Raw genomic sequence first — 243793 nt, forward strand, 5'->3', positions numbered from 1 at the left:
GACACGCGGAATTTAGATATCTATTAAAAATACAAGTGAGAATACTGTGTAGGCAATCAATTACATGAGTTCAAATGAGGTTTAGACGTGAGAGTCAGAGGATATGAATAAAAACTGAGGGGACAGCTGGGTGACTCGAGGAGTTAATCATCCAGCTCCTGATTTGGGCGCAGGTCACGATCTCAGCGTCCTGAGACGGAGCTCCATGTCAGGCTCTGCACTCAGCGGAGAGTCTGCTTCAGATTCTCTCTCCCTCTACCCCCTCCCCCGCGCGCGCACATGTGTGCGCTCTCCCTCTAAATAATGAACAAATAAAATCTTTAAAAAAAATAATAACAATAATTGAAGCCAAAAGATTGAATAAGGTCACCAAAGGACAGAGTGTAGTTAGGAAAAAGGGGGCCCGGGTATGGGGCCCAGGGCCTTCCAACGTAAAAGGTCTGGGTGGAGAAAAGAAACCAGCAAAGGACGCTGAGGTGAAGTAAACAAGTAAGAAAAGAAGAAGTGACAGAAATAATTGACAATGGCCACAAGCTGTGGATTGGTGTGGAGAAGAGGGGAAAATAACTTCAATAAACGCTTCTAAAATAGATACAACAAAAATGGCTCATTTCTGTGCTCAGTTGACGAGAGACAAGTGGCCAGCACAGAACGGCAGGGGGAAGGGCCAGGGCCAAGAGAAGCTAACGTGTGAAAAGAAGCGAGAGCCACATCAATTTTTATACTTTTCATTCGATGCATTTCTTCCAAAGCCACCTTGCTCTAGGAAAGATTTAGGGTGGTTTGTGAGAAAACGGCTTATTTGCATTAAGTATTTTTAACCTTATGAAGCAATTTTGCCTCCTGTCCTAGTGTTCACCTCATCCCTTACTCAGCAGACGCTGTCCCGCATGCCTTCATGGATCCCTTCCTGACACAATACTTATCGACAACACGGTGAGCCCATGTTCTGAGCGCTGGGTCTGGCGGCTGACTTGAAGACACCGATTCCAATCTCCTCTTCCAGCTTGAAGCCAGTCCAGACACAAGGCTGGGCACGCCACAGGCTAACTCTTGGGCGCTCACAAAACCCTGCGTTTCAATTCACAAAATGGGGGGGAGAAGCCGAGGACACGGAGGCCATGGGTAGCCCGACCAGCGAGCACCAACAGCATCCGTGCTAAATCAGGCCCACACGGTGTCTGAGCTCACTCATCCTTCCCGAGGGAGGCAGGGAAAGGAGGAACTCAGCAACAGCAAGGACAGCCAACGTGTGCAGTGCCTTTCATGTTGAAAGTCAATTTTCCTATCGTGCGTGTACGTTGGACTCTATGGCAGCGTGGAGAGGGCGGGACCGTCGGCAACCTGCCTTGGAGGAGGAAGCAAAAGCTCCAGGGACGTGGTTTCCCCAAGGGGCAGAGCCAGGAGGGGGCTCAGCTGGAACTCAAGCCCCTGTCTTCGGATGATTTGTAGCCAGCGGCGGGCTGGGTGCTCAGGGGAAGCTTAAACAGATAAACGGTAAAGGGCCTGTCTCAAAACAAGAACAACTAGGCAAGTGAGGGAGCCAGGAAACAGCTGGGAAGAGACAAGGCTCTGCGGGGGGCAAGGGAGCAGGCACGCGGGGACAGATAGGGAGGAGCAGGGCATGTCCCTAAGTAGGTTTTGAAGGGGAGCCCAAACCACGTACTGCTGTCAAGAAAGCAGCCAAAGAAACCTCAGCACCTAGGTGGCAGGCCCAGCAGAGGGGAGCCAGCGGTCTTGGGTAGGAGGCCCACAGACTGTCCCGGCCTGCCCAGGACCGAGGTGTTTTCTGGGACATGGGACTTTCAGTCTCAGATCCAGGAAAAACCCCGGGCACACCAGGACAAGCTGGGCACTCTGGTTAGCATTCCAGCTCTGTATCTGGGGCACACTCCTTCCCCCCTTCTGCTCCTCCTCTCCACTAAAGGGGGTGGAAGAATGGGGCCCTGGCAGGTCTTTCGGGAGATTTTAGCGAAATAAGCGAAAAATCCCTAACATACCATCTGGCACTTGGAAGGCATTCCACTAATGGCCACTGTTATGATTCCTGCGAAGTTATGAAAATGAGACTTCGTCTGCACTTTTCCCGCCGCTCCTGAAGCTGGAAGGCAGGCTTCAGATCCTCCCGGAAACGGCTCTCCTAGGAGCGGGTCTAGAGCCAGCTGGTAGGGATTTTCCTACGCACCGGAAACGCTGAGACACCGAGGCTGCACTCACCATAGACCGAGCAAGTGGATCCCAGCTGCGGGCTCCTCGGTCCTCCAGCTGCTCCGTGCAAATTTCTGCAGCAACCAAGATAAGGCTGATCCCACCGGGCTTCACCGCTGGGAAAGTGTAGCACCCCGGGCTGACCCTGGGGAGGAGTGGGAAGCCAACCGAGTTTCCCGGCGGCAGCCCCCATACCAGGAGCTCAGGGCTCGCAACCTATCTATGTTTACACCACACTGAGCCCCATCCTCCTGCCCACCGGACACATTCCCACAAGGACTAAAAAGGGGTCTTTAGCTAATCTGATACCATCATGGTCACTAACCCCTGGCATACAATGGCTAAGTGTCCCCTCTATGAATCGCATTTTAATTTCCAGGAGTATTAACCCACAGCTCCGTCACAAACAGAAAAAACTTGGGCCCCGTACAGAAGACCATTCTCTGTCCCTCTGTCCCTCTCTAGGTAGAGCACCTTGAAGGACGCTGTGGGCCATGAGTTCCTTGGGCCTCAACCACTGTCCTGCGGACTGCACTGTAACGGGACTATCTATGCAAGTATCAGCACCACCCATGTCAGACAGGAGACAACAGCATGCTTCACTGCGGAGACGCGGAACACAGCATCTGGCCGTTGAGAACGCGCTGCCCAACTAACTGCTCATGGAAACAGGCTTCCTCTTAGGGTGATGAAAAATGGTCTAAAATGGACTATGGTGATGTTTTCTCATCTCCACCAAATACACTAAAAACCACTCAGCTGCCCACCTTAAATGGGCGAACTACAGAGTGTGTGAGTTTTATCTCAATGAGGCTGTTTTTGAAAAGACAGACGGGAAGAACACGCCTGACTGCCTCCGTGTCCCAGCCTGTCTGCGTCTCCTGTGACCTGGAGTCAAGTTTCATGATTTCTCTGTCCCTCAGTTTCTTCAGCTCTCACCTGGGGTAAAGCATGGTCAAAGGATGAAATTGACAAGGATTATTATTTTCTTTATTTATTTTGGGCAATTGTTTTTAAAGTAATTAGAATGGCTCCTAGAACATTTAGAGTGACCGGTAAGGGTAGGTATTTATCTTTCACCTCTGCATTGCCGGAACACGGTTCAGTGCCTGACACACAGTAAGGGAACGATGGAGGTTTATCAAGTGCATATCCCCCACATTCCTACAGGAATCCAAATGTGAGACACGTCTGCCCACGTGCCTCCATCAACAGAAAGAAGATGGCGGAGGAGCTGAATGACTTGAGTTCGAGTTTCTGACCACCTCCTGAGAGCAAGGTGCCTTTGCTCATTTACCCGGAGATTCAGCTCTCTCACCCGACAAGGTTGAAAATCGTCTCTACCGACTTCAAAGGGTCGCTTTGAAGACAAAATGAGTTCGCGTATATGAATGCCCTTTAAAACTATGCAGTCATGCACACATTCAAGTCCCTCCCAGAAATCAGTTCTGCCTTAAAAATGGCCCAGGGTTCTCTCTTGCCACAAAAGTCCCGTTGTGCACTCCCACACTCCCTCACTCATGCATCGCTTGCAGGGACCCAATATCAGACCCAGGGGAGGGCTGACGCAACCGGGCTCTGAGCACCAGGTTGGTCCTACTGGGCCGTGCTCTGGTTGGGCTGAGAACTCCAAAGAAATAATATTCCTTTAAATTTTGCCCCTTTGTGGCTTACCGATGAGTACATTCAGACAGCAGCTGTTGAGCTCAGCAGCAAGGAACTGTTCTGGGGCAGCATTCCTAGCATGGCCAGGGTAAGAGGCCTAAATCGGGTGGTCAGAGGCGCTAAAATCCCAATTCAAAAGTCTCTACTGCCATCTACTGGCCATTGGGGGATTCCGTTGGCAAAAAGCCAAGAATGGACTTGGCGGGTGAGAGGAAGGAAGCTTTAGATTACCTTGTACACAATTGGAAGCGATCTCACAGACCAGTTAGTCCACCCCCAACACCTCTTCCAAATGGGGAAACTGTGGCACCAAGCGGCACGGGGGCTTGTCTATGTCTAATCCATAGCTGCTAGATCCATATTTTAGCGCTGCCCCAGGCTATACCATTTCTTACCTTTGTTTTTTTTAGTGTTCATCATAATAATGCTTTATTATAGGAAATATTCAAATCTAGATTTTATTTAAAAAAAAAAAAGAGGTTAATAGGGGCGCCTGGGTGGCTCAGTTGGTTGGGCGACTGCCTTCGGCTCAGGTCATGATCCTGGAGTCCTGGGATCGAGTCCCATGTCGGACTCCCTGCCGAGCAGTCTCCAGCTGGCCTCTCTCCTCTCATGCTCTCGCTCTCTCTCTCAAATAAATAAATAAAATCATTTTTTAAAAAATTCTTTTTAAAAAAGAGGTTAATAGTGGTGACTAGGTACTATACCATTTCTATCCAAAAATATGAACAAAGCTGGCTTGGGGAACAGTTTCTGCAAGTCGCCCCTTCCTCTCCATCTTCTGGTCTACCTTCTCCCTTTTGCACCAACAGCCCCAGACTAGACCTGCACTGGCATTTCCTTCTCCGTCTAGAACCTGGATGACTCATCCTGCCCAGCAATCCCTTTCAGACACAAAATGTTAAACGGTTCACTTGAAGGCATTTGTTTATATTTTTAGGAACACAAAGGCCAGGGCAGATTCCTACAGCTGACGCTCAACACCCCCATACTATAGACTAGGAGACTAAGTCTTAGGGACTTCAAAGAATGTGCTGTGGCACTAGGTCCCAAGGAGCCTGACACGAGGACCCCCTGGGGATTACTAACAACTTCCAAAGCCCAGGACATCCCCCAGCCCTATTACACCAGAACGTCTGGGGTTGGGAGACAGGTGGTGGAAGTTTTGAAGACCTACCCCCCAACACCTACACGCGCCTCCCAGGTGATTCTAACATGCAGACAGGTTTGGGAGCTGCTGACTTACGTTCACTCAGTTGGTCAGTGAGCCAAGGGTACTCTGGGCCTTTCCATGCCAGGCCTTGAATAATAGTACTGCCCACATTTCAAATGCTTGCAGTACACTCTGCAGACTTCTGACAATGCCACGCTCCAACTGTATCATCAATAGTATTATAAGCAACCCCTTTTTTACTTAAATCAATATCCTTTTAAGGGAACCCTGTTACTTGCGGGGACGGGAAAGCAGTATCTACTTGCCACAAAACAAAACTCAACCATAAAATCAAATACACTTAAATACAAAAAAAAAAAAATACATTATACAAAAATAAATGTATAATTGTGTATGAAATAAGGCTCTTTCATTTTTTGGTTTTGGAGCTATTGCTCACTGAGAGCCAAGAAAAGCACTCCTCTCTGCTCCTGATGAGACCGAGCACTGCAGCAAAAGTATGCCGCTGAGTGGTGGCGTCTCGTTCAACCAGCGCAGCCATGCGTATCTGCCATGTTTGGTCTATGTGGTTCTCTGCTCCAGAGCTTGGGGGCGGGGGAGGGCGGGGGTGTCTCCCATCAGGATCCTCCCTGTTGGAAATCCCGGGCCCTGGGGACTTCGGGTTCCCAGCCAGACTACAGGAGCATCCTGCCCCAGGGTCTTATCCGAAGCTGGGTCACCCTCACGCAGTACTAAGAGCAACAGACATTCTTTTCACATGGCTCTAACCCGGGCTCCATGGGCTGGCCCACCTGCTGGAAGGGAACTGCCAGCTCTTTGTCCCCCAACCTGCAACGCCCCAACCCATGTTTCCTGCAGGTAAGTACCACCATGCCGCTCACTCAGAACACAGCTGTTTGGCAAAGGCGAGCGGCAGATGTGAAGCCCGGGCCCCAGCTGCGCTTGGCAACAGCATCCTCCATCCTAGTGACCCGCAGCAGCTGAGAGAGGCTGTCTTAATTGAACCCAAAGAGGGTTAATTAGCAATTACTGTGGATGACACAATTTGTGTCTGTTTTGAAAATATTTGGGAAGCAGTCTTATTCAAGAACCACCTGGAAATACCCTGTTTCTCCAGTTTTTATCCCCAAACAAATAAAATCATCACCTGTACACCTTTAAAGGCAGAAACTTTTTTAAACTAATTACCACCTTAACATATGGTCAATGTATGTACTCAGGGAAAAGCAGAAAAGCAAAAAGAAGGAAAAAGCGCTGGTCTTCCCACCATCTATACAGAAACCATTATTAATCCACATGATAATCCCTCTCCTCATTGTACACCTTGTTTCACATTTTTTCCAGTTTTTGTTTATTTGTCAGAGAGAGAGATCACAAGCAGGGGGAGCAACAGGAAGAGGGCAAAAACTCGACTCCCCACTGCATGGGGAGGCTGATGCAGGACTGGATCCCGATGCAGGACTGGATGCCGGGACCCTGGGATTGTGATCTGAACCGAAGGCAGATGCCTAACCGACTGAGCCACCCAGGCATCCCTATGTCACATTTTTATACAAAATAAGTACATACAGAACACCTCACTTTGTACCACTTGTTTCCCATAGCAACATATCATAACCACTCTGTCATTCAATGTTCCTACATAACTGTAGTGAACACCAAAACTTCAGTACAAATGAGCAGGATAACTTGAAGAGAGCAAGAAGATTAATGTCCTGAGTATCCTAAACATTAGATATTGCATCACCCATTTTAAAGATGTTAAAACAAAGGTAGATGAGTGGCCAGTTAATGGTGGACCAGAAATGCCCACCAAGCTTATTTCCAACCAAAACCGCCACATACCGCTGCTGACTTTGCATGCCTGATTATAAGACTCGCCTTGAAAATCTGAATTTTTAACATTAGCATATTTGATCATAAACAGAACTCCAAATGAGAAGCCAAGAAGAGCCCCCTGGCGTAGCCGATGACCATTACTGAGAAGAACAAGTTGAGTAGAATTTTGCCTCTGATATAGACAGCCAGGGTCAGATATGGTTTCTTGCTCTGTCAACAATCTTATGTGTCAAGATTAAAAAAGAATTCTGGACTAGATAGCAGGAGATCTGAGTTCCGTTCTCACCTCCTCCATTTACAGGCCAAAACGTCATGGCCAAACCAAGACCCTCATTTTATCTGGACTTCCTCAACTTTCCTCAGCTCTGTGCGAGGGTAACACGACCTGCTCTGCCAAGCTCAGAAGGTTCAAACAACAAATGAAAACAATGAAGCACTATCCAAACATAAGAGATCCTTACAAATTCCTTTATGGATCTATCAACAGAGAATTTATCTGACACTAGAAAGTACGTCAAAGAATTTGAAATAGGGAAGGAAACTCTGAAGCCAACTAATTTTAGAAATAAGGAAACTGACTTCCTGAGAAGTTAGGAGGTTGGCTCAGGGTTTCACAGTGAGTTAGGAACCCAGCTATCGCCGGAAGACAGCGTTGGGATTCCCAGGGCCATCCTCCTTTTAATAAGACCCCCTTGGAGGTGATGACCTTCCCCGACATGCTCACAAAAATGGGTGGGTGAAAGGCAATTCAGCTCCTTTCCGTTTACCTTGGTTCAATAAAAAATGAATGTCTGCCACATCGTGACCTCCTCAGTCATCGACACCCAGCCCTGACTGTTCTACCTAAACTTCTTTCAACTTTGAAGGTTGTAGTTTTCTCATCTAAGAAGAGCTGTCTGAAAAGAACAGGGAGGGGGGGAACTTGGGGCTTATGTTTTGCACATGCTGGGAGCTCTTGGCCCAGAAGCCAGACACAGGCTTCTCCTGAATGGGACCTGAAGTTGTTTCGTCAAGTGATCACATCCTAGGCATCTGCAGAGCCCCCGGCGCCTGGAGCATTGGTTACAGAGTCATAGAGCGGTGAGGCCCCATCACATGAAAGTCACTTCCAGCTTGGAACGGATTGCAAATTCCTGCCTTCTGACTGGTGTTTCAGATGACTGGGAGCTGGCCTGTCTGTGGGCAGTCACCAAAGCATCAGAAGGAAGTCAGGGGGAGCAGAGACATCCGACACCCTGGGCCAACACCCAACACCACAGAAAACGGGATTTGTGGTGCTTCTCCAAGCCTTGCCTTGCCTTAAGGTTCCTGATCAAAAAATATATCAAGTTTCAATTTGCCTTCATTTTGAAACACTGAAAACATGCGTCATCTAACAGCACAGAGGCTCTCCTGTCCCAACCTGGAGGCTTTCCAAACTGTCCGCATGGCACTGGTGAGGATGACAAGGTTTCACACATGTAAGTCAGAGCCTCCTCAGGCTTACTGTGTGCCAGGCACAGCGCTAAGTGTTTCACTTGCCCTGACTCATCTAATCCTCATACTCGGGCTCAGGAGGGAGGCATCAGTATCACTAATACAGCCAAGCAACCTGGGACGGTTAAATGACTCCTATACGGTCAACAATGGGTAACTGACAATGGAGGAACTTAACCCCCTCCACCGGACTCCAAAGCCCGAGCCACCCAGAGAAGAGGCCTCCCAGCCCTCCCCTCCACCAGGCAGAAAGACCTCCAATCAAGAAAAAAGCAATAAGGATTTGATCTCTGTTTTGTTAATTCTAGGACTATCTCAATTCCCAACCACCCATCACAAGGTTTCACAGCCTGAACTTCTGGAAGGTTTTCCTTATGTCGGAATGTTTCGTCACCCTTCATCCCTGCCCGTACACAGCACAGTCCCCCCCAGCTCCCAAACTGCCCCCTGAGAAGCCGGCCTCCGGCCCCGTTCCCATGAAACGGATCCCCTGCCATCACAAAGGGATTTCTGTCTGACCTCCATCCTTCTGACCACCGTTTAAGCAGAATGCTTCTTGCTCTCATTGACGTGAAAGAGCACGATTGTCCTCAATTTCATGTGGCCCCCACGGTTACAATACGTGCTTACATCTGATGGTGTAAAACATGATTAAATTTTTTTTCCTAAGACCCCAGGGCTGGAAGGGGCTTGGAAATTCTATCTCGTACTTCCTCCTGCCTTCAGACAGGACGTTCCCCACCGCCCCGACCCTGACACATACCCCACTAAATCAACATAACATAGAAATACCCAGTGAGATCCGTAGGAAGGCTGAGTATGACTAATGCCACCTTACATACTAGGAGAGCAAGGCAGAGTGACCAATCTGAAGTCCCTCAAGCAGACTGTGGGGAAGGCAGGCACTGGGCCTCCTGGAGGGAGCCGCGGTCCCACATAGCCTTTCCCCCAGCAGGGCGGCCCTCTCACCCACTGCGAGCTGTAGACATGATAAAGGTACACAGACATGTGAGCAGAATATCTTCTCAAAGGCATTCAGCTTCATTTACCCAACAGTTCCAGCACTGCGCTAGGGCTACAGAGGAAGATATATCAGATTGCCAAGCCCCAAAAAGCTCAGGCAGAGGCCTCAGTGTAGATAGCCACCTCCGTAATAGGCTGACCTTGAGCGCCCTCTGCAGGCAAAGCAGGGCCATCCGAGCTCGTTGTTAGGACTGTCCCTTCCCTGTCCCTCCACGATCCTCTGCAGGACGCGGAGCATGAACCAGGCCTCAGGGGGAGTCCTGGCCCAGCACTGCCCCCCACCAGCTGAGCAGCTATGGGCAAACGAGCTGCGTGGATTGAAGCCCAGTTTTCTCCTTTCTAAGGGCAGGGTTAATAATACTTTGTAGTGGGCTGAATGGTAGCCCCTTAAAACTACATCCGCATCATAACCTCCAGAACCCATCGATGAGATCTTAGTTGAGAAGGGAGTTTTCGCGGGTCTAATGAAGTTAAGAATCTGAGATGGCCCTGGATTATCCAAGTGGGCCCAAACCCAACTAGGATCTTCCCGAGAGACACCAAGAAGGAAAAAGACAAGGGAAAAGCTTCGAAGTCTGTGGAAGACAAAGACAGAGCTGGGATTATACAATCACAAGCCAAGAAATGCCTAGACCTGAGGCGCCTGGGTGGCTCCGTGGTTTAAAGTTTCTGCCTTCGGCTCCGGGGATCGAGTCCCACATCTCAGCAGGGAGCCTGCCTCTTCTCTCTCTCTGCCTGCCTCTCTGCCTTCTTGTGATCTCTGTCTGTCAAATAAATAAATAAATCTTTTTAAAAAAAGAAGAAGGAAGAAGAAGAAGAAATGCCGAGAGACCCCAGAACCTGCAGGAAGTGAAGGATTCTCCCCCAGAGCCTCTGGAGAGACCGTGGCCCTATTGGGACCTTCATCTCAGATTCTGGCCTCCAGAACTGTGAGAAAATAAATTTCTGGAGTTTTTTTCAATTCACTAAATTTGTGATGATTTGTTAAGGCAGCCCGAAGAAACACCTATTTCATGGGCTACTAGGCATGGAAATAATCCTATCCTGGAGTCAGCCCTTCATTATATAATTGGTGTTATTCTTGCCTTGACTGTGCTCAGAGTCAGCTCAAGCCCCAGCCCATTCTTCCCACTCCTCCCAAAGACTGTCACCCTACCAAGGGCCCGGATCAAGGTTTTCATTTAGGGTTGTTTATTTGTTGTTATTTATCCATTTCCTGTGGACACTGTTCAAAATAAGAACCCCACATTTTTGTTCACATGAATCTGGATGGGACCCAAATACTGTACTTTAAAATACATTACACAACGTAGTTCTGCTAATAGAACACAATAGTATTAATACAATATCTGACTGCGTATGTTTCTGAGACAAAAAGTGACGAACAGTCAACCAGCACACTGGCCAGCATCCTCTCTGCCCGGTTTGTGGCTGGGTCATAATGGGCATCTGTTCCCCTCGCCCCCACCCACAGGCCCTGCTCGTCCATCTCCAAGGAAGGGGGAGCATCACTGCAGCGGCAGGCTAGGCCTAGAACAGAGAGCGGAGAGTAACCAGTCCAGGGGGTTGAAGCTGGGTTTGGGAAAGCCACGTTCGCACGCAGGAGCTCTGGGGAATGCGTGTGGGAGTAGCGAATGATGGGGAAAGGCAGACAGAACCCTGGGAGTGCCCACCTCCTTCACACAGCATGGCTCTTTTTATGTTTTATAAACTTGGAATATGCATGTGATTCTTTTTTGGAAAAAAAAAAAAAAAAGGAAGGCACTCTCATGCTTTTTAAAAAACACATGTTTAAATACTGATAGGACACGCTTCCTTTGCAGGCGGAAAACTGAGGTCCGTGGAGCTGGCAGGGCCCACTCAGGATCACTCAGCAAGGGACAGAGAGCCAAGACCAGAAGGCTGGGCTTGCCACTTTATCCCCAGGACCATCTGCTCCAGCCCCAGCCACCCAGCCCCACCGTGAGGCCTGGAGCACAGCCACTATCAGCCCTGGGGGTCCTCTCCAGGTGCAAGAGCCCCTGTGCCTCTCAGGAGGACGGAATGGGAGGGGGCGTCCAGGCAGTCCAGTCTCCAGGCCACTGGGCCAGAGCGGGCATTGGTGCCTTTGAAACCTTCCTCTCCACTCTAGCTTTCTCCTTCCTTAGCACCGGCACCCAAGCCTTATCTCAGGTTAGGAAACATCTAGCATGCAGGACTGCTGAAGTGTTTCTTAGAACACAGTTGAAAGGCTCATGTTTTCACGGAGAAGAAAAGGAAGAGCAGAAGCCACCCACCAATTACCTAGCAGCTTCTGAGAATGAGCCCTTATCTGCTCAGCCCCAGGTCTGTGCCCAGGCCTCCCACCTGGCCAATGGGACAGCCAGCAAAAGTCCAAGCCAGGGAGAGAGAGCCTAGCACACAAAAATAAAGATGCCAAAAAGAAAATAAAATGAAATAAATATTATCGAGAGAGCTGTGGTCTCCAAGCCCTGGGTCACTCCCAGCTGCTGTGCCGAAATAAAAAGACAATGAAGCACCAGCAGATGCAGGCCTACGTGAGGCTTCCGGCACGGAGGGGAATGGCGACAAACCAGTCAGGTTAGACATGCCCTCAATGGACCCCAGTGCGGGAGCAGGGGACTAGGTGCATTTGCAAGCTAAATGGCAAGGAAAGCCCAACAACAATTCCAAGCAGAAGAAGAAAATAATTTTAAAGGTGACACAGGTACTACATGGCTAGCAGATGACCAGTAAATGGTGGAATAAGTAATTACAAAAGAGTTCAGAGGGGACGTCCAGGCGAGCAGAATTCATAGGATTTGGCTTACTGACATCTCTCCTTTCTTAAGTGCCCACCGGAGTCTGCCAGAGTCTGAGGATTTCCCTGTGGACAGCCCTACAAGGACTGTGTGACCATCTTCACATCACGGAGCAAAGCTGGACGCAGAGCGACCGGGTGTCCCGCACAGTGGCTCAGGCACAGACCCAGAGAGGGCATGAGACGCAGAGAAGGACCTGCCTGGGCCTGGTACTTCCTAGGTGCGCTCAGCTAAGGAGGGGAAGGAGAATGTGGGCCCAAGCAGACGGGAGGAGACATCATTCCAGGCTGGTGAAAAGAGCATTGCAAATCAGAGGTAGAAAAGTCAAAAGCACACTCAAAGCCACTAACACTTGGCTGCAATAGAGGGTTCTGGAATGCTTAACATTGATTGAGGATTCACTACATGAGGCGAACTACTAAGAATGTTGCATGTATCACCTCATTTAAGCACCACAATAATCCTGTGAGGTATGGAGTATATTCATTCCCAGTTTGGGGATGAGAATACAGAGGCACAGAGAAGTTAAGTAACTTGCCCAAGATCACACAGCTGGTAAGTGGCAGAGGCAGGATTTGCACACATTCTGGATTGAAAACCCATGTATTTCATCGTACGTTATACTTGAAAGGGTTCCCTGGGAACAAGCTAAAGAGGCTGGATTCGGGGCAGGCACTGCCTTCAGCAGCAAAGAAATGAAACTGCGATGAAATAATTGTCCCCGTAAACACAAAGTGACAGCAGAGACGATCTCCTCAAAAACAAAGTCCAGGCAGGATGGGGCAGCAGCCTCCCCGCCCTGGCGGTCCTGTGCATCTTTCACTGCAGGGCACTCGCGTGATGGAAGCAGAAAGGATCGTGGGAGGGAAGGTGGCCAGGGAGGGGAATCAGTGGGAGGCCAGAGCCCGGAGCAGGAACCGGTAAAGGTACAAAATGAGCCGGAGTTCCAGGGAGACGGGAACAGTGGAGGGTGCTCGTAGCAACAATGGAGAAGAAAGAATGAAACAGAACGGGGGGATGGGGTGAGAAGAGTCTGTGTTGCTGGTTGTGGTGAGTTTAAGCTACAGTGGACTCACTTTCTAACCCAGGAAGCGGGCTCATGGGTCCTCGTGGGAGGAAGGAGGCAGCGTGTCTGACACAGAAAAGTCAAAAGCACACTCAAAGCCACCAACGCTTGGCTGGGATGGGGTGGAATGCGTAACATCGATTGAGGATTCACTACATGAGGCGAACTACTAAGAATGTTTATGTATCGCCTCATTTAAGCACCATAATAATCCGTGTCTGTTGCCATGTGTGCGCCTGGCACCCTCTGCCTGCCTCTGGACAGGACTCACTATGGCAGTGGGAGGTCTGCCCAGCACCTTCCTATAAGGAGAAAGATCAGACACGAGAGGAGAGGCCCAGGGCCCAGCCTCAAGAGACTCTGGACTGCCTTGTAGAAACCCACGTGCCGTTCCCTGGCATCCACGCGGGAATTTCCTCTCACAAAACGTCATGTATATTCCTTTGCTCCCTTCTGCCAAAGCGACAGGGTGTGGGGCAAAGGGGCACTTGCTCAAGGTCTGTTCTCGGCAGGCAGTGCGCGGGGCATGCTCCGGAGCTGCCCACTCGGTCCTTGCCCTCCCTGGGCTCTGGGTCTTCCTCCTCCGACGTCACAGTTGAAGAATGGAGCTCTGGTGCGATTCGACGAATTCTCACGGTCACACGACTAAGGGAAGAGGCTCACGACAGGACACCATCCTCTCCCGTTTGCCGGGATAGGAGGGAGCGCCCAGTCCCACCGTTTCCCAGCTGAGGAAGTCCGGGCCCCGAAACACCATGCGGGAAGACGGCAGAGTGTGGCTGGTACCCCTCGTTCACAAGCTCTGGGTCCATGTTACTTTTGCCTTATTGTTTTGAGTACACTCGTTTTTTCCCCCTTGTTAGACAGCAAGTTCCTCACAGAAAAGGGGAGATCTTTCAATCCTGACGTCCCCACAGGGCCCACGGACAGCCACCACGGATGGCCCCTAAAGACACAGGCATGGCTTGCTGGCCAGCTGGATGAACTGACTGTTAAGTCACCTCCTTGGGCCAACAGTTCACTTCTTCAGTCCAGCCTTCCTGCTGCCTCTAGAAGTACCGTGCCAAAGCCTTTGTCTCCAACAGATGGGGTCCTTTTCCTGCTTAAGGCTAAGCGAGTTGAAAGGCCGCCTTCCCCAGGGAGGCTTACGGTCCGCTCCACGACACTCTCCCTCGTCACCTCCTCCATGCCGCTCTGCTCTGCCCTGCGGGTCTCTGCTCCATGATGCTACCCACTCCCTTCGGAGCTGTCATGACCATCTCTGTATTCTTAATAAAAGCTGAGCAAACATGTACAGGAATGCATGGCTGACTGGCCGGATGATGGATGGACAGATAGATGGATTCATCAACGAACAAACAAATGTGTAGAGGGATAAGAGGAGGGAAACACAAAGTACTGGGGCACTGGGAGTAAGAGGTTTATAGTAGAAAAAATAGTGGGTTCCATGGCACAGGCTCTAAATTCTACAGAGCTTTACTCCTCACTTGCTGTGTCATCTAGGAAAAATCATTTACTCTCTCATGGACTCTTCGTATTGTTGTTTTTTAAAAAAGGTTGCAAAAGACCAGAATTGCGGCAAGTCCCATTCTTCAGTTCTATGAATGGGAAGTTCACCCTTAGACAAACCCATTAACGGATGTTTTGCACCTCCACCCTTGGAAACAGCCAATCTCTTCAACCAGCATCTTATCTGAACCCACCCTTCATGCCTCATCCCCACCCGGAGCTGCTATCTTGGAGGGGACGTCCTGGCGTCCTGGCCTGCTTGTGGACAAAAGCAATAGTCTTATCTGGTCCGTCTCTCCAGCACGATCCTGCCCTTGGAAAACAGGAACGGATTTGCAGACTACCTGGCCTCTGATAGTCTTCCCCTCCCAGGAACCGCGAGCAAGGACACCTTGGCTTCTCAGAAAGATGGTGGATTTCACGCTGCTATCGGGCCTGACATGGAGACAACTCCTAGGCCTGGACCCTTCAGCTAAGTTCAACTTCAGGTCAAGTCAGGGGCCCCCAGCAGCTCAGAGGCACAGGATCCACAAGGAAGGAATTTCAGAATGTTGCCAGAAGCTAACAACAGTCCCCAGCTGTTCCTGGCCGCCTCCTGCCAGTAAAGTAGTTTGGAGTATGGGTCTTCTCTCTCTCTCTCTATTTCCCTCTCTCTCTCTCTCTCTCTCCCTCTCTCTCTCTCTCACACACACACACAGAGCAGAAGGAGGAGTCAAATGAACAGCTGTTACTCTGGGCCAGGATGGAGGGCAGGCCAGGGGGAGCAGAGGCCTGTTACTGGAAGCTGCTGCACACAGCCCTGAGACCCCTGGCAGAGAGCTCTCCGTCCCGGGACCCCTGGGGGACCCCTGACATTGGTGTACACCACGTGACTTGGACACCTCTGTTCCCAGCCTGCCTGTAGCCTGGGGATTCGCTCAGCTATTCCTTTCGGAGCACACGCTGTGAAACTCTCTTAATAAATAGCTGTCCCAGAACTGGTCTCTCCAGAGCAAAATCGAGAACACCTACCTTGGAATGAATTCGCTCGCTCTCAGCAACCCCACCGCCCCCCACCGGCAGCCTTGCTCTTTGCCCGCCGGGCTCCCACATTCTCAGGTCTCATCTGTGATAAGTTGTGCCTGCCCCCTGTAGACCTACTCTGGCCCCTCTTCCTGATAGACTCCTCCACTTCCCCTGGGTGTGCTCCTTCCCAGAACTCGATGTGCACTTGTACCTGTGTGTGTGTCCTCGTAATGACCATGTCCCTCACCCCCACTTCCAACCCACAGTGACGGAGGCTGGGGCTCACTTCTGTCATCACTGTCTGTCAGGAACCCACATACTGCCTGGTCAGGAAGAGATCAACAAATAGTTGTTGAATAAAATGAACAGAATCAGGAATGAATTCATTAACTGCCAAATATAGAAGAGTATTACTGTCAGAACCCTAAAAAAGCAAACTCTGTACTTACTAAGAGCTGACACACTTAATACATGGTCTCCTAATTCATCCTTTTTTTTTTTTTTTAAGATTTTTATTTATTTCAGAGAGATAGCACAAGCGGGGGAGGAACGGAGGGGGATGGAGGGAGGGAATCTCAAGCAGACTCCCCACTAAGTGCAGAGCCTGACACAGGGCTCAATCTCACTACCCCGAGATCATGACCTGAACTAAAATCAAGAATCAGACTCTCAGTGGACTGAGCCAACCAGGCACTCTGTTAACTCTTCCTTTTTTCTATGGAAAAGACAGAGATGAAGAAGACAGCCTCGTGCCCTCAGGAGCTCACAGGCTGCTGGGGAAGTAGATGGGGCACCTGCAGACGACAACTAGCACATTGTCACTGACTCCTCCTGTGTGGGGTAAGCACTGCCGCCCCCATTTGACCGAGGGGCCTCTGAGGCGCAGACACCTTAAGTTCTTCACGCAGAACACAGAGCTAGTGAACGCCGGAGCTGGAATCCAGGTCTCCTGAGACCTACCAAAGGTTTTCTACTCTCTGTCCTCCTGTCCTTCTCCACTTGGCCTGGTTTTTTCTTGCACTTAAAAACAGAGGGGCCCAGAGCTCCAGCAACCCACACCATTTCCCAGAAGTGACTCAGAAGGACCGGGAGGTGGTCTTACTTCTGGACCCTGTTGCCCTGCTCCCTATTCCTGGCTGGGTACTGGACCAGTCTGAGAAGGAAGCATGGACACCCACTGCAAGCAACCACCCTTGTCCCCACAGCTGGTGTGGACACCTTTCCTGGCTCAAGACATTCTAGAAGCCTTGCAAACAAGAGGCTTCTTTGGAATGGCAGGCACCGTGGACCAGGCACACCATTAGCAAATGGTCCATCTGACCTGCAGGGTTTTCAGGGTCCTGTGGATGCCCTGAAGGAAAGACGCATCAGACACAGAAACTGCTCCCTCCCAAGCAGCATCAGGGAGCGCCCTCCCAGCAAAGCTCCTTCCCTGGAAAGCACAAGGTTTGGGACTCACACAAAACTGCCTCTGACACCAACTGTATCATTTGGGACAAGCTACCCCAATGCTTTGAACTTCACTGTCCTCATCTGAAAAATAGATGCTCCTGGTTGTGGGGTGGACAGAGCAGATGGACCACACAGAGCCACTGGCGCACAAGCCATGTGAGTTCTGTGACAGCTCTCCCTGTCCCTGCTCTGGTCCTTAAACCTTTGTCCTCCCCCCCCACCTTCCTAGTTGGAGCCTCCTTCGGTCTCTATCATCCTGATATCTTCTGACTGTTCCTCCGGTTCTCAAGGTCCCCAATCCCTTCCGGGGTGTAACTCCCACCTCCCCGTGGTCAGCATGCAGGAGAACGCAAACAAGCAGATCCGTGTTTCCAAGAGCGCTGAGAACAGCTACGCAGAAGAGGAAATTGTGAACCAAACCGCCTGCAGAGGGGAAGGCTGCCGGGCGGAAGAGGTCCCAACCCCGGGCCCTGGAGCCAAAGCTCAGAGCTGAGCCAGGGCAGCAGAGGAAAGTGGGGCCAAGCAAGTGTCATGGGGCCTTTGTGAGAGTCCTGGGTGTCACCAGGAGGCCTCCAGACGCCGTCCCGTGGCACTGGAAGGGTTTTACATCCGGGAGTGAAAGGATATTGCCTGTGTTTTAGCAGCAGCCCAGGCAGGCCGCAGAACGGACACACAGGAGAAAAGAGGAACCAGAGGCTCAGAGGCCACTTCCGTTTTCAAGGTGACCCAGGCAAGACAGGATTGGAGCAAAGGACAGGGAGGAGGGAGAAGAGGCAGTGGGTCAAAGGGCGCGCCAAAAACAGGACACACAGGGGCCTGCCTGTTGATTTATGTGGGAGGCGGTAGAAATAACATAAAACATAAACATGCCTCTGAGGGGTCTCGCTTGGGAAGCCAGGTTTCCAGTGTCACCATTAACAGATTTTAGATGTGAGAGACGTACCCTCAGCAGGAAGAGAAAAGGAGCTTGATTTGCGACGGGCGGTATTGTCCAAAAAGGATGTGACCAAACAGGTCTGGAGTGGTGATAGAGCCCAGGGGACGGTATGAAGGTGCCTAACGGGATCCATAGGCACGGGATCCAGAGGTGGATAAGATCACCCTGGGATAGGATTCCCATTGGGAAAAAAAATAAAAAACTTAAACACCAGCCTAAGGAGAAGGTTCCTGATGGGAGCAGGAAGGAGGGGGCAGAAATGCAGGAGAACCAGGCAGACAGGGAGCACCTGGAGAAGGAAAGGACCAGAGAAAGCAGCCCCACATGGGGTTACAAAAATCTATACAAATGCTAAAATGCACAGAACCGTACACCAAAGGAGTCCATTTTATTATATGCTGAATTTAAAAATCAAATAAACGAAATACAAAAAGAAAAAGTCATTCTGAGATCCTACCTACCAACAGTGGAAACCACTGCTAACATTTCAGCATATGTCCTTCTAGTCTCCTTCTAGTCTTTTTTTTGTTTTGTTTTTAGGCATTTTTTGAAATACAATCGTATCTACACTTACCAAGCACAAATGTGACTTTTCCTAATTTATGTTGCATTGTTTAAAATTCCATGCTGTTCAATAAAAAAAGTGGTGCCAACACAGGAGAGAGGGAGGGGGGAGGGGCCGTAGATACTGCTGAACCCCCAGCAAAGGGGGAAAGACAGCATAAGCCCAAATTCATTTTAAATCCTACCTAAAGCTAGAAGTATACACCTTCTTAGAAAGTTCTCTCCCCATTTTTCAAAGAAGAGGGGGAAAACACACACACACACACACACACACACACACCACCCCACCACCACCACCCCCCAGTTTGCTGCTTTTTTTTCTGGGGCTGGAGGTGGTGGCCATTCTGGTCAGGGGCGCAACAGTCCCGCACGCAGTAACATCGCCATCTGCTGGGCGTGATGAGACCACGGGGGAGCACAGCCTGTTAAAGGTGCCCAGACCTTTGCCAGAGCCTCACCAAGACAGGCCTTTCCCCCTGCCTCCTCCCCTTTAAACACTCCACCACTCCAAAGCCACAAAGAATTAGGAATTAAACACAATACCAGGGAATACTGGGGTAGAATGCTAGTGGGACAGGATGGGATTTAAGCCTTTTTGGGACAAAAAAAAAAAAAAAAAAGCAGGTTGGTGAGGAGCCCCACTATGGACTCTCAGGCCCCAGGCCAGCGCTGCCATCAGTGTGCGGAGACTCAGAGGCACCCAACGAGATCACGGGCTTTGCCACCAAGCAGATGAGCATCTGGGACTGACATCACAGCAATCTTTTAATAATTAAGTTGATGTGTTTTGCCTCCAACTGCCTATCCTCTCCCCACTTCTTTGTACGCTCCGGACATATAGTGAAAAAAAGGGGAGGTGTCATTAATTAGCTCCTCAAACTTTGTATATCTTCCCAGAGAGTATCTACAAGTTATAAGTAAATAAATAAGCAAGGCTAGTCAGGCAGAGCCTATCACAGAAGCCAGGGATCCCCCCCTCCAAGACCCCCCCTAAGAGAAGTTATACGGAGCGAGAGATTTCTCCTTACCCCGTTCTGTGACCCCCACATATGAGACTCCCACCTGCTCGCACATAAGATCAGGCCCTACAACGCTGCCCCACTGGAGTCTCTGACGGTAGCTCCAACATGGGATGAGTCTTACTCTCCTTCTCCGAGCTCACCTGCTGACAGCCCCGGAGCATGAGAGGCTGAGAGTTCCCAGAGAGGGAGCTCAGGGCCCCAGGACTCCCCAGGTTGGTTGGTTTCGTATTAGCTCTGAAACTAATGTGATTCTCGGGCCCGGACTACAGCCAAGTAGACAGATGTGGGCCTAACAGCTGCTTCCAACAAGGGAGGAGGGCAGGCCAGAAGTGGCATCACCAAGCAAGTGGTTGGCAAGGGCCAGGAGGAGAGACAGAGGAGATCGGGGACCCTCTCTTCCCACCGTTTGAAGGGTCTGGTCTTCAGGCACACCCATGAGTCACGGCCATGACCTCAGCCTCAGGGGAGCTCCATACTAGATCATCTGTGAAGCACAACATTCAGATGATAGACATTTCTGGCATAAAAGAGAAGGTTTGATTTGGTGAGGTAGGCAAAATGCCCAAAATACCTAATTCCTCTTCTCTCTGCTCTCACTCACTGATTCCACTCACAGAAACTACCAGATCCTTGGTGTTTGGGGTTTTATGCTTTAATACCGTGTGTTCATTTAGTGCCTCCTGTGGTCAGGCAGCGTATGGACCCACACGGGGAAGACAAAAGCCAGTCAACAGGGCTCAGGCTTGTCCTCCGGGAGCTCGCAGCCATAGGCGGCAGCTTCATGCAGAGGGGTACGGGCCCTGGGACCAGACAGTGGGGTTCCCATCTGCCACTTCTTACCTGAGTGACCTGGGGCAGAATGCTTAAGCTCTCCATGTCATGATTTTCCTCACCTGAAAAATCCACGTGATGCTAGTCCTGACCTCATAAAGCTGATACTGAGCTTCAAGCAGGGCCAGATTCATGATAAACATTTAATAAGTGTGAGCAGTTACTATGACATGGCAAGTCCAAAGGGTCTCCATCCTCGCACAGCAACTGTTCTGAACAGCACAGATTATAGGTGTTAGGAGGGGAGAGATCACCTTGGGAGTACACCGACTTAAAGCCTTCCGTGGATACTGTGGCAGGCAGAATAATGGTCCCAAAGACGTCCATGTCCTCACCCCTGGCACCTGGAACTTTATATGGCAAAAGAGACTTTGAAGATGTGACTAAGTTAAGGATTAGAGGGGTTGGGGGAGGAGATGATCTGGGTTTAAGATGCAAACCCAGTGCAATCACAGGGTCCCTGTAAAAGGGAGACAAAACGGTCAGAGTTCCAGACAGAAGGTGGTATGATGACTGAGGGAGGGGGAAAGTGAGGTGACGGGACCCCTCTGCCCTGAGTCAGGGAATGTGGACAGCTCCAGAAGCTGGAAAAGGCAAGGAAGCTTTCAGAAGCAATGAAAGTCTGATGACACCTTGATTTTGGCCAATGAAGGCTCATTTTGGAATTCTGCCTCCAGAACTGCAAGAAGATAAATTTATGCTGTTACTGACCACTAGGCTTATGGTAACTTTTCGAAGCAACAGTAGAAAACTAATACAGATTTCAAAAAAACCAAGAGTATCATTTCCTTACAAGTGTCTCTTTTGAAAGACAGCATAATAAAGTGGAAAGAACACTGGGCCTGGGGTTTGAATCTGGCCTCTATACACAGCTGTGTGTCTTTGGGTAAGTTACTTAGCCTCTCTGAGCCTCACTGTTCCGTCTCTCAAATAAAGATAATGATTTCAAGTGTTGGCTACAAAACTACCAGGTAGGCTACTCAGCAACTATATGGCTCTTTCCATGAAAAATACAGTGCCCTTCCCACCCACCCCCAAACATCTGACTATTGAAAGGCTCTAGCTTTTCTGTGCTTTGGTTAAGGTGTTCACTGTACACAGGCCACTGTCCATTTCTAAGTACCTGACTTCTCTGCTGTCAGAGGTCAGGACTGACCTAGTTACCATGTGCTTCCTAGAGATAATATTTTGGTTTCTGTTGCCATGGCCTCCTGATAACCTGAACTCCACCCAGCCACACTCCCCCACCCTATTCGGGATGATGTCAGAGACCCCCTGGCTTAGAGTCTGTCCTCTGCTCTAGGTCACGCTGTCATCAGACCACCAATTCATCATCACCCCACCCGACGCTGGGATGCTGGACAAAGAACGTCAGAACGTTCAGATGCCCATTGAAAGTACCACTGCTCTATCATTTCCACCGATTACAACGATGGTAGCCGACGCGGATTGCCCACACTGCACTAGAGACCATAGAAGACTGTGGGAGGTGGTCTTCCAGCCCCTCTAGTTTCTTCCTGGGAAGGTGTTTCAGTAAGAAGAACGCAGCCTCTGTTTAAAAAAATGACATACCAGAATTCTACAGGAAAAGGCGGTCAGTGGTCAATAGTGGCAAACAGGAAAGTTTGTCTTGGAGATGTTTCACTCTACAAGAGTGAAGACAAGAGAAAAGCCCCCCACTCCCCACCCCGCTCCATCTCTGCCCCCACCTCTAGCTACAAAAGGGGTTCACATGAGCTTCATTCCACCCTAAACACTATCAAAGCAGGGCAAGATGGAACTCATGAAACCAGAGCGAATTCTGGGTGGGTAGTAGGACCACTGAGAAAGAATGAAGGGAGCGTATCAGGACAAGGGGGCTCAGAAACGTCCACGGCAGGCCCAGGGCAAGCTCCCTGCGGCCCTTCCTCTGACTCCACACACATTGTCATCCAATAGCGTGCCTTTCGTCGCGGGAATGAACCACACATTCCTATCGTTCCCAAGGCTGCAGACATAGCAAAGACGCTGCATGCACACACATGCTTTTACTTCTCCTTGTCACAAGAACCTGTTGAGGCAGTTCTGTCATTCTCATAATGCAGATGAGGCACTGATGCCCAATGGTCAACATGTCCAAGATGACCTAGTCAGACGAGGCTCTAAACTCCACTCCAAGGCCCATGCTCCTTCCAGGCAATGCCCTACCATCGCCGCTGGCCCCTGCCTCCCCTCCCCACAACGGCATCCAGAGCCAAGAACATTTGCAGGACCTCTTCCAATAGGCCTGAAGTCCTGGGTGGTCTAGAAACCTTGAAGCAAGCGTTGAGTTTTATCCCAGAACGAATGAAGGGTCCTTCCCAAGCTAGAAACAGCTGGGCCCAGCTGAGGGGCAGGCTAAAATCACCTCTCCGTGCAGCACTGTCCTTCAAGACGAGGCCTAGCTACTGAGGGGTTTGGAAGTGGGCCAGGGCCATCTGCACAGAGTGGACACTGCCGGTCGGCACAAGTGTGGGGCAGGGTGGCCACAGAGGCCAGACAGCTGCTCAGCGAAGGTGGTCCCAGGCTGGAGGACTGCAGAAAGGCCACGGGAACTCTGGGCATAGCTGGAAGTCAGGCCAGTACACGCACATGCCATCCCAGCACACGGAGGGTCACGTGTTCCCGGGCACCCAGTATGTGCAGCAGACACTGACTGACAGAGACTGTCAGAGAGCTTCTCTGGGGCCAGACTCTCCACCACCACCTGCTGCAGACCCTGAACCGCCTCCACTATGACTCTGCTTGAGTTCAAGTTCAGTCCTGTCCTGGGCCTTTCTCTTGCAGCCCGAAGAGACCTATTTGGGAGCTACTCCTCCCAAGTTCATCTTGGTTCTAAACCTTAAGCATACATAAGGATCACGGGTCTCATAGGTCCAGACAGAAGGAAGCTCGAATGTTTCACAAGCATCCGCAGGTGACTTTTTTAGAAGGATTATCCCCAGATTACGCTTTGAAGGGCCAATCCTTCTCTAGGCCGCTGTCTCCAAGCCTCCTCTCTCAGACCAGCCACTAGCATGAGGTGCTGGTGCCTGTGCTCTCAGATCTGCTCTCTGATCTCCAGGCTCCTGCTCTGACATCTGGGCCAGCCCAGTGGTTCAGCCAGCAGGTACTGGATCAGGTGGTGAACCTTACGAGACACCTGAGAACACCCTGCCTACAGGAGGGCTTTTTCTGAGAATGGTCTTGCCTGATGGATTCTACTTTGCTTGCTCTCTAGACCTCCGCACTCACCGCCGCAGCTCCCCTTCTTCCATCACTTGACTCGAGTCTCTCTTCGCCAGGCTGGGTCTCGCCCGAACCTCACTTGACCCCTCCTGGTCCAGCCTTGACCCCAGAGAACCTCCTGCACACTACTCCTCATCCACCCAGGCTCCGTGGCAGGGGAGAGAGCCCCGAAGACCTCCACAAGTTCTCAGGCATCACGAAAATATGTGGTCTGGCAGGAAGGAGAAACAGAGCAAATAGTGCTTTTCAGACTTTGTGAAGGAAGTAGGCCAAACAGCAGGAGGATGTGGTAGGAATTCTGACCTGGGAGCCCAGATTAGCCTCCTGGAGGGAGGACATTCCTCTGAAGTGTCCGGTCTCCCTCACAGTCGCTTTGTAAGAGACGGGTGCCGGTTCAGACCCACCATTCACGTTGCGAGTCAGTTGTGCGCAAGGCAGATGGCAGTGGGCGGAGGTGAAGAAGCCCCTCTCGTGACTCATCTGTGTCTCCGTCTACCGCACACCTCGATTACAGAAGTTGGGTTTTAACACTCCAGCATGATGCAGACAGTCCGACCCACTGCTCAGAGATGCACAGAGGAATGGGGTGAGATGAATTTGGTTGTCGGGAGCGGGGAGGCAAGGAGCCCGAGCAGGACACGAGCCTGTGTCTCCACAGCTCCAGAACAAGCTTGGGAGGTAAGGACAAGGGAGGTTAAAGGAAGCAAGGAAGGTCACGTGGACAATGTGACGAGACGCAGACAGGTGCGGTGAGACTGAGGGCCTTGCCTCCACTGCTGCGGAGCACAGAACAAGGGAAGCCCAGGAAAATGACCACCCCCACCCTCACCACGGAAAATCACCCTGCTCAGCCCCATGTTTCAGGCAGGGAAACGGGATCCAGAGAGACGCGGTCTGCCCTGTGATGTGGACCCGAGGTCTGAAGCCAAGATGTCATCAGCCTCGCTCGGCCAGCCCCAGGCCTGTGCTCTGTCCGCCGGGCACGCCGTTCCCAGGCACGAGCATCTCCCCTCTCGGTACCTGGTTTCCCATTCATCATGAGGCTTCAAGGGCTCCTGTGATAGGCATCAAAGTGCCGCGCTCTGACCTGCAATAAATCACCGCCACTAATGGTCTCTCTGCTCCCCACGACCAACCGTGCACAGCCCTGCTCTCGCTCACGCGTGCGGTGAAACAGCTGAGGCCTCTGCCTGCCTCCAGGGAAGTGTGGGAACCAGGAGAAAGGGGGGAGCCCCTGGGCCGCTGGGCCGACATTCCTTTCCCTCCTCCTTGCCCTCCTGCCTCCAGCCTGCCCTCCCTCCCCCTCGCTCCTCTCCCCCTCCCTTTCCCCTTTCTCACTCCCTCCTCCCCCCTCCATCCCCCCCTGGCTTCCAGCTTCCACCCTTCCTTCCTTCCTCTCATTTCCGATGCCTCTGTCCCTCCTCCCTTCTTTCTTTGGACCTTCCTTCTGGCATCATGTAAACAAGGCACTGCAAACAAACAAATTCCACGATAAGCCCCAATTCTGCCACCTCTGTCGTTGGTAACATCCCCTCCCCCCCGTACTAAGGTCACTATAAGGTTCTGAAGGTCTTATGCGGTATGGTCGGCCTCGCTCATGATCCCCTGTCCACTCTGGGCATTGCAAAGACACCCTTGTCCCTGTCCCCACGTGCTCCAGGTTGGACAGCTCTCCGCTGCTTCTGGGCCAGGCTGCCACCTTGGGAACCCCTTGCCAGCTGCGCGCGGTCGCAGCTCCCGGGACCACCAGCCCGTCCTCCCTCCCATGGGTCTGGCTGCCTCCCCTTACGCTGGCTGGTCTCCACTGTTCTGGAGCCTGCACACTCCCTCCCCACTCGCCCGCCCGGGAGAATCCCACCTGGTCTGGTAGCTAAGCTAAGTCCTCTCACTGCTTCTCCCAGTCACTTTGCCCATTCCTGAGAGATGCCCCTTCTCCTAACGACACAGGCCTAAGCTGTTTACCTCTCTGCGCTGGGTTTCTTCTTCTATAACAGTATCTACTCATAGGATTCCTGAAGATGTAATGTATTTAGAACACTGGCTGCCACACAGAGAAATCCTATAAACCATCGCCATTACCATCACTGGTATCCTGCCACCGCCTCCCACCTAAAGTACATTTTAACAAGAAGGAAGAACATGGTCTCAGAACAGAAAAAACCCTTTAAATCATGAACTTAGCTTTCTGGAACCCATCTACCCTTCATCCCAAGATAAAACCTCATCTGGCCAAACAAAGAAGCAGGACACCCGTACAACAGCCCTAAAAAAAAAAAAAAAAAAACACATGGTGGAAAAAAATCAATCGAAACTCATGAGGACAGTGGAGAGTCTGCCCTGGCCACTCTGACTGGCCTTTGGAAAGCTGCATTCTCTCCAGCGCCCACACTGGCTCCCCCATTAACCGTAACCCTCCCACTGCCATGTAATCAGATGCTTTCGTGTTCGTGTGTTCATCAAGCATTCATGGGGCACCCACTGTGCACCAGCAACGTTCTCGGTTCTGAGAAACAGAGCAGCAAAGGCAAAGTAGGGGCGCCTGCTCTGGGCTCCCCTCACTGAACTGTAAACTCCTAGAAGAGCAGATACCTACTGATCTGTCTGTCTCTGGATGCCCAGGAGGGTCTCAGGTTCAGACAATGGTTAAGGACTGAGGCTAGCTCTGCAGGCTTCTCAGCCCAGATGAGTTATGTGGCTGTTCAGGCGACACACTGCAAAGACATTTGATCAAATAACCCTTGGGTGCAGGGACAGCTACATCACTACGGGGCCCTGCGCAAAATAGCAATATAGCGGCCCTTGTTCAAAAAAGAAGAAAAAAGTGTCCTTATGGCAACTAAGGTATAACGCTTTTCCACCTTTCTTGGCATCTTTTTCAATTAGTCTTGCTGTTATCTTATTTGCTATTTAATATCATTCCGAGGGAAAAATTTTGAGACCTTAATTAGGATGACTACTCCTCCCGATATTGCGCCATGCCAACTTTAAAGGCAAATATAAACACACTGAACTCAGGAAGAATCACTGAAAGTACACGATGCAAATTTGGTAACTGGTGTCCCATTCCTGCCAGAATGGCAGAAACCACACAAAAGTAAGTCGACGATTTTTCTTTGACTTCTTTTTTTTTTTTTTTTTTTTTAAAGTTTGAGACTTCCTATGTTTTTTTGTTTTTTTGTTTTTTTTTTTAAAGATTTTATTTATTTATTTGTAAGAGAGAGAGAGTGAGAGCGAGCACAGGCAGACAGAGTGGAAGGCAGAGTCAGAGGGAGAAGCAGGCTCCCCGCGGAGCAAGGAGCCCGACGCGGAACTCGATCCCAGGACGCTGGGATCATGACCTGAGCCGAAGGCAGCTGCTTAACCAACTGAGCCACCCAGGCGTCCCTTTCTTTGACTTCTTGATCCACACATATTCTACCAACGCTCTGCCTCTGGCTCCCTGATGACAAGGAGGGACTTAAAGGGAGGGAACTTCATCTTTTGTTCTTTGCCATTACATTCAGTCTAAGGGGCTGATGAACCCAGGAAGTAACACAACAATGGAGAGAACTTCACTATCTTCCTTCTGTGTTCCAAACCAAGTTCCAGGTCACGTAGGAAGCTTGGCTTCTTGAGGCCATCGGCACCTCCGCCCCCGTGGGTGTAGCTACAACACGCCCACCTGATGGGCGTCAGTCGTGCTCACCTCCCATGTGTCACAGCTCGGACTTCAGTGCCCATGGGCACCACAAACACTATGTGTGAACAAGAAAGCACCAACAACACCACACTGTGCACACTTCACTGTCCCATCAGATCCACTTTCAAAGTACAAGCTCAAGGAGAAAACTGGTAAGAATTTTGAGACTGTGGCAACACAGCATTGAATCAAGGTCGGGGCCTTTCTAAGCATGGATTTTGTGCACCTGCACAGGTCACATGCCCATGCAGCCAGCTCTACCTAGACAGGACCGAAGGTTCACAGTCAAGGGAATAGTCCCCGAGGCCTGAGTACGGCCCTAGCTGGAGCATCAGCAGCTCCTGAGGAGCCCATGACACCACAGACCCAGTGAAGCTAGCCAGTTCGGACTGAATAAAGAGGGGATCTTGGTTCATTCCAGAAGCCTCCTTAGTAAGGAGAGAAACTCCAGGTCCTACAGAGAGAATGGCAGGGAGCTCCCCACAGAGTTCAGAGAGGAGTTTGGGGTGAGAAGCAAGAGAAAGCAATGCAATCCTGCCAAGTCCAGCCTCAGAGAAGCCTGCTTGAGCCTCGAAAGGTAAACATGGCCAAGACAACATTCCCATACTCACCAGGTCTCAGAACCAAGGGCAATTTCAGTCCCAGCCAGAGCAGAAGCCTTACACACATGCTGGTTAATAGAGGCCAGAGAAGCAGCTGCAGCAGGGTGCTAGATGGGACCAGCCATTTGACACTGGCCATGCAGACAGGTGGGTTTCTGCCATCACACGGCCCTCTTCTAGACCTTGTCCAAGCACTGCCAGATGGAAATGTGGAATGCCATCCTTCACCAACAGCAGACAAAAAGGGACAAAATTCCTCTTCTAACACAAAGCCTTCTCCAGCTGTAGAACTACTGGCTCTTTCTGATATGCCACCGAGATGTGAAAACCCTTCCCACTCCAGGCAAGTGTCCATGCCACCAACTAGATGAGTGTCCTTGGCTAATTACTTTTATGGGCCTCAGTTTCCCCATCTGAAAATAGGAATAAACATTCCTGCTCCATAGAGGCATTAATGGAAGACAAATTAGGAAACAATGTACAGAGAAAAGAAAAAGGGAGGAAGGATTTTCCTCGAGCTTCTTCTGTTCTCCCTCCCCATTCTCTGAATCCAAGAGGACCTCACACAAGTCTTACACCATCCGTGGGGCTTCTGTCTCTAATTCTCACCGAACTCCCCCTCCAGACATTCAAGAAACGTGTTTTTCTATCCCACACCCTGGAGCAACTGGTTACATTCGACTTGCTGACACTCCCGGAAAGGAAAAAAATAGCACTGGGCGAGTTTCTAAGCTCATGGTATTTGTTTTAATAGGAGCACCCTTGGCACGAAGCCTGATATGTCAGAGACACACAGTAGGCTGAACTAGAATCATGCCCAGCTTCAAACTCTTGAACAGTTTCTCTTTGACCCAGGAAGGAAGGAAGAAAGGAATGGCAGGGGAAGCGGGAAGGACAGGCAGGCAGGGGAGGCAGGAGGGGAGGCAGGGGAGACGAGAAGGAAGAGAGAGAGGGATGGAGAGAGCAGGGGAGGGAAGGAAGGAAGGAAGAAAGAGAAGAAGGTCAGTGGATCCCAACTTCGACACTACCTGGTCCCTTCCTAGCTCTCCAATGTCCTCTCCCTTCCACTGTGACTCTCCTGTCCTCAAGCCTGTTTTCTAAACGTCTCCTCGAAATGTCTACCTCTTTTCCACGATAGGGCTTTGCGTATGCCAGGCCCTCTGTCTGGAAGCCCCTTTCCCCACGTTTGGCATGGCGGTCTCTTTCTTGTGTCTGAGACCTCAGCCTACCGGTGGTGATCCTTCATCAGCTAGTCTAAGGTGGTCTCCTGCCCTGCCCTGGTGGTAGAAACAGTACCTCTGTCGCTCATCTCCGGGTACCAGCATGGAGCACACTGCATGACCCACAGTCGGTAATTAATAAGGATGTGTTCATGCATTAATGCATGAATGATAAATGAAATAAATATTTTTTCTTCTCCCCTGTGCACGCAATTCTTTGCTGGGTGTCTTACAAATGCAAATCGTGTCTCCCATTAGAATGCAGGCAGGGTGAGCGTTGTATATGGCTTTTGTTTCCAGCCCAGTGTGCAGCACAGTGCTGCACTTGTACACAACACTTAAAACATGTTTGATGGATGAATGAATAAATCATTGAATAAATGAGCAATCGGGCGCTTGCCCAAAACTTGCTGGAATGAACTGAATGGAGGAGACCTGCACGTGTAAAGGAAGTGCCACATCCTCGAGACAGGGAACATGTGTTCTGCATTTGTCAGCGGGGCTTTCTTGCGCTCGCTCCCTCCCAGGGCCGTCACCCATCAGCCTGCTAATGGGATCATAAAGGAAAAGGAATCTGGGTCCTGGGCTTTCTCAGAGTCATCAGCTCAAAGCCCTTTTAATGCGAGTTCCTGACTCAATTGGGTGTGGAGAGAAGAGAAAAGGTGATGAATGGCCCCAAGACAGGGAAACTCAGATACCTGACTTTGTTCTTATCTCGGCAAGAATGTGCAGCCTCAAAGAATCGGCAGCCGGCACACTGAGTCGGGATGAACTAAGAAACTCAAGAATGTCCCTTGATAAATGTTTGCTGGATAAATGAATGAATGCTTCTGTTGCTTATTACCTTTTAAGTGAATAGGGTCAAAGGTTGGTATTAACCCAAGGCTCATGGGGTAAAATATTCTTTGTGACCTGGCAGGAATTATTACCAAGGGCGGGCTGGGCCAGCCGGTTCACAGGGCTAATGAAGCCAGGGTCACAGGTTTGAGGCTCCCTGGAGACTAGTTATCCGTAGGCAGAGGAAAAATCTGCTTCCCAGCCATACTCTGTGTGCTACAGTTAACGCCGGGCAACAATCTTGCAAAGTCAAGCACTTGTCCCGAAGGGGAGGGTAATCGTAGGGATGGCTTAGGTGAAACCCTTCAGCAGAGAAAAGCAACCGAGATCCTGTTCACCTTAACACAGGACCCCTACAGGCACGGTGACGATGAGAGATCATATCTACTGGGTAGTCACTGTGGGCCAGGCAATGTGCAGAGCCCTTTGCAGGGCACGTATGACCATCCCACTTCCCGGATGAGACCGGTGGAGTGTAAAGAGGTTTACAGGGTCCTTTCACGCCTGCTCTGATTCAGGTCATCAAAAGGAACTGGATGCAGCCTTGGGAGGTAATGTCAATCTCTTTCCTCTATGGAAGAGAAAAACAACAGGGGAAGAGATTTGCTGACTTGCCCAAGATCACCCAGCTGGGAAGTGGCAGAGCCCAAACCCAGGTGCAAGTAGTTGCCAAAGCCAATTACGCTCTCTTAACCGGGATGCCAGAGACACTGATTTTTTCTGGATAAGCAGATGAATAACATGGTCTTTACAGACAACAAGTTCAAAGTCAATGAGAGCAAGGCATTTCACTGTTGCCAAGAACTGCCACCGAAGACATCAGGTGATTACCTAAGACAGGTAATCTCCCAGATTCCAAGGCTGAGGAAGGGGGCAGTGATAGGCTGGGGAAGAGCCAGGCCTTGGGCTGGGGCCTTTTTGTAAGTCCCAGCTTTACCAGTCACTGTGTGTTGCTGGACAAGTGGCTCCACACCTCTAGCCTGGTTAGGCATGGTTCTAAATGCTTTAGCTGCATAACCACTGCTTAAGGTGGGCAGGACTAGTCCTCCCCCATGGATGAGAAAATTGAGCCATAAAATGGCTAAGCAGCTTATCCCAGGAACTCAGCTGGAAAAAGGCAGAGTTGGGATTCCAAGCTAGGTGCTCCAGCTGGAGTGCCTGGGCTGAAGGCAGCAATAATACTAATAATAATACCACCGACCTCAGGCTCTGGGGACCTTATGCATGCAAAGTACACAGCAAAATGGCCTGTAGTAGTCTTAGTCCTTCAACACAGGGCACATTTTATTGTTAACTGAATTTACCACCTCATTTTTTAGTAGGTGCTGAGGAGTGCCCTCATTAGCTGCAGCTGTGATACAGACCGACGGTCCAGGGGCCCAAGGTCTGAAGTCAAGCATTTTGTGCAAGGGCTGAGCTGCAAGTTCTGGGGAGGCATCCAGCCCCACAGGCTGCCTCAGGGGCAGGCCATCTTCACTCATGATGGCTGCTAGCTCAGCATGACCACTGGCCATGGAAGACAGAACACAGCAACAAGAAACCAGGAGCAGTCCACACTCAGAAGCTCTAGGAGCATGGTCTTCAGCCAACAAGACCTGAATCTTGGGCTGGCGCTCAGAGACAAGGTGACAGGCCCCAGGGAGAAGATCTTACTAGGGCAAGGCAGGGCTCGGAAATATCTACATCAGGAAAACAAGGGCTTGTCCCAGAGAATGTAAAAGGGATGGGAGCCTGGGGTCAGGACAATTTTGTCCCAGTGACTGGGCAAAAACAGGAGATAAGAGGAAGAGCCCGGTGGGACCCAAAGTTGAGTTTCATGCACCAGATCATCTAGAGTTTGTTAAAGCTCCTGCCTTGGGACAAGCAGGGGTCCTGAGAGCTTGGCACAGGGGAAGGCATGGAGGATCTGGGAGCTTCCAGCTGGCAGAGGACACCCACCAAGGCTGGTGACCAGTCAGGGCCCAACACGCCCAGACTGCAGCTGGATGGATGCTCGTCAGGGATGTCGGGGAGGCGGTTCTTGCGTTTGGTGAAGTGTTGCATCAGAGGATCCCCAACCCACCTTCCACTCTGCCATCCCGTGATTCCACCAGGCTCATTCCCTCTTATGCCCCCCAACCCACCCCCGCATCAACATTAGGCATCTTTGGGCTCAACCAAGACAAATTAGGACTGCATACATGATTCCACTTCAGTTCCAAATATGGAGACAGCACAATTCTCCAAAATCTGAACCTGGCAGAGATGTCTCTGGGAACAATCTCCCTATAAAGTCAATGCTCATCCCGAGATCTAAGATTCCACAGTGGCACATCTGTTCTCATAGGTTGGGGAGGCAGGAGACCCACGAGTGGCGCCAAGTCTCTCGAGGAGCATGGATGGGATGGTCCCAGCCGTCAATGGAGCTTTGTGGCCTCAGTGGAAAGCGAGGAACACCCTGTCTCAGGAATGCAACCTCAGAGTGCTGAAGACAGCCACTCTTTGCCATTATGAAACCCCAAACACTCTGGGTGTGGTGGGGTTTTTAAAAGCGTATTCTGTACCACTGAGAAGCCTTGGAAATGTGGAGAGCACACCACCCAAGCCAGTAAATGCCCAGACAGCCCGGGACAGAGGCAAGAACAAGGAGCCAATGAGTTTGGGGCAGAGTGTCTCAAAGAAATAAACATGCGGTGAAGGTATTTCCATAGCCCGTAAATACTGTCTTTCAGGGGGCTCAGAGGGAGACCAAACAGCCTACCCCCACTATCCCCCGATAAAAGAGTGACACTGTGTATCTAAGCAGCAAGCAGCCAGGCACAGAAGCCAGATTTGCCAGCCACCCTTTAATTTATAGGCCGTAAATGATGGAGCCCATGATCTACTGCCCCTGACTTGGGGGATTTATCCTGGCTAGGAGCACACACAGAGGCCACTGATATACGTGATGGCCTTGGATGGAAAAAGGTCGAGCTCTCACTAAATGCTAAGTAAAGATGTTTGGAACAGACAGTTACATTACTAAGAGACAGTCCCAAACACATCACAGGAAGCAGCTGTCACTAACCATCCGGGCCGAGGTCCTGAAGGGGAAGACGACCCGGGATGCGGTCGCAGGGAGGCAGTCCCCAACAGCTGGTGGCCGACCTTGATCTCTAATGGCGTCCCCACTGTCCATCCTTGCAAGCTGTCCTCCTACCCAGCTCTGGCCCCATCCAAACCCACCCTGAGGTCAAGGTTGGTTCCACTCCTTCACATGAGCTGCTGGTATCAAAGCACCATGAGGGCCCAGACCTCATCTGTTCCACCGCTACTGCAACACAAGACGATTCAGGGCCCATCATGGACCAGACACTCAGTAACTCCTGATCCAATGAGCAGACAGAAACAGTGTTTCTTTTCATCCATACATCCGCCAGCTCTTCCCAAAGGGCATGGCCAATACATCTTTTGTGCCCGGCCAGAAAGAGGACATTTGATAATGTTTTCTGTCACGCATATATATTTTATCACTGTATACAGTACGTGATACTGATTCGCCATTTGAGGTAGTGATACAAAAATTTTGTCTTCAGATTTCTTCATATAAGAGTAGAGAGTCAACTGAAATACAAACAAACAATTAAATCAAAGCACAGCTTTTATACAGATACGGCAAAAATCTTAAACGTGGCACAGGAATGGTTAAACCTTAAGGAGTACCACACTCAACAAAGATTTGCTGATTAGAAACAGTTCTGGAGCATGAACAGTCCAAGGTGAAACCACCCACAGGGAAGTGACATCTTTTCGAAGTTCGTCTTTGTACACTGACTGAAATTTTCTGTCCTTCTTTTCTGTCCTTCCCAACACTCATGTTGTTTGTCACTGGTACAACCTTATTACTTGTTTATTTTCTAAAACCAGTCATGGTTAAGGACTGAATTGTGCCCCTGCCCCATATTCATGTGTTGAAGCCCTAACCCGCAGTACCTCAAAACAGAACTAATTTGAAATTAGGACCTTAAAAGATGTTAAAATGAGTGTGTTAGTGTGGCCCAAGTACATTCCGACTGGTGTCTTTATAGGCACCTGGGTGGCTCAGTCGGTTAAGCATCTGATTTGGGCTCACGTCATGATCTCAGGTCCTGGGATCAAGCCCCAGGTCATCAGGCTTCTCAGCGGGGAGTCTGCTTGTTCCTATGCCCCTCCCCCGACTCATGCATGCTTGAGCGTGCTCTCTCTCTCTCTCCCTCAAACAAAGAAACAAAATCTTTAAAAAAAAAAAAAAAAAAAAAAAAACCAACTGAAGAAGAAGAAGAAAAGATCTGGACACACAGAGAGATACCAGGGGTGTGCTCACACAAGGGAAAAGACCATGTGAGGACACAGGGAGAAGATGGCCACTATAAGCCAAGGAGAGAAGCCTCAGGAGACATTAAACCTGCCAGCACCTTGATCTTGGACTTCTAGCCTTAAGAACTAGTGAGAAAGGGGAGCCTGGGTGGCTCAGTTGGTTAAGCATCTGCCTTCAGCTCAGGTTGTGATCCTGGGGTCCTGGGATAGAGCCCCACACTGGGCTCTCTGATCAGCAGGGAGCCTGCTTCTCCCTCTTGTCCCTGCTCATGCTCTCTCTCGCTATCTCTCTCTCTCTCTCAAATAAATAAATATCTTCAAAAAAAAGAAGAGGAAGAACTGTGGGGAAATCAATTTCTGTTGTTGAAGCCACCCAGTCTATGGACTTGGCCACGGCCACCCCAGCAGACTGAGACAGTCGATACACTGCATTGTTTTCCCGTTGCTCATGAGGCGTCATGTGAACACGTTTAGATGTGAGTGCAGAGAATGGCGGACAACATCCCGGAGGACATGGGGCCAGTGTGTGAGCAGGAAGGACCTGAGCTCTCGATTAGTGTCACCCATCAGCAGGCTGATCTAATAGTGCCTACGGCATGTTCCGAAGAGTGGAGGTTCTGAAAACACTTATCTTCCCATAAAATCATATTATTTTATAATCTATGTAGTACTAATCGTTTGCTAGTTTTAAGTAAAATATCTGACAATTCTGTTTCCATGGATTCTGTGAACAAAACCTCAAATGTCCTTCCCAAGAGTGGCCAAAAATTCATGCATTTTGTGCTATTTCACCCACACAAACTGCACTTGTGTTCCCATCGGGCAGTCAAGTGTCCATCTTCTGGGTAAAAAGGAGTTCATGATAGCAGGTGAAGGTCTGGTGTTCTTTTCACACAGTGAACAGGGCAACTATGTCCACACCCTTAAACAGAGTTGCCCTGTTCACCATGTGAAAAGAACACCAATATATGACCTACAGCCTCTCCTCATGAACTTTGTATCTACTAGAAGAAACAGATGAGTGAAAACTCCCAGTCCCAGGCACAATGGAGTAAGCAGAACTCAGCCTATCTCTCCCAGTATTTGCAACTAAAAACTCTGCAAAGCCAAAGCTGATTGAACCAAAAAGAGAAAGAGAAAAGTCAGCAATTATATTCTGAGATTCCAATACCCATCCCTCAGTAGTTGATAGAACAGGAAGCATACAGGAGATGAGAACAACGCTATCAACCAACTGGCCCCAACTGACATTTACAGAACACACTACCAGTACCAGGATAAGTTAAAAAAAAAAAAAAAGGACAGCAAATCTAGTAAGTTGGCAGGAGCCAACAGTCAGAGCCTGTGCTTCTCCCAACACAGAAATCAGACACCCCCATGGGGCTGTGGCGAGAACGAACAGGACAGCGCCCATGACCCTGTTTTAAGAGGCTAAAAACCACCAACTCAATGTAACGATTAATCACTATTCGTTATATCAACATCCAAGATTATGAATGTGAGTCCTTATGACGTCCTGATACCAGGACATACCAAATACATTTCTTTTTTGGCCTAAATTCTTGCTTAACAGAGAACATTTTGAAAACCAGTAACTAAACTGTGTCCTGAGTCCTGAGATAAATACACACACTCACACTCACGTACCATAGCGTGCGTCTCAGACACATATGCTGTATATCACACACATGTTATGCATGAGGACACTCAGAGTAATTCCAAAACACCAATGCTATTATATATTCATACATAGACATGATTTATTACATATTAATGAACACACGCACAAACATTATATACATTTGCAATGATGCCACCTTAACCACACACACACAGTCGATTACAGGTGTGTAACATAACGTCAGCTTATATTCACACATTAACTTACACTTTACATGGCAGTTTCATAGTCACCATTTCATTTAAGGTCCCCAGTTGTCTTCCACTGTAGTGGCGTTAGAAACCATCACAGCAAAGCATAATGGGACAAGCATGGGTTCTGGAGACAGGAAGATTCGGTTTGAAATCCAAGCCACGTCTGTCTCAGAAGCAAACTCACAGACATATGATAATAAAATGTGGTAAGTGTGGTGAAATAGGTATTAAGAAGCCCAACTTTAGGTACCTGTGAGAGACGATTCCTGGAAGAGGTATCGTCTGGACTGTCCCAAAGAAATGACTGACATAAAAGTCGCGGATCCCAGGAAATGAGGACCGCACACAAAAGCATGGTGACAAGACATCACCTTCATTCATCCTCTTCCTGCTCTTGAGTCCCCAACCTGTGACCTCTCCTTGGGTCCATACATGCTATGGACTAAACTGTGTCCCCCCCAGAATTCCTACATTGAAGCTCTAACACCCAATATGACTATATTGGGAGATAGGGCTTTTAGGAAACAATACAGTTAAATAAGGTCATGAGGATGGATTCCTAGTCTGATAGAACAGCATCCTTTTAAGAAAAGAAAGATACCTCCCTTCCCTTCTCCCTCTCTCTCTCTCTTTCTCCATGCACCTAGGAAAGGCAAGAAAACAGCTGTCTGCAAACCAGGAATCTGATAGTCTGAACACCTCAATCTTGAATTTCCAGTCTTCAGAACCATGAGAAAATAAAGTTCCACTAAGCTACTCCCTCTCCAGCATTTTGTTATGGGAGTCCAAGCAGACTTAGACACCCACCCCCCCAGGCCTTCCCTTGGTTATGGCTCCACTACTTATTTTAATTACTGCCTCCCATTTTAGAAATGGTCTCTCTCCTCCACTTCAGTCCTAAACGTCCAGCTGCCAGATCAGACGCCCAGCCAGCACTCACAGTGCAGCCAAATCTATGGTTGGTCTCCTGTCTTGTCTCACTCCAGATCACTGCCCCAATTTACTTATCTTAGCTAAGAACACCTCCATCCTTCTAATCATCAAGAGGCTAAACTTTACTGACTCCTCCCTCTCTCCTTCCTGTACCATACTCTTCTATAGTTCTTCTCAATAACTTCCCTAATTTCAATTACTTTATTAAAGTCTTCTCATTGTTCACCTGTATTAAGTATCCTGCAGCATTACCAAGGGTTCTTTACCAAGGGTTCTTTTTGCAAAAATGGCAGAAATTCCAGGTTAAACTACCTTTACTAAAGAAGATAGTCTGTTGGCCAGTGGAACTGAAATGCAGGCTTCAGGCAAGGCTGAATCCAGGGCCTCACTGTTACCAAATACCAATCTCCATAGCTCCGCCCTAATTCGCTGAGTTGACCTCACTCTCAGTCAGGCTCCCCTCATGTAAGGGCAAACACAGTTTTGGACTCACATCCTACCTGTTGGCAATGCCACTGGTAACAAGGTGCCTTGTCCACTGTTCCAGCAAACATCCTGAACAAGTGATGACTGTGGCTCGAGAATAATGTACTGTGTGTACTCTTAATAGTCAGACCCAGTCCACTGACCCTAGCCACAGGGATGGGGGGTCCCCTAAGTCCTAATGACTGTAAGTGGGAGGGATGGGTCCCCAAAGCAACACTGAGGAGCTGATACCCTAAAGTAAGGAACACTAATAGACAAATAGACAGACAGAATAAAACACCTGTCCTGTATGCCTCTTAATCATACTTCTTAATTCCAATGTCACTCCACTCTCACTCATCTTAAAAATACCTGACGTGTCTTTCCTCTATTCCCTAGACTCTAGCGACACCCCACTGAAGGCCCTGCAGGGTTCCCCCCACCTCCACCCTGCCAAGCACAATGAGAAACTTCAGAGCCCTCCTTGAATAAGAGGAAGAAACTTGGAAAGAGATGAAGCTCTCATGACTGAATCACTGGGAGGGAGAGCGGCGGTGGGGGGCGTTATGGTTTTGCTTTGTTTCCTGCAGCACTTTGGGTTGGCAGTGCTAGTAAACAGGTTTGTGACAGAACAATCCACACATCCAACATGGTATCCCCAGAAAAGCATCCAGAAACGCAGATTCTGGTGGCCCTGGGTTCCCCGTGCACCTGTCAGAAGCCTCACCCGCCTGCTGGAGCCCTTGTTCCCTCCTCCTTCCCCGAGAGAGCTACAGTGTTGCTTTCCTCGTCATTATGTCATGAGCCCCACAAGAAGGTAATCCTATGAGGACAGGGAGGAGATCAGTTTTATTTATGTCTCTATTTCCAGAGCCTGGGCGAGAACCTGGCAAGTTCTACACCTAATAAATATTTATCGATTGAATGAATGAACCAGAGGGTCCAAACATGATTATGTTTTTGCACTTTGGCCACACTTCATCCCGAGTCTAGGGTATGGCACGTGCTCCAGAGATGTTTACCGGATCTAATTTATTTCAAAATACATAAAAAAGGATCCTAATCAGATTTTCTTGTTTGGGGCCAGTGCAGATTTGGGGAAGCAGCTGGATTTGAGTTATCACTGTGCCAGCATCCCTAAAATTGACAGCCTCTAATCATAAAACTGTAGAACATTCACAGATGTGAGGCACTGACTCGCAAACAAGCCATGTTCTATTTTCCGTGTCATTCCTGTTTCATGGCAAGGGCTGCTGAAGCAAGTGTCAAGGACATCTGAAAACAAACGTTATCCTTTCTTCGATATAAATCATGTCATTTCGCGCCACCTATACGGAGGAATAACGGCCATGTATGCACATCCCTCCTTCGACCCCAAGCAAACTCTGCTCCTTCCAGGGTTTTCCCACCTTGACTCCCCCCATCTCCACCCTGCCAGGTGGCCATCCAGCAGCTTCTCTTCTGCTTGGGGAACCCAGTGAATTTTAATGCTATTGAGCAACTCAGCTCAAACACTCCTGGTGTGAACTGAGTAAAGCTCTGGTTGCTAGGCAACCGTTACAAAAGAAGAAGAATTTCCAAAATAAAAAGTGACCCAGAATACACTTAAATCAAGTACAACTGCCCACTTAATTTGCAATTGGTTGGGATGCACCCACACCTTGGCTAGATGGTCTATTTCTTGGTTACTCTAGGAAATAGCCTTTCAAATTTCTAATGAAGCAGGAAGTATTTCTGACTCCTCCCAGAGACCCAGTGAAGAAACAAAGAAAAATGTTTCAGTGCTGGGATTCCTGGCAAGCCATGGGGGCTCGATAAATACTGGTTGAATGAATGTATGGACGAATGAATGTATGGCTATGTGGGCACAAGGGCCTGCTTTTGCAACCTGAGGAGTCGTGGCCTTGAAAAATATAGACACGCAAAGTCATATATGTATGTGATGGTTTCAAAATAAGTCCACCAATTCTTTGGTCTTTCTCCCCTCAGGAGATAAAGCAGGGGTGGGAGTTGGGCTTAACAACTCATTTCTAACTAATACAATGGGACAGAATTCACAGCAGGCGACTCCATCACAGAAAACACTCAAACTATCCCTCTCTCCCTCCCTCTCTCTCTCTCTCTCACTCATTCTGGGGAAGCTACCTGCCCTGTCCTGAGGCACTCCAGCCATCTTTGGAGAGGCCGGTGTGGTAAGGAGCTGAGTCTTCCGGCCAAAAGCAAGGTGAGAGAATTATCTTCTAAACAGCCTCTGGCCTCAAGCAAGCCTTCAGATGCCTGTGGCCTCCGCTAACCCTCCAGTGCCCTCTCAAGAACCACCCCCCCTCCCCCAGCCAGAACCACCCCAGGGAAGGCCACTCCCAAACTCCCGACCCACAGGAACAGGGAAATATAAATTAGAGATGTCCTATTTTAAGCCATTGTGTTTTGGGGTGGTTTACTGTGGGACAATAGATAATCCTCTTTCTCCTTTCTGGACACAACACAAACAGAAACTCCTTGAGGGTGTCTCCCTCACTCTTGTATCCTCAACACCTGGCATTTTGTGAATTCAGTGAACTACAGGGAGCAGCTCACTGAATGACAAGCTTGTCCCTAATCCTTTAGGGGAAGCTATACAGACAGATTCACACCCCGAAGACAAGATCATCCTTCACCAGGGAAAGAGACTTTTAAACAAAGAGCCATTAGAAAGCTTAATTATTTTAAAAGGAACTATTAACTTGAATTTTATAGAAAAAGAAAGAACATTAAAAATTTTTTAATGAAAAGGAACTATCCGAAACTATGGAAACAGTGCTGTTAGAATTAGCGTGATCCTCCTCCCTTATGGGGGTGGAAAGGAACTACATCCAGAGGGAGTATGAGGCATGTAAGGAACATAATGGATCCAAGATAAGAACAACTGAGGAGCGGCAGAGCCTGAGAAGTCCATTCTTGTCCTGAGAAGGAGAAAACATTAGAGCACGGGACACAGGGGGAACGGTGGGTCTCGAGTCCCACTTGGGGATTTTCTGGTCCTTCTCCTGAAGCGATGTCATCAAAGGAGTTTAAGGACACAAAGGCCAGCTGAACAGGATTTCCCTCCTACCTTCATGCCTTTGAGGTGCTGTGATGGTAAGTCCTCCCCCAGCCTGTGCTCCAGGCACACCTAGCAGGCAGTGGGGCGCACGCCTGCCCTCTGCTGGCCTGAGGACACCTCAAGAGTAGACCTGAACCCAAAAGGTCTACATTCAGGCTCACAGGAGTCCCACTTCCATTATCATAGGGCATTATCATTTTAGGGGGGAACCATACGCCCCTGCAGAAATAAGAGAAGGTGACCAATGGAAGGAAATCACTGTCTTATTTCCTCTGTGACAATTAGGGCCGTGAAGATTAAAGCCAGGATTTGTCCTCCAGCCTCAGGCAATTGAGGGCTAATTATATTCAAATGCAAAGACCCACTGATGTTTGTGTTTCTTTTTAAAAACTGTTAATGTGTTCTCTATCACTTCCGGTGAAGTAGGCCAGGAAAGAAGTTGGTAGCCCGGAGTCGGAGTCGAGTTACCTACCATCCCACTCCCATGGGAGGGGACATTTTTAAATACGCCCAATTGCCTAAGAATACCTAAAAATTAAAATAGTAATTCAAATGTCCCAGAACAGAGAATCCTACTCTTCTTGTCATCCACTGCTTTTGAGTCTTCCCGGGGTCACCATATCAAGTACCAGAAGGACTCCTAAACTTAACGTGTTACTGTTGCCCTTGGTTATTTGAAGGAAAACTCACTCTCTGCTGGCTGTGTGCTAGGCACTGTGGTAGGCTCTTGACATACATTACTCAATTGGGTCCCAAAACACTTCAATAAATGAGAAAGACGAAGCTCAGAGAATCTGAATTCTTTACCAGAGGTCACAAAGCTGGGGACTTGCAGATTCTTGCAGCTGTCCCCACTAAGCGATCACAACACTCTGAGCTTCTGAAGACAAGCTCTGTTTCCAACACGAGAGTGAACCCCACACTGTCGCCCCCTCTGCTGTCACATGTGTTGGCCAAGCTTCCACTGTTTTCAAAGAGTTTAATTTCTTGGCTGAATTTATTTAGAAATAATATATCCCTGCTTATTAAGGACTCTTAATCTGGGCTTTTGCTCAGCACAAGACAATCAGATTTATCACAGAATTCATAATGATCCTGGTATAAGCTACTGACATTTTACTAAGGTATAGCTTTTCTGAAACATTGAACATAGGTCTAAATTCCCCAATTCAGGTCTTACGTCCCAGAGATCTTTAAGAGAGACATTTATAATACAATCAATGTAGTGTTTAAGCGGGAGATTCTATCCTGAAGATATAAAAAGAACCCAGCGTTAACCGCCTCCGCCACTGCCCCATTTCTCCCAGCCTCTTCCATGTTAACCCAGCAGGGAGGAAGCTGGAAGGGGAAGGAAGGGAGAAGTGGGGGCAGGGAGGCAGCCAAGACGTGCTGGAAGAGAGGAGACTGCCTTTCTTTCCGTAGGTCCCAAAGCAAAGAAAGGACAGAGTGCCTGGAATCCCCAACAAGCTACCTGCTGTTTGACAATGCTGCCACCTTCTGGCACCAAGTGGAAATTCATGGGAAAAGACAACCAGTCACGACCTACCATTCAGTAGATAAGCCAACAAAGATATGATCCCTATAGACGAATAAAGTTAGAAAAAAGAATAATTACCCTCAATACATTCCTGGGATCTATTTAAACTAGAATCGAGTATCTTCACTTTTCAGGCTCCTATCTTTTCAAATATACCATCTACTGCCTGGACAATTAAGAGAAACTTCTTTAATATTCTCCCCACGCCCATGCCTGCCTCCTTCCATTCCATTGCCCCACCCAGCAGTCACAGCCTCCAGTGACTTCTCATTTTACCTGGGGAAAAACTTGTTGCTCTGGCCTATGAGAGAGCCCAAGCTGGCTGCCTACAAGCCCAGTTTCAGCAGCTCTAAGAGTGTGTGTGTGTGTGTGTGTGTGTGTGTAGACAGCAACATTTTCAAGTGCTTTAAGTGGGGCACTCCCTACCTCCTCAGTCAGCTGCCAACCCCTACCTATACCCTATACGGATATGCACACGTCTTCACACCCCTAAAGTCAGGAAAGCTCACTCGGTAACTCACGTCCACCCAGAACCTTAAGATGTGACCTTATTTAGAAACACATAGAGTTGCAGATACACTCAGTGAAGAAGGGTCGCACTGGATTAGATGGGACCCTAAATCCAGTATGACTCCGGTCCTTATCAGAACAGATGCCATAACAAAGACACGCAAGGGAGAGGTCGTGTAAAGACAGAGGCAGACACTGGAGTGATACAGATTCAAGCCAAGGAATGTCAAAAATTGCCAGCAACCACCAGAAGCTAGAAGAAGGAAGGAAGGAGTCTCCCCAGGAGCCATAGGAGGGAGCACGGCCCTACTGACACCTCGATGTCAGACTTCTAGCCTCTGACACTGTGAGAGAAAAAACTGCTGTTGTTTTAAGCCACCCAGTTTACGGTCCTCTGTTTCAGCAGCCTAAGGAAACTCATACATTATTTGTTTTCTGATCTTCTACTAAAATAAAGAGCCCTGAAATAAACCTTCACAAACGCAGTCAAATTATTTTTTACAAGGGTACCAAGAGCATTTGGTGAGGGAAAAAACAATCTCTTACACAAAATCAATACACAAAAAATCTGTTGTGTTTCTATACACTAATGACAAACTATCAGAAAGAGAATTAAGAAAATGATCTCATCTACAATTCCATCAAAAAGAATAAAATACCTATGAATACATTTAATGAAGGAAGTGAAAGATCTGTACACTGGAAACTATAAGACATTAATGAAAGAAACTGAAGAAGACACAAAAAATTGGAAAGATATTCCATGCTCATGATTGGAAAATTAATAATGTTAAAATGTCCATGCTACCCAAAGACATTGACTGATTCAATGCAGTACCTACCAAAATTCCAATGGCATTTTTCATAGAAATAGGACAGATAATCCTAAAATTTGTGTGGAACCAGAAACACCCCAAATAGTCAAAGCAATCTTAAAAAGAACAAAGCTAGCAGCATCATGCTTCCTGATTTCAAACTACATTACAAATCTATAGTAATCAAAATAGTCGGCCTTGGCAAAAAAAAACAAAAACAAATCCAAACAAACAAACAAAAAACAGACACATCCATCGAGGAAACAGAATAGAGATCCCCAAAATAAAACCAAGCGTCTATGGTGATTAATTTACAACAAAAGAGCCAAAAATATACACGGGGAAGGCAGCCTCTGCAGCACTGTTGGAAGCACACGGCGAAGAATGAAACTGGGCCACTATCTCACACCACACACAATTAACTCAAAATGGATTACAGCCTTGGCTGTAAGACCTGAAACCATAAAAACTGTAGAAGAAGACAAGGCGGGAAGCTCCTTGCCGTGAGTCCTGGTGATGACTTCTTAGACTAGACCAGACAGAAGGCACGAAACAAACAAGAGGAAGGACAGCGAAGCAAAACTGCGCACAGCCCAGGAAACCACCAACAGAACGAAAAGGCAAACTGCCAGACGGGAAAAAGTATTTGCAAATCCTATTTCTGATAAAGGGTTACTATCCAAAACATACAAAGAACTCCTACAACTCAAAAGCAAAAGCCAAACCACCCAATGAGAAAACAGGCAGAAGATGTGAAAACACGTTTTGTTTAAAGAAGACATCCAGATGGACCATAGGTGGGGGCCTGAATAGATGTTCAGCCTCGCTGGGCATCAGGGAAATGCAAATCAAAACCACAGTAAAATAGCACCTCACCCCTGTCAGAACAGCTACTGTCAGGAAGACGAAAATCAACGAGCACTGGTGGGTCTATGCACTGCTGGTGGGACAGTAAACAAATTCGGCCAGTATGGAAAACAGGAGGAAGGCTTCTCCAAAAACGGACAGTGGGACTATCATTATGTTCTAGCAATCCCACTTCTGGGAATCTACTTAAAGCAAACAAAAACACTGTGTCAAAGAGATATCTGCACCCCTATGTTCACTGCTGCTCTATTAAAATAGTTAAGTCATGGAAACCTGAGTGTCCACCAACAGATACATGGGTAAATCCGTTTAAGAAGTGGTGGGACACACACACACACACACACACACACACACACAAACACACATTATGTAGTCATAAAAAAGAATGCAATCCTGCTATTTGCAATAATATGGTTGGACCTAGAGAGCATTATGCTAAGTGAAGTAAGCAGACAGAGAACGACAAATACTGTGTGATCTCACTTATATGTGAATAAAAAAACTTCACAGAAAAAAGAAATCGGATTTGTGTTAACCCGCGATGGGGTGGGGGGGACAGGTAGAAATGGATGAACCAGGTGGTCAAAAGGTGTAAGCTTCCAGTTATAAGAGAAATAAGTACTAGAGACGTAACGTACAACATTATAGCTACGGCTAACACTGCTGTATGGTATTTTTTTTTTAAGATTTTATTTTTTAAGTCATCTCCACGCCCAACATGGGACTCAGACCCACAACCCCGAGACTAAGAGCTTCATGCTCCACTGACTGAGGCAGTCAGGTGCCCCTGTGTATGGTATATTTGAAAGTTGTGAAGAGAGTAAATACTAAGGTTTCTCATCACAAGGGGGGGGGGGATGTGTTTTTCTCTTCTCTTTTTGTATCTGGAGGAGATGATGGATGTTAACTTAACTCACTGTGGTCATCATCTCATAATAGATGTCAGTCACGTCATAATGCTGCACACCTGAGCACACACAGAGCTGTATGTCAACTAGATCTCAGCAGAACTGGGGGGGGGGGGGAAAGAACTGTCAAAGTTTAAAATAAGAAAAAAAATTTTTAATGGACAAAATATTTAAATAAAGACTTCACCAAAGACGATCCACAGATTGCGGGGAGGTGGGGGTGAGGGGGGCAGCACAGGAGAAGTCTGACCCCATGAGTCTTTAGGGAAAAGCAAGCGGAAGCCACAGGGAGGGGTCGCCATGCAGCTATGAGAACGGCAAAAATCAAAGCACACAACAAGGCCCAGTGCTACCAAGGACACAGAGAAACTGGAACTTCATTGGGAATGCAAAATACAGCAGCCACTTCCAAAAAACAATTCGACAACCCTACGTGAAGTTAAAGAACACACACCACACAACCCAGCGGTCTGAGTCTTAAGTGTTTACAAGTGAAATGAAAACCTATGTTTGCAGAAAAACGTGCACAAATGAGTTCTTGTGCAGAAGAGCTCCAAACCGGAAACAGCGGAACTGTCCCGCCCTGGGGAGCCGGTGAGCGCAGCCTCAGCAGCAGAAAGAAGCCACACAGGGGATGCAGGGGACGGCACATCACAAGATGAGACAGGAGCCAGGAGGCTCAAACGCAGGGAAGCCAGACTCCAAAGGGCGCGTACGGTAGGATGGCCTTTACCTGCTTAGGCAGAAAATCAATCAGTGGTTCTGAGGGGCTGAGGGTCAGGAGACCCGTAGATCACAACAAGCCACAAGGATCCTTGGGTTGGGCGGTAACGCACTGGAGACATTTGCTGAACCTCATAAAAAGCACATACGGGTGTGTTTTAGTTTATATAAATTACATCTCTATGCAACCGACTCCTGATCACCCGGCACGACTGCTCAGAGCGCTTCAGTGAGCCGCTGCTGTCCTGCCAGCGGAGTTTTCGGACCCAGCCCCAGACATGTCAGGCCCCTGCCTCTCTTTCCAGCCCCATCCATCAACCTGCCTCTCCGCCTACAACCACACACATTTCCCTCATCTCTGTACAGGTTCCCCCACCCAGATCACCTCACGCCTCGGCCCTCCATTTCAGCCCCCTCCCCGCAGCCCAGGGAAACCTCCTCCAACATCCCGGTCCACTCCGCACTGCACTGTGCATGCTCGCGCACCCTCTGGCCTCATATGTTTCAGGGCGCACCGTGCCTTGCTGGTGACAGGTGTCTGATCACTGAAATGCTAATTTTAGAAAACAAGTGATTGTAAGCACATTCTCTTCTCTTTGAAATACATATAAGTCCTTTTGGAAACTCAGTGTTAGGACTCAGGACTGTCTTTCTCCAGGACCTGAGAACCATTCTTTGAGGGAGGGGTAAAGGTGAAGAGGTATCACCCCTCCCAGTTCCTGGGGGAAGGGCCAGAACTTACATTCAATGGGTTCCTCACTCCAAGTGACAAATGTACTTCCTCCCATAAAAATAGGAGAAGCATGTTTTTCTTCTAGGTAAAGCTAATTAGCTAACATACATGGTCACCCCAATTACCAGGTAAAGTGAGTCACACACAATTCTGTGTGATAGATGGTGCTGTCAAGCCTGTTTCTCGGAAGACTAGTTATCATTTATCTTGCCAGTGTGTATGAAATTGATGTATCTGCGTGGCTGTATTAAAAAGTGAGATTTCTTGGTCTTCGCAGTCTCCACATCACGTGATGTGCACTACATTCCGGTTTAACACTGACTCAGTAATGACGCTCTCTTCTTTCTTGACTACCTTGGGGGGCAGGTTTCTTGGCTTGGGAGAAGAATTTCTTCTTCATTCTATTTCCCCAACAGCCGAATCTCAATAAAGGCATTCTAATTTCCCCCAAAGTCACACAGTAAGTGTGATAGCAAATTATCAAGCTGTTCTGCACATTATTTTCCTTTCTGATTTGTTTTGAGGATTAAGTCAGATCTGAAAAGGCCCATGTTCACTGCACTGGGTCATCGTAAAGTCTCACTCTCTTCAACCTTAGGCCTAAAGTGTGTCTATAAGCCCCACTCACTTCCCAGTGCACAAGTGACCTTCAGACAAGAAGTGACCTACTATGACCTACTATGACCTTTCATCTCATTCCAGTTCACACCTTCCAACATTTATGGAAATGGCGCTCCATGTTCCTCTTCCCTAAATTAAAAGCACTTTATTATTCCCCATGACCTTTAATAGCACCACCTTCTCCTTTTGCCCTCAGCAGAGTCTCTGACCTCTGTCTAAAATGTGAATCCAATCCCCCTCCCTACCCCTCCACAGACAGCTGCTTTGGGCAGGGCTGGTCTCTCTTCGGAAGCAAAGCCCACTGATTCGGTGGGGTCGGGGAGGTTAACCCCTTCCATCTACTGCCATTGACAGCAGGTAAGTGACACCGGGATGCTCCTGTAACAAAATGTTGTCGTAAGGATACTATAAGGGGTGTGTGTGTGTGTGTGTGTGTGTGTGCGCTGAGGGCATCCCTGCATCCCTGAGGAGCTGGACCGCAGCTGTACCAGGCTCACTCTACCTGGGAGCTCAGTTTGGGAAGGGACAGGCCAAGAACTCTGAGCTTGTTGTGCCCCCAGCACTCCCCAGTCCACCCAGCAATACAGCTGCTGTTTGCTCCAGATGGCTCCCCCCACACAGAGCCCAGAGGGGAGGGTGCTGGGGCACTGAGGCGAGCGAGGGAGGGAGAGGTGTAGCTAAAACCCTGCCTTATGCTCCGAGGACATTATGTCTGCAGCTCGGTTTGGGATCCTGCTACTATCTCAGGGGCTTTGACCCAAGGGGATGGGGAGCCTGGAGAGCTCCCTGGGGCTCCCCAGGTGAACTGCTGAGAGTGACTTGAGTGAGTCCTTGACTGAATAGGGACGATGGGATTGGGGCTGCACTTCGCCCAGTGCTAAGGACACCTCTGCGCTGGGTCCCTCTTTGTCCCTCTCCATGTGGGAGACTGTCTCTGTATCTCCCCCGGCAGCGTTTCAGGCCGTGCCGGGCGGGAGGGGGCCGTGGGTGGTAGGGGGTGTGTGTGCCCCCACGGCTGGGAAACGTCCTCAGCCTGCTCCGTGAGTGGGCAGAGCCGCGAGTGGAAGCATGCTGATGCTCTTTCCCCTCCCCAAAGCTGCTCTCTCCTGAGGAATACAAACAAAAACAGGACTCACTTTGAGAGGTCAGAGACTCCTGCTAAGCGTACCAGGAGATGTTAGGGCCATTAAGCTCACAGTAAATGAAAACATGCTGTACATTTGGAGAAGGCAGAAAACACAACACTGGATGTTTTCTAACTGTTTGTGAGCATGGACTGAAGGAAGGTGAAGGCTGCCGCCGCAGTGCCTGCAGGTCACCCCAGGTCCACTAGGGGGCGAGCGGGGTTTGCTGTTTACACATCATTACCAGGAAGAGACAGAACCTTTAGCATGGCCCAGGGCAGCCGACCTTGGACTTACATGAACTACAGTAATCATCACGACAAATCAGAGAGGGACCTAAGTGTAGAATAGCTCAATAACTTGTCACAGCACTGCTGTGCAATTTCAAAGAAAATCAGACTCTGTCAGCCATCTTGTCTATAAAATGGAAACGAACCCTCCTCTCTAGAGTGGCTGTGATCTGCAGGACTGAGAGGAGGAGCAAGATGGCAGAGGAGCAGGCGACCCAGATTTCTTCCGGTCCCAGGAATTCAGCTTGACAGTCATCGCTCTGAACACCTATTAAACTCAACAGAAGATCGAGAAGAGAAGAAAAGCAGTAATCCTACAAACAGAAAAGCGACCACTTGCTGGAAGGCAGGACCTGCAGAGGCGATACACGGGAAGACAGTTCGTGGGGAGAGGGGCCGGCTCCCAGCAAGCCGTGACGCAGCAGAGCACAAAATCTGACCTTTTAGAAGTCTGCTCCACTGAGGGACATCGCTCCAGAGGCTAAGTGGGGGCTGGAGCCCTCATGGGGACAATGTGGCCTTGGGTCCCACAGGGTCACAGAAAGACCAGGGGTGCCTGAGTGTGGCAGAGCTCCCCGGTATCAGAGCAGGGAAGCCAGCTGCAGAGACAGAGCTGAGCAGGGGGCTCTCAGCTCAGAGCTGCCATAAACTATGATCCAAGGCACAGTTGGGATATTGCTCCTTGAGCAGAGACCCCGCAAGTGGCAGATCCAGGGAGACCCCCCCTCCTTCTTCCACCAGAGGAGCGGTGCAGGATCATGCTGCAGGAATCTGCTGGGAATGGAGACTCCAAACGGGGCTGTTTGCCAGAGAGAGAAATGCTCAGTCATAGGCTGGCTGAGCATGGAGAGCAGCCAGAGAGCAGGGAGACAGGTGTGATTAACTGCTTTTCTCTGAGGGCTCACTGAAGACAGGACCCCCAAGCTCTTGGCTCCTCCAGGGCCAGAGACTGGGAGGTCACCATTTTCATTCTCATCCTCCAAGGCTGTATGGAAAGCGTTCAGGGAACAAAAGCGGGCAAGCACAAACCCAAGCAGATTGCCTAGTCTGGCCCCTGGCAAGGGCGGTAGAATTCCATCTCCAGTAGACATTTGAGAATCACTGCAACAGGCCCCTCCCCTAGAAGATCAGCAAGAACATCCAGCCAAGACCAAGTTCACGAAGCAATAGAACTGCAAAACACCAGTGCTAAGGGAAAGCAACACACAGAATTTACAGCTTCTTTCACATTATTCTTTAGTCTTTCAAAGTTAAAATTTTAGTCTTTCAAAGTTAAAATTCCAAAAATATTTTTTTTCCTTTTTCTATTTTTTCTTAATTTTTTGAATTTTTCCTCTTTCCTATTTTAACTATTTTATCTTATCAATTATTTTATTTTTAAAAATATTTTTTGATGGAGACAAACCATAAGTGACTCTTAATCTCACAAAACAAACTGAGGGTTGCTGGGGGGAGGGGGGTTGGGAGAGGGGGCAGGTTATGGATATTGGGGAGGGTATGTGCTCTGGTGAGTGCTGTGAAGTGTGTAAACCTGGCAATTCACAGACCTGTACCCCTGGGTATAAAAATACATTATATGTTTATTTAAAAATTTAAAAAAATTTTTTAAAAACTTGGTACTCCTAAAATCTTGCCTATTTCAGTAAATAAATTCCATTGTTTAATTATTTAAACCAAAAATATATATATATACATATATATTTTGATTTTCATTTTTATAGTCATATTCTATCCCTTCACTGTATTTAACCTTGTGTTTTGCATACATAGAAGTTTTTCATTATTTAAAATTTTGGAATACAGTTTCTTCTAACAGATCGAAATATACCCTAAATCTACTGGATGCCTTTTTTCTACCCTCTAGCCTGAATACCTTCTCCTTTTCCTTTTTCTTTTTTCAACCAAATTCTTATCTTATCAATTCCTTTTTGAGACCTTTTTAAATTTTCATCTTTAAAATTGGGAGGCAGTTTCTTCTAACAGATCAAAACACACTGAAAATCAAGTGTGTCGCTCTGTTCTATTCACCAGCCTAGTCTTTTTTTTTTTTTTCCCCCTTTCTTCTCCCCATGGTTTCAGGTCTCTTCTGATTTGGTCAGTGTATATTTTTCTGGGGTCATTGTTACCCTTTTAGCATTTTGTTCTCTCAACCATCTATTTTTTTTCTCTGAACTAAATGACAACGTAGAAAAACTCACCTCAAGAAAAAAAAAGAACAAGAGGCAGAACCAACTGCTAGTGACTTAATCAGTATGGACATTAGTAACATGTCAGAACTAGAGTTCAGAATGACGATTATAAAGATGCTAGCTGGGCTTGAATAAAGCATAGAGGGTAGCAGAGAATCCACTACTGGAGAAATTAAATCCCTTATTACAGAAATAAAAGAACTAAAATCTTACTAAGTTGAGATTTTTTTTTTAATCTATTAATGAGGTACAATAAAAAATGGAGGCTCTTACTGCTAGAATAAATGAAGCAGAAGAGAGAACTAGTGGTATAGAAGACCAAATGATGGAGAATAAAGAAGCTGAGAAAAAGACAGATAAACAACTACTGGACCATGAGGGGAGAATTTGATACCATAAGATGAAACAATATTAGAATAATTAGGATCCCAGAAGAAGAAGAAAGAGGAGGGGGCAGATTGAAATAAATTATATTAGAGAACATCCCTAATTTGGGAAGGAAACAAGCCACAAAATCCTGGAGGCACAGAGAGTCCCCCTCAAAATCAATAAAGATAGGTCCACACCTCATAATCTAATAGTAAAACTTACAAGTCTCAGAGACAAAGAGAAAATCCTGAAAGCAGCTTGGGACAAGAGGTCTGTAACCTACAATGGTAAAAATATTAGACTGGCAGAAGACCTATCCACAGAGACTTGGCAGGCCAGAAAGGACTGGCATAATATATTCAGAGCACAAAATGAGAAAAAAAAATGCAGCCAAAAAAATTATATACAGCTAGGCTGTCATTGAAAATACAAGGAGAAATAAAAAGCTTCCAGGACAAACAAAAATGAAAAGAATTTGCAAACACAAAACCAGCCCTACAGGAAATATTGAAAGGGGTTCTCTAAGCAAACAGAGAGCCTAAAAATAACACACCAGAAAGGAACAGAGACAATATACAGTAACAGTCACCATTCAGGCAATACAATGGCACTAAATTCATATATTTCAATAGCTACCCTGAATATAAATGGGCTAAATGTTCCAATAAAAAGACACAGGGTATCAGAATGGATTAAAAAAAAAAAAAAACAGTACCCATCCATATACTGTCTGCAAGAAACTCACTGAGACCCAAAGACACCCCCAAATTTAAAGTGAGGGGGTGGAAAATAATTTACTATGCTAATGGACATCCAAAGAAAGCTGGGGTAGCAATCCTTGTATCAGATAAATTAGATTTTAAGCCAAAGACTACAATAAGAGATGAGGAAGGGCATTATATCATACTTAAAGGGTCTGTCCTACATGAGGATCTAACAATTTTAAATACCTATGCCCCTGACATGGGAGCAGCCAATTATATAAACCAATTAATAACAAAGTCAGAGAAACACATCAACAATAATACAATAATAGTAGTGGACTTTAACACCTCCCCTCCCTGAAATGTACAGATCATCTAAGCAAAAGAGCAACAAGGAAATAAATGACACACTGGACCTGATGGACACCACAGATATATTTAGAACATCCCATCCTAAAGCAACAGAATACACATTCTTCTCTAGTGCACATGGAGCCTTCACCAGAATAGATCACATCATAGGGAACAAATCAGGTCTCAACTGGTACCAAAAGACTGGGATCATTACCTGCATATTTTTGGACCACAATGCTTTGAAACTAGAACTCAACCACAAGAGGAAAGTTGGAAAGAACTCAAATATATGGAGGCTAAAGAGCATCTTACTAAAGAATGAATGGGTCAACCAGGAAATTAAAGAAGAATTGAATAAATAAATGGAATAATTTCATGGAAAATGAAAATGAAAACGCAACTTCTCAAAATCTTTGGGATATAGCAAAGGCTCCTGAAAGGAAAGTATACAGCTATACTTTCTCAAGAAACAAGGTCTCAAGTACATAACCTAACCCTACACCTAAAGGATATGGAGAAAAAACAGTGAATAAAGTCTAAACCCAGCAGGAGAAGAGAAATACTAAAGATCATAAAAGAAATCAATGAAATAGAAACCAAAAGTACAATAGAACAGACCAACGAAACTAGGAGCTGGTTCTTTAAAGAATTAATAAGATTGATAAACCCCTGGTCAAACTTACCAAAAAGAAAAGAGGGACGCCTGGGTGGCTCAGTGGGTTAAGCCGCTGCCTTCGGCTCAGGTCATGATCCCAGGGTCCTGGGATTGAGTCCCACATCGGGCTCCTTGCTCAGCAGGGAGCTTGCTTCTCTCTCCACCTCTGCCTGCCTCTCTGCCTGCTTGTGTGCTCCCTCTCTCTCTCTTTCTCTTTGACAAGTAAATAAATAAATAAAATCTTTTTTTAAAAAAGAGAAAGAGAGAGAAAGGCCCCAAATTAATAAAATCATGAATGAAAGAGGAGAGATCACAACCAACACCAAAGGAATATAAACATTTATAAGAACATATTATGAGCAATTATACACCAGCAGATTTGACAATCTGGAAGAAATGGATCCATTCATAGAGACATATAAACTACCAAAACTGAAAAAGGAAGAAATAGAAAACCTGAACATACATATAACCAGTAAGGAGATTGAAGCAATAATCAAAAATCTCCCAACAAACAAGAGCCCAGGGCCAGATGGCTTCCCAGGGGGAATTCTACCAAACATTTAAAGAAGAATTAATACCTATTCTCCTGAAACCGTTCCAAAAAATAGAAATGGAAGGAAAACTTCCAAGCTCATTTTTTGAGGCCAGCATTACCTTGATCCCAAAACCCACTCAGAGGAGTATTAATCTTGATTAACATGGATGCAAAAATTCTCACCAAAATACTAGCCAATAGGATCCAACAGTACATTAAAAGGATTATTCACCACGGCCCAAATGGGATTTATTCCTAGGCTGCAAGGTTGGCTCAATATCCACAAATCAATCGATGTGATACAATTTATTAATAAAAGAAAGAACAAGAACCATATGATACTCTCAACAGATGCTGAAAAAGCATTCGACAAAGTACAGCACCCTTTCTTAATCAAAATTCTTCACAGTGTAGGGATAGAGGGTACATACCTCAATATCATAAAAGCCATCTACGAAAAACTCACAATGAATATTCTGAATGGGGAAAAACTGAGAGCTTTTCCCCTAAGGTCAGGAACAGGGCAGGGCTGTCAACTATCACCACTGCTATTTAACAGAGTACTAGAAGTCTTGGCCTCAGCAATCAGACAACAACAACAACAACAACAAAAAGGCATCTGAATCGGCAAAGAAGTCAAACTCTCACTCTTTGCAAATGATAGGATACTATACATAGAAAACCCAAAAGACTCCACTCCAAAACTGTTAGAACTCATACAGAAATTCAATAAAGTGTCAGGATATAAAATCAATGCACAAAAATCAGTTGCATTTCTATATACCAACAAGACAGAAGAAAGAGAAATTAAGGAGTCAATCCATTTTACAATTCACCCAAAATGATAAGATACCTAGGAATAAACCTAACCAAAAAGGCAAAGAATCTGTACTAAGAAAACTATAGAGTATTCATGAAAGAAACTGAGTAAGACACAAAGAAATGGATGGGGCGCCTGGGTGGCTCCGTGGGTTAAGCCGCTGCCTTCGGCTCAGGTCATGATCTCAGGGTCGTGGGATCGAGTCCCGCATTGGGCTCTCTGCTCAGCAGGGAGCCTGCTTCCCTCTCTCTCTCTCTGCCTGCCTCTCCATCTACTTGTGATTTCTCTCTGTCATATAAATAAATAAAAAATCTTAAAAAAAAAATCAGTTGCATTTCTATACACCAACAAGACAGAAGAAAGAGAAATTAAGGAGTCAATCCATTTTACAATTCACCCAAAATGATAAGATACCTAGGAATAAACCTAACCAAAAAGGCAAAGAATCTGTACTAAGAAAACTATAGAGTATTCATGAAAGAAACTGAGTAAGACACAAAGAAATGGAAAAAACATTCCATGATCATGGACTGGAAGAACAAATATTGTGAAAATGTCTAAGCTACCTAGAGCAATCTACACATTTAACACAATCCCTATCAAAATACCATCAACTTATTTCAAGAAAATGGCACAAATAACCCTAATATTTATATGAAACCAGAAAAGACCCCAAATAGCCAGAGGAATGTTGAAAAAGAAAGCCAAAGTTGAATGCATCACAATTCCAGACTTCAAACTCTATTACAAGGCTGTCATCATCAAGACAGTACGATACTGGAACAAAAACAGACACATAGATCAATGGAACAGAATAGAGAGCCCAGAAATGGACCCTCAACTCTATGGTCAACTAATCTTCAATAAAGCAGGAAAGAATGTCCAGTGGAAAAAAGTGTCTTCAACAAATGGTCTTGGGAACACTGGACAGCCACATGCATAAAAAAGAAACTAGACCATTTCCTTATACCACACGCAAAAATAGACTCAAAATGGATAAAAGATCTCAATTCGAGACAGAAATCCATCCAAATCTTTGAGGAGAACACAGGCACCAACCTCTTCGACCTCAGTCACAGCAACTTCTTCCTAGAAACATCGCCAAAGGCAAGGGAAGCAACAGCAAAAATGAACTATTGAGACTTCACCAAGGTAAGTCTTTGTACAACAAAGGAAACAGTCAACAAAACGAAAAGACAACAGACAGAATGGGAGAAGGTATTTTCAAATGACATGTCAGATAAAGGGCTAGTATTCAACATCTATAAAGAACTTATCAAACTCAACACCCAGAGAACAAATAATCCAATCAAGAAATGGGCAGAGGACATGAACAGACATTTCTGCAAAGAAGACATCCAGGTGGCCAACAGACACATGAAAAAGAGTTTAACCTCACCTGGCATCAGATCACCTGGCATCAAATCAAAAGCACAATGAGATATCACTTCACACCAGTAAGAATGGCTAAAATTAACAAGTCAGGAAATGACAAATATTGGCGAGGATGCGGAGAAAAGGAAACCCTCCTATGTTGGTGGGAATGCAAGCTGGTGCAGACACTATGAAAAACAATATGGAAGTTCCTCAGAAAGTTGAAAATAGAGCTACCCTACAACCCAGCAATTGCTCTACTGGATAATTACCCCAAAGATACAAATGTAGTGATCTGAAGGGCATGTGCACCCCAGTGTTTACAGCAGCAATGTCCACAATAGCCTAATATGGAAAGAACCTAATGTCCATCAGCAGATGAATGGATAAAGAAGATGTGGTATATACATACAATGGAATATTATGCAGCCATCAAAAGAAATGAAATCTTGCCATTTGCAACAACATGGATGGAACTAGAGGGTATTATGCTGAGTGAAATAATCAATCAGAGAAAGACAACTGTCATATGATCTCCCTGATATGAGGAATTTGAGAAACAAGACAGAGGATCATAGGGGAAGGGAGGGAAAAATGAAACAAGATAAAACCAGAGAGGGAGACAAACCATAAGAGACTCTTAATCTCAGCCAACAAACTGAGACTGCTGGAGGAGAGGAGGGTGGGAGTGATGGGGTGGCTGGTGAGGGACACTGGGGAGGGCATGCGCTATGGGGAGCGCTGTGAATTGTGCAAGACTGATGAATCACAGACCTGTACTCCTGAAACAAATAATACATTATATGTTAATTTAAAAAAAAAAAAAGATGGGCGCCTGAGTGGCCCAGTGGGTTAAGCTGCTGCCTTCGGCTCAGGTCATGATCTCAGGGTCCTGGGATCGAGTCTCGCATCGGGCTCTCTGCTCAGCAGGGAGCCTGCTTCCTCCTCTCTCTCTCTCTCTGCCTGCCTCTCTGCCTGCTTGTGATCTCTCTCTGTCAAATAAATAAATAAATAATCTTTTTAAAAATAAATAAATAAATAAAAATTTAAAGAATAAAAATAAAAAAAAAAAGAAGTAGGGATGAGTCTGGTGATAAAACTGACAAAAGTCATCCTCCCCTCCCCATTTCACGTGGCTCCTTCCCTGTGGCCTGACAACCAGATCAGGTACCTGTCATCTCATAAACCCCTCACCCACGCGTCACGTCTAATTAGACCCTCTTCCCAACCACTGTCCCCTCACACACCACTTCCTTAAAGAACCATCTACATGCTGTGCTCTCGCTCCTCCCTAACATTCAACCTGGACCACCCAAAGTCTGTCTCCTAGAGAATGTACAGATGTCACCAAGAGCACACACTTGACTATTCCATCCTTGGTGCTCTCAACCTCCTAGATACTAGAACACCTTGCTCCTTGGAGTCTCTTTTATGGTATCATTTCTATTCTGCCTCCTCCACAGGCTCTGGTCCCTGGACAAACATTTAAATCCTACTGTTAGGCAAATCCCACATCTCAGCACTTGTTACATGCAGTGTGAAATCACCCAGAAAGAGGGCAGGATTGGGAGCAGAAACAGGGAAGGGAGGAGACCTCAGGACAGTAAGACAAAGAGCACCAGACAGACCATCCTACCCAAAGGAGGAGGGACAAAGCCAATTACCAGAGACAGTTCTCCAGTGTCAGAGAGCACAGTGACAAGGTGCTTGACCAACCAAGGTGCTTGTGCAAAAGGCAGGTTCCAGGCTCCTCTTCAGAGTCAAGTCAGGGATTCTGAGTTTGTTGTTGTTGTTGTTGTTGTTTGTTTGTTTTTTGTTTTGTTTTGTTTTAAAGATTTTATTTGACAGAGAGAGGTCACAAGTAGGCAGAGAGGCAAGCAGAGAGAGAGAAAGAGAGAGAGAGAGAGGAGGAAGCAGGCCCCCCACGTAGCAGAGAGCCTGATGCGGGACTCGATCCCAGGACCCTGAGATCATGACCTGAACTGAAGGCAGAGGCTCAACCCACTGAGCCACCAAGGCAGTCCCAGGGGTTCTGAATTTTAGCCAGCAACACAGGGGACTATGATAGAGGGGTCCCCAGGCCCCACTGAGAAGAGCTGCCAGGGGCGGCCTGGAGGAGGAGGTCTGGGGCTATAGGTGCCGGGCTGTGAGCCAGTCCAGCAGGAATAACCTCAGCTGTCCTGGCCTGACTTCCTCCCATCCAGATAGTCTCACCCCAGACGACAACAAGTGGAAAATCTTTCCTGGAGGTAACTCCAGAGCTGGACAGGTTCTCTGCCTAGACGTAGGCGCCACTGAGCCCTGACCTTCATTTGGGGTCAAATGGAAAGCCTGTGTGTCTCCCCAGCCCCAACCCAAGGGCACTCTAAAGGCCCAGGATGTGTTCTATAAGATCATTAGGTCCTTTCAGAGGGACCTGAAAGAAAGTTCGGTGCATGTTACAGATTCATGTGGCAGCAGTGTTTGCCAGTGGGAAGGGAAGGCCTCACTGAGCCTCACTGAGACGTGACATTTGACAGGTAGGGAGCAGTGAACTAGGCATGTGGCTCTCTGGAGAAGAGATTTCAGGCAGAGGAGTGAGCAAGCACAGGGATCCTCCAGGAAGAAAGACCTGGTATGAGCCCAGGTGCAGGGCCTGAGAGAATTCATCAGAAAGGGGGGGTGGGGGGAGCAGGTGGGGCGGGAACTTGCTGGTCATTGTGAGGACTTACTTTTTACCTGACGTGGGACTGGTGGCTCTTGGAGGGGGCTGAGCTCAAGAGGGACAAGTGGGACACGGCTTTTGAAAAGATGCCTGTGTTTGCCGTGTTGACCACAGACACAGTGGGGCAGGAAGAGCAGAAGGAGGGAGTCTAATTAGGAAGGACTGCAGGGACCCATCACTGAGCTGATGGGACATGGGGCCAGGGTGCTGGCCCAGGAAGCCACGAGAAGCAGTCGGGTCCTGGTCTGTGTGGAAGGTAGAGCCAACATCTACCAAGAGAGTGGGGTGGCGAGGTGGCCCCCAGGGCTACTCAGAGCTCTGACACTCAGAGTGAGTCAGGAAGATGGCATGCATACATCAGCAGACTCATTCTGAAATGGGCTGTGTGCTACAGAGGGGGATGCACAAGGGGAGCAAGGCGAGGTGGGGGAAACAGGAGTCCTGGCAAACAAAGGGAAGCTGGCTTGCGGATCCAGACAACCGATTCTGTCTGCATGTGTCACTACTGTGATCTCAGCGAGCTTGTAAGGATAAGGCTATTTTCCATGTCTCTCTCTCTCTCTCTTTTATTTTAAGATTTTATTTATTTATTTGATGGAGAGAGAGCAAGCACAGCAGGGGGAACAGCAGACAGAGGGAGAGGGAGGGGAAGGCTCGCAGAGCAGGGAGCCCAGTGTGGGGCTGGATCCCAGGACCTGAGCCAAAGGCAGACGCTTAACAACTGAGCCACGCAGGTGCCCCTCCACGTCTCTTATTTTTCCATGTTTAAACTGTGCGTTGTCACTCTCCCCACAACGAAAAGAGTCTCTGTGCTGGGGCCTCTGCCCTACTACCCTCCCTATCCCCAGCACGAAGATGTGCAGCGAATGTATACCTGGAACCTACAAACTGTAGCCGGCACTCAGTAACTGTCTGGGGAAGGACTGCCCCAGTGAGCTCTGGGCAGCTCTAATTATTCACAGACAGTGGGGAGAGACTGTGGAAGAGAGGAGAGAGGAAGAATAAGAAATAGGAATAGGAAAGTAGGAGACAGAGAAGGAGTGAGTCAGACAGAGAGTGAGAAGTCGGGGTACGAGGGGGAAAGAGGGGGAGGAGGGGGGAGTAGAGGGAAGGGGAAGGGAAGGGGGGAATGGGGAGGAGAAGTGGGGGGAGGAAAAGAAAAAGAGCAGAGGGGAAAGGAGGGGAGGGGGAGAAGGAGAGGAAGGGGGAGGAGGAGGAGAGAAGCGATCTCCTGAAAAGCTGCGGAAACGGCTAACCTGGAGAGGTAACTGGCCGAGAGTTTTGAAGATAGCAACATGTGCTGTGCGAGGGCCGCCACCTCAGTTCCCCTGCGTCTCAAGTAAACAGACATCACTCACTCTTGGCCGCTCTCGCCGAGGATGAGAGCTTAAGAGCTTCCTGGTGATAAAGGGCAAAAGTCCACGAACGCTCTTATGGGCTGTGGCAAGAGGGATGCAGAGCCGCTGAAGAGACAGAAACAGCTGAGTGCGCTCTACACACTTAGGACTCTTTCGAGAAGGAATCTGGAGCTTTTCCTCAAGCTTCTTCTCAGGCTTTTCTAGACCACTGCGTCCCCAGCCCCCCGTGGATCAGCAAGCCTTACCTGCTGCTCGCTGCTGGACCTGCCCTTGCCGCCCTGCCTCCAGAGGCTGCTCCGGGAGAGAAGACAGGGAGCCGGGTGAGTAAAGCTATCAGTCACTTCACCGAGATGATCTTTGCTCTAAGCCACATCCGTTCGAAGCCTAATCAAGAGAAACAGAAAAACGCAGGGTTCACCATGATGTGGTTTTGGAATATGGATGAGGTCTGATGGGGTGGGGTCCAGAGCCTACAACCAAGAAAAAATTCTTGAGACACCTCTGGGGCAAAAAGGTGGTTTTATTAAAGGTGGTTCTATTAAAGCTGGGGGACCGGACCCAGGGGCAGTAAGAGCTGCTGCTCTGGGGCTGTGAGCGGTGACTGATTACATAGCAAGGACTTAACAATCAGATCCTAGGGGGCTTCCTGGATGAACGTCACACAGATCCTACCCAGAAGTGGGGGCAGGGGGGTGGGCGTACAGGGGGCGGTTGCTGAGGGTCAGCTTGCCTTCTAACCCCCTCATCAGTAGCACTTCTTCCTGAAGTTCTCCTTAATAAAGGAGAATTCCAGATAAATGCCAGTGTATAAGGCTCAGGGATGTATCTTTGATACACTTTTATCCAGGTCCATTCTCAGAAAAATCTTTTGTTCTCGTCACTTTCTCTCGCCCACTGATCTCTTCCATGACCCACTTCCGAGACCCACACTAGATGGAGATGAAAGTCATAGCAAGGATTTTACAGGAATTGTTGAAGTTCTGTTTCTATTCAGCCAATAAATATTTAATAAATATTCAATAAATATTCAAAAGTTGAATTCTGTCTAGCTGGGAAACCCTATCCCTATTTCCAATTTGTGGTCTGCAAAATTCACTTTGCATTTTCCCCTCTGCAGCTATGAAATATTCATTAATGCCTTCATCTACAGTGCACTGGTTTCAATTTCCACTTATACACAGATAACTAATTTACATCTCCAGGGCAGGTCTCAGCTCTAAGCTCCGATCTGTGATCTGTAAGACTGTTTGGGGGGTGGTTATTTTGGGGATTTTATCCTTTTTTTTTTTTTTGGCTTTGCTGAGATATAACTGACAAACAAAAACTGTGTATGTTTAAGTTTAAGGCGCATAACTTGATATACTTTGTGAAATCTTGGCCACAACCAAGCTAATAAGCATATCCATCACCTCACATAATTACCGTTGTGTGTGTGTGTGTGTGTGTGTGTTAGGAACACTTAAGATCTAGCTTCTTGGCCAATTTCAAGTATATAATACAATATTGCTAACTGCAGTCACCACACTGTTTATTAGATCTCCCAGATTTTTTTGTCTCTTATAACCAACACTTAGACCAACGTCAGTCCATTTCCTCCTTCCTCTAGCCCCTGGCCACCACTATCCTACTCTCTGCTTCTACAAGTGCAGCTATTTTTTATTTTTATTTTTTTTACAACTGATACTCAATTCATTAAAAAGGTTGATTTAAGCATCTGCAATGGTGGCTTCAGCCTCAACTCCTGGCCCAGTACTGATGGAAGTCACCTGTTTAACCGTCTCAGAAGGACTGTGCGAATCCATGGGTCTCTTGTGGATCCTCATCTGAAGACGATCTCAAGTCTTGGAACTTTCACCATGATGAGTTTTTCTTGTAGTGATTTTCAGACTCTTGGTGGGCATCTGAACTGGTCCTTTCACTCTGAGAATTCTTTTCCTTTGTGCCTCTGATCAAGTCAGTACTTAGCTTTTCGAAAGATTTACGTTGCAGCCATTGAGAGTAATTCTATTTCAAGGAATCACCCGCCTCTGGTTCCACGGGTGTCTTCCCCATGTCTTTAAAAGCCGTGGCTGCTGTGTGGGTTTCTGACGGGCTTGTTCATCCGTGAGAGCAGACAGTCGTGAGTCAGGGGCAGGAGAGGGGCGTCCAAGCCTCTACTGTAGCCGAGACTGTGTCTTCCTCAAAGAGCAGTGTGGCTCTTTTAGATTTCACACATGAGTGAGACCTTGCAGTACTTATCTTTCTGTGTCTGGTTTTTTACTTAGCACAATGCCTTCCAGATCATCCATGTTGCTGCAAATAGCAGAATTTCATTTTTTTAAGCCTTAAAAATACTCCAGTGTGTGTATGCAAATTTCACACCTTCTTCATTCATTCAACCATCAAAGGACACTTAGGTTGTTTCCATATCTTGGCTATTGTGAATAATGCTACAACGAACTTGGGAACGCAGATAGCTCTTTGAGATATTGTTTCATCTCCTTTGAATATATGCCCAGAAGTGGGATTGCTGGGTTTTAAGGCAGTTTTTTTTTTTTTTTTAAGATTTCATTTATTTATTTGACAGACGCAGCGAGAGAGGGAACATAAGCAGGGGGAATGGGAGAGGATGAAACAGGCTTCCACCAAGCAGGGAGTGCGATGTGCGGCTTGACCCCAGCACCCTGGGATCTTGACCTGAGCTGAAGGCAGACGCTTAACGACTGAGCCATGCAGGCGCCCCTAGGTAGTTCAATTTTTAATTTTTTGAGGAACTTCTATACTGTCTTCCATAATGGCTATATTAGTTTATATTCCCACCAACGGTATGCAAGAGTTCCAATTTCTCCATAGCCTCACCTACACTTGTTAATTTTCTTTTTCTCTCTTTTTTTAGAGAGCAAGAAAGAGCACGCAAGTGGGGATGAGCAGAGGAAGTGTGAGAGAGAGAATACCAAGTAGGTTCCATGCTGAGTGAGGAACCTACTCAGGGGCTTGATCTCATAACCCTGAGATCATGACCTGGGCTGATATCAAGAGTCGGATGCTCAACTGACTGAGCCACCCAGGCACCCTTTAATTTTTGTCTTTTTTTTTTTTTTTAAAGATTTTATTTATTTGAGAGAGAGAAAGCATAAAGAGGGGGAACAGCAGGTAGAGCTATAGGGAGACCTGCTCCCCTATAGGCAGAGTCCCATGTGAGGTTTGATCCCAGACTTTCAACTGACTGGGCCACCCAGGCACCCCTTGTTTTTGGGTTTTTGTGTTTTGTTTTGTTTTTTATAATAGCCATTCAACCAGATGTGCAATGTCATCTCATTGTGGTTTTGATTCGAATAGCCCTGCTGATTGGTGATGTTGAGCCCTTTTTCATATACTTGTTGGACGTTTGTATGTCTTCTTCGAAGAAATGTCTACTCACGTCCTTTGCCCAATTTTTAATTGACTTATTTGGTTTTTGCTATTTATTTGAGTTCCTTCTGTATTTTGGATATTGACCCTTTATCCAACAGATGATTTGCAAACATTTTCTCCCACTCCATAGGTTTCCTTTTCTCTCTTTTGATTTGTTTCCTTTGCTGTGCAAAAGCTTTTTATAGCTCAGTGCAATCCTACTTTTCTGTTTTACTCTTATTGCTTGTGCTTTTGGTGTTATATCTGTGAAACCAATGCCAAGACCAACGTCCTGAAGCTTTTCCCCTATCTTTTCTTCTAGTAATTTTGGACATTCCGATCTTACATTTAAGTGTTTAATCCAGTTTGAGTTCTTCTGTGACTAGTGTAAGACAGGGCCCAATTTCATTTTCTGCATAGGCATATCCAGTTTTCCCAGCAGCATTTGTTGAAGAGACTAGTGTTGAAGAGATTATCCTTTCCCCCACTGGATATTCTTGGTACTCTGTTGAAAATCAGCTGGCCATAAATTTATTATAAAGTATGAATCTCTTCTGTTCTTTTGGTCCATATGCTTGTTTTTATTCCACCCCCATATTGTCTTGATTACCGCAACTTGTAATACACTTAAAAACAGAAAGTGTGATGCCTCCAGCTTTGTCTTTTTTTTTTTTTTTTAGATTTTATTTATTTATTTGACAGAGAGAGTGAGAACACAAGTAGGCAGAGAGGCAGGCAGAGAGGTAGGAGAATGTAGGCTCCCTGCTGAGCAGAGAGCCTGATGCCGGGCTTGATCCCAGGACCCTGAGATCATGACCCCAGCCGAAGGCAGAGGCCCAACTCACTAAGCCATCCAGGCACCCCAACTTTTTTCTTTCTCAAGACTGCTTTGGCAATTGGGGCAGGCGTGTGGTCCCGTATAAATTTTATAAGTTTTTTTTAATTTCTGTAAAGAATATCATTGGGATTTTGATAGAGTTTATACTGAATCTGTAGATCACTTCTATCTGTATAGACATTTTAAAAATATTAAGTCTTCTGGTCCATGAACATGAATGCCTTTCCATTTGCTTCTCTTGTTTGATTTTGTTAAGCAATATTTTGTAGTTGTCAGTACATTAATCTTATATCCCTTAGTTACGTTTATTCCCAAGTATCTTATTCTTTCTGGTGCAATTGTAAAGGGGATCACTTTTAAATTTCCATTACAGACAGTTTGCTGTTAGTGTATAGACATGCAACTAACCTGTCTTGATGTCGTATCCTACAAATTTACTAAATTTGATTATTAGTTCTAACAGATTTTTTTATGGGGTCTTTAGAGTTCTCTGTTTATAAAATCGTACCATCTACAAACAGGGACAATTTTAATTTTTCTTTCCTGATTTGGGGACTATTCATTTCTTTTTCTTGCCTAATTGTTCTGGCTAGGACTTTCAGGACTATGATGAATAAAGCTGACATCCTTGTCTTGTTCCCGATATTAGAAGAAAAGCTTTCTTTTTTTTTTTTTTTTTTTTGCCATTGAAAATGTTAGCTATGGACTTGTCAAATATTAATGTTTATTATGTTGAGGTACATTCCCCTTATAGTTCTTTGAAAGTTTTTATCATGAACAGGTCAGGTGTTCCATTTTGTCAAACACTTCTGCATCTATTCAGATGTGATTTTCATCACAGTATTCCCCACAGCTGTTACCAGGGCACCAGGCAAATGGGGCCTGGAGTAGAACCGCAGTTGGGTCTCAGAATTGAAATGGGGATGGACTTTGTCTTCAGCACTGCAGACCTTCCCCATCTCCCCCATCCTGGATTTTTCAAGTCAAGCTGCACAACCACCTTCTAGGGACAGTCAGCCCACCAAGCCCAGCTGAGCTGGTCATGAAGAATCACCCAGCATCCACCCACTTCATCACACTTTATCCACCCACTCCACGTGCAGTGTGCGTAACCGGCCTGGACTACGGGACTTCCCCAGCACTGTTCTCAATCACCTGGCCTCGCTGACATCCAGCCTCCTTCTGCTGAGAGGCCCTAGTACTGAAAATCTATAAACTACCCTAATAGGACAAAAATAATGTTGGAAAATGCAGATGTCTTTCATCATATGAGATGCACACCCTCGAACCCTGTCAGAGAATGGGGGCCCCGCCACCGTACATAACAGAGAAGATGTTCTGTTGCCCTAAGCCACCTAACCTATAAGCAGTATCTTCCTACACATTGAGAGCTCACCTGTCAAGTTCCAAACACTTTCTACCCCATCCGGGTTCTTAGAAGAGTAACCTAGAACAACCCAAGAAGGCATCCCTTTCCCACTATGACCTTTCTCTTCCCATCTACCCCAGGAAAGTGCTGGATCCAAAGCTGTTACTGATGGTGAAATCCCAGGACAGAGGAAACAATTTCTATGTGAGACCGTGGAGCTGACCCAGACTACTGAGCTGCATGACAGCGGAAGTGTGACTGCTACGGGAAGTTGCTCAATCCCTTGGACTCTTTTGGTCAAGGTACATGGTTGTCCCTGTTGTGGGTTGGGGACACTAAGAGCACAGCCAGCCAGCCTCACTGTCCAGGGGCTTTGCAGTCCATTAGGACCCATCTTTGGGGGTGGAATGAATAGGGCTAGTATTTCCCACTTCTCACATGCCTGACTCCTGACCTGAGAGTATGTTCTAACATCCTCATTTTAGTATCTTAATATATGAGATTATTCAATATTGATCAAATAGAAGATAGACTTAATTATTGGTGATTATACTTTGCTTTGGGTAAATAATAGATTCTGGATCCTCTAAAGCATGGCTGTTCTACTTCATACAAGTGGGGCTCTGTGGCTGCAGAAACAAGAGACCACAGTACAAAACTTCAGCAGTTGAAATATCCTAAATAATGGCAACCCCTGAGTAGAAAGTGTTCTGGACTGAGATTAAATATCTCCAAACACATCTGATGTACTTAACTTAAGTAACCGTGTTTAAAAAATGGCTTACACACCTCAGTTTATCAAATATTAAGTCAACATGAACCATGATTCAGGAACATATAAAGTTTGTGTATGTGAGTTATAATGGACATTTACACACAATATATTTCATATGTAACTTGTCCTCACTTAAGAGATTTAGGAACTAAAACAAAACAAAAACTGAGATGTGCACTAACGTTCCAAGACCTGTGAATAAACCCGAAAGGAGAGCAAGGCGCCACCCAGTGTTAAAGAAGTCTGAAACAAAACTCCGTCCAGCTGGGAGGACAGTCCCCTGGTCAGCTGCTTTCCACCTGTTCGGACGGGTGGACTGGGTTTCGTGAGGACAGAACACCCTGTGGCACCTCGCACAGGGTGACTGCTCAGCGGTGTGTCCGGCCACCGCCCCAGCTATTCACAACCAGTGCCATCTAAGTGTGGGCTCTGGGGCTGTGACATCGAACAGTCTGTATGTCACCCCTGGTTCATGGCTGCCTCAGTTTCCCATGCCGTTGATTTGCACTTGACTCTCTTAGGTAATATTTGATTTGCCAGGACATTCAAAGAGTAGGGCTGAATTCTGGAGAAGCCATTTACTCACTTGGCTTCCTGAGGACAGTATTCTTGTTTCTGAGATAGGGTTCCCTCATCCATAAAATTAAAATATAACACGTCCGTAGAAGTCCACTACAATATGTATTAACAATCAGGTCTCTAGAATATAGTAATTACTACTCCATGGGATGGTTCATTTTATGTTGCCGCTGTGACTGGTCCATGATACTTGGTTCAGTGTTACTCTGGGTGTGTCTGTGAGGGGGCTTCCAGATGAGCTTTGAATGGGCAGACTGGTAAAGCAGGGTAAGTGGGCCTCCTCAGTCCACTGAAGGTATGCACAAAACAAACGTGGAGAAAGACTAAGTTCACTCTCGGCCTGAGTGTCTTTCAGCTGGGACACTGTTCTGCCGTCAGACTGACTTACACTGTGAGCTACACCATAGGCTCGCCTGGTTCTCAGGCCTTTAGATTCAGATGAGAACCATATCATAAGTTCTCCTGGGCCTGCACATCTTGGGACTTCTCAACCGTTATAACTGCATGAGCAGATCCCTCACAATAAAGCCCTTTAGACAGATAAATATACAGACAGAGAGACAGAGAGCCTAGTGGTGCTGTTTTTCTGGAAAACCCAGACTGATATTCTCAGTAAAGTTTGTCAGCTTTTCGCTTGATTTGAAGACAGAGTGACAATTTCTAAGCTCTTTATGTACCAGACCAGAAACCGGAAGTCTGGCATTTTTTTAAATAGAAGTCTACATTTTTTTTAATAGAAAAAACAAAATATAATAATCAAAGAAATATCCCCCCCCAAAAAAGTAAGGAAAATGTTAATTTTAAAATAAAGAGGGTTAGTCCTGGAGATCCAAAATGTGAATAACAGGAGTTCCCGAGAGAACGGAAACACAGTCAGTCAGTAACCCAGGAAATAATACAAGAAAGGCAGGACCGGAGGAATGTGCTTCCGGATGAAAGGACCAACAGGAGGCCAGGTTCATGGGTCCACATACACCACAAAACCTAAGTGCGAACTATCAGGATATTTGCTTCCAAAAGAAAATCAAGAATATCTCTAAAAAAGGAAAACAAGAGTCATTTTCCAAAAAATTACAGCTTAGAATTCTATGTCCAGTCAAAATAATGCTCAGGTGTGAGAGTAAAAGAAGGAAGTCTTCAGAAATGCATGATCTCCAAAAATGCAACCCTACATCCCCTGGGAAGATGAGTAAGAGGCAGAGAGGGCACATGACTGACACAAGTAATTAACTGATAAAGGAAAGATCTGGAGTGAGGAGAAGCAGTTTCCCCAAGAGCAAACAATGGATTTTCACGTAGATATTGGGATGTGAACATTTTAGGAGGATGGGGGAAGGATGGGTAGGGCTGGGGAAGGGGGAAGAGTAGGAACCTTCACCATTCAAAGGAGAAAATAACTGGATACACTTAAATCTGAAAAAAAATAATAAATCACTGCAATACAAACATGAACCTGAGAAATATGAAATTAAACACTGGACCAGGGGCGCCTGGGTGGCTCAGTGGGTTAGGCCGCTGCCTTCGGCTCAGGTCATGATCTCAGGGTCCTGGGATCGAGTCCCACATGGGGCTCTCTGCTCAGCAGGGAGCCTGCTTCCTCCTCTCTCTCTCTCTCTGCCTGCCTCTCTGCCTACTTGTGATGTCTCTCTGTCAAATAAATAAATTAAAAAAAAAAAAAACAAAACACTGGACCAAGAAGGATTATGGGGCGCCTGGGTGGCTCAGTGGGTTAAAGCCTCTGCCTTCGGCTCAGGTCATGATCTCAGGGTCCTGGGATCGAGTCCCACATCGGGCTCTCTGCTCAGCAGGGAGCCTGCTTCCTCCTCTCTCTCCCTCTGCCTACCTCTCTGCCTATTTGCGATCTCTGTCAAATAAATAAATAAAATCTTTAAAAAAAAAAAAAAAAAGAAGAAGGATTAAAGAGCAGGACCTGAAAATCAGGACCAAGGGAGAGTGAGAGGAGGAAGATGCTGGGTTCTCTGAGCACGAGCCCGAGTTTGAAGATCACATGCATACGGGACCACACTGCCTGCTTTCTCTCCCCAGGGTCAATGCCAGGGAGAGGTTCACAAAGTGACAGAGAAGATGCTGACTCTGTCACAGGGCACAGTGTTGGCCTACAAGAGGAAGCGGCTGTTTTTGAGGAGAATGGCTGGGGTAAGCAGAGGCTGAAAAGAGGCAGCTGGGGAAGGAAGGGGAGAAATGAGATGGGAAGGAGCATCAGCGTGCTCACGCTTCCACTCGCGGCTCTGCCCACTCACGGAGCAGGCTGAGGACGTTTCCCAGCCGTGGGGGCACACACACCCCCTACCACCCACGGCCCCCTCCCGCCCGGCACGGCCTGAAACGCTGCCGGGGGAGATACAGAGACAATCTCCCACATGGAGAGGGACAAAGAGGGACCCAGCGCAGAGGTGTCCTTAGCACTGGGCGAAGTGCAGCCCCATCCCATCGTCCCTATTCAGTCAAGGACTCACTCAAGCCACTCTCAGCAGTTCACCTGGGGAGCCCCAGGGAGCTCTCCGGGCTCCCCATCGCCTCGGGTCAAAGCCCCTGAGATATCAGCAGGATCCCAAACCGAGCTGCAGACATAATGTCCTCGGAGCATAAGGCAGGGGCTCTCCCTCGCTCGCCTCAGTGCCCCAGCACCCTCCCTTCACACACGCATGCCCGCACACACACACACACACACACACACACAGAGGTACACACACACACACACACACACACACACACACTATTCTCTGTAGTATCCTCTCTGCAACATCTTGTCTCAGCACAATTCTCACAGAGAGCGTGAAATCACCCATGTCTTCCCAGACAGGATTGGGAGCAGAAACAGGGAAGGGAGGAGACCTCAGGAGAGTAAGACGAAGAGCACCAGACAGACCATCCTACCCAAAAAAGGAGGGACAAAGCCAATTACCTTTACCTTACAGAGACAGTGCTGCAGTGTCAGAGAGCACAGTGACCAACGAAGGTGCTTGCAGAAAAGGTGGGTTCCAGGCTCTTCTTCAGAGTCAGGTCGGGGGTTCTGAGTTTTAGCCAGCATCACGGGGGACTATGATGGAGGGGTCCCCAGGCCCCACTGAGAAGAGCGGCCACAGGCGGCCTGGAGGGGGCGGTCTGGGGCTGTAGGTGCCGGGCTGTGAAGCAGTCCAGCAGGAATAACCTTGGCTGTCCTGGCCTGACTTCCTCCCACACAGATATTCTCACCCTAGACGACTACAAGCCGAAAACCTTTCCAGGACACGCCTTGGTGTTCAAGTCGGGAGACTGTAAGCATCTGCTTCGGCTCGGGTCACGATCTCAGGGTGCTGGGGTCCAGTCTCACATCAAGCTCTCTGCTCAGTGGGGAGTCTCCTCCTCCCTCTCCCTCTGTCCCTCACCCGTTCGTGCTCTCTGGCTCCTGCTCAGCTCTCTCCAATAAATATAATCTTAAAAACAAACAAGCAAACAAACAAAAACCTTTCCAAAAGGTGAGCTCCAGAGCTGGGCAGTTCTCTGCCTCAACTCAGACCCTGCTGAGCCCTGACCCCCTCTGGATACAAGTAAGAGCCATGCACAGGGCTCAGCCCCCACCACCCACAGGGAAATCTTTCCAGCCAGATTCCTCCACCGCCTCCTACTCTCCCCGGCCTTTGACCTGCACAGGCCTCAGCCACCAGAAAGCCTCCTTTCTCCTTTGAACACTAAGATAGGGTTGTGGGGCTGCGGGGGGTGCTGCCTGGGTCTCCATGTGCCTGGGCACCAAGTCAACTGCAGTAGTGGGAAGAGGTGAGAAATGCAGGGGCGGGGGTAAGAAGAGGAGGAGGAGAAAGCTGGGCAGAGGAAGGAGAGCGGTGGGGAGACGGCGAGGGAAGAGGAGAGTAAGGCTTTGGGAATGAGCATTTCTGTTTCTCTTTCCAGCAAAATGGTTCATGGGTTTTATACCGTTACCAGCAGGTGAGTGGTGGTTTTCAATGCAGGAAGGTGGGAATGTAGCCCTCCATGAGGCCACTTTGCACGAAATCCCCCATGATTGCCTCTGCTGTCCCTACCTGAGGTGGGAGATATGGCCCCTGGGCAAAGGGCAGGAGTAGATGGACAGGAAGGGGTCAGGGAAGTCAGGGGCAGAAGGTCAGAGAAACTGAATGTCTTCAGAAGCTAAGTCTTGGGCAGGGGACGTACTTTCTCTTTCGGACGCCCTCACAAGCAGTCCCCTCCCCCTAATAGGTACGTGTCTGCTGGAGGAGAGCAGGGCGATCTCATTCTGCCCGCATCCGGTCAGCAGGGCAGACTGCCCTGGCCTGACCACCCAGGCCCTAGTGCCTGGCCCTAGCTCTTGTGGAACAGGAAAGGTGCAGGAAGGCCATGGGGTTGGAGGGATGGACCCACTGGGGCAGGAAGAGGACAGGCAAGAGGAAGTGGAGAGAGGACAGAAGCCTCCAAAGTGTCTCAAAAGCCGATCTAAGCAGGAGAAAAGAGATGATCACTTGTGCTTCTCTTTCCAGGAAGAGAATGCAGAGTCCTCCTGTAAGATGAGTGTCTACTAAGAGGGAATTAAGGGACTTCCACGGTAGGAAGCTGCAAAGCTGAGAACCCAAATTGGAATTTCCATTCAACTCAGAACACTGAGCTCTTCTTCCAAAGAGATGCTCTTGTCCAATCTGCTTATTCATTCTTTTATTCACTTCTGCCTGCCTGCGACAAACATCCATGAAGAACTCAGTGGGCAACAGGCATTATTCTGAGCCCTAGGGATACAGCAGTAACCCAAAGAGAAACGCCTGTGTCACTGCAGCTCCCATCCCGCTGGCCCCTCAGTCAGCAAATCATCTTGAGGCCACCTGAAGTCTGCTAGCAGAAGCAGAGAGCCCCAAATTCTTTGCTTGGTTAACTCTTTAAAAAAAAAAATTATTTATTTGAGAGACACAGGGGGAGAAAGAGAGACAGAGACAAAGAGCATGAGCAGAGGGCCAGGAAGAAACAGACTCACCGCAGAGCAGGAAGCCCGACATGGGGCTCAACCCCAGATGCTGAGATCATGACCTGAGCCAAAGGCAGACGCCCAACTGACTGAGCCACTCAGGCACCCCAGTTCTTTGGTTAAAACTGTCTGTGGATATAGACGATACAAGGAGAATTACACAATAAGAAGGATAAGTCATGTGCACCCAGTATTACCCCAAGCATTTTCCATATGTAAACTCAATTTAATCCTTTTAACATGCCCATTTAACAGATGTAGAAACTGAGCCCAGGGCACGTAAGATCCTCATCTCTAACGGCCCAACATGAGAATCCACGTTATGTCACGCATGTCCCAGAAATGAGCTGGTCATTTTCTCCCACTTTCCATGACCGCTTTCCAGAATCTCCATCCCTTCTCCCTGCTTTCTACCCCTCTCATTTCAGAGCTCAGAGTTAGAAGTCTGCTACTTCTAACCTATTCAGAGCTCAAACATGCCATCCACAGAGATGCTCTTGGTTGATAAAAGGGCTCCTACTGATAGGGAAGGGCTGATCATCCCAGGAATGTTCTCATCAAAGAATTATACCCATTCTCATTGTTGATTCCTGAGGGCAGAATTTGAGGACCTACGGCAGGAGATTTTCTGGGAATTGGAGGCCCTGTCCCTGCTCTCACAGGACGCTCAGGATGCTATATTCCATACGATCCTGAACATGCTTGGGAACCAAGAGGCTTTGCAGGACCTCATGGATGAGGTGAGGGGTTCTTACAGCTACCTAGAGCTAATCAAAAGTGGTAATGGGGGCAGGTTTAGGAGATGCTGCTACCAAGGCACAGGGAGGAGGAGGGACGGAGCAATTCCAGGGGAAGAGGAGAATGTGAGAGATACAGGACACTGGCCCCAAGCACGACAGGGCCAAGGAGTGCAGTCGCAAATACTGAGGCTGCGAGGAATCCCCTGGCACAGGTAAAGTGCCCTGACCTCCCCAACCTTGTTAATCACATACAGCCTTAAAAGACACAGACAAAATTATTTAACAATACTAGTTGTACTAGTAGTAGTATCATACTACCAATAACACCAATCTCCTACAGCTGGATAGGAACCCCTGGGATCCTCCGGATAGCTTTGGTGGCAAAATCTTAAATGAGATGCAAGAGGACATAAGAGACCTATGGATCCAGGAAAGATTTCACATCACTTACCTCCTTGAAGCCATAATGGGTAAGAGTGATCTGGGGGACATATACAAAAGTCACAAGTTTGGCAGGCAGACCTCATAAAAGCCATGGGTTAGATGCCACTTCTCCAAAACCCTTCAAATATCATGATCTTCATCCTCACATATCACCTCTCTCCAAAGTCTGGCAGGCTTAGTGAGATCAATTTGCCATGTGGACAGAGAACCAGCTTCAGGCCCAGAAAGTGATTGGCCCAAGTTCATCCAACACATCACTGTGGGTGGATGATTCCAGCCTCTGGCCTCAGGATCCCATTCTCTGGACCATGTCATGTAGCATCCCGAAGACCATCCCAAGAGTAGAAGGGGGACTTTCTAGTATAGGGAACTTGACCAGTGGATTATTCCTCTGCCTCAGAGTTCCCCTCTCATTGGGTCTCCTAGTTCACAGCGGGGAAAGGAAAATATGACTTTTCATCACTCTTTCCCCAAATGTTCCCAATCCCAGTGCTGAGTGACACCCAACGTGACCTGCTCGCCCAGTCCATGAAGAAGAGGATCCTGCTCCAGCAGCAGGAGCTGGTGAGAAATCCCCAGGGGCAACGCCCAGGGAAGAGGGTGAAAAAACTGGAGTTAAGAATGACTCTGAGGAGGGGCGCCTGGGTGGCTCAGTGGGTTAAGCCGCTGCCTTCGGCTGAGGTCATGATCTCAGGGTCCTGGGATCGAGTCCCGCATCGGGTTCTCTGCTCAGCAGGGAGCCTGCTTCCCTCTCTCTCTCTCTGCCTGCCTCTCCCACTACTTGTGATTTCTCTCTGTCAAATAAATAAATAAAATCTTTAAAAAAAAAAAATGACTCTGAGGAAAAAGAGATGATGGAGGTTTCTGCCAGGAAGGGAGACAGGATCCTGCTCTGGCAACGGGAAATCCCTGGCTGCAACTGCCTCTAGGGAACAGGCCCAGTGGCTATGAGGCTACTTTAGGAGGGTCTCCATTTCCCTGGCAACCCCAGCAGAGGGGCCTGCCAGTTCTAAAATAGCCATATAGGAACCCAGGTTTGGGAACTGAGGGGCTTGGAGTCACATCCCTGCTTTATTAACACAGTTACCACTTGAGAATTGCTCTCTCCTTCTCTCCCCTCATACCTATATGTAAGTACATATGTGGTGCAGACGTATGCATACCCATATACACACACTGCCCGTGTGTACGCACATGCACACACATCTAACTCCAGATGCCACTACTCCACACGAGAAATGCTAGTGTAACCATTTAGCAGATGAGGAACCAATGCTCAGCGTTTTCCAGTAATGTGTCCACAATCACACTGATCACAGGACATGACCAGGACATGACTCCTGGTCCCCTTGACTCCAAAAGTCTTACCATTTTCAGTTACCCAGCATTGACCCTCTTGGGGACAAATTTTCTCTTTCCAACCTTAAATGCTGACCTGTAACATCAGATACTGTTTATTCTAGGTAAGGAGCATCCTGGAGCCCAACTTCAAATACTTCAAGGATATCCCCTTCACCCTCAAACCTGAGCTCCTTGCCACACTCCAGGACGAGGATTTGGCCATCACCTATGGCCTTCTGCAGGAGTGTGGCCTGAATATGGAGCTGAACAGCCCCAGTTCAACCTGGGATCTGGAAGACAAGCAGACCCTGTCTGCCCTGTATGGGACCCTCTCCCTGCTGCAGCGGCTGACAGTCAGTCCAGAGAGGCCTGGCCTCGCCGCAGTCTATGCTGGGAGCATCCCTGATGAGCTCAGGGGCCCAAAAGCCACCACTTCTGGCGTTCCGGGTAGCATGGAGCCAGGAATCAGCACACCTGACGGAACGTTCTGAAGTGACAGATCTGTATCTGGATTCATGCAATTGTCAAAGCTCATCAACAGTATCTAAAGATATGAGCATTTTGCTATATATTAAAGCTACTCCAAAACAATGTAAACAAATACTGAACTCTAGGAACAGTATGAATTGTTTGGGATGAAATGTACTGGGATCTGTAACTTACTGTGAAATGTATCAAATAATAAGGTGATTGATGAAGGGAGAGATAGATATGTGACCAGGAAGAGGTAGTAAAATGTCAAAAACAAGAGGGTTTTTTTTTTCTTGAAACATCCAGAATTGCTTCAAAAAATAATTATCCCCCCAAATTATACCTGCATATTGATCACTATGTATTGTACATATTGCACATATGTATGCACATGTACTTTTCCAAAATTGTGCTTTTTGAGCTACTTTAAAGGGAACACTGAGGGATGTCTGGGTGGCTCAGTCGTTAAGCGTCTGCCATCAGCTCAGGTCATGATCTCACTATCCTGGGATCAAGCCCCGCATCAAGCTCCCTACTCAACAGACAGGGGGCCTGTTTCTCCCTCTCCTACTTCTCCTGCTTGTGTTCCTTCTCTTGCTGTCTCTCTTCTGTCAAATAAATAAATAAAATCTTTTAAAAAAATTAAAAGGAACAATGAGAGAACAAAAAAAGAGGTCTCAGAAATGAAAACTATTATCCAAACGTCATATGCCACGGCCACTGCCCCTCAGGGGCCCCCTCGCCTCCGCCCGCCTTTCCTTCAACTCCTTAAAACCTCCTCAGCTCCATTCCTGCAGCAGCAGGTCTCTAATTAACAGATGATGGCAAAGCCCACCCACAGCTCCATCCTCCAGCAGCTAAACTACCAAACGGAGTGGGGTTTTCTCCATGATTGCTGGGCAGTAGTCCATGACATTCACTTTCAAGCACATAAAGCTGTTCTGGCTGCCTGTAGCTCCCCTTTCAGACTGTTTTTCTTGAACTGTCAGCACAGGACGGCACAACTGAATCTCAGCAACATATTAGTGTTGAGTGTTCTGATCTCATTTTGCAATTCATGTATTTAGGGAAAACTATGACCGCTCCCTCCAGTTTTGAGCAGGTTAAAGTGGCGATGAGCTGCCTACAGATGTACAACGTCCCCGACTGCTTAGAAGACATGCAGGACGCAGACTGTTCTAGTTCAAAATGTTCGCCTTCTGCTTCTAGCAAACAGAAGAGAAAAATGGTTATTTTGGGGTAAGGTACAGTGGCTAGAAATGGCAGTGAAGCCAAAAGGTGGTGTGCAGAGCCAAGTTCAACAGTACCACGCACTTGAGAGCCTGATGAAGTCTTTACAGTCAGGCAATTTTCCCAAACCACTATCTGATGTATGTAAGAAAACGTTCAGCATCTTAATTATCTAGTCCAAAAGATCCCATGTCACGGCACTTTGGACGGAGTTTTAGGTGTGATAGTTGGGGATTTGGCTTTAGCTCTAAAAAAATTTCGAGATGAGCATGGGCTAACCTGCATTAAAGACATTCACACCAAAACACAAGATCCTACCATAAAATAGTAGCTATTAGAGATGGAAAAATGGTACTACCCAAGCCAAATGTGGTGAAAAGGCATCTTCTAAAACATTTTGTACACAGACAGCTGAATACGGAGGAGACACCAGCCAGGCTGCTGCTGATTTCACTGCAACCGCCAGGAGCAGAAAGAGGGCATGGTGGAGTCTAAACTAGCCAGCGGAGAAAAAGCAGAGCTGCAGAGAGGGAAAGAATCCTTACCTAGATGGCCCAGAAGATGCCCCTACAGCTGAACCGAAAGACTTTAACACTATTAAAGTTACTGATAAAGACTGTAATGAATCCACTGATAACGATGAGTTGGTAAGCCCGCAGACACTAGGCTGAAGAAGGTACCAGTATTAAGAAAAGTGGTAGGAAAAGTCTGAAACGGTGGATGTTGATAAATGCTGATGGACCATGCTGATGGTCCTCTAACAGCCCAGGCATCCTGTGAGCTGCGCGCACTGACAGTAGCCACGGACCTGTCATCTCGTTCTTCAGCCAAACACACTGAACATATCTGTGTGCGGGGGAAATGTGGACAGATCCTCGTTAAGGGCAGGCAGCTTCAGGACCCCAGGCAAAGATGAGGAGAACCCCACAACCTGACAAGGAACGGGCTTAGGAAATACCGAGGAGAAGATGCACGTGGGAGAGAGTCCCCATGAGCAGTCAGAAGAGATGTGTTTGTGGAAATGCTGGATGATTTTAGAGACAATCGTTTCCAGATAAACAGTATCCCAAAAAACCAATTTTATTTAAACATTCTGCCTGTCCTCGTCAACATCCTAATTGTGGCCAGTGTTCTGAAACTGAAAATCTAGTGCTTGAACACATGCCTTGCTGCCTAGACCAGGATGTGTTTTAAGATGCCATCGTGGAAGAAAATGAGAGACCACAGATGAAGGCATTTCTGTAATCCACGTGGAAAAGGATTTTTATCAGCGGCATCACTCAAGAGAACACGATACTGTCCATACGAAGTTAAAACAGTCTGTTTGTTGGACACGTGGAAAGCACATAAGACCATAAGGCATGTCTGGTCCACCTGTGATCAAGGAAACCTCAGAAAACATGACCCCTTACGGCACATGAGTTCTCATTTAACTGCTGGCGGGGCTACATGCCAGGTCTGCTTTCCGATATGCCCAGACAGGAACAGCTGAACAGGACCCGGATGCTCATCTGCATACGTGTGGAACATACAGAGTGAAATTTAATCTGAGGAAAGATAGGCGATTACGTGATAATGCCAACCATTTGCAAAGAATAGAAGTGATTTTCTACTGTACTAATAATGCCTAGTTGATAGCAGACAAAACACCAAACCAAAGGATAAGAGCTATTTCGAAATTGATTTTATGAGATGAATTGTTGGGAAAAAATTTCAAGGCCATTTTAATACTTTTGTTTGGGGTCCTATCTACATTTTAGGTGTTATTAAATGTTTATCATTTTTATTATTTCTTAATAGAATTTGTTGATTTTCATTTGTTTTAGATATGATTAAAATTACTTTGGGGGCGCCTGGGTGGCTCAGTCCCTTGAGGCTCTGCCTTCAGCTCAAGTCAAGATCCCAGGGTCCCACTGATGGGCTCCCTGCCCAGCAGGGACCTGCTTCTCCCTCTCCCTCTGCCACTACCTCTGCTGGTGCTCTCGTGCTCTCCCCACAACCTCAGATAAATAAATGACTTCTTTAAAAAAATAAAATAAAATTACTTTTCAATGTAGACTACAAGTGGTCATTACCCCTTCAAAGTCTATTAAACTTTAGTTTTTTTATTTAAAAAAAAGAAATTAAACTATTATAATAAAAACTCAATAGAAGGATCAGAAAGTAAAGTTGAGGAGCTTTCCCAACAGGTAAAGTAAAAAGTCATAAGACGAAAAATAAGAAAGAGGGAAAAAAGGAATTTAGAAGAGCAGTTTAGGAAGCCTAACAGCTGGGTAAAACAAGTTCTCAAAAAGAGAACACACACACATAAGTGGCGAGGAAATTATCAACAAGATAATTCAATAAAATATCCCATAACCAGAATATGAGTTTCCAGATTTAAAGAACCCATCACATACCTGACACAAATGGATGAAAATGAGACCATATCAAAACACATCTGTGTGATGTTTCAGAACATGCAGGACAGAGTAAAAATCCAGGGAGAAGAATAAATGTTATCTACAAAAGATCAAACATAAGCATAACTTTAAGGGGTGCCTGAGTGGCTCAGCTGGTTAGTTAGTGGCTCAGTTGAGAGGATGTGATACAACAAAATGAGAGAGACCCAGGAGGAAGACACTGGCTACGGGGAAAAGATGAAGTGTAGAATAGAGACAGGGGGATTCCCAGGGTGACAGTGGGGCTGGAGAGGGCACAAAGGACAAGTCGTCCCCATCTGAGCAGACAGGAAGGCTTTGGGGGAGATTTCTCCAGGAAGAGGAAATTGATAAAATACCTTGAATCTGGGATATTAAATACCAGATGTAAGGAATTTTGGATTTAATTAGGTACATAGAAAGTAGAAGGAAAAACAAAAAGTGACAATGAGAAACAAAACAAAAATCCTACAGGAAAGGAAAAATAATTATGCTTTATTAAAGCTGAGTAGTGTTTACATAGTCACAATTTGATGGGACCTGTGCTGTGGTGTAGAGCCAAGGGGACCTGAAATCCTCATCTCCCTTGGTGTAAGTCCATGGACAATGCCACAACTGAGCAAGCTTATTGTTAAGAGATGTGAGACACAAAAGGCCACATATTATATTATCCTGTTCATATGAAATATCTAGAACAGGCAAATCCAGACAGACCAGAAAGTCTATCAGTAGTTAGCATGAGGAGTAATGAAAAGGTTCTAAAACGGGCTGTGGTCATGGCTGCACCATTCTGTAAACATACTAAAGCCAATGACTTGTACACTTTCAAGGGGTGAACTGTATGGCTTGTGAATTACATTTCAAGAATGCCCTTTCAACAAGAAATAAGGGAGGTAATTACCAAAACAAGTGATCGTTTCTGGGAAGAAGCAAGAGAAGTGGGGGCGGCATAAAAGAGGGGGCAGGATCAGATCAGCTTCAGTAAGTCAATCCGAGAAAGACAACTATCATATGATCTCCCTGATATGAGGAATTTGAGGGCAGGCTGAGGGGTTTGAGGGGTAGGGAAGGAAAAAATGAAGCAAGATAGGAACTGGAGGAAGACAAACAAGAGACTCTCAATCTGACAAAACAAACTGAGGGCTGCTGTGGTAGGGGGATGAGGTGGCTGCCTGACGGATGCTGGGGAGGGTATGGGCTATGGTGAGTGCTGTGAAGTGTGTAAGCCTGATGACCCACAGACCTGTACCGCTGCGGCAAATAATGCATTATGTTAATAAAAATAATTAATAATCTAAAAACAAAAGAACACAAAGCATAAGTATTAATTTAGGTCCACACGCCCTCATTGGAAGCTGGAGGATCACCCCACGTGTCAGGGTCAGGACTGGAGAAGGGGGAGGACCAGGACCCCTGCATAGGGCTGCAAACCCTGTAGTGCGGGACGCGGGTTCCAAAGGCTTCCTGCGCTGGGCACAGCCTACAGTCCAGAACCATCCAGCCACCATCCTACAGGCAGCTGCCCCGGGCCTCAGATGGGTGTGGGCAGGCCCGGGACATGGGTCCTGGAGGGGTGGCGGGACTGGGAGGCAGGCAGGGGGCAGCGGGCAGGAGGGCAGACCTGCTCCAGGCCCGCCACTCCTCACCCCCACCCCTTCCTCCTGCTCCCGGATGCTCCCCGCCCGTCCTTCTCTGGCCGCCACCTCCTCTGGAGAATGTCTACTTCCCTCCCCGACTCCGAGCTGGCGCTGCCCCCAGGCGGTCCCCGCAAAGTCCTCCTGGTCATCACTTTAGCCAGCCCCTTCTGCCACTGCCCCGCAGCCGCCCCTCTCCACGCTCGTGCAGACGCGTCTCTGGCGTCCCCTGCAGGCCTGAGCAGGCCCGCGCTTCCCCCCGCCGCAGCCCCTTTTGCGGGGCGTGGGGGCAGCTTCCTCCATAAAAATAGCAACTATTGTCATTTAAGGCTGTGTTGGCCCATTCCCAACAACAGGGAAGTTTCTCTTTCACTTTAAGTTGGAGAGAAAAAGGAAAAAAGACTATTGGCAAAAAGACGAATATATTAACACTATAATTAAGACACTCTCTCAGACCTAAAAGCTTGTTTCTTTCTTCTGATTTTAAAGTAAATTAAAACATTTTGGTGGGCCCTAAAAGTAGTGTGAGTCCTGGGCACCGTGCCTAGTGGAGAAGCTGGCCCCTCACCTGCCTCTTTTCCCTGGGGCTGTGCCAAGGCTGGCCCCTGGCATCTCACATCCCGCTGGAGCCCAGGGCTCACTCCCCTGGACCGGAGTCATAAGCTCCTGCAGTCTCCCTTTCCACTGGGCTGTGAGTGCTCATCCTAAAACACATGCACTGGCTTGCAGTGCCCCTTCTCATGCCACCCCACCTCCTCTCCCTCTTCCCACCCACCTGGGCACCCACCACCTCAGAAAAGCAAGCAAGGCCAGAATACAAAGGGTATCAGCTTATCAACCTATGCCAACATCAACTTGTTAGTCCTCATAACAGTCCAATAGAGGATATACTGTTCTAGATAGTAATTGTCTATATTTTACATAAATATGAATCAATTTCTGCTTTACAACTGAGGAAATCAAGGACCAGAGGGATTTAGTAATGTTCCCAAGGGAACACCTGTTCTAAAACTATGAGAAGGAAGTTCTTGGCCTTGGAGTTTCTCCAGGCCCCATGCTGGCAGGAGGGGAGTGATTTACAGGGCAGTATTTCCAGGGCAGTATTTCCAGGGTGGTTTTGGCCACCTGTGATTTCCACCTACCTGCTGACTTTGGAACCCAGCCCGGCATCAGAAGTACCTGGGGGAAGTCTGCTCAGGGCTCCCCACACCTCATGCTTCTGCTAGAAATTCAGTTCAGCTGAGAGACTTCACATGGCTTTGGAGGACACCTGCCCTCTTCGCCCCTCCAGGAACATGTCCTCCCTGTTTGCAAGGGATGCTAGGACTGTGGCCAGAGAACTGGGCAGGAGAAAGGAGCTGGTACCTGCGGACAGCCTGGACAGAGGCCCATACCTGCGCCCCTTCTGCCTGGTGAGGAAAAAGCGCAGACGTCACCCCTGGCCTTAGGACACCGCCCTTCATCCTTACAGACTTCTCCCTCATCAGGGATGTGCTGGAGCCCAGCTCCCCCATCCCAGGTACTTTCAGATGGACAGGAGACAAGTAAAAGCATGAGGAGAGGCCCACTGGGTAGCAGAGTGCTGCAAAAAAAGACAGATTTATGTGGCTGAGAAAGTGGACAGCCTCTGCCCAGACACACAGACCCCTGGACTGCCTCGCCTGGAGCACGCAATGGACCCCCACGGACCCCCATCTTCCATGTAGGGGAAGGATAAACATCTTATTCTTCCTGCTGTCCCCAGCTGCATGCTAAGTAATATAACTTTAAACAACAATAATGTTTAACACAGGTCAAGGGCTTGCTGTGTGCCAGAGACCCATGTTGGCAGTTCCTCGGTTAATCCTCACAACCACCCTTGGGGGAAGACCCTGTCACCCTCCCCTCCCCTTTTTTAGATGGGGCAACTGAGGCTCTAGAAGTTAGTGGCTTGCTCGGGGTCGTACCCAGCCAGTAAGTGGTGGAGGCCAAACTGGATCCCAGGGCTGAGGCCTTGGCCACACTCAAACCTGCCCCCCTCGCCACCTGGCTCCAGCCTGGACCTCTCTTCCCACAGAGCTGACCTGTGGCCAGTCCATCCAGACCCGGAGACGGTGGCAGGAGCCATGACAGGGGCCATGGTGTGAGCACTAGGCTGCCACTGCAGGTGACAGGGGATAGTAGGGTGACCCGCAGCTCCACACTGACTGTACACACACCCATGGTTTTCCCTCACACCTGGGAAACTCTGATGAGGTGGCCTGGGCCCACCAGGCCAGCTGGGCTCTCCTGGCCGAGGTCTGTCTGCCAGCTCAGGTCCTCCAGGCTGGAGTAGGGATCAGTGGGAGGAGAGAAAAGCCCAAGGCTCCAGCCAGCTTGAGGCCTCCAATGAAGCCGCTCTGAAGAGCAGGTTGGGATGGGAAGGTCCACCATCAGCAGAGAGCCCAGGGGCCCAGGGACAAGGGAGTGGGTGGTGAGAAGGGACACAAGAGAGCCCTGCGTGAGGTGGGAGCCTCACCAGGCCAGGACTGTGACACCAGGACCTCCTGGTTAGGCGGAGGATCCGAGCAGGCTGACCCTGGGCAGGGGATCTGGGCCCAGGAGCTGGGGATGCCTATCCTCTCTCCACGCTGCAGCCTACAGCTGGGCCCTCGGTGAGGAGCCCAACTTCCAGGGCCTGCAGAAGGAGACAGGTACCCATTTGCAGGACCTGACCACACTGCCCACAGAGCTGCAGCATCCACTGCTAAGAGCCCTCCCAAAGCTGCTCTAAGACCCTCAGGCCCTGCAGGAACTCCAGGACACAGTAAGGGGCCCACAGGCCAGACCAGGGACTGAGGACGGATCCAGGAAATGGGGGAGGAACAGGGGAATGAGGAGCAGGAACGGGATGTGCTCTGAGTCTCGGTAGTGCCCAGCCTTGGATGGCATGGTGAGGCCGGCCCTATGGTGACCAGGCACAGACCTGTGCCAGCTTCTGTGTCAGACTCCCACTGAACATTTGCTCACTAAATCCCAAAGGGGGGGACCTGGCTCAGCACTGCTGGCATCAGAACCCAGACTCATTCCATCCTCACTGGCATCAGAGGGCACACGGTGCCAGGGGATGGAGAACAGGAGCTTGGGTGGTTGTGTGGTTGGGTGTGGGGCCAGGGGACAGAGGATGAGACCCACAGCCTGTCCTTACTCCCCTTTGCCCCTGCCCTGCAGATGGAACAGGATCTGGATACTGGGGTGCTGGGACAGCTGGTTGGCCCTGGGGGCTTCATCCTAAGCACTGGCAGGAACCCTTCAGGTAGCCTGCTGACCTCGAAAGGCAGGGCCATCCTCTGCATTCTTGGAGCTCTTGTGGGTAAGAGGAATGACAAGGGGCTGGGGTAGGAAGGAAGAGCCCAGAGGGAAGTCCTCGCAAGACCCCTACCCAGCAGCCCCTGTGTTCCCTGCTCACCCCCTCCGAGTGAGCCTTCTGTTTGTTCTGTGCTCTAGATGGTCGCAGGCCATTTCCACTCACATCTGAGTCTCTGTCCAAGCTCTGCCCAAAGTAGGCATGGAAAAGCCCAGCCCCCTTTTTCTCATTTTGCTTGTGCCTTGAGTGACACTGACCTTGCAGGACGCTCCAGCGCTTCCTTCGGTGATGGTTGTCTCAGCATCTGCTGTGTGTGAACAGGTACCAGCCACTCTCTTCTTTCAGTCTGTAGTGGGAGCAGACAGCACACCAATATGGACAGAGAATTACCGATAGCATGACAGTGTCTAACAGAGGCCCTGCTCCAGCCCGGAATGGAGGTGAGACTCACAGAGGGAGCTAGGAACAGGATCCCCACACTGATGGCCTGCCGTGTGGACAGAAGCCCTTGGGCAGTCAGGAGGACAGAGGCTTTGAAGCCCGGGCCGGGCTGTTCTGTTGTTATCTTAGGATCTTCATTTCCCAGAACCCCCTTCCCTGGGTTCTGGGTGAGACTCCTCCAAAAGAGGAACCAGCGTGAGACTGGGGGGCCAGAAGTGAAGCAGTAGCCATTCATCTCTGCAGGCTCCCTGACGGACAGATGCTGCCCAGAGTCCCAGTGCTTCCTCACAACTGCTAGTGCTGCTGACCAGTAAGGCCTTGGCCCTGTCCCCATACACAGAGGCCACAGCTCCCCATCAGCTTCTGTCAGCTGCACCTTGACAGTCCTCTTCCCACTAGCCTTCATGACTTTCCATCTTGCTTCCTGCACTCCAGCACGGCAACTCCCCGTGCTGTCATTGCTTGAATAAGTCAGCTGGCTTTGGCCTCAGGATCTTTGCACTGGGTAGTCCCTCTGCCCGGTGGCATACTCTTTCCCCCAGATATTCACAAGGCTGACTGTGTTCACTATTTATCTTCAGGCTCCCCCTGCCAGAATTGTAAGTGCCATAAAAGCAAGTGTTACGGTCTGTCTCATATGTCTGTACATCATAGGTGCCTAATGTCCATTAGGTCCCTCCCCAGGCATGAAAAGGAGATTGCGGGGCAGAGATGCCCCCACGGGCCTAGAGGCATGCTGTTCCCCAAGACTGATGCTTCAGGTTTGGAATTGGGCCAACCTGGTTTCTTATCATAGTTTTGCCCCTGACAGGATGAGGAATCACCATTATCCTAGTTAACAACCATCTTCCAAAGCCACTGGGGAGCAGAAAGACCTTCCTTCATAAAATGAAACCGACCATCCACCCTTCATGGATCATGTTTTAGGAAAACTGAGGGGTTGGAAGGGGTGGGAACTTAGCACATCCAAGCAAGCAAGTTCCTACCTTCTTGAACCTTCTCAGGGAGGATGGCCCGAGAGGTACCTAGTGGAACTTGTCTCCACCTTAGGGCTCCAGTATCCCAGCCATTCCTGGGACACACAGGATGCCTCATATGCCTGGTGGTCCCCAAACCCTATCTCTCAACAGTGCTCAGTGACACCCAACATTGCCTGCTGAGCCAGTCAGGAGAGACGGATCACACCCCAGCAACTGGAGCTGGTGAGAGCCACCAAGATGGGGTGTGGAGGGAGGACATCCGGGGAAATATCCCAAGTGGTTTGCAGGGGTCCAGTCCCCAGTCCCAGGAGAGCCCTTTATCAGCCCTCACTCACAGAGGGGGGCACACCCTGGCTCTGACTTCTGAGCCCCCAGGCCTGTGCAGCCTCTGCTGTGTGGGCCACATTCACTCATGCATGGATTTACTGATTATGCTGAGTCCATAACTTGTGTCACCAGGCTCTCTGCTGGGGATGAGAATACGAAGGTGAAAGAGGTTCCACCCCTCACAGTCTGGTTGAGGGACTAAGCAAACCAGTGACAACAGACAGCACCTGCTTTAGCTCAAACAAGCAGCTATGAGGACACCAACTACAGGGCTTGGGGCATTTTCCAGGGAGTGAGCCTCCATGCAGTTCATGAATTCAAGGATGAAAAGCTGGGGGTTGGGGAAGGCAGGCAGAATCCTGGCAGAAGAGTACCAGCAGAGGCTGGGAGTTACTGGAGAGCGCTGGAAACCAATGACTCCAGCCAGTGTGGGAAGAGCAGTTTTGGTGGTTCACTATTTTTTTTTTTAAAGCTTTTATTGAGAGAGCATGAGCGGGAGGGGCAGAAGCAGAGGGAGAGGGAGAAGTGGGCTCCCCACTGAGCAGGGAGCCGGATGCTGGACTAGAACCCAGGACCCTGGAATCATGACCTGAGCCAAAGGCAGTCACCTAACCAACTGAGCCACCCATGCATCCGGGGTGGGGGTGGGGGGTACACTACTTTGCCAAGCCTCAGCTGTAGTAGGAGATGGGGGAGCACTGGCCCCAGGAGGGTGGATTCCACTGATGCAGGACCTGGGAGACTTGTCTGTTCATTCTGGGTGGTTCCTTGCGGGTGGAGAGCATCTTAGAACCAAACTTTAGTCAGATGGAGGAAACGACCTTCTGTCTCCCACTGGAAGTCCTCTCATCCCTGCAGAGTGAGGATGTATCCCTCTCCCTGAGCCTGGTGGAGAGCTGTGGACTGGAGCTGCAGGGCCCAGCCAGCAACTCATGTGGGACCCTGACCTGGTGCCACAGCTGTCTGCACTCTCTGGGTCCCTCGCAGGGCTGCAGATGCTGGGCTGCACCCAGCCCTGTAGCCCTCCAGGCCAATAATGCCCGAGAAGGGTGCCACATCCTCCCCTAGGGTTCCAGTCCTTCTGCCTCTGGGGAGCCGCTGCCCCAGGCAGCCAGAGGTGATTATGGGCTCCACCAGGACTGGCTCACATGCTCTCCTCCATCTCTTTCAGAACTGGTCTCCTGACATTAGTCACCCATCCAGATGCGAGGGGGCAGGGACACCCATCAGTGTAGGGTCTCACCTTGGATCAGAACTCTTCCTTGAGAGGCAGCAGAAGCTGGTTCCGGAACAGCCTGGGCTCCATCCAGCGCCCCACCACCGACAGCTGTGTAGCCCTGGGCCAGTTACTCCCTCTCTGTGCCTTCTCCTCCTGCAACATAACCCCCCGATGAAATGGGGCCAAGAACCCCTAGCTCACTTGACCATAGTGGAGACTTAAAAGTTGTCCATCAAGTGCCCAGAACAACGCTTGGCTGTCAGCTATCACTGCGTGATGCGGACGTTACTGATCGTCCGGCTACTCCGGAGGAAGCTGCAGGACCTTTCCGCAGGTGCACAGAGGACCTGACAGCCTCCCCTTAACGCGTGCTTTCCCCGCGCAGGATGAGGGACATGGGGGGAAAGTTCCACTCGGCCCGCAGGGGCCTGCAGGCTGGGACTCCTGGGCTGGGCCCTCCCTATAGACTTGTCCGGTGGTGGGAACGTGCGGGGTCCTATCCAGCAACGCCACACAGCGGCAAGCGGACTCTTTCCACAGTAAGAAGAGTCGCTGGTAAAACTCACGCGGCCCACCATGGCCGTGACGTACAGGCGCTGTGAAGGAGTGCGCCTGCGCGTGCGTGCGTGCGCGCGCCCATTCGTGTGCGTGGCGTGCGCGCGCCGCGGGAATGGCCGAGCCCGAGGTGCGCGTCGGTTTCCGGTTTCCGGTCTTGCAGGCCTAGCTCAGTTCTCTTTCCTCCGCAGAGCCTTCCGCAGCCGAAGCAAAACCCGGCACGGATCCCTCGGTTTCGCCTCGGCCCGGCGATCACAGTATATGTTTGTTCCCCCTGATCAAACTTACCTCACCGTCAAAGCAAGGACCCTTGTTAAAAAAAAAAAAAAAAAAAAAGGTCTCAGAAATGTAAGAAGAACGTTTGAGTCTCCGTAACTCGGCTTCCCAGATACAAGCAGTATTGACATTTTGGTAACATCTGCCCTGCAGTATTATTCCCATGCATTCATACACATCATCTTCGTCTTGCAGGTAGCGGTGTGAACCTAGGCAAGTTTCGCAACCTGTCCGAACTTCTGTTTCCTCTCCTGTAAACCAGAGGTTAAAGGATCCCTGTTAGAGAACATCGTCAAAAAGACGCGACTGCCAGCTGACCTGTGAGCTGGACCAGGCGCTCCCAGCCTCCTCACATCCTCCCCTGACCTTGGAGAGAGGGTTCCGCTTGCCTCTTCTGCTCCCAGAGCCTGCTGCAAGGACACAGCCTTGAGATGCTGATGCAATGTTGAAAACACCCGCATGGTGTATAAATGAACACAGTTAGGGCCTCTTTATACACTTTTAAGATTTGGAGGGTCCGTGCCCATTCATCTTGTTGCTGCCCAAGACAAGACCTGTGTGTAAGTTCCCTTCACTGGCATTAAAACTACCGACCTGAAGTGGCCTCCTGCTTTCTTAGGTCTCTCTCCCTGCCCTCTGATTACAGGGGCCAATCTCAGATCATACCCAGGAACCTGAAGCTCTCAAGAAGACTGTGAACCAGCACTCTATGTGTTTGTACCCCTCAATAACATGCTCACATACAGTGGCCCCTCAAAATTATTTCCCTCCCTTCATAGGACCCTCTAGAGAGCCCTAACCGTACTCACAGGACGGTCCTTGTCTAAAATCCCCTTTCAGCAGCTAAGTCAGAGTCTCCAGGAGCTCTGAGCTGGTGGCCAGCAGAGGAGGTGGTGTGGATGAGCTGCCTTATAGCCATCCGGGTCTGAAAGAAGAAGCATCTCTCTGCCTTTGACCATCCCTGTGCAGCTCTTCCCTTTCTTTGGACTTGCCAAAGCACATAGGGCACCGCCCAGAGGCCAGTGTTGCCTGAGCAGCTTTTCCAAATCTGAGGTGGGACCTTAGAAATAGGGAGAATGAGTCATAAAGCCCCAGACAGGTAGAAGGGGGACCAGAACCCATACAGTGGAGTCTTTCCCCTGTCCAAACCGTTTTGGTGTCCACCTTCCATGCCCCTCTCATCTCCCACCCTCTTGCTGCCTAATGCTCCTGGAAAAACACTCCCCCTCTGGACTAATGGGGGCCAGAATCTCAGGGCAAAAGTGCTTAAGTAGTGAAAGATGCTAGTGCTTACTGAGCCAGAGATAATCTCGCTGCTCCTGCCAAATATGCTCCACTCCCCTCCTTCCCACTTCTTTCCCAACCCGTCCCTCCTTCCAGGTGTTCAAGCCCCAAACGTGGATCATTCTTAACTCTAATCTGTGGGGGACACCTGGGGCTCTCCCTCAAAATATATACCGAATCTGATGCCTCCTCCCCACACCCACTGCAATGATCTGCCTTTATTCCTTGCCTAGACTGACTAATTGCCTCTTGGAATTCCTTAATTGGTCTCCTTGCCTCTGTCTTGCCTCATCTCAATCTGTTCTTGGCAAGGCAGTTAGAGAGTTAAAAGAGTTAAAACTTATCAAATATATCAGTTTATATCACTCCTTACCCAGAGCCTTCTGATGCCTCAGAGCAAAATCTAAAGTCCTCTGGTGGCTGCTATGGCTTTACATGATCTGATCTCATTACCCCTCCGACCCACCTCTCTCCCTGACATCCTCTGGTCATCAGGCACTCTCTTGCTTTGAGGTGTCTGCCCTTGTTCTCAGCTCTATCTGGGACACCTCTCCCCAGATACCCGCACTGCTAACTTCCTTCCCTATTTCAGTCTGGACTCTCATGAGGCAAGACTTGTCCATCCTACTAAATCGCTAACTGATCTTCTGTCCAGCCCTCCCAATCTACCTTAATTTTCCCATAGCCCTTAGTATCTTCAACTATACTGTACAGTGATTAAAATCAATCTAGTAATTGTTTACATCTGGACACTGGGAATATAACAGTGCAGGGAACAGACCTGGTCCTGCTCTAATGGAACCAACTATCTGGGGTACGACACAGGCACAAAACAAAAAGTCTGCGATCGCTTTGTTAATTCCTGCCATGAAGAGTGATACACAGGAGAGTGCCGACACTGGTTATGGGAACCCAGGACCTCCTCAGAGCTGAACATGCTCTAAGATTTCACTTTGGTCAAGCACATTGATCAACAGCATGACTTTCCCAGGTATCACTAACAAATGTGCTACTTTGGGAGATATGACTGAGGGCAGAGAGAGAAGGATAAAGAAGGGTGGGGGCAGACCTCCTATTGTCAACTTTGACCAACCACAGATGGACACTGGTGGATGAATACTCCCCTTGTCCACCTTCAGAAGGACAGATCCAAGGGGCTTTCTACAAAATTTCCCAGAAGGGCCAGAGGCACAGAGTCCCAACTTAAGAACCCAGCCTTGTATTGGCTTTCCCTTCTGGCCTATTTCACTCTGCCCAGCCCCTGGTTCTGCTCCCTAGGACATTCTCCCAAAACTGCCCACAGTGCACAGCCCTTGCTCATGCTCTGCTTCTCATGAACACTCCAGGCTAAAACAGCAGGTTCTAGATAAGTGCAGTGGAGACAAAAACAGAGTACACGTGTTGCGGAGTGTCTGGGAGGTTGACATTTTCAACAGCAGGGTCAAGGTAGGCCTGCCTGGAAAGTAACATCTGCACAACGACAAAGGGCATGACCCACCCACAATCCAGTAGGGGGACCTGCCACTGCAAAGGACTTGGGACAGCAGAATGACCACCCTGTGCTCAAGGAACAGCACGATTAGCATGGCCAGGGGTGATGGATGTGAAGTAGACACATGATTCTTGCACACATACATGAAGTCTTGTCCTCACACTGTTGTTCACAGTAGTCTGGAAAAAACCGGAGTCCATCAAACAGAGGGATGCTTAAGTAAGTTATGACACATCCATATAATGGAATACTAGACAGCATTCAAGAAGAAAGAAAACACTTTTTATATAAAAATATGGGGCAACTTCCAATTCATATTAAGTGAATAAAGCAAAGTGTGGAATGTGCATATAAGAAGTTAAATTTGGGGGTGCCTGGGTGGCTCAGTGGGTTAAGGCCTCTGCCTTTGGCTCAGGTCGTGATCCCAGGGTCCTGGGATCGAGCGGGGTCTTTGCTCAGCGGGAGCCTGCTTCCTCCTCTCTCTCTGCCTGCATCTCTGCCTACTTGTGATCTCCGTTTGTCAAATAAATAAATAAATAAATAGGACATACCTGTAATTCTATGCTTAAAAAAAAAAAAAGAAGTTAACTTTGGGTAAAGGGATGGAAGAATAAATATGAATGGCATAAATTTGAACCCAAGTCTATTGCATTTAGAAAAGCCATACTATTTCTCCTACAACCACACATTATTGAGTGATTTCTCCCAAAAAAAGTCTTGAATGATCCTGGTGTTTGGTGTCAACACAATATTCAGACCACACCACAAAGAATAGACACTCAACATTTCCTTTTACTGTGGCTTCTTCTATCCAAATGCCCTCCCGGAACACCCAGAACATGCTGCCCTCCTCCTTCAGGCCTTCCCGAGCGCTAGTCCTAGGACAAAGTCTAAGTGGGCTCTGGAAAGTTACTTATTAAATGCCGACTGACATAAAGATAGACTTGTGAACACACTGACCAAAGCAATGTATCAGTACACTAGAGCTTGTTGCTTAAAATCATTGTGAACCGCCTGTCCATTTAGAAAACTGGAACAACCACACAGTGTCTATTAGTTATAGGATCTTTAAAGGGTTCTTCAAAATTGTGCAGCTTTGCCTAGCACCCAGACTGAGGGAAGTAGAACTGGTACTGCTGACTACTCCAGAATAAATGGAAAACAATACATGTTAGTGGACAGGACACTTGGAATAGACTGTGTTGTTGTTTTTAATACAATTAAATGTCATGGTAGACATAATAAAACTGACAGTGAGCACTTTTTTAAAAAATTTACATATAATGTATTATTTGTTTCAGGGGTACAGGTCTGTGATTCATTAGCCTTACTCAATTCACAACGCTCACCATTAGCACATACCCTCCCCAATGTCCATCATCCAGCCACCCCATCCCTCTCACACCCCTCCCCTCTAGCAATCCTGAGATTAAGAGTTTTTTATGGTTTGTCTCCCTCTCTGGTTTCGTCTTCATTTTTACCTCCCTTCCCCTATGATCCTCTGTCTTGTTTCTCAAATTCTTCATCTCAGTGAGATCATGTGATAATTGTCTTTCTCTGATTGACTTATTTCGCTTAACACAATACCCTCTAGTTCTATCCATGTCGTTGCAAATGGCAAGATTTCATCTTTTTGATGGCTGCATAATATTCCACTGTGTGTCTGTGTGCACGCACACACACACACACACACCTTCTTTGTCCATTTATCTGTTGACGGACATGTAGGCTCTTTCCATAGACTGGCTATTGTGGACATTGCTGCTATAAACATTGGGGTGCACATTTCAGGTCACTACATTTGTATCTTTAGGGTAAATACCCAGTAGTGCAATTGCTGGGTCATGGGGTAGCTCTATTTTCAACTTTTTGAGGAAACTCCATAATGTTTTCCAGAGTGTCTGCACCAGCTTGCATTCCCACCAACAGTGGAGGGTTCCCCTTTGACAGTGAGCACTTTGATATGTACTGGGCATTACTGGCATTATCTGGGCATAATCATCAGGGCTGCTGTAGAGGAGTAGGTATCCAAGTATTAATCATTTTGTAAGTGAGGACGTGCACTCACCCAAAGTCACACTGACTTAAACTGCAGTCCACCAGCTCCATTCTGTTTTAACTCTTCACATTCCTACTACCTTTTGCAGATAGTATATACAAGACATGCAGTAAACAACATGGAATCAAACATTAGAGATTTTGTTTCAATTCTCTCATTTACCAATGAGACAGAGTTCCAAAGAAATGATGTGGCTTGGGTTTCCTGACTCTTACTGCAGAGATCCTTCTATGCCATCTTCTGTGATCACCCTGTACAGAGTTTGAAATATACTCTGTAAGGGATTATAAGAATTTATGAGCTGGAGTTTATTGCAATCTCAAATGGAACCAGAACGGCAATTTTAACTCAAAAGACCTAGATTCATGCACCAATACTATCTTTAGGACGAGTCTAAACTGTTTGGAGCACTCTCAAAATAGTCCAGTGCTTTTTAATCCCAATCTGTAAGGGGGAAATAGCTGATTGAAATGTCTTACTTGCCCACACTGAAGGCTGTAGAAATAGGGCACTGGTGAAGAGTGCCCATCACGATGCAATGGGTACTTCGTACGGTGAGGGAAGACAGAAGAGTGCGCAAGCACTGGCCAGAGAGGGGTAGAGATACGGAGCAGAGCTGTGTTCTAGAGGAGAGAGGGGGCGAAAGGAGGCCCAGCTCTGAGTGATGAAGACCACCAAAGTGGAGCAGGGTCCCACCTCCCTCCAATACACAGGGCAGACCCTGCCCACTTGCCCTGGCCCTCATTTTTGGTGAGCCCATGGCCAGTTATCATCATCCTTTACTCTAGGACGAATATTAAATGAGATCACACTTGGTAGGTGGCAAGTTGCCGATTTGTTCTCTTTGGCCATCTGAATGGCAACTATTAGACCTGAAATTAAGTCTGTGGCAGCAGGGACAGCTCCTTTTATCTCCCTGAGCCCCGTACTTCCATCATACCCGGTTCTCGAATAAACCTGCTCTTGTAACTAGCGAAGGGGTCAGCAAACTCCTTCTGTAAAGGGCCAGATAGTAAATATTTTTGCCACTGAGGGCCATATGGCTTCTGTCACAAGAATTCCATTCTGCTGTTGTAGTGCAAAAATAGCCAAAAATAATATGTAAACAAGTGAGTGAGGCTGTGTTCCAATAAAATTTTATTTGTGGACACTGGAATTTGAATTTTGTATACTTCACACATGCTATGAAATAGTCTTTTGATTTTTCTCAACCTTTTACAAATGTAAAAGGTATTCTTAGTTCACAGGCTGTACAAAAATAGAGGAGGGGGGTGGACTGGCCCACAGACCAGCTTGCCAGCCCACAGACCAGCTTGCCAGCCCTCCGTCCAGAGTTAGATTCTTCTACTTCTCCCATATGTGGAGCGTGCGCTGTGCCGACCACACAGGCCACAGCAGTATTGCCTGTTCTCTTCCAGCTGCCTCATTATTTTTTACTTGTATTCACTCCGTTCGAGCATTCGCTTGGCCCCTATTCCAGTGGGGGCACTGTACAAAATCCTTGGGGCAGAGGGAAAATCAGACATGGCTCTTTTCTGAGTCTCACAGGGTCAGAAAAGGTACCCACAAACGTAGTCAGGTGTCAGAGGCGCTGGATGAGACACCTGTGTTAGATTCCCAGGGCTGCCGCACCAAACTACCACAAATGGGGTAGAAGTGTGTCCTCTCACGGTCCTGGAGGCCAGAGGTGGCAGCAGGGTTGGTTCCTTCTGGAGACTCCCTCCTTCCAGAGGGAGAATGTATCCCATGACTCTCTTCCAGCTTTGGGCGATTGCCAGCCAGTCTTGGATCTGTGGCTCGTCCATGTGCTGCTCCTATCTGCCTCCATCTTCACATGGCCTTTTGCTGAGTCTGTTTCCCCTTCTTTTCTCTTACAAGGATTTGTCATTGGATTTAGGGCCTACTCTAATTCGGGATGGTCTCATCTCCAGATCCTTGATAATATCTGTAAATACCCTTATTCCAAATAAGGTTGTATTTTCAGGTTCCAGGTAGACATATCCTTTAGGGAGCCACGATTTAATCCATTACAATACTCAGAAGACTGGGGTTAATGTTTTCCTGAAGGCTTCATGAAGAAGGTCTCAAAAAATGCAAGTTGCTGCTCATCAGATGGACGTGAGTGGGGAAGGGAAGGGCAGGTTTGGGGACCAGCCAGAGTTAGGGAGGTGTGACATCACATGCAATCACTGCAGGCAGCGGAGCTGAAGACGAGCTGGGTATGCACTGGGGGAGCGTGCGGTGAAGGCCAAGGAGGTCAGCAGGGAGTCCATGGCGGTGCTGTGGGCATCACGATCCAGCACTATTAAGCCAAAAGGATTTGGTGGAAGCCTCTGGCACTCCTTCCACTTCACATGCACTGCCAGAGCGGAGACACTCAAGACACCCATCACACCACCAGCACAACGGGACTAGACAACCTTTAAGCTGCATCTCACAATCAGGACATTTTGATCTCATGATTAAGGTTTTATGATCTTCAAATAACATACACACTGGTTTTCTACCACTGGGGTCAAAGCCCCCCTTGCACACAGGCTCCTCCCCATGGTGAGGGCTGCTCTTCCTGCCACCCTCCCTCCTCGCCTCCTGTGACTGCCCTCTCACTCCTGGGAGCTGTGAATCAGGCAAGTGCAGTTTTTCCCCTATTACTACAACCATACAAAAGTAAATCCAGAGTAAAAAGCAGATTAACAACAAGATCACTGGTCTTACTGCATTTGGCAAGATTTTAAAAGCAACTAAAACTACCTACATAGACAATAATGAAGAAAAAAACTAATAACAAAGAACCAGTTCTCCTCTACAAGAAGTGGTAATATTTGATGTTTGTATGCATTCTGCTAAAATAACACAGGGAAGGCTTTACAAGCTTAAAAACAAAACACCAGTAAACCAAGCCACACTTAGAAAAATGAAAGCTGATTTTTATTTTATCATCAACAGCCATTCTTTAAACATGAACATGCATACGTAATATTCTACGCACACATCACAGTTTTTAACGTTAGTTAATAAAGGTTAAACACACAACATACATCCTTACAAAAAAAGTCAAATGCAAACTTAAAACTTTAAACAAAAGTCTTACTAATTTAAAAAAAAGTTTGTGTTGGGTACCATTTGTACAACACAGTTAATTTAAACATTTTCATTTTGGCTGCACATGAAAAAAGCGGCAGTAGAAAATAAAGTCATTGAGGGTTTTTAAATAGCAGAATAGGCAGTTTTGCCATGCAGGAGAAGCAATATTAAATATTAGTTTTCAAAAAAAATCCACATTTAAAAATATTTAGTTCAAGTCACAGAATTTTTCTCAGTAGAGACCCCAAATGCAATGCATAATTAGCTGCCTTAGATGGCCCGTTTGAAAGGACAATATCCCTTCAGAGTATAACTTTACTGATTTTGGCACAGAAAAGAAGTCTTAAGAACAAGAACATGATTAAAAAAGAGGGAAGAGGAACAGAGGCAAGAAATAAAAAGCAAGAGTACATGAGATAGTAATTGCAATCACTAAAAACTGTGCATTCCCAGTCACTGCAGAATACTGTCTTCCACCCACAGCAGGTGCGCACGCCACAGCTGCTACTGCAGCATGGACTTGATTTGCTTGGAGGTAGTCTCATCATTCAAATGTTTTGTTGTGTACCTACAAATAAAAACAGAAACAAAGACAAAAACAGCAATTTTAGGGAATTAAAAAAAAAACATTATCTGCACTGGGTTCTAGAATTATCACAAGATGAGCAAATAGATAAATCTTCTCTCACAATTGTGCCTTTAATTTTCAGCTTCAACTGGGTTCAGGTTCTGCCTCGCTTAGCCTCCCGACCAGCTTTTAGACAGAAGATCCAACAGCTGTGTACTGAGTCACAACTACCTTGCTGAAGTGAGCTGGTTAAAGCCTAGGGAACACCTCCCACTCGGAGGAAAACAGTCTCCGCTCCATCACAGGGACTGACAAATCACTGGCCCAATCTAAGCCCCCACCTATTTTTGTATGGGCTGTGAGTGAAGTGCCTTTTATAATTTTAAATGAATAGGGAACGAATCAAAAGAATATTTCACATTAACATGGAAATTATATGAAATGCAAATTTCAGTGTTTTTATAATTTTTTTTTTAATTTTAATTATTTATTTTGACAGAGAGAGATCACAAGTAGGCAGAGAGGCAGGCAGAGAGAGAAGGGGAAGCAGGCTCCCCACTAAGCAGAGAGCCTGATGTGGGGCCCGATCCCAGGACCCTGAGACCATGACTGAGCCAAAGGGAGAGGCTTTAACCCACTGAGCCACCCAGGCGCCCCTTTTATAAAAAGTTTTAATGGAAGACAGCCATACTGATTTACTTCAATATTACCTACGGTTACCTTCTTGCTACAGTGGCAGAGTAGCTGTGACAGAAACTATGTGGCCCCAAACCCTAAAAAGTATGTTTACCCTCTAGACCTTTACTGAAAAATACGCCGAGCCCCACTCAAGTCCCAAACCATCACATCCCCAAATGTCTCAATATTCTGAGTGCCTTGTTTCCAGCTAGACATGTTTTGCTATAGGCAAGTAAACACAAAAATCATGAAGAGGGACCATTGGTTTATGAGAAGATTCACCACAGGAGCCCTTTAATAGCCCAAAGTCAGTGAGTAAGCCTGCTATGTGTCCGGCACTGTTCCAGGAGCTGACAATCTGGCAGAGCAGACAGACGGTAATACACTCATACCGGGGCAAAGGAGAAAATTACTAGATGGGGCCTTCCGGACCGGAAAAGCCCAGCTCACGAAGACCCCGCAGGTCACAGTGAGAAGCAGGGAGGTTATTCTAAGTGCACATGAAAGCCAGTGGAGGCTATCAGGTAGGGCAGTGATAGGGGATTTCATTTAGGTTCTGAAAAGACTGCTCTGGCAGTTGAAGAACTGTAGAGAACAGAGGAGCAGCACAGGGACCAACCAGGGGGCTGTTCCAAGGGCCTCAGTGAGGCGACCAACGCCTGGACGAGATGAGCAGCAATGGAAACAGGTGCTCAATGCCTGAATGTGGGACAATTCAGACAGAACTTAATCCTGGATCAGTTAATTTGGCTTATAAGAATTTCAAATTTAATCTTTAAGGAATAGATCATTTTAAAGCAAGTACACACAGATGGTCTTTGTGTCTTCAAGAAATTCTTGTTTCATTTCAAATCAATTAAAAATTGAAGAGAGGACCTGAACTCAAATCCTGGAGAGATAAGGACACACATGTACTTATTAAGTACTTGACATATTCCCAACGTTTTACTTAGAAGGCTACTTCCAAATTGTTCACGTACTACTGAAGAGACACCAGAGCACCTGGCATGTGATAGATGCTCCATTAGTACTTGTGGAAAGAAGACAAGAAAGTAAGCAGCCAGGCTGGAAAAACCATCCCTAAAGAATATTTACATTAAGTGGCAAGTGATGTAGCCAAGACTAAAGCCTTCTGTTTTCTTTTCCAAGTGCAGATAAAGTATATTTAGCTGCACATAATCCTAATGATGTCAGCGAATAAAAAATGCTTAACATCCTCCCCTTTCTTTTTTTCCCCCCTTTCCTTTATGCACCTGAACAGGGGAGAGAGCCATGCAAGCGGCACACCGACATTTCACACAGAGTGGTTTAAGTACCACTACTCAGCCATGTTCTCAGACATCCCAGGAGCTGTGAGTGCTTTCCTCTTTACCAGACACAAGTTCTTGCTGCTTTTGCGGGATGTGATCATGCACTTCCTGCAGTTCTGAGATCCTTCCCCTCAACGGGGCTGACTGGGAGGCAGGACTGTCACATCCTCACATTCTTCTCAAGAAATCGCCAGGAATGGAGGCACCTGGGTGGCTCAGTCAGTGAAGCATCCAACTCTTGATTCCAGCTGAGGTCTTGACTTGGGGTTGTAAGATGGAGCCCCATGTCAGAGTCTGTGCTGGGTGCGGAGCCTGCTTGGAATTCTCCCCTCTCTTTGCCTCTCCCTCTTTAAACAAATAAATTAAAAAAACAAACACGGGGCGCCTGGGTGGCTCCAAAGGCTCTGCCTTCGGCTCAGGTCATGATCCCAGGGTCCTGGGATGGAGCCGCACATCGGGCTCTCTGCTCCGTGGGGGGCTTGCTTCCTCCTCTCTCTCTCTCTCTGCCTGCCTCTCTGCCTACTTGTGATCTCTGTCAAATAAATAAATAAAATCTTTAAAACAAACAAAGAAGCAAGGAGGGATGGAGGGAGGGAGGGAGGGGGATAAAGAAGGGAGGAAAGCAAGCAAAGGGCAGGAGCGCCTCACACACACACACACAAACACACACTCACACACTCACACGGGAAAATCCCGTTTGGACCCATACGGCATTGCCGCACTTCAAGCATAACAACAAAGTTCCTTTTTGAGAGCGTATGACTTTCCTACCAAAGAAAATCAACTATTATTTAACTTTACTCTGAAATTTAGTAAAGAACGGAGTTATCTAGCACCGAATCTGAACTCCCAGCTCTAGCTGGCTCTCTCATGATGACAACACTTGGTTCCATTTTTCTATCTATAAAATGCAGGCATGACTTGCTGCTTTTCTGTAACCACATACTGTAAGTTGGAGGCACTATATATAATGATAGAGAAGCATTTAAAATAAACAGCATATATATGTGTATGCAATTAAAATTTTAAAATTTTTAGCTATTGGGGTGCCTGGGTGTGCCTCTGCCTTCAGCTCAGGTCATATTCCCAGGGTCCTGGGCTGGAGCCCCACATCAGGTGCTCTACTCAGCTGGAAGCTTGCTGCTCCGCCTGCTTGTGCTCTCTCTGCCTCTCTGTCAGAGAGATCAGTAAAATCTTAAAAAATAAAAATAAAAAAATTTTTAGTTATTAACTGCTGGCTCTGAGGAAGTTGATGGAGTGAGCATCTCTAGTAAAGCAGCTACTCAGAAAGTAATTCCACAAAACTATCTCCCATTCTCTAGAGGTCTAAGTAACAATTAACAATTGCACAGCACTTTTGGGATTACAAAGTGCTTTTCAAATAGTATCTCCTTTGCTCTTAAAGTGAAGCACATTAGGGGCTGTGGTAATTAGTGTGAGCAGTATTTCTCAAAGTGCCACCATGACATCAGCGAGGGTGTTTACTTATAAAATGAGGTTCCTGAGCCCCACCCCAGACCTGAGAGAGACCCTCTGGGGGATGGTGACCCAGGGATCTGCATTTTCCCCTCCTTCCTAGTTATTCCAAAGCACTCCAGGGTTTGGTCACATAGAAAACCTAAGGCTCAATGCTACAGCATCAAGCATACAGGATTTTAAGAACGAAAACCTGAATGTGAAAAGATTCCGACACTTATTAGCTATATGATCTGTGAGTCTCTCAAGAGCACAAGGTAACTAGTTGTACAGTTGTACGATGGAGACATCCCCAAGCACCTCATATCCACCATCTTCCTGTGGTGTGGATTAAATAAAGTCATGCGTATGAAACGGTATGAAACGACATATGAACATACAGTAATATAAAAATGTTACTAATTATAACCACTACTATAAAGCATCATGTGCACCAATGAACCTTACACAACTTCTCAGGTGAAAAAGAACCAGACATGTAACACGTTCACTATGTAGAAAAACAGTTCAAGAGTTATCTCTGCGATAAAACCTTCATCTTCTACTTTCCATTAGATATGCGAAACAAAAACTGAAAACTGTTAAGTGGCCCTTGCCTCAATGGGGCTTTTCTTCCCTTTTCCTCAAACACAGACTCCTACCTCTCACTTAGCCCTCATGCCTGGTGCTGCCCTAATGCTAGAATAGAAAAGACCCAACTACCTTTAAATTCTGAAAAACAAAAGCAAACTCTGAGGTTTTTGTTTTTTTTTTAAAGATTTTATTTATTCATTTGACAGAGATCACAAGTAGGCAGAGAGGCAGGCAGAGAGAGAGAGAGGAGGAAGCAGGCTCCCTGCTGAGCAGAGAGCCCGATGCAAGGCTCCATCCCAGGACCCTGGGATCATGACCTGAGAGCCAAAGGCTTTAACCCACTGAGCCACCCATGTGTCCAAACTCTGAGGTTTTAATGTGCGGAGCACTGCCCCTTCAAGGTAAAGAAATGTAACACCAGGCCTGGGGCTCCTGGGTGACTCAGTCAATTAAATGATTGCCTTTGGCTCAGGTCATGATCTCAGGGTCCTAGGATTGAGCCCCACCTAGGGCTCCCTGCTCAGTGTGGAGTCCGCTTCTCCCTCTCCTCTGCCGCTCCCTCTGCTTTTGCTCTCTCTGTTAAGTATAAAAATCTCAAGGAAGGAAGGCAGGAAGGAGGGAGTGAGGGGGGAGGGAAGGAAAACGGGCAAAGAAGCAATACCGGGTCCTCTTAGACTTGGATTCCCTCTTCCTTTTCAAAGCAGGTTTCCTGTCACTGACTGGCTTCGCAGAGTCTCACCAGTAAGAAAAAAAGGGTCTTGGTAGACAAACCGGGCTGACTGGGTCCCAGGGTGTCTTCAGAAAGGAATCAAGTAGTAAAGATTCACAATACCACAAATATGGATAAAACCAATGAGGTTTATGTTGTAAAAACCTCCAGAGTAAAAAATTCCCAGAAGTTGCGGTTTCTGTAGGCTTATGGTTGAAATAATTTGACATTATGAGGCTTTTTATTGTTATATTATGATCCTGACTCTTTCTGATCTTTGTGTAGAAACGACCTCCTTTGCTCAGGTAGTCACTGCTCACAGAATACTTTTCATAATCCTAATAAAATCATTTACTGGTTCCATTCAGCTGAAATGATACAGCACAGAATTCTGCTTTATGATGCACCAAGTGTGACTAAGCATTCAAGAGGAGTAACAACCTGTTTTGCTCATTAAACATGAGAAATTTAATACTGAGCTGGACATCATTTTTGGTTATCACGTGAACTAGTGCACTACAGTAAAAAGCAAAGACAGCCCATGACCTCAAAAAGTCTCTTTATAAATATTTCTGTGCTCATGCAATTTTGTGTTTAAACACAAAATAATTTGAGCAATGAGCAAATTATCTTTTATGTTAGGGAAATTAAATTGCAAATTAAATCTCTGTAGTTAAGATGTTATAGTATGCTGAGATTTGCATTTAAAAATACAGCAGCATTCAAGAGATGCCTGGCTGGCTCAGTCCATAGAACTTGTGACTCTTGATCTCAGGGTCATGAATTCAAGCCCCATGCTGGGCCTAGAACTTACTTTAAAAAAAATGGAAAGAAAAAATCCTCTTAAAAAAAAAAAATTACAGCATTCTTAGGAGTTACAGTAACAACATCAAGTTTGAAAAGACAGCAAATAACTGTTTTTTCATTATAAGAAATATTATAAGAAATATACAAAATAAATAAAGGTATCTGTGAAATTAGAAATGTAATGATATTAAGGGAAAAGAGCTAGTTTTTGCAGAAGAGTTTTTATGGCATTTGTAAAAAGTAAGTATCACAGACCTATGACTATCTATAAAGTGTAAAGAAAAAGTTTTGCAAGACTATATACCAAAATTAAGAGCAGTTTGTTTCAAAATAGTGAGATTATGTGATTTCCTTATTTTGCTTTAAATCTTCCTGTTTGCTGAATTTTATTTTATAATTAGCATGTTGCACATTCATTAAAAAAAAATAAACATCCCAAGCCATCAAAAAATGAAAGCCAAAATCTTTGGCAAAGAAATAAAACTGCTGGGGCAAATGGGTGGCTCAGTGGGTTAAGCCCCTGCCTTCGGCTCAGGTCATGATTTCAGGGTCCTGGGATTGAGCCCCGCATCGGGCTCTCTGCTCAGCAGGGAGCCTGCTTCCTCTTCTCTGCCTGCCTCTCTGCCTACTTGTGATCTCTGTCTGTCAAATAAATAAATAAAATTTAAAAAATAAATAAATAAATAAAACTGCTATTTTCAGGTGAACGCCCCCCCCACCACGCACACTCTCTTTATTATAAAAATATTGTAACCAACAGTTGAAACCAAGAGTGACAATAAGCAAATGAGATCTTCCCATTTCTAACATGAACATATAAATTCATATTCTTTGTACTACTGGCATTTTGAAGTATTTCCTTATAGATAGTTTTTCTATACATATTCACATGTATATATATACATACACACCTGAGAGCATTTAGAAGACCTTCTACACTATTGGGAGGTTGGTCCTTAAGAACTTTGATACAACCTTTCATCTAAGAAGAAAAGGAAACAGAAAAGGTAAAAATGTTTTTCTCATACAACAGTCATTATCTCAAAACAGTAGTACTTAAATCAGTACCACAACTATGGAACTCATGAGAAATTACATTCTAGAAATGTCAAAATCATTATTCTTAAAAGAGGGGGAAAAAAATCAACCCAACTGTTATTTTGTTTCTTTGTCAAGCAAAACTTTTAAAGAACTGAATCTGGTCAAATGAAAGCACTACACACACGAATGAGAGAACAAAGGGTTGGCTAAGGGACGACTTCCCAGAAAAGGTGTGAAGAAGCTTTTAAGAAAACAGACTGAACACGTAGCCAAGGAAGAGTGGAGCCTTTCCAGGTAGACAAACACCTTGACAAAAATAATACATCTTATCACACACTGAGAACAGCATTTTGCAAGGCTGAAATGACTAGCATAGGGGAGTTTACAGAGGGCCTCACAAGCCAAGGAAGACTCAACTGTAACTAATGGGGTAGGGACTTGTGATCGGCTCTAAAAAGGGAACAACTCAGTAAAGATGGTATGTAAGGCACATGAGCCTGATGATTTTGAAAACACGGAATGTAGCAGAAACAGCACAGGCTTGGAGTGCCTGGGTGGTTCAGTCAGTTAAGTGTCCTCGTCTTGATTCTGGCTCAGGTCATGGTCCCGTGATCCTAGGATCAAGCCCTGCACTGGGCTCTGCGATCAGCGTGGAGTCCCCTTGAGATTCTCTCTCCCTCTACTCTTCCCTCAACTAAAGTGCCATGCTCTGTCTCAATAAATAAAATAGAATGAATGAAAAGGGAAGGAAAGGGAAAAGGTAAGGAAAGGAAAGGAAAGAAAAAACAAAAAACAGGAGAAAAGAGAAGAGAACAAAAGGTGAGCACAGGCTTTGCAAGCCATGGAGATGTAGGTTCAAAATCCTACTCCACAATTCACTAGAGATAATACTATGTAATTAATTTCCCTGAATTTTAGTTTCTCTATTAGTACAGAGGAAATAACATCTACACCCTGGGAGTATTTTCCGAGGTAAGAGGGAAACTAGCATAAAATTCCTGAGACACAGTAATAATCATTCAATAAATGTTAATTCATATCTCTTCACAGAGGATGGACATGAATAAGAGGTAAAGAGGCTGGTGGGCAATCAGTAATCCAGACACGAAATTCCAAGAGCCTGAGCTAGCTAAGAAAGGAAAACTGAAGACAATTCTCACCAAATACTGGTTATAATTCTGATGAACTAGATGTGACAGGGTTAGTGCGAGAAATTACGAAACAGAGAAACCAGAAACCTGCTGTATTCCTAATATGAACTTCTGTAGAGACAAGCCAAGTAGGAACCCAGACTAGAGCCACAAATTATTATGATTAGGAGGGAGGAGAAATTCTGTATTATATGGTCTTTTTTCATTGGGAGAACATCTACTGAATTTCTATACACATTTGGAAATAAGTCTTTTGTTTGAAATGGCTTTTGGTCCAAGAATGAAAGTAAACTTCTCATGTCTAAGTATTTATTTATATTGCCAAATATGCAGGACGGCTGAGGAGTAAGAGGGACAAGGAGGCATGCTAAAAGACTGCGGCTGTTGTACGCGGCTATTAAAAACCCAGCACAAAACAAGAGGGAAGAGAAACCCACTATTATCAGAAACTGTAAAACTGAGGGCTGTGACAGGGTGCAACCTGCAGCTCTTTTAAATAAATGCCTATGAATTCCACTTCCAGAAATGGTTTGAAATTAAATAAAACAATATAACTTACATCAATCTTTGAAGTTTTGGCAAATGCTCCCACTGGATGTACATGGTCATAGAGTATTATGACACCCACCATTACCCTCAAGCAGAATGACACCGTTTCTTCATTTGTAAATCTGCTTCTGTATTCCCTGGAGGGTAGAAAAGATATGGAGGGATGAGGCACATCACTATTTAATGAACTGATCCAACATTCAGTTGACCCTGAAGGATGTATCCTGTTGATCTCTAAAAGGAATGCTAACGTATGCCCCCCTTTCTCCAGGGTGAGATTCCCAGAGAACTGAGGTGGGTGCAGCAGGTATCACGTATTCTCATCTCTGTATGAACCCTCCTTGGTGTTATCACCCCTTCTGCTTGTCAGAGATGAGGCAAATTTAGAGAAATCAAAAGTAGCCCCACAGTAATGTTTTCAGGATAGGTGCTTTGTAAAGGTTGTTCCCGCCAATATGATGAAAAAAGCCACTAGCTTAATTGAGCAATATGCTTGCTATTTAGAAGCTAACTTAATCTAAGTATTTACATTATTATATCACTGGATTCTAATTTCACTAAAATTCACTCTTATTCTTCTCTCAATTGGGAAAAAGGGAAACAGAACTTTCATCTATCTATAAAGCAGCATGACATAGCAGAAGGCGTCCAGAACCAGGATGGGGCCATCCAGGCATGTGTGGCAGACCAGCCAGTGTGCATTCAAGTCCCTTCATTTCCCAGGACCTTGCTCCCCTAAAGAACAATGATAACGATGAATAGTTGCCCTCCTACTTCATAAAGTTTTCCAGTAAGATGATGTGTATACTACTGCCTTGGAAAATGAAAAGCTCCACAAAAACAAAAAGTTATCTAATAAGACCATTTGTTATTTAGGAATCCAGGAGGGATTCTTTCTTCCGGCTGCTAAGAAAATCCAGCCAGACAACACTATGGTATACATGATAAATGGCTTGAAAGTGAAGGGAAACCCAGCAGAGAATTCAGATTAGTGTTGGAAAAATAAATAAAGACTGAACTAATACTGAGAGAGGGGTTAAGTGGAAGAGTAACTTTAGACCTCTAGCAAAAAGACAAGGTTCTTAATGAAAAGGAGAGAACGCTGATGAGAAGCATAACCAAAACACCAAAGCTCTTCCCCTATCTCCAATAAGAGCACCACAAAATTCCCCATTCCGAAGAGTCAAGTAAGCGAGTCTGACTGGCCTTAGGCCTTAGGCACCTGAAAATCCACTGTACTTTCTAGTTAACCAGTTACATTAAGCTCCAAATTATTTTAATATTGTTCACATATTAACTTTGGATACTTCAGATATACGTATTTTCCACCTTCTAAATAAGACCTGTTCGTATCTAGACAACCGTTTCAAGAGGATTGTTAAAGTGAAAAAGAATCAGCTAATACTCACGGTGTTTCGAGCATGACTCTGCATACACTAGCCATGGTGCTTAGACAATCTGTGGTATTTTCTATTGGTAAATTTTTATTCTGTAAAAGTGTATGGAGGAAAAAAGTGAAAGTGATAGTTATTACTTAAGCATAATTTAAAACTTAGCATAATGTGAAAAACTGACAACTTTAAATGTTCGTTTCTACTCCTAATTTTGTTTTTTTAAAAAAAGGGGGGGGGGAAGACTAGATTCTAGATACTATTCCAAGCTCTAGGGAAATGGCTATGAGCCAGAGAACCAAAACCCTGCTCTCCTGAGAGTCACTTACATTGCCGCTGAGTGGAAACAATCATTACATGCAGACAGGCCCTTAAAGGTCATGAGGTATAGGGATTTTATCCCAAGGATACTGAGAAGTCACTGGAAACATTTTATACAGAGGAAGAAGGGCTTCTTAAAGGGCTTTTTAAATGTTTGAAACATTTTAAACAGAGGAAGAAGTGGTTTTTAAAAAGATTTTTTTGGCTGCTCTTTGGAGAAAGGACTACAGCGGGGCAAGAGCAGAAGAAGTAGGACCAGGGGGAACACGAATGCTGTAATCCAGGTCCGAGGTGAGAGGGCCGATCTGGAGAGGGAGAGCAAGAAAGGGGCTAAGTTTTCAGACTCAGGGTCTATTTTAGAGGGAGAGTCAATAACACTGTCTCACAGAGGAGATAAAAGAGGTGAGATAAAGAAAGGAATTCAGGATTATAACCTGTAAGTTACTTCCCTTTATAGTGGTACTATTAATTAAGACAGAAAAGACTGGAGAAAGGGCAGGGTCAGGAGGTAACACCCAACACTTTGTTTGGCCATGACACCACTGAGGTGTTGACTATACATCCAAAGGGAAGCTGCTCATAGGCAGGTAGATGCGTGCATGTGGGCCCTGGGGAAGGGACAGGACTCAGTGCTTACGCACGCAGAGCTGGCAATGTCACAGGGCCTGCGGAGGTCACCGTGGCTGCAGACAGGAAGAATAACACGAAGATAATCAACCATCCAGGCAACGCTTACCTCTGATACAAATTTTGTCGTGGCATCACTTAAGGTTTTCAGCATTGGGGTTGCCTCAGCATAAAACAAAGACATTCGATTTGCCAATTCATTATTTACTTCATTTTCTCCTTCTGCCTATGTAGAAAGTAAGAGCGTGTGATATCAGTTCACAAATTATTAAATATGATAACATCTATAAAAGAAGAGCCTAGGGCGCCTGGGTGGCTCAGTGGGTTAAGCCGCTGCCTTCGGCTCAGGTCATGATCTCAGGGTCCTGAGATCGAGTCCGGCGTCGGGCTCTCTGCTCAGCAGGGAGCCTGCTTCCCTCTCTCTCTCTGCCTGCCTCTCCATCTACTTGTGATTTCTCTCTGTCAAATAAATATATAAAATCTTAAAAAAAAAAAGAAGAGCCTAGGCAGAGTGCCTGTTTCGCTAATGCTTGTTATTCTATTAAGTACCCTTCAATTATATTTCAGATCCTCCTGTGCAAATAATACTTAAATATTCTTTAAAACAGGTTAAAAATGATATTAAGCAATTTTTCAGAAAGATTAACATCTTTTAAAATATTGTAAATAATATTAAGCTGTTGAGTAAAACCTGGATGGGCTGCCTACTATAACAAGGCATTATTCTTAATGCTATGGAAGACAGGAAGATGAGGAAGACGCTGCCCCAGCCTCTGTTTTAGGATCACACAGGTACCCAACACACTAAGAAGTAATGACCAAAAAAAAGAGGTGAGAGGAAGACTACATTAGACTGGAAGAAACTGAGACAGACAGACTCTGAAGACAGCCTTTGCAGATGGGCAGGTAGGCACAGCATTCCAAAAAGTCACGGAAGAAGAGCATGTTTTCAAGTGGCTTAGAGTAATCCAGTGTGTTCAAGTGGCTTAGAGTAATCCAGTGTGTTCAGTGTACAAGGGGCCACGGCCAGCGGACAGTAAGGTTGGGAAGGAAGGCTGGGGTCAGACTGCAGAGTATCTTAAGAGCTAGCTTAAATTCGCATTTTTCTTCTGCATGTAATGGGGGGCCCCTGGACATGTTATTAGAAAGGAACAACAACTAGGTCAATTTTCTTTTTCTTTCTTTCTTTTTTTTTTTTTAAAGATTTTATTCATTTATTTGACAGAGAGAGAAATCACAAGTAGGCAGAGGCAAGCACGACAGGGAGGGGCGGCGGGGGGGTGGGGGTGGTGGTGGAAGCAGACCTCCCGCTGAGCAGGGAGCCCAATGCGGGGCTCAATCCCAGGACCCTGAGATTATGACCTGGGCTGAAGGCAGGTGCCAACCACCGAGGCATCCCTAAAGCAAACTGACTAATGGTGGGGGGCGGAGTGTGCCAAAGGGACCATAGGTCAAAAAATGAGTTCTACAGAATGCCTCCCAACAAGAATGAGAATGAGGCTCTCAACTGGAACAGAAAAACAAAGATGAAAACGGGGGTGGGGAAGAGATGTGAAAGATATTTCACTTGGCAACAGTTGGATGTACCTGTAATTACTGAGGATGAAAGACAGGGCAAAGATGATTTTATGGTGTCTGGCCTTGAGAGGTAGCAGGACAGCTATAACAGGAGGACTGACTGGGTGTTACGTGTTTTGATTTGATTTGATTCGATTTGACATGGTGGATATGAAAAAGACAAATGATAAGTCAACATCACAGCAGAAACTGGTCTATGCAAAACCAAACTGATGTAAAATAACAGATGCTTCATGGAAGAGAAATCCTTTTCCTACCAAGGCCCATCTTACAATAGACACTTCAGGAAATACTGACTCAATGAAAAAAGAAAAAGAAAAAAAAAAGAATGGTCGCTCCTTTGGCACTTTCTTCTTTTTATTTTTCCTTTGGCACTTTCTTTAACCTCTTACGCCACTTACCACTCCTTACACACTTATGTAATCTTTAGTATTAAACTATCCAGTTGAGGCTACAAGGCTGATCCTAGAAATTTCCCTATTTTTCACACCAATTAGCACAATGTAGGTTCCTCAAAATCCCTAAAGAAATAGAGAACAATTTCTTTCTATTTAAGGTTTTACTTACGGTATTTGACTCCCTGGAGGTAGAAAAGGGTAAAGACAAGGAGAAATCAAGGCAAATCAAGCCCAAGTAAAGCAGAAGAGCATTTATGTAGCCAAGGAACAGGCACAGGAGTGCTCACGGTCCATGAGCTTGCTCTCCCCTCTTGCCAACATCAGTATCCTCCCATTCCAGTCAAATTCTCTCCAGGATTCTTCCATTCTAAGACTGTGGAGTCAAAAAACTCACAACCACGATTTCACAAAGTTTTTGTGCAATTTAAATGAGAATCCACATGAGGCACCTGACTGGCTTGGTCAGGGGCTCTTGATCTTGGGGTTGTGAGTTCGAGCCCCATGTGAAGTGTAAAGATTACTTAAAAATCTTTTCTAAAAAATTACTTAAAAAGATTACTTAAAAATCTTTTCTAAAAAATCAAAAAATAAATAAAATGAGACTACACAGAGAATTTTTAAGTATCAATGTTGTATGAACAGACAGCAACTGTACTGAAGGAAGGAGTCATGGCGATTGAAGGGACTCAGTGGAAGGGCAGTCGGGGGCATCCTGCCCTTTCCTCCCACAGCGACAGCCCGTAGTGAGTTACCGACTTTATCATCAGCTTGAACTTCATCTGAATGGACGAGCACATGAACAAGCAAACTAACGGCTATCATTACTATACCCAATTCAAAGCATTGACTTACTGGGACGTTATTAATCCTCATACGACTCAATGTTCTTCTGTAATAGCTGAAATCATTCTGTATGGCGGGATTTGTCATCTAAAGAAGACATTCACGAAAGAAAAACGTATTATGCACGCTAAATGACAGTGTAAAAATTAAGTGAAAAATCTCCTAAATACAGCTTTAACGAGTTAAGTGACAACTCCCTAATTTAAGAACTAAAACTGGCATAACCCAAGATAGCTTTTTGTACCTAAATCACATAACATTGTACTTAGTCCTTCTGAATATAAACCACGTAAACTGTTTTATAGTCATGATCCATATACTTCCCTTCTTTTCAGTAATTTTAGGTAACATATGAAATAAATGGTTGTTTCCCAAAAACCAGTATTATCAAATAAAAGAAAAAAGAAGAAATATGTAAGCACTTAGTTTTGAATTAATACAATAAAAAGTATGTATGTCTTGGTACGTCTATATGGTCAACAGTGCAATCCTCAGACTAAAATTTTATATACAAATTCTTTGTGCTCAAAGTATTAATAAAAGAGAATCGCTTCCTATTTTGTAAAATAAATAGAAGGCTGTAATTAGGAATCCACCTCTACCACCTATCAGATAAGGTCCTCGAGGTCTTGGAAAGTTCCACCTCACACCTGGTTACTGTGACAGAGTCTCAAGTGGATCAGGTCTCCTCACATGAGAGTTACTACCTATTTCTTTACACTCAGTCCTTCCAACAATGTGGGGGCGGGGAGAGTGTGCAGGGAAATAGGAAGACAACATAGAGAGATGAGGAAGAAGGCAGGCAGGCAGGCACAAGGAAGAAAGGAAATCTCTTAACATCTTTATATAAAGGGATGCTGAAAATTAGGGATGAGTAGAGAAGAAAAAATAGTATTAGAAAAGGTGAATATTGCTCCAGAGATATTTTTAAAATAAGTTAAATGAAGACAAACTATGGGGTAATTTGCTATTTGCTACACGTATAATACATCAAAAGATTTGCCCTTTTAAATGTAGTTTTCCATGTTTTGCAATGAACCAACAGACACCACGTAAACACACTGTGAAGGTCTCCAGGCATTTCCTACTGTGCTCACTTAGAGGCTCACGACATCCACGCACCTCGGGGCCAGTAGGGAGGCCTACCTTGAGCTCGTCGAACCGGAGTGTGAAATGAAGAATCTCTGCGAACTGTTTGGCAAGAGCCTGCTCTCGCTCTAGATGCTGCGTGGGAGAGTACGGGGTACTTGTCAAGGCTCCCAGAAGACCTCTTAGTGCTGCTTCTACAGAAAGGAAGATTAAAATCTTAGGCTGTAGCTCCCTGATTTTTATTTAAAAATGAGCAATTTATAAATGTTATGATTTTAATTCCCATAAAAATAAGGTCTCTTCAAAAGCCAGATCATCTAAATATAATCACTGAAATGGAACAGTGTTAAACAGAATAAAAACCTTGAAGGAACCAATTCAGCTTTAAAATTTCATAAACCCAAATTCAAAATAACACAGAATGCAAATCTAATGAATTTAACACCAGGATCAAACAGCAAATGTTCTGTTTTCATCATTCTACGTAGTGTTGGTTTTTATGAACTGGTAAAGGGTTACCCTACAGCTGAGTAACTTTCAGTGGCATCATGTCCACACAGTCAAATCTCCACATGGCTGGGAATCAATCAGCAACTGTTCGTACTTTGAATATGTTGCTTATTTATAAACACAAATTGCTTTCTTTCAGATACTAAGGGAAATGAAGTTTTTGATTTAATAATTAGCTTCCTATCTTAGAGCTTGGCATCTTAGAATCACAATATAAATATCCTGATTCATTATGTAAGTAAAACGGTCCCTTCGAAATAAATGCTTTTTGGAACTAATACATACTGTGTTTAAAAATAGATATATTTCACTTCAAAAAAAAAAATCAAAGAAATCAAACTAATTCATTCATAGATTCCAGAATCAGAAAGAAATGCCAGACTCTATTCAGAGAAAACAGGAACTTACGGTAGTAGATGGTGATCCAACATTAATGAAAAACTGTCAGATTACTAATATTTATTAATAATAAATTTATCAGATCATCAACCCTTAACTTAAAAAAATACCAGCTCTACTATTTATGAAGACCCTAATAAGAACTAACATCTCTACTACGCATATGACTTGGTCTCCTATTAAACTTTCACCGTCAACTAGGACATGAGCATTACGATGGGTACATACTGAGTTTCAAAGATTTAGACTCCCAAGGGTATAGCTAGTAAATGCCAGATGTTTCTGACTCGACAGCCTTATTCTTTCTACCACAATACATAACTGACTGTCTCTCAAATAAAGCAACACTCTACCCAGCCTTCTGTAACCTTCTAAAACGCTCATCTATGGATTACTACACAGGAGGTACTTCTTGTATGTCTAATATGTGCTGGTACTAAGCTAGATACTACAGAGACATTATTTGTCACCTACACAATAACTCCAAACAATAGTTCTTATCTTTTTTACAGCAAGTCAGAAAAAGTCCTGTCGACCGTGTGCCAGGCACTAGGGGAACAGAGATGAAAGCAGACATGCTCCTTATGCCCACACGGAGCGTGACTACACAGAGAAGAAAGACAAATTATTATCGTTGTGATGTGTGTTAAGAAGTACATGATACAATGACAAAATATAAAAATAGAACCTCACCTAGTTTAAGGCTCAGGAAAAGACCTCTCTGAGTAAGTGACATTTGGGCTGAGACTGAGGTGTGCATTAAAGATGAAAAAGAGGCAGGGAGCCTGCTTCTCCCTCTGCCTCTGTCTGCCTGTGCTTGCTCTCGCTTCTCTCTCTATGACAAATAAATAAAATAAAAAATCTTAAAAAAAAAAAAAAAAAGTGGGACGCCTGGGTGGCTCAGTTGGTTAAGCGGCTGCCTTCGGCTCAGGTCATGATCCCAGCGTCCTGGGATCAAGTCCCACGTCGGGCTCCTTGCTTGGCAGGGAGCCTGCTTCTCCCTCTGCCTCTGTCTGCCTGTGCTTGCTCTCGCTTCTCTCTCTATGACAAATAAATAAAATTAAAAAAATCTTTAAAGATGAAAAAGAGTTTGCAGGCAGGGCAGTGAGCCCGATCCTGAGCTGAGAAGAGCAGGACACAGCAGAGGAATGGCAAGAAGACCAATACATGTAGAAAAGAGAGCACAAGGAGGAGAGTAACCTAAGACCAGAACAATACGTGTGTAATTTATGTGCCATAGTAAGTATTCTGGTCTTGTCATCCTAATGTCCCTGGAGAAACTACTTGAGCAGGGTGGTGCTATCATCAGATTAACATTTATAAAAACTCCATGTCATCTGCTATGTGTAGAATGGATTGCAGAAGTACAGATGGTTTACAGAAGTGCAAGAGTGGATGTGAAGGTCAAGTAAAAGGAAAAACACATTTTAGGTATTTTAAAAAATGGCTTACTCATCTCTTGAGATTCATTCTGTCTGTCAGTATTAATGTAAGTGGAAAGCAAAGTTTGAGAGAGATGAGAATAGTAAAAAACCATTAAACACACACACACGCACACCAATACTGTTACAGGCTGTTAAAGAAAAAAGAAATTTGCATTCCCGAGACTTTATCAAGTCTCAGGGTAAAATTAACATTCAAGGTGCTCTGCCACTTTGGGAGATGGCAGAGCCGCCTCCCGGCCCGGCCCCCCCACCCCCAAAGAGTGCAGTCCAGTCACTAGGCTGAGCTGGGCTGGACAATAACCATGTTGGAGAACTTCTGTCCCTGAATGGCTGAAGCACTCAAGGGCAAATCTGCGAAAAAGGGGCATCTCAAGACAATGGCACTGCATATCTGCCTCTGGGACACCTAGACCAGCCTCTCATTTTGAGAGCCTCTGTGGATACAAAACAATCCTACTAGTCTTTAATGCCCTGTGTCAAGAAAGGAATCAGAGACAGAAGATCCCAGAAGACGGCTCAGGTCTCTGGCTGAGTTGTAAAGAAACGGATGTCAAGGAGACGGTGATGTAGGGATTGGTCTTCCGGATGGAGCTCCTAAAACAAAATCACGTGAACAGGATTCTTAGGAAAGGTGACAAGAAGAAATTAACAAGTTACTAAGTTCTAGAAGAAATTAGCTGGTAGATCAGTGCACAACGTTACAAGGAAGAGACTAACTGGGAAAAATAATAAAGACAGATTAGTCCACAAGTAGAACAATAATGGGAAATGACTGGATGCCTAGGAAGAGGAGGCCCCTGTCCAAAGTTCTCCTTTAGAGATAAGCATTTATTCTCACCACTGCCATCCACATCTAAATCAAAGACTTATATCGGAACTTAAATCCTCAGAAGAGAACACAAAAGATGTGGATGGTGGGTGACTTAACATAGCCAAGAAACATGACCACACTCATTGTGGGCAATCTAGCCCAGAGAAAGCGAGCCAACATGTTGGAGAGACCTACCCATTATGATCTCAGGGGATGGTCCCTATTAATAAGCCCCTGAAACAGGAAGATGACTGAGGAAAGACAAAGGAGTCTGTTTATTGTCTGATCATACAACCTTCACTGAGTTGCCTCAACTAGGAAGGCCTCAGACTAAAATAAGCAGGTACAGAATATTCTCCAGGCCGGCAATATTAATCTTATAGCCTAAGGTCAGTGTATCTTCCCAATTAGTAGAGTGATCCCTTCCCCCTCTCTCTAGAAGGATGCAAACTGGCAAGGGATCAGGGTCCCTCTTCTGGAATACACACCACAGTGTATCTGCAGTGCTGAGGCCAAGCACCCTCTCCTTGGGATAGCACGATTCTGAAGGATCATGTGGATCTTAACAGGTGGTGCTTTGTGGGCTATTTGTAATGTTTATCCTCACCGGTGGCTCAAGCAGGAACAAAAGAGACAAAAGGTTTAGTGGATATAAACCAGATGGCCTACCAGACTTGAAGTCCAGATAGGGTACTGAAAATCAGAGAATTTAAGTCATGTGGTCAAGACCACACAACTAATACATGGCAAACACCAGATTTCTAATAGGAAGCTATGCCTCCAAAGCCTAAAATCTGTATTATTGCTCCTCCTAAATACCTAATACATATCTGATACATCAAATGTGTGTATTCATTTTTTTAAAAAAAGATTTTATTTATTTATTTGACAGAGAGAGAGATCACAAGCAGAGGGAGAAGCAGACTTCCCATTGAGCAGGGAGCCTGATGTGGGGCTCCATCCCAAGGACCCTGGGATTATGACCTGAACCCAAGGCAGACCCTTAACAACTGAGCCACCCAGGAACCCCCAGATGTGTGTACTCATTAGTTCACCCTCACTCACTCAAGAAACAGTGAGCTCCTATCATATGTAAACAAGGCTATGTTACTGTCCACAAAGAACCTGGAAACATTATTAACCAGGTTACTGGGGAAGAGATGAGGAGTAAATTGTCCTATATTAAATTTGTACTTTCCTTATAACTTTACAGAAGTCCTTAGAGTAATCAAAGTTCCAGGCTCCCACATGACGGTATGAAAAACGATAGCTTCTTGCTATTACCTATGTTATAATATACTCTGGTGAAATGGAACAGAGACCACTAGCCTGATTTAATTCTGATAGTTAAAACATGAGAAAACATGTAACCCTGACTGGTTTGGCCTATTTTACAATTATTCTTTTCTAACTGGCAAATGCTAAGAGACCAAGATGAGTCTGAGTAGGCCTGAACACCATCCAAAGCAATGTAACTTCAAATGCAGCCAGGAACTAGCAGCACAACAAACACTCTAAATATGAAGGAGTCAAGATGATAATCACAATTAAAACACTTCAGTCCAATGAAGCTACAAAATTACAGATTACAGAGATACTTGATCAAAAGGTTGGCAGTGTGAAAGAAATGACTGTCCTGTTGAGGTAATAAGCTACAATTTTTACTTCTAGTAAAAAAAGGATAATTTGTAACAATACTTCTATTTCAATAATCTGTACCTTTAACAGTCTGTCCTTCATCTAAGAAAAAGAGCAGTTCTCTTAGTTTTTAAAAAATGTAGGCATTTCAAAAAACAACAACAAAAAAAAAGTAGGCATTTTTAAAAAATTGAACTTCAGCTTTGAAGTAGGTTGCAGACCCAAGTGGCCTAATAGCCAATATGAAAGTTATGGAGAGCCAGATAGAAAAAACTAGGAAGTGACAGTGATCTACTGCAAACTATAACACTCAAGCCCTACACCAATGGACACAGAGATGCTTTGCCATAGAGATCGCTCCAGCCAATACCAATCAACTGCCCAAGCTAATGATTTTTTCAAGACATCTAGAGACTTAAAAACATACTTATAAACAACAAAACACAGAACTCAAGTAATTACCAATTTCTAAAACCTGGCAACTTATGTCTTTCAAATTACTCCAACAGCTAACTACCTAAATCTTAACCTGCTCTTCCTCCTCCTTTAACAGAAAGGGAATTCCAATTCTGCTTATTCACTATATGGAAGATACAATTCTGATCTTTGAGTAATTTTTCCCACACCAGGGAAAAAGCAAATGGTTTTGAACGCTTTTTGTTTTAATAACTCCCCAGATAATTTTGGGCACATCATCAACTTGCTATTTCTCATCTTGTACCATTTTAGATACATGAACTGACCATAATCAGCAATTATTTTTAAGGACACAAAAATCTAAATAACCCAAGGGCCTGATGATTAGTTCCCACACATGGGACAGGATGTGCTGTAGAGCTGGAGAGAAATTCTAGCACGTGTTTCCAGGACCCTTTAGGCTAAAATAAACAAATAAGAAAGTAAGTAAGTAAGTAAGTAAATAAATAAATAAATAAAATCAGGCATTTCCTTATGGAAGTTATAATTTATTGGGGGAAATGGTCTAAATAATTTAAAGACCTAGGTTGATAGGGATGATACAATTATGCTGTAATATTACAGTCTAACAAGATTGCTGTACCTATGTAGCATATAAATTTAGCAAGGTGAATATAAAATACTCTACATTAATTCCTTATCAATAAATGACTTTTTCACTAGGGAAGTCATAATTATGAAACTTTCAACTTACCTAACCTCTGAGAAAATTCATAAAATGTCTTTAATTTGCCTACTAGTGGGACAACTGCACCCCAAGCCTTCTCTTGCAACTTCTCATCTGCTGGATGCTGGATTGCCTTCAAAATCCAAAGAATAAAAATAGTTAGAGCTTTAAAAATCAAAACAGTATTATTTTTACATTAAAATATAGGTTTCGGCAAACACAGGAAACCCTGGTATACTTGATAAAATACGACCTGCCTTTCAGACCACTAAGCAATCTTTTGTGAACATGGAGGGGTCACTCCCAAAGAAAGGTATTTTCTTGCTTTTATCTTTCTTTTGCTTTTCGTACTCTTTTATGGAACTTAAGGCCTTTTTTTTTTAACCATCTGGTTTGTTTTCTCTAACATTTTCAAACAAGCTAAACATGCTATCTCAAAGTTGAAACTCATAACCAAAATGGGGGAGTGTCTGGGGGGTTCTTCTTATAAACATTATCAGGAGGTATCGACATGTTTAGATTTTCCAAAGGCAACTAGTACTCTGACTCCATCCACACTAAACTGAAAAACAAGAAAGCAAAATAAAATTGAAAGCAGACAGATTTAGGGAATGATCTGAATAAATAAGCTACAAACTAAACAAATGGGCTATGTATTATTTACACAATGCGTCTTATAAGCTTTCCGCTACATGAAAATTTTGATTTTTTTATGTAAAACTTTTTTTTTTTAAAGATCATATTCATTTATTTGAGAGACAGGTAAGAGCATGAGAAGGAGAGAGGGAGGCAGAGGGAGAGGGACAAGCAGTTTCCCCATCAAGAGGGAGCCCTGGCAGGGCTGGATCCCAGGATTCCAGAAGTCCAGGACCCCAAGATCCCAAGACGACCTAAGCCTAAATCAGATGCTCAACCAACTAGGCCACCCAGGTGCCCCTATATAAAATGTTTATGAATTCTATCCAAACACAGTAGGATTCTGAAGTGAATCCCATTTATGTCACTACCTACAATTTTAATATTAAAGAAAATCAGACATTACATGTAACAATCCTTCTTTCACATTAACATGAATATTTCAAAGGGACTGTGATACTGTCCTGACAAATACGAAAAGTTCTTTTAGCCTCAAGACCCAGTCTCAGCAATGCTTTATATCAAGTGGTAAAAATCTGTTTATTATTCAGGAAATAACCAAACAGATAAAAATTAAAATTTTCTTTTCTTGAGAAGCATATCCAACTTCTCTTGCAAGAGCTAAGAATTATTTTCAAAATAATAACTCATTCTCATAATATCAAAATGGTCTGGCAAACATACCTACTTTCACAACTGAGTGAGTTAACTGCTTCCCTGACCCTGCCCTGCCTGCATTTAGACTGGGACACTGGTTGCTCTTATATGATAACATGTTATGGTTCTCACTGTAATTGTGATTCCTTTTTCTTTCACATTAGTTTCACTGTGTTAGGCGACATTTCTGGTACAGCACCCAGACAGCCCAACATGCAAAGGACACTCAGTACAGGTTAGCGGTGAGACTGTCATGGAGCAGATATGTTAACTCCCAGCTCCAAAAATGTCACAACTGGTATAGATTCATCAAAACAGTAGCTGAGTGTTCTTATTTCCCTCACCAGTGGCCTATCCTAGAGAATAAGCTTTGTTTATTTAACAGATTCTGTATTAAATCAAATTTTATTCTATTTCAATCATGTTTACTAAAATGTTACTTAAACAAAAATATAAGTAATTCCACATCCACAGCACAGGTTTGTACATTTACCTTGCTCTTGAATGATACTGTTTTGGAGAATATTTTCTAAAATGTAATCTAAAAAAAAATTTTATAGATCTCATTTTACAACTGGCCAAACAGACCTCCAAAAAAGGAAACCATTTTATAATAGCACTTGCATTAAAATCACTACCTTCATAAACCAACCAATATTGAACTTTTAACAATTATTGTATATAATAAAACTGCTTGACAGTGATGTGCATTTATTAGTAAATCTGAACACTTTATTTCTATTGTCTGTGCTTTTTCATAGGTAGAATAGTAGTTCTCCCAAGTTTATTTAAGTCTTTCTATTGACAGTTACTGTAGTGGTATCTGTTCTCTGTATATTTGTATATAATCAGCTTTTATTTGTACCTTCCTTTCTTGTTTTCCTATTATTCTGAAATATGCTATTTCTGCTTATAGAGTTCAACCCAGACATCAATATGCATTCCTCAGTGAAAGTTTCTTCAAATGCTTGAATAGTTACACACTTACCTTAATCTACAGATTTAAATGCTATTTTGTTTTCTAGCTTACATATTTTTTATCTATTTTATTTACCTACTTCTCTGTCCTTAATTCCTTTACCAAAGAATTAATGAAGGTACCTTAATAGGTAGCCTGGTAAGGTGAATCTCTTACTATCTCTTGTGATTCTCCCCTTTCCTTTTAGTGTTATTTTTCTATGTAAACTTTAACTCTGTGACATGTATTTATTTGCCCACACTACCAACCACGGAATGCTACAAATGCACTGAATATGGTGACGGCGCTAAACTGGGTGACCATAGGGTCCTACGGTACTCCAACCTTTGGTCACTGCCTCTAAAATTCCTGGTTTCACAGCTCCCTAAGTCCTCTTTGAAATGACTCCTAAAGGTTTCCATCATTTTACTGTCTTTTAGAAGATGACAACTACATTCAATTAAGTCAATAGATGCATTTCATTAAGTCAATATAAAGACTGTAGTGAGCCTTTCCACAAAGAAGGAGAGTAACCCTTCACTTGGTTAAATTAAAAAAATCCTAAGGGCTCTAACCTTAAAAACAGATAAAAGTCTGTATCTCTATAGTTTTTTTCTTTATTGCTTATGGGAAACAGCTGTAACCAGCTATCAGAATTCAACCATAAAACTTTAAAAACTTTAATGATATAATACTGAACAATTAAAAATAATTTGTAGCACTGATAATCAATATGAAGACACTAAAACACTTTTAGAACAAACTATGAATTGTTGTGACCTACAGGAAAAGAATTTGTCAATTAGTTAATTAAATCCTGTTTAATCATTTAAATCTTCCATTTCCACAAATGTTTGGATTTTTCAACTTATGTTTAAATGTTTAGGACTTGAATTTCACAGAAATGGTTACATGCCTTTATTTACTGAAATCTAAAGGTTTCACTTAAGCTAATGATACTGGCAAGATTCGTCTAAGCTCTTGTATTTATTTCTTCGACAGTTACTAAGTGCTTCCTAAACACTGTTTTAGGTGCTGATGACACACCAATTAGTAAGAAACCAGGTTTACCCTCCTCCTCAAGCTGGAGGTGGCAGTGGAGTTATCAACATTAAATTTCAATAATTTTTTTAAAAAAGTGATAGTTACCGTAAAAGAAATGTGTGCAAAGCACTGGGGCAAGACAGTAGGGGAAGTAATTACTGAGATGTGAAGGAAGGAAAGTGTACGTGTGTAAGACGTTCAAGAAACAAACAGCCCAAGCCAGGAGAGCTTAAAAAAAAAAAAAAATGAATTCACAATATCTATAATTTCCCTCAGCTCATGCTATCACCAATGGCTAATCTAAACCAGAAACCCTGGAATCATTAACTCCCCTTCTCCCTTATATTAAACATCCAGTCAATCACCAAAACCTGTGGCCCCTTGGTCCAAAACTAAATCGTCTTGAATCATCTTCTGGTACCTACACTTAATTCTGCCTTCATTAACACTACAAATGTCATCAGAGGAATGGAGCTGGTATGCGGGCCGTAAAACCAACAGACTGCTCCTTGACAACCTCTGCACTGTTAGTTATACAGAAGAATAGAAGAAGCAGAAGGGTGGGAAAAAATGAAGAAACAAGACAATGCCCTTAAGAAATGCATCATGAGAAAGAGATAGGTCCAGAGGCTAGGGTGTTTCTTTGGGTGGTAGAGGACACCCAAGTATGTGTATATTCTGAGGGGAAGAAGCCAACAGAAGAAAAAACATAGAAGATGTAATTAAGAGAAGGAATAATTAAAAGAGCAAAATTCCAGAGGAGGATGCAGAACAAAGGTAGAGACATTAATCTTGGTACCAAGTAGAGATACAGCTTTTTCTGAAAAACAGAAGAAGTGGAGTAAGAGGTAGTTAGAAACCTGGATGAGTTCAGAGGCTCAGGAGAAGATAATTGAAGAAACCACACCAGATATTTGCTCCATGGTGTAAAGTCATCAGACAGTTGGGGGAGTCCAGACCACAAGGATGACAGCAGCCTTCTCCCGGAAAGCATAGGAGTGGGGAAAAAAATAAGAATAGCAGGACAAAAGGCCACAGAAAGTTATGTTCTCTTCTCCGCCCAAAAAGTATATATGTATGTATGTATAATAACTAACTAACTAACTAAATAAATAAATGATATAAATCATCCCTCATGGATACTGTAAATTTCAGATGTGAGAGCAACCAAAAAAATAAAATTTTCTCCAACATACATAAATTACATATTCAGAACACCATTTTCCTTTAACCCTTGTATCACTAAAACCACATCTGAAATAGTCCAAGTAAATGATCATTCTTTAAGTGTAATACTTAATATGCAACAGAGAATTCACAAGTATGTACAAAAGGGCTTAAGAAGAGGGACACAGAGAATTTTAGTTTATTGGAAAATGTTTAAACATCTTTACCTCTCGTATTTCATGGCCAGCTCCTCTATATGATTGCAAATCCTCCAAGATACCTTCTGCATCTTTTAATACTACATTCACCTGATTATAAATTTCCTTCTCAGACTCTGTAGGCTGGGCATCTAAATAGCAGGAAAGCACAAAAAAATTTACAGTCACATGGTTTTTTTAAATAAATGTGTAACTCTAAGCAATGAACAGTCTCAATTTCTAAAGATGGCTCACATCTTATTCAATGTTAACTCCGAACTTCTCAGAAAAGACTGGTAATTTTTTCATACTTCTACAACATTTCTAGCCTCAAGTTTGTAAATACACAAGGAGCAAGGGACCATCAAACATTACTATTTGTCTTAAGTTACAAACCATGACTTGGTATATTAAATAAAATTGAGAATTTTAATTCAAAGTTCAAATTGTGATAGTGGTAATAATCACTTTTACTACTATAGTAATCATTACCAGTAATGACAGTAAATGCATGAATAATGATTTATTTTAATGCAACAGAAATGGAAAGCCTACTAACATATCTTGCTCACCTATGGTTTAAAATTGAAACTGCTTTATTTTCCTAGAAAGTTCATTTTAGTGATTTAAGTGTCAATATAAAATAAATTAAAAACTATCTGAAAATGACATTTGTTAGATGTTCCCCTTTCCTAGGGACCACTTTGAATTCTGTGCCAATGAACTTCTCTGCTGATAAGCACAAGGTCAAAACTCTTGTGTAGAGGAGTTCAAATTATGACACTGTTTCAGAATGGCTAGGCTGCTGAAAACCAGATACTTGCATCTATAATACTGTCTCTGAAATTCTGAAATACTAAAGCAAAAACGGGTTCCTCGCACACTTTGGGACAGAGAGAAAAATGAAGGGAGAATTATAGTCATAAAAAGCACAATCAGGAACACAAACATATGGGCATTTCTACCACCTGTGGTGTTAGTCACACAGCATATGCTAACAGATGACTAAATCTGGATTTCTCTCTTCTAAAATTGAGGTAGCAGAAACCCTGTTTTTAATAACTTGGTCATTTGTTTCTCTAAGGCTAAATCTTTTTTATTTAATATAATTCTTTTCTTTTCTTTTCTTTTTTTTTTTTGAGAAAAATGGGCAATCTGTGTGAAATGGGACTTTTTCATAAACCTTTCCATATAGACCACATTTGATGCTACAAATAAGGCATAATGCACTAAACATTATAAACATTATGATCATCCTCATATTTTAGAGAGGAACGGTGTTGGATGAATTCCTCCACACAAAAATTTTTCTTATGGAGTCAGGGGAGGAAGACCAAATTGATAATATGAATTCAGAACATTTGGGATAAATCACTTTGTCTACCAATCATATACAACTAGTACTTAGACTTTTCTACATCCACTTTACCTTCCCACAAATACAAAATATATTTATTTCTTTCCTTAGAAAATTTAAAGAAACTTAGTTCACACATGAAACTAGGAGTCCAGATGCCTAAGAACTGTAACTTTATTTTGCACATGGGGCAAGTCGTAACTCAATTCCATCTATTAAAGCTGCAAACTAGTAAAAAATATTCCAGTTTTTAAAAAAATCAACAGGGTACCAAATTTTAACTTCACCATACTTAAACAGTACTATGGCAACAATAACATTCATGTGTAAAGTCCACTTAAGAATTTGTGTTCTTGTATCTGTCTGTTCCATTATTTTCTGAATCTTTCAGAAATCATCTACTTTTTTAATAAAAATACTGTGACAAAATAATTACACAAGAGGAGCCAAATTAAAAACACTCTGTATCCAAAGCCGTAACGTATATTACTAGAAGTAAATATTTATATTGGAGCTAAATGATTTCTTAAAAATCAGGGTTTGTTATTTAGCAGTAATAATTTCTCATATTTAGCCAGACCATATTCTCCAAATTAATAGTAAGACACACACTAAAAAAAAGTACACCTCATAATTTTTATACTTACACCAGATGCAATAGAGAAAAATAATTTTTTAACATGCAAAACAGCAGTTTTATACTTTTTCATATGGAATTGTGAAACTACAGACATAACATCAATAGTAGACACATATCATAGTTTTAATTCATGAAGTGGGAATTCATGACAAAGGACAATATTTTGACTGATATATTTATCAAAAAATACTTGTGAAGTTTGGAAATACTAAACTGTATTTTTGGTGTGGTGACTAGCCGTTAACAGAAAAATGTGACACTGAGACTTACATACAAAAGAAACATCATTAAGTAGATTTAAGTAGACCTTGAAGTGGTTAATAATGATCAGAAGTTTAGTAAGTACCAAGAAATTTAAAAATAAAGGAGAAGATTCCAGTTTCCCCTAAGGGTGGAAAAAATACCCAGCACCACACTGATTAAACATTTTTTAGACTGTCACAGGAAAGTCACATTTATAATTTTGAAAGCTGCTGAAGACTGCTGTAGAAATGAAGACAAACAGAAAGTAGCAGACAAGTAATAAGCACTACTTTACTGAGAGCAAGTCATGCAAAAGGGTGAAATACTAGGGAGGGAGAAGGACTATAAAATAAAGCATTTTTTCAAAATATGGTATCATATAATGCAACCAAGACTTGTCACTTTGATTTTTCATGGCAAAGAATGAAAAATTTTATTACTTGAAGAAAAAACTATCACTTAACCAGCTGACAAAAGGACATTCATTTGAATGCAAAATAAAGTATCTACTACTTAGAGTAGTAGTGATTGATTACTCATCAAGCTTAGTTTTAATAGCTGTTCAAGGGAAATTAAGGCATGTTTCAGTTGCTCTTATTATTTGAAGGTAAAATTAAATACTGTAATTTCACACTGGTTTCCTATTAAAGAGTCACTGAAAATAATTGCTAAAATTCAATCTGAATTTTATACAATTTTATACAAAATACAAAAGGGGGCAAAGATCAGCTACAAAAAAAAAAGTCAGAAAGCTAGTCGCATAAAAACTAATTGTGATAAGGGGTCACTGTGCTTTAGTTCTGCATTCACTCATTCAGTAAATATTTATGATCTCCCTAAGTTACATTGAAGCAGGGACCTCAATGTATAGCACATAGGCCGTACAGGATGTAAACTCAGTCCCAAGCAGATTTTCTGTAATAAATTATTTGGTGAATGACTGAGAAGGTAGAGACACAAATGCACCTCCACCATGAGTTAAAGGAAACTATTATGCATTTTCAACTCTGTATGAATATAATCTTTCATCATTTCAGAAAAATAAATAGAAGAAAATGCCACCAGAATAAAGATATTTCAAAGTATAGGGAGGGCAAAAGCAACTGAAAATATGCAAGAAGTAAAATAGGAAAATAAAATTAGACTAAAAGAGTGGATTTCAGTAGTTTTACAAGATTGCAAGGGACAAGTGACACAAACGACACAAGAATTAGAGGAAATGTATGATTAAATGGAAAGGCACTTTAACAAAGAATTAGAGAAAGTAAGATTCCATTCCTCCTTTACAAACAACCACCTTTATTTACTCTCCTATTCTGGTCTGCCTTGAGATAAGTTAAGTCAAGTTAACTAACAGATACTGAACCTCTAACATTCAGAGAGCACTCTGTGAAGGACGGAAAGGGACATAAAAATAAATAGAAGTCCCTATTCTCCTAAGAGCCACAATTTAATGGACTAACAGATACAACAGTTACTCAGGCTACAGATGTGTCATTAGAATGAGCTGTATCATTATCAAATAAGAAATTAAAAAAAAAAAAAAAACTAGAAGAGGCTATACTGCCCCCAATTCAGTGCTTTTTATATGCTGCCATTAGCATAACTGCTCCCAAATTTTATGGGGGCAATTCTGGGCTTATATCTTAGTTGAACCATTATTCTTAAATAAAATCTTATTACATAGTTATAATTTTAAAAAGGTCCTCTTTCTAGTTCACCTCGAGTAGGTAACAGTCTATTTCATTTAACACAGAATGTCATTTCATGCCTTAAGGCCTTTGTAGATGCTGTTCCTTCTTCCTAACAATGTCCTCCACTAACTTACCCTGAAACATTCTAACTCACCCTCTACAACACAATTCAACGGTTACCATCAGAAAGTCTTCCAAGATATCCCATCTACTCACTGCTAGGTCAAGTTAATCCCCTGTGATCTATACCTTGAATGGTAAAGGATGCAAAGGAAATTATTAGTTTGTGTTTCTATTGTATTATACTGAGAACTCCCAAAAGGCAGGGGTTGTATCTTTGTTATCTCTGAATCCCCAGCATCCGTCTACTGGTTGGCATACCGGAGGCAAGCTACAGACATTTGTTAACTGAACTGAAAAACCACGTATGTGCATGCATGTGAATAAGTGAATCATGATTTAAAGACATTTTCATTCTGTAAACTACAGGATTCCATCAGATCATGTTTTATATGCATAAAAATACTTAATTTGTATACAACTTGATACAAAATGCCAGTATATCTATCTGTATGGAATTATTGCTCTAGCTGCCCAATCATGGAGACACAGTGATCTAGATTTAACCACTATAAATGATCGAAGAGTAAAGCCAAATTACTCTGGTAACCTGAATTATTATTGTTCAACCAGAAATAAACAATGTAGTATGAAATATGCTACTTTAAAAAAGAATGTGGCTTTATTCTCAGTAATCACAAGGAAATGGCAAATCAACTATATTGACAATTCCTAGTCTGCTATGAAGCTGTTGAAGACAAGACCCATGCATTGGGCTATAGTCACTGAAATAGTCTAATGATAAGATAAACTTTTACAAACGGGAATATGCCACAGATCAAAGATAAAACTGATTAAGAGAACTCAATGTTAGAATCAAAAGAAAACATTTAAGGGCGCCTGGGTGGCTCAGTGGTTGAGCCGCTGCCTTCGGCTCAGGTCATGAACTCGGGGTCCTGGGATCGAGCCCTGCATCGGGCTCTCTGCTCAGCAGGGAGCCTGCTTCCTCCTCTCTCTCTGCCTGTCTCTCTGCCTGCTTGTGATCTCTCTCTGTCAAATAAATAAATAAAATCTTAAAAAAAAAAAGAAAAGAAAAGAAAACATTTACAAACCTAGATAAGTAACAACCGGCAAACTCTGGCCGAGTATACAGTATATCAAGTGTCAAACTGAAAGTTCTACATTGGCTGATAAGGAGAACAAATACGTTTTACTTTACATCTGTCTTTAGTTAACACTTCATATATAGTTCTTCATTACTGGTTATTAGTGTTGGTAGCAATTTTAACCTATTCCTGTCACTAAATTAGCTAATTAAATTTTAAGGATAATGGTTCAAACCCCCAAAGACTGTAAAATCAAGACCAAATAATACTTAAAATACTACAGTGAATTCGTGCTTCTCACTTGACCACAACATGATGCTAGGTTTATAAAAAGATCAAGTGCCAAGTCTTGAACAAGATCTTGACTGTATCAAGCCAAGATTCTGCAAATGTAAGGAATTTGAGACAGAATAAAAAGGAGACAGAATAGCAGAAAAATATACAAGACCAGTTTGAAACAGATGCAAATAAACTAAAATACAGCTCTAACGTAAGCTGCCTCATCTGAAAGAATAATCTTCAAGTCAGCAATTTGCTTAACATCCCCAAGCTGATTAAAATTCATGCCAGACATGCACTTAAAATGGCACTGTTAAATTGTTGAGAAGGGTCAAGAAAACTAATACTCATTTAATAAAATCTTCCCCTAAGAACCCAACAATTTAATATGGTCCTGATAGTCACATTACTTTTCTTTGCTAGCCTGTACACAGGACCCAAACTGTAACAGAACAGTTCTAGGAATGTAGTAAAATTTAAAAAAAAAAGAAAAAAAATCAGAGACCACAAATAATTCCATAAAACAGAGATAAGCTACAAACTGATTCATATGAACTGTCCTAGTTTAAAGAAAAAATATATAAATTATCCATAAAATAGAATGTATTATATAATATCACATAAACTTAAGTTGATGGAAAATACAAAGACTCTCTGGAGATAGATTTTAAGGGATTTGCTTATTTTGTTTTTAAAACCCAAAAAGGTCTTAAATTTTAAGAATTTAAAAATCTGTTCAAATGCTTTAATCTCAAATAAAAATGCATAGGATCACACAACTTAAAAATTTTTATCTCTTCACCCCTTCCTAACAATTTTCTAATAATGATCAGTTAAAACAGCAACATTCACAGTGAAACAACCATTTAATTTCATTGTTCTCAATCTGACAACCAGGTAAGCTAAAGCGATACAGACAGCCAAAAAGCAAAAGCTCTCCAACATGCACAGGGGTCAATGACACTTACCTGCCACTCTTAGACCATATTACAATAGGTCATGCAACATAAAACAAACAGAAGGCAAATTACTCAAAGGTCTGTGAACCCATTATTTTTCTTTTTATTTAGAGTTAGGAAAAAAAAAAAAAAAAAGGATTCCTGAAATACATACATATAATGAGTTTAACTTTTCAAATTAATTATCTGTAAAGATTAAATAATTAAGGTTCACACTTACCTTTTAATATTATGCCCAAATTACTGAGCTTTGAATGGCCTTCATGAACAGATTTGTAATTTAAAATACTTCAATAGATACATAGAGTAATTAAAGCCTAGTCAATTTTTCTCAACTGCAATAAATTTTCCCCCAAATATTGCTTCTATTAACAAATCTCAAAGTAGCATTTGTCCTTTCCACCAAAATTTTCTCATGAAAATTTTCATTAGAGTATCTCCAATTACAAAATAATGTCCAACTAGGAGATAAGACTCTCCTATAAAAATTCAAGTAAAAACATTTTATCATAATTTAATCTATAGAATATGACTTCTAGTTCTAGAAGGCACCAGAAATTTTACTCAAACACAATTCATAGCTCAGTCATGCAAAGCAGTTAAAAGATGGCAAAGTAGAAACATTCATTTAGTGCAAGACAGACGCAGTCTACTGCAGGCAAAGAGAAATAGATATAAAATCATCTTCTCACTTTCAAAATCAAGGAAAAAATTTGGCCCCTGCTCAAGGTCTGTGCATGTCAAAACTTTAAGAAGATTCCCCATGTTAAGGTACCTGTCAAGACAAGAATGAGAAAAGAGAAAATATCCCTTTATAAAAAAGAACATCTGAAATTTAAAAAAAAAAAAAAAATAGTAACAGGGAAAATGTTCATTAGGCCATGAATTCATCCTTCAGGTTACCCAGACTGTGCTCTGGCAGACAGCAAACCGTGTTCTCAGGGTGTTGATATGTAGGACCTAGAGGTGAAATGTGGTTTTCCTGTACACAATGGCACAACTGTTGGTCTAATTCTTCTCAAAATTCTCCCAAGACAAGTTTCATTAATGGCCTTATAATGAAAAATTCTTTAAGTATTCCAATAGTGCTAGTATTCTGAAAAAGAAATTTCTTATCAAGAATTATTCACATGTAATCTTGTTTAATATTGCACTGAAACAAAGATTTATTTCAAAGCCAAATATGGAGAGTTTTGGCCACAGCTCACCTTTGCATTTCATCTTAACATAGCAGAATATTCAGCTTACTTCCTGTATGCCATTCATTAAAGCATATATTTCTAACCAAATTTGGATTACTAATAAATTTGTGGAGGTTGCATAAAGTACTGACTCTGGATATGCAGCACCATACTGATTTTCTGTAAGATTATCACAGGATTCTGAGCAAACGCATTGCTGGGCGCAGTCACCAAGGCATACTATTAGAATGTTCATCATAAGGCTGGTTGCTTCATGGACTAATGAGAGGACGGCACTGGCTACAGACTCGACATGATTTTAGCAAATGAAAAACTAAAGAATTATACATATGATGGTGATGTTTGCCTACGAGTAAGAAAAAAATCATGCAAACTTTGTTTGATCCCCATATTTTATTAACAAATATTCGGGCCAGCCTTCACTGCGGTGTGACCATCTTTCACCTTTACCATTATGCACCAGCTGTGAAGGGCTAAAGAGACTTACTTTCAAAGTCCAAGAAAAAATGTGCTGCATTGTGGTCTATGTCCCTGGTTAGCACCTTAATGAGATTACCCATGCCAGCAAACCTAAAAATAAAAATGGCAACATCATTTAGTTCCAGTAAAAAAATTTTAAGCAGAGGCCTGGGATTTGGCAAAGGCTGGCTTGCTCATAATTACCAACAGGTGCAGGTTTATATACTTCTGGCACTGAAAATTTGGAACAACAAAAGCACATTGGCTCTGAGTTTAGAGCCCTTTCCCTCTTTTCCACACATCAAAAAAGTTACATAAAGCAAAACTGGAAAAAAGATATTTTTACATATAACTTGCAATATTTACATTTGATTAATAACTATGCTAGTGTTACTCCTTTAAAATGTTTGAGGCATATATTCTCAATTTAACATCAAAAACAGATCTCTCAAATAAGTGAAAACTGAAACTATTATTTTTAATAGGGAGAGTTTCCACCCTATTGGGAATACTAGGAAGACAGTATTTAAACCACATTTAACCATTAAAGACCGAAGGGAGTTATCAATCGATGACCCATTTAGAAAGTTTTCCCACACATAAACCAGTATTTCTTACATCTTCTATACTCCTAAAATTAATCAGATTTTTCATTATTTAACTCAAAGATGGATAATTCAACAGTATCAACTATTTACAAACACTCAAAGTATATGACTTGGAACTTAACACAACAAACAAGCAAAAGGGAGCCAGCAATCATCACAACTTAGTAAGTTTGCAGAGGAAAAACAGTAAAAATTAATGCATTAGCATAAATCTTGCCCCCCAATCTGCCATCAGTCAGTGAGGGTGGAAGGAACATCGGGGAAACCAGGCTCAAACTGTGAAACTGCAGTAACTATAAGGAAGGCAAACTGTGATAGCAGAGGCACCCCACACCCTCCCTTCTCAGTTTCAATTGTTTTTTCTTCTCCAAATAGGGAACTGCTAGCAAATATAAATGAAACAAAACAAAAAAGTAACAGTATTTTTTATCAGTGAAAGGAGACATCTTATTACTCACCCCCATTACAGACCATCTGAAAAGAGTTAGGACTTCTGGGCATCTATACTGTCCATTCCCCCCACCCCTTCCTCTACTTACTCTCTGGACAGTGGCATACTTATCTGACTCTGAGCATCCCAAAGAGGAGCTAATAGTATATGTGTAAGTTATTTGCTTTATCAGTCAAAGTGTGGTGGACTGACCACACACTTCTTAGAAAATGTTAAAATTTATTCACAAATGATAAACACCGAAAAGTCCTCTCTTCCAGTCGGAGAGGTCAGAATCTATCTTATTTTTGATATTAAAATCCTTCTTACACAGAATTTCACTGGAAAGATTTCATACAATGTTTTACACAGATAAACTGAGAGTAAAAGAAAGGGAAATATTTCATCTTGATTATCTTATCCACTGAAATTCTAGGCTTTTTTATAGACAGAAAATATAAGTGTTTTTCCAAAATCTTCACATCCAAATAAGACCTCAAATTGGTTACCAAATTTATTCAAGAATTGTTTTTTCCCCTTTGGAACTATTTGGAAATAGAGTACTTCACAGCTTTAATTTATAAGTTTTCACATATATATGGAATATCTGTTTCTAAACATATATAAAAGTCCTTCACTAACAAGAACTGAGACCAAATATACAAAGAATTACCTAATGGTATCAAAATTTCAACTACAGATGGAAAATAAGCACAAGAGAGGACTGAAATTATCTTTAAGAAAAAAAAGGCAGCACACCATTTGGTGTTAAGACAGTACTTCTGTGGACTCGAACCAGAATTCCACCTCTAGCTGACAAGCTGTCGGACCTTGAGGATGCCAGTTAACATTTCCAGGGCTCATTTTCTTCATCAGCAAAATATACATACCACAGAAACTATTTTAAAGGGTTATTAGGAGAGTTCAGTGAGATTAAGCACTAACTTAGCACAGGATCTGGCACACAGAAAGCATGAGATAAATGTTGGATACTGTTAACTATAACCCTAGAATTACAAAATTATTTTTAAAAAACAGTAATAGCTCTACTTCTTTAATACAAGCCAGTCTTCAACTTACCAATGAATTTCAATGTCATAAATCACAGTAAATGACAAAGACCACTTATTTTCAAGAATATTGCTGAAATGCTATCCTAAAATTATTCTTACGAGATCATCATCAGGTACAGGAGGAAGGGAGATTAGGTTTCCTTACCTTTTTACTTGTATGCACACAGTCGATCCTCAAGGAAAATACTCAAAATTGGCCAAGTCTGTCTGCTTCATTTCCCTATACACACCTCTGTGAACTTCTTCTACTATGTGGTCCTTCTTTCAAGGCACCCTAGCCCGATGTGACCTTAATCCCCTCAACAAGTACTCAAAAATTTAGAATTTCTTACCTCTTCATCCCAAACACTTAGTTTGAAAACGGCCCAGCTTATCTAGTACAGGTTTCTCAACTGCAGTACTATTAACATCTGAGGCTGGACAATTCTTTTGTGGTGAGAGGACTGTCTCACATGGTAGGACCTTTAGCAACATCCTGGGCCTATATGTATGGAGGCTATATATGCAATATAGCACACAAGTTGTGACAACCAAAAATTACTCAAGATACTATCACATGTTCCCAGGAAGAATCATCCTTGGTTGAGAACCACTGAATGTAGTATGAATGCATACAACTCAGAAAATTTCTTTACCAAAGAGCACTCAAGAAAGATCTACATAGGGATGCCTGGGAGGCTCAGAGGGTTAAGCCTCTGCCTTTGGCTCAAGTCATGATCTCAGGGTCCTGGGATCAAGCCCTGCATCAGGCTCCCTGCTCAGCGGGGAGCCTGCTTCCTCCTCTCTCTCTCTGCCTGCTTGTAATCTCTCTCTGTCAAATAAATAAATAAAATCTTAAAAAAAAAAAAAAAGAAAAGAAAAGAAAAGGAAAAGGAAAAGAAAGATCTATGTAAGCAAACCAAACTATATGTGCCTCTTTGAACAAAAACTCACGGAATTCAGGGAGTTAGGGTGGCTCAGTTGGAGGAGCAGGAGACTCTTGACCTGAGGGTTTTGAGTTCAAGCCCAACGATGGGTGTAGAGATTACTTAAATAAATAACTCAGGGAATTTTTCAAAGACCTGAAAACAGTTCATTATAATATTATCAGTTATTGTATCTTTTTAATAAGGATAAACGAATAATCAAAACCATATCCCTGTCTTGCACAGTTTAACTCTTTAGCCAAAACCACAATAAACAAAACCTCTCCATCCCCTGATTTCAACAAATACAGTATGGTAGCTGTCAGGTCTGGTAGGTACCAGACTGCCGGGGTACCCCAAACCCCAGCTCTGCTACTTACTTCTAAGCCCTGCAACTATAGTCAGGTTTCTTAATTTTCCCATGCCTCATCTGTAAATCATTAATAATATTAATATCCACTGCAGAGGGTTCATAAAATCAATTAAATAGGTTAACAGAAGCAAAACATGTTGTAACCATGTTTGGCACCTATTTACTGCTATTGCTATGGCCATGTTAGAGGATCTGTTCCAGTAGCACACCCCAAGGAACGCTGAGGCTTCAGTGTGTGGAAGCCATATTTCCTGCCACAGAGAAAGCCAGTCTGTCACAAAGGATAAAGCCAGAATGCACTAGAGAAAAGTGTCCTGAAGTCACTAATTTCTAATTCCATTTGTTCCTGAACTCTAGGCTGCCATTTCCCTTGGTTCAGTTGCTGGATTTTCCTCTGGCTTTAAGATATCCTAGTTTATTTAAAAAAAAAAAAAAAGATATCCTAGTTTATTTCAACCAATTTCCTTTTTATCTGTTTAGCTGAGGTGGGTTTCTGTCATTGACATCTAAAACATTCTGACTAGTAAGATTTCTAAGTTTTAGATTAATAAATGTGATACAAAAGACACTAAGAGATAAAAAAGAGAGTGTTAAACTCGGGCCAAATGCTTTTTATTATTTGAGAGGCACTAGTAAGTAATAAATAGTATAATTTAGAATAATAAACTGTTTTACAATCTGAAAAACTAAATATTATAAATAAACTAAATATTATAAATATCTACTAAATAAGCTAAGAAGAAATGTTACACACAGAAATCAGATATAGGTCACTTCAAGTGTTCACAGTATTTCTGGTAAAATTTTGTGATTGTGAGCTCTTATGTTATGTTTGTTTCCAAGTTGGTGAGTTACCTGCAAAGGAACTTGCTCTTCCTGGACTGGAGTCTGTGGAATGTATTTTTGAGCGCACAAAAAGCACTTCATAAATACACTAAACCATTTTCCCACAAAACATTTGAAAAGAAGCTTCTTTAATTAGAATAATAGAAGCCAACAGAAACATAACTATACGTTACAGTTAATGTACTATTTCCTCCCTTTGTAGAAAATTCCTAGGAGATGCTGTTATTTCATTTACCCTTTTGCGCTCAGGGGCTTTATAAAGCTCTCTCCTCTGCCTAGAATGCTAGTCCCCAAGATTCTCCCACGGCTGGCCTTTTTTTCATTCTTCAGGCCCCACTAATGCCTCCTCTGTCTGCCAACCTTATCCACAGTAGATGCCTCCACCTTAGTACCTTCGATCACATTACCCAACTTCTTCCGTCAGCATATTTAACATAATCTGAATTACTTTATTTGTCAGTTTGTTTCACATTTGGTTTATAAACTTACTATTTCTGGGTGGGGGATGAGAATAAAGAAAAACTCAAACACATCAATTAGCTTCCTTATAAATGAGGGTTTCCTAAACTCGGCATTATTAACACTTGAACCATATAATCCTTTGTTGTGGGAGCTGTCCTGGGCACTGTAGGATGTTGAGCAGTATTCATTCCAGGCCTCTACTCACTAGATACCTGGTATCACCCCAGCACCCAGCTGTGACAACCAACAGCACCCCAGATGTTGTCAAATACCTCCTGGGGGGCAAAACTGCCCCAGTTAAGAACCACTACTTTAAATGTATAGCCACTAACATGAAATGCATCCTCAGTTCTGCCCCACTATCCTATCAATCAATCTACTCTCCCACTTCACCAGGTGACCATTCCACAAGGCTTATTTATTTTATATCTCCTCACACCTCTAACAACCTATCTTCCATCCTCAAGTGCACGAAATGACTTCAATACGTTGTCGAAAGAGAGAAAGAAAGAATGAATCATCTACTGTTCTTCCCACCCCTTCTTCACCAGGAACCATTCAGTGTGCCTCTCTGCACCTATTCCCGAGAGACCTGGTTCTCCTACCCAAGGCTTCAGGTCTCCCGTACACCATCTTGCCTATCGTCTTTACAGCAAGAACTGTTCACACAAGTTGCCTGTAGTTATTTCTTTCACTTTTTACCTCCCATTCTTTCAATGTTCCAATCTGGCTTTTAGTCCCACCAATATGATGAAGCTAGTCCCTGTCAAGATCCCCAAAGCTTGCATCTGGCTAACTCCAAAGGGCAATTTTCATACTTCAACCTTGATCTCCTAACAGCCTTTGACCCAGTTTATCACTCACTCCTTCCTGAAATATGTTCTTCATCTGACATTTAGGACAATCCATTCTTCTGAGTTTCTGTTCTACTTTAAAGCTGTTCTTTTTCCATACCTTTCCCTTCGGCATCCATAGTTACTTCTTCCATCCTAAACAAAACAAAAACTTTCCTGGATTGCATTTCCCCTTCCAGTTCCCACCCTATTCCCTGCTTCTCTTGGCACCAAAATTCCTTACGAAGAGTTGCTTTGTCTTTTAGTCCTCTCCAACCAGGCTTTTGTCCCACCCTACACCACCAAAATTGTTTTGGCAGGTTCATCAAATAACCCCCATGTTGCTAACTCCAACGGTTAATTCTCAAGTCCTCACCTTACTTCCCCTTTCAGGAGCATCTGACATAACTGACATTTTCTCCTCCTCAATACACTTTTCTCATCAGCTTAAAGGAGAGCCCATCTCACCTCTTCACTGCTGTATCAGCCTTGTTCCTGCCACCATCATTTCTTGCTGGGATTACTTCGAAAACCTCCTAACTGCTTCTACTTCTGCTTCCTGTTACAATGTCTTTTTATTTAAGAATCAAAGCAATCTCTTAAAAATATAAATCAACCACATCCTTTCTCTGCTGAAAAACATGCAATGGCTTACACATGCACTCAGAATAAAATCCAAACTTCTTACCAGGTCCTACAAAAGCCTACATGATCTGTCCCCGACTCACTTTGGCCTCATCTCCCACTACTCTCCACAGCAGCCTGTTGCAGTTTCTCTAACAAAGCAAGGTTTCTCTCTCCTTGGAGCCTCTGGACCTGCTTTTTCCCTTGCCTGGAATGCTGTGTCACACACCTTCAAATGAGAAGCTACCGTGCTTCACAGGTCACAGTTTCAATCAAACCACCCTACAGAAGGCTTTCTTGACTAATCCACCTGTAAAATCTCTCTTTCCTATTCCCAAACTGATGGTTATCACCATCTAACACAGATCTATACCTTTATCTATTTGTGTCTGCCACTGCAAGGTAAACTTTTAAGAAGATAAGGGCTCTATTTTGTACAGCACTCTATCCCAAGCACCTGAAACAATGCTTGGGGATGTACTAGGTAGTCATAAATATTTTCTCAATAAACAAATGACTGAAAATACAGAAAACAAAAATTTGTAAAGTTTTAGAAGTGTTTCAAGAAAGGAGGAGGAAAAACCAAGATAAATACTGACAACTGAAAACTGAATTAAAAAAAAAAAAAAAAAAGGCCTGAGAATTTAGAAAGCATGCATGTTTTCCCAGTCAGAATAATGAAGATTCTCTCTCTCTCTCTCAGTAAAAGCCACAGTCTTATGAGCAACAAGTAAGAATTTATGAAAGACTAAAAAAATTAGAGAAACAGTGACAGATAATATGAATATCAAGAAAGTTTACAGTATGCCCACCTAACTAAGCAAGAACATAATATCCTTCTACAGCCACCAGTATGGCTCCAAGTAAGAATGGAGACTAGCCTACATCATAATTCTGATCTTTGTAAAACTGAACAGCATTGCTAACATTAAAAAAGAAAGCTTGGAAATGTGGGTTTAAGTTTTATTTAGTTTCCTTTAGACTGTAAGTCTTCCCCCAAAAGCCCTATTTGGGAATTCTTCAAATCTAAGGAACTAAAAACAAAGTGTTGATCCTGTACTATCAAAATTTTATAAGGAGAACAATCTCCAGTACCAAGCCAACATCTATTATCATCTTCAACGTGGATAAAGGAATAAAGAACTCAAGGAAATACGATAAAGTGTTAGAGAAAAGGAGATACTGAAAAATATACTTTTCTTTAAAAAAAAAACTCACAACAACAGATTTTATAGGAATGCTTTAATACAAAACTATACCTTCTAATTTATAGTGACTAAAAAAGTTTGAGGGCAAAATAACTTACTGAAGTGACCACTAAAAACTGCCAACCATTTTTAGTGTTGAAGACAAAGAACTTTTTGTATCTATCCATCTCAGAATTCTAGGCAAAAAGGTCTTCTAGAGAACATATTACCAGAAATTGCTGCTGAATCATATTTTGTTGTGCATAAAAACATCACTTAATATTAAATATTGTATTTCTCTGTATTGTTGGACATTTAGACCTGTAAAAGCAACAGGAAGAGTTTAAAATGGACAAGATGGGGGCACCTGGGTGGCTCAGAGGGTTAAGCCTCTGCCTTCAGCTCAGGTCATGATCTCAGGGTCCTAGGATCAAATCCCACATCAGGCTCTCTGCTCAGCGGGGAGCCTGCTTCCTCCTCTCTCTCTCTCTCCCTGCCTCTCTACCTGCTTGTGATCTCTGTCAAATAAATAGATAAAATCTTTTAAATAAATAAATAAATAAAATGGACAAGATGGTGGGTTAATGGAGAATTCAACCACACTTCTGCTTTACTTACCAAGAGATTTCTGGTTCTCATATAACATGTATCATGAATCTGAAGAAATATTAACAGAATGGAAAATCACTAATGAAAAATATGATTCAATTTTCACTGACAATGAAACACACATGATGAAGGCTAAGGGTAGCTGAGGAATCACAAGCTTATGCTTTGTTCACATTCTTCAGCTGTGTGTTCAGAAACTAATTATGACACAATGTAATATAGCAAAATATATTTTGCATTAGCAAAGATATAGTGAATCAGTTTCATAACTCTCCAAAAAAACCCACCAGATATATAAGAGATTCTGGAGTTGCTCAATCAAGCAGCTAAGTACTGGTTAAAAAATCTACTTTAATATTAAAAAATTAATATTGCAATCTGAATAATAATGCCAACAAAAACAAAATTACTAATAAGCAATGGTTCTTTCAGAGAAAGTACTTCACCTACCGGAACCTGTTGAAAAATTAAATTAGCAGGCTCTTAGAGAATAATTACAAAAATACTATAGGACATATGCTAGAATGATCCTTCTAATCATTCCACAATAAAGAAAATGTTGCAATTAGGTGAATGCAAAGTTAAAAGGCAGGTAGAAATTCAGTTTTGCTATCCTGCAAGCCAGTTATAAAACTCTAATGCCATATTTCTAGGTAAAAGGTTTATTAAAGATAAACATTTCTCAAGTGACTCCATGAAGCAGCAAGTACAAGCTAAAATAGAAGGAACTTCAAAAAAATTTCAAATGGTATCAACAATATCACTTAGCACATCTGCTTCTAAAAAGCACCATCCCCTTCAAATACGGCACAAAGTCTTGTTTACAGAACTACTTCTATAAAAGTACATCATCACTATTTGAAAGCCAATGTTGATTTAATATTGCAAATGAACACCAGAGTAGCCCAGGAGTCACTGAGCAGCTGACAATAGTGTAAGAACAAAATATTTTCAGTAGCTCAAATTTTTAAAATCTGTTCAAATTAGTAACATCGTAATAATTAACATTTCAGTATATTTTCTGATAATATATTCCAGAAGCATATTCTATGATGATTTTTGGCTTTGGTCTTAGCTGAATACTGACTTTATTGGCCAAGTATGTATTTGATGCATCTCTGATACAAGCACGCAAAGTAAATCTTCAAAGAGCGACAGAGTAAATAGCCAATAAATACCTACTGAATTCATTTACAAACTGTAAACAGGTTAGATCTAGTGGCATTTCTCTTATTTGAAGAATCATTCAGGTACACATTAATTTAAAGGAGAGGTACGATCACAATTCCTTCTTAGCTTCTAACATGGCTACACTTACTTTAGGAACATAGTGGTTGATTGTACTGAACATACTAACTTTGTGCACGAAGTGGGAAATCTTCAATAGTTAGTTGAGTGCCACTGTAACGGAGAGAAATAACCACCTCAGGCTAGCCTCCCAATAAAGCATCTATAATAATTATCCCGACATGACACTATCTGCTCCACTGACTGCACTACAAATGCACATCACACCCTGACCTGCCAGTACCTTCATCTTCAATTCTTTCTTCCCAAGAAGGGAAGCTGCTAAACAGAATCTTTCTTCTAACACAATCACAATGACTGGGCAACAAACATTTTTTAATAAATGCAGTAACAAGATATCCCTTTTCCTCTTGCCCCTCCTGTTTTCTGATCTTTACAAGGTAAACATGTTTAAGCAGAATCTAAGCTCCCAGGACTTCAACTCTCTCTCCACTCCTGGTTCCACAACATTTGGTAAAATAAGCAGACTGCACATCCCCTCTGGGATCCTAAGACCATCTGAGCATGCACTATCCAAGTGTTAGATAGAATTCTAAAAGGAAGCATGAAAACAGTGGCACTGTACTCAAAACAAAAAAGATGAATGATTACTGTGTGGTCAAAAAGGTAGACTGTGACAGTTATTTACCTACTTATGCTCACCACCAAGCCCATCGTTCTATAATCTCCTTTTAATGTTGGGACAAAAAAGCTGAAAAGGGTATCTCCTAGACGCCAACTACAAGGACATTGGAAGGTGGGAAGAAAGAAGGTCCCTCTGTGGGGGCTTCTAGCTGACTGAGTTGGAAGAGCATGAGACTCTTGATCTCAGAGTCATGAGTTCAAGCTCCATGTTAAGTGTAGAGATTATTTAAATAAATAAAACTTGGGGGGGGGGATCACTGTTTTCAAGTCCTGTCAGCATTTCCTGTCATCAAAAGCTAGCTATTTGGGGGCACCTGGGGTTGCTCAGTTGATTAGGCTTCAGACTCTTAATTTCGGCTCAGGTCATGATTTCGGGGTCGTGGGACTGGGCCCCTGCATCAGGTTCTGCGTTCAGCAAGCAAGTTTGCTGGTCTCCCTCCCTCTGCTCCTGCCCCCATTCACACATGCTCTATGACTAGGGGAAAAAAGATTTTATTTATTTTGGAGAGAGAGAGAAAGAGCACAAGCTGGGGAAGGGGCAGTGGGAGAGGAAGAAGCAGGCTCCCTGCTAAGCATGGAGCCTGATGTGGGGCTCAATCACAGGATCCTGGGATCATGACCTGAGCTGAAGGCAGATGCTTAACCAACTGAGCCACTCAGGGGCCCCTAAAATCTTAAAAAACAAGCAAAGTTTACTACGGCTCTAGGCTCCAGCTCCCAGGGAATGCCAAGCAGCACTGCAGTCCCTGACCCCTCCAGAGGTCTGAGCTTCCAGTCTTACAGAGGTCCTCCTTCAAGCTCCTAAATTCTGTCAAACCTACCTTTCGCTTCTTTACCCCAGCTCAAGAAGTGAAAGCTGCTTCCTGTAGTTATCATTAATATCTTAGTTACCTCATGAGACAGAATAGCACATGTATATGGTCTTTATCCCACCTGCCCTCCCCATGCCTAACCCGGGATCCTAAATCCCTTGGAATTTCCTGGGTAACAGGGGCATCTTTTAATGAGTCCCCTGTAGCTTCAAGATGAGGGCTGGTCACCACAAAGACCAAGGCACACTTAGACTGCAGCCTTACCACGTGACCTCTGGCAAGGGGAGAGGGACTAGAGATTGATCACCAATGGCCAATGATTTAAAATCAGTCATGCCTATATAATGGGGCCTCCATAAAAACCCATAAATGATGGAGCCTGAGGAAATTCCAAATTGGTAAATACATCCACATACTAGGAAGGGAACACACCCCAACTCCACAGAGACGGAAGCATCTACACTCAGGACATTTCTGGACCTCACCTTACATACCTCTTCATATGGCTGCTCATTTGTACCCTTTATAAAATTCCTTTATAATAAACTGGTACTAGTGTAAAGTGTTTCTCTGAGTTCTGTGACCCATTACAGCAGATTTTCAAACCTGAGGAAGGAGTCATGGGAACCCCCCACCCCTAGCCCCCTTTCACACCTGGACAGTCAGAAGTACAGGAGGCCTAGATTTGTGAATGGCATCTGGAATAAACTGGAGCATTGTGGGACTAAGCCCTTAACCTGTGAGGTCTGTGCACCAACTCTGCATAGCTAGGAGTCAGCATCAGTACTAAAATGAACTGTAGGACTGGTGTCTGGAGAGTTGGGAGAATTGACTGGTGTGGGAAAAAAAGCTCCACACATTTGGTATCAGAAGAGGTGTTGCGAAACACTTCAGAATTAATGTCAGCAGTGCTGTGAGTAAAAACTTGCAAACCTTTTTTTGCTCAAGCTTCCAACATTTGTATAAATAAATCCACATGTTAAATTCCTTTTGAAATATACCTAGCATGGTTTCTGCTATCTTGGTTGAAATCTGACTGATAGAAAGTTTTAGAGAGTAGCTTACTCCTTTATCCTTACCCACAATATCTAATCTATCATCATCAGATACTAGTGTAGCTATTAATAAAGAGATCCTTTGATTCTCCTTCCTTTGTAAAATGTAGAGGAGAAGATGCAGGATTCAGGTATTACTGTGTGCCCAGCCACACTACCACCAGAGAACTACTAAAATTTCACCATAAATCCCAAGAGCAATATAATTAGCCCAGTAATAACACAGAGAGGAGTTACCAGTCTTGAAGAGAGTGACATAAATGAACAATAGAATGGCAACGAGGAGACCTAATTTCTAGTCTTTACTCTCCCACAAAATATGTGACTTGATCCAAGTCAAGTACTTGGTTAGACTGAATCTCTCATATTGCTTCTGGCTATGAGTCTACACGTTACACTGCATCTCTCCTAATGCTGACATCTAGTGGATACACTTAGATTTAGTATGTTAAAAGAAAAACCTTGGGACGGCTGAGTGGCTCAGTCCATCAAACAGGTACCTTCAGCTCAGGTCATGATCCCAGAGTCCTGGGATAGAGTCCCACATCGGGCTCCCTGCTCAGTGGGAATCCTGCTTCTCCCTCTGCCTGCCGCTCCCTCTGCTTCTGCTCGCTCTCTCTCTCTTTCTCTCTCTGTCAAATGAATAAATAAATAACATTACTTACACTATTTTTTTAAAGATTTTATTTATTTATTTGAGAGAGATCACAAGCAGGCAGAGAGGCAGACAGAGAGAGAGGGGGAAGCAGGCTCCCCACTGAGCAGAGAGCCCGATGCAGGGCTTGATCCCAGGACCTTAGGATCATCACCTGAGCTGAAGGCAGAGGCTTTAATCCACTGAGCCACCCAGGTGCCCCTATACTATTTTAAATAAAAGACTCACTAGGATGCCTGGCCATGTGTGATAAATACAATAAATTAGGAGATCAATACTATTCCTTAAATGGAAGTGAACCATAATAAATTACTATCACTTCAGACTGTCATGGCATCTTTGAGTTTGATTCAGAGATTACTAGTAACAGTACTCTTCCACGCCTCAAACCACCACTGCAAATTAATGCCTGAGTTGCAAATTTAAAACAAGAAAGCAAAGACATGCTTCCTGCTACGATGCTTTACATCAGGTACAAACACAGGTTATTAGAAGGGCTAATATAAAGTTCCAAAGCAAGTAAGTAATTTAAGAATGTACAGGAAGGTGATGAGAATATGAAAAAAGCCAAAAACGCTGAACCCCCAAATTACCTATTTTACAAAGATTAAAAAGATTTCTCTTGAAAAAATATGATCATTAAACAAGAAATAGAAATAGTACTGTGAACTCACTTTTTAAAATGTACCCCTATTTTATGGGCACCTGAGTGGCTCAGTTGGTTGGGTGGCTGCCTTTGGCTTGGGTCATGACGCTGGAGTTCTAGAATTGGGCCAGCATTGGACTCCCTGCTCACTGGAGAGTCTCTTTCCCACTGCGCCCCTCCCCCAGCTCATGCCCTCTCGCTCGCTTGCTTGCTCACTTTCTCTCAAATAAATAAATAAAATCTTTTTTTAAAAAAGGATGACTGGGGCGCCTGGGTGGCTCTGTCCTTAAGCAGCTGCCTTCTGCTCAGGTCATGATCCCAGCGACCTGGGATCAAGCCCCACATCAGGCTCCCTGCTGGGCAGGAAGCCTGTTTCTCCCTCTCCTATTCCCCCTGCTTAAGTTCTCTCGCTTGCTCGCTCTCAAATAAATAAAATCTTTAAAAAAAAAAAAAAAAAAAAAAGGACTACTATTTTGAAACCCATAAAAGATTATATCCATACATATATGGTAAAATATATAAAAATGCAAGAGAATAATAAACACCAAGTTTGAGATACTTTTTATCTCTGGAGAGAGACAGGGCCATAGTACCAGGCAACTTCAAAGGTCTGGGTAAGGTTCCAGTTCCTCAGTTATCACTGGATCCAGGGAGTCTTTTAGGCTTTCATGCTTACAAATAAAGGTAATCTTTTGTATCAATAATTTTTTTAAAAATTAAATATAGAGGGGCACAGCTGGGTGGCTCGTCAGTTAAGTGTGTGACTCTTGATTTCCGCTCGGATCATGATCTCAGGGGTTCCTGAGATGGAGCCCTGTAATATGGAGCCCTGAATCTGGCTCTGCACTCAGCAGGGAGTCTGCCTGAGATTATCTTTCTCTCTCCTGTCCTCCACTCTTCTAATCTTAAAATTTAAATGTATAGTCACTGATACACTGATACTGATACACATACAACTCATTCAAAGATGCCCAACAAAAACGACTGGATTGGAATTCAGGTGTCTGAACACTTTGCGATACCCATGCAACAATGCATGGATGAGCCATTAAATAAAACCCCTTGCATTATGTAAAACCTTGAGTACTTCTACAGCTAACTGGTGCTGACAGGGCCTGGTGATAGTTGCTATTTTAAATCAAACCACCTTTCCTTAGTTCCTGTCTGCCGAATACTACAACAGACAGTGAGTATCTGGCACAGAGGAATTCACAGACGAGTGGAAGAGACCAGCCACAATGGTGCGGCATGCTCCACGCAGAAGCACGCAGACAACGCAATGAGCATACGGAAAAAGGAACACCTCACCAAAGGCTTCCTAGAGGAGCTGATTCTTAAGTCCTTCTTGCTTTCTATGTCTTAAAATTAGAAAATAACTTAAACATAAATAAATATATACACTCACATACTCTACCACCAGATTAAAGCAATGACATTTCGCCGTATGTGCTTCAGAGGCCTCCCTATGTTTCTGAGCAGTTAACCTTCCAACCTTCCCCAACCAACTTTCCCCTCCTCCATCCCCTAAAACTAATCCTAAAAGTATGCTTCCTTTCCAAACATATTTTACAATTTTTACTATGGAGGTCTGTATTCATAACACAGCTTTTCAAATATGCATGATTTATTGTCCATATTCTTTTAGAACTTACTTTTCTCAGTCATTAATGTTTTGAGAATTACCCATGTTCACTTAGTATACAGTATTTCGTGGTTCAAAAAACCACTTACTTATTCACCTATTGAGGGACAATGCCTTTTCAATTTTTCTCTTAGCAAAGTATGCTTTACACATATCCTTTCATACTACATATACCCATGTACAAGAGTTTCCACCAGATGGCCATATAGAAATTAAAGGGCAACTATAATTTTACTACATTGTGCCAAACTGCTCTCCACAGTACTTCTATCAATTCACTCTTCCACTAGCAAAAGATCACCTCTCTTCCATCCTCCAAAACCTCAAGCTTTAATGTTTAGATTGTGAAATATCTCAATGATGCTTTAATTTACATTTTCTTGATTACCAGTAAAAATGTGCCTCTCCATGTTTATAGGTCATCTGTAAAATTTATATTCATGTCCTTTGTAACTTGTATTATTTATTTTTCTACAATCTTTCCTACACCTACATTTCTATGCACTGTAGTCCACACTGCGGGGGCCCAGAATCTGTACATGACATTCTTTCCAGTTGTTAGGTTATGTCAATAAGAGGCACTGGAAAATGAGAAGGCAGGAGAGAGAGAGCTTTCTGTCTCTAGCCAGGACACACCAGCAACTGCTCTAAGAGCAGTCAGATAAGGGGAGGCCAGTATGTGCTGCCCCAGTTAGAGGCAGAACAAAGTGCGGCCTGTGGGTCACCGTCTAATGGTGGGAGCAGCTGGTCTCTGGTAGCAAAGCCGTCATCCCATCTTTTTTTTTTTTTTTTTTTTTTTTTGGCCATTCTATGTCTTTTCTTCTCCTTTGCTCTTCTAGTCTAATACCTTCATAACCAATCCTCTATATTAAATTCCCTGTTTGAAATACCCAGGATGGTATGTTTTCCTAATTCAATTCCAGCTGATATGCCACTCTCCAGTCCCCACAGCTGGACTTTAGGAATTCTAGATAGGACTTTTGGGTACCAATGTTTTGATGGTGCCATGCTTATACACATGGCAAGTATTTTCTCCTCGTCTGTAATACTGCAGTATCCTAGTCTTAACTTTGTCTATGGTGCCGTCTGTCACATGTAAAACCCACTTTTCTTTGTGGTCTGTGCTTACCATTTAAGTAATGATTAATCTGCAAAAGTGCCTTAGCTAATCTGGTCTTTTGTTCACCAACAAAACTGTCAAGTTCTACAAATATCTTATTGGGATTTTGACTTGATTTTGCATTAAATACACATCACACACACACACACACACACACACACACACCCCACTCTGAGGCAGAACTCTCATCTTTATCATATCAACCATTTTTTCATTTAATCTATGAATATGAGATTGTAAGAATATAAGATTACATGACTACATTTTTAACTGCTAAACCATCCTTGCATTCCTGGTATTAACATTACACGGTCACTTAAAAATTTGTATTTCTAGATTTGGCCAAAGATTCCACTTTAGATTATTTTGTAAGTAAGACAACCTACTAATTTTTTTCTCTGTTCTTGTCTGGTTTTGCTACCAAGCCTATTTTATATATCAGCTCTTTCTATTCTACATAAAAGTGCAAGAGATAGAACATGAATGTCTATGTCCCCTCATAATTCACCTGTGAAATCCTAAAACCCAAAATGATTAAACCCTTTGAAAGGTGATTGGGTCATCAGCGTGGAGACCTCATGAATGGAATTAATGCTCTGAAAGAAATGACCCCTGAAAACTCCATTGCTCTTTCGACCATATGAGGACACAGCAAAAGGACAACTGTGTTATGAACTCAGAAGTGGGCCCCACCTGAACCCAACTATGCTAGCACCTTGATCCTGGGACTTCCAGCCTCCAGAACTATGAGAAATAAATTTCTGCTATTTATAAGCCACCTAGTTTACTGCATTTTGTTATAGCAGCCCAGACTAAACACAACATGTGCTAAAATGGAAGACTCAAACTTGACTGTCTAGTCAAATATGTACCTGTTCTACAACATCCATGCCAAGCAGCCAACTGCGTAGTATTCATTCTGCATGACTATATCCAGGGGTAACTCATTCTATTCTCAAATGATTCAGAGGCACCTGGGTAGCTCGTTGGTTGAGTGTCTGCCCTTGGCCCGGGTCATGATCTTGGGGTCCTGAGATCAAGCATGTCAGGCTCCCTGATCACTGGGGAGTCTGCTTCTCCTTCTCCCTCTGTCCCCACCCCCTGCTTAAGCCCTCTCTCTCCAAGAAATAAATAAAATCTTTAAAAAAAAATTTAGACTTCAGTCAATTTTTAGAAACTTTTTTAGGAACTTTAGTGGAAGATTAAATGATGCACAATTAATCCAACATGAATCCTGCGAAGAATCACACAACGCTTATATTAAGCTAATATTTGCCCATTTGTTAATTTCTCCTCACTGGCCTCAGTTCTCACTGGGTTCTGAGAATTAAATAGTCCCTATGGCACTTGACAACCCATTAAGTATCGGAAATATCTTAAAATACATTAACCTGAGGTCAAAAGAAAGTTACCCATTAGACTATAAACACATACTCACATATGCAAAAAATTACAAACAAGCTATCTCCTTTCTAGTAATTATGATGCTTTAGTTTCCAAAGAGAACGAAGTTTAGAAAGGGTTATCTAGGAATATTTATCATAAGGACCTTCTTTAACATTACAGACTGAAGGAACTAAGGGCATCAAAACCATCTTGCCCTGAGTGTGACTTAACTTAATTTTCATGTCCCAAGCACTTTGCAGAGGCCCTTGGACGCTTTGAGGACTAAATGAAAGTAAAAACAAATGACTGAGATCTTTCTGTGTGCCTCACACGATGCCAAGTAATATATACACAGTATTATCTTATAAAGTTCTCCACCATTTTGGAGGTTGTCTAACACTACAATACCCATTTTACTTCTGAGCAACCTGAGGGTCAGAAGGATTAAATAACTTTCTCAAAGTCAACAAATTAGTAAACAATGAGGCTAGAATTCTCACTCACACAAACCTGGCTCCTAACAGTTCTCTTAACCATTCTGCCATCTTCTTCTTAGTCATAAATGAAAATACACATAATTCAGCCAAAAAGAGTAAAGAAAATTAAAACTCTAAGAAAAAAAAAAAGAAAATTAAAACTCTGAAGTCTTCTTGAAAGAAATTAATACCAGCATAAAAATTTCTAAATTAGGAATAAAATTCTCAGAGAAAAAAAATATTTTAAGGAAAAAAAAACTAAACAAAACAAAACACTGACTAGAAAAGATGACAGATGGTGACTAAGAAATGTCCTTAAATATTTCTCTACCATTTGTCAGGTCTCTCTGTTTGGACCCAGCATATTAAAGGAATTCAGAACAGTGACATTATAGCTCCTGAACTTCAATTAAAACCATTCTCTTAAATATAACTCCTCCAGACTCATCATAATCAAACAGAATATGAAAACAAAATATAAATTTCCTCTTCTTGGTAATCACATAATCTTAAAAATGTGTACTTGAATAATCTTCCTACATTTAAAAATCAGTACCACTTGTAAGGCTAAAAAGACTCCAGCAGACCAAAATGCAGAGTATATACATCATAAAAACATTCTGAACAAAGTATACTATCTAATAATTATAGCTTTTAAAGTTTTGTATAGCTTTTACTAGGGCAATATTTATATAAATAAAAGTTCAAACTACTTAACAACTTTGAGTATTTTTACCATCTTTCAAACGCTGCTGGTAAGGAGAAAGAGAAAGGAAGGGAAGGGTCCCAGAAAAGGTAGAAAATCAGCCCAGAATACCAGGTTCATGAGAGGACCTGAAATCATGTAGCTCAGGTTCTCTAATTTTATAGGAAGAAACTGAGGACTAGAGAAACTTGGGGACTTGGCAAAAGCAGCAAATTAGTTTTTAGAAGTGGGGCTTAATCTAAGGATCCTGATAGTGAAGCCTTTGAGAACATTTTTAAAATACGGCATACGGGCAGATCACGTCACCAGAACAAACCAAGTGCACCACAACCAAAAAATACCGCAAAGTCAGATGCCCCACTGTGTCCCCTTCAAAACAATAGTGTTTTTGCTATCAGTCAAGCTTCAACAGGTCTGCCAATCCCTTTATTGGTAGTCAGCTACAAGGTTCTGAACGACCATTTGTCAAATTTAGTAACACCATTCTGGGCTCTTCCTAGCTTAGGCTGGCACATGATCATTGTACAGTTCATGTTACTGAACTAACTGTAAAACATTTGATGACTTTTTATAAGTCTTGACCTTTCTTTCTGATTCCATAATACAAGCATCAGACCTAACTATTTGTATCCTTCCTGTGGAAATCATGATTTTTTTTTTTCCTCATTAAACTTTCAACATCTCAAGCTGGTATTTTATTTTTTACATGTTAATTTCGTGTTCCTTGAAACAGAATGTGAATTCTCTGGAGATGGGCACTCTCCAAGGCTTACCACTTATCTGCAACTCCCTTTTCCACAGAATATGCCACTGTTTCTGTGATTATTGACCAGCAAACTGAAGTTTCTTCAAAGCTATTTATTTCAAGAACGTCTAGCCTACACCATTGGGATATTTCTTAAGAAATGAGTGTGTAACTCCACTCTTTAAAGATGAATTATACACAACATTAAAAAAAAAAAACACACTTACTCAAATATGATGGAGCAAGAAAGCCTAGCTAACTTTTCATAAGCATGAGTTCTTAATCTAGGGTCCAGAGGAACAATTCAGTGACCTGGACTTGGATGGGAACCTTTTCACTAACCTCTAGGTGAAGTTTTACAATTCCTTCAATCAAAATTACAGGCAACAATGCAGTGTACTAGAAATACCTATGAACTTATCATCAATAGAAACAGGTATTTTCATATTATACTACAGTTACTGCAAATTCATCACTATTTAAAATTACAATAGTTAGCAAAATTGTTGCTGAAGTTTATTCTCTACTGGGAGAAGCATACATATTACTCTATCAAAAATTTTTATTTTTAATATTTGTTAGTTATACTTCAATATAACTAATTTCCTTTTTAATCTTATGTGTCTTATTTCATAACATCACAAATCATTTTCAAATCATTATTCTGGGAAGGGATTCACAGGCTTCACCAGATTACCAGAGGTCCACGGCCCCAAAAAAGGTTGACAACTCCCGCACTGTAACATACACAGAGTAGGTGAGGTAATTACAATTCCAAAAGATGATCATGCTAACTGTCTTATTATCAGCTCTAGTAAAATGACAGGCAAGTTTTGAAATGTAAGTATCTCTGTTTAAGACTAGGAAGAGCACAGAAAGAAATTTTAACCTGCTCATTTTCACTTGAAGAACACAAAATATATCTACAGAAAAATTACATTTGTAAATACCTATTAACTTGTTATAATTAAAACAATTACAGAATGATAAATGTTTAAGTACTGAGGACACCTGTATCAGTAACTTTTGTGGCGGCTATTGTGTTCTTGGCAAGACTTTTTCAAGAAGACCAAAATTGGTAACAGCTAGAATTCTTATTGATGAAAGCATGGAAAAGTGTCTTCCTTTATAGCACATACATATTAAAACCACTAGAATTATGGGTTAGACCTTTCCTGACTAACTATACTGGAAACTAAAATGACTTAAAAAGGAATTCAAAGAAAAACGAAAAAACAAAAAAATCAAAAAAAATATCTTCTCCTACTGAAAGAAAGTTGTTAAAAAAAAAAAAGTTCTAATTAATTTACATTTTCCCCACTACTTCCTATTCTAAGAAACTAAACAGTATAGGGTATTTCCTAAAGATATTTTTAGCAGTTCAATATTATATACAGAAAATCTTCCTTAAATTATATTGAGCCAATGTAGTTTTTTTACTTAAATCATAACTTTTCATTTATATCTGAATTATCATTTCCCCCAAAAGACGTATTTACCTTCAGCCAGTGCTGGTGATTCTGTTCTTGTCCTTCTATCTGTTTAAAGAAAGAAAAAAGGAAGAAAGTCTAAAACATTATTATATTTTAAAACGTGTAATTTTATTAAAGTTAACTTTAACAAAGTTTATGAATGCCATCACATATCACACGCATACGCTATATACACTTATGTGTGTGTATGTATATGAACAAACATACACCTCCTTGAATTAAATCAACAACTATTTACAGAGAACCTACTAAAAGTAAGCCATTGTGTTAAGCCCTGGAAAATACCAACAGGCTTAGATAAGACACCCTAATTGCCACCCTCAAAACACTCAAAAGACTACAATCTTTACCAAGGGAAGTATATAGTCCTCATCATATCATGAAGCAAGAGACAGAAAGGGAAGAAAATTTCTAATTCACCTTTTTTCTTATAACAGGGGCCTAAAATTACCAAAAAAGATATATTTCTATACTATTATCATAGTTTACAATCATTTCCTTTCAATGTATTAAAAATACCAGTTTTGTTAGAGGTACCAAGAACCTTATATTCCATGACAATAACCCATTACTTGCCCGAGGTACATCTGGCAAAACCCAAGTGAACCACGAAGTCCTCTGTAAGACTGGTTTACTAATACTATTAAGGTATCTGCAAATCCTAAAACATCTGAGGTAAAATTAAATCTTCAAAATGATTTTATTCTAACTTTATAACCAAGAGCAACTACAGCCACTAGAACAAACTAGCTGAGTTCACAAGCAGTGGGGGACATATTTGACTAAGGTAACTACTCACCTTTACATAAAAATCTCTTTTCCTAATTGTTTATTCTATGGCCAGAGTCTTGGACTTTGTGAACACAATTTCTATATGCTTAGTAACATTTAGAGGGGATAGGGCACTGCCTTCCAAGATGGTAAATGATCAAACGCGTACATTGTCTTCTAAAGGCTAAAATGTGGTGCTGCTGTGTCTCTGACAGATAAGAAAGGGAGGGAAGGACAAAAAGGTCCTGGAACCAACAGATGGAAATAGGATTGACAACCTTCAGGTTCACTGGATTAGAAATTCTGATAGCGGAGGAGAAGAACAGTGGTTTCTGCCAGAAGACACAGGAAATATTCTGAAGCAACTACCACCTGGTTATCTTGGACTCCTTACCAGACCAGCATGCTAAGGAAAGAGTTACCATATCGGGGAGTCCTGTAACAACTTATGGCTGCTGCTACACAATGGGGACAGAAGGAACTCCATCCAGAACCTAGGGAATTCGACTGGGGCTGCAATGCTCAGTAATAACTGTTAAGTGAGCAGCTGTAACAGTTATGACCCAACAATGATAAGTCAATTACAGGCATTGATCCCTTGGGAGAAGGTCTGTGTCATTGAACCAGGACAACGCCCTGACCTGTTCAAGTGCGGGCTGAAGGTAAGGCAAATCTACAAAAAGTCGTAGAGGACTGCAAAAATGAACATTATTTCACTAACCCTCCTATTATAAGTCTAACATAGACAGTGTGGCCGGCCACGATCTTGAAAACTCTGCAGCAGAATGGACTAAATAGCAAGTGCTTAATGGAAGACTGTATGGGATACCTCTCACACACTGCCTCACAAGTTCACTCGAGCTGAGGCACCTCCCCTTAGCTGCACTAATGGGGCTCACTTTCTGCTCACAAGCTTTGCTCTAAGAAACGCTTAGAAGAACTCTTCAGCCATCCTGGGATATATGAACCCTGACCTGGAAGTATGAAGAAGTTAACATCAACAACCTTTGAGCAACCCCTGACCACTGGGGAATGGGATCTGGTATATAAATACCCCCTCCTTCCCACCCAAAGGCATATTCTTATTTCTTATGTCTTCTCAGAGGACTTCCTCAGAATTGAGGCCCAGGTACTCACAGATGTGACCAGGTCAATACAGACCCTTGTTTTGACTTTTCCTCCCTCCCTGTTTCATGGGCCCCAGTTCTCCAACTTGTTTCTTTTTTTTTTTCTCTTAAGATTTTATTTATTTATTGAGAGAGAGAGAGACAGAGAGAGAGACTCAGAGAGGGAGAGGGAGAAACAGGCTTCCCACTGAGCAGGGAGCCCCATGCAGGGCTTGATCCCAGGACCCCAGGATCATGACCTGAGCCAAAGGTAGACATGTAACGGGCTGAGCCACCCAGGTGCCCCACCAACTTGTTTCTTGTTAACAGGTCCCTAAATTACCTGCCTAATAAGGGTCTGTCTCCAGCTCTGCTTTTGGGATGAAACCACGTCAGGACACTTGTCCTTTGGGACACCATACTCCCTTCCATCTCATTCTAACTCACTGGATGCTCTTTATCTCTGTTGCTGAACTTCTCTCAAATCCTCAGATGCTGATGTGCCAGAATGCAGTCCATTCTCTTCTGTGATTTCATTCCATCTCATGGCTTTAGTATCAACTACGTATCTCAAATTTAATTATCCAGTCTAGACATTCATCTCCAATTCCATACTCTCATAGCCAATGCCTATTCAATATCTCCTCTTGGATGTTCAAATAGATACCTCAAACTTAACATGTCAAAACTAAACTATTCATCTTTCCTCCTCACACCTGATCTACCTAGTCTCCCTTAACTCGGTTGATGACATCTCTATCCTCCCAATTGCTCAAGTAAAACCCTTGGATTCCTCTGCAACTACTTTCTCTCATACATCCCAAATTCCACTACAGTTCTCTTTACCTAAAATCTTCACACCCACTATTCCAGCTTCTATTAACTCGAAGAGGAGGGTTTAGCTTCATTAGCAGTCTTAGGTCTACGATTACTTCTTAATCCAACAGCCTCCAGGGGCTGCAAAGTTAAATGCATCTGAATTGGGTGGAGCCACATTATAAGTGCTAACTAGGGAAACAAATGTCTATGCTTCACCTAAGGGGTGCCATGGCTACTGAGATGCCATGCTAAAAACACAGGTGATCCGGGGCTGGATATTCAGGTAAAACAATTTTTAGAGGTTATCAACTAATTAAGCTTTAAAAATAACCAGTAGGCCAAAAGAAACAGTCTGAGGGTTAAATTTGTTTGATGAAACGTGAGTCTGCAAATCCTGCTCTAGGATTGGTCTATAATTTATATACCAATAATCCTAATCTTTCTTTTTTTTCTATCAGCTAGGTGATGAATGGGAGCTATTTATGTTCAAAGCTGAACCATTCTGGTTTTCCTCAAAAGCTCCTCTTGGATCAATGTTACTACAAATGGAATGAATAAACACATTTTCTGCCAAAAACAAACTTCCTTCCCTAAGGCAGACCAAAGCCACTCAGAAATAAACAAAACAAGTGGCCTGGCTGACCACTCTCATTAACCAGAGGAGCAAAACCAGTGCCAATTGCATAAAGCCGTGGGGGAAAGTTCTATTCATTTTATCTAATTCTTAATAAATCAAGAAGTAAGAAAACACTTATAATTGTTTTACCCTTAGAAATCAAATGTCAGGTCATTAGTAGTGAATACCAGATAGTATGCAAATTAGATAATCCAGGCATCTAAAATCCACAAACCTAGAGGTTCTTCAAGGAAGTGTTAAAATTCTTTTGCCTCCAGCAAAACATAAAAGCTATGACTTCAGAGCATTCTGTCAACCACATTTACAGCTCTGCAGCATTTCAAATGATGATACATAAATCTAACTTGTTATGTAACCTACACTGCATTCCTCCTTCATTTGGGTATATGAGAAAATCAAACTCAATTGACACACACAAAGCAATCTTAAAGCCATCGGAGAAACAGAAACGAACACTTGAATGAAAGAGCCTATTGACCATGTTCCCAGATCAGACAACATTATGAAAGTGCATTACTATAGAACTCCAGCAAATATCTAAATTTTGTTTTTTAAAAAAGATCTTATTTGGGAGAGAGAGCGTGCTCATGTGCAAAGGGAGGGGGAGAAGCAGGCTTCCCTCTGAGCAGGGAGCTGGGATGAGATATGGAGCTCAGGATGAGATATGGAGCTCGGGATGAGATATGGAGCTCGGGATGAGATATGGGACTCCATCCCAGGACCCTGGATCACAACCTGAGTCCAAGACAGCGGCTTAACTGACTTCACAGCCACCCAGGTGCTCCCTTAGAAAGTTTTAAGAACTTGAAAAGGTTATTCCATATCCATTTGAGGAAAAAAAAAGAAACAGGCAAATCTATAAAAAAAAATTTAAAAACAGAAGAAAAGAACCAGTCCTACACATTATTAATAACTAAAACTGAGTGGAACTCATACAGATATATAGTCAGGGGAAGAGACCAGAGAAATCACAATGGTCCAATAAATGTGAAAGAAAACTCAGACCAAATACTGACTGGAAAGTCTATTATATACACAGTACCAAAATAAATACCCAAGGAGATGTTAGGATGAAAAAGACTGACTGCACTCTCTAGAAGCATTCTACTCTTCCTGTAGCAATTAAAACATTCAAGGTAAAAATGAGAAATACTTAGACAGTTGTGGCAATTAAAAGAAGCTATCTCAGCTGGGGCAGAGCATGGACACTGGGTACTGGAAAAGATTTTATGAAGCCCTGGGAGCTGAGACAGATTTGAAGAATGAACAGGATTTGGACAAGCAGAAAAAGGAGGCAGAAGGCTCAAAGAGAATATTCCAAATGACGAATGTATAAAATAATCACTAGATAGGGCAATGAAGAAACCTTTATTTAATAAATGGTACTGAAATAATCCCATGAAAAACTGAGATACAACCTTCTCAGCCTATATATTCTAAGTGGATTAGAATATACTTCCTTAAAAACTAAGTCTCAAAAAAAAAAAAAAAAAAAAAAAAAACCAAAACCCTAAAAAACAATACCTTATTTCTATAGGAGTAATTTGAAGCACAATAAGAAACTTAGACCTAGGTTGAGTTCACACTTGTTTAATTATTAGGTTCTTTGAACAGTTGTTTTATTTGTAAAATCAGATTTCCATTTATTTAAATTATGTAAGCATCAGTTTTACCTATTTGTAAAGGAGCAAAAATAATCTCAAGATTTTATGAAGACTGACAGAAATGCCAGTTTTATTGAACATGGTCACTACTTCTCTTATTAACACTAAAATTACAAGAATATATAGCTATCAATTTTGACATTCCATTGCAAGCACAGTACACGTAAGAATATCCATGTCTGAGACACACTAGAACTCAAGCATGTGAATACAAATCTCAGGCTTTTATATCTTATACCATGATTATTACTGTATGTGTAGCACTTAAAACAGTCCCTGACACACAATAATATTCTGGAAATGTAATGATCATCATTATCATTACTATATAAATCATACCTATACACCTTTTCTAAAATGTCTAGTCTCTTTAAAATTTAATTAAAGATGAAAATACTGTAGATACAAAATGCTTTATAGTTTTATCATTTTCTCCCACCTTTTACATCACTATTAGTGACCAACCACATCAATTCTTTTAAGTCTATCAGTGACTGTTCACTGAATATCAGTTACTCAGGTCATGCACAGACTGTAAAGTGTGTCGCTGTGTTATCCCCTTGTCTCCTGGTGACAAACCTGCATGACATTTTAGAAAAATGGATAACCAAACAAGGGAATTTTCCAACAAAGATAAAGTGCAGCAAAAAACCAGGAAGTGGTAACCCTGCAAGTAAAAAATCTAAGAGAACATAAATGAAGTTACAGAAGAAAGGGCTGACTGCAAGAATGTGTCACTACTGCCCTCAGAGAAACTAAACATGCCAGTCAGAGGAACTCTATGAGGGTAAACTTCATCACCATAAATGAAGAAAGTGGTTACGATGAAAAGGAAGAAAGGATGAAGACGTCCCAGAAGTAATACTAGCACCAAAAAAAAAAAAAATCAGATTAAAAAAATTCTGGGGGCTGGCACCTAAAGAACTCAGTTAGTGGAACATGTGACTCTTGATTTTAGGGTTTTAAGAGCCCCACACTGTTCAGGAAAACAGGAATTCTTGGATATATTTCAAGACACTGAGAATACAACAGATAAAATGTTAGAAGCAAATCCAAACTTCGAAAGAAGTATGACAATGTGGCCAAGGCATAAAAATAATGTTCATTCCAAATTATAAGCTCTAGGAAAAAGAAAAAGCAGGCAATTACTCACTTTTAATTAGATGCAACCTATGTAAAAATATATATAAATATCAATATATCTAACGAAATATAAAACAAAGGAAAACAGTGTCTTTGGGAATCAAAGAATACAATGCCCATCCACTCAAGTCCTTCTCTACAACTGTGAAACTTTGCAGAATACCTTTGAATTATACCTGTAATAGTAGTAATAGTAATAGTAGTAATAGAAACACAGACAAGTTCAAGGCTGGGAAACATAGAGTCCCAAAGCTAAGTTTTCATATCTTAATTTGCCACAGACATTTTTTCTATTGGGGAAATACATAATATAAACAAGTGTAATACCAATAACCTAAAGTACTAAAACAGAGATAATGTTCATACAACATGTTGTACGTGTAACAGATTCTCATTCCCTTTTTTTTTTTTTAAGAGAAAGAGTGCATGCACAAGCAGGGAGCATGGGAGAGGGAGAGAGAAAATCTGAAGCAGACTCCCTGCTGAGCGTGGAGCCCCACAAGGATGGATCTCATGACCCTAAGATCGTATCTGAGCTGAGATCATGACCTGAGCTTAACCAACTGAGACATCCAGGTACCCCAACATGTTCTCATTGTGTCTGAATTGCATACCACAAATTTCAAAATACAGATAGTTGTATCTTGAGTCACCTGTGCAATGTTTTTAAAAGCCTATTCCATATACTAGAATGAAAATCCAATATATGCACAAGAAAACTAGAAACCACTAATAAAATCAAATACCCGCATCCCACTCTTAAAATTTCTTACTTCTTAATGTATTATTAAAAACTAGAGAAGTAATTTGCAAAATCTGGTTGGTTTAAAGGCAGTTTGTGTTATTCATAAATAACATAAGCCAGTGCAGCATTTAGTTCAGGATGCTGCGGCATTATGTCAAGCAGGAGAGCATTACAGACCTGATCCCCATTCGGCCGTGAGCTTCAGAGAGAAGGAGCTCTGTGCCTGGATTGTCATACACTACTTTCCTAATTCCATAGAATTCTATGACCAAAACAAATATTTAATCACCTTCCTAGCAAAAATATGCATCCACATATAAATGTATTTTGACAGAAAGAGTCCATTGGTGTTTAAACTCTGAGCAAGAATCTTAAGTCTCTCAAAGCTTCAATTTCTTCATCTGTAGAAAGGGAGATAATACCTACCCCCCACTAAGACTGAGACTCAGAGAATGAGAGGCACCTATTACACTGTCTGGCTCTTTTCCTAGGTCTTACCCATCACATCAGGCCAATCTTACCCTCTGCACAGGTGCTGTTACTACCATTCTTATAGTTCTCAGGGACCAACATCAGAATATTAGAGGGTTTGTCTGTCAATTCCACAAGTATTATTAAAAATGTATATGTCTCCAGCAGTGCTTATGACACAAAGTAACACGACAATCTTTATCTTGAAAGAGGTTAATGACTTCCTATGGAAATAATACTCCCACCCATAAAAAGTAACATAATAACAGCATAATAATTCTGTCCACACTGTATTATCATTACAGACTACAATTATAATAGAAATTCAGAGAACAGAACAGTGTGAAAGAAGTTTGGGTTAAGTATCTTCAAATGGACCAGATAACACATCATTTCAACTCATCAAAATGTCTGGTTCTTTCCCAGGACTGAAAGCAGTTATCACAGCCTGTTCATTGTTATTACAGCCCCTGAACTAATAAGCACAATGCTTGAAACATTGTAGTCTCCAGTGTGCATAGGAGTGGATGAGTGACTTAGCAAACAACAGGATAAAAGATGTAAGCAGGGGCGCCTGGGTGGCTCAGTGGGTTAAGCCTCTGCCTTTAGCTCAGGTCATGATCTCAGGGTCCTGGAATAGAGCCCCGCATTGGGCTCTCTGTTCAGCAGGGAGCCTGCTTACCCCTCTCTCTCTGCCTGCCCCTCTGCCTACTTGTGATCCCTCTCTCTCTGTCCAAAAACAAACAAACAAACAAAAGATGTAAGCAGCCTGTCATAAATACAACTAGTTTGGAGTTGTGATCCCCTAAGACTGCCCACTCTGCTAAAAGGATTTGTTTGGGAAAAATAAGTGATAAGATTGATATGTAGGTAGCAAATACCTGACAAAAATTTTAAAAAGTGTGCAATTTCTCCCATTAAAAATTAAAGTGATAGAGACTTTAAATAATACACTAATGGTTTTATATATAATGATTTTTCCAGACTGACAAAATGACTTAATGACAAGAAATGCAGATAACTGATCTCTGGAGATCTAGTATCTCTGGGGAGATATTGTACATCTGATACATGATATTATTGCACAGCTACCTGCCTTGGTAGCAGTCAAATAACAGATTTGTAAAAGGCTATTAAAAATGCTCAGCCACAATCTTAAATGTGAACTGCTTCCTAATGGCAATTCTATGAAGATGAGAAGACCTCCAACAGGCCAGATGTTATGCAATGCAGAGTATAAAATGCCAAGTAAAGTAAGACCTGCCCCCCAGAAGCTCATAGTCTATGAAGAAGACATGTAAAAAATGATTACACTGGTGCATCTGGGTGGCTCAGTCGGTTAAGCCTCCGCCTCTTGATTTTGGCTTGGGTCATGATCTCATGAGATCGAGCCCCACTTAAGATTCTCTCTCCCTCTGCCTGCCCCTCCCCACCATGTGTATGCATGCTCTCTCTCAATAAACAAAAAAATATATAATACTACAATGCAATAAGTCAAATACTACAGAACTGGAGTTCTTTGGATAAACTAAAATGGGAAAACGGGAATAACTGAATTATACCTAGAGGATAGTCTCAGAGAAAGAACCGATATTTGAGTCTGCCTGATATGTTTTTAAAAATACCATCACCACTAACAACTTTCAAAGGCATTTTTTAAATTCAGTAAGTTTTAAATTAAGGTTTTTTTAGGATAAATATAAGCATATTCACTCACCTGGAAAAGGGGAATATTCTCTCCTTAGAGACATTTTAAGTGCCGACTGTTAACAGTTCATAATAGATTAATGCTAAAGTCCTTAAAAAAAAATGCCTTGCTAAACTGAGACTGAGGCAACATTAAGAAATTCACAAACAATGCGTAAGATTTTTCAATGTGACTAAATACAAAACACACACACATGATAATTTTTTAATAACTACTATTCCATCTGCCATGCATGTCTGAACCTTAATCTGTCTGCTCTTCTTTTATTTCTACTTACTGACGTTTAGATAATTCCAGATTTTAACTACTCAGTCTGAATTTACAAACCAGGCGCCTGGGTGGCTCAGTGGGTTAAAGGCTCTGCCTTCAGCTCAGGTCATGATCCCAGGATCATGGAGCCCAGCATTGGGCTCTCTGCTCCACAGGGAGCCTGCTTCCTGCTCTCCCTCTCTGCCTGCCTCTCTGCCTACTTGTGATCTCTGTCAAATGAATAAACAAAATCTTGAATTTACAAACCAGATGCAGGGAAACATTTTCAAAAAAGGACATGTACTATGCTAACTTTTTAATGATCAAAGACTATGTATGTATGTGTTAAAGCTTTACCTTTAAAACAAATAGATCAACATGCTACAGTTCCTGGAATGGGGAGTGGGTGGGTGTAGAGGCTCTCTTTTCTCTTTAAAAACAACCCTACATGTCTTACAGGCTTTTCTCCTAAAAATGAAATGTCTACTAGTAGCCACAGGTTACCTAAAACATCAATACACAAAACTACAAAAGCATCACATCATATAGATTAACTTTACTTCTCAAATGAGCTGGTAATCCCCCCCCCCTTTTTAAAGATTTTATTTATTTGAGACACACACACATACATACACAGAGTACAAGCAGAGGGAACAGGAGAGGAAGGGAGAGAAGCAGTGCAACTCAGGGCTCAATCCCAGGACCCTGGGATCATGACCTGAGCCAAAGACAGATGCTTCACAGACTGAGCCACTTAGGCACCCAAGAGCTGATAATCCTTTAGTGGAATCCCAACTTCTAGAGGTTGTGCAGAGATAATCAAGTTGAAAACATTCAGTATTTGCAGATTTTGGCATATGCGTATATGTATATCACATCATGTTGCCTACTGTGTAATCAGAAGGGACTGTCACTTCCTGAAATCAATGTCAACACGCATACATACTATTTTGTGCTACATGCTCAAAACAGTGCATTTGAAGGTTTCATTCTCAAAACAGTAGAGACACAAGAATAGAAAGCAAATCAACAAATTAAAACTTCAACTAGAATTGCTTTGGCTGTGTTAAATTCACCAGGCCAAGGCCTCCAAATAAAGATATGGAGGGTCAATGGAGCACAAGTGTAGAGGTCAGGGAGGATCAGCCCACCAATACTGCCCCTCTACTCCCATGACTTCCTATCTTGAGAGAATGGTCCAAAGACCCTGGATCCTTGAGAAATCATTCACAGAGACAGAAACAAGACCAGTGCCACAGTGTCCTGACCAGACTGTTACTGTAATATAATCTGCTTCTTGCCCTCCTGTGGTTATTGCTCATTTTTTGAACCTGAATTCCTAACCTCTCCACCACCAATTCTGTGAGCTACCTGCCATCATGCCAATAAATTACCTAATAAGTTTCTCCAACTTTTAACCAAAGACCCCTGAATGAATTATAAAGACTATTCTGGACTCATATAGAAAGCGAACTATAACTCCCTTCCTAATTTAAAGCCATTCCTACAAATAAGCAAAACTATGTTACAAATGTAACTTGGGGTTCAGAGTGTAAATAATAAAGATACTCTGAAATTAAAAGTTATATAAATCATTTTTTGAGACTTTTAAGAGGTACCTATATTATTAAAATTTTAAGTTTCAAAGTATAAAATATGAACATTAAAAAAAGTAGAAGAGAACATTTGGTCATGACATTTGGTCATGATCTCTGGGTCCTGGGATTGAGCCCCCACATGGGGCTTTCTGCTCAGCAGGGAGCCTGTTGCCCCCCCACCTCTCTGCCTCCTTGTGATCTCTCTCTTTCAAATAAATAAAATAAAAATCTTTTAAAAAATGTATTAGTCTAATAAATAATTTTAAAACTTCCCAGAAAAAGAACAATGAAACATTTTGAGGAAAAAAGGACACTAAAATGATACTGATTTGTATGAACTACTCTCTCTGTAATAAGAGGCCTTCCTTTGTTTTATATATTCTAAACTGTTCAAGAACAGTAATGAAAAGATTCTCCACCTGCTCTTACCTTTTCTTTAAGATCCTTAATTCATGTTTCCTCACTAAAAAACAACATGTAAGTGAAATTAGTTTTCACTCTTCCTGAAAATGTATCACATTTCAAATCAAAAGTGGAATTTTTAGCTTTCCTAAAAACCAGCATTTCTTACATCCTGGATAGCATCCTGTAGTCATACTCAATCCCCTAACCCATCTGGTATTTTCAGAGAATACATTTAGAAGAAGCAAAGCACATATTAAGGAGAGTAAGAATATATTTAAACCTTTAGGAAGCATTTGCTATAAGGGCTATTAATATTTGTGAATACCTACTGTATACCATGCATTTTGCTACAGATCACAATTTTTTCAAAAAACACTGCAAAACAGATGATGTTACCCTATAATGTTACCCATTCCATAGAAAGTAAATGAGGAACATGAACCTCAGAAATTGGTTTACTTAACTCATGTCAGTGTTAAGGGTTAATCTGACTCAAGCACAGATCTGACTGGTCCCAAAGATGATGACATTTTAATCCATAACAAAATGCCTCAATGGGCACATTCTTCTTTGTTTTCATTGATAGTTTTCTTAATAGAAAAACAATTGTAACCATTACCCTGTACAAGCAAAACCTGTGGGATATAACCATAAAGCAATGTTATATCTACCACCGTCCTTTAAAGTTATTCTGTGGTGGCAGTTTAATGTCCCTGAACTTTTATTTAAGCAAGCCTATGACTTTGGTCATTTTCAAGTTATAAAAACTGTCAGAATTTAGAAATTGATAGACCCAGTTTAGTAGCATGGTCACAATTTGTCATCCTGCACTACCGCTTCTCGCCCTGTCCCAGTTCCGTCTGCAGCCCGCTCGATTTCAGGCCTGACAGGAGCACAGTGCTTGACCAGCTCTCCCTTCCACCTCACTAGCCCTGCATGTAGCAGTTCAGGGCCATGAGAGGGCATGGGCACTCTCAGCTCAAAAAGTACTTAAATTTGATCAGTCAGGGAATGCCTTCTGGAGTTTCCTGCAAGCTCTCACCCACTCTAGGACTGGGATCTCTCACCACAATTTCTTGATGCAAGATAATACATCTCCGGCGGGAATCCGACCATTTCTTCCTCCCCACTCTGCCTCATACGACCCTGATCCACTCGGGGTGCTCATCCCGTCGATGGGAAACATGTGCCCCTTCAGAACTCAGGGAGGATGGGCAGTCCACCCCCGCAGTAACCTGGCTTTGCTGTGCTGCCAGAGCAAACAGCTTCTCTTTCACGCAACAACAGTGAGACATCAACCCACTGTGTCCCCTAAACTACACAAGTTACATATTCAGCTCTCAAATCATTACCAGAAAGCTCCTGTACTGGAGAGGGAGCACGCCAAGAAGGGAGAGGGTAGGTTAGAAGAAACTCCTAGCACACTAACAACCTGGTTTAAAAACACTTTTCCAATATACAACAACTCAGTTCAAAAACTATTCTAATATACAGCTCCCTGATTTTTTTCTATCAACATGTGGGGTAGGTATTTAGCGGTCACAAATCCATTTTCTGGCTCTTAATTTTGCATACCTGCATGGGATGCTTATAACTCTCTTTAGAAACGTGCACCTCTCAACTTAGGGCCAAACTCAGAATAAAAAGAGTTCCATTTTCACATCTTATTACATGATATATTTAGCACTTCACTAAATTTTCCACAAAAAGTAGGAAGAAAAATCCGTAATCCCACCACAGTTAGCCAGTTAACACTTTAGCATGTTGCTTTCATCTGAAAATTTCTTCTTTTAAGTTTCCTTTTTAAAATCTTGTAGAAAAACACCTCATTTATATAATCCTATCATGCAATCCAGTTTCCCACAGAATTTCGGCATGCTTTTCATAAACACCGAATTTCCATTAAGCCAATGTAAAGGTGGCTTTCTGAAACTTGTCACACTGTCACTCCCCAAAATCAAAACCATAAGGCTCCCACTGCCAGAGATTAAATTTCAATCTTTTAAAATTAAGACAATTCTATATGGTCTCCTATATATGTTATGCCTCTAAATGTAACTTGAAGCCCTGTAGTCACAATATAAAACTCATACTCCAAAAAGCAGGTGAATGTCTGGGGAGTTTCTGATCATGGGATCTGACCTATGCCCAAGATGAGAAAGTGTTTCAGGGACTGGTCACAGTTCCACAATGATTGCTGGAAATATCATGAGACGGAGCTTTATCATGATTACAGGCAGGCTGAACCCATGAAATGCAACAGAGCATATCAACGTGGCAAGAACAAACTTGCAGCATGGATTGGTCCTCACATGACTGCAAATAAAACTCTATCACCACACATACAATATTTACTGGCTCCACACTCATGATCACAACGCCAAGAATCAATCTAATGCTCAAGAGCAGATTTATGGAAACTTTAAAGTGTTTAAAACTGGATTTGGGGATTATTTTTGTTAATGTTCCACAAATAATCTACCACCCATTCACGGAGCACACTCTAAAAAAATTGTTTTAAAGTCATATTTCAGCAGATGAAGTGAGAAATAAATTCCAATTAACATGCTACCAAGAAAAAAAAAGCACTCAGTTCTTAGCCCAAAGAATCTTTGCTTTTCTCAGAAGTGGATGTCAGTGAGAACTCACAGAATTACAGAAGTGCCTGAAGAAAGAAAAATAATCAGTTCTCTCTTAAAGTTAACAATAAATGTATTCACTCAAAAGTACACAAGAACAATGAGCGTGGGCAAATACTGATGCGTCTTTATGTATAACTGTGGAGGACGTGTGTACACTCATACAACATGCATGTATGTGCACAGATATCTGGAGAGATGTTCACCAGAACACTACTTAGATGGTGATTTTTGCCTTCTTTTTTTTCCATTTTGTCTCATTTTTAAAATAAATGAGTATACACTTTTACAATGAAAGAATGCTATTTGCACTATTAAAATATGGCATGATGAATAAAAACAGACACATAGACCAATGGAACGGAGTAGAGCCCAGATATGGACCCTCAACTCTATGGTCAAATAATCTTCGACAAAACAGGAAAAAATATACAGTGGAAAAAAGTCTCTTCAATAAATGGTGCTGGGAAAACTGGACAGCTATATGTAGAAGAATGAAACTTGACCATTCTCTTACACCGTACACAAAGATAAACTCGAAATGGATAAAAGACCTCAACCAACGTGGGACAGGAATCCATCAGAATCCCAGAGAAGAACATAGGCAGTAACCTCTTCGATATCAGCCACAGCAACTTCTTTCAAGATACGTCTCCAAAGGCAAAGGAAACAAAAGCCAAAATGAACTTTTGGGACTTTATCAAGATCAAAAGCTTCTGCAGAGCAAAGGAAACAGTCAACAAAAACAAAGAGGCAACCCACGGAATGGGAGAAGATATTTGCAAATGACAGTACAGACAAAAGGTTGATATCCAGGATCTGTAAAGAACTCCTCAAACTCAACACACACAAAACAGGCAATCATATCAAAAAATGGGCAGAAGATATGATTAAACACTTTTCCAATGAAGACATACAAATGGCTATCAGACACATGAAAAATTGTTCATCATCACTAGCCATCAGGGAGATTCAAATTAAAACCACATTGAGATACCACCTTACACCAGTTAGAATGGCCAAAATTAGCAAGACAGGAAACAACATGTGTTGGAGAGGATGTGGAGAAAGGGGAACCCTCTTACACTGTTGGTGGGAATGCAAGATGGTGCAGCCACTTTGGAGAACAGTGTGGAGATTCCTCAAGAAATTAAAAATAGAGCTTCCTTATGACCCTGCAATTGCACTACTGGGTATTTACCCAAAGATACTGATGTAGTGAAAAGAAGGGCCATCTGTACCCCAATGTCTATAGAAGGAATTGGCCACTGTCACCAAACTGTGCAAAGAACCAAGATGCCCTTCAACGGACGAATGGATAAGGAAGATGTGGTCCATATACACTATGGAGTATTATGCCTCCATCAGAAAGGACGATACCCAACTTTTGTAGCAACATGGATGGGACTGGAAGAGATTATGCGGAGTGAAATAAGTCAAGCAGAGAGAGTCAATTATCATATGGTTTCACTTATTTGTGGAGCATAACAAATAGCATGGAGGATATGGGGAGATGAAGAGGAGAAGGGAGTTGAGGGAAATTGGAAGGGAAGGTGAATCATGAGAGACTATGGACTCTGAAAAACAACCTGAGGGTTTTGAAGGGGCGGGGGGGGTGGGAGGTTGGCGGAACCAGGTGGTGAGTATTGGAGAGGGCACGTATTGCATGCAGCACTGGGTGTGGTGCAAAAACCATGAATACTGTTACGCTGAAAAGAAATTTAAAAAAAAATACACTAAAAAAAAAAAAAGCTCATGAATAAAATAATAGTAACAATTAATAACAAAAAAAAAAGTCATGACGAGCTACAGTAATCAAGACATGTGGTACTAGCAAAATAAGAGACATGTAGACCAATGAAACAGAAAAAAGAGTCCAGAAATAAACCCATACATCTAGGGTCAACTGATTCTCAACCAAGACACCACGGCAAAGCAACAGGGAAAAGGACAGTCTTTTCAACAGATGGCACTAAGACAACTGCTTATCTACATACAAAAAGGTCAACTTAAGAAATTTACCTCACACTATATATAAAAATTAATTAGGGGTACCTAGGTGGCTCAATCAATTGAGTGTCCGACTCCTCATTTTGGCTAAGGTCATGATCTCAGGGTCGTGAGATCCAGCCCTGTGACAGGCTCTGTGCTTGGCACAGAGTCTGCTTGGGATTCACTCTCCTTCTGTTCCTCCCACCGCTCACATGTGCTCTCTCTCTCTCAATAAGTAAATAAAATCTTTTTAAAAAGTTAATTAAAAATGGATCACAAACCCAAACACAAGTAATAAAATGATAAAATATGAAACATTTAGAATACATAGGCATAAATCTCATGGTCCTGGGTTGGACTAAGACTTCACGGACACAGAAACAAAAGGATTCTTAAAAGCTGGGAGCCTGGGTGGCTCAGTGGGTTAAGCCGCTGCCTTCAGCTCAGGTCATGATCTCAGGATCCTGGGATCGAGTCCCGCATCGGGCTCTCTGCTCAGCAGGGAGCCTGCTTCCTCCTCTCTCTCTCTCTGCCTGCCTCTCTGCCTACTTGTGATCTCTCTCTCTGTCAAATAAATGAATAAAATCTTAAAAAAAAAAAAAAAAAAGGATTCTTAAAAGCAAAGAAAAAGGTAAACTAGACTCTATCAAAGTTCAAAACCCTTGCACCTCAAATGATACCATTAAGAAAATAACAAGACAAGGCACAGACTGGGAGAAAATATTTGCTAATCATGTGACTTATAACTGCCTGGGATAAACTGTCTCACAGCACCTGTTTAATCCTACTTTACGACTCAAGGACAGTTTCCTATGACACTGTAAACCAGTTATACTTTAAAAAAAAAAAAATTGCTCACTCATCTCTCTCTTATGAGACCCAAATAAGACTCGAGAAAGGATCTGAGAGACCAGAGGCAGGTTAAGGACTTCACTAAAGCTTTGCCTGTATACCTCAACTAGGAAAACATGAGATGTTTAAATATTCTTTAATTATTTAAAATCACAGACTATCTACTTACCCAAACTAAGCAAACTGAGAATGGTTTAAAAATTAAATTTGATTTTAATAAAATATAGGTGTTTTTTTAAAAGCTGCTAAGAACACTGAAAATCAGCTAAAACAAAGTTCTTAACCCACTGAGCCACCCAGGCGCCCCTAAAACAAAGTTCTTAAACGAACTTTTAATATGCTACTAGACTACTAAGAAGGGGTCAGTGACACATACCAAAGACAGAACACTGGCCAGTTGTCACCATGACACATACTATACTGGAACTTTGGCACACCCATTTCAAAGGGTTGCCAACCCCAGGCTACATATTTCGACTACAGCTTCAACATACTGTTCTATAAATAAAAAGGAAAAGCTTTGGTTTAACTATATTCACATTTTAATATAGGAAGCCCCAATAATCAGAGAGTTTGCAAAATGTAAGCTTTTATCCACTAGCTACTTAGAAGTGGTGCCACCATAGCTATTAAATTTCTTTACATCTCCAGCTCTGTACACTCATGTACACTTTAACCCAAATGGACAGAATAAATGAAGCTAACTTTTCTGAACTTCAGAAAACAACTTGGTAAATAATATTTATGTTAATACCAGAACATATTAAATATTCAAGTAAAAACAAGTTTAAACATAACAATCTTCAGCAAGTAAAGTTAAATTTTGAAATAATATTTCTTGAATTTGTTTACAGAAAATGACTGGACAGGAGTTAAAAATGCTGACTGATAAAATGAAGCCTAACCCCCTTTTAAAAAAATGAAAAAAAAAAAAAAAAAAGTTTAAACCTTCCTCCAACTATAGCCGCTTCCCCCGCCTTTTAAAACATTTATTTATGGGATGCCTGGGTGGCTCAGTTGGTTAAGCAACTGCCTTCGGCTCAGGTCCTGATCCTGGAGTCCCGGGATCGAGTCCCGCATTGGGCTCCCTGCTTGGCGGGGAGTCTGCTTCTCCCTCTGACCCTCCCAATTCTCATGCTCTCTCTTTCTCTCTCTCTCATTCTCTCTCTCTCAAATAAATAAATAAAATCTTTTTTTTTTTTTAATATTTATTTGTCAGAGAGCAAGAGCACGTACCCACAAGCAGGACAAGCAGCAGGCAGGGGAGAAGCAGGCTCCCTGCTGAGCAAGGAACCCTAGGCATGACTTTACCCCAGGACCCTGGGATCACAACCTGAGCTGAAAGCAGATGCTTAACTGACTGAGACACGCAGGCATCCCTATGCTAGCCCCTAAATCTATACTGTCCCAAGATCTAAAGGAAAGGAAACCTCATTAAAAATGTGCTTATATTGTTGTTAGAATTTCCCAGAATTTTAAATAGAGAACTATTGTATGACATAAACAAAAACACAGTAATCTCATACTTTGCAACCCAAGGTGGTTTTCCCATAGTTCACTTTAATATGATGTCCCCCAAATTCTTAAGAAACATGTATCATTTTTTTCAAAAGATGTCTGGACATGTTAGCCATTACAATTTGAGTAGATACCAACTTACCTTGGAGAAAATACCTCTCAAATGCTGATGCTCTGACTACTGCTATTAGTAAAAGTAATAATACTGCCCTTCCTATCTTGCACAGGAGTTTCATGTTTTCTACCAGCATCCATGAAAAGGTGGCATGGTAACTTACTAGCTTGTAAGTAGGGTATGATCTCAGATCATCATGGTTCTGGACAGTTTTGGCAGTAAGGATGGGATACTGACAGAGCCATCCATGACTTTCTAGAAGACAGAGGTCTACGAAACGGGAAGACACCCTGGGATCTGAGAGTCGTCCTGACGGTAGGTGGGAAGAAGGTGAAAATATGGACCCCTACCGCCCTACCTGTTAATGAACAGGAGCTGGCTTAATGTTCAGAAACTGAGTAGTGAGAATGGAATTGAAATCAGCCATCCAAATGGTGACTCGGTAGTTGTTCATTCTCCTCTGGACTGGCAGAGGAAGGGATATGCCAAGACAACGGGGCAACAGCCCTGTGTTTCCAAATGAAAGGCAATGTGGCTGTGACTATTGAGCCCTGGAATCCCCAAAACTAAAATTGATTATGTAAATAATGATGGTCTTGCTGCCAAAGTGAAGGTTTAGTTGGACAAAAGTATTAGAAGTTCCTTTGACTGAACTATGAGGGAATGACCAAAAGGGAATACAAAGCTTTGACTGCTGGTACAGATGCTTTCTCCCTCCATGCTGCCATCTCCACGCTGCTCTACTTCTACCCCCAAAACTCTTCTGCTTTACAGAAAAAATGATATAGTATTGGGCTGAGGTCTCCCTGACCCCAAGGCCACAAGGCCAATAAGCTGCCTAGAGAACTTTAGAGAGGGACTCAAAGCTTTAAGGTTCGTTTAGATATAGACACCCATGTCATCACCACCCTACCCAGTCCCAAGAAGGGAGAGAAAAATCTAGATTCAATTAATAGTTTGAGCAGGATTTAGAGGGGAAAAAAAAATGAATGTGACCAAAGGACAGGGCTCTTTGGGCCAGTTCAATATTCTGTTGCTGCCTCTACATCCCAGTGTGTAGTTAGAAGTTTCCATATGTTACGTGGTTGTCCCTCCCCACCGTGTAAGTGCCAGAGGAGATTCTCCCAATCAGGAAGAGTCACATGTATAAGAATACTAGTACTTTTGGGGCCCCACAAGCCTAATGACCCGTTTTTTGGTTGGGTCTGTGTGACTTGCGATTTTATTGATTAGAGCTTCTGACAGAGGGAGGCAGTCTCCACCTGCAGGTGCCCCAGCGGGTTCTCAATTCTTTGTCTCTGCATGCTCCTTCTCTAAAGTAATTGTGAGCATGTTATTGGCCGCCCATGGAAACTGAGTGCCTGACTCACAGAGGCCTCATGAGTCCCCAGGCTGATATTCCTACTTTGGTTTTCTAACCTACTGTCCCCTCCCCACCCCCAATTTACTCTAAAGGGCAGTTTTTAAAGGGGTCAAATGTGTCCCAGCTTCCAAACGTCCAGGCTTATCCTATGAAAAAAGCATTTGTCATTCACTTTACCAGCTCCCCCTGCCAAATAAAGGACCCAACAGCGTAAAGTGTCAACTGCTAATGTTCGGCAAGGCTCTTCTCTCCCTAAATCAAATTATTTGGAATCCTGAGCAATCTTGCTGCAAAGGAGGTATAGGTAAGAGCTTAAGCCAATTGGGGCGCCTGGGTGGCTCAGTGGGTTGAAGCCTCTGCCTTCGGCTCGGGTCATGATCCCACGGTCCTGGGATCGAGCCCCGCGTCAGGCTCTCTGCTCCGCGGGGAGCCTGCTTCCTCCTCTCTCTCTCTCTCTCTCTCTCTCTCTCTGCCTCTCTGCCTACTTGTGATTTCTCTCTGTCGAGTAAATAAAATCTTAAAAAAAAAAAAAAGAGCTTAAGCCAATAGAAGAGAGCTGATAAAAGCAGGTTTACCTTTCATTTCCAATCAACCTAGATCCAGACCGGGGCTGCTTAGAAAGCTGTTTCCACATGGTTTGTCTCCTCTGTCACTGTCCACAGAACCCTGAGAAGCTGTAGGAATGCAGGTGCAGACTCAAGGCGTGGTGGAAATGGACTGTACATCATGGGGCAGAACCCTATGCTCTTCTATCCCACCTGGACAGAGCCCAGGGAGATTGACCTCCCAGGAGTATCCACGTTGGTCTGATAACCTAAGTCTAGGATGGGCCAACTCCGTAACTAACAACGTCGAGAGTCAACTGAAAATTCATATTTGAGCATACATCTGGTTTTGTCTTAGCCCCAGCAATATCTCAGCTTTACATGAAAAAGTAGTAACAGGACCCTGGGGAAAATTTATGCCCTACTCTATTACTGGAAGCAAAGTTACAGGCTCTACAGAGCCTAAGTCCAGTAAATCATCAAATCTTATGGATTTAATACCATTTCTCCATTATCAGTACTCCAATGCTGATCGCTATCAATTCTTCCCTGGACTTTAACAACAACAGCCTCTTAGTTTGCCGACTTGTACTGAATCTTACTTTACCTTCAATCCATTCTCCAAAAACTGTCAGAACAAGCTAGTATTTCACCTCCCCTCCCTTAAAATCCTATAATGGTTTCCCTATGGCCTTCAGTCCAAACTAACCTGAACTTGTTAACACCACTCGTGCAGCCAGGCTTCCAGTTTACCCATTGTGTACCTCCTTCCCACCCCTCTTTTACAGAACCAGTATCCATTTCTAAAATGTACCTGACCTCTCTTATCTCAAAGCTTTTGCCTCTCCCTCATTTATGCCCATGCATTCTCCCTTTTGTCTGACTGACTACTGGTCCACTCCTTAGGTTTTAGTTTAATTGGCATTACAACATGGGCGTTTACCCTGACTCCTTAGGTACCTATGGAATACACAGACTGAACTCACATTGTCTATTTTTCTCTCTCCTACTCTAAGGAGAGACCACTAGTATTTTATTCACTGTTATTATAAGCCTGCTCCTGTGTTTATTAACTACTTGCAGGATTAATAACCATCATATACCAAGTATTACGCTAGTTGTCAAAAAATACATTATCAAAAGCAAGGTTTTTTTAAAAGATTTATTTATTTGAAAGAGCAAGTGCGGGGGGAGGAAGAGAAAGAATCTCAAATCAGTGGGGAGTTTGCTTGAGATTCTCTCTCCCTTCTCCCTGTGTCCCCCTTCCCAAAAAAGGAAACATGTTAACTTAATAAAATTATATTTTGCCCTCCCTACCACATTGCACTGAAATATGAAAACTTCATAAGAATTGTGAAGCACATAGCAAGGATATTATTATTTCCATTTCATAGGTAATCGGAGAATCTTCACTCTCTGAACAAAAGCCAATCAGGGCTTAAGTGCAAGGTTTTGTCCATACATACTAAAATTTTACAGGGAGTAGAATCTCTCCGTTAAAGTACAAATCAGAAACTGTAAAAGTCTACTTCAAGACCTAGTAAATCACGGATTATTTAAATTAGTGCCTTCAACTCTCTGTTACTCTCAAAAAGAACAGAGAAATGGCATAAATAATCCCCAAATAATTTTGGGGAATATGTCATAACTTTTTTCATAGAAAGTATGTCCTAAAATTGTTTGACCTGAATTAGTATTCAGTGTAACAGGAATTATCTGAGAACATGCCAATTTATGATTAGAAGAAATATTCTAAGCACAATGAAGTGTATTAGTTTAGGTTTATAATACAATACCAGACACACTGCACCAATGGGAATGTATCAAGCAGAAATTACTCCCATGGCAGAATATAACTGTACAGAATTGAAAACTTCACAGTGTTGCATACAACAGCACCACAGAATGTCATCTTTACAAAATAAATTAAATAGCTATAAAAATATATCTTTGCATTAGGTCTTCTACTTAAAACAAAATCACCCCAACATCTTCAGAAAAAAAGCCATTCTCACCAATGGTACCACTATCAGGACAAAGGATGTGTCACCATAAATGTGTGTGTACATTCTAAGAATGATTTCCTTGTTCAAAAAGTTTTACAAATGTCACTCACCTTCATTCCAATATACTTACAGGAATGGGCAAAGGGTGAAGCTAAGCAGGAAATTATAATCCTGGCTCACAAGAGAGTAGAGAAGTGATGAACATTTTCCATCCTGTATGTCAGCTGACAAAGTTTTTAGGTTGGCTGTCTTAAGTATGCCTTCTAAATATATAATATAAAATACAGGACCTCAAATTAGTACTTTGAAATAGAATTTTAGTAAAGACTACAAAGCACAGAGGCCTGGGTTTATGCCACCCACCCTACTTGGGAGGCATACTTGGAGAAGTTACCTAAGGTTTCTGAGCCTGACATTGCTAATGTTAACTTGGAGTTAACTAGGAATTAACCTATACCATGCAGGATTGTCATTAAACTAATAAAGAACTGGTAAAGAACTTGGCGTACAGTACACGCTCACTACCACAGCATAATAATTAAAGAGCCAAGACCAAGTTCTATCACTTAGTAGCTGTGTCACTTCAGTTATTACTTAACTTCAGTTTCCGAGTGTGTGACATGGGAATACTAACACTCACCTAACAAAGTGTTATAAAGACTGAATTTCTTAGAACTCAACCAGGCAAGTGGTAAACACTATGTGTCAGTTACTATTAATGTTATCATTACCACCACCACTGAAATATTACATAACCACTGGGATGCCTGGGTGGCTCAGTCAGTTAAGCATCTGCCTTCGGCTCAGGTCATGATCCCAGAGTCCTGGGATAAAGTTCCACATTGGGCTTAGAGTCTGCTTCTCCCTCTGCCCCTGCTCACTCATTCTCTCAATCTCTCTCTCAAATAAATAAGATCTTTCAAAAAAAAAAAAAATTACATAGTCACTGTCACATTATTGATGATACCTTCCATTTCTGCCACCTGAAAAAATATCTCAAAAAATTAACCTCATTTTAGTGAATTGATCATAATACAGGATGAGCTTACGCAGCTGAGAATTTTTATGGTGACTTTAAGTGCACAAGATGTAACCTGAATTGACTGTTGCTCAGGAATACTGAGAAGATATCAAATATCCATTCTAAGTGAACAAATCCACTCAATGGACTAAAGCATACCACAAAATGACATGTCTACTGTACTTTCTTTGTATTTTCTCCCCCAAAAGATCTCAAAGCAGTAGAAATAATCAAACACAGCAATCCTCAAAATATACAAACTTACGAAAACTGCAGCTGAGAGCAATCAACATTTTCCCCCAAACTTTTGCCACACAATTACAAAATGATGCTATAGTCAAAAACTCTTTGACCTTGCCATTCTTTCAATTATTCAAAACATTTGTGTATCCACTGAGCACCAGGCTAAATTCTGGTGCAGTAAAAGAAAAGGAGAGACCAACAATAACCGTGGCAATGTCACTAACAATATAATTAAATACTTCCAAATATTATAATTGTGTTTCCTTAAACAGTGAAAAAGCAAATTATAGGCCCTAACGGTTAAGTGCATCAGTACTTAATGATTTAAGTAACCTCATATAAGCAACAGTCCAGGATTTTCCCCAAGGAAACCAGGAGTATAATGAAATAGGCATCCCTCTATACTCCTCAATTACTTACAATGGTAAATGATCATTCCAAATATGAGTATAATAATCTCAAGAGTGAAACTATGTAACAGATTTTTTAACCTATTTTTGGGGAAAGTTCAGAGAAATAGAAAGTTCTAAGTCTGATCATGTAAAATATCACCTGTAATCTATCAGAAATAAACTATATTCGCTTAATCTCAGAACCTGAAATTTTATTTTTGTGGGGGCAACTAGAATCAATTTACTAATCATGTCTTCCTTTGATGAACCAGTTTCATAGGAGAGAAAAATCTAGCCTCTATTCAATTATGAAATGATCTAGAGTTTATACTACAGATCCAGAACCTGAGACAATCCATGAGCTTCCACTGGAGCAGCTATGTAACTGTTAAAAGTTCTAAAGAATTGAAAAATGTGTTACCTAACAAAATTGTTCTGCCAAAGAAAGGCAATCCTAACTATGAGTTAATAAATCTTACTGCTAGAGTGGTTATCCAAAACCTATAAGAGAACAAACATCCAAGTGCCTTTTTAATACCTAGCTCCCCAGAAAGGCTATTAGAAAATGCTGACATTAACGCTGATAGCAATGGTATCATTCTGATATCCAGGTAGGTATACCACAGGACTAAAAACCTTTCTTTGACTTCATTATTACAGACTATGACTGTCATATGAAAAAAGGGGAGCCTATCATTTCATTTCATGGATGCTGATCAGGCAGTTGTAGCCAACTACACTTCACCAAGGGGTTATCGAATAAGCCCCAATTACCAAGTGCTATAGACACAAAGCTTCTGTTTCTATTATTAAATATAATTAAAGAATTAAAAGGATCAGTGTATTTTTCTGGAGGTACATTTGTCTAAAATGATTCGCAATAAGTCCCCAAAGACCCAAGTGATTGAAATTCCTTCAGCTATATAAAACACTCCTCTGGAATGTCAGTCTGCCAAACTGCAAGACTGTAAGAACACAAAATTGACTGATACACATTTTCCACATAAAGATTATGGAGTAAAATGTTGGCAAACGCAATAAATACACAGGAGGGGGGAAAAATGTAAACAAATTCCACAAATCTTTGTCTTATCCAGAATGGCACTTTGTGGTACTGCAAGAATTCAGGCATTTAATCGGTATTCCGCACACCAGGGAACCCTCGATGACTGCTGTTGACAAATTGGAGGAGAAAAAGTCTCACCAACCAACAGTAGTAACAGGTAATGTTGCAAATCAGTCATGAAACCAAGAGGGCAGGAAGGTGGAGGAGTAGAAAGAGTAACAATCTTCTGCCAAATTTTACATTCTAAGAAAATTAACCCATCACAGATAACACTCCCGGGGAAAGGAAAGGAAAGAAAAGATGATGATATTTGGTACAGCCTAGAATAGCCATGAGTTACAGACACACACAGCAATTGCCACTTGCACTACATTTTGACAGTCACAGATTTGGGTAATTATAGTAGAAACTGTGTGTTTTGGAAACACCCTAAGACCACACCCCAGGGCTGAGAATCTGGACTTTGTAAGGCTGGGAATTTAAGAGGTCAACGCGGTGTTTGGGTTGCAAGGTCCGGCCGCGCAGGTGGAAGGGCGGAGAGGGGCAATAACGACACCAACTTTCACGCGGGTGGCCAGGAGGGCTGGCGGCCGCGGCGAGGCGTGGCGGAAAAGGGAAAAGGGGGTGTGGATCTGTGGGTGAGTCCGCGGAGAAAGGGAGGGAGGAAAGGCGGCCGCGAGGAGGAAAGGGAGGTGGGCGCCGCGGGTGGGGGGCGAGCGCCGACGCGGGAGGGGCAGGGCCGGCGAGCCGGAGATCCCGCGTGGCCGCCGGCGCTGGGGTTGGGAGGGCGCGGCGAGCACGCGCGTGGAGTTGCGGGTGGGAGGAAGGGGACGAAGAAAGGAGGTCCGAATGAATGAGCGCCGGCGGCGCCGGGGCCGGGGCCGCGGAAGAAGGGGTCGGGGCGCCGCGGGCCGGCGGGCGGGGGGCGCCCGCAGAGGTGCAACCGCAGAGCCGGGGGTGGGCGCCAGGGCGGGCCCACGGCGCCGGGGGCCGAGGAAGCCCCGCGCCGGCGCGGCCCCCACCGTGCCCGCCTCTCCGCCAAGATGGGGTCGAGGGGCAGGATCGCGAGGGGCGTGAGGGAAGGGGGGAAATGGTAAAAATAAATCGCTCACCCTCCGCGCGAGCCTCCGGGCTCTCTCAGCCCCGCTCCTCCGCCCTCCTTGAGCCGCGGCGGCGGCTCCTCAGCGGCGCTAGAGGGAGCCCCGGGCCCGGAGCGGGGCAGCGGCGGCGGCCGGACCAGGAGCCCCTCCGCACCTGCCCCTGTGGCGGAGCCGCGACGAGCCAGGCGGCGGCGGCAGCAGCGGCGGCGGCTCCGAACGGGGAGGGCAAGTGACCCGGATGTACAGGGTAACGGCGAGGAGGGGGAGGGGGGAATGCCAGGAAGTGAGGGCGCCGCGGACCTGTCCGGCCGTGCGCATGCGTCGCGCGCCCGCCCCGCAAGGTAAATCCTCGGCCTTCCTTCCCCGCCCCTCTTCTCCCGCCCCTCCTGAAGGGGGCGGAGCGAGGCCGGGGACAGGTGGTCCGGCGCGGGAGGGAGGAGAGCAAGGGGGCGCGGCCACCGCCTCCGCGCCCCCCGCCCTCCTTAAAGGGGCAGCACGTCCGCGCGGAGATGGCATCTGGGTGGGTCCGAGTCTTGCAGCCTTCTCATTTTACAGAAGGAAAACTGAGGTTCAGAGGTCGGCGGTAGCTGCCTCAGGTCAGCGAGCTCGGAAATAGCAGGAACTGGAACTCGGAGCTCGCAGTTGAGGGCTCTTTGTGCTGAACTCAGCGAAGCTGCCACCTCCCACCCCTCTCCAGGCCTGGAATGGCTGGGCTGGTTGGCACGCCTTTCCCTCTCCGCCAGGTACTGAACTTCACTCCCGCGCCCCGACAAGGCAGAAGCGCTGGCAGGTTCCCCAGAGGTGCACCGTTATTGCCTGTGATGGTATCGTGGACACGCCCTGGGGAAGTGTTAAATGATCAGTCTGAGAACAGAAATCAGGCGCCGCTTGAGACTTGTACCTTGCCACGCATGGCTCTTTCAGATAAATGAGGTTTTTGTTCTAGGGTTCCGCTCTGGGCAAAAATGTCCGGGTCGGAGTGTGGGGGGTGAGGTGGGGGGGCAGAGAACTTGGACGTGGCCCAGGGCACAACATATTATTCCCCCAATCCACCTTCACCCTTGAACATAAATGCTCCCTCTTTACATAAAAAACCTGAACATCCCATCTAGCTGGTTCGTCCCAATCCCACTATGAAACTCAGATTTTTTTCATTAACACTAAAGTGTAAATGATCACAATATTACCTTTCTCTGGAATATTTTATGTTTGAGCACATCGTCACCGTGGAGGTAAATGGTTCTGAATATTTGGGGTCAAGGCCCTACTGAAAATCACACAAAAGTAGGGGTTTTACTCCCCCAGAAAAACTGCATACAATGTCAGGCGATTCATGATCCCAGGAAGCTTACCTACGAAACCCTGATTATGAACTCTGTTCTGGTCAAATAGGTAAAATCCCAGGAACTACCCAGTCCTTACCAGATACAGCCAAGAAATCAGTCCTTGCCCCAAACATAGAAGAGCAACCCTTACCTTATTTTAGCCTTTTGTCTTCCCATTGAGTTACATGGAGACTACATCGTATGAGCTATACTATATAGAAATGTATTAAAAGAGTCACAGGGAGATTAGATGCCTTTTTCAAGGCACACACTAAAGGCAAGAGTCCTAGGCCTCAGCCTTTTGCCCTAATTATCATAATTTAGGATTATTTAGGGGTTCTATACTGTATCTATTATAATCTTCATCAATTTCGATTAAACTGAGGGAGCCAATTTTTTGCCAACACTGATGCTAACAGGATGGTCTTCACAATCCAAGAACTATGGTCCATGTTTATGACACACTGAGACCCATCCTTAAATAACCATGGTCCAGAGAAACCCACCATCCTCGATTTGTACCAAGGAAGAGAGTTCATACACCTGCGCCATCCCTTAAATATGTGCTCTGTGTAACCACACACCTCTACCTCAATATCCCAACAAAAGCAGAAATATCTTCCATCGTATTCCCAACCCCATCCAGTTTAGCTCAAATATCTCCCATTATGGGGAACCCATTACTGCCCTGTCAGCCTCTTCTCATTGTGAGGAACCTCTTCTTTTACACTGAGCAAAAATCTGATACCCAACAATTTTCATCCACTGGTCCTAATTTCATCTCTGGAGAGCAACACAGACATGATGCCAGCCTGAGGGAGCTTACAGTCCAGCCAAGAAAAGTCCATGATGAGTGATAACCATAAAATAAGATCAGCCCCCTTTCAGAAATACCTTTCTTCTTGTCAATTCTAGACCCATTCCTAGCCTGTGTCACAACTCACATGTAAGCTCGACCACTACCCCGTGTAGGATATCCCGAAAATGGGAATAAAAAAGAAGACCTTAAGAGAAGTGCTGAATTTATTCTTCCCCAGTCCTTTCTTTGTCATCCTGCCTGAATGTAATCCCACTTCAGCTGAGATCGAAGCTTTCAAAGTTTTATGTTGAAAAAACAAGCAGGAGGATGCAAAAAAGAGGTTTACATAAGAGAACTAGGCTCTTGATGATTTAATCACTGTGACTTGTTAGCATTTTTCTTTGTGAGTCGTTCCTATGTGCCAGGCACCGTACTAAGCACTTTACTTGCATGTCCTCTATTGCTTTTTAGAATCTCCCTATATGGTACTGTTATGTCCATCTTATAAATGAGGCAACCAAGGCTCAGTATCAGAACCAGGATTCAAACCCAGTGTGTCAACTCCACAGTTGTCCATTTACATAACTAGACTCTGTTTTTGTGAATTTCAGAAGTTCCTGATGCCTTCTTTAAATGCTGTTTCCTTTGAAAATTGCACTACTGAATCAACTTGAAAACATTACAAAGAATCAATTGTTTCACTTAATCATTGATACATTCAATCAACACAAAATTCTGCCCCTCTATTATGTCGTAGGCACCATGCCAAAGGTTTAAAGTGGAGTACAGTAGACAGGGTAGGTGCCTGTCCTGGAGGGGCTCAGGATTTAGTGAAAGAGCTGCGACCTCAGATGACGGCAGAGCACGATTTGCTGTAACCTAGGAAAGTGGAAGAACCAGCCATCCCTGGAACGGCTGTGAAAGCTTCAGAGAGGATGGGTTTGGTCTTGAAGAGATCAGGGAATGGATGAGAAGAAAAGGCACGTGGGCAGAGGAAGGGGAGTGCGTGACATGCTGGAGGGAAGACTGGGTGGGATGGTGGAGAATCACCTCAACCACCATGCTACGGAGTTTCAACTTGCCTCCTGAAGGCAGTAACAAGTGAACAGCAGCGTCTCAGCAAGGGAGAGACATATTTAGATGTTGTCTTATATCAAGATCACTCCAAGAGGGACTACAGTGGGATTGAGAATGGGGGCCCGCAGACCACTGAGGTTGCTGTGTAGTGCAGGAGAGAAATAACGAGGGCCTGCTTTAGGAAACTGGCAGTGGAGAGCAACAATGGGCACTAGAATTAAGATACTGATGTCGAGGGGTGTCCAGGTGGCTCAGTTGGTTAAGCGACTGCCTTTGCCTCAGGTCGGATGTCAGGGTCCTGGGATCAAGTCCCATGTTGGGCTCCTTGCTTGGTGGGGAGCCTGCTTCTCCCTCTCCCTCTGCCTGCTACTCTGCCTGCTTGTACATGCTTGCTCTCTCTTACTCTCTCTCTCTGTGTCAAACAAGTACATAAAATCTTTTTTTTTTTTTTAAGATACTAATGTATCTACAGGAGTTTGTAACTAGTTGAATCCTGGGGAAGAAGCAGCAGGAGCTGTGGGACTCTGACATTCCTAGCTTAGCAGACCAACTGGAAGGTGATACCCACTCCACCCCAGTACCTTCACATAGTTTTCATTCCCCTCCTCTTCCCACCTTTACCCATGTGAACGCATGCACGTTGCTTCAACTATTGTCAGATACACGCAACTGTTTCCCAATGCCGTTTCAGATTTCTACAGTCAACATTTATCATTTTAATGGCTGCAGAACATTGCATCACATTGAAATAGCTCCATTTCCTTCAGTTACTAAAGGTTCACACCCTGCATGCCTCGTTTATCCTAGACTCATCTGGTTCTGAGCATTTTGCAAGGGATGGGTTCGGTGAGGGAAGAGGGCCTTTAGGTGAAGAAAAAGTGTGTAAGAAAAGTGTGGCCACAAGCACCAGGGAAGCTGCAACTCTCCTGGGAGTCTACTGAGCAAAGGTGTGGCACAGACAACTGCTGAGCCGTGGAAGAGAACACATCAGCCTTCCATTTATTCCGTCATCCAGCAATGCATTCTCATGAAGCTGAGGACAATACAGCAGAGCCCAAACCCCCTCAAAGCTCTGCGTTCAGCCCAGCCAGGGCCTGAGTCCTGTTCTTACACTTTGTACAAGTTACTCAACCTCTCAGGGCCTGTTTCCCCACAAGTGAGTTGTAAAGATGAACCTGGTGAAAACTTACAAAACTAGAATGGAACTAAACGTGCGTTAAGTTCAATAATGATTTCTGGTGTTGGTCCCTTCCCTATGCTTTCTTGACTCCCATTGTTTTCTTGAGTTTCTGAACAAAACCACCAGGCAGCAATGCATGTACTAGAGGTAAGAGCCTGAATCTGCCAGAGTGAACCAGGGCCACTCACTTGACCTCAGGAACCTTTCATTTCCCATCTGGGAAACCCACCTAAGAGCCTTGTTCACAGGAATGTTGCAAAGCTCTCCTTCAGTACTATACAGGAAAATGTGTTCAAAGACCCAAAGTACAGTGTTATTAACAACTATTACTGCTGTTACAGACATTGCTGTATTCTTGGTTTCTCCCCATTGAAAACAAACAAACATACACACACACACACACACACACACATTCCCCCTCCACATAAGTTCCTTGGACCGAAATTTCTGGGTTAAAGGAACTGACCACTGTTACGGTTCTTGATGTGCGCTGCTCAGATTGCTCTTAGGGAGGACTCTGGATGGTGCTACCATACTTAACTCAGGATCACCACATAACTCCTCAGCCTAACATTCAGGGACTTCTGTCAACTGCTTCCCTCCTCCTCTTGGTGGAAAGAAGGAATATTGAGGAAAGAGGCACCCTCCCAAACATGTCCAGGGTGGGTAAGAACAAAGACTCCAGTGCCCTGCCTTATGCCTGAGCATCCAATGGGCGAGTCTGACAAACCCAGAAGAAGACCGGGGAAGGAGGCCTGGACATCCCCAGGGCAACACTCCAGGCCTGTCTGGCATGAAAGATGGCATCAGAGCTCCTACCCGAAAGCAATGAAGTACAAAGCCAACAACTCAAACCCTGACATACTCCTGACACTCCCGTGACCTAGCAAAACATTAACCAATCTCTCGGGCCATATTTCCCCAGAGGCTCTGTCTATGAGCCTCTGTCATGTTTCCAAGTGTAACATTCTCACAAGTGGGCAGTTCCACAACATCCGCTTTGGCCAGCCTTCGGGGTGACCTGCAGGAAGGTGGCAGGCTCTCACAGCTGGTCCTTCCCTGTGCCTCCAGTACGCCTTCCAGCCTCTTCACGTGGCTGTTTCTTGGCCTTGCAGTTCCTCAAAGTGGTCCTCCCCATCGCCCCACACCTAGCTCCTGTCAGTCATTCCTATAGGTCACTGGCTTTTCTCCTTCTCAGTACTTATTACAACCGTAAATATTTTTTTATTTTCTAGCTTAAAACTGTTTTTATTCTTTTTTAAAAGAGTTTATTTATTTGAAGCCCCTGGGTGGCTCAGTTGGTTATGCATCTACCTTCGGCTCCAGTCATGATCCCAGGGTCTTGGGATCCAGCCCCACATCGAGCTCCCTGTTAAGCAGGGAGCCTGCTTCTCTCTCTCCCTCTACCGCTCCTCCTGCTTATGCACTCCTGCTCTCGCTCTCTCTCTCAAATAAATAAATAAAATTTTAAAAAGAGATTTTACTTATTTGAGAAAGAGTGAGTGAGAGAGAGAGCAAGATCGGGAAGGAAGGGCAGAAGGAGAGGGAGAAGCAGATTCCCCACTGAACACGGAGCCCAAAGCAGGGCCGGATCTCGGGACACCTAGGGTCAGGACCTGAGCAGAAGGCAGACGCTTCACCATCTGAGCCACCCAGGTGGCCCTTAAAAATGTTTTTAGAAAAAGCCTCCCACGAAAACACCAGCTCTGTGAAGGCAGAGGCCGGGGCTATCTTGCCCAGTCCAACACCTGTCATTGTGCCCACACTGCTCCTAGGAGACCCTCAATAAGCATGCAGAATGTCTGGGTAAAAAAAGGAGGTTCCCAGCCACTCCATACCTTCCTTTCACCCCAACTATATGAATAACACATGTTGACTGCAGAAAAATTTGAAAACACAGATGAGCAAAAGGAAGAAAATATAAACACTTATGATCCAACCTCCCACCATGTGGATACCCTTCCAAATGTTTTTTCATATCTATATAAAGATAATGCATATATTTTTATAAAAATGGTTCCTATTCTAAACTAATCTGCTGTGCTCCATTTCATGGTGTATCTTAATCACCTTTCCTTAATAAAAGTACTTGAGCTGCCCTGTTGTGAAAAGCTCTGTAACACTCAGCCCTGTCACCATACCATAAAGGATGTAACACATCTCCTGGTGTTGAGCTAAAGGGGAGGTTTCTTCAATGTCAATAAAGGTAACATGTTTTAACACAGCACTTCCCTCTTGACAAGCTTCCCATTTTTTCCTCTCTGTCTGTATTGCTTTGGACCTTGTATTTCTCCAGAACCGTACTCCCCACCGCCCATTCACCACCTGGAGTTTAATATTAGAGTCCCCGTCAACTGCAGAAGCAAAATGGTCTGCAGCTGACATCTGACGAAGCCAGGACAATGCCTTGGAGTTCAGTTGGAGAATCTGTGGCAGGTACAGGGGACAGAAATCAAGATTTGTGTTTTCTTGCCAAGATTTTAATGTAAAAAGAGGAAGAAACTTCCAAAGCAAGCCTTAGTTTGGCCTCCCCAGCCCTGCCCTAAGGCAGTTTTTCCCAGTTTTACAGGCTGGTGGTTCACAGGGTTTACTGATGTCCTAAGCAGTCTGAACCCCAAAGCCCACTGCCCCATGGAAGACAAAGAGCTGGCTGCAAAGAAAACCAAGAGGGCACGCTCAGGATGTATTTCCTTTCCGGAAGTACTCTTCAGGGCTCTTTTAGCCGCTGGCGGGGTTCAGGAGCCATGTGGCATTTTCAGCACTGACAGTCACTCCCCTCTAGGAGGAAGGGCCTCCCCAGGCCTGCCTGGCGAAGCAGACCAGAAGAGCACACCCCACACCAGCAGGAAGGCGCCGTGCCCCAGGGCACCCACCACATGGCCCACCTGCCCGCCCCCAATGTGGCTGGGCCCAGGAGGGTGTCACCTGAAGGAGGGGGACAACACGTTGTCCAATTGGAAATGGCACCAGACGACGGGAGGGAGAGGGACAACTGGATGGGCCATCTGCTCCTGGACCTCACCCCATGATGACCCAGAAGCCCAAACCGAGGTTCATCTCTCTTGCCCCACCCATCTTATACGGCGCCCCATGCAAGTGAGAAGACAACTTGATCTGTAAAGAAAGAGACTCCCCAACGGCGTCAAGGGTCGTTAGGTTACCCATGCCATTGTCAAGAGCTTCTTTGTGAGTTTCACAGAAACACCAGAAGAGATGGGTTTGCTTTGAAACAGCGTGGCCGAAGGAACCACCACCACCACGAGCCTTCACACTGATTGCTTCGTTCTGCCAGTTTTGAACAAAGTGATTTCCACCCATTTTACAAACTCAATCTTCATAATGACAGCTTTCAGATGAGAAATGAGCTCTAAGAATGTTAAGTATTTTGCGGGAGGTCACAAAGCCCCTGAGACGCGGAAGCAGGATCGGAGCCAGGTATTAGCGGCTGATTCCTTGGCCTCGGTCATGCTGCTCTCCTCGCCTCCCATCCCCCTTCTCTCCGCAGACATTCCTGGCACCACCCAGTGCCAAGCTCCAGCTGAACTACTAGGCTACTCGTGCATAAAATAGGTACAAGACCACCTAAGTCACCATTATTGTGAGGATTAACCGAAGTAACGGAACACAAGGAGCCGCTAACATTCACTGACGTTTTACCCTCAAAACAGCAATTACATACAGTTAAACCTAGTATGTCAGCATTCTTGGAGAGCTCTTAAGTGTTTAATAGATGTACATTCCTGATTATCTTCCTTTTTGAAATTTGTAGCTTTTGTATCCAAACGTGGAAGGCGGCACATCATGGTGACTAAGAGCTCGGACCTGAGTCTGAAGCCCTTCATTTCCTCATCTGTAAAAAATAGGAAAGTAACAGTCTTTGCTGTCAGAATTAAGTTATTTCATGGAAAGCACTTAGCACAGTGTCTGGCAAATATAAGTGCTCAATAAATATTAGCTTCTTCTATTATTTATTATTATTACTGTTATTATTAACTTGCTTTCATTAAGATGGTATTGGTGTAAAACTGCCCCATTGTAGCATTATTTATAATAAAAACCAGAAACAAATTCAATTTCCCACAATACGGAAACAGCAAAGCAGGGCTCTGAAAGGATTGAAAGAATTAATGAAAATCAATTTAATTAAAATTTAAAAGCCCCTGCTTTGCCACTTAAGGGCTGTATAATTTTGAGCAAGTTATTTCTTTTCTCTGGACCTGTTTTTCCTCACCTCAAAAATGAAGGATTTGCTCTCGATGATTCGTAAGTCCTCTCCAGATTTAAAGTTTATAGTCCTAAGGCTCTAAATGCTCTAAGTAAAATATAATCCATCAACATCAAGGATAATATACAACCCCTGAGTACACAGGCAGTTGGTAGCAACATGAGAAAATATTTTACATTCTCCTGACCTTCTTTAACACTCCTGTTTCTTTCTGCAACAGTGGTCACCTCTTAAGAGAATTTGTATTCAGCGTGTTGTCTCTCTCCAGGAACCAGGCATAAGCTTCAAGGAGAGCCAGGATTTAGGTCTGGTGTGTTCACTGATCCATCTACCCTAGCCATTATAATGATGCCCAGCACATAGTAGGAGCTCAATTAACATTTGCTGGTTGAAAATTTGTGACTATTCCAGAGGAGCAAAGTACAAAACTGTATATATACAAGAATGCCGTTAATATACATGATGTAGCCCCATGGGGAAGTGGCAGATAGGCTCAGAGAGGTTAAAAGGAGAGAATAGGGGTGAGATTTTTTTTTTTTAATTTTCCTTCAGTGTTTTGAACAATTTGTTTAAAAAGATGGCCTTCAAAAAGGGAAGGGGATAGCCAGAAGAAAAATAAAAGAGAATTAGAAGACTTGGCCAAGGGGGCGGGAAGCAACTCTGAGGGAGGGCAGAAGGGGTGGCGGGTCGTGCGGAAGCAAACAGAAGACTCTCTTAATGGAAACAGAATCACAGAAGCAGAAAGGAAACTAGGTAATAAGATGCAGAAAAGAAAAGCTGATTTATCCTGGACTTTTCATTACAAGCTAGTATCTCTTAAACTAGTCCCAAGTTGACAGGCTTCCCCCATTAATTGCCTCAATTGATGGAAGCTTTAGTGAATTTGAGCACAAAGGGGCACTTGGGGCTGTTACCTGTTACTCTTCTCACAGGTCCTGAGACGTCCTGTGAGGGGCTACTGTGGATGTATGAAGGACAAGTTCCACATACTAAGGTTAACTGGTGAGCCACGGCCCTTGAATTTCATTAACCAGCTAAGCAGCAATTCCATCCAGGGTTACACACTTTGGTGGGAGGGGCTACACACCAAGTATAGGAACAGTCTTCCCTTCCAGGGGATGAAAGTCATGCTGCCTTCCTACAATACAGATCAACACACATCTGCCAAAGAAATGATACAGACATAGGGCCTGGAGAAAGAGTAATTCCTTCGGCTTTGGGGAATTAGAGGGGGAGGGGCAAGAAGTTGTCGAAGGAAGGCCTGGTGTCCTGAACTTTATCAACTCACAGGGACCCTAGCACTCTTTGCAGGCTTAACTGTGAACCCTTTACCTGTTTCCATCTTGCATTCGATCATATATGACTCCTAATGCCTCCAGCTTCCCCAACTGCTTTCCTGAGCTCTTCCATGCATTTGAACTTTGGGCAAAGTTGGATGCCCCGCTGTGAGAGTGCTCAGGATCTTGTGCTTCTTGTCTATAGCATGCACATAACTGTAATTGCACAGTGATTTCTGTACTTCCTTAAATACTGGGAACCCCACAAGGATACTACTGTATCCCCAGTGCTAGCACTAAGCCAGGCATCATGCCTGGCATAAAGCATGTACTCAAACAGGTACAGCTGCTCAAGCCTGGTCCAGTCTGAGTTATCCCAGTGCTAGGGCCATAACCCTACTCCAGACTCCTAACATGGACACAGCCCTAAAACCAGGGGATCAGATGAGCAACGTGAGAAGACAAGATATAAACCCTCCCCACCAAAGTCGCCAAAATGATCAAGTGTCTAACCAACTAGCTGAAATACAGAACAATGCGGTTGATGAACATGACCTGACAGTGTGAAAAAGTTATAAGTTTTGAGGCTACAGAAGAAAAGACATTGCATAAGATTTAAAAAACCAAAAAACCAACCAAAAAATCCCCACCTCCTTTCTATGAGAGAACCAATATGATCCAAGTTAAGAAGCAGGTTAGCTGGTTTAGCTAGCTTGCTCTCTAAAATCCTGGTGCTGATTTCATGTTCGAACACAGGTTTAATGAGAAAGCATCCCTCCTTCCATTTTAATGCACAGACCACGGTAGAGAAAAAAAATGCTACCCCGCTCAAACTCTGGTCTATCTAAACCCACAGCCTTGAAGAAAATGTCTGCGGTATCCATTTCAGTATTCGTGTAGCATTTTTATTTAACAGGACATTTGCATTAATAAGTACCTGATGGGTCACCTAATTTTAGACACGTAAGGGACCTTGGAATTCGCCTTCAATCGAACATTTTACACTGAAGGGAACTGAAGGCCCAACAGGGTCTCAGAGAGGTCTCAAGGGAACACAATCTCCAAGGTCTGGACTTGGAGTGAGAGTCCGACACCTGCAGAGTTCATTTCCAATGTTTGGATCCAAAGGTTGAGGCATCAACAGAGTCCATAAAAAAAATCTCTACTAATAAGCATGTATACAACATTGGATGTATACATGCCTCCAGCTTCCCCAGCTGCTTTCCTGGGCTCTTCCATGCATTTGAACTTTGAGATCACACATCTGGTGTGATCTTTGAGGGTAAACAAAGTCGATGAAAGCATTATGCTTATTTGGCCCTTCACTATATACAAATCTCTTCCAAAGCAGGGGGAAAAAATGTTAGGAGACATGTACCAAATGATAAAGAGACAAGTGACAATGCAGGTTGTATGGGACCTCTCAATCACCCATAGAGTGGGGAATGATGTCTTTCTTGGTACTAATACTAAACTGATTTATAGAGTTCCTATAAATGCTCCTTCCTGCTGCTGTGCTTGCCTTTGCCCATGCTACTCTCTATGCTACAAACACCCTTCCCAGCACTACCACACCCCTCGGCCAAACTCCCACCTACCCACCAAGACTCCAGCCAGGCATAGTGTTTCACTATCACTTAGCTCCTGTTATCATCTATGGTAACCCGTGTCCCTACTGATGCCCAACAGTCCTCCTAGGATGCGTCAAGAAGACCAGCAATGGTATGACGTTCCTATAGCACCATATATCCCATTGAGAAAAGCACTACAAACACACCAGGTAATGTTTCATTAATTTATTTAACCTGATTCCTTGAAACACTGACTGATTTTGATGGATGAATCAACCTAACCCAAGATTAATAGCTTGGTTTTCTACACTCATTTCTCTCTCAAAGCCGCAAGCCAAAATCAACTCACTCTCAATTTATAACTTTGCAAAATATGCTTTTGCATATCGACTCCTGAATCCACTGTGGTTATTAAAAGGATGGCTGCATCCGTCTGGATGGGCCAGGTTATGCTGTGGTAACAAACAGCCCTGGAATTTCAGCCCCAGTGATGACCACAGGGGTCATTCTGGGGTCAACAAGATCAGCCCAACAATTCTATCTTTCTGGACTATATCTTACAATCCAGATTAAGCCACTCTGTGGTTGACATCGGTTTAAAAGATATGACCCCCCCACTCCCACTTTTCCCTCTCCAACCACCTACAGAGCTGTGTGGCAGGGCTGCAGTATGGATAACGTGTGACAACATTTGTCACACACCCAGGATACTGCCTGGCAGATAGGCAGCAGTCAGTAAATGATAATGACGGCTAGTACCATTGTCATTACCACTGTCCCTACTCGTCGTCAGGTATAACAGGGATGTTATTAAAATTCTCCTAGACAAGTGGTTCTTGAGCTTGTCTGCAAAGTGGAACTCACCCAGAGAGCTGAACTCACCGGAGAGTACCAACCCAGAGTTGGTGAATTAATTCATCTATACTATGTTCTGGGCTTTGGAATTTTAATTGTAATGAGTTTGAGAATCACTACGATACACAGGCACCAGATTCACATCTATACTTACAGAAATTTGCTTGTTCACCCATTCACATGCGCATACACAAGCTGGCCAGGTTCCCGGAGTCCTGCCCCCTCTATGATAGTGGTGGTCACATAGGTCACGATGAGTTAGGTTATACTGTGGTAACAAAAAAGCCCTAAACACTAGTCCTAATGACAACCACGGTAGCCACCCTCTAGAGTCAACAGGATGAGCTCAGCAGTCCCTCTTGACACAAAGCCTACGCATCTACCCTTAGGTCTTTCCTGTTTCCTCTTTTGAACTTCACCCTTCTTCCAAGGTCCAGTTTAATGAGTTTGCCAGGCCCAGAGTAAATCAGAACCAGAAAAATATACTGGTATGGACAGACAGGGAGGAGATGTGTACAGAGGATCACCACTGAAGACTCTCAGTAATGGAGACCATGCTTTGCTTGGCTCTCTATCCCCAGGACCCAAAACATGGTAGACAACTCGATAGAAATTTAGATAGGTAGATTCAGTATCATCAGTAATAACCTGAAAAAAATGGAAGGCAGATACAAGAACTCCAAAAAAGAGCATCGAACTTGAAAGTCAACTGTGTCAACTTGTCACCAGCCACCATTTTGATTTCCCCATTTTGGTAATTTCTCCCAGGATGAAACCATGTGTCCAGCGTGGTGCAAGTAAGTGAAGGTCAGGATATCTATGAATAAACCAGTGCTCTTTCCCACTGGTGGCAAAGCTCAAGACATGCACCGTAGGTGCAGGGGGCAGTAAGAACACAGACATCTGGCCACCAGCATACACATGAGTTTTGGTCAATCATCTCCTGCTCTGTTGGATGTTCTATCTTTACAGAGTGTGGAGAAAACCAGAAAACCGGCTTGCACGTCCTTGTTTTGGCAGTTTAATTTAGGAATCACACTGGCTTTACCTAAACTCTTCACCAAAAAATATATTCTGTCTTTGGAGCACATGAGTTAACTCGGGCCCAGGGGAAAGAAGCATTGTATACAATTACATAATAGTTACTCTATTACTTTAAAACCAAATGGAAGCCTCAGGCAGCAAAGTCAAAAGGAGAGGGAAATCATTTTTGTAAAATTATCTGAATGCAACCATCTCTTCTGATGCATTGTGAGTTGACAATGGTTCTGCTTTTCTCAGAAGCTCATTCCATTACAGCTTGCTTATCTGGATCTGCGGGAGGAGTTTTCTTCCCTCTAGAGTTAGCGAAAGAAAAAAGCCGGCAGAATTCCACTAATAAAAGCCCGAAATGAAAAGCGCTATCTACCCCCAAGGCCCTGCTTGTTGTAAAGGCATCATCAGATGAACCTTTGTAGGTCTCTGCAACCATCACAGAAAGAAGAGGAAGGAAGATGGGATAGCCTCGAAACGCCATGCTCTCTTAGGTGTGTGCCTGCTAACAAGCGACTTAACCTCTCTCAACTTGCTTCCTCATCTGTGAAATGGAAATCCCTACTTGACAGGGACATTATGAGAACTAACTAAGGAAACACGTAAAGTGCCTAACGTTCAATCAGTGTAGTAAATGCCCTTCCTCTGATCATTGCCCACATCTCATTAGAATGTGAGCTTTTTAAGAGAAAGGGCATTTTTTTTTTTTTTTAAATTTCAGAGACGGGACCTTGCTCATCTTCCCACATGCATATCCTACACATTGCCCCCTCACAGACTGTAGCTGCGTCTTCTGCGTCTTCCATTCTACCCTTCCCACCAGGCAATATCCTTCAGTCATTCCGCCCTCATTGCCATTTCCAGGAATGATGAGTCTAAGCCACTCAATGTTATAGCATTTCCTCTGCCGCCATGATGGACTGAGATGGAGGCGTCCTGAGGTGGATCCTATCGGAGGGAAGCTCAGGAATCTTGTTCCTGAGCCTGGGGAGAGATGCTAGCTCTTCCTTGCCTGGACGTGATCCAATAAAAATGGGGTCTGAGAGGTCCCAGTGGCCAGGTCACCACATTGGACAGCTCTCCTCTGCATTCCCTGGAACTCACCTATTCCTCCTGACATTTACCGGCATCTAACAAAGCTGCTGGCAGCCCACTTACTACTATGAAGGGAGTCAACCTGAGAACAAAGCCAACAGACACAAGTGCGGAGCCCAGAAAACCACCAAGAAATGAAGCCGGAGCCCTGATCAAAGTGTGCCTGAAACCAATACCCTATGTGAATCACTCCACTTCTCCTATCAATTATCCAGTTTGAACTAGGTTCTCTGTCCCTTAGGACTCAAAGCATCCTAACTGATACACCCTCCTGCATGGCTCAGTGAATCACCAAGCAAGGGAGTGTGCAGAGATATCACCTCTTCAGTGATTTAACTCAGACTTCAAGTTCCCTGGGAGTAGGAGCCTTCATTGGTCTTCGCCAGCCAGTATCTCAGGCTTAACAGAGTTTCTGGACTCAGGCCCTCAAAAAATACTTTTTTAAATAGGTAAATGGAATGAAACTGACCAAATCACCCTTTTAAAGGCCTACTCCCCAGATGTACCTCGATCAGGGGAACATGAAGAGGGAGCTCACAGGATTGGGGGCCATCAGACAGGCCCGAGCTCAAATCATAGATCCAACTGAGCCTCAGTGTCCTGCCCTACAAAATGAGGTTGTTAATATCTACCTCCCCAGGCAAGGAGAGCCATGCAAAAATACCTGAAGTTGCATTCAAGAAATATGTATTTCCCTCCTTCGTTTAGATAACCCTGCCATATGGCTAACCTCACCATATGGTGAGTCCTGGTCTGGGGTTCAAAAAATAGGACCATCATATGTATACAATATGGGCCAAACCCCCGATTACCCAGCAGAGTCACCTGGGAGGGTGAAGACAGGTAATGCATACCTTGAGCCTCCCATCCCTCAACATACACCCATTCCCTTCCAGAGAGGGATCCTGGGCAGAGGGCATAGATCAACGAGGCCTCTGGCTGTGATGCTTCCTCTTTGTCTGCTGGTTGCTTCCTGGCAGAGGCAAGGAACTGGAGCAATCAGCAGCCCCACAATCATAGCCCCAGGGGCTGCTGGTCCAACCCTTTACAGGGGAGGCAAAGCTCAGCTAGACAGTCAGCTTCAGGAAGGCGGGAACCTTGCCTCATTCACCAGTACACCCCCAGCACCCAGTAAAAGAGTTCCTGAGCGCCTGAATGAAAAGAGTGAATGGATGTACAGGGAGTGATGAAATCAGGATTCTCAGAATAGAATGGTAGGGAAATCCTGTTAGTGCACACACTGCTGGTCATGTAGCAGGCAAACCCCAGCCCAGAAACAAGAGTGGACTTCCGAAACTGGCACACGGGGACTGAACTCTGGCCCGAGGATTTCACTGCCTTGGTCTGAGCCACAGGTTCTTTCTCAGACAAGTACCATTATCAAGCTTAAATAAGATTTTTTTTATTTTTAGTGCAGCTACAAACAGGGAGAAAAGGTTGACAAAATATATACCCAGATATTAATAACAATTAGCCTTCAGTGGTAAGAGTATGGGAGGGCATTTATTTTTCCCTTTTGTGTGCATTTTTGGATCTTCTATAATCAGCATAAATGGACTGTCTAGTAAAAATAAAATGAAATTAAAAGTGGGGACATGCCAATGTCAGTGTCTAGCCCAGCCCCTAGGACATAAAGTGGGGACCCAGCAAAGACTCTCTTTCTACGAATGCCCTCCAGACGTTTGGAAATGGCTTTCATAGATCTCTTATTTCCTGTTAAATATTTCAGCTAATGTCATCCTCACAGGACTTGATTTCAAGGCTCTCTTTTATCCCTCCTCTCTGCAAAGGCTCCATCTGTTAAAACCCCACTCGGGGTATTGTATAAGCACGCTCCCGTTTGCTCATTCAGCTGTTAATTCATTCACTGAGTAAACACTGGTTAAAAACCTACCCTATTGGACATCCTTGCCTTTGCTTTACCCACACGTCCCTCCATGCACAAAGGGTTCCCAGACTTTCCTTGGGAAACCCACTTCCCCTCACCTTCATCCTTGTGCTCTGGGAGGTGCAGACCCTACCCCAGGATGGCCAATCAAAGCATCACCTTTGCCTACGACATGGAGACTCAATTCTAAGACTTTGCTTGAACTGTTGGGAAAGTGGCCTTTTTTTTTTTTTTTTTTTTTTTGGGCTCCTGCTAAAAGTGTTGATAGCCATCTTGCCACCACAGCCCAAAAAGAAATGGCAGCTGATGCCGAGGGATAGAGAATCGCTGTGTAAGCCTTCCCAACACTGTTTAAACCACGCTTGGATTTATATCCCTGGACTTTTCAATGGCATAAAGCCCCCTTCTGTGGAAGGCAGTTCAAGTTGGGTTTCTCCATGGAGGTCAAAAGAATCCTGGCAATGACCTCAGAAATACATGCTGCACGCTGGCTAGGCACAGAGAAAGAGATGACCCACACCGTCTTTCCTGCCACTCAGCCTGCTGTGGAGACAGCTACAAACTTCTACAATTATTTAAAGCCAGTAAGATAACTGCTTTAACTAAATACTACACGGAACAAGAGGAGCGTCGCGTGGGGGGAGCCAGGAAAGGACTCACACAGAAACAGCAGTGAAACTTACTCCGCATCCGCACTCAGGCAGAGGAGACAGAATTACTATCTGGGGAGTTAGGAGAACACTGCTGATACACATCTAGCTCCCAGAAAGCTAAAACCACTGCCTCCCACACCACACAGGGGCACTGATACTTAAAGTACTCAAGGGCACTCTGTGAATGAGCCCACAACACAGCCTCTCGAGAGACCGCAAAGTGCCAGTGTCAAACAGCCCTCACTGGCAAGAGTTTCATCTGAATGGTACCGACGATGTCACACTCGGAAACAATACTCAGGGCAGTTTTTGTGATTTCAATGCTACTGACTTTTCATTCCAGTCCTCTTGCCCATTTGGATTACAGCTGATCAAATTGCAGCGTCAGAACAACAGCCCTCCGGAGATGAATAACCTGTTTACTGCATTTGTTACCAAATGATAAGGAAGAGGGAAGAGAGCAGGCGTCTGGTTCCATCAAAGGCTTGGTGATGGGTTGGAAACGGGCCTGCCTGCAGGGAAGAACAGGAAAAGCACCCCTGGGAACCAACATTTCGCTCAGGAAGGCCCTGAAGGTGGCCTTTTTCAGGGAGCAAAGCTAGAGTTCTTCGGCCATCTGATGATGCGTACACAAAAGAGTTGGGAAGACAATAATGAGTCAGAAAAGGTCACCACAGGACAAAATCTCTTAGCCTTTGCTGTTTCTCAACACATCAGCGATGCATTTGGTCCACAAACACAGCTCCAGCTTTCTAGAGCAACAGCCTTACCGATGGGAAAATTAATACTGACAGAACACTTGCTTGTGGTCTCAAGACAGGGGCCAGGGACTAGCGGCAGGACAGAGAAAGGCTCGAGAGCCCTTCCAGATAACCTGGATTTCTGAGAAGCAGCTGGGTCACCTCTGCTCTAAAACAGCTGAAAGACTGCTGGGACGCTCTCTCCTGCTGCTGCATGCCACGTGACTTTGCACAAAGACGTCTCCTCCCCTCTCCTGCAAATGTGACTTCCGTGGACACGTTCACTGAACAACTTCTAGGGTCCAAGCAGAGCCTACCAATGGGGAGACCCACAGTGTAGGGGTGCGAGAGGACTGAGCCAGAAACAATGGGGAAGTGCCTGGTGCTCAGCATGTGCTCAGTAAACCCCGGGGGTCAGCAACCACATGGAGATCTGCCAGTCTCCTCTGAAAAGGAGAGGGGCTTTTGTGTTTAAAACTCCCGAAGTGACGTTTTCTGTTAACCAGTTTATTTTTAACAGAAAGGATACTATATGCTTATGCTTTAAAATTCAAAAAAGTATGGAAAACATACAAGGAGACATCTTCTAGCCACTGTAGACCCCGACTGCTTAAGCATTCCCTCCACGAGGTAAGCAGTATTCCCTACAACCACCTTCTTTCTTGGTGTCGGCCAGCAACAGTCTATGCATAATCAAGCACATGATGTGTGTGGGTGGCTGTACAGACCTACTTCTACCTCCCACTTTCCCCACGCATGGGAACATACCACCTATACTTTTCTGCATGTTGTCTTTTTTTTTTTTTAACTTAAGCATATACCCTGGAGAGCACCCCTTCTTAGTAAAATGACCTACTATTTTAAACAATGGCCCAGTATTCCACTCTAAGAATATACCATAATTAACTCAATCGGTCTCCTACCAACAATACATTTCAGCTGCTTCCAGGGTCTTGCTGTTACAAACAATGCTGAAATGAAGACACATTACATACATCTTCACATAGACCTTGTGTGACCATAAGAAAGATAGGCTTTATAAGATAAGATCTTTGAAGAAGAATTTAGGGCCATGCAATTAGAAATAGCATAGGACCAAACTGCCCTTCAAAGACCCTGAGCTCAGGGGAGTCTGGGTGGCTCAGTCAGTTGCATGTCCCACTCTTGATTTCCGCTCTGGTCATGATCGCAGGGTCGTGGGATTGAGCCCCACATGGGGATCCACACTCCCCAGGGAGTCTGCTTGGGGATTCTCTCCCTCTCCCCCGCCCTTCCTGCTGCTCGCCCCTGCTGTTTCTCTCTCTAAAATTAGTAAATCTTTTTTAAAAAATCCCAAAGATGCTGTACTCATTTTCACTGTCACCCATAGTGTGAAATATATGTCACTTTCCCCACCCACATTCACAAAATGTTGTTTTGTTTTTTAATTTTTTAAAAAAATTTTATTTATTTGAGAGAGACAGAACGAACAGGGAGAGGAACAGTGGGAGAAGAAGAGGAAGAAGCAGACTCCACACTGAACAGGGAGCCTGATGTGGGGCTAGATCCCAGCACCCCAGGATCATGACTTGAGCCAAAGGCAGACGCTTAACTGACCAAGCCATCCAGGTGCCCTGTTCCATTTTTTTTTAAACACAAGGGATGAAAGGGGGCCAGAGCTCCACTCTTGTCCCACTATCTCTCCGTGCCCCTGTGATATCAAACATGACATTATGACTTCCCGTAAGTTCATGCACAAGCCGGAAATCACAGGTTAAAAACAGCATGCGCATCAGAACCACTAGTGTCCTGAAGCCGGCTCACACCAACTCAAGAGAGCTGAATGGGCACATCTCCCAATTCTGGGTTCAGGAACGGCAGATGGGTAGCTTGCATGGTTTTATACCACAGAAATCAGCAAATGCTACAAAGCAAGGGTTCTTCCCCTCTACCCCAGGGAGACCTTGGCCAAACGTAGCAGCACATCAGCGCAAACTACAGTGGAAATGAGCCTCTGCCATCTCTCTTTGACTATTTCTTCCCTTAGTAAGGCCACAGATTCTTGTGACTTGGTCACAGATTCCTGGAACCTAAGGACTGGAGGAGATGTGAAGGGACATCACATTACTGTGACATCTTTCGTTTTCTTCGCTGTGTCTTGGGATACTGCCTCCCCCTGGCCCGTCTGTTTAGACATAAGCAATCTCGTCTCATTTTCTCTTCTTTATTTCTTTACCATTCTTGTGCATTCCCATCTCCTTCTGGTTAGTGCTTATTTTGGAGGATACTCTCTGGGATAGTAATGGCACACGCAGACTCTAGACTACACGAGGAACCCCGGGGTCAAATCCCAGCTCCACCCTTACCCGCCGACCTTGGGCAAGGGCACAAACCACCACGCCCCAGCTTCCTCATCCATCAAATACACATGATACTGCTCGTGCCTTCCTTCTCACTTCCTTCTAAGGATTAAATGAATTCATGTACATACACAGCATAGCGCCCAGCACACACTAAGGACTTAATAAATGTCAACTAATACCACTGTCTCCCAGCTCACTAATTACTTCTTTGGCTGTGTCTAATGTGTCAGTTAATCCTTCACTGGATTTTAATTTGGATGACCGTTTTTCATTTGAATTTGGCCACCCTTCAAATCAACCTATTCTTTTTCATCTTTCTTTACGTTTTCCTTAATATCATCTTCAGTCATTCATTATTTTAAGTATGCCATTTTATAGTCTCTTTTAGATCGTTCTATTACTTCTGGCTTGAAGCAGTTCATATCCTGGATAGCTCGTATTATTTACCTGTGAACTCATCCCCAGAAGCTCTTTCTTTCTGTGGGAGTCCTGTTAGGTCTCCCTTTTGTTGAATATCCTTATGGGGTGATTTTGTGTTTGCACTGGGAATTTCCAGGGCACTGAACCAGCTTTTTTTTTTTTTTTTTTTTTTTAAGATTTTATTTATTTATTTGACAGACAGAGATCACAAGCAGGCAGAGAGGCAGGCGGGGGGGGGGAGCAGACTCCCCGCCGAGCAGAGAGCCCAACTCGGAACCCGATCCTAAGACCCTGAGATCATGACCTGAGCCGAAGGCAGAGGCCCAACCCACTGAGCCACCCAGGCACCCTTCAGCTTTTATGTTCATTTTTCAGCTGGGGAGGTCTCATAATCTCATACACAGTAACAGTGCAGATTCCAAAACTACATACGGTTTTTAATCTCTTGCTGACACTTTTCCACTCAAGGCAAGCGTCCTCTCTATTTTGCCGAGCAGTGAAGTTTTTCTAGCTTCTCTCCATGAAGAAGTGTGACAGTTATGGTTCCCAGGGCTCAATTCCACCTTGGGCCCGGTTTCATTTTAGACCCACTGTGACATTAAAATTGGAACACCCGGACTCTATGGCCTTCTCCTGGGTACAGAAGCCCCACAGGCAGTCATGGCTTCAGCCCACATAACCATTTGGCTTAATTTTCTCTCTCCGTTTCTTGCACTTGCAGACTTCGCTTTCTGATGAGCTCCCCTAGATGCAAATCTTCTATTTCAGCCCACTCTGCGTTCATATCAGAACAGACGCACAAATCAGTGCAGTCTGCCACAATGGCAGAATGTTCAGGTCTCCAGGTCTAATAGAACAACCTACCCCGGGCTTGAGCTCTGTCCACATCACAACGGCAGCTTACTCAAGGGTTAGCTTCCAAAGTCAGCACGGATATGAAAACTGAAAGGCGTCAAAATTCTCCTGGACAATCGCACAGTAAGATCTCACAATGCAGACTGACAAGCCCTCTCCCAACACAGGTCCAACACAGGCGGTGTTCCTTCAGCACTGGATTTGGTTTCCTAGGTTGAACACCCAAAGAAAGAGCTGGCTTGGATTTCAGAGCTGGGTTGTAGGATAATTAAAATCTATAAATAAAAGAAATACCCTTGGTGGCACAAGATGCTCACACTCTAAAAAGCCATCGGAACAAAGAGTGACAGAAGGAACAGCAGATCTGTCTCTCATTCACACTCACTCCAAGAGAGACGCCTGTTGGGTAGAATGACAGGATCACCCACGCTATTCAAAGTGTTATTTTTATCTGTACTTTGTTTTTGTTGAATAAGTATATTTGGATCTAGATAAGTCTGAAGCAGGAATCCATGCTAGGATGGATATAGGACTTCCGTAGGTCAGAATAGTGGTTAGCCCTGGGGCAGCACTAACTGTGAAGGGGCGTGAGAGAATGTTCTGGAAAGATGGAAATACCGAATGCCCTATCTGGTGGGGACAAGATGGGTGGTATAGTAAGAATTCATCAAGGGGCCCCTGGCTGGCTCAGTCTGTGGAGCACGCGACTCTTGATCTTGGGTTTGTTAAGTCCGAGCCCCATGCTGGATACAGAGATTACTTAAAAATAAAAATCTTAAAAAAAAAAATGATTTGTGCATTTTACAATAAGTTATACCTCCATGAACATAAAAGTTACAAGCGTACAAGAGAGATTGATGCAAAGCATCCTGCTGCCTGATCTCTCTGATCTACAGCTAATGCTCTCCAGAGGCAAGCCAGCCAAGCGCAGGACGGTGAGCAGACCAGGAAGAGGAGGGGCCTAAGAGGCAGAAAACGGAAGAGCCGGTGGGGGTAGAAGGTACCAAGCTTCTCCAAGCTGGTGTTCCATGAGAGCCTCCCAGCAGTTAAGAGCCCTGGCTCCCACCCAGATTGCCCAGATGTGAATACCGTCTCTACCCCTGTTTGTGTCCACGCCAGATTCCTATTCTGAAGCCCAAGCTCCAGCGGGATGGTGTTAGGAGGTAGAGCTTTCAGGAGTGATTAGGTCCCGAAGACGGAGCCTCATGAATGGGAGTTGCACCCTTGATGACAGAGCCTCCAGACAGCTCCCTCACCCTTTCTGCCGCATGAGGTGATCGTGAAAAAACGGCCACCTGGGAACGAGGAAGAGGGCCCCACCAGACACCGCCTCTGCCAGCACCTTGATCTTGGTCTTGTCGGCCTCTAGAACTGTGAGAATCAATTTTCTACTGTTCGGTGCCCCCTAGTCTGTTATTGTTATAACAGCCCAGATGGACTGAGAAACCCCTTGCATTTGGAGTGAACTTGAGCAAGTTACTTCTTTTCTTTGAACCTCAACTCTCTCTTGAAATTTAAACAAGGTAATTCAGACAAAGCTCCTGGCACGAGATCAGCTCTTCAACAGTGCTCAATAAGTGTCAGCGATTATTACTGTTACTGGTCACAGGAGGCTGAGAATGTCTCCTGCCCTCCAAGGTTCTCATGGAAATCAATGATTTAACCGGATAACCTGGTAGTTTCTCTAAATATACGTACAGTAAAATGAAAGCACATGGATTCTAATTTCAACGGAAACAGGAGGTTATTTCTACTGAACTGAAATCCATGTCCTGGCCTGATTACCATCCACTTTCATTTTTCTTCACAGTGTAGTGGTGAAGAACACAGGTTCTGAAGCAGACGGCCATGGTCAAATCCACCGTTACTTACCAACTTGGTAACCTTGAACGAATAACTCAAACTCCAGGCCGCAGTTTCTTCTCCTGTAAAACAGAAGTATAGCAAGGGTTAAGCAAATAACAACCGACCTGAGCACATGGTAAGCCCCCAGGAAACGCTAGCCACTATGAGTCTTCCCATATCAGAGAGAAGGTCTGGGAATAACAACTCCAAATTCCATTTCTTCAGACCATTAAAGTTTACAGAGCATGTTTCTCAAACATCCTTCTCATTTAACATTCAAAGTAGTTTTATGTATTACAAATAAAGAAGTGGAGATTAAAAAAAAAAAAATGGAGATTCAGAGAAGTTAAGCAACTTGCTCATGGTTGCATAGCTGAGTAAAGAGCAAAGACCTAAACTGAAATCCTATGACTGACAGTGTGGCTGGACTGTGGGTCCTGGGGACCAAGAGTGGGGCCAGGCTGTCCTTCCAAATTCAAAATTCTAAGATAAAGGACGCTAGAACTCTGAGTTACAACAGCATACCTTGGTCCCAGCCCAACTTGAGTTTGATCTGGTCTGAATCATTCTATCCCTGAATCACTTCCTGTTTTAGGTTTCTTCTTGGCTGAGAAAGGAAAATAAATATGTACAGCACCCCATGCTTGTCACCCTCAACATCTCTTACAGCAGCAGAAACTTATGAATCAAAGGGCGTTTTCATAAAAACATAGTTAACCAACGTCCCATGGAGCACAGTCACCAGCACGAGCGTGAAGATGGGAGCAACGTCCATGGCATCTAGATGTCCTCATTATCGTGTGGAAGAGAACCGGAATGCCTTTTTTTTGGCCTTTATTTTGATTACAACTTTAGCTGCCTTAATATGTTCTCTGTGCTTTTCACTGGGTACTGAACCACAGGAAACCACTCCACTGGCCGCGTTTTATTCACAGAAGGTTTGGGGGCAGAGCCTGATTGTGGCAGGAGGACGGCCCTGTGGGCTGATCATGTCAACCCCTTGTGCCCCCCGCCCCCCATCTCTCCTCTGGTTTCCCTGCACGGGTTTTCTTATTTCTGTTCCAGTTCTGTGTGAATGGTTTAAAATTCCATTAAAAAAAATTTTTTTTAAATATTTTTAAGTAGTTTCTACACCCAATGTGTGGCTCAAACTCACAACCTTGAGATCAAGAGTAACACACTCTGGACGCCTGGGTGGCTCAGCGCGGTGGGCCGCTGCCTTTGACTCAGGTCATGATCCCAGGGTCCTGGGATCGAGTCCCACGTAGGGCTCCTTGCTCAGCAGGGAGCCTGCCTCTCTGTCCGCCTCTGCCTGCCTCTCTGCCTGCTTGCGTGCTTTCTCTCTCTCTCTCTCTCTCTGACAAATAAATAAAATCTTTAAAAAAAAAAAAAAAAGTAACACACTCTACCGACTGAGCCAGCCAGATGCCCCTAAAATGCCCTTTTAAATCATGATCACAGAACTGCTTGGTGTCCAAAGAAAGGGAATTTAAAAACCATCTAAGCATACTTATAAGCTCTATCCTTGAGTATGTGCAACACATGTCCCATGCCCTGTAGGGAAGTGTGTGCACACCACACATACACACACACATGCACACACACACACCACAACTACAGTTCTCTGGACCCCTCTCCCCATGTCTTCCAAGTACATAAAATTTTTTTTTTCTTTCTTTCAAATGTTTTGACCGGGTTTACAAAGTACAGAATGGAAGCAAGTTGTTTTCTTGGGGGAAATTGTTAGGGCCTTGGGAAAAAGGACCTCAAATGCAGAAAAAGGGCACTAACTTTCAGAAAACCCTTTCTTTTTGTTTGTTTGTTTTAAGAAGACAAAGAGTAAGCTGACCATAGCATCACCTAGAGATAAACCCAGGAGACAGCAAGTAGCTCCCTCAGAAGGAAAGTGTCAAGGGTGACTTGTTTTCACTTCCATGATAGGGACTATGGCTCTAGAAACCAGATCTAATCTTGTCTCCTCTTTAGACTCACACATGGGCTTCAGCCCCTTCTCAGTCCCTCAGAGCTATGTGACTTTGAGTATGGCAGTGTAACCCTCTGAGCTCCCATAGCATCTGCTGTAAAGTAAGAACTCTCATTCTTTCAAGAACTATCTACGGAGCCCCTATGATGTGCCAAGCACGTGGCCGTGGAGATAATTCCAGGAGTTAAACCATCTCAGCCAGCCAGGAGCTCTCGTGGATTAGTGGACCAATGACAGGCAGACAACCAATTAGAGCAGAGTATGAGAAAGTACTCAACAGTGATGAGGACGGTGTTAGGCAATCACAGAAATGGGTATTTAATTAACTCAGCGAGGGATGGCAAGCAGGGACTATGAGAAAGGCTTCTCCAAGGAGGTGGTATCTAAGCTGAAAACAAAAAGACAAGTTAGAATTTGCCCAGCCCAGGCAGGAGGGGATCCAAGCAGAATCGAAAGCACATGCAAAGGCCTGCAGGCTAATTTGCTGGTCCACGTGGTCAAGCACAGGCAGTGGGAAGAGAGATGTAGGATATCAGACCTGGTTATGTAAGCCAGGTGGGCTTGCCAGGGTATCCTGCCTGGACCAGGTGACCTCCCGAGGTTCCTTTGGCCCTAAGGGCTGTTTCTATGGTCTTCTGAGAGCCCAGTCCTCTTCCTGCCCGGACAGCCCTTTAATCAGCATGCAGAAGCCTCTGGGTCCATTCTAGGGCATCAGGGAAGTCCCAACCATCCCACGGGGGCTCTCCTCCTTCCTCTTTCTTTTCCCCTGAGGAGTGGCTGGGCAGAGTGACTCAAAGAGGGAGCCGTCTCCTCTCCTTGTCTTTTGTTTCTAAAAAAAACCACGCACAGCTCACACAGACAGTCTGCGTTCCCACCAACCCCTTCTCCCACCCAGCCCCTGGCCTAGCTGAAGAAATGCTGGGACCCCCTGTGTCCCGCTCTGCCTCCTCCAGGACACTGGAAGCTATCTGAGGGCTGACATGGAGTTTGGTCATCCTATCGTGCCCAGCATCTGGGAATTCTGCCTGACACATAACAGGTCCCCGAAGATGCCTACAGAACCGAACAGATTTCCTCTCTCTGCAAAAGAGCCCATATCCAGATGCCCCCACTACCCCCCCCCACCTCCAGCAGCTCTGAGCCCAGGGTGGAGACCTGAAGACCCAGAGCAGCCCCCTCAATGCTTCTCCCCCATGACTCTACAGGCGACACCAGGGTCCCAGAGTCATCCCACCTGGACAAGGACGATCCCCTGGTGACACAGCGAAGAACCCCAGGCCCAAAGGAGTGATTGAGTTGCCCCAGTTCTCTTGGCAGACTCACCACAACGCTTTCCAAAGGACACAACATTCTTAACTAGAAGGCTCTACCAGAAAACTGGTTTATTTTCAGGGATCGTGCTTAACATGGATGGAACTAATGGAAGCTTGTGCTGTTTCTCTCCACCAGTTACATCACATGACTCCCGGGGCTTTCGGAGCAGGATGAAAAATTCCCACTGAAGCAAATCGATCTGTGAAGATGACCATGAATCCTTTTAGGGACTTTTTAGGGACTGGATATGTTTCTGATTATGGATCATTTTTTAGGTTAACTCTCGGTGATGTGATCTCAGGCTCTAACCATTTTTAAAGAAAAGCTGAACTCCCCACACCACTTAATTCCTTCATGTTTTTTCTTTTTTAATGTTTTGATGTTAAACAACTTGACTATGACATCAAAGACGACGTTTAAAGAAGCCATTTGGACCTATAATCCCTCCACCAGAAGAATTCCTCATAATTCTCTGCGCCCTCTTAAACTCTTTATTCACAGACCTGTACTCCGTGCCTGTGTATTTCATTAAAAGGAATTACCTCTAGCGTAGAAGTCACCTAACCTCTTTGGTTTGTTTTTTTTTTTTTTTTTTTTTTTAAGTAAAAGATTAACTTGCCTAAGGTTTTTTGTTGTTTGTGTTTTTTAAGTAAAAACACAAATCAAAAAACAACACCTTAGGCAAGTCACTGGCAAGATCCACGCCCCAGAGCACATCCCAGCAACAGATTCAGCACTGTGGGCCATTCTGGGTCTGAGATGTTTGGGGCCACATTTTCTGGCCCGCGTCATTGAGCTGTGATGCTGACACTTCCCACCTTCTAGCTCGTAGGAAACAAAGGAAAACAGGTGTTTTTCTTATTCCACCTGGTGTAGCAAACAACCTGCAAGGTTCGCAATGACGGCTGGCTGCTGAAGAGTTTACGTCAGTATTTCCCTGTCGGTGAAAAAACATCTCCCAGAGCCCAACACAGACGTCCTCACCCCTGGCTTAGCCAGCGCTCGCGGGAGGGGGATGAAAGTTGTTTTTAAAAATCCTGCCCCTGGCTCCCAACCCTGTCCACTCCAAGTCTCTCTAGGGATGACACCCCAGCACCTCAGTGACTCTCGGCCTCCCCAGGCGACTCACCAAACGAGCAGGACCAGCTGGAATAACTCATTAGCCGAAGGAAACCCACGGGAAATCTTATCTGGAAGTGAAGCACTCCTCGTAATTAAATAAAATACAGACGTAAAAGTACCTAACGGTGCCTGTGACCCAGAGGATACCTAATAAATGTTAATTAAGCACACAAAAATAACTGAAATAATTACTCTTCCTCCTGAGTGAATTCATCTTGTAATTTGATTGGCTTGTTTATCACTTGCTGTTTTTTTTTTTTTCCTTAGCCATGATTCATTCTATCCCTGGTAATAAAATCATAAACTTATACCCATAATCCTGTTCAATTATAAGAGCTCCGTAATATTTCCAACAACCCTTAATCACTTATTTAATAAAACTTCCCCTCAGAACAGTGGCTAATCTATACCAAACGCTCTGCTAATGTTAGCTATTTATAAGAATTATTATTCAGAATTCCTGATAAATCTTCCAAAGCACGTTGAAACTCCTCTTACAGTCTTCAAAGGACTTGACGATAACAGGAAAAAAATATATTAGGGCGATATTTTACAAACTTAGGAAAACAGACTTCAAAGCACATCAGTGCTTTTTGTAATTTTGTCAAGAAAAAAACTGTGATCATTGCACAGGTGCCTGGTTGATCAACCCAAAGAAAGTAGCCCAGAGAAAGCTCCTCGCTAAAGCTCCGCAGTTTCCATAGTTACTGGGAAATGCTTACAGTCTCTCGATCCCGCCTGCCTCCTGAGAGAGGAAGGTAAGATTCTCCCACAGATTCACATTACTCCTCAGTTCTGAGAAACCACAGGTCTTTTCTAAAAAAGAGATCTAGGAGAGGGAGAAGCAGGCTCTCTGCTGAGCACGGAGCCCTATGTGGGGCCTGATCTGCTTGTGCTCTCTTGTTCTCCCTGTCAAGTAAATAGAAAAAAAAATCTTTTAAAAAATTAAAAAAAAAAAAAAGAAGAAATATAATTGCTTAATCCAAACCACGAGCTTTTATTATGAAAACTTCCAAACCTCTGGCTTGCCCCGCTCGGCTGGGATGCCGGTCCTCATCTTCCACACGTTGTGCCAAGCACAGGAGACATCAACAGCTGTGCCTGGGGATTTGCTGTACCCAGGCCAGGATTCGCACAATTCAGGAGTCCCTCCTATTGCCTGTACCTGAGCTCACTGTATTTGGCCCTCCCTGTGCTTCCACCTCCAGACGTCTGCTGTGTCAAGTTTTAAACCAGCAGGACTTAAAACATACATCCCAAAAGAATCATGATGGGCACTGCTTTATATGCATGTTATATGTCAGGAAGAAGTACTGCGGTCTGAATGTGGGTTTTCCCCCCAGATTCACACACTGGAATCCTAACATCCCATGTGGCAGCCTTAGAAGGTGGGGCCTTGGATCACCTGGGTGGCTCAGTCACTAAGCGTCTGCCTTTGGCTCAGGTCATGATTCCAGAGTCCTGGGATCGAGCCCCACATCTGGTTCCCTGCTTGGTGTGAAGCCTGCTTCTCCTGTGTCAAATAAATAAATAAAATCTTTAAAAAAAAAAAAAAAAAAAGAGGAAGACGGGGCCTTGGGAGGCCTCAGTGGCTCGGTCAATTAAGCATCTGTCTTCAGCTCATGTCATGATCCCGGGGTCCTAGGACTGAACCCCACATCAGGCCTTCCTCAGCTGGGAGTCTGCTTCTCCCTCTCCCTCTGCCCCTCCCCCTGCTTGTGGGTGCTAACTCTTTTGCTCTGGCTCTTTCTCTCTCAAATAAATAAAGAAAATCTTTAAAAAAAAGGGGGGGGGTGAGGCCTTTAAGAAATGGTTGGGTCACAAAGGGTGAACCCTCAAGGATGGAACAAGTGGCCTTATATGAAAGAGGCCCCAGAGACCTCCCTCACCCCACCTGATGATACATGAGACGACTGTGACCCAGAAGCAGGCCCTCACCTGACTGTCACAGGTCAGGCAGCTTCACAGGGGCAAGAGAGATGGAGAGGACAACAGAGATGCCTCCCTGCGAGCCCTCACCCTCGGGGGAGCGTGCACCCTGGTGCCTGCAACAGCACGTGACGAGGGCTCTGACAGAGGCAGCCACGGGGTGATGAAGAACACAAGCACCGGGTCACAGAGGCAGAGCCAGACACCTGGCCTGAACGAGAACCAGAAACACAGAGGTAACATTCCGGGACAACAGTGTTAGGGAAGATCATATCGATCATTCCCTCAACTCTACCATCTGAACCCGAGACCCCATCCTACGCCATGTTGATAACCACCCAACGTTTGGCTCCTTTGGTGAGATCATAAGCACCTTGAAGGTGGCAGGCACTTGGGTTGGGAGCAGAAGTACTAATGTGGTTTCTCTACTCTTCAGGGTATATAGTACCACAGAGAGTTAGCCATTCCTATTTCCTGAACATGAAGACTTCCGGAACTCTCAATCTCTGTTACTACTCCTGTTGGTCAAGCACTGAATTACTTGTGTGAGTTGGTGGCGGGAAGGCTTCATGCAAGTGATTCCAGTTTATCTTGGCTGATTTGTTTCTGTTGTTGGAAAAAACTGCCATGTCTGGAGCCCCCACTGCCACAGAGGATCCCCAGAGAACACACTCCCGGACTCACAACAGTGGGTGCCATCTTCTGCCCGACCTTTCCAGAACCATAAAGCATCAAAGATGCAGCGTGGAAATAAAAGCATTTGGAGAAGCCATCCGCCATGCTGGAGTTTCTAAAGTATTCCTTGATCCCTTCAGAATACCCCCTTTCCTATTCGCCAGGGTCTCCTTCGCTCTGCCAACCTGTATCATTATGACCTTGACAAGTAGGCAGTCCAGAAAGGCAGCTAATGTACTGGGGAGAGTATAATTGAAACACACTCCCAGGTGCTTAATTTCCTCATTATAATTAGCGCTAACTGGCTATGGAATTTTTTTTTAAGGTTTTTTTTTTTTTTTTTTTTTTTTTTTTATTTATCAGAGAGAGGGAGAGAGCGAGCACAGACAGGCAGAGAAGCAGCAGAGGCAGAGGGAGAAGCAGACTCCCCGCTGAGCAAGGAGCCCGATGTGGGACTCGATCCCAGGACCCTGGGATCATGACCTGAGCCGAAGGCAGGTGCTTAACCAACTGAGCCACCCAGGCGTCCCTGGCTATGGAAATTTTACATGACAACAGGACCTACTATCTTCAGCAGTACTGTTTTTATTTGCAAAACCAGACATAAGCCTCACCCCAAGAATGTACTTCAGATATTGAGGATTATAGAAGGTTCTGAACGCTTGTGCACACACACACACACATGCACGAAGTTACATATACATTGACTTTCTTTTTTTTTTTTTTTTAAAGATTTTATTTATTTATTTGGCAGAGAGAGATCACAAGTAGGCAGAGAGGCAGGCAGAGAGAGAGGAGGAAGCAGGCTCCTGGCCGAGCAGAGAGCCTGATGCGGGGCTCGATCCCAGGACTCTGGGATCATGACCCGAGCCGAAGGCAGAGGCTTTAACTGACTGAGCCACCCAGGCGCCCCATACATTGACTTTCTATAATCCTAATGCCACAGAACATACCAAACAATCCTAACTTCCAATGCACCTTCCCTACCCAGATGTGAACCCTACACATAATTTGGGATTCTTCTGAGAGAGCGTAACAGATTCTAGGGTCCACCACAAGTTTGCAAAAACTCTCCGGCTTTGTGTGGTGGGGAAGGGAGGCTGCCTGGGTGGCTCCGTTGGTTAAACGTCCAACTCTTGATCTTGGTTCAGGTCTTGATCTCAGGGTTGTTGAGTTCAAGCCCTGTGCTGGGTGCCACACCCAGTGTGGAAGCCTACCTTACAAATAAATAAATAAATAAATAAATATTCTCTAGCTTAGGTTACCGCCACCCCCCCCCAAAAGTAGCTTCATTTCACCTATTTAGTCATACTAGCCTCTGAAGGAATAAAGGCTTCACACACTGTCCCCCTGAAGTTGTCATCCTCTCTTGAAAGACCACGAAGTGTCACGGGAGCATACAATCCTCCCAGCCCCAGGCCTGGGATCTGGGGACACATGGCTGTTACACCAGGCATTTTCTGTCAAAGACAACAGTCAGCGATGGGACCTATTAATTACCATTTCTCTTGGCATCCCTTCTCCTAGAGCTACGGCCCATTTTCAGGATTACATTCTGCGAACAGGAGAGAAGACAAACATGGTGTCTCTACTTTCCCTCATCACAACCTCCCTGCTTACAGGGCACCCATGACCCCCATCTTCCCATGATCTATCCCTCACATATGTAACAATGTTCTTAATGAAGCTGTAGTACTTGCAACCCTGCATCCAAGTGATAAATTTGGACAAATCTTTAACCTTAAGAAATCTCCAGTATTTTAGGGGAAGGGAAGAGACGACACAGGTGCTTAACACGTTAGTAAATATTCAAAATAAATATTTTGGAGCCTTAACCAATCATCTCTTTGATAACCTTAATTATCACTGTATATAGTATCCTAAGCGGTTGTGATTCTTTGTCGTTCCACAGAGCATTCGTTTAAGAAACGGAGGTGAAGCGGGACGCCTGAGTGGCTCAGTCGGTTAAGCTGCTGCTTCCGGCTCAGGTCATGATCCCAGGGTCCTGGGATCGAGTCCCACATCCGGCTCCTTGCTCGGCAGGGAACCTGCTTCTCTTGCTGCCTCTGCCTGCCTCTGCCTGCCTCTCTGCCTGTGTGTTCTCTCTCTCTCTCTCTCTGGCAAATAAATAAAATCTTAAAAAAAAAAAAGAAAAGAAAGAAAGAAAGAAACGGAGGTGAAGTGGAGGAGAGCAGGAGGAAGGAAAAGAACGTGCCAAACAGCCACAGCGCCGGACTTCACGGCATCGGCATCTCGGTTAAACCTGCGTGCGCCCTGCAGGCTAGCTCTGGCCCTTATCAAAGGAGAGAATGGAGGAGCCGCTGGCCCACAGAAGAGCAAGAGGAAGGCCACGTAGGCCACGTGCCTGAAATGCAGGTTATCAGCCACATGCTCTGTGTCAAGGCGCATCACTGTTTACCACAGAAAGTGACACTGATAAAGGCACAGAATATCCTCTCTGCGTATCCCTGGTTCTAGAGGTGCCGGGACGTGAAGACTGGAAGGACAGGAGCTGCCTGGGCTCAGCAGGATCCGAGCGGAGCCACACCAGCCACCAGGTTTCCCCACGGCTCACCACCCCGCGACAACGGTCACTTGGCCTCCTCCCATTTCCAACTCCTTCCCCTGCTTAACCACTTCCCAGGTGGCGGCTCTGGGTCCCGGTGTACCGGTGTACCGTTCAGAGGGCCTTCACTCCAGATGGGGGCCCCTGCTGGGTATGCCTCACCCCTGAATCCCTGACTGATGCCATCCCTTAGTCGGCTAGCTCACTCCTGAGCTTTCAGTGACCCTTCACCAAACGCTGTGTGTCCTGGACCTGGGCACAGCAGTGACACCTACATGGAAATAGTGATGAACAGAGGGACCGACCCATCCCAGTCTGTCAGGGAATTTTCCAGCTTTAGCAAGGCAAATCCCAAGTCCCAGGAAACCCCTCCGTGGCAAGTAAAGCCACGTATCTCTCATAATAGATCCCCACAGGGTCAGAGAGCCTGTTCACGCTTTCTTCCCCCTAACCATGCTCGGCTGGGCCCAGAGCTCTCTCTGTCCCATGCAGAAAGTCCAACAGAACTTTCTACAGGGAATCAGATGCTCTCTGTCTGCACAACCAGGGATGGCGGCACCAGTCACACACGGCTACTGAGAACCTGCACTCTGGCCGATGTACCTGAGGAACTGAGTTTTTCCATGTTTATTAATTTTAATTAGTTCAAACTTAACCCCTGTGGCTAGTGGCTACTGTTTCCAGCTCAGCTCCAGTCTTATGTACACGGACCTGGGGTCCATGGCTGTGCAGAGGAACGAGCTTTGGAGTCAGACAGGCCTTGGCCCCAATCCTGACTCCCTCATTTACAAACGTGCCACAACTTCTTGGGAAAACAGGTTTCTTCATCTGTAATCCTTACAAAGTTACTAGGGAAAGGTGTTCAGAAGTGGCTGGCCCACTGAACTTCAAATTTCTTTAGAAGCAGCTAAACCAAATTTGGGAGGGGTGGGGGGGCACCTGTGTGGCTCAGGTGGAGATCTCAGGCCAGGCTTCCTGCTTAGTGGGGAGTCTGCTTAGCCGTCTGCCCGTCCTGTCCCCCACCCCGCCCCACCCAAGTGTGTGCTCACATTTTCTCTCTCTGTGTCAAATAAATAAATAAATAAATAAAATATTTAAAAAAAAAAAAAAACAGATCTAGGTAAAAATGCTAAAAAGAATTTGATTCTGAGCCCCAAAACTGAAGAAGTGGGATCACTTCAACCAGAGCTTCAAAATACACGTCAGGTTTAAATTTGGATTCTAAACTGCCACCACAGTCCCATTGCCCTCACTGTGACTTGATTTCTCTCCTGGGCCTGTGGACGGCTGTCACTGGGTCCCATCAGGAGATGCCATGGGGCAGCAGGCACGAGGTAACTGGGAGACACTGTGCCAGGTCTCCTGAGCATGGCCCTATACGGTGCCCTGCACAGGGATCCAGCCAGGTCGCAAAGCAGGGAGGAAGCAGTGCAGAAGACACAGGCTCTCCCAGGCCTCTGTTCCTGGGAGGAGACAGAGAGGGGTGACCGGGAGCAGAGTGTGCAGGGGACAACCCTAGAGCTGGTCCTTCCCAGCACAGAGTCCTCTGCACACCTGTCCCTGCTCCCTCCCGCGGGAACCAGCCTGCTGCCTCCTGAGGGAGCTCCCTGTGGCAGATCCTCTCTGGAACCCGTCCAGGGCAGGAACTGGAGGAGGATCCCCAGTGGGGCGAGCTGCAAATCACCATCACCCTGGGAGCTTTTCAAAAACAGGGTTCCCCAGGACTGGGAATTGGTGTTTGCAAAAAGCTCTCAGGTGACCGCCACACAGCTGGAGACTGGGTAGTTTTCATCTGAATGCTTGGGAAGAGGATTCTCCAAAGCAGCCAAGATGAGAAGGGTGCCCCCAGAGAGAAGTGCTATCCACTGGCTGCCGGAAGAAGTCTCCTTCTTAAGGATTTCTTCCCTTGGCTGCAAGTGCAGCAGTGAGAAGGCTGGAGAGCTCTGAAGCCGGAGTTAGGGCCCAAGCTGCCCCCCTCTTTCCCACCTTCTGGTTCTCCAGAACCACCCCGTCCAAGAACAAACCTGCCTCATGTCTCATGTGTAGCATTAGTGCGGCCATGGTGGGGGGTGCCCCCTTGCCCACTAGCCCCTCAGCGGCCCAAGGCAGAAGCCCAAGTCCTGTACCTCTCTGGTCCTGGCGTCCCAGGGCCGGGGCTAGCACTACGGAAGCCCGCAATAAAGACTATTATTGTGGTTCTTACCCTCATTTCATTGAAAAGGAAACCAGCTCCTAGAGATGGTATGACTCACCCCAGGCCCCATGACGCTGGGGGCAGGGCCGGGACAGGAACTCTGGGCTCCTGGCTTCTTTCTCTTCCTGATACCCCAGGTTGCACCCACCCCTCCCCCACCCTCCCTGCACACACACCAGTTTTTCTCCCTCTTTTGGCCAACATGCAGGCTCTACCAGTTAAGATAAATTCTCATTTAGTATTCTAGGGCTTTAAGTCATAGGACTCCAAACAGTCAGGGGGTTCTTTTAAGAGCACCCTGTGCACACTACACACGCAGCCAGTTGGGGTAAGCTTTGGACTCTGACCCCCCCCCCAGGGACCCACTTAATAGCTGGGCGCTCTCCGGCTTCTTAACCTCTCTGGGCCCAGCCTCCTCAGCTATTAACGGGGAATGATAGTGTTCACCACTGCAGATTGTGGGGAGGATGATTAGCTGAGATCAAAGGGACCAGATGGGGCCAGCAGGAAGCACCGACAGGTGGCAGGGACTGATCAGATGGCAGGTGCATACCCGTCTCATCACCGGCTCCCTGCTCCGGATTCTGGCCAAGAAGAGCTTCCCCAGGCTGCACCCCCTGCCTTATTTACCTCTTTCTCTTCCCACAGGCCACCCCACAGCCCCTCTCCCGACCCCTCCTCTTGGGTGCCTGGACCACCCTGGGGGACCAGATGACTGCTGAGGTGGCCGCCGGCATGAGAGTCATCCCCACCCCGCCCGCCAGAGTCCCCAGAAAAAAGCGAGAAGTTGCCCTTCTCTGGTCCTCCTTCTAGACTTCCTTGATTAAAATCAAATATTTGCACCGTCTCCCAGGCCTATAAACTTGAATTGCTCACAGGAAAAAAAAAAAAAAAAGGTGCAAAGAGAGTAGCGTGGGCAGAGGTGGCCTCACAGAACCTCAGAGGGAAGGGCTGTGGTCTTGAACGAGCGCACAAGGCCAGCCGAGAGCACCGGCGAACGGGGACAGCCGCCCTCTCCAGAGTCACCTTCCCTGCTTTTCTCAATCGACAGCCACAAAAATCAATGGCTTTCCTTCCGTGAAAGGCCCCGCTGAAAATCACCAGAGGGTGGGAGTGTGCACAGGGGCTGGGGGAGAGACGGAGGTGAGGAACATTCTACCCCAGGCCCACCCCAAAAGCTCTCCCACGAGCAGGAAGCCAGCTGCTGCTTCACACCAGCGTGGCGGGATCAGTGGTGAAAATAGGAAATACTTGGAAAGGGGTGGGAAGTGGTTGCTGCGCAGAACCCTCAGTCTCAGGGCCCCTTGGCCCCCAGCACCCCCAGACCTCCCCCAAGACCCAGCAAGGAAAGGATGACCATCAGGCTCTGTGGAAGCTTCCAGAAATTACTCCGGTAGGTTAGGCAGTCTAACCATCAAACCCAGACACAGGGGAAGGGCAGGAAGCACGCACACAAAATGTGGGGGTGACCAGAAGAGGGACAAGGCTGTAAGAAGTTTGCTGGAGGGAGACAGACGGACAGACAGAGGGGAGGGGACAGGTTCGTACGGCAGTGGCAAGACTCACTGTACTTCCCTCTCTCTAGGCCACTCACTCCATCCAGGTTCCCACCGCTTCAACAGAAGCCTCCCTAAGCAGGCCAAAGCAAAGTCAATGCTGAGCTCCCTGCAGTGCGCAGGGGCCGTCTTTGCCTGCCCAGCCTCTGTGTTCCATCTGGTGATGGCACCAGTTTTCCAATGAGGCATTCCCCAATGCTCCCCTGCACATACTCCAGGGGCCAGGATGTTAGCTAGGAGAGTGCAATCAAAGCACAGAATCTTCTAGAACCCATGGCTGGCTGCAGAACAGGCATATGACCCTACATGGCCATAAGACTCCTCTTGAGGTTCAAGAACGGGCACGGGACCCTAAGTGGCCATTAAGAGACTCCTCCAGCGGTCGGGCTCCAGACACTGCAAGAGGAGGCCTTGTTTCCCCCATGGCGTGGTGAACAGGAGAACACATAAGCCCGAGTCCACGCTGCTGGGAGGCTGCTGCCATCTGGAGAGGAGAGACTGCCTGAGAAACGAGGAGGAGGAAAGCAGGGCTGAGAGACAGAGACAGAATCCGGCCCCTGCATCAGCCAGGCCTGACACGAGAAATTATCTTTTTTAAACCTAAGGTAGCCTGAGTTTGTTTTCTGTCGCTTGCAACCCAGAGCAATGACAGACAGTCCTCAGTGGGTTTATAGGAAGCTGCCTGTTGCTGCCAGGCCCCGCTTCCTGCCCTGGTTGCCATTTCAGGCCTGACGCAGTGGCTTGTTGATGGCACGGGGGCGGGGGGGGGGGGCTGGCTCCAGGCCCTAGGCCATCGGCTCGGCCATGGGGCACAAAGCATCCCTCTCTCACTGTGGAGCCCAGACCCCAGACTCTCAGCCTTCCCTGCATCTCCCAGGCTGCCTTTCCTACTGCGCAGGTCCTTCGCAGGTTACAGACTATGAGGCAGGTTCCTTTCGCACCCCAGGACACCACCTGGAGGGAAGATCTGCGACGGAACTCCCCGACTTCATCCAGGGGCATTCCCACACAGCAGCTGCCACCAGGAGCTCTTGGCGAAGGAGGTCGACTCCTCGGGCTCTGTGACCTACAGGCCCTCCCTGGAGGTCAAAGCCCCCACTCTCCACAGGGAGGGAGGATGTGTGGGAAGCATCTCCTGCACAGAGCCTCTACCCTCCCAGGTTACCAAGACCTTCCCCAAAGCTCTCCAACATCCACCTAAGATGAAGCAGCTCTGGGATCAATGAGCCTTTGTCATGGAAATTAAAGGAGTCTGTTTGTTTCCACTGGAACCACCACCAGCTGTGGACATTTCATCCAAAGCCACAGGAAAACTCTCTGGCTAAAACATCCATTGACACTAAACATCATTTGACAGGATTTCTGACTCCAATGTGCAGAGCTCATGTCAAAATAGATTGGAGAGATCGTCGGAAGCAGCCTTCCCACTTTACAGAAGTGGAACCTGGTAATCTGAGAAGTGAGATGCCCGCACCCCTCCCCCAACCCAGGGTCACACAGTCAGGAGGCTGAGGAGTCCGGGCAAACACTGGGCTCTAGACTCCACCCCTCCCCACCCTGCCCATCAACCAACATTAGAGATAACTTCACCTCCATTTTATTTTATTGTGACACTAATTCGTATATGCTCACTTAAACTCATCTATGCCACATGTATCTTCTGCTCTTTGCATTGTACCTCATCTGGAAAATGGGGTCTCGGCAACTGGGGCCTTCTCATCTTACTTAGACTTAGTGGGTTCTCACCCTCTCCACTACCACCCCTAACACTAGCAACACAGACAGGAACAGCGGCGGCGGCTCTGTGTGAAAATACCTGCCCTCTCCCGGACCCGGCAAGCTGTCTGAGGACATCCCTCATGGCTCGGGTTGTGTCGGGTATGCCTCATTCATCTCTAAAGAAAAAGCGTCTTGCAAGGTCACAGTGATTTCAGGAATAGCCCAGAAGGTGAATTTCTGGCTGATGCTTTTGCTCACTGTGTGGCCTTGGACAAGTCACTTAGCCTCTCTGAGCCTCTGTTTCTTCATCTTCAAAAATGTCAGGAATACCCCCACTGAATGGGGTTTGAGCCCCTCGAGCTCCTCGAGGGCTTGGCCCATCTGCTGACCTCGGTCATCATCCTGAATTTTCTGCGTCTTTCCCCTCCTGCCACCCATCAACAGCTCAGCCGCTCCGGCCGGCCTGACACCATCGCACCCACAGCCCATCCCTAGGACACAGGGTCAGAGCCTACATGGCTGGCTTCCTGCCTAGGGGCCAACCTTCCCTTGGCCCGGTCAGCTCCAGGGTCCAGCTCTACAGCCGGTCATCTAGGTATGGGCCTCGATGCCCAGGGCAAGGTTTCTCCTCAGACTGAGTGTCTCTAATGAAAACCATAAAATCACTCAATTTCTCCCTCATGGGATCCAATGCCATTGGAAGCCAGTCACCAAAGTCTACATGACCCTTCTGCACAGGCAGCAATAAAGAGAATAAAATAGAGGAATACTTGCCAGATGCCTTTACTGATCTCAATCCACAATTAAGCTGGCGCTCTGTGTACTGCTGCCGCTGAGGAACAGAGAGGGACCTCCCTACCCATCAAGCCCAGACTGGATAATCCTGCTTTATGTCTGGATCTCACCCCACATCACAGCCCCCACGGCAGGGCCAGGGCCCCTCACCACCGCACCCCTGGTAAGCAGTCCTCTATCTATAGGCTGAACTTCTGGGTCTGCTCCCCAACCTCCACCCCCAACCCCCAACCCCACCCAGTGGAGTCTAGACTTGCTCAGACAGAGGGGAAAGCAGAACTTATAAGCAGAAGCTGGAACTGGAGGATGGTGTGCTAATACCAGAGCAGACCAGCTTCGGGTAAAGAAGAAAAACATGGTGACTTAAGGCCGTTCATGGCGGGAACTTTCTGTCTCACCACTTATAGTGAAAGTACCATATCAGGTCTCACCCAATGCCAAAACACCAGATTTTGGCAAATGTTCAGACAAACCCGGCGATAAGACAATGTAGGAAGGATCAAACATCACAGGTCAAGAACCCCAACGGACTATTTATTTATCGAGCTGTAGGGCTTACAATGAGGGCACGGAGGAAAAAGAATACAGAGAAGCTGCTGGAACTTATTTCTTCAAAGCCCAGAAAAGAGAGCGGCTTTTCTTCTCTTGTCTACCTCCTGTTACAGCCAATTACTTGTAGCAGAAACAGTCCCTTGGAAACACTCTGTGGGTGTGTGCCTATGAACACACGTGTGCCCATGCATGCACGGCCATGTACACACGCCTGTGCTCAGCCCCTTTTGCAACACACCATCTTTTGAGAATTAAAAGTCAGGGAGAGGGGGTCCCCCTAGATGGCTGGTGGGAATTAAAAACGTTGTAACCGCTTTGGAAAACAGTGCGGCAGGTCCTCCGAAAGCTCAACATAAAACTCCATACAACCCAGCAAATTCTACCCCTATGTATCGGCCCAGGAGAAATGAAAACCTATGTTAATCTAAAGACTCACACGCGAATACTGACAGCGGGCTATCCATGAGCCCCAAACCGGAAACTACCCAAATGTCTACCCGTGGAGCGGGGAGACGAACCCGCGGGGAGGCAGGAGACCACACGGAGCGTCTGCACCAGGCGCATCCCCCCACCGTAGAAAGGAGCGAAGCACTCATGCATTTGACAACGCAGAGGAAACTCGAGAACATTACACTCCGTACAAACGCCAGACCCAGAAACCACATAGTACGTTATGTCACTTCTACGAAGCACCCCAATGGCAAGTTTATAGACGAAATTAAGGAGACGAAAAATAGATTCGTAGGTACCTGGGGCTGAGGTCCGGGAGTAACTGTAAAGGGACATGAAGCATCTTACTGGGTAATGAAAATATCCTAAAGCTGTATTACGGTCATGGCTGCACCAGTGGGTAAAGTGACTAAAAACTACTGAACCGTATACGTGAAATGGGTAGATTCTATGAAACCTGAACTACACCTTAAATCAGTTTTCTGCTGCTGCTGCTGCTGCTGCTACCGTCACCCCAAATGTAGCTGCTTAAGGCAACACAACTTTGTTATCTTAGAATTCTGGAGGTCAGAAATCCAGACGGGGCTCCACTAGGGTGTCAGCAGACAGCCACTGCCTCCAGAGGCTCTGGGGGAGAACATGTCCTCTGGTGCTTGTTTCTGCCGTATCCCTGGGCCTGGGCCCCTCCCCCATCTCCAGCGCCAGCAGCAAGCCATGCTCGGGTCTCAGTTCCATCGCTGACCTCCCTCTGACTCTGACCCTCCCTCTTAGGAGGCCCCCAGATGATCCAGGGTGCTTTTCCTATCTTAAGATTTTTTTTTTTAAAGATTTTTATTTATTTATTTGACAGACAGAGATTACAAATTGGCAGAGAGGCAGGCAGAGAGAGAGGGGGAAACAGACTCCCCACTTGAGCAGAGAGCCCGATGCGGGGCTCGATCCCAGGACCCTGAGATTATGACCCAAGCCGAAGGCAGAAGCTTTAACCCACTGAGCCACCCAGGCACCCCTGTCTTAAGATTTTTAAGGCAGTTGTGTCTGCAGGACCCTGCTGCCAGGTAAGGGGATGTGTTCACAGGGTTCAGGGATTATGCACGGATATCACTGGGAGGTCATTATCTACCAAATGCCCCCATAAGTAAAACTGTTAGGAAAACAAAAAAACGGCCAGTGTAGGACTTGGCCAGCATGTAGGGCTCATGCAGGTGATGTTGGAGAAGCCCTCGGGAGCCCTGTCCCAGGGCACCACATGCAGCATAAAGTCCTGAAAGGGCACTCACTTTGTCTTCAAGACACAGGAGGGAATAGGGCAAGAGAAGGACAGATCCTGACAAGAAGACCTGGACAAATGGTCAAGTTCTAGATGAGGGTATGAGGGGACAGGGGAGAAATGCCTTTGGTTTTCACAGATGTGACTCTCCATCCCTGTCCCCCGCCTCAAGGTCAAGTCTAAGAAAAAAGAGATGTCTGCAGGAATCAAAGTCTCTGCATGTTCTGAAATTTCCATTTCATTGATTATTTTAAAAGAACCCAAATTAAGTCAGTCCCCAGATGATCTCTGATTTTGGCAACCACCTGCGTCAATAGGGAAGGAGCCCCCACACCCCTCACACCCCGCACAGCCTCCACCACAGAACAGCCCCCACAGCAGGGACCACGCCAGATGGTCCTCACTGCGGGAACGGGAAAGCACTAGCAGGACCAGGACCCGACTCGGCTCCGCTCACAGGCAACATTCAGAACCTCAGCACCCGCTGGCCCCATGCCCCTCCCCACTCACACCTTACAGCAACCCTGCCCAGGATCACCTCTCCACCCTGTCCCCATCAGGTCTAGAGCATCCCTGGCAGATGGAAATGGTGCCTTCCTCTCCACCTCTTCTACTGGAGTGCGTGCCCCTGGTGCCCTGTGCCGTGTGGGCACAAAACAGGTGTCAGGGAACACCTGGGACCACGTAGATGTATGGACTGCGTGTGGATGTTTTATATATGTAACCGTATTTTTATCTGTAGTATACAGTGGGTATTCAAAAATGCTTGTTTTCATATATGTGTACAGAAGTATGTGTGCATGTTTTATATATTCAGACACATATGTATAAAATCACATTTTATATACAGAACACAGGTGTTCAAAAAATGATGGTTTCACATACACCTGTACAGCTATGTATGTATGCATGTGTACGCTTGCGTATACATGTATGTGAAGGAAGGAAGAGATAAAGAAAGGACATGGTTTGAAGGCAGAACAGGCTGAGGAGCTAAAAAGAAAACACTAGGAGGACAGACATTACGTCCCTTCTGTTCCCTGTTGAATCCCTAAGTCTTACACAGCAAGGTCCTGCCGGGCACTTAGTATGTGCTCAATAAACACTGGCTGAATGGATGAATGGCGAGCCCGGTTTCATTCAACGAGCATTCACTGAGCAAGTACTTACCAAGTGCCAGGGGTGGGGCAGGACTCGGGGGAGCCAAGGTGAACAAACAGGTAGAAGTAGTCTCTGCCTTTTGGGGTGGTGGTGGTGGGGGGGGAGACCTAACTAATAGGAATTACAGGACACAAGCCACACACACCACATACAGATCGAGAGGAGAGCCTTGAAGGGAAGGAATGGAGTCTTGACATGAAGGGGAAAGTCTGAAACCGAGGAAGGAAGCATCTGCCCTGCAAAGACCCAGGCATACATTATCTGGCAGAGGGAACAACATGAACCAAGCGTGGAAGGAGCCCAGTTCTCCGGGGAACGTAAAGAGGCTGGTGGATTACAGCAGGTGAGGAAGGGCAGAGAGCCAGTGGAGAACTCAGGAAAACAGGGGATGGGGCCTCAGGACCTCGGGCTCCCTTTAGTGTTTCAGTGACAACAGAAAGCCACGGATTTACGTTTTCAACAGGAGCAATAGGATGGATGAATGGGGGGCGGGGTGGGGAACGTCCCCCCCAGCATCAGGCCAACCTGTCCAAGAGTGAGAAGCAACACTATTAGCCACCCCTGAACAGCACTTGGAATGCTAACACGTGACTCTGCCATGATTACTTCCCTTTATTTTTCCAGACATTTCATAAGCACCTAGGATGCACCAGGCACTGTGATAAATGCTAGAGAAACGCAGGTAAAGGAAACATGGGGCCCTTCCTCCAGGAACCTGAAGTCTCTACTATCCAAGATCAGCCAACTTGCCACAGATGAGATGAATTTGACTCAGACCAATATTTATGAAGGGGGTAGAAATTCAGCCTCCAGATCAACAGTGTCCTGATGTCCACCTTTACTTATCATTTATTTGTTTATACTCTGCCTCCTTCCAGGAGAGATCTGGCATAACTTGCAACACAAACAGGACAGATGAAGAGGATAAACAGAAAGAGAAAGTGACAGTGGGAACAAAGCAAAGAGACTGAACTAAGGGCCCTTTACGGCTGCTGATGACTAAGTACAAATTTGGCCCTGAGCACCCTGGCACCCAAAGCAAAAAGGGATAGAGGGTGAGGGAGAAGAACCACCTTTCCTCTGTGGTAGCACAGCTTTTCCTGGCTGTCCGTAAATTCTAAAAATCAAAGATGTTGTCTACTGTGAGTGGACATGGAGATGGAACCAGGCAAGGTGACCTTGGGTAAAGTTACACCTACTGGTTCATCTGGTTCACTGCAGAACTCCCACGGAACTTCCCTTATACCGGGGCTTCTCATCTAGCTCTCCTAGTTACTAAGCTAGAGACTGGTGTTTCTTAATAACTTTGCTCTTCTCACTTCCTCCTTCCCATTGCCAACTTCACACATGTGAAGACACAAGTGCTGTCGGTCCCATCCCCAGTTCTCTTCCTTCACTGTCCAGCATCGCTCCTCTGCCACTGGCTCCCGGGCTCAGAAACAACCTCCTCACAATGTCCCTGCCTCTAGCCTGGCTCTTTTCTACAATTTCACCAGAGATTTTTCTAGAAATTATGTCTGGGTTGCATCACTCTTCTGCTTACAGTACTCTCATGAGTGAACCCAATCCACCCTTGCCCACCAGGCAGCAGCCATGCAGCTTGGGCAGGGCTGACCATGTCTCCTATCCAGGCGGCCCTGGCCAGACCCTTAGCCCATCAGCACACAGCACACAGCATTCTCATAGCCATGGAGATTGGCTTCAGGCTACACATATAACCTAAGAATCAGAGAAGAGAAGTAGGGGTGAAGGCTGGAACTGCTGAAGCTATGTTAGCAGCATGAGGAAAGCAGCCTGAGGATGAAGTTCACAAGGGAGGGCAGAGCTGAGGGAACAGAAAAATGAACCAGGGCCCAGATCCAATGCCACCTACAGCCTGCTTACCTAATGTTTCAGTTACACATCACGTGCTCATTAATTTCCTTTCCTCGCCCAACCACCTTGACTTGAGTTTACTGTTATCAGCAAGCAGAAGCACCTTTATTCTCCATAATCTCAACAGAAAGTACAAACTCCTTAGCATGGTGTCGAACAGAGGTCAGCAAACGACAGCTCAGGGGCCAAGTCAGGCAACCATCTGTTTTTGTCAATAAAGTTTTATGGGAATACAGCCATAACGCGTCATTTACAGACTGCCTGCGATGGCTCAGCTGCGACCGTGGCAGAGTAGATCAGCTGTGACCATACACCTCACAGGAACTAAAATTTTACCATCTGGTTCCTTACAGAAAATTTCTGCTGGCCCCAGGGAATACAGGTCACCTGCATTCAGGCCTCTGCCTTCCTTCCAGTCGGTCCTTCCAGACCGACCAGCCACCACCAACCTCCGCCCGCACCCACCGGAATACCTGCCACCTCCCTGGCTTGGCTGTACGGAGCCTTTCTGTAAAATCCCTCCCATCCGTCCATGCGGTCGCGCTGATGCCCGGCACCCTACCAGCTCAGGCAGCGTCTCTTCTTTGCACGTCCCCGTGAGGGTCGGGGTCCCCTTGGGCAAACACAGCACCTTTGTCTGGCTCTTTCCTCCCACCTTGCTGAGCAGAATCATCCAACGGTGCACCTGTCTCCACCGCTGGACCCCGAGCCCCTTACCGCCCAGGATCATAGATGCGTTCTCTCCACACCCCTGCGCTTATGCACACAGTGCAACACGTCACACAGCAGGTGGCCCGATGTTTAGGGACCTGAACTGTCAGGGCTGGAATCTCCAAAGCCTGAGTGGGCTGGCTGGTGTCTCCACCACAAAGAGGGAGGCAGCAGGAGACAGGAGAGTACCCAAGGCAAGGGTGCCCATCTCACCATGTTTCCAAGGTCTGTATGACCGAGGAGGGCCTTGCTGTGGCCTTGGCCGTGCAGCTCAGTCGGGGTTACTGATTACAGACAAAAGAAGTCGGCGATGATTATTTTATGGAGAATGGGAATTTGATAAAATAACGAAAAGCCCCAGAAACAGCAGGCAGGATGGAGAGCTAGGCCGGGATAAAGGAGCGAGGGAGACTGGGCAGAGGAGACATGTGACCAAGGCCATGCCACAGGATGTCAGCTTAGGACACTCGCTGTTCTCAACTGGACTCCCGATTCCGAAGGACTGCTCACTGCCGCCGCTCTGTCATGGCCCTCGGCCAGGACCCACGCCACGTGGCCCAGCGGAGACAGGGACAGAGAATGTCTGGTGTACCTCAGCCTCTGTATTGAGAGGCTGAGCTCCGCCCCCTTCAAAGACCTACACACTGGAGGTTCCCCCAAACAGGAAGGCAGAAAGGATGCTGAGTACTATAGCAAGTGTTCATGGGACACACCAATGCAGCGAACTGCAGAAATTAAGTAATGGTAGATCCATGAGCCCTTTCTCTCCATAACTGGTCCCTAGAGTGGACTCAGGAACTCCCAGGGTGGCAGAAGTGAGGCCCCTGCCTGTGTCTACACAGCGCCAGAGCCAAGTGTGAACAAAGGAAGTGTTTCTTCATCTCTCACCACAGAGAGCAAGTGTCAAGCAAAATTTCAAGTATCTGCTATTGCAAAACATCTAAAGCAGTAGCAAAAGGTCATTTCCAGAAACATCCCTCTCACTCTACCACATAGAGACACGAAGCTGCAGATACATTCTGGACAGCTTCACTGCCATTATCTGGAATTCATTCACTCATTTGTTCCTTCACGCATTCATTCATTCACTCTGCAAACTGTCCTAAGACCCAGATGCGTCAAGTCCTACGCTGGGTATCTGGGTTACAAAGATGAATATGCTGCCGCCCTTGACTTCCAGAAGTCCAGTCAACTAGCGGAGAAGAAAGAAACAAAGTGCCTTTTACTCTGGGGATGGCAGCTGCAGTGGAGGGTTAGAGGGGATCTGAATGTAAGCTGCAGACCTCTTTCAGCATGTGCCGGGCCTCACTCCATGTCTACACACACACACACACACACACTGAGCTATCCCCTTAGTCAGCCACCAGCCCCAGAACCACGGTCCAGAGGACCAGGGCTGCGTGTCCAATCTGGATCCTACTGAGTTGTTTAAAAATGTCAAGCCTTGGGCCGTCTGCTTCCCTGAATGCGGAGACAAAAGGCAGAGTAGGACGCCCGAGCTGTGCCAGCACACACCCTAGCTCTGGCCAACAGTCGGGCCTCAGAAAACAGGTAATGTTAGTCTCAGGTGCCTCTGCTCTATCCTCCACAAATCGGGATACCAACCCCTGCCATTTGCATCAATTTCTGGTTTAGTAAGCCCTTTTGCACACTCCCTCATTCACCATTGACTGAACACCTGTTTCCACGCGAAGCACTTTGCTCAGAGCCGGGAATGTGAAGAGTGATAAAACACAGCCCCCTCCGTCTTGGATGCCTCTTCCCCTGGGAAGCCTTCCTTGGTCTCTCAGGCTGACTTTGATGTCTGCCACCCCATACACAGTTCCCTGTATCATCAATGTCTTTCAATCAAACCTCCCTGGCTTAGTGGAAACAGGGACTCTTGTACCTCAGGCACCACTGTATCCCCAGGGCGACCAGAGTAGAGCTGAATGAGCCCCACCCACAGCCCCTGGGGAGTGGAATTAGCCCCGCCCACTTCGTTTCCAGATCAGGAAGTTTGTCTCGGAGAAGCTGGGCCTCTAATCGCACTCTTCATACCAAATTCTGCACCGACTTGGAACCCCAGCCAGCTCTGGCTCTCCCTCTTCCCACGAGCCACAGAACCCCATCTGCCCTCCTGTGATCAATTTACTGTTGGGAATTCTACACCCTCCTTCTGGACATTTTTTAAGATACAAGCAGACAGAGCCTGTGATTAAAGGAAAAAACATGGATGCCTAATGATGGAATGTCAGGCACTCATTTATTCATTAAGCAAATATTTACTGAGCACCCCCGCTAGGCTCTATCCTGGGGGCAGAGAAGCAGAGTGAAGGCACCAGAACCACGACCTGCCCGCAGAGGTCTGACCACGAAGCGGTGTGATGCCAAGTGGTGTCCCTCTGGCGAATGAATGAGCGAACGGACTGCAGGGGACATCAAGTGATCACAGCAGATGACGTCAGGAGGTAATCCAGCTGAATCGGGGCATGCGGTCTATGGTCAGGGGAAGACCACGTGGTCTTCACCCCCAGGCCCCTCTGTAACCATCAGCGTACCCCAGCCTCCATCTACCCTCCTGCGCACGTCCACAGTGCATGGATAGAAGGAGCCCGGCCGCTGCCGGCTTCCTAACCAAAGTCAAGGATTTGTGTTCACTTGGGGTCCATAAACACACCCAAATAAAGGGTTTAAGAGAAAGCAGATGAAATGCGGGGAAAGACAAACTAATAAAATCAGGGGAAGATGCTGTGAGTTTTCAACCATGGCCGTAATTAACCAAGTCTGGCAGGGAGGAAGCTTGGAGGCCGAGGCCCGGGATGTGCGTGGCGCCTGCGTTCCCAGGGAACATGTAAACCGTCATTTCCTGCAGAATTAATTAGTCCCCGGTGGGAGATCCGTGCTAGGTTCCCCAGGACCATGCAGCCCATGTAGCTTCCCCACCCGGCTCCTGCCCCCAGGCTGTCACAGAGCTTGTCAAGACAGCATTTAAAAATCCGTGGACCGGCAGGTCAGCTGAGGACAACCTTCAGCAGAGGAACCTATGTGCCTCATGAAATGTCAGAAGCTGAGGCCGCCCTCTCCCAGAACATTCCCTGTCTCCTCACCTCCCAAGGCACCTAGCTCCTGGGGTCACTGCACCAGACACGTAAGCGACACCTGCCCGCACACATGTTCTTCCTCCGTCCAGGCAGGAACCTGGGGTGAGGAGAAGCACCTCTCTTCGGAAATATGGATGAGAGTCTGGCCTGAATTTGAAGACAAGGGGTCAAAATGGAGAGCCGCCCGGGAGCCCCCAGGGATCCCCAGGAAGTGGGTGACCTCCCTGAGATCAAAGGAGGCAAATGAGGGGTGAGGCCCAGGGCCAGCCTTAAGGAAACCGTGAAGAACAAGTTTCCACAATTAAAGACAACAGCGGGGTGGGGATGAGTGAGGCCCAGAAAACAGTCGATGTCTTTGATTAAGCACTGATGAAATTCCCCATCGACACTTTAATCTGGCTCCCTGGAGGTTCCGCTGGCTTCGCAACGTTTCCAAAGCAAACGATCCTGAATACACGTTATTCCCCCAGCCACTCCCCCCCGCATGAGAAAAGGCCCTCCTGCCTCCTCCCCCTCTTCGGAGCAGCTTCCCAATGAGTCCTTAGTGTCACATAATGGCAGCCTGGGCTCTTCTCTGTCGGAGATGAAATTTATCACCAGCTTTTGCGCTCTGCAAGCCCAATTCCTTCACCAGAGCCTCAGTGTACCAGTGGTTGTAGGCACTTGCAACTGAAGTCCATCTCCCTGGACGGATACCAGCTCTCACTGAGCCAAGGCCCGGATATCACTGAAGCACACTCAGAAAATGGACGTGTTCTAGCACCAGAGTGGAGTCCGTCCGGAGTTGGCGCCAAGCATACCTGGATTCTGAGCATTCTGCGTAGGACTGATCCCGATCGCCGCACGCGCACTGCAGGACAGCCCCAAAGCTGAGCTGATCCACGCATTCATACCTTGTAGCTCCCTGAATGATGGCCTGTCTGCTTTTGTACATGCTGTTCCCTTTGTCTGAAATGCTAGTCCCAGCACAGGACTTCAAAATTCAGCACAAACTATCACCTTCTCTGTAAAGCCTTCCCCAGCCTCTCCAGCAGAGCTCACTTTAATACATCCTGAGTATGTGAGCATGGCCAGGCACAGGGCTTAGCCAGATGGACGGAGAGGAGAAATTATTCTTTTTAAGATTTATTTATTTATTTGAGAGACAGCATGAGAACGGAGAGGTCAGAGGGAGAAGCAGAGTCCCTGAGGAGCAGGAAGCCCGATGCAGGACTTGATCTCGGGACTCCAGAATCAAGACCTGAACAAAGGGCAGTCACTTAACCAGCTGGGCCACCCAGGCGCCCAGGAGAGGAGAAATTTTTAAATTGAGACCCTCCCAGGCTAGCGTCTCCAAACAACTTCTCACTTGAAATTCTATTTTAAAAATTTTATTGTGCAATATTTAGGATGGACAAAAAAATATATATATATATACACACACACATATATATATATATATGATTACTCTTTACATATATATATATATGTAAAGAGTAATCAAACCATCCCTTGTACCCACCACCCAGCTTAAGGAATAAAACACAATGAATACAAAGTCCCCTGGGTACCCCCACCCCAAACATATTCATCACCCCAGTTCCCCGGAGGAAAGCACTATCGTAACTGGGCACTTATTACTGCTGTGCCTCTTTCTACTCTTACCCCACAGGATTGTATCCCCTAAACAACGTGTGTCATTGTTTTCCAACTCTTAAAATTTTTATGTCCTTAATACTTTGCATATTAATACACTGACTTGTTTTTATGTCCATTTCCTCCCACAGTCCAGGACTCTGTGAGCAGAGCCCGCACCCTGCTCATCTCTGTCTTGGGGGACCTGCCCCAAATGCCAGCACACGGGCATGCTACATCCCTGCTGAGTGGAAGTGGGAAGGGAAGAAGAGGACGAAGGCAAGAAAACGGTGAGGACAGTGTTTTTGCTCACTGGACCCAAAACAGGAGCAGGGAGAGGGGCGGAAGGCTTCCCCGCGGCTACCTGTAGCACAGCCTTCCAGAAGCCTCCTGCAGTCTGTAGACTCCAAAGGCACAGGGACCCGAGTGCGACGGGGCCCAGAGCTGGCTGAGGGGACAGGGCAGCATTTGCTGGGAGGAACAGAGCGCACGGTGCCGTCCCCAGCACACAGGTGGGGATCTGGCTGCGTCGGGTGAATGAAAGCCCACGGCTACAGATAAGACATCGGAAAGCCCGGAACAAGACACCACGCTAGTCTGGAGGACAGCCAGCTCTGGGACCATCCAACAGAGAGGACAGTCCTCACTCGTGGAGGACCAATGTCTTCCTGCGCTCAGTTCCACAGCAGAAGCGCCGGGCTACTCACTACCTTGCCGTTCACTGCACAACACAACCTCAGGTGGCCTCAGGAACTCTGCAGGAATCCCGGAGAGGGTCATACAAAGGAGAAGACACTTAAACATGCAAGGAGTGGGGGACAGAACGGAGAGGGGAGGACGGTTACGTGGCCACCATGAGAACAGGTAACTGTGAGAGAACGAGCACTACCAGCCTCCAGGATGCAGGAGGGGTGCTCCCTCCCTCAGCTACACTGTGTCTCTGACTCTCCGAGCTCCCTGTAGGTCTGAGGGGGGGGGCATCTGTGAGGAGACCACCAAGCAGAGTTTAACCAAGACTAAGAACTCAAGGCCCAACTCTGGCCCTGACCCGCTGTGTAGCCTTGGACAGATCACTCAACCTCTCTGGGCTTCAATTTTCTGAAAATAGGACACACTCATTCTGCAAACACTCTTGGAGCAAGGCCTGCTGTGAGCCTGTCGCATGGACCTGAACCAGAAAAAGGCCCAGCCCCAGGGCCTGGCGATGTTTAATGGAAAAGGCCACAGCATAAACACAGAGCATGCACGGATGCAAAGTGTTATGATTAGACTTTATTTGCTGTCACATAAGCCACTTTCTGACTTTTTCTTCTTCTTCTTCTTCTTCTTCTTCTTCTTTTTTTTTTTTTTTTTTTTAAAGATTCAAGACATAGTGTTTGGTCAATGCTAAGTAGAACAGAGAGAGCCAGGAAGCTCATCTTTAATTCAGTGCTGACAATACTCAGCTCAGCTCAAACTTGGCAAAAATGCTTTCTCCCAGCACATCTATTCATAGACGTCTGTTCCTAGAGTTAGCTCGCAATTGTTCAGTCTAACAGAGGAGTTGTCCCACGCTCTGAGAAAGGCGTGCAGGAGGGCAGGAGAGGGGGGCGGGGGGACGGGGAAGCTAGGGAAGAGGAGAGCAGGGCGGACCTAAAATAGACTCCTCTGCCCTGCAGAAAGCAGCAGGCCCTCTGGGAGGGTGCAAGGTGACCACGTGCTCCGGGTACCGTCATTAGGATGGGGACGTGGGGAGGTGACAGCCATATTACCCAACTCACTCCTAGGTAACGCGTGCTTCCTGACGGCCGTTCCACAGGTGAAGAGGGGGGGCTCAGAGAAGCGAAGTGGCAGCCAGAAAGAGTGTCACAGCTGGCCTGTGTGCCCAGCAGTGGCCCTCGCAGGAGCCCCCAAAACCGAGACCACAGGGAAATGCAACCTTGGAGGGCCAGAGGCTTCGCCCTTTCCCAAGGGCTCCATCTCACACAAACCCTCCCATTTGCTGAGCTGAGGGGAGCTCCCCTCCAGGTGCCGACAGGGATGAGGGGGTGCTGCCAGGCACCCTACTGTCGCCAGCTTCTCACTCCGTGCCCTGGTCCCTCGCTTTCTTCCTCTGACCCTGCACCCTTCCTCTGACCCTCTGACTGCCGCTCATTCGCTCACCCACAGCGGCACATCTGCCTGATCTCCACACCCCTTCCTCCGCCAGCTGCTGAGGGCACAGCCCAAGTGCCCACAGGAGGCCAGAGGGCGACGGGACTGGGGGAACCGAGGGATGCTGGGGACAATCAACGTCTGTGTGAGACGCTAAACCCTGTCCTCCTTCGTATCTGAACACAGAAACACAAACACACACACATAAAGATGATGCACCTTGGGGTTTTAAATGAGCATTTAAAAAAACACTCCAATTTCAATTTGCCACCCAAAGCAGAAAATTAATTCATATCCTTATTCATCAACTATCCACTGGGCACCTGTGCACCAGGTGCCTTTGGACGCTCAGTGCCTTCCTTAAAAAAAGACTAAGCTTAGAGTTTTTAACCAGAACCTCTCCAAAATGCAGGCAGAGATAACAAGCGGGCTGCATGACAAACACAAAACTTGAGCGAAAATGGCATTTTAAGTACCATAGAGACTGTCTGGAAATTTGCAATCCCATCCACGAGCACAGCTCAGCCCCCCGCTGAGGAGCCTGGGGGCTGCTCCTTCTGGGTTTCTCAGAAGGCTGACACATCGTTTCTGTGCCGCCTGCGTCCTGCCACAGAGCACAGGCTGCAGCTTCTGACCTGCGATCCAGCTCCCTGAGAGGTCAAGGCACCCCCTCCCCCAGGATGCGGGGGCTGGTGGGGGGGACGGAGGGGACCTTGTACTAGTACACGGAAGCCACTAAGAATGCGCTGGACCACGGCTCCCTCCGTCTGAACCAGTAGCTCCCTGTGGCCCTTACAGACCCTGCGCCACCTAAACAGAAAACATTTTGGTACTCTTCACGGGAAGCTGTCAATCACCTCCCCTCTCCCTGAAAGTAACTTCAATGGGCCTTGACAAGAGTCGCTGGCATTGTAGTGTCCCCAGATGCCCTTCACGCCATCAGCCACTAAGGGGGCGGGGAGTTGGGGAGGAGAGGAAGAGTTGAAAAGTCACAGGACCTTTGACCCCAGGTAACCTCCTTTATCAAAGGGCAACAGTGGCTCCTTCCCCAGGGGTCGAGGAGGCTCTGTTCAGGGCGGTCTGCACCTTCAAGAACTACTACCGGCTGTGTCTTCATCCAACCAGGCCTGTTGGTATTTTAACCTCAGGGATGCCTGGGCCTCGGTTCTAGTGATTGCTCTGTTCTGTCGTATACTATTGATAAAATGATCTAGACGTGGGTTTTTCCTTCTTTCCCTGCAAACAGCAGAGTTCTAGGTTTCTTAGAAGAGACAAGACAGGAACACAGAAGAGGGGAGAGAAGAAGGTTTCCTTCCAAAGTAATATCATAACCACGTTGCAGAATATGCATGAAAGAGAGAAAAGAAATTTATCCATATTCATATCCCCCTAGCACAGCCTCAGACGCCATCTTGGTGTATATTTCCTTCTAATGTTTTTCCTACAAACAACTGCTTTCTCAGTTTCCTCCCAGACTCTGCAGCCCTCATTTGAGTGGCTGCAGGATAACTGATCCAAGTACTTGGTACATTTCAGACACTTAGGTTACTTCCAATTTATTGTGTTACTGTAAAAGGGGCTGAATAGACAATCTTTTTTTCCTTTTTAAGATTTATTTATTTTAGAGAGAGGGAGAGAGAGGGCAGGAACAGGGGGAGGAGCAGGGGGAGGGGCAGAGGGAGAGGAAGAGAGAGAGAATCACAAGCAGGCTCCCTGCTAAGCAGAGAGCCTGATGGGGAACTCGATCCCAGGACCTGGGGATCACTACCTGAGCTGAAACCAAGAGTCAGACGCTCAACCGACTGAGCCACCCTGGTGCCCCCTGAGCTGGTGATCTTTCCGCAATATTCTGTCCATATCTTTAATCGCTCCTTTAGGAAAGCTTCCAAGAAATAGATTCGCTGTGTCAAAGGTTACAAATATCTTCCGTGGCTCTTGACATGATTGCCCTGGTTTCCAGAAGGGTCTCTGGAAGACCCAGTTGGCCACGAGCAAAAAGATACAAGTGCCTTCATGGGACAGAGACACTGTTCACAGGTATCATGGGGTGGGGACAAGGGCACCCGCTGAGTTTTCTCTGCAGCGAGCTCTTCCAGAACATTCCAATCTCTGTGTATCAGCACATACACTCTCAGGGGCGTTTCAGCTCCCCCCTGCTGAGCCGGAGCTCCATAATACACTTACGAATGAGCTCCGAAGTGGAATCAAATACTCCCTCACTTCTACCCCCAACAGCTACTTAATGGGAGGGGGCAGGGAAGATCAGGTTCCCTTTCTTTCGGTTTTAAGTGTCCAAGGTCTTGAGGCAAAGATCAATTTACCTGAGAGAGGCATTTTCCAACCACATTCCTGGTCCTGAAGGGAGTGGCTGGCGGAAGGGGGTGGGGATGCTCCAAAAGTCATACCTCATTTATTCCTCATTTATTTCCGCAAAGGGGAGGTCTAGGGTAAAGTCACAAGTATGCAAATGTTGTTTTTCTACACTTCCCCTGCATTTCGCCACTGAAACTTTGAGAAATGCTGCTTGGGAAAGAGAAGGTCCCACTGGGAGGCAGTGACTCAGGGAGCGGGGTCATCTCCCAAGGCTGGGGTCCCTCAGGGGCCCAAGACCCTTTCAGATCAACTCTAGATTGGGGCCTTGGACCCCCTCTTCAAGACTACAGCATCAATGACAGTCATAAAGGTCCTACTCTAGGGGTTGCTGGGACCCGAGACTTTGCTTTTATTTAAAAAAAAAAAAAAAAGAAGGAGGCCTCACTAGACTGAGAGAGGCTGCCTCTGTCTGTCCTCTGGGTCTGATGCACAATGGCTGGTTCCCAAAAATTCTCTCCCGAGTTAATCACATTCAAGTCGGAGAGAGCCCCGGACTAATCCCGCACACCAATGTAACAGACGCGGCCCACCACCGCCTCAGGAAGGCTGCGTGTTCTGAGGAGGTCCCCGACACGCCACAACATGAGTAGAATCCTGTCGTATCCTGCTTAAATTCAGCCATATCTAGCTCTACTCAAACAGCCAAATGCTTTTCTTTCTTTCTTTCTTTCTTTTTTTAAGTTTAAATAAGGGGCGCCTGGTGGTGTAGTCAGTTAAGCGTCGGACTCTTGGTTCTGGCTCAAGTCGTGCTCTCGCCCCACGTTGGTCTCTAGACTCAGCGGGGAGTCGGCCTGACCATCTCTCTCTCTCCCCCTGCCCCTACCCTCGCGCACACTCACTTTCTCTCTCTCTCTCTCAAATAAATGAGTAAATCTTATAAAATAATAATAAAACTTTAAATAATGTAAAAATGTGTTTACCTGGCTGTGCTTAGTTTGGATTCGCTTTATGTTTTGGATACGGTACCGGGTTGTACATCACACACTATGTTTGTACCTTCCTTTTACTCCTACCTGTTACTGCACAGCGTCACACACAGGAAGCCATACGGATGCAAACGGTCCCTCGGGGACAAACCGGGACACTGTCCGACATCATTTTCACCGTGGTGCGCTGACTTCTGGAAGACCTACGACGTGACTCTGCTATGTAAGCGCTCCTCTCCTTCGGTGCTTTGAGGTCATGAGGGTGTATCGTCAGTGAGGCGGTGACAGAGAATCAGTCTCAGATCACAACAGGAAACCAGGCCTCCCAGGCCAGCCAGCGCCGAGAGGAGGGCCCCTGCTTTATACGCTGCCTACCGAGGACAGGCTCGCGCTGGGCCCCAAGCCAGCTGTGCAGCCCTCAGCGGGCCTTTCCCCTCCCTGGCCTGCTCCCTCATCCTTTCCAAGACTGGCCTGGGTGACCCTCAAAGTCCTGCCACTCCCATCACTTCGTTGGGCCTCCGCTGGCTGTCTGAACAGGTCCCACGTCAGAGAAGAATCAGCGCTGCCCAACTGGGATTTCCAGACAACGACCCCCTGTGTTGACATGCTGACCTCCTCAGCACGCCGGCCAGGTGGCCCTGAAACGAGTCCCCTCTAGCTAGGAGACGTGTCCTCTCTTACTGCCCATCTCCTGACCCACGCCTTACAGAGTCTCTTTCCTAGGTGAGCCACGCCTGCAAAGGCCTGAGAAGGATGGGACCGGGTGATCTTCAATGTCCTTTCCTTCCGAACACCAGCGCCCCTCCCGCAGAAACCCCAAGTTAGAAACAGACCGTCCAGGGGTAAGACATGACAGTACCTGAGGCTCCTCCAGCTGAGTCTCTAACAGGATCCTCTGCACTACAATGCCCTGAAAGAGCTCGTTAACAACGCAGCTTCTTGGCCCTTCCACCCAGGAAGCGTAAGCACCCCACACGGTGTCAGATGAAAGGAAAACTAGGGAAGCGGGAACGCGCACACAGAATGTTCTGGCAAGTGCACGCACTGAAAATGGATGGGAGGAGCCGGCAGACGTTTTAAAACGATGTCACTTATTTTCTCAAGGCTACGATGACCAGTGTCCAAACACGGAGATTTTCCTTCCAAACTCAACCCCCTGCCAAAGCATGAACCCACAGCACCTATCTCCCCCACCAAATCTCTCTCTTGTGGGGGTGCCCGCAGACCGTGCGATGTGCTGCAAATCCCAACACCGAATGCATCAAGAGGGGTATTAATAGGGTGAGTCAGTTTCACACTGAATTTACCAAAAAAAAAAAAACAAAACAAAAACAAACCCTCACCACTCAAATTAGCCCAAGTCACCACTCTATTTGCAAGAGTACTCTATGAATTCTGACCTTCCTTGACCGGCTGGCAGTTCTGGCCATGGTGGTGGCCCAGATGCCTCCCACGAAAACTTCCCCCTTCCAAAGCAGCGCCGAGCAGCTGCGTGGCTACTCTTTGCAGACAGCTCCCTACGGACGGTTTTGGAGTGACGGCCGAGGTTCACTTGAAGGAGGTAGTCAGAATAGCAGGGGGGCACTCCAGCTGGCGGGCTACGTTTTCCTTCGAGCTCTGAGTTTCTCGCCGTCCTCACCTGTGAGATGGGGACAACGCGACCTGCCTCACACAGATCCTATGACCGTAAGAAATAAAATATGCAAATACACGTTGTCCATGCTCAACAGGGGAAGTTGTTATCATTCCAGGGGACATGGACACAAAACAAAATTACAAAACCTACCACATGGTGCTCATGGGACCCCTACGATCAGGGAGGCTTTGGCCTGGGCCATAAAAGCCTGCACAAAGGGTTGCAAAGGACTCTCCCTGCTATCCTGTCCCCAAACCCAGCCAGAGAGCATCTCCAGTTCCTGGGTTACAAGAATGGGCCGAGGGAGGGGTGAGGCAGGAGGCTGGGCCTGGGGTAGCCCGAGGGAATAAAACCTTCCTTCTCAAACTGCACAGACCCTTAGGGCCTTGTGTGGGTGGCAGAGAGACCCACACTGTGTATCCCCACACAGACCCCTCACCAGGCCCAGCACACAGTAGGTGCTCACTTAGTGAGAGTCACTGAAGAACAGGATACACCCAGCTTCTCTGTGACAAGCTGAACACTGACAGTGAAGACACGCTCAGAAAGGACCGGAGAAGACCACTCAGCTTCCACTCACAGGCTCCTGTGATCTTGGGCACACGGCCTGGCGTCTGGTGCCTTGGGGCTCAGAGCATACACAAAGCCAGAGTTCCGGGGAGCAGAGCAGACATTTTAGGATGTTACCGACCGAGTTTCACTTCCACATTGTCTTCTGCATTCTACTTCAACTCTGGTTTTGAGCACAGCTGGGGCCCTGCAGGGACTCGCAGGAAAAGCCTCCACTGGTAGGCGGGCTCCTCTCCCAGAGCCCCAGTCCCCGAGGCTATGTGGATCGCGGCCTTGAACTCTAGAGCACCTCTCAGCCGTCAGGCCCTGAGCCAGCCACACTCAGACCTCTCCTGATGCAAGAGCCACAACGAAGCGGCAAAGCAGGCATGGGGATGCCCGAAGGGGTTGTGCAACCTGCCAGACTGCACGGCTCAGGCGCCGGGGGCGACCGAGACACGGCTGGCCCCAGCTGCCCTGTTCTGCCAGTGTCCCCTATCAAGGGAGACTCCAAGAGAGGCCAACCATAGCCTCTGGTTTTCCGTAAAGCCGCCGCGGCTGGGCGATGTTATCTTGAAGAAACACCCACCTCCCATCAAATCCATACCTCGCACCTCTGCCAAGAGGATGGCCCTGCTGGCACTGGCACTGGATAGATCAGTCCTCACTCACCTGTTGAGGTCCTGGGGAAGGGGGACCTTCGGGGAGGGTTTCTGCCAGGGGCTGGCTAGCAGCTCTCCTGCACACTGCCCTATTGAGTCCTTCAAACCACCCAGAGAGCTGGCCGTTGTCAGTCCAGCTTCAGCCCTGACAGCCCTGGCCCACCAAGGGGCCGGTCTGGCCCAAGGTCACGCCAATGCTGAGCAGCAGGCCTGGGGCTCCTGGGGCTCCTGGAGCTCCATGGGGCAACGGGGTCTGGTGAGTGGGCTCTGGGTTTAAATTCCAAAGAGCTCCAAGTGGCCAGACAGAGCCAATCCCAGAACCTCTCTGAAGCGAGGAGCAAAGGCACTGCTGCCCAAGCCCCCTCCCATCCTGGATTCCTCCACGTCAATGCACCCCACGGTACTCCCCACACCTGAAGATGCTGGGTGGGGGTCACACAGGCCATCAGCCTCTGAGCACTTGTGAACTTGACACTGTCACTTTTCCCACCTCAGGCCTTCTTTTCCACTGAGGGTTTACGTGCTTAGTCCTCTGCTGAAGAAAGGTCACCAGCACAGATACCCCGAGCTGTAACAGGACACCCAGCAGGCACCAGCCCCTGGGTTGCGGCTGCTTTGCACTGGGGACCACCCCAAGACGCCCAGGGGCAGCCACTGTGAAGCCATGCAGAGAGGCCCAGCTAGGACCCGGGTTCCAGGCCTGATCTGGCCTCTTGGGCAAGATGCTTCCCCTTCTGGGTCCCAGTTCCCTCACCCGCTAAATTCAGAGTACTAGAGGCTTACACGCCGATGCTCTGAGCATGAGCTTCCTGCTCAGTCCTCCCAGCCCAAACCACGTGTGAAGACCTGTTGCACTCGCGCTGTTCTGAGGACAGAGGTCTTGTGGTAGACAAAGGAGGGCTCTCGCCTTGCCACCGCTCTGTGTTCTCACTGGCCTCTGTTCTAGGCCCCCATCTCACTAATCGTAGGTCTTACGGGCATGGACGCCTCTTCCACTAACTGAACCATCGGTGGCCTTTGGGCCCTCGGGTGTCACACTCAGATGCACACTCAGGTCAGTCCAGGTCCTGAGTGAATGAGGGGGTCGGGGCCTTCATGCCCTCCCGACTCAAAGTGCGGTCCGCGGACCAGAGCTTCCCATGGGAAAGCATAAGGAATGCAGAATCTCAGCGCACCCCAACTTCTGACTCAGAATCTGCAAAGGAACCCCAAGTGATCGGGGGGCACACTCCAAGTTGGGGAGCACTGTTCCAAGATGCTCCCTGGCTCTGGCTTGCCCCCACCCCACATCCCTTGCTTTGACCACCTAGAAGCCTCCCAACTTATGGGCCTTAGTAGGACTCTCTAAAATGGACCCTGTCATTACCCAAAAGAGATTTATCTTAGGAACCTTCTAGAAGACTGCCACAGATTCTCAAAACAGGATCTGAAATGTACAGGCCCTAGGGTGATTCCTGGCATGTGTTACCTACTGGCTCCCCACCCCCACCTCCCCGAGTCTCCAGGAAGCTCCAGCAGCTCTCCAAAATGTTGAGGTCCCTTACCCTCGGCTCCGTAGATGGCTACCGCCACCCTCATCAGCCCCTATAAACAGATGGTTGCCCAGCTGCCAATGTCCCCAACAGACACAAGCAGATGGGCAGGCCACCTGCCCCTCATGGGCCCTGAGTCCGTGCTCAGAAAGTGCTTCTCCTTCATTCCCTACTCTTGACATTTATTCAACTTGGAAAGAAAAGAAACTTTTCCAAAACACGTTTCCAGTTTTTTAATAAACCCTGCAATGCCTCTAATGGTATCAGATCATCTTAAATATTTATTAAAATCACTCTCAGCCACACTTCTTTAAACAAATCTCCTCGTTGACTTCGATTATTTATATATTTATGAACATGATGTCTCCTTCCCTCGGAGCAGATGGCAGCTAGTAAGTCTTTGGAAAGGAGAGAAAAAAAAATCAATGGGACGAACGTAAACTCAGTGACTCCCCGATTTACTCTTCTTGACAAGCTCTGGTACAATTATCTTCCCATTCAGTGGAAGCACCATATGACGGCCAGTCAACATGGGTTCTGGAAAGCATGGAACCTTGAACTGGAATCTGGGAAGTTGCTGCGAGCCCAGGGCTCAACTCCCAGGGGAACAGTAGAGGGTTGGGACCGTGGGACAGGGGTCGGGATGGAAAGAGCCCTAGGGAGGGGAGAGAGGAACCCACATGCGAGATGTCAGAGCTGTTCTTCACGACAACACTCATGTCCACGCTGAAGGAGGCCCCGAGAGAGAGGACAAACCTTGCTCAAAATTGCAGAGCTAGTAAGCAGCAGAACCAGGATGCGAACCCAGGCAGTATGGGCTCTCAGGCCATACCCACTCGCCGCCACCAGCAGAAAAGGACGGGAAAAGTAGAATTGCCCTTAATATCATGCGCTCTTGGCTACAAAGTTACTCTTTCTTTCAACCTGGTGGGGCTGGCTACTCCTTTTCAGACCATCAAATACTTCATTCCCAAAACAGGACCTTTGCCCCTCTGAGAATCACAGGCACTCGGGTGTTGCTGTGAGAGCTGGAAGGCGTCCCTGCGAAGGTGGTGAGAACACAGGAAGTGAGGGCCAGGAGCACATCAAGAGTTAACTTTACGAGCGAGTTGGGGAGAAAAAGACCTTTGCCCTCGGAAATGGATGAGAAACACCATCTTAACAATCATCGGGCATGTATCAAGTGTCCCAGACAGGGAAGGTGAAAAAGAATAAAATCAGCCAGTCTGCCTCCCCCACTCCGGCCTCAGTTTACTTCTCTGGAGAAGCTCCAAGTCAAGTTGAAACAGAGAAATGGGTCTGGCCTTTGAGAGGCTCCAGCTGAGGAAACAGATGAGAACTGCCATGCAGCTGAACGGTCCCACTTAACAGATGAGAACACTGAGGCTCTGACCCTTGCTGACAGGCCGATGGGGCAGTAAGGGGCAAAAGTGCACGTGTGGTTTTGGGTCTTGCCCTCTTACTCAGGAGCCTGTGGAAGTGGACTGGCTGGAGCAGGGATGATTTCACCCATTCGCGGGTGAGGAAGGGGGGGGTCCCAGGAGTGTAGCAACCTCCCTAAGGCTGCCGGACCAGGGTGTAGCTACCGTGGACCCGTTTTAAATCTGATTCGTCACTGACACAACACTGCCTCCACAGCGCTCACTGGGACATGCTTTCCCTGAAGACGGCCAAGTCCTAGGCTGCCGAAGCCACGAGACGGGGGTCTCCTCAAACAAGGAGGTGGCTCACTCAGCACAAGACCACGGGACACCGGTGTCTCTATAGAGTCCCTCCTGCCACGGTCTGGATCCTGAAGCCAGAGCTGTCAGACTGGGATTCCAGAACAGGCCATCAAAATGCACTTGGCAGGAACTGCCAGGGAACAATCTCAAGGTCACCGACAGGCCAGTGCCCTGACCTTGAGGTGGAGACCGAATGTACCTCCGTAGAGAGCAAGGAGGAAACCATCCCTCTTTTGTTCGTTTGTCACAAAACGTGTACCGTGTACCCAAGCACATGCCAGACAGCCTGCCGGGTGCCAGGGGAAACACAAAGGCCATTCAGAAGGGAGCAGAGCCCACAGAAGAAAGGGAGAGCGCGCTGTGGATGGAAGACGGGCAGGGATCCTGAGTCAGCTGCCTCCTGGATGAGGGTCCAGGCCCAAGTCCCACACCCTCGCGAAGTCTTGCAAAGTAAGAATAAAACCTCTCTGTGACAGGTAACCGTGAGCACCCCACGTCTTAAAAATGAATCTGCCCGTGTTCAAACGGCACCAGGCTGCTGCAAGAAAGCGCCTGCTCCTGCCTCTGGCAATGATAGGCGCACCCAGGCTCACCTCGGCGGAAAAAAGCCATAGCTAAGATCCTAAGAGCAGCGCGAAGGCTTTGGGAGCGGAGGGAGAAGGGCCGGCTGTCAAAGAAAGCAGAATCACCTGAAAAATCTCCCAAAGTGAGGTGCAGAAACCCATACCCGGCCTTTATGTGAAGGCCATTTCCAGGTCCCCCTGCGCCCTAACCCTCCCTGGTCTCCTTCAGCGCCCGCACTGCTCCTCCCTACCCCAAAAGTCCAGCAAGATCTGCAAAATGCAAATTCCAACGTGCCTCCCCTGGGAAGAAAACTCAGGCCAGCTGACCGCTGCCACATGCCCCACCAAGGAAGAAAACCACCTCTCATCGGCTTCCTCCGTGTTTACCAGGAACCCCAAGTCGGGGGCCGCCCAGCTGTTAGCTCTGGCAACCCTCCTCGGACAATCAGAATGATGCTTCCCTTTCATTTCCACATTTCCTATTTCAAGAATAGGAGAGGCTCAAAGTCAGATTTTAAGCTCCTTTTCACAAGGAATCAATATTTTCACAAGATAATCCTCCTCCGGGGAAGGGATGGATTACACAGATCCCAGGTGGCAAAATGTGGCTCTCTGGGGATTGCAGGACGGCTGTTACTGGGCAAGGATGCCAATATGCAGACCTACCCCCACTCACGTCTTAAAATTCACGACCCAGCTCTTCATTTCACAAATATCTACCCGGAGCCTCCCATGTGCCCAGGGACCCCCTTCTAGGTGGGGGGAGGGGAGGGCAGGAATTGGAGGGGGGGGGAGACAGGGGCAGGAATTGGAGGGGAGACAGTGGCAATGACCCCTCCCATGACTGCGCCCCCTCCAGGCCAGGAAGTCCACGCTCACTTTCTCTAGGCCTTACTCAAAGCACCCACTTCCCAGCCAGCCAGCTAAGACTCAGAGAGGGTAAGCGATTTGTCCAAGGTCACACAGCTTGTAAGGTGGCAGGGCCAGGAATTAAACATAGGTGCAAAGTCCACGTGATACTCCCCAGCGGGGCCTCCTGCCCGCTCAACCCCTCCCCCATCGGCTCCATTTCTTGCAGCAGGGCGGGGATCAAAGCCGCCCCCCACACCACCCCCGCCCCGGGACTCCCACGAGAGAAGTCCGGGTTCCTCCTTCTTCCTACCCTCAACCCAGGACACACAGGTTCGAGACCCGCTGTGTGTGACCGTGCCCCAGGGAAGCCCTGCAGGCTGCAAGAGCGTCCACCCGGTTGCACTGAACTTCCATTAAAAAAAAAAAAAAGAAGAAAAAAAGATGATGAAAAGATAAAGGGCAAAGAGGAAGTGCTCTTTAAACACAGGCGGGTGGTTACCCCAGGAGGAAGTCTTAAGACCAATGGAGATTTTGCTCACCCCCTCTAGTTCCTCTATTCGAGGCGACCGGCCTTCCAGCCCCCCATGCAAGTGGGCTGGGGGCTGCAACTGCGCCGGGGCTGGACCCAGCGCCCTCACCTGGCCCGCAGGAGGGGTTTCGGGGGAGGGTGGGGAGCCACCCCGAGCGCCCCCTCGCTCCCGGCGCGGGCCCCCCCGCCCCGCGCGCTCCCCGCAGCGGCGTGGACCCGGGCGGCGGCCCCGCGGCGTGTGCGCCCCCCGCGCCCCGCCGCCCTCCCCCCAACCCGCGCCGCGTCCTCGGGTGCCCCCCGCGCCGCCCCCGCCCCTGCGGCGCCCCCTCTCCCGCCGCCGCCCGCCCGGCCCGCACCCCCATCCCCGCACCCGTCGCGCGCGCCCCGCGCCCGCACCCGCACCCGCACCCGCACCCGCGCCGGGCGCAGGCGGCTCCGGGGGCGCGCGGGCGAGCCTGGCTGCCCGGGCAGCGGCGCGGCGGGGCCCCGGGCACGTACCTGGCGGCCCGGCGAGCGGCGAGGGCAGCGCGGCCGCGGGCGCTGGAGCGCAGGAGCCTCGGAGCCTCGGGTGCCGCCGCCGCCGTTTCCGGGTTGGCGGGTCTCACGTCACCGCCACAGGTTCGCGAGCGGCCCCCGCCGCGGCGGCAGCAGTCGCAGCGGCAGCAGCGGCCCCGGCCAGTGCCAGGCGAGAAATAACTATAAAAGGAAGAGACGCCTCGAGGAGGAAGAGGAAACGCTGTTTACCTTCGAGAAGCCGAGCCGCCGGCGCTCGCACAAAAGGAGGACGCTCGCCGACGCCGCCTCCCTCCCGCGCCCCGTCCCCGCCGCATCGCGGGGCCCAGCGTCAGCGCGCGCGGCGCCCCGGGACCGCCCCGCGCCGGCCCCCACCCCAAAACGCGCTGCGGGGGCCGGGGGTCGGGGGGCCGCGGAGCGGTGACCTTGGGCGAGTCACCGCCGCCGGGTGAGCCCGTGCGTGGGGCGCGCTGCCGAGGCTGGGGCCGGGGGCTGCTCGACGCCCCCCTGACCCAGACCAGGAAACCCCAGCCCCAGGAGGCGCAGGGCTGGCCCAAGGTCACAGCCTGTAGGACCGGTCTCCGGCTTCAGCCGCAGCCTCCCGACCTTCCAGGCCAGTAGGGTCCTGCCCTGGGTCCGCTTCCCCCATCCCTGTGCTACGGAATGATGCCAACGCCCGGCTGGCCCACCTCGCGGCGGGGTCGGTGACAGCGTGGACATTCACAGCTTTCGGCCGTCAACAGATATTTGTGGAGAGCCTCCTAAGTGCCGGCACTGTTCTAGGCCCCGGGGACACAGCTGGGAACCCAAACAAAATGCTGGCCTGGGAGGTGGGAAAGGGGCAATCACTAAGCAAATGTCTGATGTGTCTGGAGGGACTAATGCTATGAGGGAAAATAATGCAGGACAGCGGGAGAGAGAGTGGGGGTACGGGTGCCATCATGAGTGGCTCCCCAAGGACTTTTAGTACAGAAATTCCCAGACCGCTCCTCTCTATAGCAATAGCGTCGGGCATTGTAGAGACCCCGTCTTTCCCCTTGTCTGTTATGGCAAAGAATGCATTTTCCTCCATGAAACAACACAACATGCCTAGGGAACTGATCGGATACTCTTCCCTCTGCCTTGGTCCCCGGGCCCTCAAGCCCATCCTATCATAGTCTTGAAATTCGGCCACATTTCTTAGGAATATAGACAATGTTCTTTGAAGTATCTTTCCACTGACCTCTAGCAGGGTGTCAAGAATTACATCAAATGCCTTCAGCGTCTTTCCACCACCTACCCACTCCTCCAGTTCTCCCGCATGGGCTGGGGGCTGGGATGTGCTCAAATCATATCAAGTGCTGAGTTACCTGATTATAACCTGTCCGTTTCTTTTACAAAGATGTCTAAGCCTTTAACAGGCCCGGTGCTAGGAGCTGGGACCCCGGGGAAGATCTGATTCCAACAGGACTTGCAAGGGGCTCCCGGCCCCATATCTGCAGGAAAGCAGCCCAGATGCCAGCTCACAGAGGAGAGATGGGGAAGGGTATCTACTCAACTCGGAAGGGAGGGAGCCCCAGAGAGGGCAGAAGATCACAAAACTCTTCCTAGAAGTTCCAAGAGACAGTTGGGCAAAGTGAAAAAGCATCATCTGGAAGCTTGCCTGAGCGTCTGTGCCTTCATCTCTAAAGAAAGGAACTGAGGCCCACCTCGCCAAGGTGGAGAGGAGGTGACCCAGCTGGGTCTTAAACTAGGAACTTGAGTAGCAAAGGGGTTGGAATCAGAGCTGAGCTGAGTCCGTTTCTTTCTTGGCCACTTACAGAGTGGGCATTAATAATTCCGAACATTTCTGAAGTTCTAACCGGTTGCCAAACACTGTGCCCGTCTAATTTAATTCTCAGAACAGCCCCATGAGGCAGGTTCATCATACTCAGGGTTGTGCAAGATACCGGAGCGGAGACAGAGATGGAATTTGCCCAAGGTCAGGCTAATTAGATAGATTGTCTGGCTCCAAAGCCCAGCTCTTCACTATGGGCCTCAGTTTGCTCGTTTATTAAATGGGATTGACAATAACTGCTTCATTAGGTGGGGGGGGGACGGTGGTGCTAAATAAAACAACACGTGTAGAACCTAGCCCATTAGGAAGACTCAGGAGAATGCTCTCAGCGTTGTAATTATCATCACAATAATTGTAAAAGGCATTGGGGTAAAGACCTTTCTGGCATGCTTGGAACTGCAAACGGTTTGGAGCAAATGTAACAGAGTGTAAATATAGGGGGTTGGGAAGCAGGGAAGAATAGGTGGACGTGTGTGCAGGGGCTGGATCACACTTACCCTGCACTCCACTGAATTCAGAGATGTCTGAGATGAAGAGTCCGACTCGTGTGTATGATCTGCACTCACTGGATACGGTGAGGCTAAGCGGATGACTCTGGCCTCTGATCTTGCTCACCCAATAGGTCCTGCTAGATGGGACACAGTCAAGCAAATGGAACCTGGGGATAGTGCCTGGAACACCTATGGCCATTCACCCCTACAATGACCTGCTCTGTTCCCCTCGGGTATCAACCCAGGCAGTGACAGAAGCCGAGTGCCTGGGACTGTTCGGGCTGCTGCAGCAGAAACACAGAGCCTGGGGGACTTACGCGACAAGCATTTATTTCTGATGGTTCTGGAGGTTGGGAAGTCCAAGATCAAGGCCCCTACAGAGTGGGTGGCTGGGCAGGGAGGGCCCCCTCTCTAGTTTCCAGTCTTCATTCAACGTGTCCTCACGTGAAAGAAGAAGAAAGGGTGCTCTCTGGCGTCTCTGTGACAAGGCACTCATCCCATATATTAAGGCTTGCTCCCAAAGGCCCCACCTTTCAACACCACCCCACTGGGGATTGGGTTTCAGCATATGAATCTGGGTGGGGGCAGGGGGCAGGCCACACAAACATTCAGTCTGTAATATTGGGTGTCCTGAAAAGAGCATTGATTTGGGGGTCAGGATGTCTTGCCTGGAATCTCCAGCTGTTCAGCTTTGGGCAAGTCATTTAACTTCGGACTCCTTTCATTTCCTCATCTGTAAAATGGGAATAATACTGTTATCTTCAGCTGTTGAGAAGCGTATATGAGATGATGTATGTTTAATGCTTTCTAGAATGTAAAGCAGCATGCACATTTTCCTTACAAGGTCAGAATTCCATTCCCATAGCACATGCCATCCACACGTCATTTAAGCAAAGTAGCTGGCCCTTTCCCTCGTATGGGCAAAAACCCTTCAGCAACATGCCTTCCCCACTGAGCACGTGCTTTTTCACGTGAGTGAAGGCTCTCACTTGTGGAAGGTAACAGAAGGTAGAACTTGGGAGACGCGGGAACTCTGCGTCCCCCTGGTTAGTATTTTGCAATTAAGTAGGTTCCACATCTTATGGGGTAAAAGCAAACTCAGTGACATTTTACTGATTCTGTTGTCATGGTTCTTGCATCTCTGGTCATTAAGAGCCCAGCGGAATTACAGGAGGAGACTCACCACCCAAAGCCACTAGGGGCTCCTGTCTTGGAATAGTGTGAGCGCCCTGTGGAAGGGGCCTTGCGGGTGGCTAGGGCAGCCCCTTCAGGTTGGGGATTCCACTCAGAAAGGTAGACAGAGAGCTGATCCCCAGGCTGGAGCAGGGATCTTAACCCGGACACCCGGAGCCCAGGCTTCAGAAGCCAGAGAGTGATGGTTTCCAGGGACTGGGACAATGGGCGGTCATTGCTTAATGGACACCAGGTTTCCTTCTGGGGTGATGAAAGTTCTGGAACTAGATCGAGGTGCAGGTTGCACAATGTAGTGAATGAAGTAAATGCCACCAACGGTTCACTTTAACATGGTTCGCTACAGGTTAGCTACAGGTTCCGGGATTTTCACCTGAAATAAAAAAGGAAGGGAGGAAGGAAGGAAGAAAATCTTGGGGGGTTTGGGGGGCTGGTGAGCAAGACCTTTACCATATTTTCTGCATTTCGACATCCGCGATCAGGCTGCACCGATGACCCGAGTGTCAGAGTCATAGCAACTGGAGGCTGGAAGTCCTTCTGAGCTGCCACTTTATATAAGTGATTCCTTCACAATTGAAAGTAAAAGGAATTTGTATTGAATCATGCAGTTTTGATATTATTATTTTTATTATTATCATTATAGCTTAATTTCTGTTTCTGCAGAAAAGAGCACGGCAGAGTGGAAAAGCTCTGGGTTGAGTCTGAGAGGCCTGAATTCAAATCCTTGCTCTGAGCCGCTGCAGGGTCCTCCCGTGCCTTCTGTTTGTTTCCATAAATTGTAGTGACGATGACTTCTCCACCATAGACCGTAG

At 45.5% G+C, this 243793-nt stretch overlaps 2 protein-coding genes, 1 non-coding gene and 1 pseudogene across 12 annotated transcripts; 2 read left to right on the forward strand and 2 right to left on the reverse strand.

Annotated features, from left to right (window-relative positions):
• Positions 1-70688: 70688 nt before the first annotated feature.
• Positions 70689-74936, forward strand: GSDMC (gasdermin C). Its single transcript, XM_045078218.1, has 5 exons — positions 70689-70728; positions 70861-70896; positions 72521-72700; positions 73595-73668; positions 74568-74936. The coding sequence occupies exons 1-5, from the start codon at positions 70689-70691 to the stop codon at positions 74934-74936; spliced, it is 699 nt and encodes a 232-aa protein (XP_044934153.1).
• An 801-nt stretch (positions 74937-75737) lies between these two features.
• Positions 75738-77777, forward strand: LOC101672199 (annotated as a pseudogene).
• Positions 77778-95064: 17287 nt separating this feature from the next.
• CYRIB (CYFIP related Rac1 interactor B) lies at positions 95065-240065 on the reverse strand. 10 transcript variants are annotated; one of them, XM_013051762.1, is made up of 13 exons: positions 198949-199007; positions 149581-149619; positions 136916-136954; positions 127988-128070; positions 120988-121109; positions 116326-116431; positions 110409-110545; positions 109272-109349; positions 106553-106669; positions 105514-105593; positions 104115-104241; positions 102275-102345; positions 95065-95810 (listed from the first exon to the last, which is right to left on the reverse strand). In XM_013051762.1, exons 4-13 carry the CDS (start codon positions 128058-128060, stop codon positions 95747-95749), a joined length of 975 nt encoding a protein of 324 aa, XP_012907216.1. In that variant the 5' UTR covers positions 128061-128070; positions 136916-136954; positions 149581-149619; positions 198949-199007; the 3' UTR covers positions 95065-95746. The 10 variants fall into 10 exon arrangements, with proteins under 10 accessions (XP_012907216.1, XP_044934060.1, XP_044934061.1 ...); XM_045078125.1 differs by lacking the exons at positions 136916-136954; positions 198949-199007 and adding exons at positions 128985-129067; positions 175755-175989; XM_045078126.1 differs by lacking the exon at positions 198949-199007 and adding an exon at positions 175755-175989.
• LOC123391520 lies at positions 169990-170174 on the reverse strand. Its single transcript, XR_006606230.1, has one exon. It is a non-coding gene; the product is annotated as a small nucleolar RNA SNORA73 family (small nucleolar RNA).
• Positions 240066-243793: the final 3728 nt, after the last annotated feature.

Source organism: Mustela putorius, unplaced genomic scaffold (assembly GCF_011764305.1).
Source record: "Mustela putorius furo isolate JIRA1106 unplaced genomic scaffold, ASM1176430v1.1 tig00000228_pilon_pilon_pilon, whole genome shotgun sequence".
In the NCBI taxonomy this organism is placed as follows: Eukaryota; Metazoa; Chordata; class Mammalia; order Carnivora; family Mustelidae; genus Mustela; species Mustela putorius.

Coding starts and splice junctions, on each gene's coding strand:
- CYRIB (XM_045078127.1), bottom strand. CDS start 239,800: ATGCGGCGGGGACGGGGCGCGGGAGGGAGGCGGCGTCGGCGAGCGTCC. Junction 199,002..239,714: donor GGCGGCTCGGCTTCTCGAAG/GTAAACAGCGTT, acceptor TCTGTTTTACAG/GAGAAGAAACTGCGGCCTGG. Junction 121,110..149,580: donor ATCACCAGCACTGGCTGAAG/GTAAATACGTCT, acceptor CCTGCTATTTAG/ATGCCCAGCCTACAGAGTCT.
- GSDMC (XM_045078218.1), top strand. CDS start 70,689: ATGTGCCTGGGCACCAAGTCAACTGCAGTAGTGGGAAGAG. Junction 72,701..73,594: donor CCTAGAGCTAATCAAAAGTG/GTAATGGGGGCA, acceptor TCCCAATCCCAG/TGCTGAGTGACACCCAACGT. Junction 73,669..74,567: donor TGCTCCAGCAGCAGGAGCTG/GTGAGAAATCCC, acceptor TGTTTATTCTAG/GTAAGGAGCATCCTGGAGCC.